At 50.8% G+C, this 279,018-nt stretch overlaps 17 protein-coding genes, 1 long non-coding RNA gene and 4 other non-coding genes across 37 annotated transcripts in view; 9 read left to right on the forward strand and 13 right to left on the reverse strand.

The window, feature by feature from the left end:
* Nucleotides 1-19,698: 19,698 nt before the first annotated feature.
* htr1d (5-hydroxytryptamine (serotonin) receptor 1D, G protein-coupled) lies at nt 19,699-21,057 on the reverse strand. The gene has a single exon (XM_018730866.1). The coding sequence runs from the start codon at nt 21,055-21,057 to the stop codon at nt 19,906-19,908; it is 1,152 nt and encodes a 383-aa protein (XP_018586382.1). The 3' UTR covers nt 19,699-19,905.
* A 66,928-nt stretch (nt 21,058-87,985) lies between these two features.
* On the reverse strand, nt 87,986-93,152 carry LOC108922668 (uncharacterized). Of its 2 annotated transcripts, none has more exons than XR_001965153.2 (3): nt 93,004-93,152; nt 90,340-90,431; nt 87,986-90,217 (listed from the first exon to the last, which is right to left on the reverse strand). It is a non-coding gene; the product is annotated as an uncharacterized LOC108922668 (long non-coding RNA). The 2 variants fall into 2 exon arrangements; XR_001965154.2 differs by having other exon boundaries at nt 87,986-90,044; nt 90,166-90,217; nt 90,340-93,152.
* Nucleotides 93,153-94,897: 1,745 nt separating this feature from the next.
* Nucleotides 94,898-100,501, reverse strand: LOC108922662 (heterogeneous nuclear ribonucleoprotein R). Its single transcript, XM_029258406.1, has 11 exons — nt 100,289-100,501; nt 98,990-99,150; nt 98,585-98,703; nt 98,241-98,348; nt 97,622-97,735; nt 97,204-97,380; nt 96,863-96,998; nt 96,389-96,594; nt 96,049-96,198; nt 95,760-95,881; nt 94,898-95,624 (listed from the first exon to the last, which is right to left on the reverse strand). The coding sequence occupies exons 2-11, from the start codon at nt 99,141-99,143 to the stop codon at nt 95,018-95,020; spliced, it is 1,893 nt and encodes a 630-aa protein (XP_029114239.1). The 5' UTR covers nt 99,144-99,150; nt 100,289-100,501; the 3' UTR covers nt 94,898-95,017.
* Nucleotides 100,502-100,836: 335 nt separating this feature from the next.
* On the reverse strand, nt 100,837-103,998 carry rpl13a (ribosomal protein L13a). Its single transcript, XM_018728746.1, has 7 exons — nt 103,935-103,998; nt 103,147-103,219; nt 102,766-102,831; nt 102,098-102,199; nt 101,643-101,728; nt 101,388-101,447; nt 100,837-101,090 (listed from the first exon to the last, which is right to left on the reverse strand). The coding sequence occupies exons 1-7, from the start codon at nt 103,953-103,955 to the stop codon at nt 100,881-100,883; spliced, it is 618 nt and encodes a 205-aa protein (XP_018584262.1). The 5' UTR covers nt 103,956-103,998; the 3' UTR covers nt 100,837-100,880.
* LOC114912347 (small nucleolar RNA SNORD34) lies at nt 101,525-101,599 on the reverse strand. Its single transcript, XR_003798222.1, has one exon. It is a non-coding gene; the product is annotated as a small nucleolar RNA SNORD34 (small nucleolar RNA).
* Nucleotides 101,938-102,011, reverse strand: LOC114912348 (small nucleolar RNA SNORD50). The gene has a single exon (XR_003798223.1). It is a non-coding gene; the product is annotated as a small nucleolar RNA SNORD50 (small nucleolar RNA).
* On the reverse strand, nt 102,902-102,981 carry LOC114912346 (small nucleolar RNA Z195/SNORD33/SNORD32 family). Its single transcript, XR_003798221.1, has one exon. It is a non-coding gene; the product is annotated as a small nucleolar RNA Z195/SNORD33/SNORD32 family (small nucleolar RNA).
* Nucleotides 103,999-104,123: 125 nt separating the features above from the next.
* Nucleotides 104,124-104,195, forward strand: trnaw-cca (transfer RNA tryptophan (anticodon CCA)). Its single transcript has one exon. It is a non-coding gene; the product is annotated as a tRNA-Trp (tRNA).
* A 1,600-nt stretch (nt 104,196-105,795) lies between these two features.
* On the reverse strand, nt 105,796-107,232 carry atp5if1b (ATP synthase inhibitory factor subunit 1b). Its single transcript, XM_018730762.2, has 3 exons — nt 107,108-107,232; nt 106,263-106,375; nt 105,796-106,053 (listed from the first exon to the last, which is right to left on the reverse strand). The coding sequence occupies exons 1-3, from the start codon at nt 107,177-107,179 to the stop codon at nt 105,912-105,914; spliced, it is 327 nt and encodes a 108-aa protein (XP_018586278.2). The 5' UTR covers nt 107,180-107,232; the 3' UTR covers nt 105,796-105,911.
* Nucleotides 107,233-108,214: 982 nt separating this feature from the next.
* zmpste24 (zinc metallopeptidase, STE24 homolog) lies at nt 108,215-114,456 on the reverse strand. Its single transcript, XM_018758098.2, has 10 exons — nt 114,099-114,456; nt 113,531-113,677; nt 113,175-113,261; nt 112,927-113,043; nt 112,614-112,766; nt 111,896-112,037; nt 111,509-111,702; nt 111,051-111,155; nt 110,803-110,946; nt 108,215-110,141 (listed from the first exon to the last, which is right to left on the reverse strand). The coding sequence occupies exons 1-10, from the start codon at nt 114,219-114,221 to the stop codon at nt 109,917-109,919; spliced, it is 1,437 nt and encodes a 478-aa protein (XP_018613614.1). The 5' UTR covers nt 114,222-114,456; the 3' UTR covers nt 108,215-109,916.
* A 1,223-nt stretch (nt 114,457-115,679) lies between these two features.
* On the forward strand, nt 115,680-117,594 carry dynlt1a (dynein light chain Tctex-type 1a). The gene is made up of 5 exons (XM_018733352.2): nt 115,680-115,816; nt 116,008-116,049; nt 116,214-116,337; nt 116,471-116,548; nt 116,933-117,594. The coding sequence occupies exons 1-5, from the start codon at nt 115,790-115,792 to the stop codon at nt 117,001-117,003; spliced, it is 342 nt and encodes a 113-aa protein (XP_018588868.1). The 5' UTR covers nt 115,680-115,789; the 3' UTR covers nt 117,004-117,594.
* Nucleotides 117,595-117,997: 403 nt separating this feature from the next.
* Nucleotides 117,998-131,953, reverse strand: rlf (RLF zinc finger). 4 transcript variants are annotated; one of them, XM_018733334.2, is made up of 9 exons: nt 130,926-130,940; nt 129,922-130,102; nt 126,621-126,775; nt 126,075-126,156; nt 125,796-125,931; nt 125,349-125,551; nt 124,812-124,948; nt 124,370-124,511; nt 117,998-124,180 (listed from the first exon to the last, which is right to left on the reverse strand). In XM_018733334.2, the coding sequence occupies exons 3-9, from the start codon at nt 126,767-126,769 to the stop codon at nt 119,207-119,209; spliced, it is 5,823 nt and encodes a 1,940-aa protein (XP_018588850.1). In that variant the 5' UTR covers nt 126,770-126,775; nt 129,922-130,102; nt 130,926-130,940; the 3' UTR covers nt 117,998-119,206. The 4 variants fall into 4 exon arrangements, with proteins under 4 accessions (XP_018588850.1, XP_018588843.1, XP_029114150.1 ...); XM_018733327.2 differs by having other exon boundaries at nt 130,686-130,934; XM_029258317.1 differs by lacking the exons at nt 129,922-130,102; nt 130,926-130,940 and adding an exon at nt 131,728-131,953.
* Nucleotides 131,954-132,432: 479 nt separating this feature from the next.
* znf593 (zinc finger protein 593) lies at nt 132,433-134,696 on the forward strand. Its single transcript, XM_018731791.1, has 4 exons — nt 132,433-132,851; nt 133,498-133,706; nt 133,817-133,879; nt 134,045-134,696. Exons 2-4 carry the CDS (start codon nt 133,507-133,509, stop codon nt 134,172-134,174), a joined length of 393 nt encoding a protein of 130 aa, XP_018587307.1. The 5' UTR covers nt 132,433-132,851; nt 133,498-133,506; the 3' UTR covers nt 134,175-134,696.
* A 22-nt stretch (nt 134,697-134,718) lies between these two features.
* Nucleotides 134,719-142,176, forward strand: selenon (selenoprotein N). The gene is made up of 12 exons (XM_029258758.1): nt 134,719-135,647; nt 136,400-136,517; nt 136,591-136,721; nt 137,101-137,313; nt 137,487-137,611; nt 138,005-138,142; nt 138,294-138,375; nt 138,458-138,652; nt 139,344-139,449; nt 139,661-139,773; nt 140,684-140,785; nt 140,942-142,176. The coding sequence occupies exons 1-12, from the start codon at nt 135,480-135,482 to the stop codon at nt 141,110-141,112; spliced, it is 1,662 nt and encodes a 553-aa protein (XP_029114591.1). The 5' UTR covers nt 134,719-135,479; the 3' UTR covers nt 141,113-142,176.
* Nucleotides 142,177-142,242: 66 nt separating this feature from the next.
* On the reverse strand, nt 142,243-153,874 carry LOC108921995 (nuclear receptor coactivator 7). Of its 9 annotated transcripts, none has more exons than XR_003798211.1 (19): nt 153,531-153,874; nt 153,003-153,129; nt 151,969-152,619; nt 151,642-151,841; nt 150,474-150,616; nt 149,857-149,948; nt 148,366-148,473; nt 147,235-147,366; nt 146,811-146,942; nt 146,548-146,732; nt 146,123-146,457; nt 145,609-145,750; nt 145,170-145,326; nt 144,914-145,027; nt 144,425-144,577; nt 144,221-144,316; nt 144,027-144,100; nt 143,161-143,429; nt 142,416-142,840 (listed from the first exon to the last, which is right to left on the reverse strand). XR_003798211.1 is itself a non-coding variant. In XM_029258754.1 (18 exons), the coding sequence occupies exons 4-18, from the start codon at nt 151,698-151,700 to the stop codon at nt 142,705-142,707; spliced, it is 2,058 nt and encodes a 685-aa protein (XP_029114587.1). In that variant the 5' UTR covers nt 151,701-151,841; nt 152,298-152,619; nt 153,003-153,129; nt 153,531-153,874; the 3' UTR covers nt 142,243-142,704. The 9 variants fall into 9 exon arrangements, 6 of the variants coding, with proteins under 6 accessions (XP_029114587.1, XP_029114585.1, XP_029114586.1 ...); XR_003798213.1 differs by having other exon boundaries at nt 143,161-143,440; XR_003798212.1 differs by lacking the exon at nt 142,416-142,840 and adding an exon at nt 142,932-143,068.
* Nucleotides 153,875-154,212: 338 nt separating this feature from the next.
* Nucleotides 154,213-160,928, forward strand: mtfr1l (mitochondrial fission regulator 1-like). Its single transcript, XM_029258759.1, has 8 exons — nt 154,213-154,302; nt 155,189-155,336; nt 155,458-155,562; nt 156,147-156,256; nt 156,347-156,558; nt 156,837-157,206; nt 157,518-157,679; nt 157,794-160,928. Exons 2-7 carry the CDS (start codon nt 155,322-155,324, stop codon nt 157,630-157,632), a joined length of 927 nt encoding a protein of 308 aa, XP_029114592.1. The 5' UTR covers nt 154,213-154,302; nt 155,189-155,321; the 3' UTR covers nt 157,633-157,679; nt 157,794-160,928.
* A 9,250-nt stretch (nt 160,929-170,178) lies between these two features.
* stac (SH3 and cysteine rich domain) lies at nt 170,179-191,218 on the forward strand. Of its 2 annotated transcripts, XM_029258255.1 has the most exons (10): nt 170,179-170,556; nt 175,658-175,931; nt 182,202-182,302; nt 185,248-185,329; nt 185,463-185,578; nt 187,225-187,306; nt 187,892-187,959; nt 188,880-188,931; nt 189,840-190,058; nt 190,339-190,457. In XM_029258255.1, the coding sequence occupies exons 1-9, from the start codon at nt 170,443-170,445 to the stop codon at nt 190,031-190,033; spliced, it is 1,083 nt and encodes a 360-aa protein (XP_029114088.1). In that variant the 5' UTR covers nt 170,179-170,442; the 3' UTR covers nt 190,034-190,058; nt 190,339-190,457. The 2 variants fall into 2 exon arrangements, with proteins under 2 accessions (XP_029114088.1, XP_029114089.1); XM_029258256.1 differs by lacking the exon at nt 189,840-190,058 and having other exon boundaries at nt 190,339-191,218.
* Nucleotides 191,219-201,450: 10,232 nt separating this feature from the next.
* On the forward strand, nt 201,451-203,344 carry gnly (granulysin). Its single transcript, XM_018731322.1, has 5 exons — nt 201,451-201,506; nt 201,715-201,773; nt 202,068-202,193; nt 202,284-202,447; nt 203,040-203,344. Exons 1-5 carry the CDS (start codon nt 201,458-201,460, stop codon nt 203,101-203,103), a joined length of 462 nt encoding a protein of 153 aa, XP_018586838.1. The 5' UTR covers nt 201,451-201,457; the 3' UTR covers nt 203,104-203,344.
* A 12,215-nt stretch (nt 203,345-215,559) lies between these two features.
* tonsl (tonsoku-like, DNA repair protein) lies at nt 215,560-228,471 on the reverse strand. Its single transcript, XM_018730546.2, has 28 exons — nt 228,253-228,471; nt 227,468-227,563; nt 227,169-227,311; nt 226,795-226,978; nt 226,442-226,571; nt 226,151-226,322; nt 225,946-226,060; nt 225,685-225,830; nt 224,961-225,113; nt 224,751-224,876; nt 224,167-224,359; nt 224,016-224,071; nt 223,789-223,878; nt 223,580-223,652; nt 223,292-223,455; nt 223,076-223,199; nt 222,675-222,907; nt 222,100-222,568; nt 221,799-221,959; nt 221,584-221,684; nt 220,725-220,881; nt 220,187-220,265; nt 219,235-219,542; nt 218,311-218,482; nt 217,829-218,004; nt 217,371-217,444; nt 217,108-217,241; nt 215,560-217,000 (listed from the first exon to the last, which is right to left on the reverse strand). Exons 1-28 carry the CDS (start codon nt 228,278-228,280, stop codon nt 216,807-216,809), a joined length of 4,251 nt encoding a protein of 1,416 aa, XP_018586062.1. The 5' UTR covers nt 228,281-228,471; the 3' UTR covers nt 215,560-216,806.
* Nucleotides 228,472-230,952: 2,481 nt separating this feature from the next.
* Nucleotides 230,953-268,255, forward strand: crybg1a (crystallin beta-gamma domain containing 1a). Of its 3 annotated transcripts, XM_029258645.1 has the most exons (22): nt 230,953-231,297; nt 244,151-244,292; nt 248,720-250,032; nt 251,512-255,379; nt 256,515-256,553; nt 256,993-257,111; nt 257,192-257,345; nt 258,028-258,167; nt 258,972-259,098; nt 259,274-259,309; nt 259,853-260,016; nt 260,119-260,245; nt 260,396-260,541; nt 261,963-262,089; nt 262,680-262,709; nt 262,855-262,967; nt 263,488-263,620; nt 264,704-264,843; nt 265,283-265,406; nt 266,279-266,437; nt 266,555-266,717; nt 267,228-267,340. In XM_029258645.1, the coding sequence occupies exons 1-22, from the start codon at nt 230,993-230,995 to the stop codon at nt 267,314-267,316; spliced, it is 7,758 nt and encodes a 2,585-aa protein (XP_029114478.1). In that variant the 5' UTR covers nt 230,953-230,992; the 3' UTR covers nt 267,317-267,340. The 3 variants fall into 3 exon arrangements, with proteins under 3 accessions (XP_029114478.1, XP_018587374.2, XP_029114479.1); XM_018731858.2 differs by lacking the exons at nt 230,953-231,297; nt 244,151-244,292 and adding an exon at nt 246,414-246,470 and having other exon boundaries at nt 267,228-268,255; XM_029258646.1 differs by lacking the exons at nt 230,953-231,297; nt 244,151-244,292 and adding an exon at nt 246,852-247,260 and having other exon boundaries at nt 267,228-268,255.
* On the reverse strand, nt 268,109-276,025 carry rtn4ip1 (reticulon 4 interacting protein 1). Its single transcript, XM_029258647.1, has 10 exons — nt 275,496-276,025; nt 275,180-275,331; nt 274,611-274,679; nt 273,814-273,938; nt 273,320-273,368; nt 272,457-272,593; nt 272,138-272,321; nt 269,372-269,464; nt 268,554-268,701; nt 268,109-268,348 (listed from the first exon to the last, which is right to left on the reverse strand). Exons 1-9 carry the CDS (start codon nt 275,746-275,748, stop codon nt 268,579-268,581), a joined length of 1,185 nt encoding a protein of 394 aa, XP_029114480.1. The 5' UTR covers nt 275,749-276,025; the 3' UTR covers nt 268,109-268,348; nt 268,554-268,578.
* Nucleotides 276,026-276,118: 93 nt separating this feature from the next.
* qrsl1 (glutaminyl-tRNA amidotransferase subunit QRSL1) overlaps nt 276,119-279,018 on the forward strand; it is a 5,213-nt gene continuing 2,313 nt past the window's right edge. Inside the window, 8 exon segments of the mRNA XM_018731868.2 lie at nt 276,119-276,248; nt 276,536-276,553; nt 276,555-276,696; nt 276,787-276,885; nt 277,570-277,666; nt 277,763-277,924; nt 278,492-278,667; nt 278,817-278,929. Coding sequence (XP_018587384.1) covers nt 276,225-276,248; nt 276,536-276,553; nt 276,555-276,696; nt 276,787-276,885; nt 277,570-277,666; nt 277,763-277,924; nt 278,492-278,667; nt 278,817-278,929 — 831 coding nt within the window. The 5' untranslated portion in view covers nt 276,119-276,224.

Raw genomic sequence — 279,018 nt, forward strand, 5'->3', positions numbered from 1 at the left:
AAAGTGATGGGTTTGAGACCCTTCTTGAACGGCGAAAGGGATTCAGCAGCTCTGCGGGACCGAGGGAGTTCATTCCACCACAGTGAAGCTAAAACCAAGAACATGTGCGGTTTCGATGTGGAGCTCTGATCATTTTGCTGTGCTTCTTCATACAAGGATGGTGCTCGCTGTCCACCGTCCCGAATCAGGCGTGACCGTCCAGATGACCTCGCAGGCTTGCAATTTACCGTTCTGCCGATGTCCACGTCCAGACCCACGTGCAGGGACCGACGGAACAAAATCGCAGGTTCGAGCAGCAGAAATTACCTCCTTGGGGTTCAGTTGTTTCCCCGGACGCCTCCCGCAGGGGGTCCACCAGGCGCATCGCACTGGGAGGAGACCCCTGGGTAGATCCAGCACACAATGGAGATATGTCTGGGGAACTCTCTTTTGTGTGTGTGTGTGTGTGTGTGTGTGTGTGGGAGACCTGTTTCTAACGGCCCACAAACCTGCCTTTCTGCAAAGTGCTGCCGCAGTGCTGTCAGTCTTCCCCACCAGTTGGGGAGCTCTAACAACAAGGCAGGACTGCAAGATGGGGAAAGAGAAGGACCGATCACACAGGGTCTTACCTACACACACACAGACAGACTAACTCTTCCACTCATCTGGCTGCAGAAGGTTCTCTTCTGATTGGGGTGGAAGACGGGTGGCGCAGGGGGTGTGTGTGTGTGTGTGTGTGTGTGTGTGTGTGTGTGTGTGTGGGAGAGAGAGAGAGAGAGAAAAAAAAAAAAACACAGAGGGAGTCCAGGAGCCACCGGGCTGAAATAATGAGTTGTGACTCAGCCCGTTGAGGGACTGAAACCAGGTCAGAGATTTACGGTCTACAGACGGTGTGAACGGGACCGCAGTGTGAGCCGAGGCCCTGACACACAGCTCTCTGTTTGCCGCACACACACACACACACACACACTGTTTGTGTGTGTTGGCAAAGGGAACGGCACGGCACTGTTTGTCCAGACGAGCCCCAACCATCACCCACATCTCTGCTGCTGCTGCACCGCGGTACAGAGAGCTCCTCTGCCAGGAAGTGGCACACGGGGGGGGGGTAAAGCCCCCACCCACCCGGCGCTGCCCGGGTACATGCCGCATTCCCAGGGCTCGTTATGGGCGAGGAGAACGTCACAGCGCCCCCCTCTGGCACTGGTGTTTCATCTGTCCACCCCAGTGTGTCCAGTGTCCCAGAGAGAGACGGCAGGAAGTGCTCCGCCTGTCTCTGGAATGTTCCCCCTCCCCCATCCACTGCACGTATCCCATGAGCCTCCTGGTCTCCCGCCAAGGTTGCCTAGTGCTCCACGGCACACACCTGGGCGGCATGCGGGTGTGTCCACGTCGCAGAGCGCCGTCCTGCGTGTCCCGTGGCGACCGGGTGGGGGTTGGGTCTCCGCTCGTTCGGGGCTGGATTGTTTCGGAACAAGAAAAGCGGTTACCTTGCATTTTGTCTCTGCGACCCACGAGTGTGACGGCTGCCTTGAACGGGATCACGCGGAGACCTCCTGCTGCTCAGTGGGATTAGAATCGATAAACAAAATACGCGAGACCCAACAACCCCCTCCGTGCTCTCAGATTGGTGCGGTGGCGCACCGAGCGTCCCTTTAAGTCCCAGTCGTCCTCTGGCTCAGTCAGTTCAACATCTCCCGGTGACACCAGGGCCCCCTGCAAGGCTCCTCGTTCGGACCGCAGAACAGTGTGGGGTCGCGACCCATCTTTACAACAGCAGTTAATGGGAAAATGACTTCACTGGTGAAAATGAACACAGTGGAGTAGAATCATAACCACACAGAGGACAGATCGAGGCCCCGTCTTCATGACACACACTCACACTCGCATGCGCACGCATGCAGCTGGGGGGCCGCGGCAGGCCGGGGGGACGCGCTTCCTGGGCGAGTCGGGTGTGTGTGAGCGCGCTGGTCTTCACCTCGCAGCGCTCAGCTGTCAGGGGTCAGTCCGTCCAGTGTGGTCACGGTCAGGAGAAACCCTGGAGATGGAGCAGGACAGAGGCACGCGCTCCGGGTTCTAGAAGCAAACAGCGACACTCTGGCGCCACCGTGTGGCTGGAAGGAGGAGCTGCAGGACGGGAGTCCCGTGAGGAATTAATACTCTTTATCCCCGTTGAGAGACACAGACAAATATAAAAGCACATTTAACAAAAAAAAAAAAATCCTCAAGTTGATATCCTCTTAAAGAGAATGTGGAGAAGAACAAGTGTGATTCAGGCTGCAGGGACTTCCCTCACTAGAGCTGCTGCCTGTGGATGCAAAGGTCACAGGTTCGAATCCCACCTCCAGATGAGTATCCTTAGGCCTAAATTGCTGCAGTGAAATGACCCGGCTGTGTAAATAACTGCCAGCTGCTTTGGAGAAAAGTGTCATGGAGTAAACAAATGCGAAAAATGTTTTGGTGCTGAACATCTCAGGTTAAAGTGGCAGAAGGAGTGTGTTGCTGTGTCGCCCGGGAGCCGCGGGGTGGCGCTGTTGCCCAGTTTCTGCAAATAATAAAATACTGTAGTGAGGAACATATCAGAGAGCACTAAACATGCTGGTTTGTGTGACAGTTTATAAAACATCACAAATTTCCTCAGCAAGGTCTAAATATGTCCTTCCATGTGATTTTTCCTTGGTGTTTTTTGATACATTTTTTACAAACCTCCGATCTGGTCTGTCCTGCTGTTTACTCTTTCACTGTATTATTTTGTTGAAATTGTTTTTTATTTTTTGTACTTAAGTGGATGTGTTTTCTATTGTTCTTTTATGTTGTTGTCTGAAGAACTCAGGAAATATCATTATAATTTCATTGTTTTGCTCAGAATTACAATGAAAATAAAGTCTTCATTCATTCATTCATTCGGTCTGTATTGTCGGTGCCAGCCGTGGTAAACATTACCATGTTTGGAAAGTTCCGGTGAGATGAGCTCTGTTTAGTGAACTTTGTTTTCAGTTTAATCTCCATTTCGAAATATCATTTAAATAAAAAATGCCGAGATGGATTTGGTAGAACTGCCATAAAATTACATTTTGCATATCAGTACTGTCTCTCTCTCTCTCTCTCTCACACACACACACACACACACACACACAGAGACAGATACTGAACATGTTTTCATTCACCTTGTTTTCAGTTTACGTTCAAGTTTCTCTTACGATTTTTGCCCTGGAAAGACGGGCGACGGTCCCCGCCATGTAACATGATCGTAGGAAGCGACCGCGACTCTACGCTGCATGGAACAAGGGTGCAAACGTTGCGTCATCTTGGGGACTCAGCGCTCGAGGTCTCCACAATTCAGAGTGTGTGCAGCCCCCCCTCCCCGTCCAAATGTGTGTTTATGGTACCGCGATACGGGCCACTTCATTTCCTGTTTCAGTGGCATAGCGAGGCCTGTTGGAAGGAAGGGGGAAGGAAACCGCTCTCTCTCTGTGTGTGTGTGTGTGTGTGTGTGTGTCTCGGGGGAGGCATCCTGCTCTCCATCTCCCGTTCCCTCACCCCAACCCCAACCCCAACCCCCCCTTCCTAAACTGAAACCAAATTTGAAAATCCAAACGAAAAGGACGGCCCTCGCTGGCCATGCCGATCCGATCGCCCGGGACGCTCCCCTCGCCTCACACCCCGTGGCTCGCGGACGGCAGTCGCCAAAAGAACTGTTTATTTCTTTATGTATCCGCCGCGTCGTCTCAGCTCTTCCATTTCGGGAGATTCCACGAGTCCTCAGAGATCATCCCACGTGGTCACCGCCCGCTGCGGCAGCTTTCGGGCCCCGCGGTTGCGCCTGGCAACACGCGCCCTTACCTGGCAACGCACGGACACACCTGAGTCCGAGGGCCGTACCCGGCGACCCGTGACTCTAGCTAAGAAAAGGCGGCTTCGTCCCGCAGCTCCCTGGCCTTGCCGCGTTTTTGTCCTGGGCGCCATCTACGCGATCTGCGCGGTTGTTCATGCAAGCAGTTGTCGTGGCAACGCGCGCGATCGGAGCGAGAACTGCAGCCGCGATGAGCCGATGTCGGTCGAGCCGCAGTTTTGAATGAAGAGGGGCATGCTGGGAGCTCCGGGAGAGAAACCAAGATCCAATTGCCACACGTCGACTCCAACCGATGGAGAGACTGAGCGGAAAATACGAAACTCCTTCGTTCCGTTACGCTGCTTCCTTGCAGATATGAAAAATTCTCAATTAATTCATTTATTTTTCATTGAATTCTCTTCATTGGGGGGTGCGGTGGTGCAGTGGGTTGGACCACAGTTCTGCTCTTCGGTGGGTCTGGGGTTCAAGTCCCGCTTGGGGTGCCTTGCGATGGACTGGCGTCCCGTCCTGGGTGTGTCCCCTCCCCCTCCGGCCTTATGCCCTGTGTTGCCGGGTAGGCTCCGGTTCCCCGTGACCCTGTATGGGACAAGCGGTTCTGAAAATGTGTGTGTGTGTGTGTGAATTCTCTTCAGTTCCAAGCTGTCATTGAGAATCCAGCAGATAGATGGCAGTATAGAGCAGCAAAAAGAACGTCAGCGTCGCGCCGCCTTGATAGTTGATTCAACTCGCCAGCACAGCGTTTACAGCTCATCGTGTCTGAGCCTCTGAGCCGCTGCGGCGTCTTATCAACGCAGACGGGAACGACGGCGCGGAAAGCCGGACGACGATTAATCGTTCCATCGCGCAGCGGAGCCGACGGTCCGCGTGTGCAGGAAATTGCCGCGTCCCGCTGCGCTCGCGGTCGCGCTCACGGCCGCAGATAAATTACGCCGGTGATTCATGGCCCACGTCTCACTTTCGGCATCTTTTAATTTGTTTATTTATCTGGTCGCTCGGCAGACGCCTCTGCCTGAAGTCTGCAGCCTTATCCAGCAATGAGAGCGAAGGATCCGCCGGAGAAGGGAGCTGAGGGGACCACAGGTTCAGTGCTCCAAGTGCTGCGCCCCCTGCTGGCCAGCAGGGCTCACGGTTTGAGCGCTTTACGTCCTTGCTCGCAAGTTGCGGTTGCTGGACATAAACATCTCCCCAGGTGTCACAGCCGCCGAGGTTGGACACTTGAGGGCTACCTGAGCGCGGTGGTGCCGCCCTGGTGCCAAAAGAGCAAGAGAAGTGAATAAGAAAGAGCCCTCAGCAGGTACAGCGGCGCTCCTTTCGCGGTCAAACTGGAAACTGAGGGAATATGGAAAAGCCGCACCATGAAATTACTTATTCCGTGATTTTTGATGGGGATAAATTCCAGGTTGTTCCAGGCCCCTCCCAGATTCACCTTAAATCATGACCATTATGGGGCGGGGGGCGACAGTGTGAAGGTCGAGAAGCTCTTTTCTCCTGTGCCAGGAAATGAAAGGCAGACTAACTGGTGGGAATCACACACACACACACTGAAAAAAATGTGTCCCAAGCAGGGTCACAGCAAACCGGAGCATAAGGCTGGAGGGGGAGGGGACACACCCAGGAGGGGACACCAGTCTGCTGCAAGGCACCCCAAGCAGGACTCGAACCCCAGACCCACCGGAGAGCGGGTCCCAGGCAAACATGCTGCTCCACCGCACCCGTGCGAGGCGAACAGGGAGCTTTCCCGACACACCACAGCAGCAGCAGCTTGCGTCGCCTGTGTGGGCACGAGATCCGCCGCCGCGTCATTGTGGCGCCTCCCCTCCCGACCAATGAAACGCTGCGGACGGCGGCGCCAAGTCCGGTTCTGCCCCTCGGACCCGTGCTCGTCTCCCGCCCCGCCGCACACACTGAGCGCCCTTCGCTCCCCCTTCCCCGTTCCTCCACATACGTTACGTGCACCGTAGTGCCTATCTTGGGGTAGAGGGGATGGTTACAAACGCTCACACGCACCCACCCGCACCACAAACATACAGAAGGCCCACGGCTGCCGCTCTGAGGCTGTTAAAGCAGCCGCTCTGGCAGAATGAATATTAGACAAATATTATGGCTTTAATTACATATGACATAAACGGTTGAGGTACGGGGGGCGGGGGGGCGAGTCTCTCCGCACGGAGGGAGCACATCTCAAACGGATCGGCTTCTGCACCGCGAAAAGCAGCAAGGTGGAGTGTGTCTACAGCTTTGTCCTCCCCAAAGGCATCATGGGATTGCAGTCCCTGGACAGCCACGGTTGTCCTGGTTGACCACGGTTCGCAGATCGGGTCGGTGAGCCTCTCGTCATGTTCTCCATCGCCTCTCTTCCATTCCCGTGTTCTCGCTGTGTTCACTAGGGTTTTGCCCGGGTGCTCTGGTTTCCTCCCACAGTCCAAGGATGTGTTTCAGGTCAAGTAGTGACTCTAAATTGCCTGTAGTAAATTTATGTGTTACACCGGTGTACAGATGTGCGAACGGTTGTCGGGAGTTTAGTGGAGTGTATCTAAGAGGGTGACAGAGTGACCTTGGAGAAAAGTGTCTGACGAATGAATGAATGAATGAATGAATGAATGAATGACAGTACATTGAACTCCTGCAGTACACAGGGCCGACCAGCAGGGAGCATCACCACCACACCACTACACTAGTGCTTCTCCCTGTGGCACCGGCAGTGTGTTCACAGCCCGACGTCGACCACAGACCTGCACAAAGCATCTCAGACTTAGACACACACACACACACACACACACACACACACACACACACACACACACACACACACAGTTCTGTGTCACTAGTGGTATCAAACTGAGAAGATGCACCTTTGTGCAGCCTCAGACTGGAGGTGGTATCAGTGGAGTGAGGAGACGCGAAGGCCGCCCACACTGTGCATCGAGACAGAAGAACAAACACACCTGAACACGTTTCCCATGATCGTGCGATGCTGATGTCCTCTGACAGCATCTATTTCTGAGCCTTGCAAAGAGCAGTAGTTGCCCCCATGGGGCTGGGGGATGCTCCTTGTTACAGCTCACATGGGGGTTGGGGTTCGAGACCTTGGACTTATAGGGTCTGGACTTTCATTTTCACCACAAACGAGGTACTGACACTGAGTCGCGGTGAACGTATTAAACGCTCCTAGTTTTGACCGTCGGAAAAAATAAACGGAATATGAACTCAGTACAAAACGTTGTTATTCGCTTCAAGTTTCATGTTTGAACACTAAATTATTTATCCTGCTTTACCCATTTTGAACCCGGGTCTCCCCAGGCGCAAGGCAGCAGCTCCAAGCAGCAGGCCACCCACAGAGCAAACCTCGGCATCCGCCGCTCCCACTTCTCACACGAAGCCTCCTTTCCACCCCTGCACTGGACGGGGGTGTAATAAACTAATTATTCATTGGAGTTTACATGTCCTGGCTGTGTTTGTGTTGGTTTTGTCTGGGTGCTCTGGTTTCTTCCCACAGTTCAAATGTGTTTCTGGTGGATTGATGTCTCTAAATTGCCCATTGTGTGTGCGTGTGTGTGCATGTGTGTGCGCGCGCGGTGGCGCAGTGGGTTGGACCACACTCCTGCTCTCCGGTGGGTCTGGGGTTCGAGTCCCGCTTGGGGTGCCTTGCGACAGACTGGCGTCCCGTCCTGGGTGTGTCCCCTCCTCCTCTGGCCTTACGCCCTTGTGTTACCGGGTAGGCTCCGTGACCCCGTATGGGACAAGCGGTTCTGAATATGTGTGTGTGTGTGTGTGTATAGATGACTGATGACTATAGGTAGAGTACTGTACAGTATCCATTGCTGTAATTTACCGTGGATGAAAGGCTAAAAACTACACAGTAAGTTGCTTTGGAGGAAAGTGCCTCTGAAATGAATTCGTGTAAAATGTAAATTTAATTATGGATGAATAAAATCATAATTCCGCATGTTTTCACACATTGTGGTATTTTTTTGTAATTTTTTCCTCCCAGGAATTTACCATAATTGTCCCCGCCAACATCACCAAAACTACTGAATCCCCTGTAATGGAGTAAAAATAAGTGCGCTGGTGCCAAGTCACTTGATTTGATTTACGAAAAGTGGGACAGGTAAGTACTCCTCTCAGTGTGACTCAGCTGTGCATAGAGAAAAGCATCTTTACTCTAAGAGAGTAAAATCTTGATCCTCTGGTAAAAAGTTTCTCCTCTAAGAGAGTAAATAATAAAGAGAAAAAAGAAAGGAAAAGTAGTGAAGGCAAAGCGGCGACTGAGATGCTGCTCACGTGTCCCTGACGTCTCCGAGGGACTCGCCGTCCGACCCGGTCACCTTCTGGGACGCCATTCCAGGATTGGATCCCGACCTCTGCTGGAAGCTCTGTTTCGCCTTTAGTACGGCTGAGATTTTACTGACATCCCAGCGACTGGTTCTGACCGTCTCATGGGGTCGCGATTAGGTCTGAGACACAAAACAGACTGACCGTGGCTCTCGCTTACCAGCGAACCCGAGCCAGAAGGGGTCGAGACCCGATGACGCACCGGAAACCCTCCAAGGAGCAGTAATTGCGCGCATGAAAAGGCTTCTTGCCAGAGACAGGACAAAGGGGACTGGGTTGCCCCAAGGGCCCTTGGGTTGGGGGGGCTGCGCCCACTGCTGTTGGAGACGAAAGGTCAAGAGCTCTTGACAAGTGCTCCATTTCGGCAGCCGCCACATCGGGATCGGGACGCATTAAAGGGCGGGCTGACCCCCCCCACCACGTGTCCTCCCTGCACTTGCCTCATCACGGGACAACATGGACATGTAGTTGCGATCGCTTTTGGTCCAGATGACCACGCGCAGTTCCCCGTCTACACGGCCGCATTAGAGTGCGAAGGGAGCGGTTCCGGTTGGTTCACGTTACAGCAGCAAGAGTCCAGTAGAAAATGTGAAAGTCCAGCTGTTTAAATCTGCTCACAGGACCTCATGCATAATGTCCTGATGAGGCAGAAGGTGGGGGGGGTGTGCCGACCGCTGGCGCTCGCGGTCCTGCGCAGTGCGGTCGCTCCTCCGGAGACACTCAGTCTCCCGCTGCAGTTTGTTACGCCACATTTCATTTAGGATGAAGTTCCGCAGACAGTGAACGGCGGCCTTCTCAGTCACACACAGGGGCTTGTCGAACCCCCCCCACATCCTCCCATGAGCCCCCCCCTCGCTCTCCCACTGCGCAGCAGGGCGATCAAACTGTGAAAAGGTGGCTAATTCCGGGGAGGCCGGCTACGGGTGAGAGGGACGCTGATGCAAAAGGCATCTCTTCCGGACAAATAAACACCTGACCTCCCGGTTAAATTGAGCGGAACTCGACCCGCTGACTGGCGGAACGCCGCTCCACCCCCCACCCTGTCCCGACACACATCGGCTGGCGCTCGTCGAGCTCCCATCTCCTCCGGAGACCCTCTCCCTGAGACCACGTGAAGGCGGAGGAAGCTCCGGCGTTGGGCTGCCCATCAACTCGTTCTCGAGACCTTCCGTGGACGGTGCCCCTCCCACTTCTTGAAAATCAGCCAATCAGCCGTCTCCGCGGAGGTCCGAGAGGGTCAGCCCCCGTCTTCCGGGACATAACCGCCTGACGCAGCACTTTGTTAGAGGCCCTCCCCGGAGAGCCGTTGCAGAAGCCGGCAAAGAGAAGGATGCGACGATTTCTCATGTCCTGGAGTGTAATTGGCTCGGTGTGAGCGATTGCGTCTCGCCGCCCCGCCGATAAACGCGATGGGCAAACAGCCCTTTTCCCGCACTCTCTGGAGTATGGAGCGCAGGGCCGACGGCGCCCAGAGCCCTTTCTTTGTCCCAGATGAAACCGCGTCGGCGGTGAAGTGCTCTCTGCTCCTCCGCCTGCGAACCCGGGCACATCTAGGGGTCTCTGGAAGGGTCGCGGGCTGCGGGGGATGGAGGGGGCGGTGGAATACTCATGGCACAATATCGGGCGCAGGGCACGCGGGCGTCCGCGCTTATCACCTCGCTCCGGGCAGGAAATGAATGTCTCACTCTCGCAGGAATGCTGGAAAGAAATAAAAAATCCAATATCCACCGGGAGCGAAGCTCTGCTGCCGCCGAGGACCAGGGGGCCAGGTGTGTGTATGGGGGGGTGCGCTTCAATTTACCATCCACCTTGGGGGTCGCTGTCGTTTCTGCGGTGTAATAAAAATGACAGCTGGCATCCTCGCTCCAAGCGCATAGTGCACGTCATCGGCGCACTCTGGGTGGGACTTTTTTACTGCGTTTTTAACTGGACCCACAATCTCGATGAAGCGGCTGAATGACACAAAGCAATAAGCGAAGCTTATTGCACTACTGTTCGTTGATTAATAAAAAAAGGTTGTTTGTTTTTGCATGTGTGTGTGAGACGTCGACGTCATGCTGAAACTCGGAGAGACGAAACCCAGCCTCTGTCAACCCAGTACATCAACTGATATTTTTCCCCAAAGCGTGCCCGCACCCGCACCCACACACACACACACACACAATGTCTACAACCACGTGTCCCGGGGGGGGGGGGGGGGGGGGGGGGGGGGTTGCGGCGAGCCAGAGCCTAACCTGGCAAAACAGGGCGCAAGGCTGAGGGGGAAGGGGGACACCACGAACGGGACGCCAGTCTGCCGCAAGGCACCCCAAGCAGGGCTCGAACCCCAGACCCACCAGAGAGCGGGTCCCGACCAAACCCGTTGCGCCACCGCACCCCCCTTCGCCAAAACAACTTACCATATTAAGCCACTTATTGCTATTTACCCACTTATACTGTACAATTGTGTAATTTTTACTGGAGCGATGTAGGGTAGGTACCTGGCTCAAGGGTACTACAGCAGCAGGTGAGATTTGAAAGAGCAACCTTTCGATCCAAAGGCAGCGGCTTTAATCACGGCGCTATCACCTGCCATGGAAAAGCCCCCATTTTCCTCGAGTTCCCCTCCAGCGGCGGTCATGCGGCTGGGACGCTTCTGGGGCCCGACTCAGATGACTGTGGCAAGGTCCCGTTGGGTCCATTCGGCTCGGATCGTCTCCATCCACCTCTTTAGCAAGAGCCCGCATGTCGTGAAAGTAAGAACCCGGAGCTCTATCACATGTCGAAATGAAGTGGGTCTGGAACACAGAGCACGGGGCATATGGGCACTGGCAGAACACGAGGGAAGGATGGAGAGAAGGCAGGCGAGGGAGATGGAGCACGAGGAGCGGGATGAACTTCAGCTAGGTCTCAGCTCCACTTGACGTAACCTGTGCGTGAGTGTGTGAGTGTGTGTAGAGCAGCGCATTCCGGTGCGTTGGAGCATGTATACTGTAGTGTGTTGGAGTCTCAGGTCTCACTCCGATCTCCAGACATCCTTCATCATCCCTCAGGCTCTTCTTCACTGTCAGTCGACCGCCTCTCCTGCCACAGAAATGCTCTTCAACCACAGATGACAAGAGGCAGATCGAAGTAAAGGCCCCCGGAGGGCGCTGCAGCGCAGACACTCAAACGGCCTTCTCCCGTTTGCTGTTTGCTGCTTCTGGCTCCATTTATTCTCTCGGTGGTCTCCCTGACACCTTCCTTCAACTGCCGAAGCAGCAGCGGAACGGGCAGCGAATCGGGTGCGAAGCACTCACAGAATACAGAAGAGACAGGTTAATTGCACCCGGCACACACACAGCAGCAGGAAGTGGACTGCAGAGTTTTCACCCCTTCGTGGGGCAAAGCGAGAGCTTGGGAGAGGGGCGAAGAGGGAGCTGGAAACAAGGCAGGGAGGTGGCGAGAAAAAGGAGAGAACCTCTGTTCCAATTCCCATTAGCTGTAGTCTGCAGTGTGTGTGTGTGTGTGTGTGTGTGTGTGTGTGTGTGTGCGTTTGTCCAATTAATGAGTGCTAACTGCATAATTCTTTGCGAGTGCAATGAAACGAATCCCATATGTTGAATGTTCATTAGGTTCCGTAGTTACGCAGTCGCCGGGTACCTGTACGCTAACGTTTCCTCCCGTGCGCCGTCTCGCCGACAAGCTGCTTGTACGCGCAATTAAATCGCCCTCGTTAAGTCTTCCCACTCATCATCCACGTTCGCAGAGGGGACCCGGCGTAGCCGGCAACATCGCGCGATGGCTCAATGGTGGCAGCGTTAGGATACCAGCGAGAGTCCACAGTGGTGCGGCAGAAAAGAAGCGAGGGGTCAGCGGGGGACGCTGTAAGCGCTGAATTCAGACATCCTTCCTATGAAATGAAGCGATTCAGCCCTGCCAGTCGAAGCGATGCACATTTGATACATTTCCACAGACACACAGGGATACATTTCCAGCGGGTCTTGTCGCAAACAGATTAAATTTGTGATGCAGCTATGCAGCCGCTAAGAGAGATGCCCTGATAATCTGCTGTGATGCGATCATACTTATGGCGCACGCTACATGGTTTTACGTCCTCCGCCGAGGAGGATTATTGGCGATTAGGCGATACGTGAGAGCATAAGATCTTTGGCCGTTAGATCGTGTTTAAGTTCCTCTTGATTCGCTCTCGGATTTGTGTTGTGCACGTGTCTCCTGCAGACTTGTGATGCGCCCCATACTTCCGCTCAAGGGATTTTTTTCCTGCCCGTGAGCCAGGCACTCGGGCGATTTCCAGGTAGGATCCGCTGTATCGGCGGAACACCTGTTGGCGCCTTCCATTGACGCCACTCCTGTACCTGGACCATGTTGGTTTGGGGTGTGTATGAGCACGTGCGTTATTTGGAAGGTGCGGCACCTAAGTGGTTCAACCGCAGCTTCCCGCTCCTTCTTTAAAAGCGTCCTCCATTAAACCAAGCAGAAAATTCCCAGAAGCGCCTGTAAATAACACCCCCTCAGATAGGTTAAGTACATAAAACCCGATTGCCTTTGACGGTACAGGTGAGAGGAGAGGGAGGAGGTAGGAAAACAGAGCTGAGAGCTTTTGCTGCTTTAATGACTCATTTGTTCTCGCTCTGCTGGAATCGGAGCAGCCAAAATGTCTTTTTAAGTGTTTTTCGGCAGATTGCGACCCGCTGTGAACCGTGCGGCGGCTGTTGTCCTGCTCTGCTGCTGCCTGAGTTGGTGACTCCGACGTGGAAGATCCTCGCAGGTTGGACGGCTGTCGTTTCGTAGGAGAGACCACGCCGAGTCACAGAAATACGGAACGGACTCCGAATCGCTTGGAAGCATCTCCAAGCCATGCACTTTTGCGGCATTTTGAACTTATGAAGAGATGGCATGTGGCACAGTCCAGAGTGTGTAACAACACCAGCGTCTAGGATAGGGTGGTCCGCTGACAGAAGGAACATAAACACACACACACACACACACACACACACACACACACTTCTTTCCACTGCACACTGGAACAGGAGCGGTAACGAATGCCCAGGGATAACTGAATGGGGGGTTCACTAGTTTGTTCTGCAGCACAGTGTCTTTCAACCTGGACCTACAGGACCAGTGGAATGTGTGAGTCCACCTGGACAACCTGAGCAAAACTAGTGTGCGACAAATTGGTCCTAAAAGTGACGACAAAGCAACCCGCAAGTGTCCGGAATCTCTGGGAACTGGTACATGAGATCTGAGGAGACACGTTGACTCGTTTCCTGACCACACTTGTTACCCAGATGCCTCGTGGGGACAATCCTAGTGAGTGTACTCAAACTTTTCACTGGCGTGGAGTATTTCAGCTCAATAAGGTGGGTGTTTCAGGAATACCAAGAGTCCAGCCTTGAAGTTCTCAAACCCTGCTAGAACAGCACTGCAGTCCTTCACTGCAGTAAATTCCACTTTCTTTACTCTGCACACCTCTGACTCACTACTTTCCCATCATCCCCCGCTGTGGTGACCTGCTCGTCCACCTGTATCTGTTGACTGGACTCATGCGGTGAGTCAGCGGAGAGTTAGATGGGAGGGTTCAGTTGCAAAGGTCCGTGTCGAAGGCGGGAGCAGCTTTCTGTGCACAACTTGTGTTTGGGAGCTGTTTTCTGCCCGTTGGGGTTGCATCAGCTGTCAACTGAGGTGATTTCACACCCTTACTCATATGCAGCTCCTCTGTGCTCCAATGTGTTGCCAGAACTTAACAGTAATTAAACCCTCAAAGTGAGAGGCTCCTCAGCACCTTCTCCTTTCCCGTCTGGAAATTTACCACGGTCTCTGGCTGCAAACTCCCACCACTGCATCACTTGTCCTCCGTACCTGGGGATGTTTGAAGGAAGAGCTTGTTCTCGTTTTCATGACTACTTCTTCTGCTCTCTCTTGGTCTCTCTTGGCCACTCTTTGAATCTCGATGTTTCTCTGCATGTCTCTTCCTCCACGTGGACTTTTGCACTCGTCAAACCAAGTGGCTCTGACTCATCTCCTTGCCTGCCTCCTCGACGATGCTGCGGAGAAGTTCGACTCCCTCACGCACGCCAAAGTGTTGCCTGCGTGCTCGGCTTCATAAAGATGAACGACCCAACAACCGTGAATTCCGAACTACAACTGTCCACCTTCATAACCCTCCAACTCCGACGTCCCTCAGTTTCGCCCTCTGCTCGCCGCCTTAACAGACTTGTAGAGGCCAGACTGTCCGACCTGGACCACAGTTCCTTATGCCGTCATGACCTCTGGGAAACAATACTGCAGGCGACCACAGAAGACGCCACACTAGACAAGCCTCAGCTACATTCCACACACCTGTAGCTCAAACATTCTTTGAAAGAACAATTTTCCACTGAAAGAGTTGTGGAATCTCCTCGGAGGCAACACTCCTTTCCTCGCAATCTTTCTAGTCCCTTGTTCTGTGATGGTTTTTTCTTAGAGTATGACCTCCCGCTCTTTGAATCTCGACCATGGCCTTTTGGATCTGCACCCTTCCCTTTTGGACTAAGAAGCTTTGATGATGACCTGCCTTGCTCCGGACCACGATCTCGGGTCTTTGGATCACGAGTCCGAACTTCGACTCGGTACCTGGAGGTCAACTACCCCCTCAGATCAAGAATTCTGTCTCTCGGACCTTGGTGCCACCCCATCCTCCTGTGCATCATTCCCTGCGCTGGACTCCCGAAACCCCTGTCCTGTGTGTTCCCCTCTCTGTGTTCTCCAGTAGATCTCCGGCTCTGCCTCACCAAACACACTCTGGATTTGCGTCCTGATAGCCAATAACAAGCTCTTAGGGCAGAAGGCCCACAGTGGAGGTCACAAACATTGGCTGGTTCGGCTCAAACGTTGATACTTTCGGTACTAAAAACGTCAAAGAAAGACAAAGAAAGGCAAGACGTACTTGTAAAAAAATACGTGCACATCAACATAGCGATACAGATGAGGGATTATGGCTTTGCTGTCAGTCACCTCATCGCCATATAACTAGTGGAAAAGCCGATTTGAACTTGCAGCTTTGTCAGTCTAATTCTATCCTCAGCTGTAAGAAAGCAGATTGGACAAGCTCCCATTCCTGCGGTACCATTTCAGCCAGCAGAAACCCAGTCAGACACCCATCGTTCGAAATTTGCGTGCGTCGCTTTGCCCCGCCTAATTTGAGATGAGCCACGTTAGCTAATCCAATTTCAGTGTTAATTTTAGGATGCATCCAGAGCCGGTGGAGACGCTCTCTGTACACACGCCTAACAAACAGGAGTCCCGGGGGGCTTGAAAGAGACCCGTTTGGTAGACGAGTGGAGAGAGGCGTCGTCTCCTGGTGTTTGGCCTTCTTGCCCTGTGGTATTAGCATTTTCCGGAGCCTGGGCGCGGCGCTCTCTGAGGACCGCATCAATCTGCGGTGGCAGAGACTTCCTAACGCCGCATGGGTCTCACCGTGCCCCCACCCGATCAATAGAAACACAGTCCTTTATTAAAGACATGATTCAAACAAAGGCAACGGCTGTAGCAGCGGTGCCGGACCACTGGGCCGGGACAACTTCCTTTGGAGAGACGAATCGAGAACCACAGGGTGTGGAGTATCAGATCACGAGAGACAGTCTCTGCGCCTGTGGTCCACCTTTCCACTTATTAATTCCTCTACCCCAGTGATCGCTGTGCCCAGCTGCTGGATTCCCGATAACGGAGGCCTGCAGCTGAAACCCTGCATATGAATACCAATGCAGAAGCCCCTTTAGAAATACAGCGAGAGAGAGAGCAGTAGATGTTCGCTCCCTCCCACACCACTGCCGCCTGAAACCTTTTCCAGAATATTCCGTGCACCAGGTTTCTAGCTCCACAGGCGTGTGGGGGTGGGTGAGGGTCGGCTGGTTCAGGTCACATCAAGGGGATGAAACGTCTGGTCGAAGTCGACCGTACCTGCGTGCTTTATCTTGCTCGAGGGTCCATCGGTATTTCTTTGGTTGCATTTTTGGAATTTGAGCATCGCTTTTTCGACTCGCAGTGAAGATATTACGCCGTGTATTCGGGAATTCTTAAGAAATACTCCAGAAATTGTCTACAACTTTTTAAGTGTCGGTACATACCGGTAGCATTCATTATATGCCATAAAGGTGTTATATTGTCAATTTTTGCTGGATGCAGCTGAAAAACACAGTGTTTTATTTGTGGTCCAAAAAGAATTATTTTCACGGTGGTAAATAATATATAGGACTGCTCGTGTTGCTCTCCTTCTGACTTTGGGGAAGCTTTGGAAGAAGACACCGCAACATAAGAGCAGACAACACTTTCTGGTCTTCCTGCATCCCCGAGGAGGCTGGCTACACTCAAAAGCCTCTTTTTTGTCTTCGCTCGGCTGAAGGACTCATTTCACTTGACAATATGGGCCAGGTGAGGTGAAGGCGCTCCACAGCATCGTGTGAATAATGCAGCGCTCTGCCACAGATCTGAAGCCCACCTCCTCTGTACGAAGAAAACGCCTCCATGTGTCTCCAGGAACACGACCCCAGAAGCGTGTGCTGACTGCGGTCTACATGCATTTACTGCATCTGTGGATTCATGAGAACATCCTGGGTGCTGCAGGTCGGTGTACGTTGAACCCGGCGCTTGGTGGTCAGTCAGAGGTTTTGAACTCAAAACCATCCACTTCAACAGGTTTCAGTGCAACTTTCGCAAGAGAAGCTTGTAACCCAATAATTTTCAATATAAAATGAAAACGACTGAGCATTTTTTCATTTTAACCAAACCTGCATGGTGCAGATTAACGGTGGCTTGGTGGGTCCAGTTGTGTGTTAGTATACCTCCATCTCTGAGACACGTCTGTCGCGTGAAAACCGACGCCTGACCATTCGGAGGAGGCCGGGTGTCCACGCTCGCAGACGGAGGCACGGCTCCTTGCAGGCGATGCGGGTTTGGACCGGAGCTCTGCGTCCATCTGCTGCTTCTCCGTCCGACACTGTCACGCTGTTAATTGCTTTTAAAACGACTATTGATTTCCATCTGTGCGATACCTTGCCTTTTCGCCCTTGCCTGTTATCGTGGGGAAGGAGAAGTGGCAGGATCCATTTCTGTGCAGAAATGAGCAGCGGACAAGCCCACAGCTGTACAGCCACACAGTGGAAAGTCAGGACTGCATCCCCGCCACGCTGCTCACACCTGTGCCCACACGACAAAATGTGCCCAGAAGTCCATTGAGTGAAGATGATGAAGGCGGAGCCATCATAATGACATCACGCTTTAAGTTTGGGTCTGACTCCTCCCACTCCTGTTGAGAAAGTCGAAATTTTGGCCAAGTTGCCCTGCCAGTCGTTCCGCCGCCGTCACCGTTTGTTTAAAAGAGATAATGGTTGGAGTGGTCAGTGGTGTGGTGTGCTGTGGTTGCAGCTGGCAGAATACGCACACGCACACACACGCACACGCACACACGCACACACGCACACACACACACACACACGCACGCACACACGCACACACACACAGAACGGACATGGTTCGTTAGGCAACTGCATTAGACCCGACGACATAACCGGACAGTTTAGTAAACTGCATGACTGCTGGGATGAGATTAAGTTTACCATGATTTCCTCCTACGGGAAACTTACGTAAAATCCCGAATCTGATTCATGCAAATCAAAGCCAAAAAAAATCATCTCAGTGTAACATTCAGATCAGAAAAGAAACGCAAAGGCAACAATATATGGTTGTCATATATGGAGACTGTGTTTCACTTCTTAATGTAACACTTTTATAAATATGTGAGTAAGCTTTAAATTTACTGTATTTTCAGTTCACTTAATATATCTCTATATGATCCCCCAACGTGTGTCGTCTTCCATATGTTTTACATATTGTACTGTTTGCTACATTTGCAGCCTTTCATACAGTCATTGCTGCTGAATGTTAAAAATTCCCTAAGTAAACATCTGAAATTAATTTTAAGAGATACAGCGGTGCCAGAACCTGGCTTAAGGGCCAAGTGACACTGGTCGATGCCACACCGGGGTCACAGCAGGTCGCCACAGAGAGCCTGAACTTCAGGCCACATCAGTGAAGGAGATCTGGTGACAGAGTGAAGGTGACACTTTGCGGTCCCACAATTCCTTCATTCTACTTAACCTCCGTGTTCCTGTCCTGATGCCGCTGCGCGCTTGTTTGTCCTCCTCGGCCGTGCTGGAGGTGTGCGACTGCCGTGTGTCACTCCCAATCTGCTCAAGACCACCGGGAATCGGAGGAATCCCATTACTGTGGGGGAGGGAGGCGCATGCCACCAGGTGTTTGTCTTCTGCTCATTTGGCCCTGACCACTAAACGGAGACAAAGCATTTATCGAACTGTCACACGTGTCACTTAAGAAAATGACCCTGCTGATTGGGAGCGACGTACAGGGCGCCATCGTTCTGCGTTGCTCTCGTTTTAATTGAAAAGCTCCTGCGAATGGCAGGGATTCCCTGTCTGGCTAATTATTGGACCCAAATGAATTTGTTCATTAATCTGGATTCCAGAGGAAGAGCCAGTTCTGCAGCTGGGAAGGACGGCGCCCGTGCGGCGACGGCATCTGTGTGAAGCGCCACTCGGCCGGAAAGCCACTGCACAGCGGAGTAAAGGACCGCGGTGCGTGGTGCCATGGGCCACCTGTTCTGTGGTTCCGCTCGTTTCAGAGCTCCGTGCGTAACACCGCTATGTGGACGGAGCAAACGGGACTCCGTCTCGGTTTCAAAGAACGAGCCACATCCGCTGGCCTCCACGCTGTCTAGGGCCCCCTGGCAAGGACTGCGATGACCACGGTGACTCCATGACCGCTTTCTGCAGCCAGGCAGACAGGACAACATCTAGCCTGGTCATGGTCTCCTTCCGTTGGAGCTGCAGCGCCTCAAGGACCATGAATCACAACATTAGGTACCACAGAACCTAGATTACTGAAAGACCCCCAACTCCCCCCACACACATATGCACACACAAAAGAGAGAAAACAACTGTAAAGACTTAATAATATATTTTTGTATCTTACATTTAACTTATTTGGAGTTCATTTAGTCATTCTGCCACTTTCTTCTGCAGTTCTTTTGTTTTTATTTGAACTTGGACCACGCTGAGACACGGCAGGCTGAGATGAACACGTCCACAGCACGTCTGCGAAACATTTCAGCTGCCCACCCCCCCACAGCCCCATTGAGAGCCACAATGGAAAGAAACGCACAAGAAAATACAGAGGAGTGTGTATTGCACGTGTTCCTCATACAGCACACACACGCGCACACACACGTGCTTGCCCACCTCGTGTTGGATTCCTAGCCTGGTTTCTGCCGAGAGCCGTTGCTGCGCTGCGTCCGGCTGTCTTTCGCGGTTTGACCTCCGCTCCCACTGGTGACACGAAGGACGTCGAGGCTTCAGAACGTAACGGCCAAGTGCTCTGCTGTGCTCAAATGTCCACAAAACAGCAAAACCTCCTTCGCCGAACGGCCGCCCTGCAGGTCTGCAGCACTGGCAGTGGCAGCTGTGGTTCCTATAGCTCTAATTTTAACCATGCATGTGTGTACGTACATCGAATAGGAAGTTATAACACTCATCTGTAAAAGATGGGCAGTGAGGACCCAGTGTACACGGCGTGTGTGCGGATTTGTGTGAAGAACATGTACTAATGCCGCGGTATGGTGTTCCGGGGCTCCGCTGACTGATATTCCAGTTTTCACCCAGAAGACACGAGGCGAGAAGGAAAGCGACCCTCCGAAAGTCAGCGGACAATCCTCAGTAGCATCGCTTGAACTTGATGAGTTTCTGGAAGGCTTGCTTGAATTCGTCGTTGAACACCGTGTAGATCACGGGATTGATGAGGGAGTTGAGGTAGCCCAGCCACGTGAACACGTCGAAGACCACAGGGTTGAGCTTGCAGGCCTGGCAGATGCCCATGATCAGGGTGACCACGAAGAAAGGCAGCCAGCAGACGATGAAGGCGCCCAGGATGATCCCCAGCGTCTTGGTGGCCTTCCTCTCCCGGGCGGCGCAGATGCGCTTCCGCTCCAGCACGCTGTCCGCCAGCTTCACTTTCACATTGTTGGCAAATATAGGAGACCCACCACTGCCTCCACAGCCCCCGCTCCCAGGCTGCAGGTGCGCCCCCTCCTGGTTGGAGGTAGAGTTGATGGAGCTCAGGGACGAGCCCGCCGAGTTCTGGACCAGCTGCGCAGTGGTGAAGCGCTTGCCATGGGATGCGGGCGTTTTGAAGATGCGAGAGCGGGCGGCCACGTAGATGCGGCCGTACAGGATGATCAGCAGCACCGTGGGCACGTAGAAGGCCCCGAAGGTGGAATAGAGCGTGTAGGAGATCTGGTCCGTGTTCACCACGCACTCCTTCAACTCCTCGTGGGCCTTGGCCTGCCGCCAGAACAGCGGGGGCATGGAGATCGAGATGGAGATGACCCAGACTACAGCGATCATGGCCCCAGCGTGCCGCGCCGTCCGTCGCTTGGAGTATTCCAGCGCGTCTGTGATGGCCCAGTAGCGGTCCAGTGCAATCACACACAGGTGGAGGATGGAGGCAGTGCAGAAGGTGATGTCGGAGGACAGCCAGATGTCACACATGATCTGCCCAAAGGACCAGGTCTTGCTGACCGTGTAGACGATGCTGATAGGCATGACCAGGATGGACACCAGAAGGTCTGTTGCTGCCAGCGAGCCGATCAGAAAGTTGGCGGGAGTGTGCAGCTTTCGCGTCAGCAAGATGGTCGTGATCACGAAAGCATTGGACAGCACCGTCGCCAGGGTGACCATGGCCAGGATGGCCGAGACCGAGATCTGCAGTCCAAGCAAGGTAGTCTCATCCCAGGGCGCCAGCACATCACCGGGGCTCTGGGAGGCATTTCCAAAAGACTGTTCTGTCGACTGGTTCTCCCAATCCATCGCCCCGCCCTGCTGTCTTTCGTTTAGGGGTTTAATTCAAGTTTGGCCAAACGCATTTACAGCTGGTGCAAACCAGGTGTCACCGCTCAGAATGTCTTCGTCTTCATGGTGACTGCTATGGTTTCTCCAGATGTTTTTTGGGAAGTCTACCCGCGGTCCAGTTTACTTCGGGGAGACTCTGAGCTGTCATTGTGAGGGAATGTAGAGTTTGCCCCGAGTGGCTTGGAGCTGAGGGGCCACGCTTATGACCTCATCGCTCGGAAGTCATCGTTGTCGTGTCGGGAACTTGCTAATGGGTCGCTCAGGCTTGCAGCCCACAACCGAAATTACGAGCCTCCTTCCTTAAAGCCAATAGCAGAGCTTCAAGCTTCAGGTGGTGTGTCGTTTCACTTCTTGATGGCAACAACACTCGACCCAGTTTTCTCCCACACCAGCTTCGGGCTGTGATCAGGATCAAGGCCAAGCTACTCGGTGTCACGGGTAACAGATGTAAACAACCTCTATATCCGTTACACAAGAGCCGTGTCCCCTGCGCCGATTCCCCCAAGACAGCGAATGTTTGCTATTTGTCTCAAATCAGGTTTTAGTTCTGCTTTACCGATGTAGTGACTGGCGGTAAAGTTAAATCCTTTATCGTTCTGGGGTGCCCCACGGCTCTTGGTGTGTTTGTGTCATTTGTCAAATTTTATCAGCTATCTTCTGATTTGCTGTTGAACACCAAACACGACTGGGTGGGGGGGTGTTCAAGGTCTGCTGTTTGCTGGCAGTCTGGACCTGATCCTCCTTCTGCTTTAGATGTCTGATCTGAAGGTAAGAATGAAACAGACAGACAGTGAAAAATGTTTAGAAAAGATATGACTATTAACTGTAATTCATCCAACTCCTTTTTCCAAGGCGACTTACAGTGTTAGAGGATCAACTTTACAACCCATCCATACAGCAGACCATACTTACTCTATCAACTGAGGGTAAGTTCCTCGATGGACAGCAGGAGTTGGAACTGAAAGAGGGGACTGACAGATTGCATTGCTCCTGCTATCACACACAAACACACACCATGTGTAAACAGCACACACAGACACGGTGGATTCCATACTCATTGATACTCCGAACAAGATAAACACAGCTCTTTATGAAAGTACGCATTTAACAAGCAGCACCACGGACCGTCGAAGATGGACGGAAGACCCTGCACCCCCCACGTTGACAAGTTCAGAACATTTGCAGCAACAGTTTAAATTCTGCACAAGTGTCCTGCAGACTCCTCCTTTCACCCGTTTCTGCAGCGAGGGACTCCAGGGACTGACATCAGTTAACATCTACACCAGGGAAAAGGAATAACACCCCTTCTGAATAATACATATCTTGGTCAACCAAAACTGGCTCGCCGCAGAAAGGCCGGTCCAGTTTCGAGCCGCCGACCTCCTGTCAAACACACATGTTAGTGCCTCCAGCCGCTGTCCACTGCCAAAAAACATGGTATTCTTCAACACTCTGACCGCTTGTTAGGAAGCTCCGATTCTGACCTCTCAATCTCCATGCTCTGGAAGGGATGCTCAGCAGCACCATGGGTATGTAGAAGGCCCCATGGTGGCTCATCTCAGATTCTGACCAAGTGGAAGTGATGGTGTATCAGTGCAACTCATTCATGGACATATGGATATTCATGAAAGCAGAAGAAAGATGACAAACTCAAAAATACCGTCACTCCCCCGGGAACGAGCGGAGCGGCAACACCTGCGGCTAATTGAGAACCCCCAAGATATAAGGAGCTCTGAGTCCACACCACGATGCGAATTCTCGCAAACACCTTCGTGGTTTTGCAGTCTCAGCGTCCTTTCCTTGCTTGTTCCCTTGTTCCTGGTTTTTGACTCTCGCCCGTTCTTCCTGACTACTGACTTCGGATTGCCTGTACTGTGACGTTCGTGCCTTGCAAGACCTTCGCCTGTCCCTGACTTCGTTTGTGTTCCGTCCTACGAACCTCGTTGAAAGATTAAAACCAACCCGCAATTGGGTCCACCACCTATCTGTCTCCAGCCTGCTTGTTCCAAGCATGACATATGAGAGGAGACTTTCAGTTTCTTCCTGTTTGGCACTTGTCCTCAGCCAGTCTGACTGGTTTTGCACTGCCTTGTGTTTTAAAACAACGGAAAAATAATGACAAGTGGCATCCTTGCACACACCACATGTTTGTCTGAAATGCCTCATAAAACAGAGGGTCCACATACAGGTTACATTAAACCCACATTTTTTGACTGATTCCCTTCTCTATCCCACACTTGAAGGTTCTGGAGCATTTAAAGAATTACGATGAGGAAAATTTTGAAAAATCTAAAACGACTCTTTTGAAGAAATGATTTTGGCTTGTTGACTTTGTATTGGACTAACAGTTATTGCTGATGGATGAATGGATGGATGGATGGACGGATAGAATAACAGGTGAATGGGTGTATGGACAGATGGATGGATCAATGGATTGATGGGTGGATTTGGTTTGCTCCTGAACTCTGTAACAGCCGTGTATCACGTTCACGCCCACAACTCAATCGACAGCACCTGACTCCAGTTCAGCACCTGACTAACTGCTCACCCTTTACAAGACCCTCCTCAGCTCTCATACCTTTGCGGAATCTCATCAGAGACAACCGCCCTCCTTTGTGATGTCCAATTCACAAGCAACCATTGTTCTCAGTTCTCGTCCTCCGGTTTTCGTCCTTTCACTTTGTTTCCCGACCACATCCACGGATCTTCGTCCCAACGCTGACCGCCGATCGACCGACTCGCCGCTTCATCTCTTGACCTCGCCCATGGATCCTCGTTCTGACTCCGACCGCCGATGGACCGACCATTCGCCTGTTCCCGACACCAAGAACTTGCCTGATCCCCTGAATACAGACGCACGACTCCGCACTTGGGTCCAGCCGTCCCGGTTCCCTCGGTTCCGCATGACACCGTGAATATATTGCGTTAAATGTAACTGTGTTAGTTGCTCTGGATAAAAAACAAATTAATCACTTTCAGCTGAGTGGAGTGTAAAAAAAAAAAACTCTGCTGCTAGTCTAAACTTCCAGTGGCTCAGCTCCCCATCACACCGTCAATAGAAAATCTCCCGGATCATTTGCACCTTAGCTTCTTGTTAACACGGTGGCGTTCACATGCCGAAGGGTTGTTTCGGGCAACGGGTGGGGCCTGCCGACTACAAACCACTTTCATCACTATCAATTTGCAAGAAGGTCGACTCGCAACGCCCGTTATTTATAGTTCTCTTTCTCATGAAACACACCGCTGGAAGCCATTAAGAGCAAGAGGAAGGAGCAGCAAATTCTGTGGCTAATGCCACACGAGAGAGCAACTGTACAGCTTTAGAAATTCCACTTGTTCCTTTTAAAGCTTCACACACACACACACACACACACACACACACACATTGTCTGAACCACTCGTCCCATACGGGGTCACGAGGAGCCAGAGCCTAACCCGGCAACAAAGGGTGCAAGGCTGGAGGGGGAGGGGACACACCCGGGACGGGACGCCAGTCCATCGCAAGGCACCCCAAGTGGGACTCGAACCCCAGACCCACCGGAGAGCAGGACCTGGTCCAACCCGCTGCGTGGCCACACCCCCCTTCTTTTAAAGCTTTTCCTTGAAAATGAATTACTGCAGGTTCTTCATGAGAGCTTTAAAGATGAGATTGGACGAAAGTGAGAACAGCTGACACCGAAGCACAGATTAGCGTCTGCTGATCCGACTGTTTATTTAGTAACGTTTGAGCCCAGCGGAGCCCAGGATCGCCCTTACATCAGAGGTCCATCAGCATCCCACAGCCGCAGCAGGAATTCGCAGACGGAGGCAAGAAATTCGATCCAACGAGAAAACTCCTGTCTTACTGTTCACCGTTTCTGATCTGCACAACGGTGAGATTAATGGCCGTATGTCCTGCACGTTATGCTCCACATCATACTGCATCTCAATGGGGATCCTGCTGCGGGTGCGATGCGGCCCACGGTGCGCTTCCTCGGCCGTTCATCACGCCTTGCTCAACATGCCACTGCACCTGGGATGAGTGGAGCTGAAGAGCAGGTCTTGGGCGCTGCCGGTTCTCCTTATCCTTCCATTTGTGGGAATGAGACTAAAACTGGAGAGCAAGGCATGGACGTTGGCGGTTGGGGGAGGGAGTCACACAGCACTTTCCTCACTGTGCAGAGAGGTGGAAGACATCTAGAATTGGCCAAACACCATTATTCAATTAGCCGCCTCAGTAGACTAGAACCATTTTGGTCCTTCAAGAGGTAAACGGTTCCAGCCACTGGAGCTGCCACAGGGCTTCCCTAGACATGCAACTTCACGTTCCTGCCAGGTTCAGGAAGGACTCTGATCTGCTGTCTCGTGAAAACACATGAGGTCCCTGGATTCTTCACCCTGGAAGTGTGGTGTAGGCGACGTGCACTGGGCATCCCGCTGCAACGCAGAGGTGCCAGGAGAAAGGCAGATGGCCGTGTGCAGAGTGAAAGACTTGACTGCCAGTTACACTCTCACACACACACACACACACACACACACGCGTTCACCATAAACTCTAACCCTGGCAGGAAATCTGTCAAAGACAAGCAGAACCTCCGTGACCTGAGCCAAGTGAGCTTCCCTCGGAGGAGCTGTGCGGGATCTCTCGCTGTTGTTCAACCTGTCCGATCCACGCCGATTGAACCAAATCCTGCAGGTCCGACAAGGCCGAAGTTCAGCTTGTGTGTTGATTTTTTTGGCTGCAGACATCAACCTCTGGGGACAAACCATCAACCTGAGGGACTGTCAACAGATGCGCTGGGGTTACTGCGGATCACGCCGGCATGTGTACGACCCACAGCGCGCCTGATTCTGGAAGCAGAGCTGTGCCCGTTGAGTGCAGGATTTCGGCAGACATTCAAAAACTCAGAAAGATCTCGACAACGGATCTGCAGTCAATAACTGACATCAGTACGACTGACAACAACTGATGCCCATTTGTGATGTATGAAAGCCCCACCCTGCCCACAGGACCACCTGACCACAACCACTATCCCTAATAGGTGTGGGATGCTGGTCAATGTCTCGTGGAAAGAGAACACTGAGCTCTTATATTCCGCAAGAAAGAGAAGATAAAAAAGGGAAGAAAATTCCCACAGGAGGACACAGTTACTCAGCCGACACTCCACGGCTTAGAAAAAACATTAAGGGACGATTAAGCAAAGACGGTAAAATCCCAGAACCAAAAAAAAGAATGAAAACACTGGTGTTCCTGTGAGTGTGAGCGTGTGAGCGTGTGTGTGTGTCTGTCTGTAAAGATAAGAGCAAGATGACATTTTTCCTCTGATGGCTCGTGTCACATGCCACCGTAACGCCTCGGACACCAACGTCCCTCAGCAGCACCACGGGGACCCCTACCGTGACCATTACTCGCTCTGTCTGTGGCTTCCTGTTGGGAGCGTTCCGTCAGCGTGTTTGGAGGGAACACACACAGGTGGCCTGCTCTCCTCCGGTACGCAGAAGCGTGGGAGGAAAACAGGACACGTGCGTATGGTCCCTCCTGGGCAGCCGAGAACACACAAACACACAGTGTTCTTTACACGAGGGCAATGCTGTACACTGGGTACTTTTACAACATTACTATGGTGCAAAAACTCTACTTTTACAGCAGCTATTACCCTGTTATATAGCTGGGTAGTGTTTTAGCAGGAGAGATTTTAGGCTGAGTACCTTGCTCAAGGGGACTGCAGCAGTCGGTAAGATTCAAACCCGCAACCTTTGGATTGTGAGGGGGCAGAAGTGACCGCTATGCTACCAGCTGCTACCCGAATTCTTTAAATCCTGGCGTGCTCAAAGCCATTTCACTGAGGCTTCTTCAGTGCAAAGGACAACGGCAGGAACTCACATGGTCACGTGGTCACATGACCCAGCTCACAGAGCTCAAGCAGAGCCTGGTGATGCCCTCGGGACTGACATGGGTTTTAAAGATGTCAGTTTTTGCTCTGATTGCACCTCCTTGCAGTACTGCCGAACCATCAGTTCCACCCGACAGAACAGGTGGAGCGGAGCGGAATAGTAAAGGTGCAGGAAGGAAAGGTGGAAAGAGCTCCAGTAGCGACGGAGCATCATGGAGCTCGACGCTAAGATGCTGAGACCCAAATACCCAAAGACTGAGGCCACCTCCACTGTGAAGGCTCTGGACTTTTGGTCCTGTTGGAAAATCCATCCTCCACAAGGTCGACCTGCAGAGCCACCGGAACCCACACGCATGTCGGGGAGCCGGGCTAATTGGTTTTTTGGGAATCGTGGCCGCCCCCTTGTCCACCGGGGGATGAGCGCAGAATGCAAGGCGAGCAAATAACGGAATCGGCGGTGCGAGTCATCGACCAGCCGGCTAAGAGGCTCCAATCAGATGTCGCAGAGCATGGCCGGTGACAAGAGGATTTGGACATTCCAAAGAAATGTGTCTCCATGCATTTGTTATGGAACCGAGTGACATTGTCAAGGTTACAGACACATCTAGAATGTGAAGCAGGAGCAGAGGGAGCAAAGAGGGTTTGGGAATAAATACGCAGGACGGTAAATAAAGGCCGTGACTGAATTCGCCACGTGGTCTTTCTGCAGCCGGGCCCATTATTGACTGAGACGCAGTCATTACAGCCGCATGATGGACACACGCTGCAGAACGGGTGCGGCGACTGAAGCCTTTTCATGCATTTATTCATCTGGCTTTCACTTCAGAGCCAGAGCTACTTCCATCTTTATTTTTCATTTACTTGGCCAAAGCTCTTAGCGCGACACACGTTTTTAGTCACTTGTGGAGCTAGATGTTTCACTGAAGCTATGCGGGTTAAGTAATGGCTCATGGGAACCGATTTTGGATTTTTTTCCCACAATTCCTTGCAGCAACACGTCTGAGGTTCATACTGGCATGCTAATGTATGCCGTGGGCCAGTCATCCTTTCACCACTGTCTCCAGGTCCCCGCCTTTTTCGGGGCTCCTTAATTGGTCTGGGAGCCTAGGCGGTGCCTCGTGCTGGGAAATTAATCCGGCACAGGGGCTCCGTGGAGAGCAGTTGTTGGACCCAGCATCCCTCCCGTCACCTGCTCGGCGAGGTCACCTCATTAGTGAGGTCACCTGGTTCGCAGGGCCATCTGGTCAGCGAGGTCACACCGTCACTCATGGCATGTTTTCAACAGTAACAGTATGAATTAACCGCACCAACCAATGTCCTGCTGCCCAGGTAACGTACAGGCCCAGGTACTGCGAGACTCAGAAGATATCCCTGATGAATTTACCTTGAATATGGAGCGTTCAAAAAAAGGAACTAAGCTCATTGACAGCAATCAAGACCACACTAAGGTTATGCCAACCAAGATACTCATACAATCTGGGATTTCCTGTTTATATCCATCCTTGTCATCATTGCTTTCATTGACCTTTGTGACTGAGCAAGTGCCTGTAAATGTCAACGCAGTTACGTTTCACAAGACGAACGCAACCAACTGGCTTTAGTGGCGGAGTCAGCGGCACACTACAGCAAAAATCGACATATAGAGCCATTTAACTCAACTTCTTCAACTGTTTCCAGAGTCCACCCTTGACAGCCGTTACCCCACAACCCTTGTGGTCAAACCATCGCGTCACCCAGGAACACGACTATCAGGGTGTGTGTCCTGCTCTGGTCCTCGAGCCGATGTGGGCGGGCTGTGCACGTGTCACACGTTTCGTGTGTACAAAGCAGTACCATCCAGCAAAAACACACCTGAAAACACACCTGTGAAACAACGACCTGTTTGACTTGGCTCAAGCCGCGTTGATACGGCTCGCATGGCGGGAATAACAAACACGTCACTTGAAGGCTCCATCAATAGGAGAGCCAAGTTACCCAACGGGCGTGTGTGTGTGTAGAGTGTGTATATCGCACTGCCATCGCAAAACAAAGACCACTGATGTTTTGTCAGCACGTGACTCGTGACTATAAGGAACCAAAAGCCCAACGTGAAAAAGGAAGAGAGGCTTCGAGAAACAATCACATTTGTTAAACTTGCGGAAGGAATAAAGAGGAGGTGCCACTGCGGGGGGCTGAACGGGTGCCTGACAGGGAGGTGTCCGGGTGCCCAGGGGCGGATAGCGGGCAGAGGGACGCTGGTGCTTCTTCTCCTGTCCCCATGGGAAAAGTAGGACAGACCCAGCGTTGCGGGACAGACGGACTGATTCCCTATGGGCTAACATGAGCACCGCTGCTTCTGGGACACATGAGCAAACAGAGACTCAGGAGGGTGGAGGGAGAGAAGGGGAGACACACACTTACAGGCCACACCCACACATACACTTCTTTGTTGAATTATCGTATTCTGTCATTTGGTCATTGCCAACAAATCTACACACAGATCGGCTGCTGGCCATGCTGTGAACTTGGACACCACTATGGTGTCCATGCTGACAGGATTAAAAAGGCTTCTAGAAACGTCCTCCCTCTTCTCCAGCCTGAACAAGCCAGAATGTTCACGTTGTCTCAGCCAAAGCTCTACCCAGTTCATCTACATGAAGTGACATGAGTGACAGTGGGTCACCACTCAGGACAGGAACTGGGCACATGGCTTGGGCTCTTATTTACCTCTCCGTCTGGAAGGTCAGGAGCTCACGCAGCAGCATCACGGCTGGGGCACATGGGGTCAACGCATCCAGAACCCCAAACTGGTCAAAAGCCAAGGGTCGAGGTCAATCACGAAGTGATGATCCAGTCAGGTCAGCCGACCAACTAATCGCGACCACTGATCAACCGGGGTACTTTATAGACACACCGTCTTCCCACTTCACCCTTTTCCACCTTCTCCGTTGACTGACAGCAAAATGCCAAGCTTGGAAATCAACTGATCATGAGACTCAACAACCTGAGGTCCCAACCTTGTTTGTTGTCTCGCCAAAGTGTCTTTAAATCCAGCCCGGGACTGCTTCCACAGAGTGCCACACCCCACAGACTCCCGCAGTGATGGGTCACCGTGGCACATAGAGACTTTATTCCAGTGCAGAGCAGAGAGCTTTCAGCAGCTAATCCACCAAATCATACTGAGTCAAAGCTCGGCTTAATCTGCAATATTATATCAGCAATCAGCAGCGTCAAGTGCACCAAACTGCCGTTCCAGCGCCACCAGTCTGGGCCACGTGCTCATTCTGCGCTCAACGACCTCCGAGGAAAATACAGAAATTGCTGCACGGCACCGCCGATGAGTGTGTTCCAAACGCAGCGATTTAATCGTCCAAGAAAGTCCCTTTCAAACATGAGAGGAAAAGCAAATATGTGAAGAAGAAGGAGTGGGATCGCGCGCCGGCGAAGGTCAACGCCGGAAACGTATTAGTGCTGATTGAAAGAGGACAAAACGGAGAGCATCTGTGACTTTCCGAGGAGGATTTGGGAGATTAAAAGGAGCTCTGTGGGCGCGGGCAACGTGCCCATGGCACCGGAGGGTATAAGGGGTGGGGTGCCACGCTAGACAGGCTGGAGGAGCCCACGCTGGCTACTTCCTCTCCCCACCGGGACCTCGCAAGATGGCACAGGGTCACAGTGAAGGAGGAGCTTTCGGGTACAAGAGCATTTCCACTACCGCATCATGGGATTGCCACGGGCTCCACAGCCTCAGCAGTCGCTTCCGTTTAAGAGAAGGACGTCGGCCAGCTGCTGTGGAGTGGCTGGATTGAGAGAAATATGGGGCAGTATATGGTGTAGGGGTAAGAACTGCCACCTCTGGACTCAGAGGTTGCTGGTTTGAATCCCACCTCCTCTTGTGATAACAGCAATTCTGAACAGAAAATATGAATGGTGTTATGAGCTCGAGTGAGACGCAGTACATGCCTTGACTGCATATGTCCCTGAGATGTCTGCATGTGACCCTGAGGACAGTGCCCACACCCAGAGAAGCCACAGGGGGCCACAGAGGGGCCAAAGACCATGAAAGCTGCAGTAGCACATCTCCCCAGACATGGTGACTTGATGTTCTGCAGCTCTTACTCCTGTGCGCGCGTGTGCGTGTGTTGGGATCCTGGGGGGGTTCACCTGTCAGTAGTACCCTGGCCTCTCTATTGATCACATGGTACCCACAATCCCTTGAGAGAGATGTCCTTCAGAGCTGGGAAGGGCAGTGCTCTACTCCAGGAGGCAGAGACAGTGCCCTCAGTGTCCACTGGAGAGGACAGCGCATGGGCTGTCTGTCCTCATGTTCTGCAGTGCACAGCATCCACATCCTCATGCTGGAGCATTTACATGAAAAGATGGACACAGACTCCCGGAATAAATTTTTCAATCAAAGTTGAGCACTGCCCTGCCCGATGTCCCTTAATGGGGTTTCATCAGCAAATTTCATTGCAGAACCACATATTTCATTTGATGGGATGAAAGGATGATTTCAAATTAGAAACACACACACACACACATTTTCAGAACCACTTGTCCCATACGGGGTCACAGGGAACCAGAGCCTACCCAGTAACACAGGGCGTAAGGCCAGAGGGGGAGGGGACACACCCAGGACAGGACACCAGTCCGTCGCAAGGCACCCCAAGCGGGACTCGAACCCCAGACCCACCACAGAGCAGGACCGTGGTCCAATCCACTGCACCACCGCACCCCCCATTCAAATTAGAAACATTTTAAAAAATATGACCATGAATTTGCATGCATTTAAATATGCTGGTTCTGTGATGAAGCTCATTGGCTGCTGTTAATTCCTCTCCTGTGACGTCACAGGACAATTAGCACGTTTTGAAGACGTTTCCAGGTTGAAAAAGAACCTGCAAGATGTTTGCTGCAAAGGGCGGTTCGTACACCTTCTGTTGATGTGATGTACTCGTTGTGTTCTTCTCTGAGACATCGGCCGCTTCGGAGAAAAGTGTCTGATAAATGAGTAAACGAACATGTAGATGTAAATTTACATGGATCAATTAAAGCATTAATGGCCAAGTACTGTTTGGACACACGGTATTTCACCATGGGGACTAACAAAACCAAAGTGTTTACTGTTAGTTGTCACTTATTTATAGGGCAGTTCAGACTGGGTCCCATGTTGAAGGGCCACAAAACAATGACAATCCTGCTCCTTAATCACTGCGCCCCCTGCTGACCGCAGGATACTGGGATAAGCGAGACCCTTGAGGAGGTGAGACATTAAACCAGGTGCACTAATGACAAGTGTTGTTGGTAAAAACACCCCAGTGTCCCACGCGCGCGCGCGCACGCACACGCACACACACACACACACACACACACACACACACACACACACACACACACGCTAATTCATTGCGTTCCGGTCCGCTGCGCAGCGCTATTCAGTCCCGTTCGTTTTATTCCTTTTTTAAATGACGAGACCTTAATTTTCTTTATGCTTCTCTTTTACTTTAATTAATAATTTCAATAAATACATTAATAATTTCAATAAACAATTGCTGCAAAGGGCAGCAATACTTTTCTATACCGTCGTCTCTCTGTTACTCTTTCCTTGCAGGACTTCATTCCGGTGTCCACAGAGCGTGTCTTACCATGTTTCACTGTCTCTCACTATTTGTTATCCTCCAATTAGCGCTGATCCCGACTCTCAGACCACACACACACACACACACACACACACACACACACACACCCACACACACACGCACACCACTGTCACACCTACGGACTGCGGTGCACTTTGTTTTACTGTCTGTCAAACCACAGGAGGTGACAGAGATCGCAGTGACAGCGGAGCTGAGCTTGGAGCCCCAGCCATCGATACCCGCGTGTGCAGTGCAGCAGGGTCGCCGTGGTCCGGACCCTATCCCAGAGTGCGAGGCACGGTACACGCAGTCCAGGAACCACTTTCAACACTCACCATATTTCAGCTGCTCAGTGTGGACCCTGGTGGAGATACAGGCGCGCGCACACACACACACACACACACACTCACCAAAACTGTGGGCTCTTCTTCTTCTTCTTCGTGCTGCGCTGCTTCGTCCTCTCCGGTCCCACCTGGTTCGGGCGCCGCAGCAGGTGAACCTGTCTGAGTCCAGACTTGTAGAGGAGTCCAGAGAGGCGCGGGTACACTTCGCTAACACACCACTCACTAACACAGATACACACCACTCCCCAGTCAGTGCCTCGAGTCAGGGAGCTGAACAAACACCCAGCTGCTGCAGCTCGTTGAGCTTCTCTCTCCGGCGGCGGGGGGGGGGAGACAGGTGTGGCTGTAGCCTAGCCCTAGGTCCCCTACTAGGTGCTCCCGTAGGTCTCTCCCCCGTAGGTCTCTCCGGCGCTCTTCCGCGGGTTCGAGGCTCTTGCTGTTCTCTCTAAGTTCTCCAGATGTTCCAGCCCAGCGGATCCGCGCGCACACCGCTCTCTGCCTCCCCCCCCTCTCTCTCGCTCTCTCTCTCGCGTGCGTGTGTGTGCGCGCGCGTGTGTGTGTGTGTGTGTGTGTGTCACAGCCCGACCGCGGTGTGCGCGGGGCTCGAGCGGACCTAATAGCCTGGAGGAAAATAGAAAGAGAAAAAAAGAATGAAAAAAGGGACGAGCCCATGTATGTTTGTAAACTAAAAGACCATTATTATTATTTTTATTATTTGCTGATTATATATATGACTGATGGTCACTTTACTGACATGTAAAGGGTTGTTTGATGGCTCAGTTAACAGCCTGTGTCACTCTGTCATTTGTGTCTCTGCATCACCTTTATTATGATCCCTTATGATCCTCATGAAGAGAGCGGGCCGCCCCGTGGTTTCGAGTCCCAGACCCTCAGGGAGTGTCCGCCGGGTACCCTACAGCTGTACGGGTGCGTCACTGGGGGTATCAGCGAACGTGACACTTTAGACAAACACGCCGAGGAATTAATACATTTGCTGAAGCATCTAAGCTTGACGAAATTTCCATACGGAATATTTTATCAGTGTATTTTTCTCCATTTTCAACATCCAGCTCTACTGATACGAAAAGACATGTGAACTGCGTCCAGTATGTGTCGATTCCTTGATAACCGGAGTGACCGGCCGCACAATGAAGAACTGCTCTCGGCCAGCAGCCCTTATACGTTTGGACCTGTATGGTCCACCAGTTGCCAAAGACCAGCTATTCTTAGCTTCCACCTTCTTGTTGCATTATTTAGCAGCTTAGCAGATGCTTTTATGCCTACGATCTTAGCGAGCGCCGCAGATTTACCCATTCGCACCACACCTTTCACAGCTACTCATGCAAATCAAACATTTACATATCTCTAAGTATCTTGCTCGGAGGAAAGACAGCAGGGAGCGTCCGGGCATTCGCACGTTTGCTTTGCTAACATCCGGACGACTCCTGGCCAAGGGTGCTGTGCCATCTCACTGCTGCACTTGGCGGCACGGGACCCACGGTTGGTCCAGTTCGTCTCGGGAGCTCTACAGGGACCTGACTGGCGTCGATATGAACTCAGCTCAGCAGACGGGTTCATGACTTCTGTACATGCAGAAGGACACAGAACAAACTGGCCTTTGAATGAAGTTTATGGAGCTGATGGTGAGAGGTTCCCCAGTGAAATTCATATTAGAGTCGGACAGCGAGCGTCCCGAAGCCCAGGCTTCCCTCGCGGTGACGTCTGGCAAGCACACACGTCCGTTGCTTTCAAGCGGAGATTAAACCAACGTTTGATTCTCCTCCAGCCAGCGTTCCCGGAGGAGAGCTCAACGTGTCGTTTCACAGGTTCTGCGGACTGGAGCAGTTTGGGGGAGCAAAGCATAACCTAGAAGCGAGTTCAGCCTCTGAGCTGGGTGTGGTGAGCAAGTAAAAAGGCTGAAAAAACCGAAGACAGTGATTTTCTTCATCCAAAGGTGACTAAAGCTAAGGAGCAGAAAACACTGTTTGACCTTCTTCTCACAATTACATTTACATTTATTCATTAAGCAGACGCTTTACTCCAAAGCGACATCAACTTCTTCTTAGCAGCTGTACAGCTGGGGGACAATGACTTTTGGGTTGGTCGTCCTTTCACGCGAAGGATGTGGCTCTCAGTTCCTCACAGCTTTCTGAGAACTTCAACATCTGATCGAACCAGAATCTCGTGTGTTCGTTATCAGAAATTCACAGCTTTGGGTGCCCACCAGGTTCCGGGGTTAGGGTTAGGCACCGAACCCACCGCAGAAGGCCGACAGACACGGACCCCTACTGACCATGTGCAGCCATTCGCTTACTGGCAGAATCGAAGGTTGAAAAGATTGGCAGCTCTGTAAAAATGTCAAAAAGAGGCAAACAGTTGGCTGCCGTGATAAGTGAGGATCCTTTTCACCCCTCTTACCGCTTCCTGATGTTGCACCATATCTGACTGAAGCTGATATGGTACAACAGCCTCTTAAAGTCACTTAAATGATAATTAAGGGAGGGAGGATGACATTCTTGCTCAACCTATTTCGGGTGAGGCTTCCATTTCTGTTTTAAATCAACATCACTGGATTGCAAAAGCCGTCACAGTTCTCTTCATCCCCCTCTCTCGCCCCCCAAAAAATGAAGAAGGGTGTGAATTTTACAAGTCACTTCTTGTTTTCTGATTCAGTGGAAAAGCTGAAGGAGATCACACTGAGCTTTGCTTCTCTCCAAAGCAGCTTACAGCGTTGAGATACCTACAGTTACCGACCCGTTTACAGAGCTGTATCATTTTACTGGAGCAATTCAGGGTAAGGAGCTTGCTCAGCAGTAGGTGAGATTCAAACCAGCACCTTTGCATTGGAAGGCAACAGCCCTAATCGGTACACGCTCACCAGCCCAACACGTGTGAACTTGTGCAACGTTTGGTCCTGTTTGTTTGTGTGGTAACACTGAGCTCCCCACAGGTTTCCTAAGACCAGTGCAAGAGAGTGAACATGTTCACTTTGCTCACATATTAAAGTCTGCCCGATGAATGCATCCATACACAAGATCGCAGTGTGCAGTGCCTTGCAAAAGTGTTCACGCCCTTCACCAAATGGACTTGAGGAGAACTTGAGGCATGGGCAGCCACTGCTCAAGGGAGACCTTTGATGAGAAAGAACTTCCTCAAAGCATGTTCAGAGTGTGTCAGAAAGCACGGGGGCTTCAATGCAAGAACCGGTTTAGTGGTCCGATGGGCCAAAGTTAGAGCTTTTGAGCCAGAACTCAACGTGTGTCAGGAATGTGACGATAGGCACCCCGACTACTGCTGAGTTTCAGTAAGTCAGGAGGCTACACAGGTTCTATTTTTCTCTCGTTCAGTGTGTAATTGCTAACATAAAAAGTAAATAAAATTTTCATCTTGGTGTTCTGAAATACAGTATGGTGGAGAACACAGTTTTAATGTCAACGTGTGATTTAGTAAAAGGAGGGAACCGGTTAAGGGTGCGAATACTTTTTCGAACCACTGCGTGTGTTACGTGTGAGAGCACAGCGGAGGTCAAATAAGAGCCTGGTGTGGCTCTGGGAATTCGCTTGATTGACAGATAATTGTGCCATATTTATCTGGAATCATGCTTTTCCTCATTTGCTCTTAATCACATTCCAGCTGCAACCAAGCGACTGCAATATTTGTTAATAAGTCAGTATTACTCGTTAATCCCTCGAACCCCGTGATCTCCGTCGCAGATGACTTGCAGCACGGCGCCTCCGCTCACAGGTGCGGGAGCTTTGCGCGCTTCCTTTAAGGTGCCTCCGCTTCCTGCACAGTAAAGTACGGTCCCTTCGCGCTGTGTGCAGAAGGTGGGGTCCACTTCGCATTGAGATTCTACTCGACCGCGGCGCTCACCGCGCGACACCCTCTAACTCACACTCCCAAGCGCCTCTGTCTGTTTCCTGGCGGCAGGTGTGCAGGGAGCTGTCGGACAGCGAGACGGAGACAGAGGGGAGTTGGCCCCCTTCCCATTTAATCAGGTCCGCCGAGACGGCCCGAGTGCTGCCAAAATAATGTCCGTCAGCCGCTAAGGGAGCAACAGGTGGCCCCATCGTCCCTAAATCAGTGCTGAGAGATCAGTCAGGAGCCTCGATACATCTAACAGTACATGCTTACTAACAGAGCTTCTTAAATACTTTTCATAGCTGACAATTTTACTACTGTCCTCTTAATACGAGGAGGTTCAGTATCCCTCTCAACGGTACAACAGCAGGGACCTTCTGGGCTGGAACTTTGCAATTGTTCTGGAATTTGATAAGCTCCGCTTTGACACCCGCTGCTGCCCAGCGTCGAACCTTCAGCTGCACCCATGCAGTAGAGATTTGGTGTATTTTGTGTCCGAGGGGAAGTGGGATGCTGCCCCCCCTTGTGTGTGGCGAGCCGTGGAAACAGTACCGGGAAGGCGAGAACAACCTGCAGAGTACGCATGCGCTGAGTCTGTGTGGGAGGTTGGAGAACGGAGCAGGCAGGAGTGATTGGGAGATGGAGAGCGAGAGAACGAGGGAGAGAGGGAGATAAGGAGGGAGGGAGAGAGGGAGCGATAGGGATGGGGGAGAGGCACAGCGCGGAGTAAAACAGAGAGTGAGCGAGATAAGAAGCGAGAGCTGTGGAGAGAGATGGATGGGGGGTGGCACAGGGGCATTAAAACGAGATTACACCCCCCCACCCTGCAGTGGAGGTGCTTCGGCGTGATGGGCAGGTGTGGGCGTGGCCACAGGCTTTCGGAGCTGCTCCTTCAGTTCAGCTGTGGGTCTGCAGCACAAGAGACAGACCCCCCGCCAGGCACTGAGCGGTGGGGTCAGGAGCAGAATGACAAGTAGCCCCCCCCCCCCAACCCCCACCCCGTCCTGTGTGACCGCAGCCTCCTGGAGGGAAAAGCACCTGAGCGAACCACAGAGCAACACAATAAAACCTCACCCCTTTCCTCTGAGGATGAGTTCCCACAAAGTCGATACAAACATGTGAGAGAAAAAAAAAAATATATATATATTTATATATTTCCCCTGGGAACCAGAACAATCAGAAGAAACTGCAACATAAAAGGAATTCATAATACGTATTACAGTTTCCACTGGCCTGTAAAACAAATGGACAGTTAAAGTTCCTTCAAAGGGATCATGTCAAGTAAACGAGTGATACTTCTGTATATTGTATTTCATTTTGTTCCAGGCATCATAAGACAATTTTTTAAAATCATTTCTGAGCATCATTTTTCCTACACGGATAAAGAATATTGCATCTCTCTCACTTATAGGAGTTAGAATAAACTGAGGGATTGAAAGCTACCTTTTAGAGGCGAATTTGAAAGAAAATCTAAACGTACTAAACTTTCTGGCCAATTACCCTGGGAGGAGTTAAGAATATTTAAAAAGTCCTGGGTGGGAATTCTGCTGGAGGTTTAAACCATGAGGGGCTGAAGTCCTGCCTGCTAAATTCGACGCACCAGGAGATCTGTTGGACGGACACAACTTCTGTAAAACTGCTCTGCGACTTTTCCAGCATACTGCCATTGGGCGATTAGTGGAAATGCGTAACGGGAAGATGCAGGAGATGCTGTTGTTAGAGCCCGAGTTTCGCTGTCCTCCGACAATGTGACCTTCTCAAGGTCAACCGCTGCCTGAAGGCTCGCTCTGATGTCCTAACAAAGCAGCTTTGCGCTGCAGATCCATTTGTCAGGATGGCCTGAGATGCCAGGAACTGGATCCATTCCCATACTTCATTTGTGAAAACTCTGTAAGTCCCAGAACCCCGGTAAAGTAGAACATTTACATTGCAAGCCTGGGGTCTGCTTGGAGCATTACCTCCTGAGCGCCACAGGCCGACAACCATTGCCAGCTTCAAAGTTGGAGTGTGGCACAAAGGGCAGGTGAAAAGACTTTTACAACTTCCACAGTCCGTACAGGGAAACACATCCCGTGCTGAGAAGATTCGTTCACGGGCATTTAACTGGTTCCAGCGAGGAAGGAAATTGTGAGATTTAAGATTTAGTGTTAAAGCATCATCTCCTCGATATTTCAGTTTCAGATCCAGTTAATCAGGAGATGGTTGGTACCTCCAGCAAAATCTTTTCTTTAGTTCATCATCATCTTCATGGTATGTGGTGCTCCTACTCAGTTGCTTCCGCCATGGTACTTCCTCCACTTTTCATTGCCGATGTCCCCTCCTTGGAGAAATGTTCATGGCCTTCATCATCGTTCTGCAGCTGTGGCCTATGTCCATAATAAATACACCATAGTTAGCGCTCATGGCCACTGGCCTGGCCTTCATCCTACCTACAGTCACTGATCCTGGGTCGCCGGCCTAAAAGCCATGACCTAGAAGGTCAGGAGCCCCTCAGGAGCCCCTTCTAGGTCATGGCTTTTAGGCCAGTCCAAGGTCAGCGACTGTAGGTAGGATGAATCTGAGGTTAGTGGCTATATAGGCAGGAAGGACCAATCCAGCCATGCAGGTTTTCCAGCTGAGTCATGTTCCACTACATAGACTGATCACTCCCCGATTGATCCAGAAGTTCGAGACACACATTCACACGGTCATTCCTGAGAGTGTCTACAGAGGACTACGTCTATGGTGTGGAAGCTGCCCACAGTGTTTCCTTCAGAGAGCTCAGCACTGGGGAGACTTGGGGAGAGGAGGTGTGAGAGAAAGCAGAAGGGAGCAAAGGAGGTGAGCAGCTCTGCTGGGGGGCAGGTGTTCATTTTGCAACCCTGAGCCAGGTTTCTCCTGCAGGATACTGGAAAGGGGCACTACTGGCTCATTGCTCCCTCTCCCCCTCTCCACTGACATGGTGTTGAGGCTATGAAAGGGAAAGATTGCTGTTCATGGGTGTGTTGGGCTGAGATTAGGGAGCTGCTGGAAAAGGCAGGAAAGATGTGGATGGGGTAAGCTGGTGAGCAGCCTCAAGCACTTTCCCGGCATTCGGGCGAGAGACACAATTTGTTGTCTCTGAAGCCAAAAAGTTGTGGATTTTTACTCATAAACCCTAAAAGACTAAACAGAAACCATAGAATGTCAAGCAGGAAGTGCGGTATGGGGTGGAGGGTGTATGAATCCTACAGCAGCTGGAAGTCTGTCAGACACCCATGTTCAGACCAGCTGGAATCTGGCAAGAAAGAGCGATAAGAGACATCTACATTTATGTGCCCATCTGTGCCAGGATTTCATCAAGAGTTAAGGTGGTGGAGCGGGTATAGTCTCCCCTGGAGCACATCATGCAAACATCGGGAGGATTAAGACTGTTCCCACTCACAAGCCCACCTCTTCCCCTCGCTGTTTTGGAAATGCTTTGTGCTGCAGCCATATTTTCGTCTAACGTTTGCCGTTCCGGCTGTCGAATGGCAAAGCATCCAAACGAGGCACCGTGAAAAGGTCTTTTCCTGTCTCCCAAAACTTGCCTCAAGACATTCTATTTCCACTTGGGCCACATTTCACTGGTGTGTGTCCCTGTGTGCGTGAGTGTGTGTGTTCATGGGTGCCATTTGCCTCCATGTCTCAAGACTGGAACGCAAGTGCCATCGAACGGTAAAGGTTCCGTTTCTTCTCGCTGGACCGGCACCATTTCTCACGTACTATTTTTGGTTTGTTTCTGCATCATTACCAACATGTTTCCAAAACCATGTACAACTTAAACACCTTCAAGGCCACCAGCTCCTCTGTTCACACCCCAGGAACCAAAGGGGAACATAAGAATACCGACATTCACAGTGGATAACCAAGTAATGCAAACCCACCTCAATTACCCCGAAATCATTAACAGCACACATGTCAGTAGAACACAGCAGAACGGCTTTTAAACTTTACTAACGCTGCATTAAACCAGAAGGGTTGATGGGAAGACTCCACCCAGCACACTGCTACAAAACAATTCGCCGTAGCTGCTGGCTTAGCATTTCAGCTTTTATGGTCATGAGTGTCTTTCTTATCCATTTTATCCTCAATACTTGGTCACATCAAGGAGAAACTGATGGGCTTCAGACTGAGTTGGTTGCTCCACAAGATATGTGTCTCCTTCCATCATCCAACCCCACCCTTCGACTCTCGCCAGATCTTTCCAGACCATCAGGTCTTTTGATAAGAGGCATGAGAAGAAGAAGAGGAAGAAGAAGAAGAAGAAGAAGAAGAAACCATCTTCCTCACCTGTGTGCAGTGATGGACTCCAACCAAAAAAACAACCTGGCACTGTCCCCCAGCTTGGCTCTTTTGCTGTGCCATCCTCGGGATCGGCCCCTCTTGTGCACTGTCATACCTGTCATCTGTACCAAGGGGTTGCGCTCGTCTCATCCCCAGAACCATTTGTCCGGAGAGGGAAGTGAAATGGGACCCTCGAGATGTGAGAGCGACGTCCTGCGTCTCGCTCCAGATGCGAGGGCTGAGGTGCCACACAGCTGCCGAGGGTTCACGAGGCCCTACTTCAGTGCGCTACGGGAGCACCTGCGGAGGCGGCGCGCTGCATTTGTCTTCTCACAATGCCGGAGAACCGCATGACCCGCTGCACGTGCAGACAATGGAACAAAATTACAAAGCAACGCTGCTCCTACTCCTCCTCAACGAGACCTGCTTCTCCCTCTGAATCCTTCCCACCACTTTCCAAAGTGTACAAAAGGTCTGCTGTGTTTCACGCATGCGAGGTGGGCCAACAGCACCGCCCTCCCTGATCCAAAGTTCCCCGGTGCAGATGTGGTAAACCAGAAATGACAGAATCAAAGGGTGATCTCGCCCCCTCCGCTTCCTCAGAGGGAACTGAACATGAATTAACATTCCCGTGGGTGTGTGGGAGGGGGGCGTTGCTCATTACGGAAGCAGCAGGATGTGAACACCGGTGAGAATCTAATTGCACAGCAGCTGGAGAGGAGGTGTAGGGCAACGTGAGGCACGGCAGACAACCGGGTGACAACAGGTGACGGGAGGACCGGTCCCACCACGATGATCTCGGCAGAGCGTACGGAAAACTCAAGATCAGGCTTCGGCGGGACACACCGTGAACATCCAGAACACCGTCCAGCAGAAGCCCAGCTGGCATCAGAACGTATCGGCCGTGTTCTCCTACCCGCACCGAGGAGCTCCTACGAACATCACAGGTAATCAATCACACGGATCGATGATGTGTCGCTCCATTACTCACTTGAAGCACAACTTATTACGCCCGTATTAAATATAGCTAAGCGAGGCCCCGAGGATGGAAAATCCCAGCAAAAAACATCATCCTTGCTCCCCTTCCTTTACCTGGACAGAGAGATGTTTTCAACCTCAAGTGAGATTTAAGACCTTTTCTCAAATTTCTCCAAGCCCCGCAGAAACAGCCACATTTAAACTCCAAGTTGTCCCACTCTGATCAAAATATGAATTGTCTAAATTGTCTTTGAGGAGCCGTCTCAGACAGAAATGAGTCCGCGGAGAGATCTCCTGACTGCAAGGTGCTGTCAGACAAAACTCATTTGTCTTAAAGAGGTAGAGAAACCTTTCTTCTCTTCTTGCTCTCTTCACTGCTCCTGAGGGGCTTTTAGGAGAAATAACTCTGAGATCAGAGAGTGCACCGTAATGCAAAAATGAGAAGCGCCATTTTTTTCATGAAACTGAAAGAGCACCACAGCGGGTAAGGCATTTGTCCTCTGAAGATGCTTCCACTCTTCCGTTTGGATTATAAATATTACTAAAAATGTGTAAGAAAGAACCGTGATGGACCAGCGTCCCATCTAGGGTGTTCACTGTTTCGTGCCCTATGCTTCCAGGAGAGACGCCGGACCACCAGGACCCCGCCTTGGACGAGCACTTACTGACAATGACTGAGCGAATGACTGAATATGTGTGAAAGAATCCTTAACTGACCCCAGTGTCTCTGTGCATGTTCTCTGAAAGCACTGATCTGAACGTCAATGTGCTCTTAGGTCAGTAGACTGCTCTCCAGGAGGCACCGCGGTCAGCTGTAAACTGGAATACCTGTCGGACCCCCGCTACGCTCCTGGCTAATGTCACTAGATCACACTGTACCTGTGGTCTGGGCTGTAAGGCCATGCGAGTGCCCTGGACTTGAGCGAAATGTGTGTCGCGAAGAGGTCACGGTGCTCGATAGGGGCTCATCTGTCTCATCTGTGCTGAAATCCACCGCAGCCGTGACTCACCGAAATGCCGCAGAGCAGCAAGTGCCATGCGGGCCGTTCCGAAACGTGGCATTCAAGCCACGCGCGTCTCCGTGGACGCACCGAGGGAGAACGAAACGCTGGCAGTGAGGCGGAAGGGGGGTCCTGACCAACAGCGGCGAAATGCGGGTAGATCACCTTGTGACGCACGGCGGATGGAAGCCAAAGAGAAACAACCAGAGAGGAAACGGAATCATCGGAGCTGATTAAAATGCTGGGGTGCAAAATCATATCAACATTCATTAGGGCAAAATTATTAGAGCAATTACCGTTCCCTGGGGAGGGATGCATTGTTAAACTTAGGTCTGTTCAGGAGGGAACCTGTCAGTTCCTTCCTCTCTCACTTGGAGGGTCCTCGTGGGATTGGAGCCGAACTCGGCGATTCCACCGCGGAACATTGCAGAGCGTATCTGGCACAGAGCGACCGGGCGTGAGGGGTGCCGGTGGGGGGCCTTTTGAGCTTTATTACCCCTTCTTCTCACAATAAACCCACGGTGAGTCCGCGAGCCAGGGCTGTGGGGGGTGTGGCTTCGGCGCCTGACTCACACTATCAAAGCTCAGAAAAGGCTCCTTTTTTTACGCTTTAAAGACCGGTGGGTCGGTGGGCTTCGCCTTGGTGCAACTCCAAGTATCTCATGATCACCTCCTCCATCTGAAACGCCGCGGTGATTCGGAGTAGACGCTTCTTGCAGACACAGGAACTCTCCGGGTGGAGGTGGGCTTCTGATCCGGAACTCTTCCAGCCCTCCCCTTCCCACGAAAAGTGAAGGTGCCGGTGTAATTGGGCTCAGGGGCCGAGGCTGCGAGGCAATAGGGGACACGGTGCATTGTCACCTGTCACCAGGCCATTAGACAACCTCTACCATGTGACAGGTTGGCTGAGCAGAGAGCTGAGCGGGGAATAGATTCCCTGCAATGGCAGCCAGGTGAGGCACTGTGGAGGGAGTGTGTGTGTGTGTGTGTGTGTGTGTGTGTGTAAGTGCGCCACAGTGAAGGGCAGGGACTGGTAGCATGTTGTGCATTTGCCTCCTTGACCAACAGGGTGACACTGTGATTTACTGAAGCTGAAAGGAGTGTCAGAGTAGGCCGCCCTCCCCACCCCCCCAGCCCTCTCTCCCAACTCTGTCGCAGGTTCTGCCCACCAGCCATTCATCAATAATACGAATGGGCACCCTGGGATACTTACGCACGACTAGCTTACGACCTTTAATCTCCATCTCTCACACACATAGATCCTTTAATCCATTCTGCTGCTCCACCAAGTGGCTGTTTTAAGGTGTTTCGGAAATCAGCAAAGTGTACCTTTAATTGCTATCGATAGGCGTGAGGCTTCATTACCTTGTTCCACGTGTCTTTGGTCAAATCATCTTACAGATCACCTGAAAGCCAACAATGCAGAGGAGGGGTCCTGGCACCTGGTGCTAACCCAAGACCCCATGCAGAGGACCCCTGTAGCACGGCAATAGAAAATCCCACCCGGTACGTGTCCCTCGGCGGGCAGGATCTGACCCCGAAGGGTTAAAGACCCACACAGGTCAAATAGCTGAAAACTTTGTGGGTTGAAAAACTACATCTCTTTTGGTATCCCGTGTTTAAACATGCTCCCCCACCTTTTCAAGGTCCCATTTTCACGTCCATCCAAGAGGAAGAGGTTACAGCTTCTGGGGAGAATCAAATGAATAAATTTCACCTAGAATTTGCTCGAGCAGGCCTCCAGACACACGGAGACAGGTAGGTGTTAGGAAGGAAAATTTCCATTTGGTTTCCGAGGCTAATCGTAGAGAGGCTATTTAGCAGGAGCAGGTAATAAATATGGATGGACCTCTCATTAGACCGGCGTGGCACTTCTGTGAAAACGTAATTAAGGAAGCCTGAGATGGACACCAGAGGAACGGGTTAATTTCTTCCCAGGGATGGTTTCCATTGCGGGTCAGGACACAACACAAGAACACACGCCTTGCACTTTACGCCCTTACACACAGTAACTTACAGGCATTGACTTCAGTGCATCATTTACATTTAGGTTTTTAAACGGTTCGCAAACGTTCGACGTCTGAACTCAGGGGTCAAGGGTGAAGGTCCGCAGGTGACACCGAAGTTATGGTCCAGCCTCTGCCAGTTCATGGGTAAGGCTACACACACGGCCACAGTGCAGTGCAACAAATACCACAGGTTCATATTATTGTTTATTTATCGGCTGATGCTTTTCTCCAAAGTTATTTACAGTGTTAGGTTTGTACACTGAGCTACTTACACTGGTTCACACATTTATACACCGGAGTAATTTCTAGTGTGTCAGCTCAGGGAAACTACCTTGATCAAAGTGACACCTCTAACCTGCTGCTGATCCCTCACACACACACACACACACACACACACACACACACACACACACACACACACACACACACACATTTTCAGAACCGCTCGTCCCATACGGGGTCACGGGGGAACCGGAGCCTACCCGGCAACACAGGGCGTAAGGCCGGAGGGGGAGGGGACACACCCGGGACGGGATGCCAGTCCATCGCAAGGCACCCCAAGCGGGACTCGAACCCCAGACCCACTGGAGAGCAGGACCTGGTCCAACCCACTGGGCCACCGTGCCCCCTCATAAATATCACATTAACAATAAATGGAAATAATGCAAATGGGGTTTAAATACAACAGCCTGAAATGTTTAACTCTGCTACTAATAACTGTACAAATTCATTGTGAAACTAAGAGTTGAATTAATTTCAATAATTCATCCGGAAGTTAAGGCAGTTTCATAATCATATACAGAAAGCTTATGATTTATTTATATGATTATGGAACTGGTGCTTGATCATATAGTGCATATAATATGCTGAATATTCATACACATTGTACTGTACTCTGTATTCATGCTTGCAGTGAACGGTGATGGACTGAACCCAAAGTCCAGACCTGCATTAGGGAACAAACACGCTGCTCTCTCATTCCTCGCCCCTCTGTCCGCAAGAAAACGACCGACGAAGCAAACGCAAGTCCCCCAGAAGCGGAATCCAGATTAATGCGACGGCTCATGAAGGAGCGAAGGCCGGTGAGAACGGCGCGCGGCACAGAGAGCGGTCCCGAGCAAAAGCCCGCTGACCTCCGATCTCGGGCCGCTAGCCGGGCGAGTCTGCGGCGCTTTTTCTTTCCTTCGTGTTTTTTTATTTACTCGGCAGCCTCGTGAGGTCTTCCCGAAACACGCCTCACCCTTTCCTCACGCTGTAAACCCCTCCAGCTTAGGCTGCGTTCCTGGTGTTCCCGTTTGGACCGGTTTGAATCGCCCGTCCCCACATTTCGTTAGGCGCAATATCAATAGAAGTGTCAAAAGCCGCAGCGTTGCTTCTCGCACCGAATTCAGCGTTCGGGGAGCGCCGAGGGTTCGAGCGCCTTGTCCGCCGCCTCTGCGCCGGGTCTGCGGTCTGACGCCCGTTGCCTCCCCGCCTTGTTCTCCAGTCAATCGGCTTCAGGGCCCCTGAAAGGGAGACTGTGAGATTTTCCGTGTCCCAGGATAGGGGTAAAGGCTCCTTGTCCGAATCTCTCCTTGCTCTTTTCCAAATCGATTGCGCCTCCGGAAAAGCGTGCGTTAACCTGCAGCTAATTTCCAGAGCGGGTACGAGAAGCCGACGCCGACGCCCGGCAAGTAATTTATTCTTGCGCAGGCTCCAAAGACTCTTGGCGAATGCAAACTGGATGAAAATGTACAGGCCAATTAATCTGTGAACCGTCCACCCGAGTGGCCTGCCCCCAGCGCAGAGCCGTGTTGAGTGTGCGCGTGCGTGTGTGTGTGTGTGTGTGTGTGTGTGTGTGTGTGTGTGTGTGTAGAGGCGAGAGCAGTGTAATATGGGAGATTGGCCTGGAATTGAGGAGCTGAGTGAAGGTGAAGCCCATCAGTGACCCTCACTTGCCAGAAACATTAGCGAGATGCTTGTCTGTCATGTACTCCTCTTACCCTTTGGACGTCAGAAGCGAGCCAAGGTGACGAAAGGTCTGCCATCGACACCGCGGGGGCTAATTTAGCTTTCGGTTTGGCCTGACAGGCCAGAGCACTGGTGTGGATGAAGTTCGTTCCAGAGATTCATTTCTTTATTTATTTATGTATATTCACTTATATCTGAATGCGTTAGCAGTTGGGAGCACCACACCGGTCACTACACTGACATCTATTACATCAGAAACCAGGGAAAGTCCTCACTGCTGGCCAGAGGTCATCATCATCATCATCTTCATCACCAGCGTCATCATCAGCTACTACAAGACGACAACAGCTCCTAGGGCAGCTCTCTCACCTTGGACCTTCTCGTGTCGGTGGAACAGAAACAGAAACTGAAACCGTTATCATTCTGCGTCACAGGAGCTGCTGAAGGCAGACGACATGGTCACGGGTGAAAAGAGCCGAATCATCGCCATCATGGCATCTCCTGGCTCATGTCTTGGACCAAAAGGCACAAGCGGTGTGACATTAGCACTCTTCAGTGAGCAGGGCACAAGGGTCAGTCTGGAGTACCTGGTGCACAAGGGCGGAGAAGAGTTTTTAGACATTTTAGTGCCGTGACTGTGAATTTGCACTACATATCAAGTAAAGAAGGGGGTGCGGTGGCGCAGTGGGTTGGACCACTGTCCTGCTTTCCGGTGGGTCTGGGGTTCGAGTCCCGCTTGGGGTGCCTTGCAGCAGACTGGTGTCCCGTCCTGGGTGTGTTCCCTCCCCCTCCGGCCTTACGCCTTGTGTTACCGGGTAGGCTCCGGTTCCCCGTGACCCCGTATGGGACAAGCAGTTCTGAAAATGTGTGTGTGTGTATCAAGCAAAGAAACCAAAGAATAATGACTTGACTTATTATTAAGTACGACAAATAACGCGGCAATATAAGCTCTGCTCTGTCCACCCAGCTGGGGGTGACCCCGCAAGCATGAAACAGTGACACTGGCAGCGACACACATAGGAATCACAGTCACGTTATGTTGGAAATGCTGCTCTCAGCAGTATCATGCATGAAAAAAGTGTTTTGAAAATGTTGGCTATTCAAAGCATGTGTTTGCGATTTGTTAAAACTGCATTTCAGAATATTTTCTGTTTCATCTTCTTGTCTGTCTACTGATCATGTGAAGCTGTCTTGCAAGAGCCTTGTCACTCAGACGTGTAAGAGCTTTGAAAGCGCTGTCAGGGAAATCAGTGCAGTGTCAGAGAAGCAGCGAAACGGAAACGGTAACAGCGATGTACATGTCTGTAGCGCTCTCTTTCTGCAAGGTGCTCATTCGTGTGCTTCACATTTCAAAGGAACGTTGGTCATTTTCAGCTTCACCACGGCTCCAGACCTGCCCTTCACTGCACTGACGAAGAATGGCGAACAACATCCAACATTTCTTTGTGCAGGTTGGTAAAGCGTTGGGACTCTGTCTGTGCTTCATGCAGACAAGACACCTAAATTAAGGCTTTATTATGAATCCAGAAGGGGGTGCAGTGGGTTGGACCGGGTCCTCCTCTCCACTGGGTGTGGGGTTCAAGTCCCACTTGGGGTGCCTTGTGATGGACTGGCGTCCCGTCCTGGGTGTGTCCCCTCCCCCTCCGGCCTTACGCCCTGTGTTGCCGGGTAGGCTCCGGTTCCCCGGGACAAGCAGTTCAGAAACCGTGTGTGTGTGTATGAATCCAGATGGGAGAGTTTTTTTCCACAAAATGCGTTGTTATTATATCATCAGGCAAACATACATTTTACGTATTCACATTTATATTTGTTGATTTGTCAGACGCTTTTCTCAGAAGTGAAGTGCTACTCATAGTAAACAAAGCGCTTTGCACCGACAGAGGGAGAGATAGAGATATAGACGCGATTCAGGAAGTGCAGGCATTTAGTCTGATACCACTGTTTCTGCTAGTAAACATTACATAAAAAACTATCAATAAAACTGATAAGGAGTAACAATTTTAACAGATAATTTAGTGAAAGTTTACGGAGCAGATAGGAGATTAGGAGAGAAGCATTTTTGAAAGAAAGTTTTTTCATCCATCCATCCATCCATCTTCCTCCGCTTATCCGGGGCCGGGTCGCGGGGGCAGCAGTCCGAGCAGAGTCCTCCAGACTTCCCTCTCCCCGCACACCTCCTCCAGTTCCTCTGGGGGAACCCCAAGGCGTTCCCAGGCCAGCCGGGAGACATAGTCTCTCCAACGTGTCCTGGGTCTGCCCCGAGGCCTCCTCCCAGTGGGACAAGCCCGGAACACCTCCCCAGGGAGGCGTCCAGGAGGCATCCGGAACAGATGCCCGAGCCACCTCAACTGGCTCCTCTCGATGCGGAGGAGCAGCGGCTCTACTCCGAGCTCCTCCCGGGTGACTGAGCTCCTCACCCTATCCCTAAGGGTGCGCCCAGCCACTCTGCGGAGGAAACTCATTTCTGCCGCTTGTATCCGCGATCTCATTCTTTCGGTCATGATCCAGAGTTCATGACCATAGGTGAGGGTAGGAACGTAGATCGACCGGTAAATTGAGAGCTTCGCCTTACGACTCAGCTCCCTCTTCACCACAACAGACCGGTACAATGACCGCATTACTGCGGACGCCGCACCGATCCGTCTGTCGACCTGCCGCTCCATTTTTCCCTCACTCGTGAACAAGACCCCGAGATACTTAAACTCCTCCACTTGAGGGAGCAACTCCCCCCTAACCCGGAGGGGGCAATCCACCTTTTTCCGACTGAGAACCATGGCCTCGGATTTGGAGGTGCTGATTCTCATCCCCGCCGCTTCGCACTCGGCTGCAAACCTCCCCAGTGCACGCTGCAAGTCTTGACTTGATGAAGCCAACAGGACCACATCGTCCGCAAAAAGCAGAGACGAGATCTCGCGGCCACCAAAACAGACACCCTCCGTTCCCTGACTGCGCCTAGAAATTCTGTCCATAAAGATAATGAACAGAATCGGTGACAAAGGGCAGCCCTGGCGGAGGCCAACATGCACCGGGAACAGGTCTGACTTACTGCCGGCAATGCGAACCAAGCTCCTACTCCGGTCATACAGGGAACGAACAGCCCGTAGCAACGAGCCCCGAACCCCATAATCCCGAAGTACCCCCCACAGGATGCCACGAGGGACACGGTCGAATGCCTTCTCCAGGTCCACAAAACACATATGGACTGGTTGGGCAAACTCCCACGAACCCTCCAGCACCCTAGTGAGGGTATAGAGCTGGTCCAGTGTTCCACGGCCAGGGCGAAAACCGCATTGCTCCTCCTGAATCCGAGGTTCGACTATCGGTCGGATTCTCCTTTCCAGTACCCCAGCATAGACTTTCCCAGGGAGGCTAAGGAGTGTGATCCCCCTGTAGTTGGAACACAATCTCCGGTCCCCCTTCTTAAAAAGAGGGACCACCACCCCGGTCCGCCAGTCCAGAGGCACCGTTCCCAAACTCCACGCGATGCTGCAGAGGCGTGTCAACCAAGACAGCCCCACAACATCCAGAGACTTGAGAAACTCGGGGCGGATCTCATCCACCCCCGGAGCCTTGCCACCGAGGAGTTTTTTGACTACCTCAGCAACTTCAGCCAGGGTAATGGACGAGTCCCCCTCCGAGTCCCCAGCCTCAGCTTCCTCTACGGAAGGCGTGTCGGAGGGATTGAGGAGATCCTCAAAGTACTCCTTCCACCGCCCGAGAACATCCTCAGCTGAGGTCAGCAGCGCACCACTTCCACTGTAAACAGTGTTCGTGGAACACCGCTTCCCCCCTCTGAGTCGCCGGACGGTTTGCCAGAATCTCTTTGAGGCCGACCGAAAGTCTTCCTCCATGGCCTCACCGAACTCCTCCCAAGCCCGAGTTTTTGCCGCGGCGACTGCCAGAGCCGCGCTCCGTTTGGCCCGTCGGTACCCGTCAGCTGCTTCAGGAGTCCCATGAGCCAGCCAGGCCCGATAGAACTCCTTCTTCAGCTTGACGGCATCCCTTACTTCCGGTGTCCACCACCGTGTTCGGGGATTGCCGCCGCGACAGGCGCCGGAGACCTTATGGCCGCAGCTCCGAACCGCCGCCCCGACAATGGAGGCGCGGAACATAGTCCATTCAGACTCAATGTCCCCCACCTCCCTCGGGACCTGGTTGAAGCTCTGTCGGAGGTGGGAGTTGAAGACCTCTCTGACAGGGGCCTCCGCCAAACGTTCCCAACAGACCCTCACTATGCGTTTGGGCCTGCCAGGTCTGTCCAGCTTTTTCCCCTGCCATCGAATCCAATTCACCACCAGGTGGTGATCAGTTGACAGCTCAGCCCCTCTCTTCACCCGAGTGTCCAAGACATATGGCCGAAGGTCAGAAGAAACGACTACAAAGTCGATCATCGACCTCCGACCTAGGGTGTCCTGGTGCCAAGTGCACTGATGGACACCCTTATGCATGAACATGGTGTTCATTATGGATAAACCGCGACTAGCGCAGAAATCCAATAACAACTCACCGCTCGGGTTCAGATCAGGGAGGCCGTTCCTCCCAATCACGCCCCTCCAGGTATCACTGTCGCTGCCCACGTGGGCGTTAAAGTCCCCCAGTAGAACGACAGAGTCCCCAGTGGGAGCGCTTTCCAGCACGCCCCCCAGGGACTCTAAAAAGGCCGGGTACTCTACACTGCCGCTAGGCGCATAAGCACAAACGACAGTGAGAGACCGTTCCCTGACCCGAAGGCGTAGGGAGACGACCCTCTCATTCACCGGGGTAGACTCCAACACATGGCGGCTGAACTGGGGGGCTATTAATAAGCCCACACCAGCCCGCCGCCTCTCACCTTGGGCAACGCCAGAATAGTGGAGAGTCCACCCCCGATCGAGGAGAGTGGTTCCAGAACCCAAGCTGTGAGTGGAAGTGAGCCCGACTATATCTAGACGGTATCTCTCAACTTCTCGCACCAGCTCAGGCTCCTTCCCCGCCAGTGAGGTGACATTCCAAGTCCCAAAAACCAGAGTTGGCGCCCGAGGTTTGGGTCGGCCGGGCACTCGGCCCCGACCACCGCCCAAATCACAATGCACCGGCCCCTTACGGTTTCTCCGGCAGGTGGTGAGCCCACCGAAGAGCGGCTCCACGTCGTGGCTTCGGGCTGAGCCCGGCCAGGCCCCGTGGGCATAGACCTGGCCACCAGGCGCTCGCATGCGAGCCCCCCCCCCAGGCCTGGCTCCCGGGTGGGGCCCCGGTGACCCCATACCGGGCGGGGTAAACGAAAGCCTTGCTTTTTCCTTCATAAGGGGTTTTTGAACCGCGCTTTGTCTCGTCTGTCATCCAGGACGTGTCTGCCATGGGAGACCCTACCAGGGGCATATAGCCCCAAACAACATAGCTCCTGGACTCATTCAGGCACTCAAACCCCTCCACCACGGTAAGGTGGCGGTTCACGGAGGAGAAGTTTTTTCAGGCTCCTTAAATTTTCTGAGGGATTCAGCAGTTCTGAGTGAGAGAGGGAGCTCATTCCACAACACTGGAGCCAGAAACAAGAACCTCTGGGCTTTTGATTTTGGACCTCTTGTGCGTGGGTCCGCCATGTGACTAGAGGTGTAGAACCATCACTGTCTGGCTGGGGTGGAGCGAGTGATCAGGTCCTACAGGTGTCAGGGAGCCCATCCAGTGATGGTCTTGCAAGCTGTAACCAGAGTCTTACGGCCCATGTGGGCAGCTACAGGAAGAAAATGGAGAGAGACAAGGAGGGCAGATATATGCGCTTTACCAGGTCAAACAAAACTCATGTTGTGGGATTCTGGATCAGCAGGACAGATTTCATGGCAGACGCCAGAAGATCAGATAGGAGGGAGCTGAAGTAGTCTAGGAAGGATACTACCATGGTCTGGACTAGAAGCTGCACAGAGTGTGTTGGGAGGTAATGGCAGATCCTGGAGGTGTTATATAGGATGTATCTGGCCGGGTTATGGCTTTGATGTGTTTGAAGAAGCAAATTACATTTCTGATAAGACATATAGGGAGACATATACCATCTTTACATTTCTGACATCCCCAACATATGTTTACAGACATATTCACACACATTATCTGATTAATCCACCTTGTGGTTGTGTTTGGGTTGTTTCAATCGGTGCTTCTACCCTTCGGTCTCACCTGCCTCTCCTGCGTACACCCACACGCAAACAATTGAAATTTGCACCTGGGACACGTTCCCTGAGGATAGCATCAGGCAAGACAGCTTTTTGTGTATTAAGTAATTTTGCAGGACAAACATTCCCTCTGGGAAAAGTCAAGGGAATCACTTTTTTTACTCTGTGCTCACAAAGTTCTTAATTTCACCTTTAGCGCATTTCAGTTAAAAAAAATCTTTGGCAGAGATTGATCACCTAATGTATATTCAGACTGATAACAGAAAGCCACTAAATCAATAAATATAAATAGAAAATGTGATGTCCACAGGTAATAAGTTAAAGGCTTATCTCAGGCTCTTATATCATGTAATCTTCAGCAAACAGGAATAAGTAAATTGCATAGAATCCATCCACTGCAGTTTAACAGGTGAGTGTAATGAAGTGAGAAATTCTTTTCATGCATTATTTGCTGAGCTTTTCATTCGTCCAAGGTTCATAGTTTTTTGAATTGCCATTTTTTTTATAATTACTGATGTGTAATTACCATTTTGCTGTCTTCTAGGCAAATTCTTACACTGTAAGTTGAGCCGTTAATGTTGGAATTACCATTTTCCCAGCATGTGCAGTGCTTGTGGTGCAACTCATGAGAGCTCCAGAAGATTGAAATTGCACATGTTCATCAGTTACACAGGAAACTTTCAATTTATTAAAAAAAAATGATCGAAAACCTTGATAGGTTGTCTTTTCTGTAATTAAAAATGCAAACTATAGTTGAAATTGGTCCACTAAATTATTAAAATGAGCTTCATCACATTCAAGTGTAGTTTAATATTGCTATTGTACTGAACATGCTGAAGGCTGTTTCATTGGCTATAATTCTTCACTGAGTCCCAGCTGCAAAGTATCATATTTATCTTACGTAACATCAGATCAATACTGGCAGGTGCACGTTTTCAGTAATAACATGCAGACAAGAGATAATATGGAAAGAGATTTCTGCAGGTAAAGATGCAGTTGTGTTGCTCTGAACCATGTCTACATTTGCCTCCTGAATGGTCATTCCCGTCAAGGTGCGCATCCCCCCCCCCCCGTAGCCAGTAGGACACAACTATGACAGTCAGAAAGGGGGGCAAAAGCAACCGTCAAGTACGGGATGTACGTGTTTCACCTGTTCTTGTTGAGGATCCACCTTAAATCCATTCACACTGATGTTTTCCTTGAACTTCTGCTTTCAGTGGCACAACACAGCAGGACTGGTTGAGTGATTCATCTGTTTAAAGTCAACCTTGTTTTCTCCTTCCAGTTTCTAGTCACTCTGCTGCTGCTGCTGCCGTATTCATTGCTGAAAGGTCGGCCAATGGTTACACTTTGCAGCATTTTTCAAATTACGTTCCCCTGCACCTTGAATCACTGTGGTCATCAAGTGTGTGGGGTGTGTGAGTTAAAGGACGTTGTGTGGGAGGTCTGGTTAAAACTCACCTGCCTCTGGGGTTGTTCTACACAAGTACCTGAGCTCCAGGAAACCGAGTGCTGGAGAGCGCGGTACAACGTCTAAACGTCCTCACGGTAACCGACGGCTGTTTGCTCAGTGCCGCTCATCCGGTGTCCAGGACAGTGGTCTCACGCACACGGTGCAGAATCCTGGACTGGACACCAAGTTTCAGGTACGAGATACTCTGTTTACAACTAAGCCAATATGTTAAAGATCAGTTTTTGTCTTCCATCAAGTTGCATTTGCGATAAAGTCTACATCACACACACTCACACACTGAGAAAAGAAGGAGAAAGTGAGCAGTTAAAGACAGCGCCAGGAGTCCATCAGAACATTTTGAGAGGAAGGAGAAGCCCAAGTGGGCGACGACCACAGATACTGTGGTGGTCGGGAGCTCAACTCTTCCTTTAAAGCATGGAAACACTCTACTGCTCACTATGGTCCTCTTGGCCTTGCCTAATTCTGCTTTCTAATGCATCCCAAAGATGATGCTGCGGCACACCGGGTCCAGGGAAATTATTCTTTGCAAACCCCACACTTCCGTCTGTGCTTTGTACCCAATTTCCCTGCAATCAGAGAAGCGTCTTCTGACTTCTTGCAGGAAAGTGCGTATGGAAATACGACCGATAGACTAAAAGTTTTGCGTGCTTGATGTTCGCGACTTTTTTCAGACTTTCCCAGCGAGGTCCTTGCTGAGGGAACACCTGTTAGTTCCCGATAACGGGAACACGTCTGCGTCCCTTCTCCGTCGTTCTTAAGGAGAACTATCTTCTTTCTGATAGCGAAAGACACACGGGCCACTTTGTCAGCCCCCGTTGCCCTTGAATCTTGTATCCATTGTATCGGCGAAAAGCACTTTGCTGTGCTTGGTTCTCCAAATGTCGAGCTGTGACATGTTTGCCCTTTTCTTCAGATTGAATTACAGATGCTCAAACATGACATTTTACTGACTAACGCAGCGCTGGCAGGGCGACTTTCTTCCTGACTGGAGCCAATGCTCCTGTACCGAAGTGCGGATGGGAAGTGCGGCAGCACCGCTCTGCTACTCGCTCGTCTGGTTTGGCGTGACGACTCGGGCGTACGAGATGCATGCAGAAGGACTGCTTTCCGGTGCAGTTATAACGCCTAGATTTAGACATAATCTTTCTGCTTCTAAGGACACAAAGATTTCGCTGAACATTTCCTTTCCAAAGAGTGACCTTTTCTTAATGATTTAAGATGAGCACTTTAACCTGCTTTTTCATTTTCGCCACTCGGTGCGTCAAATACCACACGCTACGGCGACAGAAATGTTGCGCTCCTTCCGGGACGTTTCTATTCCTCGGCTTCGGATCCGACATTAGAAAGGAGGAGCGCGGAGGCAGTACGGCGGAGCCCTTTACCTCGTTTCGACCACGCTGTGGGTGAAATGACCTGATTTTGAAGGACATGAAACGACTCAAGGAGACGCCTTTCCCGCTCGTTCGTGCTGCACTTCCGCAAACCGCTGGGAGTGAAAGAAAGCTGACGGGCAACGATTACCCGTTGGGCAAAATATTTACCGTCATTCACAGCGCGTACAGTAAATGTGCTCTAGAAAGCAGCTGAGGCTGTGTTTGAAAGCCACGGCGAACGCGTGCAGCTGCATGCATAATTTCGAGGGATCCCCTGAGGATCCCGCTGCAGACCCGCGCGATGCTGCACATATTCCCTCAGTCGCCACCGGTTACAGTGTCGTGCTGTAAACTTCTGTAAAGCCAACATTCTGGTTTGTACAGCCTTGGACTCAACATTGAAACACTAATTTAAGGAACATTTAAATTAACCAGTGCAGCACCTTCTATTTATTTCTGCTCTAAACGACTTGTACTTAGCGGCACGTCTACGTTCATCCCGTGATACGTTCATGTCCGCATGTCGGTGTCTCTGTGCCTCACGTACCCTGAAGTACGTTAATGGAAGGAAAGGGACGTTACGTAAAAATATCAAAGTTACTTTGCTTTTAACCATGCAGCAGCAAAGGGCTCCTTGAGCTCGGTGCGACTCGTTCATTGTGACCCGCTCCAGCTGGACCTGAGTAAGTAATTACTTTCACCGGCAGACATCCCATTACTGAACAGATGTTTGTTTTTTAATAAAGCACTCTTAAATGGGACGAAAGGAGGATGGAGAGCTGCTGATGGCAATTATTATTGTAAATGTCAGCAGCCTGCTTGCTTATGAAAGCCGCTCAGAAATGCGAGCTGGACCATGGTTTGAGCGGTAAAAGAAAGAGTTTGAGCAGCTGTACGAAAGCGGCCTAAGAACAGAGTCGAGGTGAATTTTGCCACATGTTCGCTGGATGCAGTTTTCAAAGCAGAGCTACTGGGGAGGAACTTTCGTGGCAGATGCTTTCCTCTTTCAGGCTCTTGTACCACCAGAGAAACGCTGCGGGAGGTTCACCTGAGGTTCTTTTGCCCTCAGATGCCATGAAAAAACCTAGAGTTTGTATTAAGCATTTACCCCCCCAAACAACTTGACTGTGGAAGTGCATCTTATGAGCAGTCGGTGCCTTGGCCCAATTGCGTCAACGTACATCCCTGTGCAATGCGACAGCGGAGTCAGAAGCACTTCCCGCACGTAGAGGAAACCCTAACACATCCAGACATGCTCGTCAGGTGCTTGGGGGGGGAAATAAAACAAAGAGTTTTCCCGTGACAGAGTTTTCATGCTCTAAGGACCAGAAGAGCATCCTGAGGGTTGTTACCCACGGTCGGCCTCAATTGTCTAGCGGAGGTGAGCGAAGAAAAAGTGAGAGCGTGGATGAGCTCTGGGTCAGTGGCATCACAATAAATCCCTCCATTGAGCCGTATGTATTTATCGAATATCTTTCCATATCCTGTCCATCTGCTGAGGTCAGTACCTGCCTGCTAGGACCTGTTTCCAACAGGGAAGTGAGGTTACATCAATGGGACTGGACACAAACTCATTATCCTGAGTCCCTATCTCTTCTGTACTTCTCCCAGGAACTTTTGTGCATTCAGCATGGAGTGGAAGTGCAAATATGTGTGAGGAAAATTTCTTTAAGCTTTCACTTTCATTCATGTTAATGTTTCATTTGTTCCACAGGACTACTATTGTGTACCTTACAGTTCTAGCCATGCTTTTGTAAACATTTAATTATACATGATGCAGCATTAACTGAACTTTAATAACTAATGCATCCTTTTATCATAAGAACTGGGGGACAGCTGGTAGCATAGTGGTTTGAGCTACTGCTTTTGGACCCAAAGGTTGCTGGTTTGAAATCCTCAATCCTCAAGCAAGGTACTCGCTCTAAATTTCCCCAGTAAAAATGACCCAGCTATACAAATGTGTGAATAATTGTAGGTAGATCAAAATTGTGAGTTGCTTTGGAGATAAGCGTTGGCTAAATGTAAATTATAAAACAACAAGTATGTTTTGTCAGTTCTGCAGCTGTGTGGGCTTTACTTTGATTAGCAGACTGAAGAAGACCCTCGTGTGGTTTTATGTGACCATACATGTCTATGCAAGCATTTTTCCTTACCCCACATTTGGCTTCACGCTTTGCTGGCTGAGCTTTGTATTCTACAAATTGGGCGCAAACATTGCTGTATGTGATGACTCATCTGCTCTTCTGTTCAAAGGGAGGCACAGAATCATGCAATGGGCCTATTGGCCATATTTCTAGAGGAGTGCACAGAATCATATGATGGGCCAGCTTGCCTCCTTCCTAAAGGAGTACGCGGAATCATACGGTGGGGCAGCTGGCCTTCTTTCGAGAGGAGTACCCGGAATCATATGGTGGAGCAGCTGGCCTTCTTTCGAGAGGAGTACATGGAATCATATGGTGGAGCAGCTGGCCTTCTTTCGAGAGGAGTACCCAGAATCATATGGTGGGGCAGCTGGCCTTCTTTCGAGAGGAGTACATGGAATCATATGGTGGAGCAGCTGGCCTTCTTTCGAGAGGAGTACGCGGAATCATATGGTGGGGCAGCTGGCCTTCTTTCGAGAGGAGTACATGGAATCATATGGTGGAGCAGCTGGCCTTCTTTCGAGAGGAGTACCCAGAATCATATGGTGGGGCAGCTGGCCTTCTTTCGAGAGGAGTACGCGGAATCATATGGTGGGGCAGCTGGCCTTCTTTCGAGAGGAGTACGCGGAATCATATGGTGGAGCAGCTGGCCTCCTTCCTAGAGCAGTACATGGAATCATATGGTGGGGCAGCTGGCCATCTTTCGAGAGGAGTACGCGGAATCATATGGTGGGGCAGCTTGTCTTGTCTCTGGATGTAAATTCTGTCTTATCTATTACATCAGGCAGTTTAAATGTTTCCCATCACTGGGACCAGAATGGCTGATGAATCACTTTGTATCCCATTCCACCAAAAGCAGGAACTGTGGGAGGAAAAAAAAGTAGCGATGGGAGAACTTTGGTGAGATGATGGCAGGCTGTTGTTCTCCCAGTTACACACACTGGGGCTCAGGAACACAAGCTTCTGCAGCAACAAAATCAGATGCATGAGATTTGCACTTCAGACACATACAGCTGCTAGATGTCATTCGTATGTCACAGTAATCAAAGCTGATCCCCACCGTTCGCAGAGGAAAGAGCAGAAACTAAGACTAATGGCGCTGTAGTGGAACTTATGGTAATATTCTGAATCGAAATGTGAACATCTGCGATTGACGATGAGCCAGTGTCCCCTACCAGGAGCTGCACAATCTGGAGAAAAGTGTTTTCTATTGTCTACAGCCACAGAGAGTAATCTCCATTTAATTTCCTGCTTTCCTTTTTATAAAGTCTTTCTAATTTCCACATTCCATCTGTTCGTTCGTCACCATAGTTTTTTCTCTGAGCGTGTCTCCCTCTGCCTCCCTCTCTATTAACACACACAAACACACACATTTTCAGAACCGCTTGTCCCATACGGGGTCGCGGGGAACCGGAGCCAACCCGGTAACACAGGGTGTAAGGCCGGAGGGGAAGAGGACACACCCAGGACAGGACGCCAGTCTCTCGCAAGGCACCCCAAGCGGGACTTGAACCCCAGACCCACCGGAGAGCAGGACTGTGGTCCAACCCACTGCGCCACCGCACCCCCGCAATGTGGCTCACCCCCCTGACTCATTCCAGGAAGCCATTGATATTTCTCCCCGTGGAGATACGCCCCCTGTTGCTTCCCTCTCCGGCTCTCTCTGTCTCAAGGCCATGAAGTGAATTTATTTTTTATTATTTATTTTTTTATGTATTATTAATACCCATCTGCATACATCCCTGTGCAGCTCTGGGTCTCTGCGCACCAGTGACAGCCGCTCCCCTGAGACCCTGAACATCACTGTTCCGCCACACAGAAGTCCAGTCACTCAGAGCAAACCTGCGTGTGTGTGTGTGCGTTGGGCTGCAGCGAGGGGGCACACAATGTGTGTAAAACAAGCAGAAGATGCTGAGAATTGTTTTGGACACTCAGATGCTGCTCTCCGCCTGAATCCGTGCCACTGGTGTTTACTCAGCCGAGGCGTCGGCCTCCAGGGTCTTGTTCTCAGACACATAACCATCTGTTGGATTAACGAGCCCGCGTCCCGTCGCGTCCCGTCGCGTCCGCATCCTCTCGGCTCATCTGCACAACAAGCGTACGCATTTGTTTCAGTGAAACGCAGCCCAGTTGAGCCCTGTATCGATCTACACGCTTCTCAGAGCCCGTTTTCTACGTGGTGCGACGGCATTGGAAAAATCGCGTGTTCTGGAACATTTCCGCTGGCATGCGGGTGTTTTCGGGCGCCGATGTCCCTGAGGTCACCACCCTTTCTCACTCAGGATCTCAGGCCCTTCTCCGCTCAAACCCGTGATTATTGAAAGCAAAGCACTAATAATAATAATAATGATAATAATAATAATAACAATGATGATGATATGACATGTGGTTGGTGTTTGAATTAACCTAAAGGATTAAGACTGGGGTTACAAAGAAGTCTTGCCCCCCTCTGCTGAGATGAACGACCGCTCTCTTATTGCCAGCTCCCCCCCCCCCTTGCCCAACCCCACCCGCACAATAAAAACGAGTCTCAATCCTGACACCACCCCCCCCCCGCAGGTGACCCCACCAGTTGCCGTCTCCGTGGGAGATGAAACTGAGTTTGAGGGGAAATTAATGTTCCTGCCGACAGAAGCGCGCTGCGAGATGCCATTCGGAGCCAACAGCCCGCAGTAACGTCGACTCTGGCGATCTGACGCACCGGGTGCCCTCGGGTTCGAGCGCTTCCAGCTCCAGAGCGAGACAAGGGAGCGGAGGACCCTGCTGGTCGGCGCACGGGTCCGAGGGGCTCGTTCACTCGGGGACTGACGTCGGAGCGCAGGTCCAGCCACGTGCTGCCCTGGAACTCAAGGGTCCAATAGCAGCTCCAGTTAAGCAGTGAGCACCAGGCATCCCAGCGGTTAGAGCTGCAACCTTCAGGTCTGAACTGATGCAGTAAAAATTACCCTGCTGCACAAATGGTAAGTCACTGTAAGTGGAGTAACATGACAAGTTGCTTTGGAGAAAAGCATTAGATGGATAAAGAAATGTAACCGGTGAATATCCTGCCACCTCACCACGTATGGGATACATCGTTGGATCTTCTAGGAATTATTCTAGAATCATCCATAGCCACACTTGTGACGGTTGCTCCAGCATTCCTCTAAAAAGCTGTACTGTTTTACTATGTTTGTTTGCTGTTGTTTTTGTTTACTATGTTTTACTACGTTTGTACTTTCACAAAGCGATGCTACACTATACTTGTTCTTCTCCATCTGTTGTTCTTCTGTGTGACCTGAGGGTCCGGCTCTCAAACAGACTCCGTGTGCAGAAACGCTTGGCCAATGAAGTGTTATCAGTTCCAGCACAGTATGAAAATACAGGGCACCGAGGGGAAGTGGGAGCTTCCAGAACATTCTGCGGAAAGGCCCAGTTTAATGTCCTCGGTCACTCTGACGTTGGGTTATTCAGGCTCACGAGTCTACAGCACATAGGCAGGCTATTAATATTCACAAAACAAAATGACATACTTTTTTACCGACTTCGTGACATTGGAACAGTTTCTGTCCTAGATAAATGGGGGGGTGGGGGGGTGGTATAGAAATGCACTGCTGCAGTTACCATGTGCAGCTTCCTTCTGGGATTAGTGAAGTTTCTTATTCATTCATTGAATGCACTGCTCTGATGAATGGACACTTTTACGCAGGGCAGCGGGGTTGACCTCTGGTCCCCTCACAGGGTCATGTTTAAGGTTACGGTTTAGGGTTGTGGTTAGGGTTACGGTCAGACAAAAAGACACCGATGCCGAGCCGACACCGAATCCCCCCTCAGCACCAGATCCAGAACCCTGCTGGGCCTTGTTGGCCGTCTGCACTGGAACAAGTTCTCCTTAATGAGATGCTCCTCAGGTGGCAAATGTTTAAAAAGCTCCGCTTGGCTCCCATTAGGCTCCTGGGGCCGCGACCCAGCGACACGCCAGCGGCGTGAAAGAGAGGAAGTGGACGGCTGAAAAGGAACCTCTTTATTTCTCCGCATGAGCAGCTCTTTGTTTCCTTCATTACTGGCCTCTTTGTTTTGTTCACTGCGAGTGTGTGAGTGTGTGTGTGCGCATCTACCTGTGTGATTCATAATCGTTCATCCCGCTCATCTGCTGGCGCACAGGTTCGCAGGGACTGGACACGTCCTTCCAGTCTCCACCCTAGCATCACGTGAGAGAGAGAAAGGTGGGCGGTGCCGCGGTGCCCGTCCTCCAATAGCGCGTCCCTCTCTATCGCCGTCAAGAAAAGTTACTTAACGCAGCGGCGTGGTGCGAATCACAGCTCTGGAGTCACACAAAGGTCTTGTCCGATTGCATCTCCCCAGTTGTCCGCTTCACGCGCTGCCCACCCTGGATACATACAGTGGGACCCGGCGCTATGTCTTCAGCCTGTCCATCTGAACACTGAGCAGCGAGAAATGGTGTGGTGACTCGAATGGACTGGTTCGAGTCCAGGTCTGAAGCCCCCCATCAAGGGTCCTCTCCATCCTTTGTGGTCCATCTCTAAAATGGTCCTTTGCCAGGCGGCACCAGAGGACGGAATTTTTTTGTATGAAAGCTGGACTCTTTTTTTTTTAAGGCGCTGCACTGAGATAAACTGTGTGTGTGTGTGTGTGCGTGTGTGAGAGAGAGAGAGAAACACCAGTGGGGTGCCTCTTTCTCTCTCCACTGTGGCTCGTTATTCTTCCATACAGTGCCGCTCCGTCGCCCCCCTCAGTGCAGTCGACAGTTAGTCATGTGTATCGAAGCCCTGTGCCCCCCCACTCTTTTTAAAAGCCACCCAAGCGCCGCCTGTGTTTGTGTTCAGAGCCCAGGGAATAAAGAGGAGGTCGCTGCCTTCATCCCTGGAACCGCGTGCCCTCATTTGGGGCCGATCCTCATCTTGTATCTTGACAGCCTGCGAAGACACTTTGGACACTCAGGTTTGGAGACCTGGACACTGCGCTCCTCCCAGGACTGCTCCTCTTTACTGGCTTTACTCTTTTTGTCGAGGTTTTCACTGCGATTTTACTCTGTGAACCAGGCGTTGCAGTGGGGTTGATAGCGCAGCCCGTAGCAGGACACCTGGTGGACCCCGTGTCCCCCTCATCCTGCACGTGGCCTGTCAACGCAGGAATGATGCAAAGACAGTAAATCCCGTTTGGCACAGCTGTAGGTGGAAGTACAGTAATTACTGTGCATTCATCATTAATTTGCAAAGTAAACAAGACAATCACCACTTTCCACAAAACAGGTGTGTGTGTGTAAGCAGGGAACTTGGAGGATTTGCATGTATTCTTGCAGCACTGCTTGCTCCCTGTCTCTCTCTCTCTCTCTCTCTCTCACGCACACACACACACACACACACACCTGTCGTCTTTGACAAGGAAGCTCGGAAAAGCAATCGCCAGGTTCATCATTTTCATTTCATGTTTCATTTTCTCGGGACTGCGTTCAGAAACCTTGGGGAATCCTTTGCCCATTAAAGGAGAGCGTACCGCGGTAACTGTTTTACACCGGAGTCCCCAGTCAACATAGACGACACGACTCACAAGAGCAGCCCACCCTCATTAAGGAACCAATTGAACCGGGTCACCTGTGCAGGTGGTGCGGCTGACCGACGAGGCCGGGATATCTGCGCTTCCGGAGGGGCGGCTGACGCAGGGAGCCCAGCGTTCCTCCCGCTCTTTGAGGCCGAAGGTTCGAGTCCGTCGTAGGAGCTCTGCTCACAGAAGGGCTTCTCTGTGAAAGGGAGGCGACGCTGAGCCGCGCTCAGTCCACGTCATTCACACGTCAATTACGGTCACCGTGGCAACATAAGGACACGCCTCCTCCGTGCACTGCGGAGGGCCACCGAGACGAGTCCCCGGTCGCTGTCCGCATGCAGTCGGGCCTAAAATGGGATCGGCGATCTGGGTTCAGGAACGACACACATCTCGGGTTCCCCCAAAGAACGGTTGCATCCAAAGTGACTTATTGGTGTTGTGAACCGGTGGCGGTTCAGCCTAGGGCAGGAGGCGGGGCATCATGGCAAACAGCTCCCGGGGACCTGGCCCTGCCCCGACCGAACGAAGACGGCCGGCTGTCGGCTCTTAAGACCGAATTACATTTACATGTATTCGTTTAACAGACGCTTTTCTCCAAAGCGACGAACATCTCATAGAAAATACAGCGTGTTCATTACAGTAGCAGGAAGAGACACTTGGTTACAGACGTGTGATTCTTAAGTACAGTTAGTTTCTTTCCACCATATGAATCAATTTTCATCGCGAGTAGCTGTATAAAGGTTCATCTGTTGTTCACCAGTTATCATCTCAAAGTTATAGAGCGTGAACATTTACACACACTACATGAACTTAAGAGATCAGCCAGAAGAGGTGAATTGGATAATAAAATATAACTGGAGCAAATGAAACCGAAAACGACACGAAAGACTGCTGCACTAGTGCTGTTTTTCGAATTTTGTGTGTCGCTCACTGATATTGGACCCTAAACCCCACTGACTCCGGAGGACCGGTTCAACACAGGGCGCCGGTTAAGAGCCGTCCCGAAAACCGCTTTCGCACTCGGTTTTGCCGCGATCCAGCAGCGATGCTTCACGTGGGGCAACGGGCTGCTGGAGGAAAGAGACATGTAGTGCAGGAGGAGACGCTGTGTCCCTGCCGTGTGTCCATGAGCTGCGTGCGGGACAGGGACACGGTGGAGTCCATTACCGAGTCCCTGAAGGAGTGATGCTCTCGTCATCCAGGATGCATCGTGTCCTTGCTTCCCACTGCCATGTTCCTCTGAACCTGTGTAGCTTCTGCATCCTCAGCGGGGATTTTGTGCGCATCAGTGCGAGACGTGATGGCTCCTATTGCACATAAATTAATTCTTCATATGGATTCCTTTACATTTATGGCTCCATCATGTGTCCCTGTGCACAGCAGAGCCTTTTAAATTAATAGTCATGACTGGTTTAGGGCGGCACAGCGGCACAGCAGCTGGCAATGGTGCCTCACAGCTCCTGAGCTTCAGGTTCGAATGTGGATTCAAACATGTCTTAGTCTTTGGAGTTTGAACGTTCTCCCCAAGTTTGTGTGAGATTCCTCCAAGTGCTCCGAAGTCCAAAGAACGAGAGAGAGAGAGAGAGATTGCCCTGTGATGGACTGGCATCCCCCTCCAGCATGTGCCCTATCTCACGCCCTGTGTTTCAGGACAGACTCTGGACCATCACACAAATGAATGAACGACTGGTGTGACCAGTGACTCACGCTCACAATATTCCACAAGACTGACGCCGCACAGTATCATTATGGCCAACTTATGTACTCTTCCCAGAGCACCTTCTTTACATTCAGCAGAACAGGAGGGAAGCGGCTTGGCGTGTTGGCGTGGTGTGGGAGCAGGTATTCAGCAGGAGATCCACTGGTGAGACCCGACTGCACAGACAGGGCAATTCTCACTTAGCGGGAGAGTCCCTGGGAGATCTGAGGGAGTCAAAAGGAGGCAACAGGCGCTCGGCCGTTACAGCCAGCTTCTGTGCTCCCCTCCATCCAGGCGGCTGTTACATCAGCCAGCCCAAGTTCTGCATTCCGCAGCCTTCAACAGCCTTCGGATGTCACGGTGCGGCCCCGGTCCCGACTCGGGCCCCGACTCAAGCTAATGAGAGTTTGATCGATGGCGGGAGGAGGCTCCACGGGATCGATGAAGAGCGGACGATTCTCCCAGCGAGCGATTCATAAAGACATTATCAATGGCGACGTGGATAAAAAGCCCATGTGTCGGACTGCTCCGATTCTGTGAAAACGCAAGCTGTGTTGATGGCACGGCAGTGTGAGCGTGTTCATGCCGCCCAGGGCATCCTCATCCTCGGCTAGCCGCGTTACCTGTAATTGGAGCCTGAAGCGTTGGGTCCCCTCCCCTCCTCAGCCATCAACGAGTGCCGACCTGAGCAAATACTCAACGGGACATTCGGACGGGGCGTCATTACCCGGGCGCGCCGTGAAGTTCCTCGATCTGAGCGCACAATCGAGGCGGCGGAAGCCCTGGACAACCTTTGTTTCATCCTGATCTCTGACAATTCGTGAGAAAGTTTCATGAATCTGCGAGGCTGGTGGAAAGTGAAAACTGCACATCCATCCTTTTCACACTTCACACACAATCAAATCCCAACAGCTAGTAGCATTTCTCGACTCTGCTCACTACATCAATTAAGCTCTGTTGGAAAGATTCACGTTGTACTAGAACTTTCCACACAAAGACAGCCAGTAATGATCCAATCTACCCTAATTACGTTCAGTATTATAACAACATTAATTTTCATCCTCTTTCTATTACTCGTAGGCAGTTGGACACCCGGACCAGTTTGAGGTCCTTTCTTTGGCTGTGCAGCACCAGAAGGCTCCTTCCTGCGAATGAAACCTACACGTCGCCTTTGAAAGCCAGCCCATAAAGTCCTGTTAAAGTCAAGTCAGCATGAGATGGTTTGGCATTAACCGCTGACCTAAGACAGAGCCTTTCTGAAGACAGACACCCATACTTTTTTGCATGCGGCACAAAAAGGACGTTTACCTTCACAGCAACGTACGGGCAGGACCAGTACGGAGGTGGCTGGGTCCAAACCGGTTGGTGTCTTGCGTTCGCGACGGAAGAAGACAAACCTTTTTAAGAAGATGAGTCCTGCTTCACGGCGAATGGCAGCTCCTCGTGACGCGCCCAGGAGAACAAATACGACGAGTTCAAAGAGTCTCGGCATGAGCCGTCAGTCCAAGGAGCCAAAGAGGGGCACCGGGATACCCAGTGGGGAGATGTGCCACCACTGGGAGCTCACACCTGCACAAGAGCCAGAGTCCTCAAACACAAGTACGGCTAAGGAGGAGACGCTGAGCGAGAGAAGATGTGTGCGACGTGGTGATTCAAGAGGCCACCAACACTCCAGAAACGTCTGAACAACTTTCCTGTTTCTTCAGCATCTCCACATGGAGGGCATTGCACAGGGGTTCCTGCTCATCTCATCAGATGTTCTACCATATTCTAATGACCTTTCGCCTCTAGCAGATTAACAGCTGACTGTCCTCAGAACGACGTGGGAAATTTGGGTCGCTGCTCTTTCGTTTAAACACAGTCTTCTTTCTAAAGTGAGCTAGAAGGATATCTGGTGAAAGATTGAGTTGAGCCCACAGCCTGTAGCTCCTCCGTGTCCCCGGTAGGCCGACTCCACGCTGCAGGTGCTCCGGCAGCTGCTGAATTAGCCGCGATTTCGGCACTGTCACAGCTGCCCGTCTCTTCCAAAATCCGTCTCGCCGTGGTTACCGAGGCGGCGTCTGGGCTCATGATCTCATTACCGTCTCCAATTTGCCCGTCTCTGACATTTCCCTGCCAGTCGGAGACGGGAAAGAATGCACCCGCCATTGAAGGATTCGCACAGATGCCCTCTTTTATGTCCCTTTTCATCATTATTTCGGCCCTAATGGAGCTCCAGCGGAAAGGAGGAGTAAGGCAGGACATCTTCGCCCCAACATTAGCCTTCAGAGAGACAAAACTGAAGGAGCTCTTTCCACGGGTGGCTAGCCCATAATCTGCAAAGCTGTGGGTCGGGCCTACAGCCTCATACGAACCTGCAAAAATATATGTTTGTGTCACATTGGATTAGGCTCTCCAGCGGAATGGAACCTCTCTTATTCTTTTACGAAAAGCGTGGAGTCAGCTGTGTTCTTGGATGGAAAAGTCAGCCGGAGCTTTTGCAGAGACAGAGTTCCTCCTGAGGTCAAAACTTGGACCCTCATCTTCTCATCTCCCATCTGGCTGCAAGTGCAGAGCCTACAGATGAATATAATAACCACTCACCTATGGGGCCAATACATCTGGAACTTCTCCTTATTTCGGTTCTTTGGATGTTTTATACAACATTTGCACTTTGATCAGTGGGCCACCGGGGTCAATATAGGCCAAGAAAAAGGAGCTTTGTTGGAGACGCGTCTGTTACTCCGCACGGTGATTCTGAGAGCACACGCAGCAGTGTCCTTTGTCCCGCTTCATATTTCCTCAGTCTTAATAAAAGCTGCGGTACACCCCTTTGGAAATGGGCGGGAAAGGAAGGACTGTGGGCGTCTGGATCGTACAGAACAAACCTGGAATTTCAGAAGCCTGTGCAGAACTGTGAAGGATCTGGAACTCATGTCAAGGCAGCAGGGGGTGCAGTCAAAGGACAGGGGCTCAATCGCTGTTCCTGCTGTAGGACCCCTCAGTATGGTGCTTTGTCTGAACGGTTCACCCTGTTGCATAAAAGCGTAAAAAAAGAAGTAGCTAAGCATGCAAACATCCCGTTTTAAGTCAACATGGCAAAAAGTATAAGAAAGTGAGTAAATCACTCATTTCTTGATATATCTTTGAATTCAATTCAATTGATTCTTATAGAGTGATCTTCTCACACAGTGACACATTGTCTATACTGTAAAATCACCTGGCTTTGGATCTGACTTGATGGTATCCTCAGTCCGTCCAAAAATACTTTACATTTGTGAAAATGAAGATGGGCAAAAAAAAGGAGGGAAACTCTTCCAGACGGGACTGCGTTTCATCCGGTCTACTAGAGGCCCACTGTGGAGGTCGGAGTGTCGCCATGTTATACAGAGTCTTTCAAACATCTGCGTCCCTGATCAGGGGTTTTGGTGGATGGGTTGAGCAGTGGTCAGAAGAATGGTCAGAGGAATGGTCAGAACTCGCCAACGTCTGCCAGCACACACGTGCTGGTATCATGTAGCAGCGATCTGAGCCACACTGTGTCTTCGGCATCTGCAGGACCTTGCGGATCGCAGGCAAATTGCATTGTGTGGATTTGTTCGTCTTTCCTGTCGGGAGGCGAACCTTCGGGGAATTAACTTTCGAGATGAGAGACCTCCTGGACTTACAGGCAAAGCAGGAAATGAAATGAGTGCAGGATACCATGAAGGCACAGGAAATACATGTTACTCCTTTTATACTGAATATTAGCAGACAAAAGCTAAAATTTGCAAACGGTAATAGATCTCGGGAGTTGGACCTCAGCTTTTATTTTTTTTTTTTTTAGAAAAATATCACTTTATTGGCGTCAACTCTTTTTTTGTATTCATGAAATTTCTCTGTGAGAGTTCAATTTATGATTCCTTTGCGCCAACAGCCACTGAATATTTCAACGAGATAACGTTGTCCGTAGAGCGGTGACACACAACTTCCGTGCTGTAGGGTTAGGGTTTACGGTACAACGTGGGGAGGCTCTTTAGAAGAAAATGGTAGGATAGAAATACGCAGAGATTCCAGTCGCAATATATTATCAAAAACGGCCGCAGAGGCACAATTTGACAATTCTGAAACACAACGATCAAGACTCGCAGCAACTTCGGAGAACGTGAGGAATGCAGATGAGCGAAACTAGGAAATTGTTTTACTCAACATTTGTTCCAGAATCCGTTGAGCTCGATAAGAGTGCGTTTGCGAACGAGGCCCTTCGATTGCACTCATCCTGCTCACTCTTTCCTGTCGTTCAGCAGCAGCCAATGGGTCAGACGGATAACCGTGGGAACGCTCCTCAAGTGGCGTGCGGTGGGGCTATCCAAGCCCCCCCCCCGTGCCGCCGAGCTGCTCGCGGTTCTTACTCAGCCTGTCCCTCACAGAGGCTGCGGTCGCGGTTCGAGACCCGGCACACATCCCCCCTCCACCGATGAGCACGCAAAGAAATGGAAGAGCGAGACCCTGGACCACAGTTGAGACCTCCCTCGAACCGCAGCCCCTGCGACCAAAAAAGCCCAAAAAGAGCACATTTAATTTCCAAAATGTGCACAATAACAGAACGGTCCTTGATCACCAGTTGGCAGCAAGTGGTGTAGTGGTTGAGACCATCACCTTGCAACTGATGGAGCGATGTTTCAATCCCATGTCTTACTGTGCTACAGTTGCTCTGGGAACTTACTCTGAATGGATACAGTACAAATTACCCTGCTGTATAAATAGATACATTGCTCTCGGTGCTCCAATGGACTGGCCTCCCATCCAGGCTGCACCAAGCGCAGCACCCTGAGTTTCTGGGAGAGGCTCCACACCACCATGACCTTGACTTGGAGAAGCAATGAAGAAAAGTGAGTGAATAAGTGAATAATTATAAGTATCTTAGGGAGCAAACCTGATAGCGTCACTCATCTTGGAGAAAGAAGTCAACTAAATAATAATTAATGATAAATAATGACAGTGATTAACGCAGGACAATCTGCACTGATATACCAGAAAAAGCAAATCCTTCGACTCTTTAATCACATAATCATAAAAGTAAACTTCCTCCTCATTTGCATGATCCATCCATATCCTGCAGGTCTGCGCTGGTGTGCCATTTAACGTAAACTGTAAGCGAGAAGCAACACTTAAAATACACAGAAAATTAAAATGACCTATTCTGTTCTGCTTGGAGGAAGATGCTGCATATCCAAAAAGCTCATAATCCTCCATAAATAAACAGAAACATAAAAACAGAATCTGGGGGGAAAGAAAAAAGCGTTTAGATGACGTGAAACTATGTGGAGTGTTTATAATTACACCTTTTTTTCTCTATAATATTCTATTAGCTCCGCTTCAGGGAGCCCTTCCAGCATCTCCAGATCTGCAGCCACACTTAGGAGACAGTGAGGGCTAATTTAAACAAAGGGAAAATAAAAGAGTGTATATTTCACGTTTCCCAGGATGAGCTGCAAACTGCTAAGACTCTAAATTGGACCCTTGGATACCCGGAGCTCTCCATTCTCTACACAAGAAGAGAATCAGCCGATAAAGGGAACTAAATGAAATTTAGAGACGCTTGTTTGGCGTAAAACCTCTCCGGGAGAGCAACTCCTCAAGAGCAGAAAACGCAGAGTGCTTCAGTAGAGCCAGAGAGGCTGTTGGGCCGTTCAGAGTGACACCGCTCCATTGGGCCCAGTTCAGTAGAACCACGAAGACGTTCGAATCAACCTCTCAGCATCTGCATCGGAGACCAGACTGGCTCACAACGGCCCGTCGACATGTCGTGATCGTCAGGTCACGGCGTAATTTGATCTCATAAAACCTGAACGTCAGTCATGCCAACTTTCTTAAACCATATGAACATGAAAATAGACAACATTTCGGTCCAGGAAGCCACTTCTCGAAAGAAAAGAAACGAACGGATTGAAACGTTTATATCCCGTTTTGGTGATGGAGGCGGCACCGTGTGCCGCCCCACGATTGGCCCAATGGCAGTGCAACTGGCCCTCTGATTGGCCGTGTGAACGGTTCTCCCGCTTCCGACCGGTGACCATCGATAACACTCAAAGTTCTGGATGTGCAGGACACGCTCAACTAACCATCATGAGAACGTGCCGCACTCGTTGGTTTTCTCCACAATCAAACCTGATTTCGCACTTTCAGTCCCTCTCCACCCTTTGGCAAGCAAACTGGACCGATTCGGATTTTGTTCCATTAAGCTTTGACCCCCCGGTCACACTCGGCGAGCCACGGAACGGCCTCCTTGCGCCTTCCTGCAAAGACGGGATTAGGGTTCGCAGCCCATGGGGAGACGCCGTCTCTCTTGTTTTCCCTGAGGTGCCAAGGAGACCTCCGTCCGGAAGTCCTCCGAGCTCTGAAGGACGGGAGGAACTAAGAGCTTTTTCTACGTCCTCTTTCTCACATGTGAAAGGTCGGCAGCGGGTTCCACAGGACGTTTCAGTTTGAGCCAAAGACGTGATGAGCTGCATCCTTCCCCAACGGTTCTCCTAGAACAGAGAGACGTTGAGAACGACAATCGGTTAAAAAGGCGCGTTGGAAGACGAGCGAAGGGAGAGAAAACCTCTGGGGCGCCAAGGACAGGTGAGGGTGCACAGGTGACTTTGTGCAGAGAAGTTTGCTCACAGCATAGGTGAGAAGTTAGTTAACACTACAACAGCTCTGCTTTGAAAATTAGGGGAAAAAAAACCATTATATTTACCCCCCTGTTGATGGATACGATGAGAACAGAAAATCTGTGCGAACTGAAGATGGACTCAAGTGCTGCGTGTGGGTGTGATCGCAGGCGGGTCTGTGCTCAACCTCAGCAGCTCAAATGCTGTTATTTACCGAGTGCCAACACAAACCTGTGGTGCGCGCACACACACGAATACACACACACACACACACACACACACACACACACACACACACACACAGAGACTGCTGTCACATCCTCTCACCAGAGCTGTTGGGCAAAAGTACCTACAGCATGAATTCAGTTCCTTTCTAATCCCTTTCGCTGGGTGAACTTCTGGAATGTTCTGTAGAGAAAAATCAGGCATTTTAGCGGGGCACCGCTGGGAGAACAGGATGACAGGCGAGTCAACGAGAGAGACACAGAGGACGGAGGCTTATCGACCCTGACAGGCCGCGGCGGAGGGAAATTGATCAGCGGCGTTGCGTTCCACGTGCAAGCGCCGCGGCGGACAGCCGAGCGCTATTGGCTCGCGTCTCTCCTAATTCACAATGGACTCAGCATTTTGAACCTTCTCTTCTTTTCTCTCCCCATTATTCCATTCGACCTTTAGAGGCCGTCGCTCTTGGCAGTCGCTGCTGTTCCTGAGCCCCGTCGCCCCTCGGCTCCCGGCGGTCTCATCACTCCGTTAGGAAGCGTTAATGGAGAGGAACGAAGGTCACCCGAGGGGGTCTCCTGGGCATCGGGGCTCAGAACGACATGGCAAAGGCCAAGGGTTTGAGAGTGCTGTCCCAAGATGCTCCATTTGCGTTTGGCTCCATCCCTGGTCCTGGCAAACCAGACCTTCCCAGTGTTTTTTTTTTTTTTTTTTCACCGACTGTCGCCGCTGAACAGCACACACTCCTGCAGAATTTCAATTTCTACCCCTGCATTCGCCATCTTTACGCAGCTTAATGAAGGGGAAGGGTGGACGTGGGAAAAGGTGCGTGCTGGGTTCTTTCACGTGAGCACATGGGCACTAGCTGCGGACAGGGACAACGCAGGAAACATCCGGATTCATTCGGTGAGATCACAGAGAGGGGCGTCGCTTTGGGGCGACCTCGAGAGGTGGGAGGGCGGGGGCAATTAAATAACCAGGGAGGAAATGCTTTGCATCTCAACTACACAGCAGCGCTTCTGTAGACACCCATCGCGGCACAGAGTCCCACAAGCCCTGGCCAAGCTGAGCGCTCGTTAAGCAAAAGCCGAGCGCCGGCGTTGACGGCACAAACCGAAATTCGAGCGTGCGCGCGTCGCTCCGCTCGCGTGAACCGGCAGGCTGAGGATGGACCGCGGGAGAGAGAACGAAGGACACAAAGTTGCTCCAGGTGTTTGAACACCACCTTTGTGTTTAGCAGGAAATTCTACATGTCCAGTAAATACATGTGTAGCAGACGCCTTTACCCACATTGGACAGCAATGTTTTACCGTCATCCATTCCAACATTGACCTTCTCCAAAGGGACTTGCAATTATTTATCCAGTTGAGCAAATTTTTACTGGTGCAATTTAGGGTAAGTACCTTGGCTCCAGGGTTCTACAGTCGGTGCCTTGCACTCAAAAGACCCGGGTTCAAATCCCACCTCCTCCTGTATTACTCTTGATCAAAGTCCTTACTTGGAATTCACGTAGGAAAAATTACCCTCCCCTATGAATGAGTAAATCACTGTAAATAGTTCACAGCTGAAGCTCGTTGGCTCAGTGTTTCTGGTAGGTAAAACCACAGTCCTGGACGTGGAGGCTGGACAGTGGAGTGCGACAGTAAGCCGCCTTTTTGCCGTGACACATCTCTTCTCGAACTTAACGGACGCGGAGTCTTTCTGTGGTCGGAGGACTGTGGTTCGGCTCTCTGCCATCATCGTGCCGCCGACGTCTCCCACATCTCATCATCGACACACAAAACCGAACTGGAGGACGAGGCCCCCATCCCAGCACAAGTGCATACAGTGTTGTTTTGAGCAAAGAAAAGTCAGCGTAAAGACAACAGAACCGGAAGACCGTGTGTGTGACTGATGACAAGCATCTTGCGCAAGGTCTGCAATAACCCGAATCTCCTAATGAGACCTAGGAGAGAAGATCCTGAAGACCTTCGCGCTCTGTGTATAGTATTAAAACCTTTGTTTATGTTTATCAGTCCTTGTGTGCTGAAGGCCAGACGGCCTTCTCCACTTTGTGAGATTAGAGCCCAGAGCGGGTGAATCATTGCTGCCCTTCTGGGAAAATGAGATCCCAGGATTGATGTCTGGTGGCGACACCACAGGCAGCCCGTCGAGTCCAGTCGTCCAGTAAAACGACCCAGCTGTATAGAGGGGTAAATAATTGTAGTTTAACATGGTAAGTCGCTTTGGAGAGAAGCGTCAGCTAAATGAATAAATGTCACTGTGGATGACTGAACCCAGTGCCCTCTCTAAGAACCTGGAGTGATGACTGACACATGAGCACCTGGAGAGGTAGTAGGAGGACTCACCTGCCCTTCACCTTGCCAAACTGCTCCATCTGGAGAGATCTATTTCAAATACCTTCTTGGTGATGCTCTGTCGGCTCTTTCTCACTTCAAGATGAGATTTCGGGGATCGATGAACAAATCGAATCAGCTGCTGTGCTCATCGCAGTTTCCCAACTTACCTCATGACGTGCGAAGCCCTTTCTCCAGTTCAATGTCCACTTCTCACTTGGAGGGTCTGTGAGGACCATCAAGAGGCCTCAGAAGAGAGGGTCAGGCTTTCACAAGAGCCATTAGGGAGCGCGGTAATAATCCTTCCAGGACACTACTGTCTGCACGTGCTTTTCATCTGAGCCGACGTGACGCGAGATATTCCTTCAGACCTGTTTTTTGGCTCCTACACAAAAACCCTTAAGATGTCTCTGCAGAAGGAGAAAACCTATCTCACAATACGACATGAAGAATTCATTTCTTCCCCGTGCCCAAAATCAAAGAGCGTAGAGAGCAGAGCGGGCTGTGGGTCGAGGACCGAGGTGCCGGTGATGCTGCTGTTGCTCTTCTGAGGAGCACCAGTGACACGTCGAGGAATCCGATCCAGGAACGAGACCACAGAACCCAAACGGGCTTCATACACACCGTCCCTGTTGTTAGTGGTCAAAGTCCTAGGGTAGCGTCTATGTGGGCGGCAGACATCTTTGAAATTTCCCCTACTTTACCCTGCTTGAGGGCTTAATATTATTTGGTTTGATCGTGATTCATAAAGTTATTAGCTGAAAGTGTGGCACAGCTCTAATAAGGTTCATCCAAACACATTAGCTTGATCACTTTAGACCGTTAAAAAAAACACGGAAACTGCGTAACAGGTAAAAGATCAGCAGAGATCTTTCTGGAATAGTAATTAAACCGCTGTTAACAATGACACATCGGCCACTTAATCGTTCTTAGCTTTTCAACAATTAACTTAAGGGGTTTATCAAAAAGTGGTTCAATGCTCATTTATTGCGTTCCGCTTGAGGACAACACCAAAACGAATGAGAAATTGGTGTGGCGTGCCTCTATCAATCTCCCCACTCAAACGTCATTTCACAGGATTGAAAACGCAAACAGAGTCCACCTGTGCGTTTTGTGCAGCGACGTTAGTCGATGCACAGCTATGACAGCCAATTAATGAAGGGGACGAAGGGGAAGAAAAGGCGGAACGCACGGACGGGGTCTGCGGGACCGGGGCTGGACACCTCTTCCAAGGTGGTGATAAACGGTGCTGTACGCTTCCGAGGAGTCGCAAGTCACGGACTTTTCGCCCACCTCTGTCGGCGAGCTCCAGGAAACTCTCCCTCGGGGCCTCGCATCATTCACCGAACTTCGATCCCACTGCAGGCGGGGCACAAAATCGTGCGCCTCTGATATTTTAGGGCTGGAACGGATTCATCGCCGGGACGCCGTCCTTCGCGAGAGGACCGCAGGCCACCCCGGGCACTGCTGAGTCTCTCCGTCCAAGCCTACACGCCCAGGGCCTGCTGGGAGCCGTGCTTTCGGATCCGCCGCGGGGGGAAAAGAGAGGTGCATTGTTGCCGCACTCTGCCCACAATCGCCTCGAACGGACCGCGGTCCCTCCTGCCGGCACAGGGCTCGCAATGTGCAGCAGGACGCCGTGCGAGATTGTTGGCCGTTTGTTCTCACGTCTTGGGTCATGCAGCTCCACTGTGCGAGTGCAAATGTCACTGGGCGCGTCAGCCGAGCTCATATCGCCAAAACAAAGGTGTTTGGTTCTGTGTGTGTGTGTGTGTGTGTGTGTATATTGTGTGCTTAGACAACTGGCAGTCCACGGAGGCTTTAGCTAGGAGCTGTTCGTGCGCCAAGTTTGCAGATGTCTATTTGCAAGGACAAGTGAAGCCACAGTTGCCAGATCCACAGCTGTGCAGAGAGAGGCTGTTGCCCAAGAAGTTGCAGTGTGGCAGCAGTATGAGATGGAGAGACCTCCCAGCGACCCGCCACTCGAGTGTCCTGCTGCTGCTCAGACTAGCCTCTCACCTCTCCATGGAGCTCAGTAAACTGGGTTCCTCCGTCCAGTCGCTTTCTTCCAGAGACCCCATCGGGAAAAGGATCTCTTCAAATCAGGCAGGTAGCAGAATACATAAGGACCCGGATTTGGACAGGGGGTCCGAGAGGTCCGGGCTCGGTTTCCGGGGCCCTGCACCACCTATTACATCCATGGGCAAAGTACTTCACATGAACAGCTTGAGTGAAATAAACAGCTGCACAAAGTCTCAGTCGCAGTAGGTCGCTTTGGATGGAAGCACTCAGCGAGCAGCTAAATAAATAATAATCATAACGGAGGAGACGGAAGAGTATCTCGGAGCCCTTCGCAACGGGTGTCACCGGCTCAGCCGACTGACTCATTGATGCCCATCTGCTTTACGGACATCTGTGGCGGTCAATGGCGTTGGCTCGAGGCTGGGAAAGGAGGTGCCCGCCAAGTTTAAGGACCCCGACGGAGCCCCTTGGAGAGAGAAGGCTGCTGCGATGAGCCGGTTCACTGGGACAACCAGCCTTGGTCCATCGCGGGAACTGTGGAACTTGCATCTCATTTCTTTACCCCTCAGTTCTGCAGAGCGCGAAGGCATCTAACAAGAGAAATGGATGTGGGAATTTGCAGAATCGGTTCCCAAGGACAATCCCGCATAGTGCCACAGAGATCCAGGGCACCGGATTTACCCGCCGCTGGCTTTGAAGGTGGTAAGCGCAGTGCCAAGACGCAGTATGTCTGGAAGAGGACTAGACAAAAGCTGCTAATGCACAAGGAGTTATGGCTGGTGGTTTCACCCAAAAGGATCATGGCCATTGCGTCTCTGCCCAAGACGTCCAGCACAGGGACACCGAGTCGTGGAGTCAACGGCACTTCCTGCTGCTGCTGGTTACACTGTGACCAGGTGCAGCATTATACCGTACTGGCAAAGGACTACTGTGGACCAGAAGTTTACAGGTTCAAGTGCCAGATGGGAAACTGCTGAAGCCGAACGGAAATAATTAAGCTTCATCTGCCTGCACTAAGTGTGAGAAACGAAGCAGGATATAAACTTTTGTTTTGCAACTGCAGCACAGTGTGTAGTTTTACCACCTCCATGTGGAACAATACTGTGTAATTTCGAGCTCTGGGAGAAGTCACAGCGAGCGGAACCAGGCGCTGCACCGTCAACTTTGAGCCGGGCCACCGAACCACAGCACCATGTACCGTCGCAGGACTTTGAGACCAAGCCTCGTCAGCATCCTAGAAGTCTCGCACTCACACCAGTACGCACTATTGCACATACTTTTTCACTTACCCTCGTATTTACATTTACAGGAAAGGGATTAACCCACCTGTGGCTGCTTTTTAAAAAAAGGGATCAAAGCTGCGACTTCGGTGTCCCGAATGGCCATCGGCACGTCTCCTCTCAAATGGCCACCTCCTGATGTCAAGGCTAACGATGTTCCCGAAGTGCAGAAAAATGCCGCAGGTCTCCGCTATCCGTTCCGGGAAAAACTCTGAGAGAAAATGCTGGTAGCTTGCGGTTCCCATTGCCTTACAGCTGAGCAAAATGTTATTGATCTGTTTGTTACTTGCTGGCCGCCCAGGGTCTCCTTTCAACAGTGGCACCGAAGGGCCCCGTCATCGAATTCATTTGGAACGCCACGGTTCCAGAGCAGGGACATCCAGTCTGTTACGCTGTTCTCCAGCTTTGTGCAGGTAACTACGTCAGTTTGTAAATGAGAGCAAATAACACATTTGACGAGCGTTTAAGTGCTCAGATGGAACGACCCTTACACGTGCACCAGCCTCCATGAGCAAGACCCAAGCGCTCTTTCGGTGGAGCTTTTTCAATGAGGAGCTCAGTAATTTCCATTCTTCTGCCAAAACGAGTCATGCCACCTGAAGTACCCGGCTCGGTGAATAAATTGAAAGCAAGCAGCGATGCTCACGTCGATCACATCACACCTCCAGAGCTGATGCTCCCAGACACTGCTCTGCTCAACAGGCTAACTGGTGTTTGTTGTGATGCGTGATGCTGATGCAACTGGGCCATTTGCCAGATGAGCTGTATTTACTACCTGGTTTTCTTCGCAGGTGGGAAGAAGCTCCTCAGGTTTCGACCAAGGAGGGTTTTCCATGTTCCCAGTGAGGATAAGGAAGTCATACAACGTAAGGTAAACGATATACCCTCAAACTTTTTCTGGATAACTACATTTCTTACGTTTAATGGCACTACCAGTGAGCATAGAATCATCCATCACAGGGAAATTTTGCGAGGTTTTGTATGTTGGAAGCTGGGAACTACAGTCAACGTTAAAGGTCGGGTGTTTTTCTGGCAGACCACGAACCGTTAAGACTTTGGAAAAGGACCTCCAGGGCTCATCTTCTTTAAGAGCAGGCAGTTCACACTCCATGTTGCTTGTCACTTCGATGATGGTCAATCTCCTTGATGGACACGAGCACTCGATACCCGCTCTCTAGGTGCAGGGACAATGGGATGGCGGCCTGGCCTGACAGTCCCCCACGTAAGAACCATATGATCCTATTCTCTGTCTCCCGCTAACACCTACAGCACAGCATTGATCTCTCCCAAAAAAAGACACTGTATGGGGGAAGAAAGTACTGGTTTCTCACAAGGACACGATGGGGTTCAACTCGCATTACTCTACTGATGTCAAGTACCTTGCAGTGCATTACCTGAAAAAGTTTTAATCGCTATCGTACATCATAGGAAGCGGTAGTCTCCATCTAAATGTGCATTTCGGCAAGGTTCATGGATGACAGGAATTTCAAATTTATTGTAAAGCCATCTTTGGAAAATCCCCCCACCCCCCTTTTTGCTGATTAGACCACAGTCCTGCAGGCAATTTGGTCACCTACGAGTATTAAGTACATTTTAAGGCACAAATGGTAACACATACACTATTACACACATGAGCTATGCCATACATTAACTCTACAACACAAAGTCATAAACAGGGTGAAAACTGCAGTGGGAAAATAGCACGACCCCTCAATAAAGGAGCCACACACACTACTGGTGCCTGCAGGAAGGAGAGGTTTCTGTGGACCCAGGTTTCTCGGTCACATCAGCACCACCTGAGGAACCAGGGTGTGCAGAGCTAAAGGTCGTGGTCAGATGTGCAGTCGCTCTTGTTGCCAACGGGCACCGGCAGATGAGGTAGGGTTATTCTGGATCAATCATTTGCACTTGCCTGCCTGTGAGATGAACAAGTCAGGAGTGATCTTACTACTATACGGGGGCCTGATGGGGGTCTCTTGAAAGCAAAATCGCTGTTCCTGCACCTCCACCTCATCGACCCAAGGCGATCTGATTATTGTTTGCCACACGATGAGATGACTGACAGGACTGGGCTGAGTGACTAGAGCAGTGAGTTTGTTCCTAAACACAAGGAGATGTAGAGTGCAGACTCCTTTTTCCAAATCAACTTACAATGTTGGGTTTTTCCCCCATTACATTCACCACTAAATTACCTGTACTGATTTATCCCTTTATACTGCTGGGTAATTTTTACTGTATTCATTTAGGATAAGTGCCTTGATCAAGAGTACTACTGCAGGAGGTGGGATTCAAAAGCAGACATCTGAACCCAGGACTTTTACATTGCAAGGCAATTGGCCTTGCTGCTGGAGGACCTGCCACCCCTTCTTTGTCTCCCATCCAACTGGAGAGCATCAAAGTGAAGCCTTCTGCTAACTTGGTTGGGAGGGAAAATCGATGAGACAAGATAATATCAAGTATGGACTGGCAGACATACACAGATTACACTTTCTGCACGTTTTGCCCCCAAGTGAGACGGTTGAGGTTTAACACATCCACCAGCTGCTTCCTCTACAGAAGTTAAATCTTCAGTATTTCAAGCTCACAACAGATGCTTGAGATAATGTTTCCAGCCCCTTTCTCTACTTCACGCTATGGCAGCCACGTGTGGGCTGAAGAGGAACGTCGCTCTTCCAAAATGACGTTTGCGGCCTCACTGCTTCCGACAGCCCAACACGGCCCCGTCAGGTCCAGTCAAGGAACCAGGGCAAAGACTGACGTGACACAGCGAAACCTCTCGGAGAGGAGCCAACGCCAGAGAACGGAGAACGAAGGGGTGGCAGGAGAGGTGGAACGTGGGACCCGGCGCTGCCGACTGACGCACGACACCTGCCCACTTCGATTACACTCAGCATGCTAGCATCACGGAAAGAAAATTTGGCAGCACACATTAGTATCTGAGCAGCATGACTGTACTTGATGAGAGAACAAGGGGCCATTTTTCACGACATTTCCTTGGATCACAGAAACAAAGAATAAAATGTGACAAAGAAGAATGTCATACCATTTATCTTCTGCAAGATTGCAATCTTAAAACAAAGAGACAAGGAGCTTTCGGAAAGGACTGACAACACAGCGGCGGATCGCAGTGGTCTTCTTTAGGGAGCACTGGAGTGAGTGAGAAAAGCGGAGTGAAACGCCATCCCCACCCACCAGGGCACCACAGTAAAACACTTCTGTGGGTGTCAGGTGCTGCAACACTTGCAGTTTCTGTTCATACCATTCGGTCTCTTGTTGGCACCATGTCAGCCACCCCCTCAAACATCCACGGCCCCTTCCCCCGCCCCCTCGGCTGCACAATAACCTCAGAAGATGGAGCGATCCTACATTAGCGGCAGCTCCAACAGCCCCTGGGCACACGCACCTCAGACGCATCTGTGAAACAAACACAATGATTGTAGCCTCTTGACGAGGAGACAAAGAAAGAACTTTGTTTTTCAGGTGGCAACCATCGTGCAAGGCAGATAAAGGTGTTCCGCTGGACTCCATCTAATGGCAATGTTTTCACAGATGTGCACACAAGGAAAGCTGGCAATGCTGCGATGGCACTGGGAGGAGAGACTTCACAGCCTGGCACAGCGGGTCCAGTCGCCACGATACGATAATCACACATAATGACACTTGTACTTAGCAACTTCCCCAGAGTAGGGAGAGGAGAGAGGAGACTGGGCTCACTTACCAAGTGGACAGAGGGCCAGTAAATGTCCAGAGAATACAGCACAAAACATGCCAAAGGAACAGATCTCTCTTCTTACTCGGGTTAGTTCAGTTCACAGGGCACAGGGCCTTGGACGACTTCTTGCCCGTGTCTTCAACAAACAAAGCACCTCGGGGTTTTCACCGAAACCACCCGTTTCCAGCGTCCATCTCACCGACTGTCACCGGGAAAGATGAGCTCCTCCTGTTCTCATTTAGCGCAGGCATAAACACATCAACAACATCACAGGAGGTACTAACTGGCACGTTGCTCAGCTCATTTTACAGGAAAGATAGAGACGTCTGGAACGAGGACAGTGTTCCTCCCCCCCGATGGGTTGGGCCACGTGCCTGGTAAATACGCGGCAATTCGCAGAGACACAGCGAGACGAAGCCAAAGACCTTATCGAGGCGCATCTCCCGCTTTCGGCTGCTCGTCTCTCCCCGCGCCCTCCTTACGCCGCCAGCCTCTGGATCCAGGCTCTTCAGGCACAGGTTTAATTAAAATGTACTGCGCTCTTTGAGGAAACGCGCTGACAAAAACCGAGACAATATTGTCCGTGAGGGTGTTGTGCACAAACGGGGGTGAGGAAGACTTCTCGAGCATTTGGTATCGCAGGAAAGCATAAGAAACATGTCACTTTGTCTGTTCTCCTGCCCCTGCGTTGGGAGACTTATCGCATAGGTGGACGTTGTTTTGTAACTTGGCAACAAAATTGTAAGCCTGGCATCAGCAGGCTTTTCCGTGACATTTCAGGGAGAGTCCATTTGCGGGGCCAGACGAGGACGGGCTGCGAGAGGCTCATTGCGGTGCTCTTCGCCGGTCTTCCCTGATAGCAGGAGTCAAAAGGCAGCCTTGTCCAAGTGGAGCTTCACTCAGCCAAGCCACCCATTCCCTCTCCGGACGTCCGCATCAGGAACGAGTAGCTGCCCCTCAGTATCCCTCTGCTGAGCCCTTGCAGTACACCTTCAAAATGGGTATTCAAACGAACCTCGAGCAAACACAAGAAACAGGTGTTGGTTGACTGCACTTCTTTCACTCCGGCTGAACTTAGAATTCAAACACTGCACCGCTGAGGCCATTTGAAGACAGCGCCATCAGCCGAGACTTCATTAGACCACATTATTGCTAGTGAACGACCACCAACAGCAGTTTAGAAGTACAACTTTGTGTCCATTAGGTAAAAACATTTATCTGCTCAAATCCCTTAAGTTGTCAGGAGGAACCTCTCAAATGTTTCACACTGTAAATAAATATTCTTAACTTGACAGCGTTATTATAAAAAAGTTGGACATTAGATTTCAAGTTAAGCCTTGTGCGTTAGGATGCTCTTGTGCCAAATGTACATCTTCTGTAAACACTGCATGAACTCTTGTTTACTTCACTCACTCCTCAAGGACACAAGATATTTAATTGCTCTGCACATTCCCATCTCGCAGCAGAAATTCCCATCAACTTCTACCAGGAAGACTTTGGGTTGAAGTCAGCTCTGATTGGCTCCTGTGACATTAAAACAAGTCACCACTGCTCCCACCAAATGAGGCCTAACAATGCATCCATGTCATGGCGTGGCCCTCAGGTGTGTGTCAACAGGTAGAGGAGAGCGATGGGGTGGTTTTGAGCCTCAACAGTTCTCTCACAAAGCTCTGAGAGATGCTTAAAGAGAAGCAAAACTGGAGGGAGTGCAAAACCTGAAAGGAGTCTGCAGTGAGCTGCACGGCACCGACTCGCACCGTGACGGACTAAATACCCTGGGTTATTTCCTTTCAGTGAATTTCCCTTTCTTTTCTGCTGTATCTCAAAGGATAAAAAGGCAGCGTGTGAATTTCATTACATGCACTGCTAACACAAACAAACAGACCAGTTGTAGATACAGCTTTAGCCTTTTATTTATTTAACTCAATGAAAATTTAAAAACACAGGGGGAAAAAAAGAAAAGTACTTTACAATTTGCGTGAGTGATGGTGGTATCAGATTTTCTTCAGAATAAACTTGCCCCTGAACCAAATTCACAGTCAAAATACATTTTCAAAATCCAAAAAATAAACACCATTTAAGACAGAGATGAAACACTTTCTGAAATAACCGAGTGCTTTCAGTATCTGTACCAAAACATTTACCTCCTACAAGTGTGATAAAACTGATTACTGAAGTAGAGCAGGCTCAGCCAATCAGAGGCCACAGTCTCACCTCTCAGCCAATCACAGGTCACTCACTGTTAGATCATGAACTGGAAAGAGCGGATGAACACACACAGTTAAACTAGACAAGAACTGACTGGGTCCTGAGTGCAGAGGTCATGGGTCTTCCAAGATTCCGCTGGCTGCCACTCTTCAGGCAGACCGTCCAAGCGCTACTCCAGTTCTTTCACTCCCTAAAACTCCTCCAGCAGGGAAACAAGTAAAATACATAGAGTCCTCGTGCCATCAAATCAATATTCTCCCTGGCTGCAATATTGCATTGATCTCATAATATCATGAGAAGGTCTTTACTCATGGGCAACACGGTGGCACAGCGAGTAGTGCTGGTATCCCACAGCGCCTGGGTGGTGCGAGAAAACATGGGTTCGATCCCTGCTCAGTCTGTGTGGAGCCTGCACGTTCTCCCCGCGTCTGCATGGGTTTCTTCCAAAGACATGCTGTTCAGGTTCATCCATAGTGTGCGAGTGACACAGAAAGAGTGTGTTCCACTGATGTACGGATGAGTGACTCATTGTAAGTAGTGTATGTAGCAGTGTAAGTCACTGCGGTGAATAATGTGTGTGGGCTAGTAACACTACATAATATGCATTGTAAGTCGCTTTGGAGAAAAGCATCTGCTAAGTGAATAAATGTAATGTAGACATGCCACAAAGACCAAGGTCATCTGATGCGAGAGGAGGAGGTTGCTCCAGCATGCCCTGAGCACTCCTTCAAACATGTAAAACAAACACAAATCCTGAGATGCCACAAGTGAAGTTCAAGTGCAGCTCAGGAAACATGCTTCCTTGTGTCCCACTAGAGCTCCTGCACAAGTCAGGTTCAGCAGTCCAAGGAAAGTCATGGATGTCATGAACTTCATCAAACATCAGGATTTCACCCTCATATAAACTATCATTGCTGGTCTCTCAAAGGCATCCCATGGTGTGAACTTTCCTTAATCGTGTCAAACATTAAGGAAAGAGCACCCAACGGGGTCTGATGAAAGTGTAAAGGTGATACGCTGTGAATCCTTAATAGAGGCCCAAGGACATGGATTTAGGGTGGTGTTTCACAGAGCAGATGACGCTGCCACATTCTTCCTACATCAAACAGATAAATCCTCCACAGATCCAATCCGTCAACGAGCCGAAACATCAGACCCAAACACTGATGGGACACAGCATGTGGCGGGCCTTTCCTCGACAGGAGCAATACTAGGAACAGCCTGGCATTTCTCTCTCTTTGCTGGTACAATAAAAACACACGCTGGGCCTTGGGGGCCACGGAAATGTGTGGCTGTCGCAACGTTTCTTGTCAAGCACAGCACAGGAGGGATCAGGAGACAGGACATGGCACAGCAGATGTGGATAAAGAGACAAAGGGGAAAGGTGGGCTCATTATTGCCTAACTCCCAAGAGGAAATTATAGTGTAGGTGGGTAACCACGGAAGTGAACGATGCTCCGCCAAACCCGCTGACATGTCAGTCAAGTCTGAGCCAATTAAGCCATCATGTGTTCAGCTACGCAAGTGTGCACCACTCCCTTTCACCTTGAGAAATTTGGGACAAAGTTAGAAGAACAAGCCTGGTACTATACCCCAGGTTCTCTACAGTAGGCCTGCTGAAGACTCGTTTCGCAGCTGCACAGCACCACGTGGAGAAAGTGCAACAGGCGTGTGCAAAAACTACATGCCAGCCGCGAGAATAATCACACTAAAGGCCAGAAGCAGCAACACAGCACTGGAATGCGGTCGTGCCGTTTGCAAGCGTGCCGCAGCGTTTCAGGTAATGTAAGAGACTGCAGCTCCACGCTCTCTGTACTGGGAACAGGCTCCAGGCAGCCCCCCCCTACTGGCTGGGATGCGACACTGCAGCCATCGTTCCCAGTACAGGAGCAACTGCTGCATGTGCCAATACCCAGCAAGCAGCCCCAGTTAATATGTGTGAAATTACTCTGCTTCTTCCACTCTGATTAAGAGCCAGCTTCCCCAGCCCTGTTTAACACGGCTCCTCTCCATCCCACAGCGGAAGACGCTTCACTGACATGCGTGTGCCTCGCCTCGTGCCCGTCTGTTAGGTGTCCTCATTGCCGCTGCGCCGAGTGTTTTCCGCCTGCCTGTGATCCCCGTTTGCACACCCTTCCCAAGGGACCGCATAAGCAAATAATGAAAATCTTTTTGAAAAGCCTGGAACTGAAGGGCTTGTGAAAAGAAGTTTTGCCACGAGTCACGGTGAGGAGCGAATTACAACGAGGCATTTAATGACACTCCGCGTGTGTTTGGAGGAACTTTTGAGCGAACACACTCTGAATGCGCCGAGGGGACAGGGACCGGGCGGATGCAGAACCGGGGGGAGGTCCAGGAAGCATGTGAGAAGAGAGCACAGCGCACTCTACGGGTGGAAACTAAGAGCTACAAACATCACCCCAGCTCCACATACACACATTGACACACGCAGACGTCTTTGAGCGACAGCAGAAGGAAGCTCCATCTGCGAAGGAATGATGAAAGGCAGGAGAACAAAAGCTGGAGAGGAATGGGTACGAGTGAGGCAAGCGAGGCCCGTATCCAGGAAACGAGAGAGAGCAGAGATGAGAAGGAGGGAGAGAGGCGAGAGGAATGTATTATTCCACTGAGCCACCGGGGCACAGTGGGGTTGAGAACAAAGGAGAAGCACAGATGCAATAAAGACAGCGCAAGACCAACCAAAACTGAAGGCTGTCAGCACTGCTGTGTCAAGAGAACGTTACATTTCTTTGCATTCCTAAAATCTGATTTAATCCCCCTTGATCCCTGATGAGCTTCCTGTTTTTGTTGTTGCGTTAAGTGCATACAAAAGACCTCTGACCTTTAGGGATCTTCTGCAGAGATTACCCACATCTCCAAGGGAGCTGCACGTTGAGTCAAGGCAGGTGGGATCAGGGTTCTGCTGTAGGCCCACACTGCACATGGGTCAACGGGAGAAATGTGGAAAATCACTCATGGGCAGTAGTGCAAAGCATGATGGGAAGGCAGGACTTAGACCTTTTGGACAAGCTGTGATAAGGGCATTAAAAAATAAAACATTACCTTTGACTAGAGATACGTTCTTTCTTTCTTTTTGGCTTGTTTAATCGGCCGAGTGGAAAAGTTCTCTCTTGAAAAGGTACTGAAAAAAGAAAAGCACTGAACTCACGAGTCTGGTCTTTGGAAACACCGAAGCTCAGTTCAGGATTACACCCAAATTTTATAAATGCAAATTAAAACCCACTAGTAAACATTTTGGAAAAGCAGGCAATCGATATCAGGCAACGTCAGAGCTGCCGGTTCACATCTTACTCATGAATACATGCCACACGGAGTTCTCCAGAGGATTATGTTGCTTTTATATTGACATTTCCTAACATGTGAAAACAGCTAATACTCGGCACACTTTTATTTCAAATGGGCCTCTTGTACGCTGTAAGGCCACGTGGTCCGAGCTGGACCGGGCTCACCACTGCCCCTTAGGGGTCAAATGATGGACAAGGTGTGAAACGGCAGCAGGACTCAAACTCCTCAAGTGGGATCGGTGGCCCCAGGGGCCCCTGCCTGTCAAGGGAGTGCCTGAAAGAGCAGGGGCACCAGATTCCAGCTCATTTACCCGTGAAAAAAATGCGTCATCCTTCAGCGAACCTGCCTCTTTGAGTTCCTATCATACCTGGCGAGGGACAGCGAGCCGAGAGCTGGGACGACCCGAGACCGAGGACACCAGGACAGCTTTCGTTGGGAATTTCTAGGGAGCCTTTCGCACACAATACACACAAAAGGAACCTGCAAAATCCACTCTCCCTGCACTCAAAGTAATTGAGACTTCTGATGAATATGAAAATCGCACACGCGCCACCTCCCGGGCCACAGTACGAGGACGCAGTACGCAGGATGCCCGGGCCCCTCGACTCCACTGCTTTAGTTGCGTGAGGAGTGAGAGTGCCGTGCATTCAGAAACGGCCTTTAGGCTCTCCTAGCTCACAGCTCCGAAACCAGAACACAAGGTACCCCTGGGGCAGCACAGACCACCCAGCTACTTCGGAAGAATGAGGAACCGTCCCATTTCGGCTCACTGCACCTTAGATGACTGACCACCAGAGGGGACGATAAGATGCTGAGAAGTTATGAGAGTACAACACAACTGCTTTTCACTTTAGATTTTTACATTTAATTTCAGTGCTACATGGACAATGGCCGACAGTTGGGTTCGAGGAGGAGCAGGAAAAAACACAAGAGGAAGGTGCCGGTCAAGCGCTGTATTACACTGCCCCCTAGTGCTCAAAAGAAGCACATGAATAACGGGGCAAATTTCTGGGATATGTACCACGGTAAAAATGTTGGGAAATTCGTTCCCGAAATCCCTCAGCAGGAAATAGTTTCTTACTGGAGGCTGCACTGCGGCGCTGTAAACATGATCACCAACTGACCACGATCCAACACAAAGTTTGGGATGTTACATGTTTTTATTGTTTGTTGAGGTACATACAGGGTTTTTCCCCCCAAAAAACAGACACTGAATTGAAAAGTACAACACAAAACAGCCTGTGGGATAAATCAACATGTGAGCCCTAAAGTGAGCAGGAAAAGCACTGCGCATGTGAATCACCTTCTTTCAGAGTGAAAGTCTGAAAGCTGGAGCATGACAACGGCTGTGGAAAACCGGCCCACAGAAGAATGCACTTTTATTGTCCGCTTTATGTCTGCCGAGTAGAGCACACTTTTTTTTTTTTTTTTTTTTAATACAATTGCACTGCTGGCTGTTGTTTCATAAGGCAATACATCTTAAGTACCACCTTGAGGGTAGAATGGCAGGCCTGGCCTGCAATGTAACTGGAACCCTTACCGCATTATTCTGTGCTGCTCCAAACAGGAGGGAGCTGAAAGACTGAAAGACACTCGCTCTCCAAGGCAGGATGGGTAACCTGGGCACCACTCCAACTGCTGCGATACATCAATCCAGTATACTTCTCAAGACCAAATTATGTAACGGAGGCCACACACCCCACCCCATGAAGATGTTCAATCCGTCCCAGGAGAAAAGTGCTGTAGCTGGAGTCCCCGGCCTGTGGGATTAATCTGTCCTGGTAGAACAGAGGACGTTTCTGTAATCAGGCTACAGACAAGAGCAGCAACAAGGGAAAACACTGTTTTGCTGGCAACTAATTAAATCAGACCAAATAATAAAGAACATACCTTACACAAACTGGGAGAACTATCCCCTGACATCAACTGAGATAAATCTCTAGAGCCGGCCACAATCGGATGGAGCCATTTCAAAGAATGTGCCCTCAGCTGAACTGACCTACATTCCCATGTTCAATTCATCATATTTTAATTATACATTTGTCTTAAACAAAAACCAAAGAAACTGTAATCAGAATAACTTCCAAGGCACAAGTAATTAAAAAAGTCCTGCATAGAAGCCTCAATGACGTGACCTTGAGGGGTGGGGACCGGTTCGACTTAATGGGCTTCCAGTCCATTTAATACGGTGGGTAATTTTTTTTTCTTTTTTTTGCGAGAGCAAACAAGCAGACTACTTGTGTGGGACTGAAATGACAGTGCCCTCCAGAAAAGAGTTAGTAGAGTAACAAACAGGACTATGTTCCGCAAACCCCGCTGAAGAAAACACGACTCGAGTGTCCAACGTAACAGAGACCATGCAGGGCAGCACTAACCATGAAGCTAGAGGGCTCCATCTAACCAGCTCCTCATACAGCTGTACACCAGCATAAACGGTAAAACTGTACTCGATAAAACTTCCAGTAGGACGGGCACCTGCTTTGAAACCGATGCCACTTCCTGCGAGGCAGCGCCCCATCAACAGGCTGCGCAAGGAACACCCTCCGTAATCCCACTAACAAAGTGCAGCTGAGGCTCTCCCTGTGAATAGACACAGGGGGCGCTGCACTGCTAAGCCTCAACATGAATGGGAGACATCTCTAAGCTCAGGAAAAAACGTTTTCTTGGTCCCGCAGCAGTTTGGTTCTACCTCTTTCTGTCCTTCTCTCTCGACGAGATGCCTGGTGAGCGCCGCTGTTTTCCTCTTCGCCTTTTGGCAGCTTTTCGTGAACGAGCGCCGATTAAAGAGACCAAGCATGACGAACGCAGTCACAGCACGGGCCTGTTGGCAGGAGGGAGCCAAAGTGGGGCCATTTCACACATAACAGGGTCCAAGGAAGCCAACAGAGCACTTACACTGCAGGGTAGAGCGCACTCCAGTTCCAGCCAATATCCCTGACTTGAGGTGCAGATCCAACTAACAGAGATCGAATTTCATTAACTACTTTTTTCTTTTTTTGCATTGGCATGTTTGTCACAACAGCCTGATGCTATTTACAGGAAGTTCTCTCCTCTAGAAATTCCCTACTTCCACGCACCTGAAACGTATTCGCACTCCTACACAAGCGCATCTCTGGATTTTGTATGACCCTGAAAGTAAAAATGGTTCAGCTGAGACGGGTTGCACAAAATACCTGGATTGGGGAGAAAAATAAAATGAAACAGAATGACAGTTTTTTTTTGGTTTTTTTGAGGGGGGGGGGTGTCCTTACCCAGAAGTCCTGTGAATCCGCTCGTCCGAAGCCCCACCTAGCAAGTCCACATGGTGACAAGGCTGGGTCGGGGCCTCTGCACGCGCTCTTTCCTGATAGATAAGTCAGGTGACAAAAGCAAGGGATTAAAATACAAAAATGTCAATACTTACATCCTTCTTGGAGGTCATCTGAAATTATTCAGATTCTTTTTTCCTGTTTCTCCTGAATGATTTGGAAAAGCCGTTTTGGATCCCAAACGTGACAAGAAGCTGGCTCCACTTAGCCTGCGACGGCTCAGCTTTCAAATGTTTACGCAGGAAATGTTCAAAAATGGATAACTTGACAATGGATTGCTTTTGGATTCCAGTTGAATATCAATTTATTGTCGGTGTCAAGAAATAAAGCTGAGGGGCTGTGACAGGAAAGATTTAAACTGCCACATTACAGTCTACGTTTGTGTCCGAGGAATTCAGAAACTGTTCTGTACAATCTGTTTTTGCCATTATATTAACAATTATTGACCTGCAGTCTGTCAAGTTTGCAGCCCCAAATATGACATTTAGTGAAATTCTTCAGGATCCTCCATTAAAGTTTCAAGGGGAGATCAGGTCAGAGCTCACTACAATATCAGTGCTTTTTTTGGCCTTTGCTCGTTTGTAGCGATCAGAAGAGCAATATTAGAGATACGCAGATATTGCATCACACATTCATATCACATTCCACGTGAAACTACTGAACTGAGCAAACTTCATCATTGAGGTAAATTCACACAATTTCAGCAACAAAGCAAGCCAAACATAGGTTACGGTACACGTGTAAAAGGAAGCAGCCCTGGAACTTCGCAGATGTACCTAAAACACTGGCTGAAAGAAAACCAAACATGACAAAGAGGGTTAGGGCTCAACATAAAGAAGTTTCAACTGTTCCAGGGTCAGTGGAAAGGACACACAAACATGCCAAGAGCCAGCTTGGGTCTCCATGGGTAAAACCACATGGTGCCCAGCAAAAGGGCCCAAAGAGCAATATGTATTTGTAGGTTCTATGTTTCCACTTTGATCCTGCAAAAAGAGCTTCCCCATGTAACTGGTGGAGGTTTGGAAGAGTGTGTAAGGAGCATCTCTTTTACGTTGTAATTGATATAACTGAGATTAATACCATTGAAGAAACCAAATTAAGTCAAGGCAATGTGATGCAAACATACTTACCCCTACATAAATTACAACATTAAACCTTAAACTTGATGTGAATATGTGGGCAGTGGCTTTCAGATTCCAGGCTAAAACACTGGGAATGAGGTCCACGTGTTTCTTAGCGAAGTGTCATAGAACATCAGTTCTACAAAATCCGGTGTGTTTTTCTCTCCGAGGTGCGAGCGATCTGACAACTTCAAACACAAACATGTTATGAGCGTCATTATTCCGTTAGCTTTAAGAGGCAGAGACAAACACAGCTACACCTGTCTCAAAGCTGAGCCAAAGGATACGGTAGAAACGTGGTTTTTCCTTTGAAGGGAGAACTTGCAGACGACGAGTGCACTTCCCTCCATGAATCTACCCTGACACACACTAATCTGGGAAAACAATCTTCCTCACACACCTCCCTGTCAAAGACATTTCAGCAAGTATTTATCTACAAAGGCAAGCTGGAGACACAAAAGGTCTCCAAGTGGATCTAATGGACTCACAGAAGGCTTAATGAGCTGTGGCAGATTTGTTGAGCTTTAAAGTGTTCATTTAATGCTGTAAAGTACTGTAATCCAGGTCCAAACAGAGTTCAGTCTTCTTAAAGCGGAAGTTTAAAACAAGCTAAACTTAAAGAACACGCAACCAGTTAGGATACTAGAGAATCTCAAATTAACTGGGAAGGGGGGGAATCTGTGCAGTAGCACATCCACCCTCTAGCGGACACTAATATGGCTGCAACTGGACATTGGACCATATTCAGAGTCCAGCTCTACACGACTGTGGGACACGTACAATTTTTCTCCTCAAATGGACAAAATGCTCAACAGAAAGAGAAGCCAGATTTCATTCAATTATGCAAACGGCTAGTCCAACTTTGCACTCAGTTGGATGTAAAATCCTGGACACACACCAGGCCTAAAAGGACCAGTTGGGAGAGCTACCCGTTTGCATACATTACCCACCTACTTTCTCGAGAACGGAGGAGACCATGTGAAGAAAAGCCCTGCCACCCGCCCAAGTCACAGCCTCGCAGCCCTACACGTTCCTGAGAGGCATCATGTTTTGTCTCCTCTTTAACGTCAGCGTGTTACTTGGTTCTGTGGTGTAAACAACACTGGTTTCAGAACGTCGGGGCTGAAGCCCTCGTCTGAACTGGTCTCCATGTTTTGTTCAGTAAACACACTTTGGCTTGGCAGTAATTCTTGTGGGGAAAACTGAGATTCATCTCAGGTAAGGAGCAGAGGACCGAAAAGCTCCTCCCCACAACCTGACCCAACCGAAGACGGGTCTCACTGCAGCCGATTAGACCCTCCGGACAGGAAGGCACCCAACGGGCCGACCAGCCCCATGACAAGCGAGACGTTGTCAGGCGTATACGCATCTAGTCCAATCGCTACTTGGTTTTACTGAGCAAAACATGATGCAGGGGCACGCTGGGCCCCCAGCCCGTGAGGAGAAGAGAACACCAGGTAGAGGCGAAGAGGTAAACCAAGCTCACCCTTTGGGAAGAACACAGCAGAGATAGATGTGTTCCTCACTCACGCAATCGCAGCCGCTCTCGCGTCTTCACCTGGGTGATTCGGAATAAAAGGAGAAACTTAAACAAAAACAAAATAAAACCAAAAAGCGTTATACTTATAAAAAGAAAATGGGGGAAAATGAAAAAAGGAAAAAGAATGAACTCTATATTTTGTTTGCAAGGGGAGGTGGGCTATTAGAGATTTCTGAGCGTGGTATTTTGAGACAGTGCTACTATAAATGGGGGGGGGGGAGCAGCACGGAAACTGCCCTAAGAAGTTTAACCCTTTGGTTGCCAGTAGAGGACAAGCAGGCAATAAAATGTTTTTCTGACTCATGGAGGGATGATCGAAAGGAAAGCAGAGAGGCACAAATGGAGCGCTCGGTTTCGGGGAGCGGCGGAGCCACACACTGCATCAGAACTGACACAGTGCAATATCTCATGCTGGGGCCTGGAGAGCGAGACCTGCTCCACATGTTTCATTTAATACTGAAGGCTTTACTGGGTCTCTCTTTGGGACAAACTGGTTTTAGATGAAATGGCATTCGGTCCTTTTCGAGGGGAAGATTTCAATCCAGGCATCAGTTTGCTGTTTTCATACATGCATGATCCATGAGAAAGACAGCTGTAAATAGAGTGTTTGAAAGGTAGAACTGCTTCAAAATAAAAAAAAAAATAAATAAATAAAAATTCCTGCTGTTTACATATCTTTCAATCTTTTGTGTAGGACTATCTAGAAGCCCACATAACAATAGACAGCTGACAGCTGTATTAAGCAACGCTGGAAAGCAAAGGGTTAAAATCCTTTCCTTTGGTTTCAAACGGTTGTGTACATTTGGGCACAATGCATCGTCCTATGCAGTGGCAGAGCACACATATCACATACTGGTTTTGCCATGTTACTGTTTGTGTGGGGTGTCTTTTTTTGGTAAAATTCACAAGTTGATCAAAAAGTGATCTGCCATGAAATACTGTTGTTTCTTTGTCCAAAAGCACAATCATATCTTTTTTGTTTTGTTCTGAAACTTTCAGTTTTGAACCAGCAGGATCACTCACGTTATGTAAGCTTTCCATGTCGAGACGGGTCAAAATTGACGGGATCAAATAGGCCATGACACAACTGAATTTGAAATAGCTGGTAATTGAATGATGTATGGTTGAGTTTTATTGAATGTAACAAGAACAAGTTATAAATACAAACACATCAAAAAACAAACTGCCTCGGCTATTAAGGTTCAGCCAAACCAAATTCTAAAGGGCAAATTTGAGAGAGAGAAAAAATACTTTGTTGTAATAACAGTTTTGAAAAAACACAATTAACCTACTTCTACAAATGCTAAACATACACTTTAACGTTACTTTCCCAATACATGTAAAATGGAAATTCTTCCTCTCTCCCCTGTGGATAACCATCGTCGCAGAACAAATTAAAATGAAGTTTTGGCTTAAAGCCTTTATATACAAGCAAATTCCTGTGCCGATCTTTGAAAAAATCTGAAAGGGGAAAAGTCCGAGGGTTGTGGGGTCGGGTAGGTGGGTGAAGGGGGCTCTTTGCTTCCTGTAGACTACTCATGATTTTAACGTCTTCCAAAACTTTCAAATATGAGCATCCACCTTTAAAATGTTGTTAAATGTAGGCATTTAAAAAATACAAACCAACAAAATAAGAAATCAAATTTAAGGAATAAAAGCGTTTTCAAGTGTTTAAAGCCAGAAATGTCCCAAATAACCACAAGGAAAGCAAAAAGAATTAGGAAAAATTCAGAAAGGCTGTGTATTTACACTCATCTTCGTCCCAATACATATTGTATTTGAAGCCAATCAATACATGGATGATGTTAAGCCAATTTTTGCCGTGTTTACTTTGTTTTACTGTTTGTGCATGAAGGGTACAAAGCCAATCAGACGTGGTGTTGCCAATCTCCTCGTTTCTTTTAGGTTTGTTTTTTTTTTTTTTTTAAACATTTACATTTCCCAGTACCCTTACGTCTCTCTACTTCCACTGTTGACCATAAGAATCCTGATAAAACTCCTGGTTGTCATTACTGTAACCATAGTTACCGGAATAGTCGGTCCCCTGCTGCAGGGGCTGCTGGGCGATGGGCTGGGACCCCCAGTTCTGCTGGTTGTTGGTCTGCCGTCGCTTGGAGTCTGGCTGGTTGTAGCCGTCGGCCTTCCTCTTCCCGCCCACGTTGCCCCCGCGGTTGCCCCTGGCCCCCCGGGCACCGCGCCCACGCTGCTGCTGAGATGGACCGCCCCGGCCCCCTCGGCTGCCCCTCGGCACACCCATGGGCGCCCCCCTCTGGGCGTAGCCTCCTCTGCCTCTGGGAGGTGGAGCTCCTCTGCCCCTGGGAGGGGGTGGGGCCCCCCTGCTGCCACGGCTGCCTCTTCCTCTCACTGCATAGCCGTCGTCGTAGCCGTAGTACGGATCTTCGTAGCCGCCCCTGTAGTCGTGGTAGTCGTAGCCGTAGTAATCGTCGTAGTACTCCTCATACCCATAGTAGTCTGGGGGGTATGCGTAGCCGCCCCTGCCTCCCCGCCCCCTTCCTCGCACGGGCGGTGGCATCCGTGGAGGTGGGTAGTAGTAATAGTCGTCATACCTGCAGAGCAGGTAAAAACAGAAACAGATGAAGAAGTTACACCTCACAGTCCAACACACAAGCCTGCACAAACACTTGTATATGAGCAGTGTATCCATCGCATCTGCCTCCAGGCCTGTCCCGTGGCGGACTTACCCAGTGTTCCTGGTGGTCTGCCTCTGCGCCTGGCGCTCTTTCCTCTTTTTGTCTGGAGGCTTTGCCAGAACAATTTCAATTTCCTCTCCTTCCAGCTCCTTACCGTTCATCTCTTGCATGGCCTAATGGGTGCAAGAAACAGGATCGATTCACGACTCGGTTGAGTGACCAAAAGATGGGGAATGCCTCTGTGCCACTAGCTTCTATAACAGTAGTCATCCCTAATGGATGCTCACGCGCCATACACATTCCTGTGGCGCATTGCCAGAAGTCCCAAACAGTTCCTCACCTTGACAGCAGCATCACGGTCCTCAAAATGGACAAAGGCATAGTCCTTCAGCTTCTTTACCCGTTCCAGCTTCCCAAATTGGGAGAAGGTCTTCTCCAGAAGCTCCTCTGTGACAGATGTGGCCAGGTTCCTCACAAACAACACTTTCACCTGGTTAAAATGACAAGTTAAACCACTAGTTCAGCCACATCACACTTTCCACAATTCCAGAACCATTCATCTGACAATATCTCTAGTAATATCACAAGCAGCATTTTTTTGATGCTGCTTTATGATCTGCATGTACTCATGACATACATGACACAAAACCAAAACTGCTAATTTAAATTCAGCAAGCTACCTTGGCCATGACCTCTGGGTCAGGTTCCTCGACTGGGTCAGCCCACTCCACAGTGACAGGGTTACCCCAGACCTTGACCTTGCCACTCATGAGACGGCGACGCGCCTGAGCAGCCGATTTGTGGTCCTCGTATTCCAGGAAACAAAAGCCACGGTTCTTCTTCTTGTCATCTGGCTGGTGGTAGAGGATCACCTCCACAAGGCCCTCTGGATGAGGAAGGGAAACATCTGGTGTCATTCACTTCACTCAACAGACTCACAGTGTTCACACACAGAGAAAAAACAGCTCTGAGGTGTATGATGGGATGGATTACACTGTTATTGTGCCTCTAATCTACGAAAGTAACGTAATTATATTAATGAAATGCCCAGGTTGTAAACGTTAAGCTACTGAGTGAAAAGCACCTGCTAAGTGACCAAACATTAACAACTTCAGCATGAATTTAACGGTGCGGGGGCTTCATCTTCCTCTAACCTGTTACTTTGCTGAAATCTTCCAGGATACTTTCTCTGGTCTTGTTCTTTGGGATTGACCCAACAAACAGCCGGTTGTTTGCAACAGAGATGCACACTCCCAGGTATTTGCCTGACCGGATTTCGTAATTGTCACACTAAAAACAGGAAGATTCAAGGGACACAAAAAAAAAAAAAAAAAAAAAAATATCACTTTCCCAAAGTCAGGCTTGGATACCAAACATCAAGCTATAAATTATCAACTGAAAATGACCTCTACCATTCCCACTAATCTATAACCTTTACCAAGATTAAGTACCCTTGTGGCCTGCCCCCCCCAAAATTTAAAACAGGAATGCTTACAAGCTTAACCGCCTCCTGTGCAGCTTCTTTGTTGCAGAAGGTGATGAAGGCATACCCACGGTTCTGGCCTGACAGCGGGTCCATCATCAGGCGCAGGTCCCAGATTGGGCCTGCCTTCTCAAACAGGGGTACCAACTCATCCTCATACAAGTCCCGGGGAATCTTTCCCACAAACACCTGGGTCAGAGAAGACATGATATGTCACAAACCAGGATCTCAGAGGACGATGGATAGCTCTATAGCATTAATATTTAAACACTTATTCCTTCATATTTGTCAATATTTTTAATTTGGAAAGGATATGTAGATTATTCCACAACCATGGTAAGCTGTATAAAATGGGAATGAACACAGACCTACACATCTGAAAAACATGTGACATTTCCAGCAAGGGAACACAGGGTGAGGGGGTCCTTGCCTCTGTTCCGACTCCTGGCTGAGACCCCGAATACACTTCTGCGGGAGGGGGTCCCCCATACTTCCTCTGTCCTGTGGTGACATCCAAAGTATACCCTGTCCTCTCCAGGAGGGCCTGACGGACACCAAAGCCGACAAACACCGCACCAGTGTTACAGGTTTCCCCATCACCGCCTAATATTGAAACGGGGTCTACACACATCAACATAATGCTCATTTACAAGTGTTTGTGCAGTCGTTTTATTCTGCAGAGTGGCAACTGTGTGAGACCATGTAAATGATTCCTATAAATGCCCACAATGCATTGTGCAAACGTAGATTCCTTCTCAAAAATAACAGGTAATACCACAGAATTAAAATGAAAAGCATTCATCTCTTTAAACCTTTCTCTCCTGACAAATGTCTAGGGCACTTTGTACCAGTTAAAAGAATGTTGACTCATTATTTTAATGCACACTAATGACTGTCATCATCTGCACTTAATGCAGTGAACTCGGACAATCTGACACATATGCAGTCCTGTGCAAATAAAGCACAAAATGAACAAATAAATAAGGGTGCAGCACAAGGGTAGAAAAAGCAGGCTGGGTGAAATTAAATATTGCATGCAGAGGTCTCACCTTAATCTTGGACTCATCTGGCCCCTTTGTGGATTCCTGCACTTTGCTGCCTTGCTTCTCCCTCTGTCTGTAAGTCTTCATGACCCCACACAGAAAGGCGCTTTTGTTCTGTGGGAAAAGGTCATGTCCTGAATTAACAGGAAAATTTCCCTCCATCTGTGACTGAAATGCATTCGCATTTTCAAAAAAAGAAAGAAAAAAAAAATACCCAGAACAGGCATCACTTTGTGAGAGACTACAGAACTGGGAAACAGGAACCGGAGCAGGAGGGATTAAAATCACTCTTGGACAAGGTCTGGATGGTTGTGTCTGAACTCTGGGGAAAAAATGTCCAACTTCCCCACCTGCACATGGGACAGGTCGCTCTCCTTGAACTGCTGCAGGACAGAGAGTGCCCCTTCTTCGTTGAACTCCCTCAAGGCATCGATGGCCCTCTCATCCAGGTCAGCGTAAGCCACCAGCCCTGCGGCGTGACACAGAAGAGGAGTCTATGAGAAGAGCAGCCACCTGACACGGAGCCAAGCCGCATTTCTGCCTAGCAGTCCCGCCGAGCCCCACGCGCGCTCGGCTATCCATCTGTTGCTATGTACACGCTGTTGCCAAGGCTTCTCCACGTGTGCTGCCACCACAGTGCTCCACTATGAGCCACCGCACTACAAACACGTGCTGACAGCAATCGCCTCCAACAACTCGATACGTAGCCATTTGCAGGAAAGCTTTCCACGGACCACCAAGGCGCTCCTCCTCACCGGTCTGGAAGATGTTGTCCAAGCTCTCCGCAACTTTCTGCGGCAGTCCGGCATCGATGAGCGTCTGGTAGTTCTCCGTGTGCGTGACAGTGATGTCCATGGGTTCCTCGTCTTCCTTCACCGGAGCCGAGTTGCCATTCACCTCTGCCGCCATTGTCCCGCTGCATCGGATTGCAGGTCGACACAACAGAGGGACAGAACAGAGAGGGAAATCAACCACTAAAGTGAGTCAATACTGCAAACGTTCAACTCGAACATTAGCAAAGGCATAAGGTGCTCAGATCCTCAGTGTACTTTTGTAGCCCGTTTCCTGACAGAGACACACACGCACATAGGTGAGAACTCCGCTGACCCTGAGGGAAACTGCAAGAGGCCTCGGAACCTCGTGTAAAACACAGTGGTGACAAGGACGGTAGAATCACACAGGAATAATAATGACATTTAGACAAGAGTGTAAGGATAAATAAACAAAGGAAGACAAAGGAAGGGGATGGCAGAGTTAGTTAGGCATGTTAACACACAAATCACAAGCACACACACCGCGAACCGCTGCACGATTATGTTGTTGGTGAGGACTTTTACCACCTGAGCTCGGGTACCAGGGGTAAAGTACAGTGAAGGCTGCTGGACTGGTCCTCACCGATCAGCAGAGTCTGAGGCAAACACTGACATGCCAGAACCGAGTTAAAGCCCACACCGCAGCTGAGCTGTGCGAACACACACTGGACAGTAAACACTGCCTGGTGTTCCAGTCACAACGTGTGACGAGCACGCCGGTAAACACGACACTGCTGGAGACCGCAACCGCTGCCCAAAATCCCCTTAATCCCGGGCCGACCCGCTCCGGGCCCACGACGAGCCGAGCGGCAGACAAAGGGGCTGCTGGAGGACGGGTGGCGGTGGAGAAGAAGCCTTCAGAAGGAGGAGGCGGCGGCGGCGGGGCGCCATGCTCGGGTCTCGGGCGGCCTGAGGCGACGCGTACAAAAGCCGTTCCGCCCCCTCCAGCAGCAGGCCTCGGACCGCGGTTCACGCCCTCCCCGCGGAGCTAAGCTAGCAGCACGGCTAAGGGCGCGCACCGCGGCTAGGCTAACAGAGAAGCTAACTGAGCGGCCCTCTATCTAACGCCTCCCGGCGGGTTCACGGCGGTTTGCGCGCGGAGGGCCGCACGCGCTTGTCTGAGATACGCGGCCTGACGAGAGGAAGCGGCCGCCGCCGGTGGCGAGTCAGAGCAGCCCGGAGCCCGGCGGAGAAAACAACGGACAGCCGCCGGCCGGCTGGCCGACACTCACCGCTCCTTACCTCGGAATACCGGTCCCCGCAGCCTGCCGCACTGCACGGTTCACAACGGGGCGCACAAGAGGCAATCCAACGCGAACGGCGCGGGGCCTTTTGACGCTATTGATCTGGACGTGCCCGCGAGACGGCTCTCGAGACGGCTACGGCTGTCGTGCACGGCGCTTCCCTCGCGGTCAACCCGACCCTGTGCAGCACGGGCGCGCGCACGCAACTCCACCACGGGGTCTCCTACAGTGCGCTCCAAGGTCGTGGCGTAAGAAAATTAAGAGCCAATCAGGGAGAAGGCCGCAGTGACGGACACTATGTTTGCACCAATGGAGATGTGGAAGGCGGTTAACAGGAGGAATTCTTTGTAATCTGTGGCCATTGTTGGATTCACAGGGCGCCGCTGTAATTGTCACAACACTGCTGTTGAATCATGAGGTCGCCAATGCATGTACTTTCAATATGTTCTGCTTGCACTTTTGACACTTTGCAGATAGACATGAGTAGTTTTGCACTGATATTGGTAGGACTACACAACACATGCAAAAAGGACAAAGCAGCTGCAGTTGAATTTCTATAAACATTTATTTTATGAGAAGTCAAAGCCATTTTATACAAGGACACCATATTGTTTCAGAATGTCGGTGTATTTGGCAATTTTGCTCTCCACGTTCTTTTCTGCCAACTTCTTCAGCTTCAGTTCAGTCTTCTTTTTCTTGTAGAAGAGCTTGGATTTTGCCTTTCTTTTCTCCTCCAGGGTGTTTGTGATGGCCTGGTACTTCCAGCCAACCTCATGAGCAAGGCGGCCAAGCAGAGCAAACTAAAAAGAAGTAGGCGTATGGGGATCAAAATTCAACACCTGCCTTGAAGGTAAATTTCAAAATTCTCTGGATTGTTTTGAACTGGTGTAAACAAGGTCAGAGTAGCATTATAGTTTCCTCAGTTGCTAACTGGTCATTTTGTGCAAGGAGTAAACATCACCAAGTGTTCCAGTACAATACTGAAAGTTAACCTGACAGACCCTGGAGACTACTAAAAAATGCCAGTTTAAAGAATCTCAGCCTGGGTTCCAATGCTAGCAGGGTGATCAAGCACAACACTTGTTTCCAATGCCTACCTTGCGTGTTGGCTTCAGGCGAACAATCTTCAAGGCAGCAGGAACCACCATGCGCTTTCTCTGCAAAACACAATGAACAAGTAAGCCATGACCAGTCCAAAAAAAAAAAAAACCCAATGTGCTTCCAGTAAAGACTAGCATGACTCAGATGATTATATATTCTCACACTGACCATTCAAACAATGTAGGTACAAGAAAGCATCACTGTCAGCAAGTCAAACAAAGCTTCCTGTATTTACTGCTGCTTGGACTCACCTTGTCATATGGAGGGGGGATCCCATCAAACACCTTCAGCCTCTCCAGGGCAGCCTGTCCCCTCTTGGTTTTGTGAGGAAGCATACCTGCCAGCCCGGGGGGGGGAATTGAGACACTGCCACGTAATACTATACAATGGAATAAGGTCTTGCATAGTATATTTGTAAACGGAGTCTAACTGACTGACACTATTATACATGTGTATTATTTTACATTACTTACTACAAGTTAGCTGCATTTAGGTGCACCACCTATCCAAGTTGCTGAGACTCAAGACACACTGGCAACCCATCCGAACTCAGCAGTCAGATCCATAATTTTATCTCATCAGAACACTGTCAGGTTCGGGATAAGTAGTCATCATCGTTCAAGAGGGGCCAGCGTGCCATAACATTAAATGAAACCATAATCAGTTTCTGCTATCCATAAACTTATGATGCTTTGCTGCTGCTCACCTCTCACAGTCCTCCAGAAGATCCTGCTGGGAGCTCTGAAGTGGAATGGACCACGGGATGGGTTGGTGTTCATCCTCTTGCGCAGGAATGCCAGGTACTTCACTGTTATAAAAGCACAATGTCAAAGGTACTGTTACAAAAAACAGCTACAAGCATTTGCTGCTAGAAGCTCCATGCATTCTTTCCATGAAGCTTTTTTAATATTAACAGGCTAGCAGACACACAAGGCATACACTACAAACAGGCACCTACAGCTATATGTTATGATGTAAAGGTTAAGCAGGGCTGCCCAAAAAAGAGACCAGATGATATGGAATTCAAATATGAACTTTCTCCCAAAAATAGGTTTAGACACTTGAGCAATTACATGCAGATGGAGCTTCTTGTGTGAAGCAGAGCATTTATGTAAACATTTGTTCATGGAGTTTTTTCCCTCGGAGATGTACACCACTTCAGAGAAAACCATCTGCCAGATTTATAAGTGTAAATGTAGCTGAAGATGTTCTCCAAAACAACATACTGCAAACTACTTGGTTATTTACTCTTTTATACAGATGTAAGTACCTTGACTAGGATACATTTACTTGCCAGATACCTAGGATCAATTTCAACATTGAAACTCCAGAACACAGGAGAGACTAGAACAATTTTTAAAAAGTTTAACTTACATTTATTGCGGTAGAAGTTCCCAGAGATGTTAATTCCTTCGCATCGCACAACCACCACTTTGTGGCCTGAACACACAAGAGTTACATGTTAAGATACACCCATGTGATGCGCGCACACACACACGTCCTGCGTATGGCTGTCTCAGATGGTAGTGCATGTGAAGTTTTCTCATGGCAGTGAAACTCAAACTATGTAGGTTCAGCATCATCGACAGGCCAGTAACAGTTTAGTTTTACTGTATTTACCCTTTCAATGGCTACACCCTAGGCTAATGTTGCAACTAGGCCACAGACCCCCAGGCGCATCCAGCTCATGAGCAGAGTAACACCACACTCTGCCCTCATCATCATGCGTGTGTGAAAAGAGGAGGAGATTCTTACCAAGCAGGATCTGCTTTGCCACGATGGCAGCCAGGCGACCCAGGAGATGACCTCTGCCATCAAGCAGCAGAACCTGGGGGTGGAGAGAGGTGTCGTTATTTGTCCGCAGACTCTGCCGTGTGGTCCAGACCCCCGCGCGTCCCCGAGCCGCGCTGCGCGCTCACGGTACTGCACGTGCGTTTCACTCGTGCGGGTGGTGAGCTGTGTGGTTCGTCACGTCATGGACATCATGCATCCACTCCAGCACGGAGCGAGAGCTCGGGTTCAAGCCCACTACGCCTCGACCCCCTTCGGAATGATGAGGAATTCTCACTAACCAAGTTCGCACGCCTACTTCTCAGGAAAGAGACATAAACAGCATGCAGGAACTCAAACGATGTCAGCACGAGCTGAAGCGATGAGACGTAGTTAATGCGGCCTAGCAGCTACGAAAAACTTCGTCCCGCACTACATAACCAATTCAGGCGTTACGTGAGTCCAAGAGCGAGAAAATTATATCGCGAAATCTTAGACTTAATGCCCGATTTCCAGAGACCGCGCGGGGCTGATCTGAGCTCAGCTGTAGGGCCCGCCTCGCGCCGCACACCAGCGCGTGCCAGCTCCTCGCGACGAACGTCATGATGTGTCAACTCAGCGTGTCAAAAATCCAGTAATACAACTACCCAAATGCACTAATCTGCTACACACTACAACAAGTAATGTATACAATTGTAATCGTGTCCTCAGGTCAACATTAGACTTAATTTCGGTTAAGGTTTTAATCGGTTTTCCGTGGCGCCTCAACACACCTTATTGAACCGGTCCGCCATGATGTGGAAAAAGAAAGAAGGACGGGGCTGCCAGGCGTACAAATCAGGGGCATGGGCGGAGCTACGGCGAACGGATTACGTCAGCTGACGTAAATGACGCCGAACGCTGCGTCTTCCGTTAGTCATTTTCTGTCCTTAAATGAACACGGAAATGTTGGTTGGTAGAAAGACCTCGTGGCGCAACGGTAGCGCGTCTGACTCCAGATCAGAAGGCTGCGTGTTCAAATCACGTCGGGGTCACATTTTTTTTCTTCATGTTTCTTTCCTTTGAATACAGATATGTGTATTATGCCGGACAAATTGTCACAGAAACAGCCTGTCCTCCTGTTACGATCTGTCGATCAAACTGGACAACTCACTCATTTTCCTACCTCCTCGGCTAAGAGTCTGGGAGTTACGATTGACTGAAGTCTATCTTTCTCTCAGCACATTGAAGCCACAACCTGGACCTGCTGATACATCCTGCACAATATTCACAGGATCCGTCCCTACCTGACAATTGACTCTGCCCAACTACTTGTCCAGGCCATGGTGACATCCCGTCTAGACACTGCAACTGTCTGTGTGGCCTTCCTGCTACTGCCATCAAACCTCTACAGCTGATACAGAAGACCGCTGCTGCACGAGTTGTTTGACTTGCGGAAGTGTTCCCATCTATCTCCTCGTTTCTACTCGTTTCTCTGCACTAGCTTCCTATAGCTCCCAGATCACATTCAAGACCCTGGTTATTGTCTACAAATACATCACTAGAACTGATCCTAGGTGTCTACAGGACTTGATCAACCAGTACACCCCAGCCAGACCCCTTCGCTCGTCTACTTCTGCTCGCTTGGTGATCTTGCGCATGAAAGGTCCAAAAGCACGGAGGTTCTCGGTTCTGGCTCCGTTGTGGTGGAACGACCTCCCCCTCTCACTCAGAACTGCTGAAACTCTGTTTACATTCAAGAATGATCTGAAAACTCACCTTTTCCAGACCCATTTTGCCAAAGATCTCTCCAGCTCATGTAAGGTGTAAATGTTCATGCGCAGTAACTTCATGATCATCCCCAGATGAGCCTTTACTCAGCTATTCCTGTATTGAATGTAAATGTTTGTGTACCTTATAAAAAAAAAAAAAAAAAAAAAAATTGTAGGAAGATGAGGATTAGTCTATCCTGAGTTTTGCACACCTACTCAGGTGATGAACATCGGTGCATCAAGTAGAAAGAAAAACTAGGTTTACTTAATTATCACATCTGCTACTGTCTCTTTCTCCTAATGTAATGCACAAATTGTATTTTCGCTGAAACGTACATCACTTTGGAGGAAAGTATCCGATAAATGAGTAAATGTAAAATCTGTAATTCAGTGTTTAATACTGATTGTCCTCCAGTTTATTGCGAACGTTGAGTGTTTGTCGTGGTGTTACTGTACCGATCAGCACCTACAAATCCCCAGTGAGCCATAAACACTGTGAAAGTGAATTGAACGAAGGCGACTCCACACTCCTCGTCTGTTTACTGCCAAAACAGAGGCGAGATTCACTCCGGAGAAGTTTTTGAAACCATGCAGGTTGAGGAAATGGAGTTAAAGGTTACTGGAAAGACACTCATAATAGGTCAGTGGAACTAACCCTCGTGCACAGCCCATCTGTGAGTGTGTTTGTGTGGGCTTATATAAGCACACGTAACGGAACATCCTGTCTGTGCCGAAATGTAAAATTCTGAAATCCACAAACTCCTGTGGAAACTGACACATGCGATGATTTCCTCAACTCAAGTGGAACATTGACAACTTCCTAAAAGATCCACTTGTCCCCACCTCAGAATATTTACTGCATTGAAGTGACACAGGACACTTATTTGAACACGCAGCTACTTTTACTGAACATGACTATACAGTTAAGAGTACAGGTGGACGTTACAGACAAGGGGGGGGTGGCACAAAGGTCTCAAAGCTCCGCCGCAGACCGACAGGTTAATCGTCATGCTTCAGCTTCCTGATCTTGCCCTCATGCCGTTCGATCTCGCGCTGCAGCCGCTCAATCTCCTTCTTGTGGTGCTCGATCTCCTCTTGGTGGTGCTTCCTGAGAGCCGCCAGCTGCTCCTGCTCCTTACGCCTGCAGCAGGAGGGTCGCGGGTGAGCCGCGGCTTTCCCGCCATCAGGACTACTCTCCTTCTCCGAGCTTACCAAGTAACGAGAACGTACAAACAAGCTGCCCGAGGCCATCGACCGAGCGTCCACCACGTGTTCCGATTCCCGATTCCCAGCATCCAGCTGGACCTTCCGGCCTTGCGGACAAATGTCGAGTCCCTGGGAGCCACTTACCTGAAGTAGAGTTCCTCCTCGCTCGCCTGCTTCTTCCCAAAGGCTCCTCCTGCCTCCCTGATGGAGCCTCCGCCACCGCCGCCCTTCCCTGCGCCTTTCCCAATCTCACCCAGCTCAACACACACACACACACACACACACACACAGTTAGCTCAGAAGTTTGTCTCTACTCGTGGAAATTGTTGATGCGTAACAAGCCTGTTTCCAAGGTTTTACTTCCTGCTGCCAGTTTTAAGCCCGTTTTGACAGAGGGATTTACTGTACCATTTCACACAGGAGTAAACACACAGTATTAAACACAGTGAGTGAGTATTGGCTGCCCGCTGCGCTGTTCCAGCACATTCCTGCACAAGTGAGGAGCGTCATGTGACATCAGAGCAGCACAGGCTTCGAGGACGGACACACGGACACACACACACACACACACACACCGGTGGCAGTGACAGTGATGAGACCCCCCCCAGTGCTCACTAGTAGGAGGGGCAGGGGGGGACATTGTTGGAGCACAATCACAAAGAGCTGAACCAGAAATCATCATGTGCGTGAAAGAGACTTAGAGAGTCAGAGCAGGAGTCTCACACTCACACACACAGCGAGACACAGCAGTTGTCTTCTCGGTCCGAAGTGAGTCGAACCGCCAATTCGACATTGAAACGGAGCCGTTAGGGCGTGTGAGAGACGCCCGTCCGTCGTGTGTGTGAATTCGGAGAAAACACCAACTAGTCACACAGTGTTACCTAACCAGGTACCTCACTCACTGACCTGAGGTCAGAGCAGAAACAAAACAGCCTTTGTTTCTGTGTGTGTGTGTGTGTGTGTGTGTTAGCGGGAGAGGAGGGTGTTACCTGGTCGGAGGACATGATCCTGACGGGCGCCGAGACGAGGCTCCTCCAGGGGGAGCGCAGCAGACGAGCCATGGGGCGTGTTTCTCCTCCCGTCAGAGCGCTCCACTGCGCGTGTCCCTCCGCGAGACGCCCGCCCTTCCAGACCGTGACGTACTGCACGAGCGATCTGCGGAGCGCAAGTCACTAACACCGCGGTCCCAGAAAACGGCCGCAGTGGGACACTGGTGTTAGTAAAGCGGATAAGACGATATACTTTAATGTCTGAATTACTTACAGTGTACTACCTTATATTCTTCGTCAGAGAGGAAATAATAGACAACCTCGTAGTTTAGAAAACCCTGGGCAATTGTTCAGTTGTCCCTCTTCCATGGCCCGTATCGGTTCCTGATTGGCTGCCCGTCTGATTAGCGTTTTTTGATTGGATAATTGATTAGGTGCACGTACTCGTTGACTTAGCGCGTTGTATACAGTAGTAAGAGGCACGACCGGAAGTGCCGTTTCATCAATATAGCTACAGTAGAGTACGGTGCAGTAGGGTACAGTACTAGTGTCGCAAACCAGTGTGCTGTTTGCCTTCTTCGATGGCTACAATGTTACAGTATTATTTAATCAGTTGAACTTTCTTGTTAACTTGATTCCATATACATAAATGCAAATTCTTCCATAAGAAATGTGATTTTATATCCCTCTAATGAAATCAAAGAGAACTTTACCATTATTCTACTCCACTAATGAAAAGCAGTTAAAATTATGACACTCCAAATCATTCAGTCACACAGTTCATCTAGATTGTAACCTCAGTTTGTTTTCTCTGCGCTCTTAGTTAATAGGACTTTCATACTGATCTCTATTTTTTGTCATTTATACTCTAACTATTGCTTTGTGTTGTTTAGAAAAAACATTTGCAGACATTTCTGCGCCTTTTATACTCTTCATTTTTGACAGTATCCACTTGCCAACGACACTTAGACACCTTTCCTTCTGTGCCATGTCCAGAATGACACTTATATAGATGTTTGTTTTTAGTGTGTGCAGAATTACAGTAAAAAGCACAGAAACAGTACAATAAATGACAACCTCAACATGCTCTTTAATGAATTCATTAAAACCCTTTCATAACTTGAGACAAATTCCACAGGACTTCCACAGTATTCAGTTCTTGTGTTACTCATTCCCACATTTAAGAATCACACATCTGCATCTAAGTATCTTTCTGCTAAAGTAATGAACACGTCGTATTTTCTATGAGATGTTCGTCGCTGTGGAGAAAAGTGTCTGACAAACAAATGCATGTAAACGTAATAAAAAATTAATTTAGACATGTGGGAGTTGCAGAAATTGAATTTAAGATTTGAATAATGAAAATAAAGGCAAAGTGAATTATAAAACTTGAGCCTGAAACTATTGTGCCCAAGACTGAAGATAACTTGCACAAAAACTCCGGAACGGTGCTACTTACATACACACTTAAATCTCTTGACAAATACGCACAGGGGACCCAGACAGCAAGGCTATAGTGAGCATTTTATTATTTTTTGTGTTGCAAGGAAAGTACATCATTTCAAACTATTCACTTGAAAGTATGCGGTGCACAAGGATGCCTCGCACCGACAGCACGTGCCCGCAGGTCCCCGCCGGTCCCACCCGTGCAGACCAACTGGATCCCCACCCCCATTCCCACCCCGCACACGTAGGCACTGAAACTCAAAAGAAACCAAACTGTTCATCGTGGAACATTATATTTTAAGCGCTGCTCAACATTTTCCAATTAGTTTTTAAATGCCAAATTAAATATTTACACTTCATGGCAAGATCCCCCCATCCAGAAAAATAGATAAAACTTGGGTAATTACAAGCTACTGAAAGGACATTTTCAGTCACGCAGTTCTCATAAGGCCCATCTCAGCTATGGTCAGGAGATTCCCACATCCAGATGCATTGAGCCATAACAGGCACAGCCAAATTTCAGTAAATATAAAAATAAAAATTAAAAAAAAAAAAAAAAACCCCACAAAGCAATACTTCTAGCTGATTTCAAGAAGCCGTTTAAAAGGAGCAACATAAATCAATGATTTCTCCATCCTCACCTTTCCATACAGTGATTATTAGACAGCTTGAGCGTAAGACAGCTGAGGAGTCAGTGTGACACTCAGTTGGTGCATCTTCAGCAGCATCTTCCCACCTGATAGCTTTCCTACAGACAGTATTTCTGTTGAGCTCCCACCTCCTGGACATGCCACTGAGCCAAAAGGCCGAGGAGCCACATGGGGGAGGGGGGCTTTCCGTCCCCTTCCGAAAACGCACCCGGTCACATAAGAGTGCTGCGACAGAGCGACATTTCCTAAGCAAAACATCCGAATGTTTGCCAACTTTGAGGGGACGCGGGATTTAAAAATAATAAAAGTAATAATAAAACTTTGAATAAAAACCAAATCAAATGTAACCATGTGGTGTCCCACGGTACAATGCAGACATAACAAACATTTCATACTCACACCATCAGGATGACATCTTAAATCCAGCTCCCCTCGGCTAAAACACTGCTTTTCCCTCAAGCGTTTGGGGAGTTTGTCGCTTCTATATTCTATCGTTTCAAGTTTCAATTTTATTGTTTCAACAACCAAAAAAGCAGGCAGGAAAGACAATGGAATGAAGAAAATGAGGTGAAGGGATGAAGAAAAAAAAAAAAAAAAAGAAAGGGGGGGGTGGGGGTGGGCAAGCCCTACATCTCAGAGGGCCTTGTGAAGGAAAGGAGGGGTGACCCCCTGCGGGACGATGGAAATGGGGGTGTGCCCCTCCTCTGGGACCATCAATCCTGCTTGGGCCCCCCCAGGGCCCTCAGGCGCTCCAGCAGCGGAGGGTGGGAGTAGTGCCACATGGAGAAGAGCCAGTCAGCAACAGGGAAGCCCAGGTTGTCCTTATTCAGCTTGATGAGGGCAGAGTAGAGCTCGGAGGCGCGACCCATGGCTCGCGCAAATGCGTCCGCCTGGAACTCGAACCTGCGGCTCAGCACCGTCAGACAGAAGGAAAGCAGCTGTGGGGGGGTGAAGCAGAGAAATGATCGTGACCCATGTTCCCTTTAAGCTGTGCACTTCTGCACATAAAGCGTCCATTTTCCAGATGTCAAACTGTATGAAAGGGACTGTAAGTCTCCAGTGGGACACCGGCACTCTACTGTCACTGCAGTCTTGCAGTGATCATGTGGCACAGTCAATAGGTTGTAAGACTGCCCTCCGTGTGGCATTGGCACACGTGGCACATCAGCGCCACACTGTGGCCAGTCTTAGAACTTACCAACTACACAACAGGGTAGAACACAGGGACAGTCAAACACAGCAGCTCAACCTGACACATAAGAACAAGGAGTGCAGGTATACGGACAAAAACAATAATAAAATCAACATTTACGATTCACAATTAGACAAGAAGTAGATTAAAACAGTGAAAAAAAAACTATACTGTAAAAATTCCTAACTTATTCACCACTGTGGTGCAGAAAACAGCTAAATATCTTGCACCAAAATAGTTTATTTGCCTCTTAGAAATTGCAGGGAATATTGGCTGTGAACATTTCATGTAGCTAAGTAACAGTGAGGGGAGGAACCTGGTGGGCATCTGTGCATAATTCACAGCCAGTAATGTGAGACACTTCCCTGAACAACAACAACAACAACAACAACAACAACAACGCTTACCTCATTGTAGGGAGAAAAGATGAACTGGAAGATGATCATCAGGCCAATGAGGGTGGGCTGACTCTCGTAGAAACCGAAAGCCATGAAGAGCTCCTTCCGCCCGATGAGCACAGCGAAGAGGAAGAAGCACAGGAAGGAGTTCATCTACACCAGAGATGGGGGGGATGACAGATGAGTCCGTTAACATTCTGAACATTCACCTGAAGAACAAGATTATTTGCTCAACTTTAGTGTGCCCGCGCACGCACCTGTCCTATGACAATGTTCTTGACGGTGTGGCCCAGTTTCCAGTGTCCCAGCTCATGTCCCAGAACTGCCAAAACCTCCGGGTTGTTGCAGCCTTGCTTCTTAACCTGGATGGGTGACAGAAAGGACGAGGTTAGAGAGCAGAGTTCAACAGTCAGCAGTACCACGACCAAGGGGCAGTCAAGCCACCGGGGGGCGTAGTGGGTGAAGCTGTTGCCTTGTAAACAATCGACTCAAGTTTGTATCCCACCTCCTGCTGTAGTACCTTTGATCAAGGCCATGAATGGGTAAATCAACATAAGTAGTGTACAGTACAAATATAAAACTAAACATTGTTTCAAACAAATAAATAACATTTCTTCGTGTTTGTGCACTGACACCAGAATCAGGCTTTCCAGTGACCCCTCTTCAAAAGCAGTACGTCTGTGTGCACCGTGTGCCCGCGCCCGCGCCCCAGGACCTTGGTCTTGGGCTTCATCTCGCTCTCGCTCTCAGCAGTGGCAGCGGCGCCATTGTCCTCGCCACGTTCGGCCTCGCTCTCGCCGCTCCGGTTCAAAGGGGAGTAGTCCTCCAGCAGGGTGTCGAACAGCACAATGCGCTTGTTCTTGAAGAATCCATAGAAGTAGGCGTTGCTGTGCGACGAGCGCTTGGACCCTGGACCCCATGCCGATCAGGTTGGAACAAAAAAAAAAAAAAAAAAAGCACATTCACCGTGTTATAGGGAAGCTCGTTGTCACCCCGCCCCAGTCATCACAAAGAAACTCTGTGCACCTGGGACGCCCACGAGAGCTGTTTTGGACAAGCACAGGGGTTTACTCTACTGAAGGAAGGAGAAACGTGTTCGCACCTTCCACCACATACACCTTGGTGAGCGGGAAGCTGATGGACTGGGCCATCCTCTCGATCTCCGTCTTGAGCTCGCCCTCGGGCAGTGGCGTGAACTTGTCGAAGAGCGGTGCGATGTAATCGGCGTAGATGGTGACCAGCACCTGCCCGGCATATACAAACAAGGTGGCATCAAGGTGGGTGACCCTTCGCACCGGGCCATCACACATTCTAATCCCTGCCTTGCAGGAGGGGACACAGGGAGGTCAGGACTCAGACAAGAGGGCACAAAAATCAGCTTTTGCGTTTGCACTGGTACCACAGCATTTACTCTACCTTCATCGGTTTACTCGAGCGTCTACAATTTATGACCAGTCTCCCTGCTCTTGCTACCGAGACGCTGGGTGTATGTTGGGCTAAGGTAAGGAATGGGGTTAGGAGTTAGGGGTCAGTGCCAGGGGTTCGGGTCTCAAGGAGGTCCTGCCCTGTCAAATTCCTTGGAGGTGCAAATGCACTTGGACCCGTCCTCGACACAAGGCAACTTTGATGCCCAATCCCCACGACAGTGTGTTGTCCAGGCGCACGGCCCCCCAGAGACACTCTGTTCCAGCTCAGCCCCACAGAGGTCGAAATGGGCGGTGAAGAAGAGCGAACCGTGAAGGAGTCACAATGCAGAGCAGGCCAGGCCAAAGGGACAGAGATGGAGCAAAGCCTGAGCTTCCTATCCAAGGGTGACTCACGAGGGAGACGACAAGGGTGAAGAGCCAGGCGTAGATGAAGAAGTAGTCGCCACCGATCTTGATGATGTAGAGGAGCAGCGCAGTGACGGGGAGCAGGATGCACTGAGTGACAACAAACTTCTTCACCGCGTCCTTCAGAAAGAAGCCCAGCGTCTGGCAGGAAGAAAGAGAAAAGCATCAGGAAAAAACGGGGAAGGAGTGCACTCGTCCCCCGACAACCCACCCACACCGCGGTTATTTACACCACCGATCACGATTCACGGTTTCACATGACAGTCCTCCCGATGCTCGCTGGGCAGGAGGGGGGACTCACCTGCTGGTTGAACCCGTGCTTCTCCTCAATGACAAAAGTGTTGTAGATGCTCCAGGGAAGGCCGGTGAGGGCACTGAACAGCGTGGCCAACATGAGGAAGACCAGCGACTGGGAGATCTGCGAGGGTCCGGCCACACACACCGTTACAGACCACGCACATACACACGCACACTGTTAGAGACCACAAGCGCGGCGTTACTGAACCCGACTCCCAGGAAGGCCGAGTTTGTCACCCTGAGGACACTCACCTCGTACTCTGACCCCAGGCCAACTTTGGCGGTGATGGCCCCCGAGACGCGCCACAGGAACGGGATCCCGCCCAGGAGCAGGATGAGCTGAGGAGAGAGAGAGCAGAGCCGGGAGGAGTGTGAGCAGGAGCAGGACCACGTCCACGTCAGCGCCGAGCGTTTGTGTGCGCGCGCTATACTGTCCACTCCTGTGGACCACAATGCAACGAGGTCATACCATGGTGCTGCTATGGATCACACCACAGCGATAAGGTTATACTACGCCGTTGCTACGGCTCGCACTGGACCGATGCCGTTACACCATGGTGTTCCACTATGGTGTTCCAACTTTCCGACCCCTCCGACTCCCCGCTCACCGTCCCCTCGGTCTCAGAGTAGAGGCCCGACCAGAAGCTGAAGTTGCTCTTGTCCAGCTGGTAGAGGCGGGACTTCTCCAAGGTCTCCGTGTCCATGATGGCGCCCAGCTCGGCCGGGACGTGCCTGGTCCGCTTGTACACCATGCGCTGCGTCCACAGCAGGTACACACACACACACATTGCACGCGCACACACACACACACATTGCACACACAGGTCACACCGGTGGAAGAGGCTTCTAGGTAGAGAATCCACAATCCACCTGATCTCCACTGACACACCAACCACATGATGGATACCATGTGCTCTGTAGAGGTGTGTGTGTGTGTGTGTGTGTGGGCAACAGGTTTCCAATGGCAACAGATACACTAACTTTCACACATCACACATGTGTATGCTGTATATCAATGTTTCCAAAGCTTACACTGTTTACAGTGTTTCCAAAGTGTACAATAGTGTAAACACACTGCTAGTACTAGAGAATGCGGGCACCGTGTGCAGCACAGCAGAGTACAACAGGGTACAGCAGACTGCAGTGTTTAGCCGGTAGTGCAGAGCACGTGCCCACCTGTCTGTGCGCGAGGTAGGCCTCCCACAGGTACACGGTCCACGAGAAGAGCAGCACTGCGTAGAAGATCTGACTCTCCACGGGGATGGACTCGGTCACGGTGGACAGCAGCAGCAGCACCATGTTGTCTCCCCCCCTCGCGCTCAGTCAGTCAGTCAGTCAGTCAGTCAGACTCAGTCAGTCTCAGTTCTTCCTTCCTTCCTGTCCCTCAGTCAGTCAGTCCGTCCGTCCGTCGCTCTCCGTCCTCCTCGGCGGCGTCACACTGTCAAATGTCGGCTGAAAACGGTCCCACTCTGACCCACGGGCCGGGATGACTGCACTTCAGCGACGAGCGGACCGGCCCACAGTCATCCTCCTCAGCCGCTCCTCAGCCGCGCCTCTTCCGGTCCGTATTCACGTTACACTACCGGTGTCACACTAATCTCCGCCGCCACCTCCGCCTGCCCCACAAGCGAGGTTCCGCTATAAATGGTTTCTACCTGACTTTTATTATTATCGATAATTACCTTTTTAATGCCAAAAGATTTCTTTAATTTTTCCTCTTGGGACAACGTAAACCATCAATCTAAAATATATTTCTATTTACAATAATAATAATAAAACTACATACTGATTAGATAACTCGGGGACCTGACTGGGACACTCACACCTCGGCTCGGATGTCCCGAACTAACTAAGTCAGTCAGTGTGTATGTGTTATTTGTAACAGTATTTGTATCAGTAATGTCCATCGTCCTTCTTCAGCGCGAGACCAAAGTGCTCCGAAGACCAGAACTGAAGGGCACCGCCGTGTCCACGCGCTTTACACGGGTCCGATCGGATCGATCGCAACAACTGGACTTTCAGCGCTTCGCTCGCGCTCCCGCACACCAACTTTCACCTGGTTTTACCCGAGCCGAACTCCTGTTAAACGGCCAAAAGTCGCACAGAAGAAACGTTGCCGCCAGTTGAAAAATGTAGGCGCTCGTGACGTGGGAAAACACGACGCAGTGTCTGAGTGTGAGTGTATGAGAGAGAGAGAGAGAGAGAGAAGACACTTCGTGCGCGGCTTTTGCCCCGAACTTGGACGTTCCTGCAAATTGTGTAGATCCGCACTTTACTAATTACTCCGTTTTGGGTCGTTTGTTCCCTTCCACTCCACAAACTAGTACTTCATTTCAAACGGGATCATTTATATTTCCTCTCGACGAGTGTTTAATTTCCCTGTTTTCTGGCTATTTACTATATATACTAATACTATATATATATATATATATATATGTATATATTTACTATAGTAACTGCCCCGCAGGGCGTAAATCACAACACGTCACGTGCGCTCTGTCTTCCCAACACCTGTGTGTGTGTGTGTGTGGGTGTTTGGCCGAGGAAACCAGAGCAACTGAGTGGTCCTCCCTCGGCGGCCTCTTCAGTTTGCGGCAGCGCACGTGCGTCCCACTGCGCAGGTAAACGCTACAACTTTGAACGCGTCTCGCAGGTGAAGAATCACCCAAGGGAACGTGTACGCGTGTGTAAGGGACGGGTGGTAAAGTGCGTGGCATTCCGGTGTTTTTTGTGCTTCGGCTCTGAAATGATCTGATCTCGCACTCAATGAATGTTGACGCGCAGGGAAGCAGCGCGGTCGCCGAGCGCAGGCGTTCAGTGCGGGTGTGTTTACGGCGTTGCTAGGCAACGCACCATCAGACGCTGGGATGGACGAGTTTCAGGCTGCAGAAGAGGTACTCCGTCCGATTTCTTAGTCGATTTCGCCGTCTCCACTGAGCTATTGTCCGGTGCCACCAAAGTCCACTTCAATTTGACCCGTTTTGACCCGGGAAAGAGCGCAGCGCTAAGCCGCTGCTCCTTTTCCATCAGTAACTGACAGACTTCACTCTTCCTCAGTTCAGTTCTTTTCTTCTTCTTTTGCCAGACTGCATTCGTTGTGGAGGACATTTCCAACATCATCAAAGAGGTGAGTGCGTTACCATGGAAACGGTCTGTTAACGAACCCTTGGTATTCCAGCTTATCAGGTTGTAGAGACTCGCCGTAAAGGCCGCGCGCGTGGATAGGGTGTGCAGAGGGTGTGTGTGTGAACGGTACGTAACAACCGTCCGTGCCACGTGGCCCGCGGGCAGGCGGTGGACACCACGATCGGCAGCAGCCCCTTCCAGACGGCGCGCGTGAACGCGTGGACCTCCGCCGTGGTGGAGACGTGTCTCAGCCAGCTGGCCAAACTGGGGAAGCCCTTCAAGTACATAGGTGAGCAAAGCAGACGACCGGGCGAGTGCCCCCCCCCCATCAACAGCAGGCAGTGCACTGTCAGCGTTCCCTTTTGAAACATTGAAAGTGAACAGCACTGTGCCCCCCACCCCCCCTTCCCCACCTATCACAGTCACGTGCATCGTGATGCAGAAGAACGGCGCGGGTTTGCACGCGGCCAGCTCCTGTTTCTGGGACAATACGACGGATGGTGAGAGGGGCGGGGGAGTTGTCTACAGCTTTAACGCAATGGAAGCCACTGTAATACAACACAGTAACATGTAATCTTACACTGTGCTCTGGTGTTCTTCTCTTGCCACTGTTACCGCTTTGAGCAGCCAATTCTGCAGGTTCCTCAAGTGGCCACCAGCGAGCAGTAGACAAAGAAAATTCAATTACATGACAGGAAAAATCTTGTGTATCAAAAAAATCATTCCCCCATAAATGATTTTCAATGTCCAACATACAATTTGGACCCAGTAACTATAATGTTTCAAAGGACTAAATATGCCAGGATCGCGTAGCAGCCGGAGCGAAGTGCCGAGTGGCGCTCGTGGTGCTAACGGTATTAACGATGTGTCCTGTGGCTCTTCAGGAAGCTGCACACTGAGATGGGAGAACAAGACTACATACTGCATCGTCAGTGTCTTTGGTCTGGGCCTCTGAGCGGCAGCACAAAGGGCTTCGCCTGACCACCCGCACGCCTTTCAAAGCGCGCGCACACACACTCGCTTCCGAAGCACAGCCTTGCTTTTACATGTCTTTGGTCCACTGCTTGTCCTCCGTTTCCGTCGCCGGGCCAGGAGTGCATTGGCACATCTGCACACACTTCATTCCCTTAGAATCACACCAGGGCCCAGACCTCCGCTGAACAAAGCCGACTGCTCCATCACGGATGCCGTTTTTAAAGATGAGCGATCATGCAGCTTCATGTCCGATACCTTCCTGTAGTTACTGAACAGCCCTATTTAGTCAGAGACTGATAAAGAATAATTACATAGAAATTAAATGATCACAGGAAAATTCAAACCTGTCACAAGAGCCTTTCCTTGTGCAGGGCCAGGCAGCAGCTGTGTGCCGACCAGCTCAAAGTGAGCTAAATATACACCCAGAAAATTCAAAACATATCGAAACAGATGTTTGATCCTCTTTTGTACATCATCCGTGTTCTGTAAATGACTGTCACATTTGCATGTGTGAGCTGCACTATTTCAATAAATCAGTATCTGTCTCTGTTGTCCTACTTTCTCTGCTCCAGGGAAGCTACAATGTGCTTTACTGGCAAGACTGCAATTCTCAGGTTCATTGTGTCTTAAATGAGTCACCGGTCAGTCACACGCGTGCCACAACCACTCTAATGATTGCAGGATGGTCTCCCTGGAGCGAATTCATTGTGGGCACTAATGAGAAGACGACAACCAAGACATCGGTGCAACGAAACCACATCTGGCCCAGGAGACGCATCACGACGGGACCCGCTGGCAGTCACCTGCCTTCGGAGACACGCAGTGGGTGGAAACCAGAGCTAAAGATTTATTCACTAGCAAATTAAATTGCACACAGAAGACTGGCTTTCTCCAAGGTGCACAGAGTAGCAGGGAATCCAGAAAACACAAAATATTCTTCGGATGTCATGACACCACTTTAACTTGTCATGGTATCTAGGCAAATATAAAAGTGAACTTTAATGCAAGCTGATAGGGAGGAGAGGCAAAACAAAACCGTACATTTACTAACACTGCCAAAATGTACTGGACAGCAACAGTAGTCAAGTTTCTAAAAGAATTTCGAGCTTACTGTCTAAAACATGATCCAGTATTATCATAATTGGGTTATGACAGCAAACAGTAGAATTTCATCTGTGATGAGCAAAGTACTCCACACAAATCCACGTGGAACTAAACACTCCAACACCCCCATTAAAAAGCCCCACTTATTTAGAAAATGTGTAACCATGCAAAATAGCATAAGTTTAGCACCATATCACTCACTTGTTTATTGGAATCAACTGTGAAAAGAAAGGAAAACAGGACAGAACCACGTGGTCCCCCCACATTCTTTCGAACAAATCATCAGGTCCACTAACAGCTGTTTCCCGAAGGCCGTGAAGCACCACTGTAGCAGGAGCAGCTCGTCCATCGCTGACTGACAATCCGGCGCCTCGTATCCATGCGTTTCGGGTCCCGGCGGAAGACCTTGACTGGCATTGAGATGCAGGAATGCAAAATACTCGTGAAAAATCAAACGCTATACCGTAAACGGCGGAAGACACAATGCTTCCAAAAAAAAAAAAAAAAAAAAAAAAAAAAAAAAAAAAAGGTAAACGGGGGACATCCGACTAGTGACGAATCCACATTAACCGTTTAATGTGGATCTTTTGGGCAGAAACCCCAAAACGAGCACTCGGCAAAAGTACAAAGTCATGTTGGTTTAACTAAAGGCCACTAGCTTTTCATGACGCTGAAGGTGCTCTTCCCTACCTATCTGTACAGCACAATGCGATTCGGCGACTGGCACGATACATAATGGAGGAGGTGTGCAGCTGTAATACAAGCTCAGATTGTGGGAAAAGATGACAGGATAACATAAATGTCCGTTTAATACCAATGAAATGTATTGGATAGCACTGGTCTTTAGGTTTCCAAAAAAACTGTTAGTAGATCTTTTCTTATTAATACGCATACAAACGTATACCTGTCATAATTCGGTTAAGGTACTTGAGCAACTTGTTTGGCAACTTATAAAACTTAAGAGCAATAATAGTAACCGTAGTAGTGATAAGAGGACATGATATTAATAGAAAAGAACTGAGTCTCATTCTGACAGGGAGGACTTTGTCCGTAGGCTGTATCTCAGAGCGTCTCTCAATCTAGGAGCTTCCCAGGAGGAGCTTTTCAGCCTTTTTTGTAGGAAAGAGATCAAGCAAGGAGGTGGAGAACTTGGACCTCTCAAGCACCACCACTGGCCTGAGGTACTGCAGCTGCTTAATGGCCAGGTCTCCGCAGCCCGTGAGGGCCCGGTCCAGAATGGAGCGCAGGTTCTTCACGGAGGCCGACTCCCCCGGCGAGAGCAGGGGCTTCAGCGGCAGGGATCGCACCCTACGGCCACGCGTGATGCCGAGTCCCCGCTGGCTGTTCTCCTTGACAGAGTTCCGGCGGTGAGAGTCCCTGCGGCGCAGTGTCATCACGGCCGGTTCGAGGCGATGGGGGGACCCCCAGGGGGTGCCCTCTTCAAATTCTTCCTCCTTGTCCTTGCTCTCCTGGATGAACTTGAGGAAGGACGACTCAAAGCCCATTGGCTTATAGGCTGCCAGATCAAAAGTGCGTGGGGAGGAGCTTAGCGGCTGAACATCCAGGGGAGCCGATGTGGGTGAAGTGAGCGGGTCCGAGAGCTCGTTCTTGCGCTTGAGCGGCTGGCGTGTCAGTGTGGCCACGAATGGGGAGGGGTTTGCTAGAGATGCGGGGACGTACGCCGCTTTGACTGCTGCCTCCCGCACGGAGCAGTCCATAAAGCCCTCATCAACGGTGAAGCGAAGAGAAGATGGTGGAGAGAGGTCCAAAGGAGGAGGAGGCACTAAAGGGGGTGTGGGGGACAGCTGCCCAGACTTGTCCCTAGCGTGGCCGCTCTGGGCCGGGAGCTCTTTTGTGTGCCCGCTGGGCTCTCCATAGAGCAAGTCGTCTGCACCCACCAGAACGTTACTCTCTGGCGGCACCTCTTCGCTAAAACCCAGAGGATCCTGCCCATCCAGGGGATTTGTTTTAATAGAGTGCAGGCTCATAGGTATCGATGGGCCGCCAGGCTTCTCAGGCTCCGCTTGGTATTCCACTTTGAGCACGCCATTCGCGGCCCGATCCACGTCAGCTCTGGCGGACACGGCTGACTTCTTCTGGATCAGCTCCTCGAGCTGCTCAGCGTTGTTGACCAGCTTTCGCAGGTTTGCCGCAAACGTGCCTGGGCTCATCTTGTGGCATGTCAGGTAGTGACGTCGCATGCTCCTCTCCACCGTGAGCACAGAGTCGCAGTCCTGCACCATGCAGGGGTAGGCCACGGGCAGGCAGCGGTCTTGGCACATCTGCAAGGCCTCTTCATGCGTGCGGAAGACCAGCTCCAGAGCGGCTTTCTTGCTCCGGCAGGATTCTTTAGCAAGCTCCGACTCATCTTCGCCATTCTCAGCTCCCTCCTCGTTCTTCAAGGCCCCTTGAGACTTGGGACAGTGTCTCAGAGAATGCCGGAGAGGTAGCTTGGGTGTGGCGCTGACTATCAGTTTCTTCTGACACCCACTCCCAGGCTTGTCCTTTTTGTGGGCGTTCTGCAGGTGGAGCACCAGCGTGTCGTAGTAGTCGCAGTGTCGATAGAACACGTGCTTTTTGTAGCTAGAGTTCTGCGAAAACACACGCGTGCAGCCCTCGAACTTGCAGTGCACTTGCTGCGAAAGGACCTTCTGGGGGCTCTGATTACGATGAGTGTAATTCATGTGGCGAAGCAAGCTGCTGTATAGGTGGTACTTGGCATTGCATCCAGAATACGAGCACCTGAACTGTGGTATGGGCTCCTCGGAGAGCGGGGTCGATTCCGGGACGCTGGGGGCGCCAGCAGGTTTGGACTCCTTTGCGGGAGCCAGGGCTCTCCTGTCCGGAGTGTGCTGCTGCCGGTGGTGGCGCAGCAGGGCTGAAGAGCTGTGGAACGTCTTCGCACACCCCTTGTGCTTACAGGTGAGCCGGGGAGGTCTCACCCCATCCTTCTTGACCCCGTTGCTCTGACGTAAATCCATGTCCTCTTCCAGGCACAGCTGAGAGCGGTTATAGCGGTGCACAGACTGCAGGTGGCGCACCAGTCCACTCGGATTGGTGAAGGCGGAGTTGCAGTCCTTGTGGACGCAGTGGAAGGGTTTGTGATAGTTGGTTAAAATGTAGCAGAGGTTGCCCTTTGCCATGAGGCGTCGACTGCCTCTTCCTTCGCGAGAGGCTTCCTCCTCTTCCTCTTCAGCATCTTGCAAATTTGGAAGGGACTCCGTTTTTCCACTGGCTGTCTTGTTCTTATCAAACTTCACCACTCCATTTTCACGATCGGGGCTACACTGCCAAGCATCCTCTTGCTTCAGGTATTTTTGCTGCCAGGCCGGTGAATCCTTCGACCACACTTTCAGCAATGGCTTTTTTTGGGGTTGAACGTTCTGCTTAAGGCTGGTCTTGGGTCCGAGGAGTTCCAGAGCTTTGCTCTCCTCCCTCCTCCTGACAGAGCAGCTCATCTGCTCCACCACAGCTTCGCTAATGTTGTGCATCTGAATGAAGTGGACCCTTAGCTCCGACTTCTGTCTGTAACCCTTGGGACATAAGTGGCACTTAAAGGGTTTGAACTTGCTTGTTCTGAAGACCTCCATCCCTTTCACTCTCTCCTTAGAGAAGCTGTGCTTCCTCAAATAGTGACCCATAAGAGCATGGCTGGTCACACTCTTGAAGGTGCAGCCTTTGACCTCACAGGTGTAAGGCTTAGTGGAAGGCTGGACAAGGAAGTTGCTGATCTGGATGTCTTCCTCCTGAAGCGGCAACTCCACGGGCTCAGGGGGTGTTTGTGGAGGTTTGGACTTCGCTGAGGGTGTGCCTAGTTCGGCTGAGCTGAGTCTGGACTTTGACAATGCCTTCTTCCGCGTTGTTCTGGGCACAGAGCTGGGACTCAAGCTCAAGGAGCAAGACACCTGTGAAATGGAAGACCCTGAGACAGGATGGCAGGAATCAGATAATGACGATCTACGGCTGGAAGGCTTCAGGCTCAGTTGACTGAATCCTAGCAGAATGTCCCTAATGGGATCATCATCTGTAAGGCTTGGCTGAGGTTGTACATCAGCATGAACAGGGTCTACTGCCGGAGAAAGGAACTCCTGCTTTGACACCTGAGAAGGTACACAGCTGGACAGGCCATCTGTGGTCTTCTCACAACCAGTTTGTTCTGCTTTAACAGGTTTCATCTTTGCACTTTTCTCCCTGTTAAGCTTGTTCTGCACTTTCCCCTCTGCTTTCAGCTGTGCTGGATGGACCGTCTTCAGGTGCCTTTGGACCTCTCGTGCCTGGGTGAAACTTTTGCCGCAGTTCTCAAAGCCACAAGTGAATTTCTTACCATCAAAACACACAGCAACACAAATAAATGTGCCCTTGGTCTCCGTGCTGCTCAAGTGCTGGGAGGAGGAAGTGGTCCCGGCTGGGAACTCTGCGACGTCCTTTCTGACGCCACTCACTGGCTCTTCCAACCGGAAGACACCAGGCTTCTTGGTACCACCGATGTCCTCCGAGAAGGGGTCCAGCGGCTTTTCTTTCTTTTTCCTCTGCTCTATGAAGTCTTCCTCCGAGAACGTCAGGCCATGAGAAGCCAAGTGCTTCTGGAAGTCCTTTTTAGAGTAATAGAATTTCTTGCACCCCGGGCTGGTGCAAGTGTACGCAGCGTCTCTGAAATGTTGCGCCTCGTGGTGGTAGAGCTGCCCCAGGTCACAGAAAGAGAGGCTGCAGCCCTTGAGCTCACAGCAGTAGTTCAGGCGGAAGCCGTGGCTCTGCTTGTGGGCTATGAGCTCATTGGTGGTGTCGAAGCGAGCGCCGCAGCCACTGACCACGCACATGTATGGGTGTTCGCCATAGTGCACCCGACGGTGTTTCCGATGGTGGAAGGCGGTCACAAAGTGGCGCCGGCAGAACGTGCACTTCTCCCGTCGGTCCTTCATCTCCAGGTAGTGCTTCACGTTATCGTCCCCGCTGTCATGTTCCGCCTTCATGTGCACACTCAGGTACTTGAACTGCTTGAAATTCTTGTTGCAGTTAGTGGCTGGGCATGGGTACACCTCCCGATCCTGCAGCTGGAAATGGGTGCTGATGTAGTCGAAAGTGATGTAATCGTCATCGGCTGGCTTCCGGGGCTTGGTGGCAGCCTGATCCATCAGGTGCTCGAGCACATCGGGGTCATGGGTGGACTGGTAGTACATGAGCAGCGATGGATCCAGAGTGATCTCGCCTGGCTCCAAGTCGTCCATCTCGTCCTCATCCATCTCTTCCCACGCGTCTGCCTTCTTCTTTACCTTTTTCTTCTTCTGTGGGAGAGAGCGTCGTGCAGGCATCTGGGTGTGCAGACTCGTGTGTGGAACAAACTCCTGTCTGCTGTGAAACTTCTGCAGACAAACAGGGCATGTGAAGACACCATCCTTCACATGCTTCCTCGAATGATGGAGGAACCGGGCCTCGATCACCTCCCTCTGGCATATCTGGCAAAAAAACTTGTACTTCTTCCATCTTTGATACCTCTCTGAAGTACCAACCACCTTCTTTTTGGGGGCAACTTTATGTGTGTCAGAGGCCTTATCATCATCATCATCATCATCATCATCGTTGTCCTCGCTGTCCCGTGACTCGCAAGGCTGCACTGTTTCCACCACCGCATCCTTCTGTTCCAGCTCATGAGAAACCTCTTCCTCGGTACCCTCGTCCTCTTCAGGTTCCATCCCCAGCAGCCGGATGCAGTGGCGCTTTAATGTTTTCCAGTCCCAGAACTCAGGGTCAAAAGGCCAGTGGGCCTTGAGGGCAAGGAGGAGTTCGCAGCGCAGTGAGTTTGGGATGATGCCATTCTCCTCATCGTACTTCTGATCAGGCCGGAGGTAGAGTTCCTCCAAGGCGTCATAGGCCGCCTGTACAAGGCCCAGAAGGAACTCTGTCAGCTGGCAGGCCCGACGCACCTCCAGGTCATCTGGGAGCAAGCAGGCCACCGTTTTACAGACCGAGGTCTTGGTTTCAGCATCTTCCTGCCTGGGAAGCTGCAGTGCCCGGACACACAGCTCCACCGAGGCCACCAGGCCAAACTGCTGTGCCTGTACAGTGAGACATGCAACAGGGTTCGTAAGAATAATTGCAAAGAGGCCACAGCAAAATCAGCTCTTGATTAATTCATGCAAAATTCATAAACACACTGTGGCATTAGGCTTAAATAAAGAGTGATCGTGACAAGGTAGCTAAAGCAGTGGTCTGAAAGTTGGACAAAACAGAGCATTCTTGCTCACCTCTGCTTGGATGACTCGAACCAGGAGGAGCAGATGGCAGACTGTTTTGGCAATGGCTCCCAGCTGTAGGCAACGTTCCAAGAAGGACTCCACAGAGGGGTCGATCCGCCTCTGCAGCTTACTCCAAAGCAGCGTGAGCTCCCTGGGAGGGGCAGCAGCACCAAGAGACACAGACATTTGGATGGATTAGAGCCAACAAGCGCCAGCTACAAAAGGCATTTCTTCACGCTTACAGCTATATGGTACGTGGGAAATTACTAAGACATTAAATACCTTGACTGTAGAACTAGCTCAGCAGTGACTCCCACTTTTAAGTATCATAAGTGTGGTCCTGACTGTTTCTATAGCCCTGAGGTATCAGGAGGCAACACTTCAAAAAAACTGAAGTTTTCCCTGTACCAATTCAAGATGTCAATATCAGGACACAGAAAACAGACCTTACCAGGAACAGTGCAAGCTCTCCTGCTGAAGGTGCTGGGTCAGGTACGTGGTGCACAGAATGAAAGCCAATTGTTCCTGGCCTTCCGTCTCCAGGTTACAGATGATGTCCAGCACCTCCTTTCCATCCACTCTGGAGATCTGAAAAACGGAGAAGACAGAACCATAGACTCAGTACGTGTTCCACAGGAGCATGTCACATATAGGCAGCTGTTAGCAGAATGGAAGGAAAGACAAAACAACAGAAAACTATTCTAACAATGCAAATTTCCACAAACTGCAGTTTTTCAGAAAGGGTAAGTCTTTGCATTTGTAACTGACCAAAGGTCCTTCCAATAAGATCTGCCATGTCAAACAGTTAGCAAGTAATGCACGCCCATTTCCTTCAATCACTTTTCTCTGGAGGCAGATGGCCAGTCAGCCGAGGCTGCTGAGATAAGCAGAGTGAAGCCGCAGGCCCACTGCACACCTGGCAGAGCTCCAGGGCTGGCCCAAGCAGCACACACACACACACAAAAGAAATCAATGTGCAGCAACGTACCTCCCTGATGGCCTCCTCACTGGGCACCATGGCACAGAGGTGCGAGAGGTATGTCTGCCGGAAGGCGGTACGGTTGGAGATGTGGCTGCAGTCGGCACACGACTTGGCCAGGACTAAGGCCTTGGCAACCTCGCCCACTTTTACCAGGTGCTTGACACGCATCTCCATGAAGCCATCGCCCTCTAGGGCAAGATACCTGTCAACTGTGGAAGACCAGACAGCAGCGTAGCAGTCAGCGCACATGTCCACTGAGGATCAACATCAATCAAGTTAACGGGTTTTTCAGTAAACAAAGAACTTTTTTCCAAGTACAATATCCTGTAGGACACAGAGCTCATACAAACACTGTGCACTAAATATGTTGTGCATTTTTCTGGAAGAAATTAAAGTCACCATTACTAAAACCGTCGTGTTTTAGGAGACTTTCATCAGTGCAGCAACACATACCTTCTTCTTGATCAGTCTGCTGGCCAGTGAGAAGCGTCACCAGGACAGGGTGGCTCCATGCACCCCCCTCCCCCATAGCTTGGAGCAGGGCTTGCAGGTCAGTACTCCCGTACTCCAGGAGGGCACTGTGAGCTGCCTGCAGCACAAAAACACTGTAAAGGGGTGTCGGAAGGGCTTGCTGCAACCTAGTTTCGGGCTGCATTAAAGGTTTGAAGATAGATATGCTTTTTCATCAACATCATCTCCATCCTTCCAACCCATCCCTTTCCCCAACCTCACCTGAACAGAGCAACGAAACTGCTCCCAGGTGCCATAAGGGATTTCATTCTCAGGCACTGAGAGCAGCAGTTCAAAACAACTCCTGAGAGACACACACACACAGACAAAGAAAAAGAAAAATAAATAGAGAGCAATACGAGATGGATGACTGCAATACAGGAACTACTTGAAAACTACTTTTATCAGGTGCAAACACGGCACTTCAGGGGATTCAGACAGTAGGCAATCAGAGGCACACCTTCAGCTGGTTATGTGAATGGACAGGAAGTGATGGTCTTAACATGTGGCTTCCGAGAATGATGCCATTACAAAATGACAGAAGATGCTGTTCCATCCTGGGTTAACTCTTGAAGTCAATAGAAACAGAACGATTGCCAGACACCTGTAACTACTGCCATAAACAACATTAAACAGCTGATAAGGACTGCGGAGCCCAATAAGACTCAGTGGAACCACTGACAGAATTTAATCTGTGCTTTTCTGACTGCCTTCAACACCCTGGAGCACCAGAGCTTACACACTGGCGTAAAGAGACGGTCCACTCACAGCGCCAGTCTCTTCAGAACCAGAGCCACCTTGTCTGAGTTGGTGGTCAGATGCGGTCGGGCAGCCGCAAAGCAGGTGATGGACAGACAGTAGACCTCTAGCAGAGGCAGCCTGTGTTCCACAGAGTTCCTGCTGCCTGCGAAGTGCATCAGGGCCTGCGGTGGGGGCAAAAAAGAAAACTGAGCAAGACTCATCACCATAGTAACGGCATGCAACCCACATCATCTACACGCCAAGAACTGTTCCACTTGGTACGGTACTTTTTTGCAGGCCCGGCCCAAACAGACATCCTGATACTAATACCTGGTAAACTGACCCAGCCTGTGTGAACACTCCTCACGCCAGAGACGGACTCTGGCCGCATTTTATTCTAGTTCAGTTAAAAGACAAATGAAGAATAAACAAAGCGCACGTTGTATCTTAGGGAGTGGGACTGCGGAGGATTTGGCGGACAGGCTGGCATGATGCCCACGCAGGTGACCCGCTGTCTCCGTTTAGTGCTTTCAGTACCTGGAGGGACCGTCTGGGCTATTAGCGGCACTTGTGTCAGACGTGCACTTGGGGACATGTACAGCCCCCCAGGCCCTCCTGCTCCACAATCACCTAGACCTCAGAGATTCGGCTCGCCAATGAAGCGATGGCTAAATTTAAACTCTCCATCTAAATTTGAGAGCACATCGCCCTGGGGCCCAGCGCAGCCCTGGAAACCAGCCTTGGGTATTTTTAAGGTGGAAATTGGTTCCTATTAATGCTTCAAGCCCCCTTCTCACAATGGGTCATGTTTGTACAATGCAGCTGGCTTAGAGCTGTGAATTTATCTTCTAGACACATTTGCACAGCGAGTTCTGTGTCCCTCGCAAGTTGGTGTAAGGCAAACTGCATAAACTGCTGGCGAGAAAGCTCAGTGTTCAGAACTAAACGGTGTTAAATTGCTCAACATGGGCAAGCTGCAGAAGACCTGCATTTCATGTTCAGTCTCTCCCACAAGAAGAAAGCCTTTATCGATTAGCAAGGCAGCATGTAAAGCGCACCAGACCGGAGGGTTTTGATGGCTCGAGGGAACGTCCAGCTGTGCCTGCAAACAGTCCAGTGCTGAGGGCTGTCACATTCTGCAAGCAATAAGATGAATGATCTACTGGACCACCTTTTTATCTTCCACAAAATTGGAATGCCATCCGATATCCGGTTTCACATCACACACTCTCTAATCCACTTTATTCATTTACTTTTATTTGTAACTCAACCACAGTGGAGAGGGGAAAAAAATGCAAGCATTCCGCTTTGGTCGCATCCCAGTAGAAAACACAGATTCTACAGGGGCATGTCGCCTTCTGCCCTTGCCAGAAAAGCAAAGACTCCTGGGCCATGTCTTGGGCGTGGTGGCTTGGCATATCGAAGCCCAGTCTGGAGTCGCTGACGTCGAGGCGAGCAGGGCAGCACCAGTAAGGACCAACCCAGCTACACTGGACTGCTGCCAGGGAGGTTGCCTTGGCAACATGTTGTTTAAATGGAAGCTGAGGTCCTTGGAAGTGTGGGCTCCAGCGGGAAACCAGAAGTGAGGCAAAGCTGAGGTGGACATGGACAACTGGAGAGGAGACCTTGATCTCTCCCAAGCAAAGCAGAGGACGATCATGGCACCAACGCAAATGTGTGTTGCTCACACTCACAGGACACAACAAAAAGACCGCACACTCTACTACAACAAATGGTACCCCACACATACACACAGAGCAGGAGTGCAAAAATCACACTGAAACCTTCAATGTGCATCAGAACACTTTCTTACAGAGGGACAAGTTGTGAGGTTTGATGCTCAAGACCCGAAATGCAGCAGTGAATGACATCATCATCTTGGTACCCTAGTGCCACTCTCCACTACATGGGTCACTTCAGGTCAAGCTTAGTTGCTAATTTGTCCGTTATTGAACTTATCACCGAAAAATCTACTAAAAAAGCACTCAGTGGGGTTTTGGGGGTGTTACAGAATACTGTTGTACTGAATTCTTATCCCCCCATTGCAATACTACACAAACACCTTGGTACTCACATCCACTTCAGCTATATCTGTCCTGCACGATGACAGGGGTCACCTTACACTAAAATACCCTACCGTGCCCTGCACACCCTGGAACAGTCTTGAGAGAAATCTCTTCATTCTGCCACACACTAACACATCTTCATCTTTCTGTGCCTCAAAACACACACACACACACAAACAAACAGGGAGTCCTCCCAGGCCCTGGAGAAAGCACACTCCCTGATGTAGTCAGGTCACAGTTTTCTGCGGTCCCAGAGAGAGATGAAAGCCTGTTAGCATGCACGCATGCATGCGCGCGTGTACACACACACACACACACACACACAGACCGTTTCCTGCTCTTACTCCACAACTCTTCACATTTCAGACGTGCTTCCGTTCAATCTCACACACATTTTAATTGTCTGTTTTCGTTTCCTCTCACATTTTAAAAATAAAAGAAAATTGAGCATTAGAAGCTGCTTCTTTCAGTCATAGGTTTGAATAGCACCTCCAGCTATAGTACCCTTAAACCAGTTACTTAACCTAAACTGATCCAGTAAAAAATGACCCAGCTCTAAAAATGGGTAAATAAGTAGCTTAACATTGTAAGTCACTTTGGAGAAAAGAAGCTAAATGAATAAATGTCAGTGTAAGACACAAATTAAGGGTAAAAATGGGAGTTGCAGATAAAAGATCTTTAAGTTTGAGTAGAGCAAAACATTTAAGATAAGACAACTCACTGCTACCATATGACAACTTAGAACAGGCTGGTTCAGACTGAGGACGATGGGGGCACCTCTAACGTAATGATGCCCGTTTCCTTCACATCACACAAATCCATACGCAAAATTATCCGTGTGGTGTGCATTAGAAAAATACTACCTGCTAGAGTTGGTCTGACATCAAAGACAAAAAGACACCCAAGTCAGCAGCTCCAATTACTTGGCAAACCTCTCCTGTTCATACTCTCAGCTTTACTACAGTAAAAGCTGCCAACTACCCCTTTCCATCATAATGTTTATATTTATTCATTTAGCAGACGCTTTTCTCCAAAGTGACGTACATCTCATAGAAAATACAATTTGTGCATTACCTTAGGAGAAAGAGAGAGACAGTTGCAAAGTTTGTTTTGATTCTCGTGAACAACTGACAAAAACCTATTTCCTGGGTGTCTGATGTACTCCTTGAGCTGCTCAAGATCTTTCTGTCACAGAGTAAATGAATTTTTTTTTTTATGTAACTTGCAATTATTGAGGTGACACCTTTGTCCGGGGAGCTTACAGTATGAGGTTGGACCTGACGGGATTCAAATCCAGGCCTTTGGACTGCATGGCAGCCCAATTTAGCACTATACCACCCGCCGAAAACCCCAGGAACCCTCACTGGTTACATATTGAGTGACTTTCTTCAGAGTCTATTCCAGATGTAGCCACAACTTTACGTAGTAAGCAAGCGGTAAGATCTGAAAGAGAGACACAAACTAAATGTAAGATGTCATGTGTGCAACAAAGACATCCTTCAGCATTCTCTACAGGGTTGTCTGCATTTATTTGAAGGATACTTACACCAATTTACCCATTTAAACAGAGAAGTACTCTATTGATACAGATTAAGCACAGTGACTGAGTAAAAAGCAAGATTATGGATTCTAATCCAAGTACTTTCAGATCATGGGAGCAGCTCTAACCACTACACCACCTGCTGGCCGTGTCTACAAACCATCACCAAAGGCAACCAACCTGGCAGCTTAAGCAGCACAGAATGTAGAGTACATCAGTGTAACATTAGCAACATCGTAACATCACTACCACTATCTTCCAGTAAGAATTCATTTCTACACAATCTCGTTCATAACATTTAAGAAAACCAACCAGCTGGTATGAAGTGTATGTATGAAGTGGGCAGCTGATAGTGCAGTGGTTAGAGCTGCTGCCCTTGGACCCAGAGACCACAGGTTCAAATCCCACCTCCGGCTTGAGTAAGGTACCCTAAATTGCTCCAGTAAATGGGTAAATATTGCATATAGTAACAATAAAGCATCTTACCTAATAGGTGCTTTGGGAGGCGTGTCAGGTAAACTAATGTAATGTAATACCCACGGAAGGAAATCACACTAACTATATGGAAATTCTCTCACTCTCTGTCATACACAAACCGGTGTTTACAATCTGTCCCGCGTGTACAGGGGGCCTGTTCAAGGGAAAAAGCACGTGCCAACAGCAGGAGCGCCAAAGAGACCGAAGGAGCCACATCAGAGCCGCCACCCTCCACACACACACACTCACTCAGATGCGTCCGCGTCTCAAAGCAGCGTCGCTCGTGGCCCTTGCAAACGTGCAGGGAAACACGCAGCGTCTTCCGCAAGGCCACGCGCCTGCGCAACTGTGGCCGCCGCGTGCCAGCAGCACCCCCCGCCCCCCAAACGGCGACACAGAGAGACCGTTACCGATGAACAGAAAGTCACGTGGGGGCGTTAGGCGGCATAGTGGGTCTTGGAGATTTTTTTTTTTTTTTTAAACGGGACGGTACCAGAAACCCCCCCGCTAGTTAGACCGAACACACGCGCGCGCACGCAGCGGCGTACACAATAATACTGTAATAGAGTGTACGCAACTAATAAAACATGCACAAGTTCGGTAGTGGCATCGGGCTACAGAAAGAGCGACACACACAGTATTAGTACAGTAAAGTACACTGTGTGTATGGTATGTGTGTCAAGTAAGTTGTAGCGACAAGGCAGAGTACAGTAACTTACTAACAGTAAAGTACAGTCACACTGAGTGTACAGTAGAGTAACGGGGGTATAACGGTTCGTTCCTAACCGACGTCTCCTGAGGAAAACAAAACCGCGGCCTTCGGAACCCGAAGCGCCCCTTCTCCTCCTCCTCCTCCTCCTCTTCCTCTCCCTCCGGGCCTCCCTACCCTCCCCCGGTCCGTCCAGCCCGGACCCCCAGCGGCAGCGGTGCAGGCGAGCCCAGCCCGTCCAGACTAGAGCCTCCCGCCCACGGAGCCCTGACACTGTGCTGCTCTCCCAGCCAGCCGAGCTCCCCGCTCGCCTCGTCAGTCCGTCACTCAGTCAGGCGCTACCTGGCAGAAGCTGCCGCAGTACTGTCCGGACGAGGTCTCCGAGATCTCCCGCTGTCGCAGCTCGGCCTCCAGCCTCCGCAGCGCGTCCCGCAGCCCCTCCACGGTGTCCGAGCCGCCCTCGGCGGCGTCCTGCGGCGGCCGGTCCCTCCGGCCGAGGCGAGTCTCTCCCTGCCCGTCCGCCATGTTCGCTCGCGGCCGCCGCGCGTACGCACTGGCGACGTCACGCGACGACTTGGTGGGCTTACGGGGTAGGGATGGAGGGGAGGGGAGGGGGGGGGGGGTGCTCGTGCGGACAGCCCTAGGAGCGCTAGGCGCGAGGGCCACGCAGGTGTCCGCTAAAGGCACGGCGCGGTCGCGCGCCCATCCGCCCCCTGTGCTTCGGCCGCGCGCTCCCAGGAAGCCGCCTGTCTTCCAGCGAGAACCAGCGCGAGAACAAAGGGCTGCAGCTAACGGAACGGGGCTGCAGAAGCGCGTGCACAAACTAAGTGCACGCAAAGTTCGCACCGGGCAGCGCGTGGCAACTCACGCGAGTTTCAGTCACGACGGCGGCGGGAGTAGCAGCGGTGCGCACCCTTGCTTGGTGTAACAGAAACGCGCGAGAGCAGGTAGTGATCACACCGAGGGGGTGGGGCACCACGAAGCACCAACGCCCACCTGAGCCCACCGCCACAAAAACACGGGGAATTCCTCCTCCCGCGCGCTGCAAAACAACGGCGCGCGCGGGCAAGAAAATAAGATGGAATCGAGGGACTCGTTAACGTGCAGATGCTGTGCGCCAGCTGACATTTCCAGGAACGCAAACATCGCGGCCCTTCTCTGCACGCGCACCCGAGCGTCTCATTGCACGAGCCCACCTCCTCACGTGGTGCTCGAGCGCTAGCATGAGATGCCGTGGCGCGCCTCAAGTTTTCCTCGAGCCAGCGGTGCAGCGCCGCGCGCCCCCTCTCGGCGTTCTTCCGCACGGCATGTCGACCTGGAACAAATCGCTGGTGTGTCCCCCCCATGCACCCATTTCCGGTGTGCGTCCGTACAGCACGTCGACCCGGAAGAGATTCACACGTCTGTCGGAAAACGTGAGCGACTAGTGAGGGTCTGAAGTGGAGAGAACTCGACGGGATCGAGAGGTATGTTTCTTCCGCCTGTTCGCATGTGAGCTCCTGAGGTTTTTAGTAAACGTCAAGTAAGGAAAAGTGTCAGTAGGATGTTTCGCATCGACCGAGCTAATCGTGGTCTTTGTATGACGCTTAGAGAGCAGCAGAGCCGACAGTTTTCTGCGGAACTAGCAGTCCGGGGTGGCGGGGGCTGTTCCCCTTCCCGCTTCCGGACCGAGCTATCCCCTGAGCTATCCCCTGAGCTATCCCCTGAGCTGTCCCCTGAGCTGTCCCCTGAGCTGTCCCCTGAGTGTCCTCCTTCCCAGACCGAGCTGTCCCCTGAGCTGTCCCCTTCCTGGACCAAGCTGTCCCCCTTCCGGACCGAGCTGTCCCCCTTCCGGACCGAGCTGTCCCTGTGACTGCATTGATGACACCTGAACCCCTTTGCCAGACATTTCTTTCTCAAGAACGTGATGAGCTGTTGGTTTCTTTCATGAAAGAGCCCACACCATCTTACATAGGTGTATAGAACAGCTTACGCCGCCAGCGCTGCACGCTGTTAAAATGTGTAGTGATGCTTGCGTGGAGATGTTTGCTCTGTGCACTATTTGATAGCGCTCTGGAAAGTAAAGACCCGCAGCCTCGACTTGGAATCACCTGCTCCTTGATGGCTCTGCAGGCTCTGACCATGGGAAAGTCCAAGCAGGTTGGCAACCACAAGAGCGACAAGAAGAAGAACATCGCCAAGACGTGGAAGACGAAACGGCGCGCGAAAGACCTGGACCAGATCCACGATGACATTAGGCCCGAAAACGCGGCCAAGCTGCTTAAGCAGGAGCTCGACTATGACGTCACGGGCAACGCGCAGCACTACTGCCTGCACTGCGCGTGAGTGCGTCCGCCTGGGGGGTCCCTGCAGCCCCGCTCACGCTTCGGGGATGACGCTGGCTGCGCGCAACTGCGTTTCGTGAATTGTGTCGTTCGTTTCCCACCCGCAGGCGATATTTTGTTGATCTGAAAACCATGAAGGAGCACTTCAGGACCAAACTGCACAAGAAACGGTACGACTCGCTATTTTGTATTTCTAGGAACGCGACCAAAGAATGCAGCACTGCGCAGCATGGTAGGGTGTAATGTGTAGTTGTGTGAGCACGCTGTGGTTTGCTGGAGTCGGCGTGTGTGAGAGTGGAATCCACGACGCCGATGTTCTCTCGTCCGCCCTCCAGGCTGAAGCAGCTGCGTGAGGAGCCCTACACCCAAGCGGAGGCGGACAGGGCTGCAGGAATGGGCTCCTACATCCCCCCCAAAGCCGTGGAGGTGCGCACACAGCCCGTGGAGGATGAGATGACCACCTGAAGAAGACAGACCGAGCATGAATTCAGTGGCCGTGTGCCCCCCCTCGCTGTGGACATCCCCTCCCCCCATGTGCAGGCCCACCTGTTCTGTCCCCTAGACACGACAGACTCGCTGTCCGTACGGTCTTGGGTACACGCACGTAAATGTGTAAATACGAAAAGGGTGTGTGTGTGTGAGAGCAGTTATGTAAAATGGCTTTACATAAAAGCAGCGATTTTACTCTAATCTTTTTGATTTGTGGTCATGTTGGGGGAGCAGATGGGATCGGCCCTGTCCAAGAGGTTGGGACGTCAGAGGAATACCCAGTTCTCAGAGTGGAGGACTAGAATATGTCAGCGGGACACATGTCTCTATTGGTACTGCAGTGAGACAGAGGGTACTTAATGCCTCTGAAACTCAGCCAGAATGTTCAAAAGGTTTTATTTGGACACAACAGAAGTCGTCGTTCATCCAGTGTCAATAACTGCTTGTCCAGCACATGTAGAGCTGCAGGAAAGGACATTAGTTGATCAGTTACAGTCTTCGTTATTGTCGCCACGTTTGAGCATCTTTTCCGGATCTTTCCTTGCAGCCCTGTCAAGTGCTCCTCTCCGGTGTTTCTCTTCACTGTCGGATCCCATGTTGATCGTTATTCATCCAAAGAGACAACAGATGACAACAGCTTCTGTCTTCACCCTCAGAACTCAAGTCTGCTGCTCTTCCAGTTCATATGACTTTAGTGTCTTCGGATTTGATCGTAGCCCCATTTTTCCACTCTGCTCTGACATTTTCTTCATCCCCCGCTGTTACTCTGGTATCACTAGCACAGCAACACTGAATCCACTTCTCTTGTTCTTGTCCTGCTCTTCCCAGAATGCATTCAGTGTATGAGTGAGGAGAAAGTGTGCCTTGTGTTACTGGCCATCTGGAAACTATTGTGCGTGTGTGTGTGTCCATGCTCCCGTCTCTCTGGGCGCTCCTGTTAGGGAGAGCATTCTATGATGAAACGGTAAAAAATACCCCCTGTTTAAAGTGTGAACCCATAATGAGCCCCTGGGGGGATGGTGGTGATGATAATGACGACTATGAGGAGGAGGAGGCGGAACAGATGTAAATGGGGCGCTGGCCCTTTAAGAAACTCCCCCCACCCCCATATTTGTGGGACCCTGGTTCGGGAGGGGAAGCGGGAAGGCGGGTCCGGCGCAGACCGGGAGGACATCACTCCTGGACGGCCGAGCTTCGGGAAGCGCGTTCCCGATCCCTCCGTGGAGCGTGCCCGTGTCGTGTGTGTGGACGCGCACGGGGACCCGGGAGAGGAAGAGGAGGATGGCGATGGCGGCGGCGAGGAGCTCCGCGGTGGAGAACGGGGCTCCCCGGGGGTCCATCCGACGGCCGCTCCTCCGTTCACTCATCCGCTTCCTGCTGCTGGCGGCCGCGCCGCTCGTGGCCGTGGGCTTCGCGTGGTACCGGAGCGCGCGCCTGGAGGAGCGGCGGGTACGTGCGCTGCTGGATGGTGGGGTTGTGGGGTTGTACAGTAATCTGCACGCTTTTCATTATTTTGCGCTTGTGATTAATTTAAAGATATTTTGTAAATATTTAGTATGAGAATAAAACAAGATCCGGCGCCACGTAACAACTTTTCTCCCGGATTTGTGAACCAACCATCTCGCCCCCCCCCGACATTACGGGTGTTCGGTCGGGTGGGGAACAGGCCCCTCCCCCAACCGGGAAGCCCCGCCCATCTGCCATTAGAACAATGCTCCCAAGCACGCGCACACGCGGGTCGCGCACCGATGCGAAACACGGAGATTGTCGCGCGCCTCGGGGGGTTTCCTCGCAATAGGTCGCGCAGCTGGTCGGGTGGTGGTTGTTGGGTTGTGTCCCACCCCTTCCACAGACAGTTAACAGAACACACTGGTACAGAAGTCCAGTCTCACATGTACACAAGTGCTGGGTATATAAGAGTAAAGACATACATTTAAAAAGAAATAAAAGTAGTTCACACTGCTCAGAACTTACCCTGGTACTTTACCCTGAATTGGCACAGCGAAAACAACCTAGTGGTATAAATGGGAAAATGACCGTAAAGTCGGTTTTCATGGTAACATTTGTAGACAACAGTGTAAATAAATGTTGTCCATAATAAAGGTTAAAGGAGGAAAATGAGCAGCGGCGAATGAGCCGGTTTCCTGTTTGTCGAACCCCTGTTGTTCGTATCGTTTGCGCTCCGCCACCCCTCCGGACAGGAAGCCGGTCTGCGGGCCCTGGGTGCCGAGGGCCTGTTCCTCTTCTCCTCCCTGGACACGGACCGCGACCTGTACCTCAGCCCGGAGGAGTTCAAACCCATCGCCGAGAAGCTCGCAGGTGTGTACCGAGCGACCGTACCGGTGACTCCCTTAGCCCTGTTGAGCAGCGTCTGAACCCCCCCCGTCCGCAGGGCTGTCTCCACCGGCCGAGTTCGAAGAAGAGGAGGATCGAGACCCCAACGGCGAGACCCTGACGGTGGAGGCGAGAATGCAGCCCCTCAGGATGGACACCATGACCAAGAGCAAGGACGGCTTCCTCGGGGTACGGTCGACATGACCTGGCTGGGTTTTGGCAAGACGTCCTTCGAACCGAGGCCGTGACGCTCTGTCCGGCCGGAACGCGTCCGTGGGCGTGGGGGGGATACACCGTTCTTACCGTGCGCAACCACTGCTGGTGCGGAATGAGTGGGAGGACTGGGTCGAAACTGGACCACGCAAACGCCTCTGTAGACTCCGGACAGTCTGTTAACTCGCAGCCTGGGGGTCGAAACAAAAAACCCACAGGGTCTGTGAATGTGGCGTTGCCTAGCAACCGACCAAGGGCGTCGTTCGTGCTGAAGCCAGCAAAAACGTGGCATTGTATTGCCCGCCGCAGATGTGCTCCCCGTGACCCGACCTCACGGGTGGGCTCGTCCCTCCAGGTTACCCACAGTTCCCTGAGTGGGCTGCGTTCCTGGAAGAGTCCGGCTGTGCCGTCCACGGTCATCTCCGCCCGCCAGTTCAGGGCCTTCCTGCCGCCCAAGGACAAGCTGGACGTCGGGGACGCTTGGTGGATTGTCCCCAGTGAGCTCAACATCTTCACCGGGTACCTGCCCAACAACCGGTACCAGCCACCCCCACCGCGGGGGAAAGAGGTACCGTACCACGAAACGCCTTTGCCAACATTAGTCTGTGTGTCATCGTGCGTGAGATTAATTACCATAATTGGAATGAGTAATGCAGACAGTGTTTCCTGCTCTCCTTAAACCGCTGCTCATCCTTCCTCCTCATTGCTTTTGCCAACGGTGTTGTCTCTGCTCATCTCCAGGTGATCATCCACTCCCTGCTCAGCATGTTTCACCCGCGGCCTTTCATCAAAACTCGTTTCGCCCCCCAGGGGGCTGTGGGGTGCATCCGCGCCGCCAGCGAGTATTACTTCGACATCGCCTTCAGGTGAGCCTGCGACCAGGTAAGAGGGTGACAGTAAAGTCCACTTGGTTCGTAGTGGTTAGAGCCGCTGCCTTGCGCTCAAAGGACCCGGGTTCAAATCCTACCTTCTGCCGTAGTGCCGTTGACTCAGGTACTTAGCCAGAACCAATGCAGTAAAAGGAAAAGCAGCAGATGAACAAACAAATAATATTAGGAAGAAAGCTTGAAAAACAAGTGTTTTTTCTTTTTTTAAATTGATGCAGATTAAACTGATACTTGTGACGCTCGATGAGTCCAGTTTGGGATCATTAAGGAGTCGGACATTATTAGACGAGCCCAGACTACTGTCCCCTGGAGCTCTTCAAGGTGAGACGTCTCTCGGTGGTTTATAAACACACGCCCCGCTGTCCCCCACAGGATCCACGCGGAGTTTCAGCTCAACGACGTTCCCGATTTCCCCTTCTGGTTCACTCCGGGGCAGTTTACGGGCCACGTTCTCCTGTCTCGGGACGCCTCGCACGTCCGCGAGTTCCACCTTTACGTGCCGAATGACAGGTACTGTGGTTCCGAGACTAAATGCGGACAATCAACACACCCGTAAGAAGCGGTCGCGTGACTCCTGGGCTGCGGGATCATGGGAAACGGTCCCCGGGGGTCTCGCAGCCCGGTCAGCGTCCAGCGGTCTTCCCCTCTGTCCACTGCTAAGGTCACTCAACGTGGACATGGAGTGGCTGTACGGGGCCAGCGAGAGCAGCAACATGGAGGTGGACATCGGCTACCTTCCGCAGGTACCGTGCTCCGTGTTCTCGCTGGGGTGCGAGGCTGCGGGGGTCACGGGTCTGAGGGTGTGCGTTCACCTGTCCTCCTCAGATGGAACTGCAGGCTACTGGACCATCGGTTCCCACCTTCATTCATGACGAGGAGGGCAATGTGATTGATAGCCGGGTGGGCGGAGCCGGTGGGGACCCCGTCCAGTTTGTGTTTGAGGAGATACACTGGAAGTCGGAGATCAGTCGCGAGGAGGCTGCTCGGCGCATGGAGGTCACGTTCTACCCCTTCAAGAAGGTCGGTGTCATCGAGCTGATCGGATCAGCCTTGTAGTTCCCTGCTGAAAAGTGTCAGATCAATAAGAGCAACTGGGACAAGTAATCCGTTCATAATTCATTCTGTTAGTAACAAAAGTGACTGGAGTTACAAAGTCCCGGTTATTAGAAGGTTAGTAATACACACCCATTCATCAGTTTTACAGATGAGATTCCATAAAAATGTTGGTTATAGCCATAATAAATAAAAACACTGACTTCTTACTTGAATTTTTCTAAACTACATTAAAATTCTTTGTCTCCATTAAGTCCCGTTGAAAGCCAATTGGTGACTGTTTCATCCCATAAACATGTGCAACATTCCTCATCTTGTTATTGATCACCAGCACTCAGGAATTCCAGACAGGAGCTTTACAGGTGGGTTGAAGTGGTTCCGCATAAGGGCGCTCTTTACTGCCATCTACAGGCTGGGCAAGTAAACACAAGTCACATTTGCTCCATAACAAATAATTTTACAAAAATTATCTTTAAAAATCCCTAAGTTGACCATTCATAACATGAGGAGCCAATACGGTCTTCAGATAGAAGGGGAAGTCAGAGAAAGCAGAATGAGGGCAACTCCGTGACCAGCCACCGGATCACTTTATTGATGTGGCCATAGGGTTCCCTGGAGAACCTTGGGTGCAAGTTCACCGTTCTTCTCTGTCCTTTAGGTGGAATACCTGCCTTTCTCGGAGGCCTTTGACCGCGCCCAGGCAGAGAAGAAGCTGGTGCACTCCATCTTACTGTGGGGTGCACTGGACGACCAGTCCTGCTGAGGTGAGACGAACCGTTGTGTGACTGCATGACCGCATTTCCAGCCCAGAATGGCAGCGGTCATTGGAGTATTTCCAGTCCAGAACCTTCTTGAAGGACCCTTCACAAGTCCAGTTACACACGAAGTACAGGGATTACGTGGCGATGTGTATATGCGATATAATTAATATATGTGGTATTCCCTCTGGAAACTTCCCTCTGCCTCGATCCACAGGTTCGGGGCGAACTCTCCGGGAGACAGTCCTGGAAAGTTCGCCCGTCCTCGCTCTGCTCAACCAGAGCTTCATCAGCAGCTGGTCCCTGGTGAAGGAGCTAGAGGACCTTCAGGTGAGGTGGCACGTGGTGGTGCACAAAGTTATCGATACATGCGGTATTTACACCTGGAAAAACATGGTACACTTGTCACCTGTTATTTGATTCTAAAACTTTTGCAAGAAGTGACAGGATATTGAAACACCAGATAATGAAATTAATGAAATAATGAAATTCCAAGCCCATCTCATGTTCACTGTAAGTGATGCCTAATATCATATGGAGAAATGAGTGCAACACATTAACGTAGTTTTGCCTTTTTTGCTGTTCGGTCCTGGAAAATAACTAAAATTCCACCAACACCACATTTTTTGAAGTTGGCAGTTTAGTAACAAACCTTCTTCATCACTCCAAGTTTTTATTTATTTAAATCTACATTTGGAATAAGGGCATTTTTTAAAAAGAAATCTTTATGCTTATCTTTTTTTGTTCTATTCTGAATTATAAATAAATTCATAAATAAAAGGTGCAATTTTTATACTTGTTTTTTTAAGGTTTATTGGGTCTGAAAGATAATAGTGAGCTACTCATCGTAACTTTAACGTGTGAGAGGACTGTTTTAAGTGAGGTGAAGGCTGAGAGCGTGGGTACACAGTTCCCACAATGCAGTGCGTCTCAGTCGCTCTCGCACAGCTCTTTGGCGCACTTTTCAAAGGCCGCCTCAGCTGGACGGAGCTTCGTGGCCCAGACCGCATGCGCCCCACCGAACGAATGGCCATCCGGCCCGATTAATGATAAACGGTATTAATAAGCTGACTGGACACATGAAAAAACAGGTATCAGGCTAACAGGGTGAGGGTATCTGACTCATTACCATTTTACATCAGAAGGTAGAAGGAGCAAAGCAGCAGTGCAAACTTGGAATGGACAAAGATCTTAATTTCTATGTGTTGATACTGATTGATGTGGGGGTTCTACCCACCAGGCTGACCCCCAAAATCCCACCCTAAGCCACTTGGCTGCACTGCACCTCGAGAAATACAACTTCCCCGTGGAGATGATGTTGGCTCTTCCCAACGGCACCGTGGTAAGCGGCTGGACGCGGGGCACCATCTTAAGGGCTCGGCCCATGTCGTACTGCACCGTATCTCAATTTTGCATCGCAGTGACAGGCGCCTCCCTCCTCCTCGAAAGCTATGCATAACGGTGCAGCACTCTGATGTAGTTCTGACCTCCTTTCCAGGTTCACCACATCAACGCAAACTACTTCCTGGACCAGACGGCCATGAAGCCCGAGGAGGATGACGGTACAATGTTCAGTTTCTCAGGGGGCTTTGAGGACCCCTCCACATCCACCTACATCCGCTTCCTGCAGGAAGGGCTGGAGAAAGCCAAAGAATACCTGGAGCAGTAGAGAGCGTGCGCATGTGTGAGAAAGAGAGAACATTCAGGTGAAATCCTCTCTCTCCAAAAGCCCAGATGACCGTCCACCTTTGACCTGCCGTGCTTTCGCTGTAAACTCCGAAGTGTCTCCGGGGAAGTTTAATTCTGAATATGGCAGCTCACACCAGCAGGGGGCGACACTCACACCAGCAACTGGTGCCTGAGGATCTTTCCGTTGACGTTTTCTGTAGCGCGAGATCTCTACCCATCATCACCAATCGTCCGTAACGAACAACACGAACAGTCACATCTGGAACAGTGTTTTCTGCACAGCTGGGTTTTCCATGGAAGGTCCTGGGCGATCACTGCTGCCTCCATGCTAATGAAGTGACTTTTATTACCAAAATATAGAAGAAAGCTAAGACTGCACTACATACTGTTACTACTCATTATTGTACTCATGTTTTGTATTACTGTTAGTACCGTGCAATAGGTAAAGGAGCTGCGTTTCACTGCGTTTCGTTTCTCACCGCTCTTCTCTATGAAAGTCAGCCGCTTCTCTTGGGAGGGCGAGAAGGTTCGAGAACCAGCGGACTTTGGCGCTTTGTGAAGGCCTGTTCCGAAAGCCCCCCCACGGGTGGGGGCAGGCCCGATGTCACTGCCGAGGACCACGGAAGCCGTCTGACTCGCCAGCGGTGGAGGGAGCGGTGGCTGAGAGTGTCGAAAGTGTAAAATGTGGTGGAACCGGAACAGTCCAGAGTGGGGACCATCTAGTGAATGGGCGGACCGTGCCATCACTGATCATCGCCCCAGTTATTTCACCCTGGGGCCCAACGGCCTCTTGCGACAGCCTCCCCTGCCTTCGTTTACTCCGTTTAGTGTAAATGTAGAAAAGTACTTATTTTTATTTTAAACCAGGGAAAGGTTGGTAATGGGTTCCGGTGCGTAAATAGCTCATCTTGTGCTGAATGTTGTCAAGAGGGGAAGCCCCGAAATGCACCTTGTCACACACACCACTGAGCTCCAGTGCCCTTCGTTGTGCCAAAAATAAAATGTCTTTTTCCAAACTGCTGCTTCTGTCCCTTGTTCTCGTGTCTCTGCTAGCGGACGTCAGTGCGGACGGCCTGGGGGCAGTGAAATGCTCACTGTACCTGCTCCTGGTAGTTCACACCTTTATTCATACTATACAGGCTGAACAGTGTAAACTGTCATGTACACATGTAGGAGTTACAGTACGCAGCAAGGGTGCAGGAACAGGTTAGTTATTCTAGAAATAAAGCATTTCCTAACTGATGTGTCATGTTTAAACCAACCCAGGAGTCGCTCATCATCACCCCCACCCTCACCGTCCCCTTTGAACAAAGGGCTGAAGTGTGTTTACACACAGTCTTCCCAGTCAAACCTTTCACAGACGGACCAGCTGACATGTAAACGGTGGCAATGTCACACTGAGGGCTCGACGCGGTGCTGGGACGCAGCCCAACGGCCTCCAGGAAGGGGGATGGCGGAAGCAGAGGCTGCGGGTGGCTGTGTCCAGTAGGAGGCGCTACCCTCCCTCCTTCCTCTTTCTCAGCAAGGAGTCTGCTGGTGAAGTCGTCCTCCGGTCTCCAGGGGGCGACGGTCTCAGCAGAAAGTCCACACCTCCAGCTCCACGACGCGGAAGTCGTCCGCCCCGGCAAGGCAGCGGTTGTCAAAGGTGCAGCAGGGGCTACTGCGGCCGAGGTAGAGCATCTCGTCCAGCCACAGGCCGAAGTGACCGCTGGGGAGGGGGACAGAGTGGCGAAAAATGTGATTTGGAGAGCTGGCAGTGCACAGATGACACACACACACACACACACACACACACACACACACACACACCACTGTTTTCATCACTTGCGTTAGATACTTGTCTACGAGGTTCAAAGCAAAGATCCCTTCCTGAAGCTCCTCTACTTCTGTCCAAGGTACGAGGTGAACTGAGGGCGTTTCCTCAAGGCCTTCGCACCTGCAGTCGCTCGCTAGTCAGCGATTCTCCCATCTGGTTTATTTGGCAAAACAAGAAACTATACTTTCCAGCTCAACATCTTTTCTCCTCACCCGATTTCTGCACATGAGGTCGACACACGCTACTCCTACGCGGCGATGCCTCTCTTGCCCACTGCTCTGTGAAGACGAAGAAGCGGGATGGTACCAGCAGAAACGAGGCACTGGAACTCTCAAAAATGCAACTCGTGGTGACAAAACTCATCTTGAAGGAAGCCACGGCCGCTCATCTCTCCGAGTGTCACGCGCCGAATCTCGCTCGCGATTTTCCCACTCGTTGCTCTCCTTAGCGCGGTTCACGGGCGACCGCTAGGGGGCGGAACCTGTGCAGATGCTTTTCTCCAGAGATGGGAAACGCATTTTTGTTTTCTCTGAGTTGTACAACAGACTGCTGTGATGAGACTGTCGGCACGCAGTTAACTCTGCCTGAAATCACCGTTTTTGACGGCACGTTACACGAGTCGCTGCGTATAGAACTGATATGCAGGAAATACAGAGGTGACCGTGACACACGTCATCAGCAGACGAAGTGGCTCTGAAAGTGATGGGTCTGAGACCCTTCCAGAATGCTGTGAGGGATTCAGCAGCTCTGAGGGACACAGGGAGCTCATTCTTCCACATGGGGGCCAAAAGTAATGTACAGACTGCGTTTTGGATTTCCCCTCATTGAGAAAATGAACACATACCCGAAGGAGGTGATGCTTCCCATTCGGGTACGAGGCCATACATGGAAACAGTGGCTTCAGTATTGCAACTAACTAGGGGTTGCAGTTTAACTTTGGTAGATCCCTTGTACAAGTTCACATCCTACTGGAGATGGAGCTCAGCGCCCGACTGCTCCCGTGTGAGCCAGTTTTGAGGCAGGAGCAGTTTTGTGAGCAGAAAAAACACAGGCGGAGTTGAAGCAGCAGCATTCCTACCTTCCTCCCCCGATGGCGAAGGAGTCCAGGTCGCCCTTTATGAAGAAGGAGTTCTCACCCGTCCAGTGGAAACACTGATAAGAAGGAAGAGGAAGGAACGTGACCTCACTGCTCCTCACACCTTCAGCTGGAGGGCGTGTTGAAGTGCGCACGCAGGACCCTCTGCCCCGAGGTTTCGTCACGCACGGCCTCACCTCAAAGCGCGGTTCCACGGTGAAGAGGAACGTCTCCCCGGTGCCATAGAAGCTCTCGCTGGGCCTCAGCGGGTGAGAGAGAAATGCCCCAAACACCTGTAATACAGCCGAGGGAGAGACCATGAGCCACCCAGTGCAGGGGGGGGGGGGGGGGGGGGGCCTCAGGTAACACCTGGACATCAAGCCCCAGAGGTCGGAGGTCACCTGGCCTCGAGAGTCCTTGATGACGATCAGCGAGGGCGAGTCGCTGCCGGACAGCTTCCTGTAGAGAGAGCGGAGGCTGGAGCCGTGTCGGGACGTGCTGTAGGCCAGGCGCCACGTGTGGCCCACGGTTCGAGGGGGAAGCTCGCTGGAGAGCTGGGGGTAGCAGGGAAGACGTCAGGAGTGTTTTGGTGTTTACAGAAGAGCTTCTGTTAGACTGAAAGCACAGACTGACCAAACCAGAGCTCCTCCAGGATGCAAAGTATGTGAGAGAGCGAGGAAAAAAAAAAAAAGAAAAAGAGCGAGAGAGAGCATGTGGGGGGGGGGGGCATGAATGGGAAACACATTCAAGTTCCAGCACAGATGCTCTGCATGGTCTCATATTGAGGTTTGCTTCTATACCATTTTATGTGTGCATGCATTCTTTTCTCTGCGTTTATATATATGCGCACGTGTGTGTGCTCATGCTCCTGGATTCGTGCGGTCGCTCACCCGTCTGACGTGATCAGCCTCAAGGATGTTGCTCTGCTCCAGGATGTCACCCAGTCCCTCCGGCTCTCTGTCCAGAACCAGGCTCTTCCCCCCACCCTCCTCCACAGACACCATCTACCAAAAGACGACGTCCTCAGCTTCTGCAGGCCACGCCTCCTCCGGTCCCTCCGAGAGACCGCACCCGAATTCTGACCCCGCCGGTCGCGGGCCTCCGAGACACCGCCGGTGCCTTTCGATGGTGCGTCGTCTCGCTCACCTCCCACTCGTCTCCAGCCTGACCGTCCACCTGGGACACCTCGTCCTGCCCATCATCAACCAGCACAAACTCCTCGTTCTCGCCGTCCTCCTCGCTGCCTTCCAGAATGCACAGGTCAGGCCTCCAGTGGCTCAGGTACGCATAGAGCTCATCCGAACTGCAGAGGGAGCGTACAGAGGCACCACTGCACATCAGACCGGACACATCCTGTTACTTTTACCGCTTCATTACCCAGAATACACCTCACGGTGCGATGAGGGGAGGGGTCTGCTACCGTACTGTGCAGCATATCACCGGGAGGTCAAACCCACAGCAGCTGGATCACAGGGCTAGAGGTGTGTGTGTGAACGCAGGGCATGTGTGAACAAAGAAGTGCGTGGGAACCCAGCAGATGCCGAGATAGCATCAGGCACACCCAACACCCCCCCGAGACACTTACCTCTCCTGGGAGAGGGCGAACCAGGCGTCTTTCACCTGGGGGGACTTTACCGAGCCGACCTTCTTCTTCCTGTGGGGCGGGTGGAAGCGCAGCCTCAAGAACATCAGGGCTCCATGGCTACCGGGGGTCTGGGGGGAAAGCGCTTTGCAGCGGAACAGAGAGGGGTGGGGGGACAGGGGAGGGGGGCCTTATTTCCGCTGTATCTGCCACGAGGGCATGTAGCACTAAGTCCCTTTTACTAAGTGTCACATTCGTTTCTTTCGTGGCAGCAGGTGGCGCAGCAGTTAGAGCTACTGCACAGTAATCAAAGGATGAAGGTTCGAATCCCATCCCCTGCTGTAGTGCCCTTGATTGAGGTACTTACCCTGAATTGACAGTAAAAAATTACCGCGCTGTATAAATGGATAAAAACTATAAATCACTTTGGAGAAAAGCGTCAGATCGATCAATCAACACGTCAGTACAAGGACTGAGCTCCTCTGTCCAGCAGGGAGGGGTTCGAGAGGCCTCCTACCTGGCAGCCCCTTCCGTGGCGCCTGCGGTCCTTCGGCTCCCTCCGCGCTCCGTTTGTCGCCCGCATCAAGTCCACCGCAGCAGAAGGTGGCAGCACTGCCCAGCACACCGGCCCCCAGCACCCCTGCGGACTGGGCGGCCAACTCGTCGATGGCGCTCTCCGCTCGCTCCGCCCCCACCGCATCCCGGCTCTCCGCGCCCCCCTCGCCAGGGCTCGGACCCGGAGCCGCCGATGACACCAAGGCGAGGACGGTCTCCCCTTTCCGGATCCCCTGCGACTTCCTTGCTAGGTTCTTTGCCTTCTTAAGGCGTGTCTCCTTCCTCCGCCCTTTGACCCTGCATGGTAAAGTCCAGGATTCCGGCGGTCAGAGTCGTGCAGACCCGGGTGTGGGGGGGGTGGTGGTTCTTGCCTGACCGGATACTGACCGCTGTGCGGCACCGCTGAAGTGCACGTGGGAGATGTCGGGGCAGAAGGACACAGACCGCAGGCCGTCGACGGAGCAGGAGAGTAGGTACTCCTCACAGCCATGCTCCACCACCAGCGGGTGGGACTTGTACGGGTCAAAGAAGATCTTGTTTGGCGTCACCAGCAGGACCCCCGACACCACGCCCTGGGGGGGGGGGGGATTGCTGAAACACTGGGAGGCCGCAGTAGCCGTGCTGCTGCCCGTCACCGTTGCTCCACTCACCTTGCGGTCAGTGATGTAGCGGCAGTAGAGTTTGAGGTACGGCATGGCGATGGGCCCCTCCCCCTCAGAGCACTCGGGGGGCAAAGCCAGCAGACAGAGCTGTCCGTCAGGCATTGGCACCGCTTCCACATCCTGCGGGAGGCAAACAGCTCACACTCGGTAAAAACCAGGCACTGATCGCACGCACACACACACACACACACACACACACACACACACACACACCGATCACACCCAACACACTTTTGTTCCTTTGCTCCTCGTTGCGTTTGGCAAAAGGAGGAGCTCTGGTCGGTTTCAGACAGTCCCTCCTGCCGCGCTGCAGTGGTCCGATCGCTGTGAGAGAGAGCGCCCCCTTCGTGCCAAAAAGAGAAGGGCAGTCGAGAAAGCGAGGCCAAGTGACCTTGTCGGTCGGTCTTCTCACCAGCAGTTTGTCGTACTCGGCGTCTGGCGAGGGGGACGCGAGGCTGCCGGGGGGAACCGGCTCAGGGGTCGGGTCCAAACTTGGCGATGATGCCGAAGAGGGCGCTTCCTCGGCATCCGGGACACGCAGATGCTGCGCAGAAGAACTCCGGTGAAACATCGCAGTGCCCAACGCTGTTTCGAAACCCGTTAACTAGAGCCCAGAACAACAATAAAGAGCTCGTCCCGCACAGCAGCACCAGGGCCGCCCTCCTACTTCCTCTTTTCCCTGCTGCAGCCCCCCCCCCCCACCACCAAACATCTGTCACCGGGTGTCTATATTTACACCGATGATCACTATGGGTGCACACGATTGAGTGTGTGTGAGAGAGAGCGAGAGAGAGAGAGAGAGAGATGGGGGAGCGAGGTAGAGAGTGAGCCCTTTTGATGAGTCAAACTGCACAGAGAAGCTGGGCTTCTCCACAGGATGGTGACCATGAGCTGACTGCAGTGTGGCATCATGGGATTGCTGCTTCCAGACACTCACTGTGCACTTATTCTAAAATTAAAATATTAGCAACAATAATAAAGATAATAATGTGAAAACGCAAGCAGAACGGTGTAAAGACGACACTCCAAACACGATCATCCCATGCACTCGTGTGAAGGTTTTGGGAAACGTAACGAGGAGGACCGTGGATCACGGTCCCGGCTGGGAAGAGAATCACCGGATGAATAACGGAACAGACGTGCGGACCACCTGGGGGGGGTCGAGCTTTACCGCAGTTATTTCTGAAAGTGTGCTCCATTTAAAAAGAGCTTATGTAACACGCATGTGGAAAACCTGCCAAAACCCAGCATAAGGGGCGAGTCGTTGCCTTTGCGGTTCGGTGGCAGGTCGCCCGTCGGTGCCCAGGCCCCGCTGTTGCCCGGCAACCTGCCTTTGGACTTAAAAAACAGAGACTTAAAGAGTTTCAGTGCTGGAATACGATGCGAGTCATATCGATATGAGTCCCCTTTAAACCGTAGCGTACTGCAGGAACGTCGACGGCCACCAGGGGCGCTGTGGTTCGGGAATCTCCCTAAAGGAGGCTTTCGCAGGAAGTAGCAGCCTGAACCTCCAACATCACACCACCGCAAGTGTCGGTCTCACCCGCTCCGGGACAAGGCTGTGTGGAGACGGGTCGCTCGCACGTGGCAGGTGGATGGGGGCGGGGCTCAACCGTGACACGACGCTGAAGACGGTGTCTTGGGGCCGAACCTGTAGGGGGCGTAGTAAAGCCATCAGCCGCCCATTGTAACGATTTTATCTTGAACTCCCACCCCCACACACACATGCACGCACGCACACACAGTGCCATCTATATGTCGATCGCTTTGTCGATCTCTCCATCGCCCCTCCAATCGACTTGCCCCAGCCTGACTGCCCTTGAGCAAGAAGCCCACGGATCACGGAAACGCAATGTCCAACAACTCGTTGTCATGGTAACCCCCCCCAGTGCCCCTTAGCCTATCTCACTTTGAATGCGATAATGTGATTCGTCTGTCCAGGAACTTACCGTACCGTACCAAACCATACTAGACCCCACCACGCCCTACTAAACCCTACCAAATCCCACTAGACCTAATCACGCCAAACTCCTCAACCCGTCGCTCCTATAGCTGTTTCCAGCGGTGCGCACTGCATAAACCAACATCATTTCTTACACGGGTGGAACTCAGAATCATCAATCGACAGACAAATGCGATGTATCCAGCACCCCTTCAGACAACCACTGGAGATCTGGGTTCGGAGCAATAGGAGGTCGTACCGGTGGTCCAGTGGGCGACGGGTCCAGAGAAGATCCCCAGGTGCCTCTTAGCATCTCTCCAAATTAGAAGAGCATCGAAAAGGACGACATTTGCACACGGAGAATCGAATGCACTCCTTGCACCTGTAAGTTTAGCTCTACTCTAGCGACACACGTGAAGAACCCCTGGAGAGAAGAGCGCCCTCCTGACACGGCCTGCGGCGGCAAAACGGAACCGAAACTCTATAATGTGCGGTTAAAAAAGGCAGCATGAAAAACGCGTGAAAAAAAGAGAAACGGTCCAGACTGAGTGGCGTGTACGACACCACGGCACGTATGGAACACGACCGACACTAATTATTCTGTTCCTAATTGTTAATTACCAGCAATTATTATTACTATTTATTCAGCACGACAATTGTACTGTATCCATTCAGGGTGAGTAACTTGCTCACTCTGCAGGAGGTCCATTTGAACCCGTGTCCTTAAAGAAAGGCAGTTGGCTCTAAACGCTGAGCCACCGGGTTTCCCTCTCGGCACTTTAGCAGCACACTGCCGTCTGCTGGGGAGCAGAACAGAAACTCAGTAATAATAACAGAAATACATATGGTATATAAACCATACCGCGGTACCTTCCGTGGGTCTTTGTTTTTCGTCCGATAGCCATCAAAGAAATTCCGGGTTTGACAGCGAAGCTCCATCGGGAGGTTCTGTAACTCCCCCTCCCCCGACAGACGGGTCTCTCGGAACACGCCACAGCTGACCTTTGCACGCAGTTATCGGGAGCGTCTTACCTGGTGTGACACACGGTTGCGTGCGTGCGTGCGTGCATCAAGCGCGGGAATCCCACTCACCGTGTCTCCATCATTAGAGCCATCCTTCCCGTTGGAAGACTTGTCCAAGGCTGTAGGCTTCACGCCGGCTTCCTCGAGCCCCCATGTCGACTCTGAGCGTGGAAGGTGCACAAAGAGGACCGGGATGGACCGCGGCCAGAACGAGGCGCGGGGACAAGTCCAAAGACAGACAAGGAGGTAAAAGGACGTAAACGCAGAGGGAGCCATGGCAACCAGACGGCATTCGAACTGAGATGCCGAGAGACGAAGCGCTAGGGCTCGGAGGACGCGGTACCCAATACGCCCCACAGAGTGGATCGCGGCTCGGCCCCGCAAGCGGAGCACCCCACCTACACCTTCGTGCCACTGGCACCGCCAAGCCTCTGACACCGTGGACACCGAGCGGGGCAGGTGCAGCTACAGGTGCTGCATGATCACGCCACACCTTAGTGATCCAGACTCGGTGCAGCAGCCGTATTTATGCGGCAGCTGAGCAAAGGCAAGGTGAACAAACTAAGAGACAACACGGCGAAAGGTCCAGATTCGTTACCGCAGCTTGATACAAGGTGAGGAAAGGTGACAAAATGCAGACCTAACAAGCAGCAGCAATCCGAGTGACGGGGGCAGAGAAAGCTCACCTTTCAGGTAGTACTGGCGCAGCCGTGGGTTTCGGATGTGCGGGACATGGGGGCGGGCAGGGGGGTGAGGCGAGGGGTCGCCGCCAGGGCCACAGACTCGGGGTGGAGGCCGGGGGTTCGCCTGCACTCCGGGAGCCTGGGGGCTGGGAGGAGAACGAGAGAACACCCGTTGTCATGGAAACGCGCAGCTTCTGGATGACACACAGACACCTGGGATTATTGGAGCGAATCCCTCAACCACAGAGGGGTAAAACTGAGTTTCGAGTACTTGGGGGGGGGGTTAGATTTTGGCAAACGCAGGGGGTGGGTGGTGTGACCCCCAGTCCTAGAGCTGAGAAGGGGCTTTAGGGTTGTGGGGCTCTTACTTAGTCCATACATTGTTTTACCTTATGTGGTGTAGCTTTACAGCAGTAAACCACAGTTCAGTCTCAGTGGGAAAAATATGCAAAAAAAAAAAAAGCAGTTCTCTGACCTCTTGTCTTCTCTTAATGAGCTTCGTGAAGAGCTCAGGGTTTCAGCACCCACACAGGTAGAGAGAACAAGATACCTCACCCGTTACACTACTGTTTTCTGTGCTGTATTTTATTACCATATCCCATACAGTTTATATGGAAAATTATACAGTCAGTTGGCTGGTGGGGGTCCTGTTTCCTCACAGCACGTTCATGTCACCCCACCTTTTGTATTCACTAAAGTCACTCACACTCACACACACACACACACACCGCCCATGTTACCCACAGGATACCTGAGTAATTCACTCCAATGCCTGGAGCCACTTGTTTCTCCATTCGCTGTAAATTCACCATGAACACAGTGCTAGAAACTTCCACGGAGCGCAGGGAGAATGACGTGTCGTGTGCATTCAGGACCCCCCCTCACGCTTAGGACCACCACACAGCGCCACACTGAAACTGCGCATGTGGTACCGATACCGGTAGTGCTCATCACCCCATTTGACCCCCTCCCCCGCGAGGCCGTTATTTGTAGACTTATTTATTTGCGAGCAGAGAGCACTGGTGGAGACGGACGGAGCGCAAACCCAGCGGCGTTTCTGCACTGGACACTGTGGTCACACACTGAAAAGAGGCCTGTTCTGCACCCTGGAGCCTGGGGGGGGCAACAGTGGTGGTATGGGGGGCAGGGGCAGATTCCAGCAGATCTCCACCTTGTCTTGACATTGCTGAAGAAGCTGGTCCTGCTCTTCTCCCGGGGTTCGTGCTCCATGTTTCTCTGGGGAGGGGAGGGGCTCTCAGGCTGTGCTCCGCCTCTCGGCCGCTCCTCAATGACGATGATGCTGCTGACGAGCGGAGGTCATCGTCGCGGACCTCTCCTCCGCCCGATTCCCACGACGCATTTCTTAAACACCTGCAATTAACACAAAAACTACATCATTGCGACACCCCGGGATAACAGAGCCCCCCCGGCTGCAGACGCCGCCATTATTACCATGATGCCCCTGTCCGGCCTAAGTGCTCGAGCGCGCTTTGCTTACGGTGCGGAAGCTGCCAGAACCGCCGCTGCGCTGAGCACTCGGCAGTTGGATGGGCTCCAGAGAGAGGTGGGGCCTCGCGTCAGCGAATCGGGGGGGCCCAGGGGGACGTCACCAACACACCTTTGAACCCAGGACGCCCCGCATTACAGTGACTCGGTGAGGACGAAAACACACACAGCTGCCGTCCGTCTCCTCGCGGTCCCGCACTGAGACCACGTTCGCTACGGTCATCTCCCGTCAGGAGAGGGGGGTGAAGGGGTTCGAGAGGAGTCCTGCACAACTCCGAACGAAGGTCGCGTTCAAGACACACCACTGACAGTCGCGCTTACCGAACATCACCACAGCTGGAGATCAGTGTGGCCCCCCATCCCCGGGTCCCAAACCCCACCCCGGGACAAGCTGACGCACGGCCGAGGCCGCGACTCCCCGGCCCAGGTCCGGGGTCCCCCGGGTCTTCCGCTTGGTCACGCGAGTTCAACAGAGACAGGACCGCGGTCTGGGTGGTCATGGTGATGATGATGATGATGATCTCGGAGGTGGTCGAGTTTACACAGGTGTACACAGCCAGGTGTGCAGCGCAGGTCACTGAGCTCCAGGGCGCCCTCTCCAGGTGCTCTGTGTGTTCAGCGGCGTTTTTTAGCGTTTTCAAATCTGTGGTTCAGAGAGACGAACCCAAAACGAACGCGGTTGAGAAGCTCAAAATGGTGGAGCACGAACACGACGGACACACACGGGACAGGTCTGCGTCCTCGCTGCTATTTTTTTCTATTTTTATTGTATTCCATACGCGGGACTCTTCTTCCTTATTAACCCGGTGATGCCCCCCCAGCACTCGACTCCGTTTACAGTGTATTAATTGGTACTAATTATTCATTGTGTTCACATCCCCGACTGCACGCAACCCGCCCGACACACCGCAACATTGTTACACTATTGGCGCGAGCTGCGCGCTAAGCTGTGGAGCGGCACGCGACTGCGTCGCGCCGGGTGGCGGCGGCGCACTCACTGGCGCACTCACTCACTCACTCACTCACCTGGCGCGCGGGAGCAACGCGTCCGCTGCGGGTCTCCGCTACTCGCCAACTGCGCCGCCGCGTACTCGGCTTCCGAGCGCGAGGACAGAGCGCAGCTGCGCGGGGGGTCCGCCCACAGGGATCCGCGCTTAAAGGGACAAGCCAAGGCGCGCGCGCGCACACACACTCTCTGCATTACATAGTCATAGATTAGATAGATACACGTGATGATTTGTGTTTATATACATATACAGACGCCCCACAGCGAAGTCTATTAAGTTTCAAGTGCGTTTCGTAACCTACACACGTGCACTGTGCTCAAACAATCCCGAACCTGGCCAAGTCAAGTGCGTGCGTGTGTGGGGAAGCTGCAACCGATCCCACCTGCGTGCCTTTCTCAGCAAAGACGGAACGGAAGTGCTCTGCTGGCCTATTGCCTTTTCCTGTGTGTCTTAGGGGTGCGAACGGGGGAAACATCACGGTCTACAAGCGGGACTCGAACACATGCCCACACAGAACATCTGAAAACTTAGAAGGGAGCGTCTTTACCTGCTCTCCTACCACGTCCCAACAAACAACGCCATATCATATGTGACAAATATGCATCAGGACAGAGTTCTGCTCTTGGAACAGGCGACGTTCATATGAAATCAAATGAAATAAAAACACGCGCGTTATGACGCTGTGCTGCCTCGCGCCGACAGGGGGCAGCAGACCACGGAATCGTCTCTCTTTCGGAGCCCTTGAGCTCAACTTCTGGGGCATTTCATGCGGGCTTCACCTCTGCTTTAATTGTACTGGCTGTTTCATGCGCCAGTCGTATAACTGTCCAAACAGAGTACGAAGTCTGAGTCCATGACCTTCCGATCCACTTTTACATTCCATACCGTTGCTCGCCTCCTATTGGCTTCTCTGACACGTCACTCGTTTCCCCCCTCCCCCAAATCAAATGATGCGGTCTGATCCCATTCTACTTCCTTTTTAATTGTTAAGCCCTCGGTGTCTGTTGAAGTCTTATTGGCTCTCTCGACGCGTCTGTCACAAAGCTGTCCAATCGAATTACAACATTACACTCCTCATTTTCTTGCCGTTTCACTTTACGCACTTCGTTGTTGACAGAAGGTTATTGGCTGTTCGCACATGCCTCGCGGAGAGGCGACCAATCAGGCTGCGCGATGTACGGCGTCGGCTTCTCCCGTGCGCGGCCTAAAGGAGCGGTGGAGGGTAGTATGAAGCTGTGCTGATTTAGGCCTGAAATTAGTCCCTTCTGACCTCTTTCTCCTTTTGTAAGCTTCGAGCGGTCTAGAGGCTGAGAGCAGCTGTAAGTACTGTGTTTGCGAACTAACTGTATATCTTATTGCGCTGCGCTCGGTCAGTGTCAGTACGACTCGAGGTTCGCCTCAGTCGGATGTCCGGATTTTAGTGATTTAAATTATCTTTCATCGTTGTGCTCTCCTACCGACGGTTACATGATGAACTTTCGTAGTGTCTCGGGCAGTTTGGTATTTGACCTGTTTTTGCAGTTAGCTCGGTTTTCGTGTCAAGTCTCTGATCCGAACTGCCGCACACACAGGATGATCAATCATGTCAACATGTAAAAACATCATCTTGTTCAAACGGCGCCTCCTCGAGCTGTGCGTTCTGTGCAGCAGATTACTGTCAATAAAAACCTTGGCTTTTAATTTGCGTGACTGCAGCAGCGGCCACTTTTCTTCTGATTCGCAAACAAGTTAGCGTGCGGAATCGGTGCAGATTTAAAGAACATGATGTGGCGGTAGAGTGACCCTGGCCTGAAGTGGCCGAAATGCTCAGCCGCCCACGGCGGTGAGTGGCCACGAGACGGCTGAGGCGCGCGCCGTGACACGCGACTTGCGTTTACCTTATATTTAGCTGACGCTTTTCTCAAAGGAGGTGAGACTGGAACCTGCGACTTCTGGTCTGAAGCGAAGGCAGTAGGGCTCTAACTGCGCTTCCAGGAAAAATCTGTACTGCTGGCTGATGCTAAGCAGTGTCTGCCTGGAGGGTTAAGGCTTTAACGTCAAGAGTTTCAGTTTGTGACGTGTCATTAAAGTGTAATTAGCATGTTGTTGAAATACCACCTTGGAATGATATAATTAACATGTGAACTGAAACCACCAGGCCACAGGTTTGGTGTTGTTGCCTTTCTGTGACCTGTGACCCCTCTATTCTCCCCCCTCCCCATGTAGATGCTGTAAATTCCTCCACCTGTGAGCCAACACGTGTGCTGAAGACATGATCTGCGCCTGAACACACGTAGGTGCGACACGGAGCAGGAGAAGTGCGGGTCCGGAGTGCTGCGGCTGAACGTTGACCACCCACATGGAGACTGACACGGTAAGGAACCCTGGCACTTAGTGGGCTTTCTTATTAATCACAATAACTTAAAAAATCTGAATATATGATCTCACAGCGCAGTGCTGCTTCTGTAAACTGTTTGTGCTTGTTTGCCCGGCAGATAATACCAATCTGGCAGAATAAGCCGCACGGCTCGACCCGCAGTGTGGTTCGCAGGATCGGCTCCACGCTACCCCTTAAGCCTTGTCCCCGCGCTTGTTTCCAGGTGATTTAATTTTACTGTGGTGTGATAGGAGCCTCCTATGGCTTTGCTCTAGTAGTGCACAACAGAGCTACTGTACCTTGGTCTGGAAGCTATCACGATTGGAGATCTGCTTTGTAAGTGACTTGAACCTGCCCAGGGATGTGTGGGTGATGCCCAATGAGCCTTACTGTCCAAAAATCTGGGGTATTTTTTTTTGTTTGTTTCTGACACTGTTTTACTATTATTATTATCATTATTATTATATGTGTTAAGCAGGTGACATGGTGGTGCAGTGAGTAGTGTTGCTACCTCACAGTACTTGGGTGGTGTGAGAGAACTTGGGTTCAACTCCCATTCAGTGTGTGGAGTTTGCATGTTCTCCTTATGCCTGTGTGGGTTTCCTCCCAAATAACCTGTGTTGTGTGAATGGGTTTATTGCTACCCTGCTCTGAACTGGCAACCCATCCAGGGTGTATCCCTGCTCAGGACAAGCAGTTACTAAAATTTCATTTTTTAAAGCGAATACATTTTTGTTGTATGTTTTACAACTTTTTATAAAATGTATTCAGTTATTTGTTATTTAAAATTTTCCTACTTTGGTCAAGGTTCTCCCTGGACTCCCCCCACTGCGGCCCACGGATGGACCCCTTGTGCCCACTCTGGCTGACATTGCTTGGATCGCCTCCGATGAGGAGGAGACGTATGCCAGAGTGAGGTGAGACCTGACACACACGCGCACACACACAGCGCTGGGTTGGCATTGTGCATTTGGACTTGAACTGGTGTTAATGTGTCTGTCCCTCAGGAGTGACACGCGCCCCTTGCGACATGAGTGGCGCCCCACGCCCCTGCTGGTCCTCCACAGGAATTCCTCTGTGCCCAACTTCCGTCGCGAAGGCAAGAAGATGGAGGGTCTGAAGAAGCCGGGCGTGACGGCGCTGAATCGGACCACAGCGCTGCAGGAGGAGCTGAGCCGGCTGCGGGCGCAGATTGCCAAAATCGTGGCCTCTGACTCTGGTAAGTATCTGAGCCACAGGAGGGTGCTACAGGGACCTGCTGGAGACTCTGGATGTTGATACATCTCTTCAAGCCCTTCTCAAGAGCACTGGGTTCTAGAACTCCCAAGACGTGCTGTTCTTTGAGTGTAGTGGTCTTAAATGACCCCCTTCAGAGCCCATCAGCAGATATCGGACAGCTGTCGTCCTGGTGTTCTGTGTGATTTCCCCCAGAGTGAAAGTGCTTAAACCAGAGTCCAGGTCTCTGACACAAACGACTCCATTCTTTTCGGCTGCCAGGCTCCACCCCGCTGACCCCTGATCTCCTGTCCCCGGACGATACCAGCATGAGCTTCTCCATGACCCCATTTGAGGCTGTACCTTACCAGCCCACTGCAGCCTCCTTCGTCATCAGCGACGTCACTGAGGAGGAGGAGGAGGAGGAGGAGGAAGATGACGAGGATGACGTGGTGGCTGAAGTGTCTGAGCTGGTGCCTGATCCCGTCCCACCCGTCTCCATGACAGCTTCAGCAACCTTTGACCTGGAACGCCCTGCAATTGACTTCAGGGAAGTAGAGGAGGACACAGTGTCCCTGTCCAAGTCCACAAGCTTCGCTGACGTTACGGACATCCTCAGGGACATGAACCGTATGAAGATGAGCAAAGACAGGTGAGAGCTGTGAGAAACTCGAGAAGCAGAGTCTACGATGTCACGTTGTTTCATGTGATCTTAATAAAGTCCGTGCAGAACTGCCAGAAAAACAAAGAGCCGTAGAGCTGAGGGACCTGGCCTCACTGAGGAGTCAAAGTGTAAAGGTTGGGATTATGGCTTTTACTCATGTCTGGAGTGTGTTTCTCATTTCCCAGGTCTTCTGTTCCCGTATGACGAAGGTGTGTGGCCCAGAGTGTTTTCCAGTGGCTTGTTTGTGTGCGACAAGCTGTTAATGGTCTGTGTCTCATGCAGAGTTTCTGCTCCCAAAGGTACAACCGCGGCTGCACCTCCCTGAGGGACGAGGACTCTGCCTCCCTTATCTCTGAGGCTCTGAGGAAGAAGTTTGCCTTGAGGGAAGAAGACCTCAGTGCGAAAGAGAAGTAGCGCCCTGCTCTATCCGCTGCGCCTGCCACCCGCTCCCCTCCCGCTCCGTAAGTCCCCCAGGTTCTACCCTGGACCCCATGAGAGAGCCTAGCCTTGGCTTTGTCTTCATTCTTGGTGCTCTCATTGCTCTTTCTCTTATCCTCTTACTCCTGTGTTGCCAGGCTTGTTCCCCTGGACCCTGTTTCCATGGATACCCCACCAGGTTGTGACATGACCATTCCTCCTCACTGCGCTATCCTCAACTCCGTGGGATAGACAACACTCCTGTCCTGCTGTAGGATGCTCAGGCTGCAGTTACCTTTCAGCTTCAGGGCTGACCCTCGCTGCAGTTCCATCCTCGTCTACTGCGATGCTGTCCCCTACAGGCTGGGACTAAATGACAGAGTTGTCGAACTCCTGCCCACATCCCTCACGCCCCCGATCCTGGACTCCTGCTCCATGTGGTCCAAACACTTCACAGCGGTTGGTGACAGTGACAGGCACTGAAATGAGACCAGAGGGCTTGGTTGACAGATGAACTGTTGTGCATGTTTTTCCTGGAAAATGTAAAAATCTCCCCCCCTTGTTAAGCCAGAGCTTGTTTTGTCCCACATTACCTCTAAAATATGAAAAGACCAGACTAAACAAATTTCCCTCAGCGGGGAGTGTGTAACAGTGGATGGGCTGTTTGCTCGTCAGTTCTTTAAGTTCCTTTGTCCTTTAGTTAATGACTTAGCATTTGACGTGCTGAGCTGCACACGGTGGCATTGCACACAGATGGTTCCTCATTAACCCTCCCCCTGTGTGTGTGTGTGTGTGTGTGTGTGTGTGTGTGTGTGTCTGTACCGTGTTCTACCAGGGTAGATGAGCTCCGGAACCAACAACCAGCAGCATGTTGGTTCCTCTAGTTAACATTCTGTAAGATAGCGGGCAGATGATCTCCATATGAGCGGTCTGCACTGTTGGTGTATTATGTGTACCTCCTGAAATATGTAAATTGTGTTGACAGGAGAATAATAATGTTGCTGAGGGAAAAGGGGGTGTCAGATGAGAGCTGGCTGATTTGCACATGTACTGTACAATGTGAATTGTCACTTAAGGAGTGCTGTTACTTTGCTCAAGCTTGCCTTCACTGAGGGGGGAGCCGCAGGTGTGGCTGCAGTCTTGTGAAAAGCGCCCCCTATTGGTGTGTGGTGCTAAGGAAAATGCAGAGCCGATCCCTTCCCCTTAACGCCTTATTGTGGTCTTTATGGCATGTTGAAACATTGCCTTTCTGCCTTCTTCCTTACCAAGTATACAGTTAACAAGCATTTTTTCTGGCCTGCCTTTAAACCAGTTAAACCAGTACCTGCTTGCCTTTAAACTAGTACCCATCTTTAAGCCAGTCCACACTTTGGAGAGCTGCCCATACAGACAGACAGCCAGCCAGATGGCTCAGTGTCATGGATGTTGAGCTTCTTTCAGTCCACTGCTCACTGGCCACCTTCTCGCTTCAAAAGAGCTGCTCCCTTCTGGGGCCAAAAGCATCTTGAGTTTATGTCACGATCCGATGTTTGAGTAGCACTAGAACATTATTATTATTATTATTATTATTGCTGAGTTGCATTGCTAGCTTTGTGGGATAGAGGTGGGGAGATGTCCTGAGGTGGACATGTTTTGTTCTGTTGCTGCCAGGGTTTCCAGTGACGCCCCTCTCATGCCTTTTTTTTTTTTTTCTTTTTTTTTTCTTTTTTTTGTGTGTGTGTTCTTGTCTTGTCCTCCTCAGATGTTTTGTGTCCTTGGCGGTTCACACTTCAGGACCCCTCATCTTGTCTGAGTTCAGTAGAGGGGCGGACACAGTAAGAGTGTTGACAGACTGGAGTTCAGCGGGGGCTTTGCTGAGCTCATCCTCCCCATAGTATGTAATCCTAGAGTCCGTGATGTTGAGCGGCTTGCGTCTTTTCATCATTCCAAAGCAAGCGTGCTCGCCTGGCATGCATAGCTCTTTTTTCCCCTGTTACAGGTGCATAGCACCTCCTGTAGGGCATCGCCTGTTACTCTGCTCTTAGGGGCTCTGAGAGTGAAGTCAGTGGTTTGTACACGCTGCACTTGCAGGAATGGAGAATTATGTCTTTTTAGGTCTTGCATTTAAATAATAAAAGTGGTCTCATTATTTAAACTTCCTCTGCTTACTTCCCCCCCTTTCTTGACAGAACAGTGACTTCGTGTTTCCATCAAGTGTCTTAATTGTGTGCTGGCAACTCTGTTCATATGTTAACACTCAGTGATGCTGAAATATTTTAAGTTAATATGCAGTATGTTTTATTACAATGGCACAGTTTAAGCTACAATATTAGTTATCAAGTCACTAGTTTATTTTACAAGATCCCAAATGCTGTTTGGGGAGTGAGTAGAAATGCCTCGATCTGCCACAAGGGGGCAGGATATTTAATATAGTGTGAAACTTAAGTAAATAAGTAAATTTCTCAGTCAGTGCAAGGGTTTTCCTATTGGCTTCTTGATGGTGCAGAAACTAATTTTTTTTTCAAAATTTTATAATTTTTGGGGTTTTGCAGAGTGAGCAGTGCTGGATCGATACCTGATGGAGTGAGACTCAGATCATCTGTCTACACCTCTGTCTCTCTCATGCTTGTGTCTTGGTGACCTAGACTGACAGTAGAAACTGTTACCTGTGTGTCCAGGACTGCACCTGCTGCACACATGTTGTTCTCCGGTGATGCGTCACTGTGCAGCTACTTAACCTCATTCCTCGCTCAGGCCGAGCCGCTCCAGGCCACCTCCAGCTCGGGAAACTGTTTAACGCACACGGACGCGCGCACACGCGCCCACGTTCGTACAAGTCCTTGGCCTACTTCAGCGCTCCTCACCTCCGCGGAAAAGCCAATCTTCCTATTTTAGACGCAGGAAGCTCTCTGTAGGGCTCATCCCATAGCGCTCCGTGTCACAATGTCGCCTTGTTAAAACTATAAATAAAGTACGCCAAGGTGACAGGGAGGCGCTGCCACCATAATCGAAAACACGTTTTGGTATCTTGGGGCTGATGCTGGTGAGCGGTTCCTGTCGCTTGGGTGGGTGGAGGTACTGAAACGGCACTGGACCCGATGGAGCTGCAGTGGGGTGTCAAAGGAAAGGAGTTGATTTCTGAGGAGAATAAATTGCAGCCCCAGAACATGAGCGCTGGGGTCACTGTACAGTAACTAATATGACACTACAGTAGAGGTGCTTTCAGGTGTGTGTGACCATATGTGAGATTGGCTTTTTTGGGACTGAGCTCGTAAGTTGTTTGTTGATCGCATGAAGTAGCCTGTCCATCTGACACCCCCTAAAATAAATTAATAGAATCATTCCTAAAACTGAGTGAGAGGATTAATATAAAACCGTGTTTCCATTAATCATTGCTGCAGTTGATTTTTGAAACCCCTGGACTGACAAAGTATTCAACAGGTTTAAACTGAGTAACAACCATGCTGTCATTCATTTAAGGGAGGGAATAAAAAGCGTGAATTTGCACCTCAACAATACAGCAGGTAGAGAGCAGCTCAGCGGCAGTCAGGGGTCCAACAGCTTGTCATGTGTTGGTGGAGCCCAAAAATACGTATAACCAACGGTACTGAATAGAGGAATACATGTATATTGGAGGGCTGGGGTGGAGGGCCGTGCACCCCCCCCCATGGCCACCATCCCTTTTGTTGTCTATTAAAATGTCATTGTGGGGCCACTCGCTAGTAGCTGTGTGCACAGTCCACATGTGCTGGACAGGAGGAGACGGAGGACAGCTGGTACTGCAGGACAAGCACTACCCCGGAGACCCACCCCAACTTTGCTGGTCCACCTGAGTATCTCCGGCCTGGTGGCTGTAGATCACCCCGCTCCGAGATCCTGTGCTGCTGAGAGTGTCATGAAGGCTGGTCTCGGACCAGGACTCGTCCAAAGCCTGTTGGGACCCAACATCTCGCTGCTTTGTGGAGTTCATATCCTCATAGGCTGAATGGGGAGAGTGTTTGTTTCTCCTTCTGGAATTTTCCAAGGAGAGATGATACCTCTCAGTCTTCTGCCATCATCCAGAGTGGCCTGTATCTTGGCAACAGCCAATGGGAGACCATGGAACAAAAGGCTCCTTTTAAGTGGAGGATGAGGGGCCAAGGTAAGCGGGGCCTGCGGTCCAGCAGCTCACTGACGTTGAAGAGCGACGACTAAATGGCGAAAAAGACAGTGTCGCTCATCTATTTATAGTCCACAATGGTTTGTGTTGTGGATGTCCTTGTTTTTTCTCACCTACCCAAGCATGCTTTATGATGCAGAATAAAGTGTGGAAATTATTCATACCGGAATGGCGATGGCACTTGAGGAGTGTAAGGACTAGTCGTCATGCTGTATTAAATTATTGTGTGTGACGGGCGCCGTTTGCCCCCTCTTACCAAATAAGGCCTCGATTAGATTTTGGCCCCAAACTCAAGTAACGCATGGAATGGCTGGACAAGGGAGATCCAGTTTTGCCGCATTACTTGCAAAATTTACATCGTTCGGCAAAACCTTCTTTTATTCTTCCAATTAAGTATTGAACTTGAGAAAGCCTCCCATTCCATCTAGCATGTACCCTCATGCCCTGTGTTTCTCACGATAGGCTCTGGACCACCGCGACCCTGCATTAGGTAAGGTGGTCGTCGATGACGGATGAACGTTGCTGAAGCGATTCAGTTTGGGAGCTGAGGAGCACACAGTGCTGGGAAGGTATGAATCCTAAGGGAAACGCTCCGAGTCTGCAGTGTCGTCCACCAATTAGGAAAGAAGGGGGAAAAAAGGTGGGCGGAGCATTTACAGCTCTACGAGGCAACTGTTCTAGGTGGGATGGGAGCACATGGCTTGAAGAACCCTGCTGTTCCTCGGTCACTATCATAGTCCGGGTTCGAGGAGGTTCCCAGTGCACGCGCGCACACACATTTTCAGAACCACTTGACCCATACAGGGTTGCGGGGAACTGGAGCCAACCTGGTAACACAGGGCATAAGGCCAGAGGGGGGAGGGGACACACCCGGGACCAGATGCCAGTCCATCGCAAAGTACCCCAAGCGGGACTCGACCCCCAGACCCACCAGAGAGCAGGACTGGGGTCCAACCCACTGCGCCACCCCATCCCCGGACGTTCCCACTGCACATTTCGCCAATGGCTCTGGTTCGAATGCGCGATGCAAAGACTTTGTCAAATTTAGGGTTAAATACGGACAGGCAGAGCAGCGCAAAGCACATCTCTCGCAAGGCCGCTACCGTGCGAAGTGCTGTCAGCTGACAATAACTTCAGTGTGGGAGCACTTTGGAGGAGAGAAGAGTAATTTCATGTTAATTTATGAATTGTGAAGCTCTGCAAGAACAAGTGAGTGACACAGAACCCAAAGATGACAAACTATGACAGTTACGGACGCTGGATTTATGTCTTCTGTAGTGAATTATGCCACGTTGACGCAAGTGTAACGTTCTTTTCCATTGCTTCGGACATCCACCTACCTGCATCCTTCTTCGCGGACGGAGCAGCCAGAGGAAATGTACACAAATGTGGGGAGAACATTCAAATTCGCCACAATCAGAGGTGGCTTCAAACCCAAGTCGGAACCTGCAGCTCAGGGGCCGTGAGGAAGCAGCGCCACCGTGTCAGGATAGAAGAGAAATGTAATGAACCACCGTGGATCACAGTCGGATCACTTTGGAAGGGAAGCGTCACAACAAACTTGTCCTGGTCTGTAGCGGAAGTCCCATCTTGGGTTGGCCCAAGAGCCAGCCTGGAAGGATCCAGAAGGAAGTTTTAAAATCTCTGGGTGGAACAGTTACCAGGTTATGTCCCCGGGGTTCCCCACGCACCTTGGGGGAGTGGAGGCCTGTTTGCCGGGAGCCGAGGTCATCTTCGTCACCAGGTTTCCCCCAACTGGACCGAATCGTTACGGAGACTCCTTAGTGCTTCCCTGCCCTTTCTGTGTTTGAGAACCTCTCATCTTCTGCCTTCTCAGCTGTCATGTTTCTAACCTCGATGAGCCTTTGGTGCTCTTACTTTTTTAGAGAACTTCCTGATTCGGATGGATGGATGGAGGTATACAAACCTGCCCGTCCGTTAGTTTCGCCGGCAGAACGCATTGGAGCCGCTAGACGGCGGACAACGCAACATGGGCCCTTCCCTCCGACTTGCTGGTATCGCATTGCCCCCCGACAAGGCGCCCTTTTAAGATGAAAGCAGAAATGTGCAGCTTTGAGCGGCTCGATTAACGCAACGCACAGCAACTGCAGTTAAAAGGTTAAATTTGCATATTGCGCTGCACCGGCGGGTGTCGAGTTTCGGGCTGCCGGCCTCGTTCGGCGCTACCTAAAGTGTGCCTCGACGAAACGTTGCCCAGCAGGGCTGACCTCCTGCCCCACGTGAGGCGCAAACGTTGCCGTTTGGCTCCGTGTGTCGGCTCATTGAAGAAAGACGGAGAGGCATTTAAAAGGTGCTGCAGCAGCGGAACCGGGACCCAGCTGTCTGTTCAGAGTCTTACTTTCATGCTATGTCTGCTCATTCTTTTCCAGCACCACAGCACATCCTGGGGGCCCTAAAGCCAAAGTTTAGACTAACTTTCCACAGTTCTGCTGGGATCCATTTGGGTTCTGTCTAGGACCTGCCTGGGATCCATCTTGGATCTACGTGGGGTCAGTAGGGGACTTGTCTCGGATACATGGGGATCCATCTCAAATCATCTCGGACTCATCTGGATCCACGTTATATCTGTTGGGGGTCTCTCTACGAGCCAACTTGGACCGCTCTTCTTGGATCCATCTGGAATCTGTTTTGGATTCTTTTGGTTCTATTGCAGAACTGTGTGAGTTCCATCGGGGATATGACTCGACTAGTCTTCTGGGATCTACCTTGGATCAGCGTAGGACTGTGTGGGATCTGTGAGGGTTCCATGTTGGACCTGTTCGGGGTCTCTCTGGGATGCAACAAGCTTTGTTCTGGGATCCATCTGGAATCTTCTGTGCCAGCGGAGCAGGGGATGTTGCAGCTTTACCTTTCCAGGAGGACAGCACCGCAACTCCCGCATCCACCGGGTGCAGAGCCCATCCCTGTTTCACTTTTCTTCAGTCGGTGGTGCTCAGAAAAGACCTGCGAGGGGTTGTGTTCCACATAAATAAACATGTCTAAAAGAGCTGGGTGCTAAGACCTGTTTGAACCCTTCAACTGCCTCGTTTCCTGGCAACATCAGTATTTTAAAATGAAATTATGGAGGGGAAAAAAACTGGCGCATAGATTTCTGGGTCATGTGTAGACACACACAAGCATGTGAGACTGTGTATGTCACTCTTACTCATCTCACATCCCTCCGTCGATGTGTCCGGGGGAACGCAGTCTCACTGACACCTGGACCAAAACAACAGCACAGGCCATGGATACTGTGTTACGTTGAAGAAAGTGATAAATCACAATATTAAAGCACTGAAAGAAAACAGCTGTGGGAACTTTTCTTACGAATCACTGTGGGCTGATCAGAAAAGGAACCGCACCCATAACTGGCCCGCATGGTCGGTGGGGCTGACAAAGTGCTGAGGAACTTGCGTGAGGGAAAGACGCTGTCCTGACAGGCGGGGGGGGCCGGACAGAAATATCACCGATTAATCCGCCCATTTATCGGCTCGGCCCTGAGGCCCCGAGTTGGCCGAGCGATCGGCCGCTGCAGGATAAATCCACCCGCAGAAGCGCGCCGCTCCTTCCAGGTGCCTGATCGCGTTGGGGTCTCGCACGGAAACGACAGCGAGCGCCACGTGCTCCTGTACAAAACACCCCTTTGCGATAGAGTTACACCCGTGCACAGTTACCGCGGTGAAAGCACTGGGCATTGTTGGTCACGCTGCACCCCCCCGCCCCGGCACAATCTTGGAACACAATTCCTCGAGGAGGCATCTCGCAGAGCGTAGACCACAGTTGACCACAGCTATCCGCAGCTGACATATGTCGAGGCCTCGTATTGTTCGCTCCCGAGACAAAGGGCAACCGCAGCCACTTTTGTACGTCCAGCAGCACGACACTGCTCTCACCAAAGGTGACGCTTCTCTATGCCACTCCACTCCACTCCACTCCAACTAGATGGCACTGTCTGGGGGGTGTGGGACGAGCCTGAAGTAACCCGAGCCGCTGCGGGCGGTACGCTCCATTTCCTCGCCTCTCGCACCCCTCGGCGACGCCGTCTGCTGCGAAACGCTCCGCTTTGTCTTCCCATCTATGATGTCCTGGCCTTTTCAGAGCCTCCCCACCCCCCACGCCCACGAGCGGCTGCCTCCGGCCTTCCTCCAGCAGGCTATGGAAAAATCATGCTCAGATGGACAGCGGACCCTTACCAGTGATGTGCTTTGTTATGTGTGAGCTGGGTCTGGAGACTTCCTACTGGGCATCCCAAACTGCCCCCGACCTCACCACTGACGAACGGCATGGTCTTCATCTCACGCGATCAGTGAGGGACCGCAAAGTGGGGGCAAGACTCAACTCTGGGGGGGTGTGGTTCTTAACTGAAGGATTGACCATGTGGCTCCTACGGACGGTACGGAGGAGACCGTGTGACACCGCATAACGTCACTCGGATCCTTTAAGGACGACGCCCCCCCACCCCAAAAAAACGCAGATTTTAAACTTGGACCCCTCTCGTGTGTTTCTTCTGCGGACCGCCATGACGGACAGATGACTAAGCGAACGCGTTCCTTGCGATTTGTCACGCTGTGGTCATGGGTGCCATCTGTCCTGGGTATTGTGCTGGCTGAGGGCAGCAGGAACGTCAGGCGCGCGCACACATGCAGCATCTCTGTATCGGTGCTGCTCCTTCCAGGCAAACGCTCGGAAGACCGGCTCTGCCCGGAGCCGACCCCGACCGACAGGGTCTCTGCTGGCGGCGTCCTCCGGGTGCTGTCCTATAAGGCGCTCCAGCGTTCGACCTCCTCAGCAACCTGGAACTCATCCCGCACGCTTTTTCGACGACGTTCCTCGTCCGCGTGACCTCGTCCCGCACGGACCAATCGTAGCAGAGGAACCGCAAGGTGGAAGCAGGTTTCGTGCGAGGACGGGCCGAGGTCAGGCTCCCGCTCCGGAGCCGCTCTCCCCGCCGCATACGGCTTTCGCCAAATCCTGTCACGTTGGGTCTCGGCTTCCTGCGTCGCGCTGACGTTCATCTGTCACCGGAGCAGCGGCATCGCGGCGCATATGTAACGGCAGCGCCGGGCCAAGCGCTCCGGCTGCAGATGGCCGGCGTGTTCTGCAATCCCGAGTGTGACATCACACGTAATGGGCTGATGGCGGCGAGTCAGACGGGCCTTGGACGCTTCTTTCCGCTGCCTTCCCAGCTCCGATCTCAGAGCACGGCAACGTACAGCGATTCACGTACCCTGTCACTTTGTGGATTTTATTACTTCTTAACGTGGCGACACGTCAACGTTACAAAAGCATGTAGATGGAACCCCTCCAGCGGGATGCCCTTTGACTCAGACGGGGTGGAACCATTGCCTGCTGTCAACGTATTAATGTCTTTATATTTTATATAAAACGATCCAACGGTAGAGTCCCGTCCCGCTATCAAAAATTGGTCCAGGAAAGACGATGTGCTTCGATGACACCGAATGTGTCCATTTGACCCACATGAGCAAAACACTGTGCGCTGGTAGCGCAGTGCTTAGAACTGCTGATTTTGGACCCAGAAGTCACAGGTTCGAATCCTCCCTCTAGCTATAGCACCCTTGAACAAGGTACTTACACTAAATTGCTCCAGTAAAATTACCCAGTTGTACAAATGAATAAATAACTGTAGGTAGATTAATGTTTTAAGTTGCTTTGGAAGAAAGTGCCAGATAAACGGAAAAAAAATGTAACCAAAAAGCACCAGCAATTCTGACACAGAGAGGAAGTTTCCAGAATATTCATAAGGTTGTGATCTTTCCAGGGATATGGCAGTTTTAGTGTGACAGGAAGACTGAGAAGATGTTTGCGCCCAGAGGTGGTGTCCAGCGCACCTGTGGATGGACCCAGGTCTCCTGCGGCTGGACCCAGGTCTCCTGCAGGAGACGCAAGAGGGACAAACCCAATGCCTTAACTACCGTACATCCTCGCATGTCGTCGGCCCGAGACGCCTTGGCAACCGTGTGCGCGGATTTCATCGCAGCTCCTCTACCGAGCCCGAATGACAAACGCTAATCTGTCATCTACCGCGTCGGCCCCCAATAGGCCCATCAATCAAACAATCGATACATACGTGGGCCTTAGAGTTCCTTAAACGCGAGCTCCTCGGCCACTGCGCTGTCTCCATGCTCCTTTTGGGAGAAAAAGTAGCGGAAAGTAGTTTCTTCATTGTTCGTAGACGTACGTGAGGAATTGGAAGTGGGAGAAAGTGAACGAGGAACTGACCCTCGAAAGGATGAAATGCTCCCGAGTCACCGACGCCAAAGCTGGAATGAAGGCCGTTTGCTCACAGCTCTTTGTTTGGAGTAAGAAGAGCAGCCCGGGTGCGAGGAAGCGCTCTTCCGTTATCGCACCACTGCCGTCAAACATTCATCCCACCGCACCTCTGCCAGCCGGCGTCTTGTGTGCTCCTCCAGTCGCCGGGCCACTGCTCCGCTCCTCACCTGCTTGTCATCGCTGTCGCCCAGATCCTTCCGGAAGGTGGGCGCTGCCGGGGAGGCCGCCGGACACTCCGAAGGTACGCTTGGTTGTTACGTAGGTAGTAGAACTTGTGTGATGAATCCTTCCTGTGTTGGGAGGAGCCCAAGTCCCTCTGTTGATGCTCAAAGTGCAAAGGATGAGCAGCTCACTCACACACACACACAGGGAACATTCTGCAGAGCTGGCAGAGTGGCCCCAAGCCATCATGGAAGCATCACCAGGCTCCCGCAGTGTTCATTCTCCCCAATTTGCTCACAGTGGGCTTGTCACAGCCCCCCCCCCAGCGGAACCCTGAAACCCAGAGCAGATTGAGCGCCCCGGGGCGGGCAGGCGGGCGGCGCAGCGAGCCCTAGCCGTGAAACTCGGGCTGTCAGGCGCGAAGCGGAGAGCGAGCCAGAGCCGGCGGCTGCCGGCGGACGTGGCGCGTGTGGGCAAACGGCGCCATTCGCAGCCAGATCCGTCAGGCCTGAGTCAGAGCTCCTTGGCCAAGGTACCCCTGCTTATGCAACGGACCCCCGTCTCGGGCGCAAAGGGTCGCGTCCCACATGCCACCGCTGGAAGCAACAGGTTTCCTGAACACACGCGCGAGAGCGGCACTGCCGCCTCATCGTCGGACACGTGTGTTTGCAAACACGCGGCGTCGCTCCCGCGATCTTGTTAGCGACACGCGAGAAGACCGCGACAGGGAGGCCTCGGCCGACCTCCCCGACGCCTCCTGCGGTGCGTTAGGAGGGAGGGAGCAGAGCCTGGCATGGTGCCCATTAATGTTAATGTCAGTATTTCTAACGGCAAAACGAACCTCTCTAGGCAGGGGGACGAGCCGTGGCCCCGACAGCGATTGTCAAGGTCCCCACGTGTCCCTTTGTATATGGGGGGGGGGCAGCTGGACGTCACCTTGTCCACTGCTCCAATCTATATGGGGTCACCTGGAGTCAACGTCCTGCTTTCTTCTGTTAACTGTCCCTGACGGTTAATGAAGTGTTTGACCGTGGTGGGCCGGGGACCATCCAACACAAGGTCTTTGTGCCAATGACAGTGGAAGAGCTCCAGGGCATTCCTGGAACACACACACTGTCACAGAAACCTTTGCAGGACACAGGACACGTCTCAGTCCAGCTAAGCACGCCCTTTACCGTGCTCATGCATCCAACGGTTGGGTGCGGAAGAAGCACAGGAGACCCTGTCCACGGGACCGCACTCCCCGCAACGTCACACACTTAACACCGTGTGTTGGACTCGAAAGCCAGAGTTCAGACGTGTTGGAGTTTCCTCCTGGCAGGACAGCAGAACGAGGAGCCACACAGTCGGGGGTCTGACATGACAGAACACACACCTGGAGCCTTGACCCTCCCCTGGACATTAGCAAGGGCAGCAAAAGAGTGGACAGCGAGGACCTCGCGGGGAAGTCCAGTCATGGGTTAAAAATCCATGAGTGATAATGTAATAACCTGTTAATGAGCAATTCGCAACCCAGGTGGGTCAGCAGTCAGACGGTGAACGGGTATTAATAAGATGTTGATAATTTAATGACCAGTCAATCACTGTTAACTCATTAATAACCGACCTGCTAAGGATCAGCCAGTAATCAGTTAGTGATCAGATAAGTGATATGGGTTAAGGATCAGGTATTGATCGGCTTGTGATCAGTTGCTCATCAATTAGTGATCTTGATAGTGGTCGCCTGGTGATCAGGTAATTATCGGTTATAAACCAGTTATCAATTAACAGTCAGTTGGTGGTAAGTTATGTAAACACTTCTTGCGACATTGACAACTGTACCACGAGGCGGCCGGAGGCGTGGTCGTCACGTGGGCGTTGCAGCCGTCAGTCTCGGCGAGACTCCACCCCCCTCCGCACGCCGCCACCAGGCACGCGCGCACCCACGCGCCCGCACACAAAGTGACCGCGGCTTCCAGCTGACTGGCCAAACGGCTTCGGCTGCGCTCGCGCTCGCGCTCGGGCTTCCGGCGTTGGTCTGTCGGGCGCGAGGGACGAGAGGAGAGGAGAGGAGAGGAGAGGAGGGTCGAGTCACAGCGATGAGCGCGACTCCCACGGAGTCTCCGTGTCCGTGAACAAGTTGTTCGTTTCCGCTGGATTGATTTCCGCGTCGGACCCGGAGCCTCACGCCCTGTCCGCGAGCCGGACCCATTCGGGCGGCGGGTCCGAGGAGCAGGATGATCCCCCCGGGCAGCGTGATCCAGGACCCTGAGCGCGCGGGCAAGGAGAACGAGGCAGAGCAGCGGGGGACCCCCCAGTCCCCGGGCAGCGGCGGGCAGCACGAGTCCAAGGTAGCGCGACCGAAGCGCGATCGGCCGCGTCGCTGACCGCCGTGACCGTGATCGTGGGCTCAGTCTGCCTGAGTGTCGGAACTCAGCGCGCGGCGGAACGCGGCTCGTCTGCGCGCTGGAGACTGTTCTTGTTCTGTACCCTGTTTTACCCCCGCGTGACCGACTGTGTCCCGCATGATCGAAACAATGTTGTCACTCCGTGTCACTCCGTCACTGTGACTGTGTCGCCCGTGTTGCGCTGCGCTGCGCTGCTCTCCTCTCGCCTGTCACTCACTGTGCACGTGGTTCCATAACAACAGTCGTGCCTTAACCACCACTCACTCTTACTGGTCGGAGCCGAGCTCGTGTGTGTGTGTGTGTGTGTGTGTGTGTGTGTGCGCGCGCGCGCGCACTTTGGGCTAGCTGTGTACCTTGTTTTGTCTCCTGTTACGCCGCGTTCCACTCTTGCCTTGTGTCCCTAGTGTGTCCCCTCTGTGTCCTCTCTGTCCCACCGAGTTCCACCACTGCTCTCGTTTTCACACATTCCTTTCCACGAATGGAACAGGTGTGTGTGTGTGTGTGTGTGTGTGTGTGTGTGTGTGTGTGTGCGCGCGCGCGCCCGAAGCCGCTGCAGTGGACCTCGTGGTTCTAGTCCGGTTTGGGACGCTGTCTCCTCCCCCCCCCCCTGTGAACAACGCGCAGTGATTAATTTCGTCACAGCTGTGTCAGTGTGTGTCATCGATCGAGCCCAAAACAGTTATTGATCAGGGTCCCAGCCGCGAGGCGCTCGTTCGGACCGACTTTACACTGAATAATTATTTACACGGAACATGTTGCTGCTGCTGCTGCTGCTGCTGCTCGTGGCTCCACAATATCTCACAGATGAGTTGTGTGCTCGAGCTGCGGTGGCGCCTGTGCGACAGTTTCACACCTTACCTCCTCTTCCTACAGCGCGACATTTGGGAGGAAACAGAAGGACCCTCCCACCGGGTTGGACCCTGCAACCTTCTGGTGGTGCCTTATGCTACGGCAGGGCTTCGCCGTGGAATAATGAATAGTCATATTTACGCCTCTCCTCTTGGGATATATACAGCGTATCGTGTGGCGAAGGAGAAAAGGACGCTCCTGCGAGCTGGGGGGGAGGGGGGACACGTCTGCTGTCGGCGGTGGCAGCGGTGGTGGCAGCGGTACGAGGGACGATCGACTATCGACAGCTTGTCTTCCTTTCTAGTTCACAGCCCATTTTCTGGGTCATTCGTACCCCGAGTCCCGCAGTTCGCCGCGGCAACGATTGGCGCCGTCGAGCACGTCACGCGTGAGCCTGCGCGGCGCCGCTTGGTCCCTCGGACCCTCGGCCCCTCCGTCGGCAGCACGGATTCCTCCTGACGGGAAGCCTTGCCCTCCGTGGTCAGTCAGAAGCCGCTGGCCTCGGGTTTGACCTCATTATTACCCGTTTCTGGAAAGTAACGCAGTGCCTCTCCAGGGTACACGAGCAGCGCCTCCCTGGTAACTTTCATCTGTACCAAGGTAGATGGTGCCCTCGCTCCCGGTTTTGGTCACGTCACATCTGGAATGTTCCTGAGGGAGCTGGGAGTTCATTGTCAGTCCTGCGGGGCCCTTAGCCGTGCTGCGAACAGCCGAGACGCTCGGGCACCAATAAGCCAAATAGTTTCCACTCCCACCCCACAGGAAGTTGAAAGAGAAACAGAAATAGCAAGAGCTCCTTGAAAAAGCTGCATCCTGGTCTCCACTGGACACTCGCCGTGTCCTTGTCCCCCATACGGAACATGGTAATTTGGGTGTAGTAGAGCTTTTCAGGTCACTGTAGTGCCACATTATTTCATTGGCTGCTTCGCAATGTTCTGGAGTTCGGCTGCAATATCTGCAATATCCAGACGCTGAGTTCGGCAATACGTGCGGACATATGGACATGTCCGCTGCACTGGACATCTTTGAGTGCTTGCTACAATGCTGAGTCCTGAAGGGCTTTACAGTGGACATTGTGTGACATGTTGCTGCTGGACAGCTTCCTAAAAACCTTAAGTTGGGTGGCACGGTGGCACAGCGAGTAGCGCTGCTGTGTCTCAGCGTCTGGGTGGTGTGCGAGGATGTGGGTTCGATCCCCGCTCAGTGTGTGTGTGTGTGTGTGTGTGTGTGTGTGTGTGTGTGTGTGTGTGTGTGTGTGTGTGTGTGTGTGGAGTTTGTGTGTTCTTTGTGTGGGTTTTGGGTGCTCTGGTTTCCTCCCACAGTCCAAAGACATGCTGTTCAGGTTAACCCATAGTGCGTGATTGACAGAGAGTGTGTGTGTGTTCCACTGATGTATGGACGAGTGACCCAGTGTAACTAGTGTATCTAGCAGTGTAAATCACTGCGGTGAATAAGGAGCGTGGGCTGGTAACAGTAAATAGCGTTGTTTGGAAGTCACTTTGGAGAAAGTGTCTGATAAATAAATGTAAGTTAGGAAAACATTATTTTTTTAAACTGAGTCTTGGGAGGATATGGAGTGTAGTAGGGCCTCACTCGATTACCCTCCACGTTTTCGTTCAGAATGTCAGGTCTGTCCGGAGAGAAATTATTTTATAGTTCTTGTGGCTCCAGTAGAGGGTCACTTACTGGCCATAAAAGTGCAACCCAGACACCTGGTTTTTTGAATTCATATTTAAAGCTTATCTAAATAGCATCATCTCACTTTGATCCTCCCAGCTTGGTGCTCCATTAAATGTGAAAGCTCACACCCTGCTGCTACATGCCTTGGGCTCTGGGCAGATCTCAGGGTTCGCAGACCGTCCAAGTTGATGGCAGCCGTGCCTCTTGTTCCCGATTCCTAATGTGGAGCATCGCTGCTCTCAGGACTGGCTGTGGGACGGGACTCCGTGTGTCACCTGCACTGTAAATATCAACGCTGTTCTCCTTGAGTACATCCCAGTGCAGACCTTTCGCTGAAGCTTCTCGTGTTGGACGCCCGGCTTTGGAAGGGCACCGCCGCGCTGCCGCTGAACTCGCCGCGTTGCTGGTTCAGCTTTCCGAAACGTGGCCTTGGGGGGATGTTGGGAAAAGGTGCCGTGCGCCAGGAGTCTGAGGTTGGACAGACCTCCACGTGCAAACATGGCTGCTGGGCTGAAAGCGGCAGCGTGGACTGGGTAGCTCATCGATTGCCTGTTTCCCAGTTGGCACAAGGGATCGATAGCGCACACTGCCTACGGACCCGCGCGCAGCCGTTTGTGTGCGCGTGTGACCTGCCCCCATCGCTGCGTGGTGCTCATCTTTGGCTCCTGGTGCAGAGGAGCGGCTGCGATGTGGCCACCCAGGGTCGTCGATGGAAACCGATGTTCAACGGCAGGTTCAAAATGTGAGCTCTGGGGAAAACGAGAGCTGGCGGCTGTCAGGCGAAACCACTGGAGGGCGTCGCTCTGGGGCTCATTGTAGGAACATCTGCTCTTTCTAACCCTCACCCTTACCCCAGCCTTTACCCCTTCTGTACTGATGCCCTCTGGATGACCCCTGTTGTCAGGTGTTTCCTTGGCTCCGGTTGCCATGGTACCGCAGCCTCCCACCTGTACCATCCAGCCTCACTGTCTGCTCCAATTAGTCTTCATCCAACTCAGACTCTCGGCTCCGCTGTCAGTGTCCTCGCAAATCTGGATGCAATTCTTAAATCCTGTGTTGAAGAACAATTGGAGACCCCTCGGGGAGCCAGAGCAGACTCTTCACCCCCCCCACCCAACTCCCCACAGGTTTCTACTGGACTCATTTGTGTGGTCCGGCATCGCCGCTCCTGTCTCAGACCCATCGCACGTCAGAGCTGTGATTCCCTCTGCTTAACTGCTGCACCTCTTTTACTGAGTAAACATTTGTGCATGAAGTGCGTGAGCCAGCATGCGCCTGGGCAGATTGTCCACTCCAAAGCCTGCTCATTTGCATATTCTGGTCACTTGCACTTTGCGTCCTGTTGGTTCTTTTCGAGTCTCTACACTTTATTCTTTCATGTCGCTTTCAATGTAAGTGATGGACAGTAGCTCTGCTGGGGTCAAAGGAATCGGCTCAACCGCTCCTTGCTGCGCTGCCCTTCTCTGGATGGACGGAGCTTTACAGTGGTAGTCAGTACAAATCCTGCTACTGTCCCTACTGGGTGGGCAGGCAGTGCCTCTTCTGCTCGCTGCCTCCTGGGCTCTGCTAGTGGGCTCAGGTGGACCAACCAGCAAGGAGCTTTGCGAGGTGTGTGTGCGCGCGTGTGTGCGTGCACGCGCACGAGGGAGAGATCCTGACTGTGCTCACACTGGTGCTCACACTGATGACCACTGCTGGCACGCGAAGAGACACGAGTTTAGTTCCAGGACTGCCTGCAGCTTTCATTGCAATTTAAAGCCCTCGTCCTGCATTAAAAGGACCTATTTTTAGAAATGGCTTTTCCGGCCATCGCTCAACTGGTAAAATTTCATGGAGAATAACGGACTTCAGGTTAGCACCACATGGTAAGAAACAAAGCACGCAGCCAAAAGGGACCGTTGGAAGCGTCGTTACAAGTGATGGGCACAATGAAGTGGACGCAGTAGCTGTTGGGACGCTGGGCTTTAGGAGGGTAGGTGGAAACATATACATTTAGGTTGCAAACGTTTCATCACCAGTCGAGGTGACATCATCCAACCTAAATGCCGAACTCGGTGAACAACCAGTCACCTCAACCATCAACCCGAGCTACGAAGACCACCAATATTCTCTGTGATCTTCAACACACACACATACACACAGACATATTTACACACTATGGGCAATTCAGCATCGCCAGTTCACCGGAATGGTATTTCTTTGGACTGTGGGGGGGAAAAAACCAGAGCATTGAGAGAAAATCCACAGAAACATGTGGAGGACATGCAAACTCCACACAGACTGAGTTGGATTTGAAGCTGCACCCAAACAGCCCACCAACAGGTTTTTCATATATGGGATACACAAACGTTGCACGGGGGGAACAACCCAAGAACGGAACAGCAGAAGGACATGGGTAAAAACTCCACTGATGAGAGAATAAGTCAAATTAATGCATTTTGATGAAACGAGGGGGAAGGGGACAGTCTCTTGTCTCTCGAGTCTCTGTCTCACTGTCCCTCTCTCCGTCCCTCAGCTCCAGAGGCTGAAACGCTCGCTGTCTTTCAAGGCCAAGAGTCTCCGCAGCAAGAGTGCTGACAACTTCTTCCAGCGTGCTAGCGGCGACGTGCGGCTGCAGGTGGACCTGCTGCCTGAGGTGAGCCCCGGGGGGTTAGGCCCTGCCCCGCTGCCTGTCCCGGGGTGCTCGCCTGGGAGGTTACCCCGCCCACCCGAAGGTGCTGCTCACAGCTTCCTGGAGCACATCTTCAAGAAGCCCACCTTCTGCGACATCTGCAATCACATGATTGTAGGTAAGTCTTCGCCGCACCTGTGACTCCACACTCCCACCCCAGCTGGTGTCCACAGTGCAGGCGGGTGCAGGAGACCACCTGCCCCTTTCATCGCCAGCTCCCTTCTGGAGCTATTCCACTGTGAGGCTTGTGTGGAGGTCAGCAGGTCATAGCTGCTCTTGTTGTCGCCTTCACCGCAGTGAGGGCTGCAACCAGACATCCCATAGCAGATGCTCTGCTTTCACATGCCCTCTTTAGCGGGTTCCTGTCCCGGGGCAAACATATGGGCGACTCCATAAATTGGTTCTACTCTGATATTAGCCATGGTCTTCCGGACCATCTGCCATTTGAGTGTTTTTGTTACTGTTTAACTGTTCTTTCCTCTTACGGCTCGAAATAGACTGGAGGGAAAATCTCTACTGCTGGCTGATTTTTCCAGCAAAATCTGAAGCCAATGAATCAGCAGCTATTGCCGGTGAGCTCTGTACCAGTTATGAAATGACCTGGTCAAAGTTCTGCCTTGAATCCAAATGATGCTGTGGAAAGACCTGCAAAGAGCGATTTGTGCTTGAAAATCTGTAAATGTTGCTGAGCTCAAGTGAAGGGGACCCAAGTCCTTCCATAGGCTTTCTTGCTCAACATCTACAGTATGAGTTTAGTTGCGGTCATTCCAGCTAAAGGTGATGAAACCAGTTACTGTTACCGCTAGTTATCGACAAATACTATTTCACACCTATTGTTGCGCACTTCATCATCTACCACACCAAGTAAATGACATAAAAGCAGCACTGGTGTCACTTTCCCCTATTAGACTCCATTCATACACTCCTACATCTAGATTGTTTAAAAAAAAAAAATTCAACACATCGCAACTCGCATAAAGGGGGCTTTAGGCACGGCCTCTTCCTGTCCAGCAGCCCCAGACCTCGTTCTCTCCTGGGCCTCATGACTCCATGTCTATGGAGACTCGACATCACAGCCCTTCTGGTTAATTCTGTGGGAGGAATGGCAGAGCCCAGCACCAGATGTCCAACGGAGTGGGAAGTATGCCAGATCCTGGAAGCCGGCTGCCCGTGGGCCTTGGGCACCGCGTTGCCGGGATTCAGCATTGGCGTCCGAATGCTTCGGCATGTGGCGTCGTCGTATAAACGAGAACGGGAAAATGCAGCGTGCTGCAAGACCGCTGCGCTTCGGACTCCAGTTCCCAGAAACATTTGCGATTTTGCTTGGTTTTTGACTGGCAGCATGTAGACCGCCGGACGGTCCGGTGAAGGTGCCTACGACAAATAAAACCCAGATCCAGATGATGGCATGGGACACTCCCGTTTGCGCACCGTCTTTAAGATGGCCTCTTCAGCCCCTCTAATGAGCGCGGGCTGTCTGAGCGAAGGAGACGAGGTTCGGATGCACCACCGCCAATTAATTCTTCTAGTGCGGTCGGGCCGAAGCTCCACTTTGGCGGCTGCAAGGCTCTCGGGGGGCTGGAGGGTCTGAGCTGTCGCATATTTGCTTTAGCACACTTGGGAAAACATGCCGCCAACATGCGCCGTTAGCCTGCAGCTAATTCCATTAGCATCCTGTCGCGCAGCCCCGCCATGATAATTAGCTCGCTCCAGAGAGGGACAGTTGGCGAGGCCAGTCTGCTCGAAACCGGCACGTTGCTTACAGCAGAGAACATGCGTTCGTGCTTCCTAATCACTCGTTACGAGTCATTATTGAGTTTGCTGCTGGAGGCCTGAAGATCTCACACAGACAAATGTTAGCATGTTGTACCGCTTCTCCTTCTGTGCTCTTTCCCTCAATGGCAATAAGTGTCCTCGCACTGTGGCGCCAGTCATTGGCTAATTTCAACCGTAACCGCCTTTTTTGGACCCTTGCGCAGGGCCGCGTCCGGAGCCGAGCGCCACGGGGCAGGACTGCGGGACGCTTCGGCTCGGTTCGGTCCTCGGCGGAGATGACGAAGCAAGACGCGCGGAGTGCTTTCCTGCGGGGCGTTTGATTTGTGCAAACGGGGGACGGGAATCTTTCGCGTCTTCGGCATGTCGGATATTTTTTGGCGTCTCGTTTCGGGGCTTCGTATGAGTAGCGATCGAATGAAATGATTTGTGGGGGGGGAGCGTGTCCTGTCAGGGGACAGGCGATTAGATGGCATCTGGAACAAGGATAGGGAAGCATCTAGTTACCAGAGACACGACGACACTCATTAGCAGATGATACCAGAGGCCAAAACGCGACAGAATGCAGATAAAGGACTTTGGAGACTTGCAGAATGATGAGTGCGGAGCTGTTTACTAGACGGCGCTCAGATATGCGGTGTGTGCTCTGTTAGGACTGAGGACGAACTCGGGAATCGGAGACAGTGTGAATCCGTAACCGTTAACATTGTTTAGGTGGATGAGAACGTCACTGGTAGGTACAACAGCAGAGCCTCATTGGTTGCACCTCTGAGTTGTTACCCCATTGTATGATTTACACCCCGAACACATTGTACACCCCCCCCCCGAGGCAGTAGAACAGGATGTCCTTATCCATCTCCATTCTCCTAAGATCTTTACTCTGAATGCTCTCAAGACCACCTGAGTGGTGGGAGCTGTTGTCCACACTGTAATGGAGCCCCATGTAAGCTTTATTGGGGTAATATGACCCCACCCCCCAACCCTTTTGCGTTCTTCTCACTTAGTCGTCTGTGTGAAGCCCAGAGTTGTCCTGCCGTCTCAAGGTGAGACTACAGTCAGCTGTCCCTGCTGCCCCCCAATCCCCTCCTTTACACAGTGAACCGAAGGACACGTCCCAGGTGACCGCCCCCAAGTGCAATTCTGACAGCCTCAAATAGACCCTTCTGAAGCATCTTCGCCACCGGCATGTCCCAAATGGATGGGGAACCTTGGCCGTGATGCTAGAGGCTCTCGATGACAGCAAATGGGTGGAAATAACCGATTGCAGCCCTTTCTTGCCTTTCACCTGGAGACGAATAGGCGAGGCGGCAGTGGGCAGCCGTGGGCAAGGAACCGTTAAAATCTGCGCATGGGGTTATAGATCCTTGTCTGCCGTGACACGCTGTCTTCTGCACCCTAAGTAAAGTGTTAGCGTGTATGGTGCCAGCAAGCAAGCCTCTGGAATGTGAAATTAATCCGCTGTTGATACCATGCTGCTGTTGTCGTCTTTTTTTTTTTTTTTTTTTTTTTTTTTTGTCCTATTTCACAAGGTCAGTATTATAAGAAACATAACCTATAAAATGGTCCAGGTATGGTAAAGGTATGAAATATGGTCCCTGTCATCTTTGTGTCACAATCACTCCTCTCACACGTTGTCGTGCTGTGTGTTAAACGCGTTGAGTCATTGTCTTGTGGTGGTGTTTTCTCAGGTTACGCTGATGCTCCCTTGGGTACGAAACCGTCTCCGACTCTGGAGCGTAATGCGGTGGGGGGGGGGGGGGGGGGTGCAGCCAGAAAAGGGAGGGAGAAAGAGATTAATTTGTTTCCTGTCTGGAGCTGTGCCAGGCTATCGCTGCGGTTATGAATGAAAAATGGAAAGGTGAGGTGCTGAAGCTATGTGAACTAATGGCTGTGGGTGGAGCTAACAGCTGTGGGAGGGGCTAAATGCTGTGTGCTGAGGAGGGACTTGTCTGGATTGCAGTTTCCTCTGTTTACACTATAGAACCAGAACAGGACAGATTCCCACACAGCTGCTGTTCTCACTACAGTGGTTATCTTTCGTTGTCCGTCTTTGTGTTCTTGACCTGCCCCCAACATGTACACCCAAGGGTAGAGGTTTCCGGTTGAGTACAAGGTTCCCAGCTGCCCTTCGCACCCCGTGAGCCTCAGGGATGACTGCTAATCGCTGGTTCAGCTGCGCATCTTTCAGGCCAACAGGTCATGAGCCCACGTTTGATGCCGCCACTAGGGTTGAGCCTTCACCAGAATGAGATGCTTTAGCCGTCCTGACAAAGCGGGACGGTGTGGCTCAACGTGACGTCTGACAAAGGCAAAGTGCCCATGTGCCGGTGCAAATGATCAATTAAGTGCATGTCGCTAGCCGTTACTCACCAGACAGGAGCGGGACAATTCGGGGACATGCCGACATGTCACTGGGGAGAGAAGCGTGTGCTTTCCCGCTTGCCCGGGGCATGTCCAGGTGTCTGGAGAGGACCTGAACGGCTGCTGTAATGAGGTCCAGCTCATTGATCATCTGACCAGGAAAGCAATTGGCAGTGCCAAGTAGATGCTGGTAGATGTTTTACTCATCTAGGTGCTGTGCAGCTGGATACTTCTGGGTACTGCTTTCTGGTCAGGTGTCTCGTTCAGCTCTGGAGCATCAAGACCCAGAAGACTCTTAACTCTCCTCTCCCCAGTTTGGCTTTAGTGGCCCCGGTTATAGCGCCACCTGCTGTGCTGTACAGAGTTTGCAAAGAAACTTAGTCCTCTTCCTGTAGTCAGGTGGCTGCTGTGCAATGTAGCTCTGCGACGCATTGAATTCCTGCTCATTTAATACACTTTTACTCCGTAGGGGGGTTCGTCACAGCGTGGGGGCGCACGGCAGAGACACCTTGCTGGAAGGACGATGGGGATTAACGAGGCTGCCGTTCCCGACACTTGGATTTGGCAGCATTACCCCTCAATACGGCACTCGTTCACATGGCTTTTCGAGCGGGAAGTCGGGAGAGAGACGCTCTTCGTGAGACGACTCGAATCCCACAACGATACCACCTCATGATAGCGACTCCGCGTCCCAGCGGCACCCGTCCTCACTTCCCCAGCAAGCGTGTTCCAGCTTTCTGCCTTCCCTCTGCATTAGATAACTTCCGAAAAACAATTACGCCTAATTAACTGTGTTTTACGAGAATGTCTGACTCACGCAGCATTGGGCAAGAATGGGGGGGGGGATGCTGGCGTAACCCAGGACGCATTTCTTGCCTCGTTCTTGTTGCTTCTCGGTTTTTCCCATCAACTTGTGAACCCGCAGAGCGACTTACAATGAGGAGATGGGACACAGGAGAGCTCTGAATAGGAGTGACTGCAGGGGGCTTTTAAAATTGAATTGTGCAGGAAGTGGCACTTTGGGGGGGGGGGGGTGCTATCTGGATGGCGTTTATTTTTTTGTGTGTCTGATGTAACTACTGGGGGGTGGGGGGAATGAGTCCTCACTGGGTGAAGGGGACGGTGCTGTACCTGGCTGCTGCAAAGAGTTGGTATGCAGGAGGATGTCACAGTGCGGAACTGGAGGGAACACTGACGCAGGGGCTGCGTGTGTGTGTGTACACACTATATTTACTGTAATCTTTAGATATCATTCATTGTAAGGGCTGTAAGACATACCCTAGACTTAAATGTGGATCTTCATAGAAAAAAGTAAAATCAGAGGAAGTAGAAGAAGCAAATCATGAAAGTTAAATCATTAATTATCTTAAACTTTGTATCAGATTTAAATAATTGCACAGATTTTTTTTTTTTTTTTTTTTTTTGGTCAGTTTCCTTTCCACTGTCAGCCTGTGGACCTTCTTAACAAAATCAAACTCTTTATCATCACTGTTGGGTTCAAAGCCACTAATACGGTCCAATATACCTCCTTTAGGGTAAATGCAACGTGTTGTATTGACTGGTCATAACGGGAGCAATAAACATTTATTCATTCAGCTGATGTAAATTTTCAAAAGCAACTTACAATTGTCTGCTTTTTACTGGAGCAATTCAGGGTGAGTACCACAGCTGGAGGTGGCATTTGAACCTGTTACCTTTGGCTCTAAAGGCAGCAGCTCTAACCACTGCACTACCAGGTAGCTGGTAATTCTAAGATACCATTGATTACAAGTGAAATCCTGATTCTCGTGTCATTCAGATTTTGAGAAAGTGTGTGTCTAAGAGTCTAGGAAATGCTGAGAAAAGCTGGTAGAGCTGCTGATGCGCAGTGAGTGAGGATTATTCGTCTTTACCCTAAAGTTACTCTATTGACGCTCATTGCTGGAGCGTCTTCCATCAGCCCAGAGGCCACGTTGGCCTGATATGACCCTCACCTGACGTTTAATCGAGTCCTCACTGTTTGTGCAACGGGTCTCCTTATGGAGCTCGTTGCATTGAAGCTCACACACGTAGAGAGCTGGACCTCTACCGGGGCAGGTCGGGGGCGTGTGTGATGCCGAAGGGTAGGACAACCGTGACGCGCGCGAGATCTTAACTTGGGTACATAGTTACACCTGTTATTGTTACCTGCTGAGCTTCTGCCACATGTGAACCCGCAGATGTGTTGGTCTGATGTGGAGAATCCAACATGGTCACTCCACCCTCTCCTTTACAGGCACCACCGCCAAGCATGGCCTGAGGTGCAAAGCCTGCAAGATGAGCATCCATCATAAGTGCATGGACGGTGTGGGCCAGCAGCGCTGCATGGGCAAACTGGTAAGCATGTCCTTCGTCATCATCATTATGCTCATCACCATATTCATGGTCCTCCTCAGAGCTGGTGTACTGCAGCGGAGGTGCGGTGTGAGGAGCTCTGCTCGATGCCTTTCACAGATGGTTCCAGCACACCAGACTCGCATCTCGGCAGCTTCTGCCTCTTCCTTGTTGAAGCTGCAGCTCGTGTCGCCTTTCCTCACCTTGGGGGGGGGTCTGTGCTCAGTGAAGTCTGGATGGTCCTCGTGCTGTAAGGTGCTTGCTGCTGCAGTCTGCTCTCCACTTTCCTCTCGAAGGGAATGTTAGACCAGGGTGTCATATGCAATATGATTCCCAACACCAGAAGGGCAGCTGCTGTATCCCACACAGCCTGGATGGTACCGTAACATCAGTGTGTACCATGGTATAGTCTGTTCTAGTGGCGGAGCCGTTCGAAGACGTCCTACGTGCGTCCTACTCTCCTGAAAGGAAGCTGTAACCGCAAGCTGGAGCCCCTGGCAAAGAGCTGCTTTAATTCAGCGTCCCTTAACTTCTTTGCCATTTTCTCCCCTCCCCCCCGATGTAGGCCATTAAGTGCAGATTACAGCTCCTGCGACGCGATCCATCACTCTCGTTCTAGCTCCATCTGTGAGCAGCAGTGTGACTGCAGTGAGGGTGAGGTGGGGGGATGGACCTGCCTGTTGGACTGTCAGCCCTCTCCTTCCTTCGCTGTGCCGAGATCGGACGCTGCGATGGACTCAAGTGGGATCTGACCGGCTAACGCTCCGTCCTCCTGTGCGTGGAAGGTCGAGACTCCCCGGTAGGGGCTGATGTTGGCTTGAGCGATGGGCGGTATCACGTTTGGAGCGTCGTAACAACGAGCCCGAGAGCGAAGCGGGAGATTGCGCGTGGACTCGACGCCAGAGGTCTGATTCCCGGCGTGGAAGGACCACAGTTTCGTCGCCGCTTGGATCTCCACCGGCTTTGTCTCAAAGGAGAATCAAGTCGAACGGAAACGTCGACTCCTCCTTGTCGCCGATCTTCGGACTGCTGACGCTCCCACTGCTGGGGGATGTCATGGAAGGGAAAACGTGTGACTAGTGTGCAACGCCTCCGCGATGAACCCAGAGTCTTTCGGGGATGGAAAATAAGGGTCCTGGGTCATGGTTCCCACTGGGACGCACATCTAACTTTAGTCCTCTGTCAAGTTGGAGGGAATGAAAGCCCACATGCAGCTCTATTTATTTCTCTTGGCAGCTTCTACGGGGCCATTTGTAGCCGGGATAAAGTCCTCGTCTCATATTGTACACACAAAGCGTATCGTTTCGGTGGACGTTGCCAAAAGCTTCAGGTGCTCTAAAGTGCGGAATCCCAACGTTCGAGCAGCTCTGAGATTGATTGCTAACATTTCGTTTTGTATTTTTACCCCCGACTGTGGCATAAGGTAGAGCTTTACAGTCTTTTTCTGACTGTTACTGAAGTCTCTGGTGGAATTATGGGAAAAAAACCAAAGACTTTATGAAAGCGTGTGACACAGGGAATATTAATGTGCTCCATTTCCGGCCAGGGGTTAGTAATGGAGCCGAAAATGAGCGCGAGGCTGAAATGGATCGATCTCACGTCCCCCCGAGTGGAAGTCGATACGTTTCGCTAAGAACCCACCTGACAGTAAACGGTTCTCCTTCTGCGTCGGTCCTCCTTCCGCAGTTTCACTGGTGGTTTGAACGCAGTTGTGTATCGGGTACCCCCCACCCCCCCAATTAAACGTGGAATTCATCAGAACTAATTATAGACGAAGGCCCCACAGTCCCACCACTAATCAAAGAACATCAAACGGGCAACAAACAGCTTCTGCGGGGTGCGTGTGTGTGCGTGTGTGAGCGCGCGCTCGAGGCCCTCTACAAGTTGGGCTGTCACCTTGCCCTCAAAGGACCTGGCTTCGAATGGCGCCTCCTGCTGCAGTACCCTCGATCAAGGTACTTACCCTGTAGCGATGCAGTAAAAATGACCCTGCTGTGAAAGTGGGTAAATCAGTGTGAGTAGCCAAGTGTACAACCCTCACACTGTAAGTCACCTTGGAGGAAAGTCAGTGGGATAAACGGCAGTTGGAATAATGACACCCACAGCTCTTGCTGACTCTATGGCGCCATACCCCCCCACCCCACAGTGGAAAGAGAAAATCGAGTTTGAGAGAAAGTGCAGGAAGTCAGGTGTGTATTTTAATTTATTTATTTGATTTTCTCCCGTCAATGAGAGAGGTTTCTGCTGGGAGATGGGAAATATCGATCGGGTCCAGGAGGGAAGGTAAAGGGAGAAATGTCACGGCGAAATGGATGATAAACATCAGAGGAAGGCTTCCCTCGTTTGAACTCCGCGGGGTCCGTCCGCCAGGCCGAGTCTCCTGCGCCAGCGAGCGTTCGTTACCGCCCCGTGGCGCGGCGCCCTGCGGCGCGAGGGCCTCCAACCGGCCCGCCGCCGTTCCCCTGGGACACGTGAGCGTCGCTCGTCCGCGCAGCCCGGCTCGGCGCGAGTGCCGGACGTGTGAGCCGCGCTCCTGGAGGGCGGCGGAGGGCGGCGAAGCCCGTGGCCCTTCCTCTCGCCCTGCGCTCCTCCAGAGCCGTGGGTCTCGTTAAAGAGCCTCTTAATTACGCACCTCGCCACTTAGTCGTATTTCCATCCGTCAGACAAGCGCGACACCTAAATCCCCTCCGGCGCTGCTGCCGGGACCCATTTTTACCGCAGCGGTTTCGGGAGCTGCTCAGGTATAAATAGCGCAGGTAATTAAAGGCCAATTAGGCTGGAGGAGCCGGGGGAACGTGCCGGAATGACGGGAACACGCAGGGATCCCCAGGAACCAGAGTACACGTATAGCGGGAGGGAGGGGGGGGGCAGCGTTCGCGGTTGTGTGGCTGGACAGTCCTGCGGGCTCCATCTGTCCACTGACACGTGTCTCTGTCCCCCCCCTGCAGCCCAAAGGGTTTCGCCGCTACTACAGCTCCCCGCTGCTGATCCAGGAGCAGTTTGGATGCATCAAAGAGGTGATGCCCATCGGTGGGTCTCGGTGCTGCCCTTTGTCTGCTGTAGTGCGTGAGGTACGAGGTGCGACCTGCGCACACCGACGCTGCAGCTCACGCCCCTTCCTTCCTTCCTTCCTTCCTTCCTTTCTTCCGTGCTCCTTCGCCAGCGTGCGGCAGCAAGGTGGACCCCGTGTACGAGGCGCTGCGCTTCGGAACCTCCTTGGCCCAGAAGACCAAGAGGACGAGCGTGGGCAGCGGCTCCGAATCGCCGCATCGCAGCTCGGTACGGGGGCTTTCGTTTTTAAATGAAGAAAATCTGTGTGCGTGCGTGCGTGCGTGCTTGCTAGGTAATGTGTAAAAGAGGAAAACTGTTTCATCGTAGTGGACACACACACACACACACACACACACACACACACACACACACACGCAAATGCCCAACCTGTAACACACGTTCACTAAGAGAGCTGAAACCCCCTTGTGTAACAGTGAAGAAGATATGTAGTACAGTGAACACTGTATACCATGGTAAAAGAGCGATGATGAAGCGGTGTTCCTCTCCAGAGAGTTGAGCGCAAGCACACCTCTCCCGCCGTTCACCTGCTTCTCGCACGACTGGCCGGAGCTGTTCCGGTCCAGGTGTTCGGTCCTCATCTTGGGATTCGAACCTTTCGGTCAAGGATGCTCTCGACTCGTCTCCTCGTGTCCCGGAGCCCCGCCCACCGTGGCCCTCGGCCAGAAGCGACGGGCGGCATCCTGGCACCAGAATGTGGCACTTCATCACTGTGTGGGGAAGAGCAGGTGGGCAGGTTGCGCCCGTGTCCCTCCATCAATGGGGTGCCCGGCTTCCTGTCGAAGGTGATCTGCGCCCAATAACCCCCCGCGCGTCGACCCTCGCACCCGCAACAGCGCCCCCTCGCGAGAAGCTGTTTTCGGCTGTTTACCACATAATGGTGAAAAGGCACACGACTGAAGTGAGGGATGAGCTTGACAGCAGGAACTCAAGCGAATGCTGCGGTAATAAAAGGAGTAAATGTACCATAATCGCGCTGTTCCCGAGGGGGGGTCAGGTACTTAAATCAGGAGAAAACGGAGGACCTCCAGAAAATGGGTGAAAGCGCTGTGTCCAGGCAGTGGGGATTGTGATGGATGTTGGCACAATAGCTCCCTGTGACCCCCCCAACCCCCCAGCATCTCAAGGAGCGCAAATGTTTTTTTTTTTTTTTTTTGTTAAAAAGACACTGGCTAGTGATCGTATCTGCCTCTGGCCCCAGATCAGGTTGAGATGGAGATGGTCGGTGTTATCACCCTTCTCCAAAGCAAATGGGTGTTGCCTACTTGTACTAATTTATGTATTTATACAGCAGGGTAATTTTACTGCATGAGCTCAGGGTCGGTACTTTGCTCCGGGCTGCTGCGGAGGAGAGGAGGTGGGATTGGAACCTGGGACACCCGAGTCCGGAGGCCACTACCTCACGTGTCCTTTGCTGACCGCGGTCCGTGGTTATGACCGTGTTCGAGAACGAGCACCGAAGAGCGCGTGGTTTTCGGAGGACGCCGCAGACACGGGTTTGAGTTCGTGTGCAGCAGTTCAAAGGTCAGAGGTCAGAGCGCAGGATGCGTGACCTGAAGGAGCTCCTACGTGCCTCTATACCAGCCGTCTTGCCAGACATGCTGTAGTCTGTGCGAACGGCAGGGCATTATGGGTAATCGGTATTGGAGGACGGGGGATCAGACCGACGCGCTCGTCGTTTATGGGGTCCGGGCGCCGGCTTCTCCGAGGACCGTTAGAGATGAACTCTGAAATATTCACACACCTGATAGATTACAGGGCCGTGGCTCAGAGTGTGTGTGTGCGTGTGTGTGCTCGTGTGTGTGCGCGCCCATGCTCACTCGCACGCACTGATGGGTCTGCTCCTTTCTCAACAGACCAATGACCTGGCGGAAGTCCCTGAGGAAGGCGGCTCCCACAGCAGCCGAGCAGAGCTGAGCAGGAAGCACAGTGACAATGGTGAGGGGCGTCGTGTGTGTGTGTGTGTGTGTGTGTGTGTGTGTGTTTGCGGGCATTCGTTCCTACAGTGTCACCTTCAGCTCTTCAGTCCTATTAGCAAAACACCAGTTTGTCAGTACAAGTCCCTCCTGCCTGTGAAATTGTTTTGAAGCTGAAAGGTCACGCTGTGTTTTACCGTAGTATAAATTGTGTCAAGTGACGTTGACGTGTTCAAAAAGAAACCATTCAGAACGGCGGCCGCCTCCTGGTGACACATTCCTGTCATTGTGCGGCACCCGAGAGGGAGTTGTACAAATGCAGAAAATGGAGTGAACGGGGTAAACGCGGTAAATGGAGTGTAGGGAGAGCCTGACCCCCCCCCCCCCCCCCCCCGATCAAGTACGCAGCCGCATCTACTGTGTGTGTTTTTGTTCACCGGCAGAGGAGTCTCTGTGAGATTCTGTCACGCGATGTTTTTATAAGAGCTGAAGTGTGTGTTCTCAGGCCCCCCAGGGGTGGGTGGGGGTGGGGGTGGGGGTGGGGGGGGGGGCTCCTGTTTCTCCACGACCTTCTGCTCACTCACCTGTTGGCTTCCCCCCCACCCAGTGTTTGTGGCTCTGGAGAACGGAACCGAACACTTGCACGTGGGAGAAGGGTCCCGGGACGAGTCGCCGGTAAGCCCCCACCCACCCCCCCACCGGCCACACGGAGGCGGCTGAGCGCTCGATGGTTGCTAACGGTTACGGAGGTGTGTGCGAGAGACCGGGGGGGAATCCCAGCCGCCGCAGTTCCCCCGCAGGTGTGCTCAGCCCGCAGGTGAAGCGCTGCTGCGACGCGGTGAATCTCCGCACCAGGAGCAGGTCGTCCCACGCCGGACGCAGGACTCGGGGCCAGGAGGTGGCGCAGCGCTTAGAGTTGCTGTCGCCTTGGGCCGATAACATGGGTTCGAATCCCTCCTCCTGCTGTCATACCCTTCATGAGGGTACTTACCCTGAAGTGATGCAGTAAAAGTTACCCAGCTGAAAAATTCTTCAAAAATTACTCACTCACACACACTAACACCAGCTCTCAGTAGCTCCGTGGCACTATCTGAGGAACCGAATGGGTTCGCATCCCTGGTAATTAATGTGTGTGGTAGCGGGACCGTAGGTGGCCCGGCGCTGCTGAGCACACGCAGAGGGCGCCCCCTGCAGGTGGGCTCGCTTCCCATCGAACCCGGACTCTGTCGGCCCTCGGCGCCGCTCGTTTCCCCCTTGAGAACAGAACAGCTGCTCGCAGCCCCCGAGGAGGCGGGGTCATCAGTGACGCGGTGCCCGTGGGGGGGCGGAGGGGCAGCTGGAGCTCCCGCAGGGATTTAATGACAACAGGTGGCATTTATTATGGACCCTCAAGCGTGACGGGGTTTTTCTTATATTTATCGGCGATTTTGTGTAACATCAACGGTCAAAATTAGAGGTCAACGACAGATGATGTACAGCGAGAGGCTGGGGTGGTCCATGGTATCGGTGCTACCGAGGTTTTACTGCGGTAAGGAAGCTAACGATGAGGCCATTTATACGTGTAAATAATTCCCAGTGTTCCTCCTTTGCTGCAGACCTGGGCTCAAGACCGCACGGGCAGGACGCTCCAGCGAGGACTGGTGGACGGTAAGACGGACGAGCCGAACGAAGGACCGAGTCCTCGCGCTCTTCGCAGGACGTCACGCGGCTTAACGTGAAAACTCTAGTTTCTTAGGTCGAGCGTAGAGGCATGTTTCTCAGCCCCAGATCATCACCGCCGTGGTCATCGTACCTGCACGGGCCTCGGGGGACTCGTACAGATCTTCTCGGCTCATCCGCGTTCCTTCGATACGAACGGCTAAACGTGACGAGCGCTCCCGTCGCACGGCCCGAAAATGGGCGCCGCTCGCGATCGCCTGCTAACAGCAGCGCTGCTCGGAGCCTCCGCTGCGCTTAGCGTTGGGTGACGTCTGCCGTCTCCCGTGTCCTGTCCGGTTGGCGCCTCTCGATGTCGTCGGGCCTCGCCTTCCCTCTTCTCTTGACGAAGCGAAGGCCGTCGCTGTCCCACGGCGGTGTCCGCCGGGAGCACGTCCCCCGACGCCGGGTGTCGCGTTAACCGTCTTTCACCTGTGACGCCGTCCCCGAATCGATACGTCGCTCCCAGGAGACGGGCCGAGACGAGCTCGCTGCGCACGTTCACCCTGTGTTTACCGTAGAGGGACCAAACCCCGGTCTGGCGCAGAACCTGCGCGGTGAAGTAGCCCTCAGCTGATGAAGCGCGGCTGGACACTACGTTAGGTGGACGCAACCGCAGCAACGCACACGTTAGTTGGATGCGAGTTGCTCTGTCGGCAGGAAACTACATCACCTGGACGCCGCGTGGGCTGGAGACGACCGTGGGGGACATGGCAACTGCTGGACTCTAGATGGACTCCTCTGGGCCGGGCGCTATATAAGCCGGACGCGACACGACGCGACCTTAGTGGGACACTAGAGTAGATTGCATGAGGTGCACGACCCGCTGAGCGTTCGTTTGTCCGCCTGCTTGTTTGCAGGCTGTGACCGGGGACAGGACCGAGCATGTCCCCGTCTCCTGTGGCCGCTGGGCGCACGCCGGCGTGACACCGTCCCTCTGCTGCCGGACCTTCCCCCGGTGCAAGTGCCAGGGGCGGCCCTCGGTGACGGAGGGGCAGGCAGAGGACCCGCGTGGCGCTGCCGCCTGCCCCGGCGAGGACAGGAGCCCCTGTAGCTGCAGGCTTTCCTCCAGCCCCGAGGTCAGCGGTGCCCTTGACCCTCCCCCGCACGCACACCAGGCAGGCGCCCACATTCCCAGAAGCCTCCCCGGCGCACGTGCTCCCTAACGCTGGCGCTGGCGCTGATTTCAGCCTTGGTGCCACGGTTCCTCCCGCGGTGGGACGAGCGGAGCTCTCGTCTCCCCGCAACGGCGCGTAGCATCTTTAAAGGCCCCACGCTCCGAAGTGGTTCCGGCTGGTCCCCCGAGGGCGCGTCCTGTCCGAGCCCGCTAACGTGGTGTCGCCCTGTGTGTCCCGCCAGAGCTCCGTGGGAGGAGAGGACAGCCGCGGCGGTCACGTGCGGGGGGCCGGCGGACAGAGGAGGGGCTCCGCGCTCTGTGACGTCCTGGAGAAAACGCGAACGTGGGAGAGCGGCACCGGCGCACGTCCGTCACGCAACGCGCCATCCCGCACGGCTCCCGCTCCCTCCGGGCCACGTGACCCAGGCACGAGGCGAGGGCGGGACCGGACCGGGACGAGCCTGCGCCGCGTCTCCGCGGGGACGCGACCCGCCCGTTCCTTACCGCTCGCCACGGGAGACGAGGACGTTCTCCGCACCTTCCCGCGGAGGCTGCGAGGAACATCTAGGAAACCGTCCAGATCTCTGCCGACCGCGGTCCGGCTGACCGGAGCGTCCGGAGTGGCGGGTGCCCGCCTGCCGTGGCAACAGACCAACAAACGGTACATTTGTTTACAGAGTTTTTCAACAAGTTTTTAAATTTCTACGTTACGTCACGTTTTACCTTCGCCTATGATCACCTGAGTTATTCTTCTCAAAAGTGCAGATAGAATGGAATCGCAGAGGAGCGCGCGGGTAAGGAGCGTGTGCTTCGTTTCCCTGCTCCGTGTGCAACAGGCGGACGAGAAAATTCACTTTTTTTCTTTAACTTTAATAATTGACAGTACACCGACGGAAGCTCTTCAAGAGACCGGGTGAAGTAATGCAATATATACTACATAGTATATACAGCACAGCATATAAATAATATTTACCGTCCGCATCAGTCCTGGCAGCGACAGAAGTGGGGACGTTCGGTGTGTTTCACGATCTTTCGCAGAATAACAGAATGTAAGATATATGATGGACATCTTCAGAGCAAATGTTTTGCTTTCTCTTTTAGATTAAATGCATGTTTTCTTTAACGTCCATGTTGGTTGATTTCTTTGTTTTCTGGTCACTACGTTCACTTTGGTATGTACACCATTTTTGTGTATTAAAAAGTTCTCCAGAAGAAGCTCCAGAGTTTCCTCTGTTGCCCTTTCTGCACTTCCGCCCCCTTCTTGGACGTTAAGTCGGTCCGTGTTGGTCCACGTGCTTCCGTCTGCAGCGTCGTCTGCGGGCGAACGGCGTGAAACCGGCTCTCGGCTTTGAAACGCTTCAAACCGCGTCGCACCCAGTTCACCGGTAACTTCCGTTTCCACGCGCCGTCCCAGTCCCACTGCCTGTTGTAGCCAAGTCTACCTCTACTCTACGAGCTCCTCTCCTGCCCCACCAACTCTGCCCTGCTGAACTGCTTCTTAAGTCTACCTGTATGTGAGAGAGCGCACGCGCGCACACACACACACACACACACACACACACACACACACACACACACACACACACACACACACACACACACACACTGTCTGAACCGCTTGTCCCGTACGGGGTCGCGGGGAACCTGGCAACACAGGGCGTAAGGCCGGAGGGGGAGAGGATACACCCAGGACGGGACGCCGGTCCGTTGCAAGGCACCCCAAGCGGCACTCGAACCCCAGACCCACCGGAGAGCAGGAGCCGGTCCAACCCATTACACCACCGCACCCCCCCTATACGTGAGAGCGCATTCAGCCCAAATCCCACCTGACTCCACCCACAATCCTCTGCCCAACTGCGATACTCCACCCACAGCCCGTCCAATGGCAGCATTGACTCCACCCACATTCCATCCAACTGCAGCATTGACTCCGCCCACATTCCATCCAACTGCAGCATTGACTCCGCCCACATTCCACCCAACTGCGGCACTGACTCCGCCCACAGCCCGCCCGACTGCGGAACTGACTCCACCCCTACATCCTTCAGGCTTCCTCTTCCTAAAGCAGTTTTTCTTGAACCAACAGTATGTGATGGTGTCTCATCCCAGATGAAACCTCAGAGTGTCACTAAATTCCTTGACTACCTCCGTACGTGGGAGGAAGCCTTTAAGGACATTATTGACTTCTCTTGGCAAGCAAGCGGACTCCTCTCCCAGCTGTACTTCACAAAGTCTACAAGAGCAGCGCCTCTGCGAAGTGCTTCCATCGGCAACCGGACACAAACCTGGGCTCTAATCGCCTCCTTAATTGTGTCCTTGTTAATGGGCTCATTAGCAGCTCAGCCGAACCTTCTCGGTGGAATCCTCCAGCAGCGTCGCCGAGCCACCGGCATCGGGGACGGGAACGCGCCGTCCGCTACTGATGTCGCGGCCCTCTGCGGAGAAGGCTCATCGGAACGAGGTCGCTAATGCGTGGGGAGAGCAGTCGGTGCGAGGGCGGTGGTCGCGCCAGCTGGACACTTTCCCCGGGGGCCACGGAGCAGAGTCGTCCAGCCCGTTCCACCCCAGGCCGCCGCTAATCGCTAAGGCTAGCCCCACTCATGTGCATTTATACTCCACAAACACGATGGCACTATGGAGGCACTGTGCGCGGTGTCAGCGTGTGTGTGTGTGTGTGCGTGTGCGTGTGTGCGTGCGTGCGTGTGCGTGTGCGCGTGGGCATGGGCCTTTGAACGCTACACAAAACCAGCTCTCTCATTTTGTCAGCTTGGACCAGCTGGAAGGGACGGATAAAAGAGAAAAAACGATGCCACTGACACTGAGGGAGGGGCGAGGAAAGAACAGATTGAAGGTGAACAGCGGACGGTTATACGACAGGCCCACGTGGCCCTTCGGTCGCTTTCCTAACAGCCCCAGTGTGTCCGGTGGAGACATCCGGTGACAAACGCCGTCCTTCGGAGTCGCCGACTAGCGTTCGCCTACTGTATTCGTGCTGCACCGGCTGCCCTCGGACCCCGGGGGGCAACGTCCGCGGGGGGTGGTGGACGCATCTGTCGGAGGAACGGGGTTCGGATACCACGACGTCGGCGGACGTGAAGCCGCACCGAAAAGACGCGGCCCTTCTGTTGCACGGAAGCGCCAAACTGCTCTTGTGGCGTAGTAAAACACGTATGGCTGGGTAAATGAGGGTAAAACTGTTACCCACGATCCAACCGCATAATACTAGTAATAAATTCACCAAAGCCCGGTTGCGGAAGGCAAGGAGGTTCCGCACAAAAGACGTAGGACCCAGCAGGTGGGCGGGGCCTCCCCCTGGGCTCATATTCAGCGTCGCGCCTCTGCAATTACCAGGAAAGGTCACCTCATTAACATGGTAACGAGCAGAGGGAGCGAGCAGAGCACAGGGAGGGTCCAAAGATCCCAGAATGGCAGAAGTTAATAGACGGATCAGCAAGGACGAACGGTCCCGCGTTTCTCGACGCGACGCGGAGCCCTCGGCGTGCGGGTCCTCGGGGTCACGTTCGCGGCAGGAATTTTATTCTTTCAGCTTAATAGCGAAACGGTGGCCTGTTAAAAACCCGCACGGAAGGAGGAGGAGTCGAACTGCGTGCGAGACGCCCGGTGACCCCAGCCTGGCGACGCCACGGAGAAGGTGTGACGTTCTTGCACTTGGATGAGTCGGGTGAGCAGCGGACGAACCCCTGCGGTCCGAGAGCCGCCGACTTCAGCTCAGCTGTCCGGAAAGCAGCATTTTGCAACGTGGCCATTAACGCGCGCATTTCCTCTCCGGGTGGCCGTGGGTTCCATTCCCGAGCTTCTGCGGTCGCATCTTAGACGATCGGTTGCAGAGACTCTTTCCGAAATTCGTAAAGGAAAAGAACTCGGATGCAGCCGGAAGGTTTCGTTATTGAATATTATATAACACCTAATAGAGGCTGAACAGAGGGACGTGAATCTCACAACGGGCCGGGCGCTGATGTTAATGAATCACACTTTCAGCAGCCGTGGAATCCAGACCTGGGACGGTCTCCATGGAGACGGGCAACGCGGCTTCCTTCCGGAAGGCAGCTGCAGCTCCACATTTCAGATTCAGCACCACGTTTCCTGTCTGAAAATTAATGTTAATTCAGGAGATGCAGGAGGGAACCACAGCTCTGAGGAGGAGCGGGTAGCTCCATTTCCCACAAGGCTCTGGGGCGTCACCTTCTCCCACAAGGCGCTGGACATGCTTGTGTGCATTCCGCGGTAATGTATTTTTCCTATTTCACCACGGTCACGCCAAGCTCTTCATGGTCTCGGGTTCTGCTGAAAGATGCTGCGGTGAGTAAAAATAAGAGCCGGCGAAGCACGGATCTCTACCTTCCAAGGTGTTCGTGGGAAATCCTGCGCCCTTGACCTCATCCGCCCTGTCTGTCCACTCCTCGTTATTCCACGTGGACAGGAGGCCTGATCATTCCCGGAGTTGCCAGAAAAATCCTGTTCGGTGTGATTATGGCGCCCTCTGCTGGCAGTAATGACGTCATCAGCGAGTGGCTCAACGTCAGCGGCAAAACGAGCCAAGAGAATGAAGGTTGTGCTCAGGACTGAGACTGGAAATCTCCGCTATCTGAATATTCTTGGAGCAGTGGTTACTTTATTCCCTCCTGAATAAACGGGTTTCTCAAGCGTAAAACAGCTGGGCCCCTCCTGACCGTTGCCCCCGATCACATGCGACCCATCATGTAACTCGACCGTGTTTTTACATGGGAGCCGATCAGAAAGGCAAGGGAAGGTAGCATTTATACTAATAATAGAGGTAATAAAAATAATTCATGCATCCGCCTTTCGTCCGAGGAAGGTAAAGGAGCACGGTAAGTGTCTTCATCAGCTGCCGTTAGAGCAGGAGGGGGGATTCGAACCCGAGTGCAAAGCAACCCTTCCAACGGCTGCGCTGTACTTTCGTTGCGATCACTCGTGATGTGAGCGAGTGCTGGGTGCGGACCGTGGCGACAAAGTCCGGTGTGGAAAAAGTGCAACAAAACTCTTGTGCAGAGAAAATATGAAGAACAAATGAATGGCGTCGATGTTATCGTTGAAAAGCAGTGCGATGACTAATGCCGAGTTACAAAAAAAACCCCAAAAGCGATAGGACAGCAAGCGAAAACAGCCGCTTATTTATCTTACCCTCGTGTGCTCGGCCGAGCCCGAGTTCCCGGTGAGTAACGCAGCCACAGGAAATCTTTGTCACGCCACAGCTCGTCTAGCATCGCAACCACTCGCCGAGCCCGCCAGCGCCGAGTCAATAAAATTTTGTGCGTTCAGAGGTTGCCATGGCAACGGGGCTCTAGGCCCTCGTCTCTGAGGCAACTTCGTGACCTTCGCGGCCTGAGAAGAAACATTGCTGGGGTGTAAAAACACGAGGGGTTTGAGTGTCGACTCAGCTTGACACATATTTTCAGTGTCCTTTAAAGGCCACCGGTGGCACAGGTAGGTGGCTCACCTGGGCAAACGCTGCCACTCCCAAGCCGTCTCGATCAGGTACGCTTTTGCGGTCTCAGACTGACCTGGAAGAGACAGGAGAACATGCTGAGCAGAGCGGAGCTGCTGAGGGCTCCTACCGCAACGTGAGAGAAGAGGGAGCAGGTCTTACCTGTCCAGGTGAACCGCACCTGGCGTACACCAGGAACAAGGCGCTCGCGGTGAAACACGGTGAAATCTGCCGAGCTCCGGTGAACAGGGGCCGGAAAGCAGGACGGTAGAGGGAGCAGAGCGACAAGAAGCAGGAGGCTCACGGTGCGCACGTGCGCGTAGGAGGAGGTGCGTGTCTGCGGCCGCCAGTCCTGGGGACAGATTTGAAAAGGGAATAATAATTTTCACGAGTAAATTGAGAGGAAGCGGTGAAAACACAGAAGGGAAGTAAAAACTGCGATGCTGTCAAAACAGTGCGACTAAGGCGATGGTAGCGATGGTGGTGATGGTGGGATGATGATGCCCCGTCGGTTACTGTGGGTTAACGCGGGTCAGCATGTTTGTGAAAGGTTTGCCCCGCAGGTCTCCGTTCGGTCATCGCTTTACGTGCAAAGTAAATTCTCAGCTCCCTGTATCGTTTAACTCATTCGCAGCTCACGCACCCGCCGTCACTGACGCTTGTCCGAGTCAGGGTCGCCGTGGGCCGGAGCCTGTCCCCGAAGCGTAGGCCACAAGTTCGTAAGGTCCCACCCTGGACCGGGCACCCGTCCCTCACGGGGCAGTCTCACACACGCCCCGGTAAATTCTAAATTCTTCAGCAGGAAGACGTGTCGGTGCCGGACCGTCCTTCCAGCTTCGATGCCGAAACCGAAGCTACTCTGAGGCCGAGAGCGACGGTCCACGTGGAAGAGTCTCAAAGTAGCTTCGGCTTCGGCATCATCACTCGGCGCAACGCGCGCGAACAGCTCGACGCGACGTCTTCCGATCCACTCCGAGCGCTTCCTATCCGTGCGCTGCCTGTCCCCTAGATGACTTAAGATACACTTTTCGAGCACAAACGCACACGCAGAGCGAGTTTCGGTCTTGTTTGCCGAGGATTCGGCTCTTTGTCAAACTTCCTTAGCGTGAACAATGACGCCAAACGGCTGTCGTTCCCTTTCTTCCGTTGTCTTTGAGAGCTACGGATGTGGTGCCCGCGCGGGCGGGACAGAGGTGCGCGGCCGCCGATGCTTTTCATTTCATAGAAGCCGAGCCAAATAAACCGGGGCTGAGGCCGAACCAGAGGAGAACCGGAGCACGACCGATGCGTCCGCAAGCAAGGCGCCACCCATCAGCTCCATCTCTGCAGACCGGCTGCCTGACATGCTGATGCTGGACTGTCCTTTCAGCCTTGAGCAGCTGGTCCTCGCTGACCTGCACTGGCGATGGGGCAGAAACTGTCCATCAAGATCATCTCTACCCCACTTCCCCGTGGCACAGCTGCAGCGCCTGCCAGCTCGCACATCCCTCAGTCTGTTATCCAGTTGTATGTGTGTTCTGCATGGACGCAATTTGCTCGTTTCATTCAAATTCATTTGCTTCCACGTTTTCCACACATCCGAGGCTCCTCGGAATGACAACGTGGGCCTCGGTAGACGTAAGATTCACATCTAATTTCTAATCATCTTTCATCAATATGCGTTGCCATCTGGAATCATCTCCATCGTGTAAGAGCCCGAGAATAAAATGCTGTTAGAGGTGAAGTTGTGGAGCCGAGCAGAAACAGCGAAGTTGAGCGCGCGTGAAAGCCGGCAGGGGATGGAGATCATCGGCGCGGTGACCCGAGCGCAAACGCGTTCATTTCGGCAACTTTCGCGCAGCAAGAGCGTGCGATGCGAACAGGGGCGTAGCCAGAACTTCTTTTCAGGGGTGGCCAAGTAAGACGCAGTGATTTCATTGGGGTGCCCAAAAAAAACAAAATCACAACTGACTGTGACACGCTGCACCAAAAGCAAATTGTATAAATTCCGCAGAATTTATTTATTGCAAATGTATACAAGAAATTACAGTGACACTATTTAGAAATGTCATTTAATACGATCCTTATTCTACATTATTTGTATATGTAGATGCTAATGATGCAAAGTGGGTATTGGAGATTATTTTTTATGTTTGCACATACAACGTACGTAACCTACATAGCTGGTGGGCAACGACTGACTGACTGCATGAGTGTATCTGCTCATCTCTGATTCTGGTCTGATGGCTGTAGAGCTTCTCCACAAGCTCCCTCTCCGACTGTATCTCTGCTTCCACCTTGTCTCTCTTAGCAGCATTCATTTCCCTGCTTCTTTGTCTTCTTCAGTTTTACTGCTACTAGTCCTCAGTTTGTTAAAAATTGAAAAAAAGGAAAGCATCTTCATCTTCCTGATCTTCCGCTTCCCCTGCTTTCCTTTTGCACTACAGTTTAGACAAACACACCTATCAAGAAACACTTTTACTATAATTAAATTGAAGAGCTACTTAGAAAAAACAGCGACAGACTCAATGTAAGCGTATGATGTGGTAACGTTCATGTGGTAAGATTATTTTTAAAAATTAGCTAACCTTAAGCTAACATTTGTTTGTCACGATGAAACACCGCAGTAGCTCAACTTTAACGAACTTTCACAAAATGGTCGTGAAATGTAGGTAAATAACACCGATTTTACTCTCCTGATCACCGTATCCTTGCGTTGCTCACTTGCGCTGGCCTTGGCTGCAGTAACGCTTCCGGAATTAAATTTCCCGCTCTATTCCTCTCTCCTACACGCAGGTTTGGGCCGTGCGGCGGTTCGCAGCGCTCCAGCCTAATAGTGCCGCACACAAGCGCATCGTATAAGTTCGAGCGGCGAAGAAAGTCACCTGTCAGCGTGGTCGGAGTGCTTTGCACAACAGGGGTGGCCGGAGGGGTGGCCGAGCTTTGGTCGGGGATGGCGCCGGCCACCCGCGGTCACCGCGTGGCTACGCCCCCGGATGCCGACCTGCCGCGATGGACGAGACGTAGCAGCCGCTGGCCCCTGGACCCCAGAGGTTCTTTCCTCCCTTGAGTCTCAGTTGGCAGTTTTTCGTTCCTTTCCTCCGTGTCCAGTAGACACACCTACAGCTTTAAAAACTGCATGGATAATGTAGTCATTTCGTATACGGTCAACAGTCTTATTCGTTTCTTTGTCTTACACCTTTGTTCAGCGCTCTGTGTCAGAGTGTGAGAAGAGCTCCATAGAAATACACACACACACACACACACACACACACACACACACACACACACACAGTTTCTGAACCGCTTGTCCCATACAGGGTCGCGGGGAACCAGAGCCTAACCCAGCAACACAGGGCGTAAGGCCGGAGGGGGAGGGGACACACCCAGGACGGGACGCCAGTCCGTCGCAAGGCACCCCAAACGGGATTCGAACCCCAGACCAACCGGAGAGCAGGACCCGGTCCAACCCACTGCGCCACCGTGCCCCCCGCTCCATAGAAATACGTTGGATTGAATTGAACTGAATTGAATTGAACCATCACACACCTTGGGGTTGGAGCGATACAAGATGAGCAGAGAGACTTTGATGAAGGAAAAGGAAGCGCAGTGTGACAGAACACGCCGCGGGGGGGTAGAGCGGCCGTGCGGTCTCATCGGAAATATCTGCAGCCACAGCGACAAGTCCTTTATGAGAAAAAATATCTAACCATCAGTGGGTGGAGCAGCGGTCAGAGCAGATGCCTTGCAGTCGCAGCGTCCATCCGTCCAGTTCGAACTCCTGCTGTACAGCCCTTGATCAAGGCAGTGATGCCAAACCGGGGGCAGCTGGTAGAGCAGGAGCTAGATCTGCTGCCTTTAGACCCAGAGGTTGCAGGTTTAAATCCCACCTCCAGCTGCAGGACTCTTGAATGAGGTTGTTTTCGTAATCCTGCTCCAGTAAAAATCACCCAGCTGCATAAATGATTGACTCACTTTAGGAAACTCAGAATGCAAACATAACATCATCTGCTGCTTTCAAAGCTGCCTTGGAGAAAGCCGTCAGACAAATGAACAAATACAAGATTAACAGTCAGAGTGTCAAGCTCAGGTTCTCCCCCCAAAGGGGGTGATGCCTCCTTTCCAGTCCCACAGTAATGGGACCTCACACATTTCCTGTCATTTCTCACATGGTCTGCATCTTGACTCTCACACATTCTTCGCATTTATACACACCCACACTTTCTAAAACCGCTTGTCCCGAGCAGGGTCGCAGCGAACCAGAGCTGAACCCGGCAACACAGGGCGTAGGACTGAGGGGAGGGGACACACCCAGGACAGGACGCCAGTCCATTGCAAGGCACCCCAAGCGGGACTCGAACCCCAAGACCCACCAGAGAGCAGGACACGGCCAAACCTTCTGCACCACCACACCCTTCCATTTTTGTACATTTCATGATAAAATGTGGTGAAGGTTGTGCCTCGCATGAGAAGAAAATCTAACTGAAAGAGAAAAATGAAATTGAATCTAATGAGGTTCATCATATAAAACGTACACTTTGCAAATAACTGAAAAAGTGTTTTTAATATGTTGAGATACAGTGATGATACTATGATACAATTGATAGTATTAGAAAGATACAATAATGGTACAATAAGATAGAATAATAATACAACGTTACAATTCTGAAAGTGTCTATTGACCCCCAGTGCAAGAGAACATGGCTTTGATCTCTTTAAAGTGAGAAGATAATTGTGACTCAAAAAAATAGAGAAATTCTGCAGTACCCTGCTAATGAAATACACACACAGAGTCCGAAGCCACTTGTGCCAAGCAGGGGGGGGTCACAGCAAGCCAGAGCCTAACCTGGCAACACAGGGCACAAGGCCAGAGGGGGAGGAGACACACCCAGGATGCCAGTCTGATACAAAGCAACCCAAGCGGGACTCGAACCCCAGACCCCGCGGAAAGCAGGAGCCGGTCAAACCTGCTGCACCACCACACCTCCGACACTAATGAAATGTTCTAGATTTTAAAAGACCTGTATTACCTTTCCCATCGATCCATCCAGCATCACTAAGTGCTTGTCCTGAACAGGGTCATGGTGAAGAGGAGCCTATCCTGAAAGCGCTGAGCCCGAGGCTGAGGGTGGTACACCCTGCATGGGATAGCAGTTCGTTGCAGGGTAGCCACACACACAAGGGGTAATTTAGAGTCAACCTACATCAACTGTGGGAAGAAACGAACGAGCGCACAAGGAGAACGTGCAAACTCCACACGGACGGAGTAGAGATGGAACCCACGTTCTGTTGCACCACCCAGGCACCACGAGGCAGCAGCCCTATTCTCTGTGGCACCGTGCTATCCCTTCCCTTCCCTTCCCTTCCCTTCCCTTCCCTTGCCTTGCCTTTCAACAGAAACACTGCTGTGTGGAAAAAAAACCGAAACTGGTGGCATGTGATGTGTGTATAAAGGCCAGTGACGCATGAAGACTGGGCTGGTGGGTGAAACAGCAGCGCATACAGCAGCACTCAGCCTGTCTTGACTCTTCTTGTGTGTCAACTTTCACAGCGATGTCAGGAAAGTGAGCCGGGACAGGAGTTTCTCTCACCGCTTCGCAGTTTCCATATTCATACATTTTCCGCTGCTGCTTTTTTTCCCGAATCGAGGCAACTCCTGCCGAACAGACGCACACGTGCTCCTCGAACCCGCAACCCGCCGGTTCGGTCGCACGAAGCGTTAGACTCGGCCGTGTATTACTTTACTTTTTGCAACATTCTGAGCGGCGTGGTTGCGCTCGCAGGCAGTGTTCGCTGCAGCACGGTGGTGCGGTCTGAAACGCTACCGCACAGAAAAGCCACAGGGTCCTCAGACCCCTATAAAAGAGCTGCTTTGGAAGCAGAAGCACTTTGCTTGGTTTGAGAGAGACGTGACGATGACCTCCGTTCGCATCTGCATCCTCCTTGGTTTTCTGGCCACATCAGGTAAACATGTCTGTGGTTATTATAGATATTGGAGCGAACAGTAGAGTTTGCTGAGCTGCACTTAACATTTCCGTAAATCCGGTGATGTCTGAAACCTTTCGTAACTTAGACTTGCCGTGTAATTTCACGTCGCTCGCATTAGACAAAAATGCCTTTCACGTGTTCTCCGTAAGAGGTTTCACACACGCGACTCGCGCTGTGTCCGCAGCCATGGCGTTTCACCTCGAGTTCCGTGAGCTGGACCTCCAGGAGTCCGGCGGCAATGAGGTGAGGCTCCCGCACGCCGCATCGTGATGCTCCGTTCGGACTCGGAAAAGACACGAAGTGCCGGTGATCCTGTTTGCATAAACTGTCACTGCGACCTGATGAAGTTCGACATTGCGAAACCGGGATTGTGTTGTGTCGGTCATCACCGACTCATCGGAGACACGGACAGTTTTTCCACAGATGAACTGAGAAGCAACATTTGAGGGAGCTGAACTAGGGCGTTAACTAGTTGGGGAAGTGATACGAATGCAAACCCCACCGAGTGACAGGTGTGTCCATCCTTCCTCCACGCAGACGGGTAAAGATCTGTGGCGCTTTGAAGAAAAAGTTGACGGACAACTTCCCGGCGTCTGCTGGGCCTGCAAGTGGATCGTGAACAAGGTGAAGAAATCTCTCCCCAGGGACAACTCAGAGAAACAGGTACACGACCTCCTTTTTACACCGTGTTTTAAGCATATGGATGCATTATGGATATTTGCCTGGAGCCTGATGTTTTATTTTTCCCACCAGAATGAAGTCAGAGACAAACTCCACAGGGTGTGCGACAAAATCGGATTTCTGAAGTCCTTGTGTAAGAAATTTGTGACAAAGACCATTGACATTCTGGTGGAAGAGCTGTCCACCACCGACGACGCAAAGACCATCTGCGTCAAAGTCCGAGCCTGCAGCAGCAAGTAAGAGCCTTTTCTTCACAATGAGACACACCACACAAGTATGGTGATGGTGATGATGATGATGATGATGATGATGATGATGATTATAGCTTAAAAATCATTGCTCAGCTCACACTTGCCAAAAACAGCACATTGTGTTTGACATTTTTGTACGGGGCCAGTACATATTTTAGTGGAGTAATTCAGGGCAACTACCTTATTCAAAAAGGTATTAGAGCAGTAAAGGGCGATAAAAACAATAACCAAGTGGTGATGAAATATGATACGTAATGTACACAAGTCCGGGAGAAACCTGCGAATTAGGATACAAATGAGGGAATTTTCGCTGAAATATCATACCTTGATAGTTACGAAAACCACATGGTCAATAACTTTGAATATGATTATGTTCCTGTTTGGCACTCGGTACCAATAAGACACTCTTCTTGCCAAAAAACACTGTAGACTATTTAACAGCGAAAAAAATGTGACTGTCATTAATTAATTAACGAGTAACTAATTAATAATTTAACTTTATCATCATAAAAAGCAGAGTGAAAGAAACAGAAAACTGAAGGTATTAACCAGCATCCCGCTTTGTTCTGTTTAAAAGGCCCACTGTGGAGGACATTGCGCTTGATGCTATGGTGTCCATGTGGCTCAAGAAGATTTTGTAGAGCACAGTCCCTTGCTCTTCAACAGCACCAGCCCGTGTGTTTCACAAAAGCATTTCAATTCCCGCTCGATTTTCACGTAAAATACCAGATGAAAGCGATAATAGTTGAACAAATACTTGATAACGTCATTTTTGAGTCAGACGGCACTGGTATGGCTGAGGAGTCGTGGCAGGGCTGCTCGCGTATTAAAGATGCTCTATTGAAAATGTAGTTCAAAGAAAAGACCAACAATAAAACTACTTTTGCAGACAACTCTGAATCTCTTTCTTTTTTTTAAACTACTACAACTTCTTTCTTTACGTCATTGTTAATCTCTGTATTATTAAATCATTGTTAATCCTTTGTTTTGACACACCGCACTAACACAGCACATTGAAAGATGTCATTGTTTTTACCATTTTACCATCATTGTTTAAGGGTTTCATTTAATATTCAACATTCCGGGATGGTCTTGGATCCCTGCACCTCCTAACAAACACGGTGTTCAAAAGGTCAGGATCAGCACATGACTCAAGTTTTTACACAGCAGCATTCATGTGATGTAATTAATTATTATATTTAATCTCTTCATCACTTCCGATAATGAAAGAGTCAAATACTGTTAGATGACAGTTACTCGGATGAAAACCCACTGCCGATGGCCCGGTGTAGAGCAACAAGCTGATGTAACTACTAGCGAAGGTCGGCACCCTCTGGCCTAAGTGGAAACACGAGAAAGGCACCGGGACGCGATCCACAACAGGGAATCCAAGAATTACAGTGGCGAAATGAATAAATATAAATGTCATGTAACTCTATGAGTCATGAATCCAATCCAAAAGTTGTGAGTCCAAAGATGACAGGACACAACCATTTTTCTGGGCTTGACCACTTGGTCCTGGCTCTGCTGTCTGCCAGGTTTTGATGTCATCCAGTGTTGCCTATCGGAAAAGGGCTACAAAACAAATGGGAGGTAAGACAATGAATAATCTCGGGGTGCCTCTTGTAGCCCAGAGAGACCATCTGGTTTTCCTTTTTTTTAACCAGGGTGGTACATTATCAAAAGTAACCTTATAAAAAATGGACTATTGTGCCTGTTGAGGATTAAGGCATTGGGCCTTCTGGAAATATTCCAGGTTCCTATGGACAGTTAAAAAACAAAAGGGCAAATGGCTCCCTCAAATGAGTGTCTCAGTTCCTTCAAAGCCATATTTTGTTACCTACATCATAATCACATTCAGTAAGGGATTGGTGGTAAGCACATGGAAACTACTGGGGGAGGGCAGGGTACTATGTGTCTGAGAAAATATTCAGAATCAGAATCAGAACGAGCTTTATTGCCAAGTATGTTCACACATGCAAGGAATTTGTCTTGGTGACAGAAACTTCCACAGCACAGACAGAATGACAGTGACAAGACGCAGATGAGAAGATTGAATATGTGAATAAAGGATAAAAAATATATAAAAAATATAAAGTACACAATATACAAAAATAGTCACTAGATACAAATGCAAGGGAATGTGAGTAAGACATATGATGTGATAAATAGATATAATTATAAATATAAATAGCGTTGTGTATTGCACTGGTTTACTCTCTAGGGGGGATTTAGCTGTTCATGAGGTAGATGGCCTGAGGAAAGAAACTTTTCTTGTGCCTGCCTCTCCTGGTGCTCGGTGCTCTGTAGCGCCGGCCAGATGGCAAAGGTTCGAAGAGGAAGTGGCCTGGATGCGAGGGGTCTACAATGATTTTGCTAGCCCTTTTACTGACTCTGGACGAGTACAGCTTTTGGAGAGCTGGGGGGGATGTGCCGATGATTCTTCCAGCAGTCCGAACTATCCGCTGCAGTCTTCTGATGTCTGACTTCGTAGCTGAGCCGAACCAGACAGTTATAGAGGTGCAGAGGACGGACTCGATGACTGCGGAGTAGAATTGCATCAGTACCTCCTGTGGCAGGTTGAACTTCCTCAACTGACGAAGGAAGTACAACCTCTGCTGGGCCTTCTTCACAATGGAGTCTATGTGGGGCTCCCACTTCAGGTCCTGTGAGATGGTGGTGCCCAGGAACCTGAATGACTCCACTGTTGCCACAGTGCTGTTCATGATGGTGAGTGGGGATAATGCTGAGGTGTTTCTCCTGAAGTCTACGATCATCTCCACTGTTTTGAGCGTGTTCAGTTCCAGGTTGTTATGACTGTACCAGGCAGCCAGCTCTTGGACCTCCTGTCTGTAAGCAGACTCGTCACCATCCCGGATGAGGCCGACGAGTGTGGTGTCGTCTGCAAACTTCAGGAGTTTGACAGAGGGGTCTTTCGCGGTGCAGTCGTTGGTGTACAGGGAGAAGAGCAGTGGGGAGAGCACACATCCCTGGGGGGCGCCAGTACTGGTTGTGCGAGTATTGGATGAGAATCTTCCCAGCCTCACTATCTGCTGCCTGTCTGTCAGAAAGTTGGTGATCCACCGACAGATGGAGGTGGGCACAGAGAGTTGGGTTAATTTGGACAGGAGGAGGTGCGGGATGATGGTGTTGAAGGCTGAGCTGAAGTCCACGAACAGGATTCTCGCATAAGTCCCTGGTTTGTCCAGATGTTGCAGGATGTAGTGCAGTCCCATGTTGACTGCATCATCCACAGACCTGTTTGCTCGGTAAGCAAACTGCAGGGGGTCCAGCAAGGGTCCAGTGATGTCCTTCAGGTAGTCCAACACCAGTCTTTCATGTGACTTCATGACCACAGACGTTAAGGCGACAGGTCTGTAGTCATTAAGTCCTGTGATTTTGGGTTTCTTCGGAATGGGGATGATGGTGGAGCGTTTGAAGCAGGAAGGAACTTCGCACATCTCCAGTGATCTGTTGAAGATCTTTGTGAAGATAGGGGCCAACTGGTCAGCACAGGTTTTTAGGCAGGCCGATGAGACACCGTCTGGGCCTGGTGCTTTCCTTGTCTTCTGCTTGACGAAGACCCGATGCACCTCCTCTTCACAGATCAAAGGTGCAGGAGGGGGGGGGAGGTGGGGGTTACTGGAGGTGTTAATTGATGCGTGGGGAGGGGGTCAGAATGGGTGTGGGGTGTGAGACAGGGTTTTTCAAACCTGCAATAAAACTCATTCAAATCGTCGGCCAGCTGTTGAGTTGACACGGTGCTGGGGGATGGTGTCTTGTAATTTGTGATGTCTTTCAGGCCTTTCTACACTGATGCAGGATCGTTGGCTGAAAACTGTTTATTCAGCTTTTCAGAGTAGTTTCTCTTAGCCACTCTGATCTCCTTTGCCAGTATGTTTTTGGCCTGTTTATACAAGACTCCGTCCCCGTTCTTGTAGGCGTCTTCTTTGGCCTGACGAAGCTGTCTGAGTTTTGCAGTGAACCACAGTTTGTCATTGTTGTATGTTAAACGAGTCCTGGTAGGGGTGCACATATCCTCACAGAAACTGATATATGATGTTACAGAGTCTGTGAGCTCATCTAGATCGCTAGCAGCAGCCTCAAAAACACTCCAATCGGTGCACTCGAAGCAGGCTTGTAAGTCCTGCTCTGCTTCCTCAGTCCATCTTTTAACAGGCCTTATTACAGGTTTAGCTGATTTCAGTTTCTGCCTGTAGGTCGGTATAAGATGAACCAGACAGTGATCAGAGAGCCCCAAAGCTGCCCGTGGAACAGAGTGATATGCATCCTTTACTGTGGTGTAGCAGTGGTCCAAAATATTACTGTCTCTGGTGGGACATGTAATATGCTGTCTGTATTTTGGCAGTTCACGGGAGAGATTTGCTTTATTAAAGTCCCCGAGAATGATTATAACAGAGTCCGGGTGTTGTTGCTCTGTGTCAGTGATCTGGTCGCCCAGCTGTTGCAGCGCTGCGTTCACGCACGCTTGCGGTGGAATGTAAACGCTTACGAGGATGAACGAGGAAAACTCCCGCGGCGAGTAGAAAGGCTTCCAGTTGATGAAGAGCGCTTCTAGGTCGGGACAGCACATCTTCTTCAACGCTGTCACATCTGTACACCACCTTTCGTTGATGTAGAAGCATGTCCCACCGCCACGTGATTTCCCCGCTGATTCCGCGTCGCGATCCGCTCTGAACAGCTGGAAGCCCGGCAGATGTAGCGCGCTGTCCGGGATGGCTTCATTCAGCCAGGTTTCCGTGAAACACAGAGCAGCAGAGTTTAAAAAGTCCTTGTTTCTTTGGGACAGGAGGAAAAGTTCGTCCATTTTGTTGGGTAAGGAGCGGAGGTTCGCCAGATGGATACTAGGCAGCGCTGTTCTAAAGCCGCGCTTTCGGAGCTTGACAAGCACGCCGGCTCGCTTTCCGCGCTTGCGCGTCTTGGAGCGCTTGAGCAGCGCCGCTGCACCTCCGACTACAATGTCCAGCAAAACGTCAGAATAATCGAAAACCGGTAAAATATTGGGTGGTGTGTACTGCCGAATGTTCAGCAGTTCTTCCCTGGTAAAACTGATTGTAGGAGTATAACTAAAGACAGGGCAAACTAACAAAAACAGTAAAACAACTGTGGAGCTCCACACTGAGGCGGCCATTCGCGGCGCCATCGTAGCCAGGCAGTTTGTGCTGCTGTCTTTGCTTTTGAAGCATCCACGTCCACTATAAATGTTGTTGGTGGATCAAGATGTTTGAAATCTGGAGTCACAGTGAGATTTCTTTTAACTCCTCAAGTGTAAAAGTGATTCTGGAATCCAGTTAAGTCTCCTTGGTCCTCTCCTTGGATGAGAGACGGTGCATTTACCAATCCAAACGGCATTACAAGATATTCATAGTGGCCAAGGGATACTAAATGCTATTTGCTGTGTGACTGACTTTAGACAAGGCAAAACATCTGTTATATTTTGATCCCTATAGTCAATGCAACATCAGAGGCAAGTACTTGATTTATTGATATGAAGCCAGCGTGCTGAGAGGCAGTCACACAACACTGGATGTGGGACTCTGATGTTGCCGCTAAGCACACCTCCTAGGTTTTGTAACAAACATAAGATCTGTGCTACTGATTTTTTATTCCGAAACACAAATACAACAGGGAATACAGTTACACACGTGATAAATTTAAATAACGTTAGAAAATCAGTTACTATGATTTATGCTTAATCTATTGAATTCACAGCATGTGTTCACCTGTTTTCTATTTTTGCCTCTATATCAGTGGTTAGCTGAGCACCTGTGAGTTATACAGAAAACACCAGGAGTTCTGATGATGTGACCGAAAAGGTCGACAGACAAATGAGTCTTATTGGTGTATATGTGTGTTTCATGGAACATGTGAATGGAGTGGAAAGGTACTTCCACTTACATTTACATTTATTCATTTAGCAGACGTTTTTGTCCAAAGCGACGTACATCTCAGCAAAAGTACAATTTATAGATTACATAAAGAGAAGGAGATGTCATAGCTGTAGACATGAAAGTCAAGCAAACCTAGTTTGTTCCCTACCACTTGCTGCACCGAGGTTCATCGTTCAAGTAGGTGCATAAGACACAGGATAGACAAATCCCGATACCCACACCAATTTTTTTTTTAATTTTTAAAAAAAATTTTTTAAATTAAATATTATAAGATACACAAATGAACAGTACAATACCAGAGTAATGGCTGAATAAATGTTGTATCTGGGGATGTTTCTGGAGTTACAGTGTGTGAACAGTTACACCATAGATGAGCTGGAGAGATCTTGGGCAAAGTGGATCTGAATAAAGTGGGTTTTCAGACCATTCTTGAAAACAGACAGAGTTTCCACAGTTCTGAGTGACAGGGGAAGGTCATTCCACCATAACGGACCCAGAACCGAGAACCTCCGAGCTTTGCCTTTCGTGCGCGGGACCATCAAGCGAGCAGAAGTAGATGAGCGAAGGGGCCTGGCTGGGGTGTACCAGTTGATCAAGTCCCGCAAATAGCCGGGGGCAGTTCCATTGATGCATTTGTACACAGTAACCAGGGTTTTGAATTTGATTCGGGCAGCTATAGGAAGCCAGTGCAGAGAGATGAGTAGAGGAGATACATGGGAGCGCTTTGGCAAATCAAACACAACTCATGCAGCAGCATTCTGTAAAAGCTGCAGAGGTTTGATGGCATTAGCACGAAGGCCACACAGAAGAGAGTTGCGGTGGTCCAGACGGGAAGTCACCATGGTCTGGACAAGTAGTTGGGCGAAGTCAGTAGTGAGATAGGGACGGATCCTACGAATATTATACAGGATGTATCTGCAGGACCAGGTTGTGGCTTCAATATGTTGAGAGAATGACAAACTCGCATCAATCGTTACTCCCAGACTCTTAGCAAAGGAGCTAGACGAAATGAGTGAGTTGTCCAGTTTGATCGAGAGGTCGTGACAGGAGGACAGGCCAGCTGGGAGGTAAAGAATCTCTGTTTTGGAGAGGTTGAGTTGGAGGTGGTGATCATACATCCATGAAGAGATGTCTGACAGGCAGGTAGCAATGTGTGCGGAGATCTCTGATGCACCAGGTGGAAAGGAGAGAAAGAGTTGGGTATCATCAGTATAGCAGTGGTATTTGAATCCATGGGAGGCTATGACTGGACCGAGGGAGGAGGTGTAGATGGAGAAAAGAAGAGGACCCAATACCGAGCCCTGCGGAACACCGGTTGAGAGAGGTAGAGGAGAGGGAGGCAGTTCTAGCAGCTTGGAGAGCATCAGATACTGCCGGAAGGGTGGTCTCAGTGGAGTGACCAACTTTGAAACCAGACTGATAACCATCAAAGAGATGGTTCCGGGCGAGAAAATCAGACAGTTGATCACAGGCTGCCCGCTCAAGGGTTTTGGACAGGAAGGAGAGGAGAGAGACGGGTCTGTAATTTTCAACCAGATTGGGGTCCAGGGAGGATTTTCTTAACAGAGGTGAAATTAGAGCAGTTTTGAAGGCAGCTGGGAAACAGCCAGAGGAGGGTGAGGAGTTGATGATAGAAGAGATGAAGGAGAAGAGTTGCGGGGAAATGTTCTGAAGGAGTGATGATGGGATCAGATCGAGCGAGCAGGTGGTGGCTCTGTGCAAATTCTACTATGTGGTGCAGATAGCAGATTAATAAAAGTTCTTCAGAGAATTAACACCTCTGCTGTTTTTTGTCATTGACTCTCCTGTGGTTAACACACACAAACACACACATGCATCTATAAGGTCTGCAGAATCCCAGAACGATGGTGTCTTTGTGCAAGAGTTGTCTCACCCCGGTCAAAGCAATGACCAACTGCTGTTATAAAGTGTATTAATGAAAAGAAATGAGGTCTGAGGACAATTCCTTCAGCTACCCGAGACAAGCGTGTGGTGAGGTGTTCGATGCTCAGGAGGTCACCAGACGCGATGCACAGCAGACAGTAAGTATTTGACGCAGTGCAGCAGAAAGCTCTTCAGCTCCAGCTCCAGGCAGACAGACCTCAGGTACCCTGTGATCTGGCACAAAGACAGACAAAATGAGGAGGATGTTCCATGAAGGAGCTGTAGACAAGTATTGTAGGAACGCACTGAGGTTAGACAGGTGTGTTTTCTGTGGTGTCACGGCTGGAAAACATGCAAGCTGTCATACGATATTGAAGTTCTACTTCTGCTCCTCCCTTTTTCTCTCTATGTTTCCATTCTATTTTCACATCTCTTCACATGCAGAACACAAACAAATGTGATGCTGAAAAAACATGAAGGATTTTTGGTTGGGGTGTTTCTACGGGGGCAGCTGCATGCAGCTCATGTCAACGGCACACAGGAAAGGGGCTGCAACATCACATCTCCTAGAGGGGCGACTCTCAAGTCTAGCTTCTCCAGACACTACGTGAAAAGGAAGAAAGGCACACACACACACACACACACACACACACACACACACACACACACACACACACACCTCCTTTCTTCAGACATAACTGTTTTCATCACCATCCACATGCAACATGCGGTTGATCTGTATTTGTACCACATGACAGCAGCGTATTATCAGTCATCTAAGGCACTTCACAGTCAACCAACTCACCATCTCATCATCCTCCTCCCTAAAGGGCTTCTCAGTGTTGAAGAACATCTGAGAACTTTTGGTTTCAGAAAACAGTACAGAAAAACTGAGGGAAGTTTCACAGACTGAAAAAAGTACTGTGGCGCGCAGCACCGTGAGTTTGGATGGGGCGAAGAAGGACGCGGAGGCAGCGTTCATCTCAAACGTTTTATTTAAACACCGGCTCGCAGAGAAATAACGCTCTCGGTCCGAGGACCCCGTTTCCTCCAGGACCTGTGGATGTGGGGAGTAATAGAGGCGGCAGCTGGCTTTTGTGGTCACTTTTCTCCGGTTGGGCAGGGAGGGTGTGATGGAGGCCACAGCTCTGGGAAAGAAGCTGTTCCTCAGCTTGTTGGTGCAGGATTTTACTGTCCTGAACCGTTTTCCAGATGGGAGCGGTTCAACCAGGGAGTGACCGGGGTGTGTGGTGTCCCTCATGATACTGCCAGCCTTCTTCGCCACGCTGTGCAGATCAGTTTTGCTACATGCGACCAAAGTCTCTGTTACCGTGCAATTAGAACGGAGATGTACAAGATCTACATATTACATATATGCATTTAGCAGATGCTTTTCTCCAAAGCAACGTACATCTCATAGAAAATATAACGTGTGCATTACCTTGGGAGACATAGCTGCAGATGTGTGGCTCACTTACAGTTAGTTTCCTTCACCATATGTGTAGACGTTCATCACGCAAGTAACTGCATAAAACTTTACCAGAATATCATCAATTCCTAATCACCTTCTTAATTTTTTTTTGAGACGAATATAAACATTTATGTTACATTGAACGAGAGGTTCTGTGAAGGACTGATCTGAGCATGATCATGAACATTTACACCTTACACGAGCTTAAGAGATCTTGGGCGAAGTGAATCCGGAAGAGGTGAGTTTTAAGACACTTTTTAAACGTGGACAAAGTTTCAGCAGTTCTGAGTGAAAGGGGGACATCGTTCCACCACAACGGAGCCAGAACCGAGAACCTCCGTGCTTTACCTTTTGTGCGTCGGACCACCAAGCGGGCAGATGTGGAAGATGTGTAGCAGTCTGGCTGGTGTGTAGCAAATGATCAAGTCCTGTAGATATCTGGGAGCAGTTCTATTGATGCATTTGTAGGCAATAACCAGGGTCTTGAATTTGATCCGGGCAGCTATAGGAAGCCAGTGCAGAGAAACGAGTAGAGGAGATACACGTGAATCCAAAATGAGTGAGTTGTCTAGGTTGATTGAAAGATCATGACAGGAGGGCAGGCCAGCTGGGAGGTGAAGAATCTCTGTTTTGGAGAGGTCCACTTGGAGGTGGTGATGAGACATCCGTGCAGAGATGTTGACAGGCAGGCGGCGATGCGTGCGGAAATGTCTCATGCTCCAGGTGGAAAGGAGAGGAAGAGCTGGGTATCATTAGCGATTATCATCACATCTATCATTTACTACACTCCTCCACTCCTTACAGAGCAACTGGTAGCATAGTGGTTAGCGCTGCAGCTTTTGGACCCAAAGCTTGCAGGTTTGAGTTTTACCTTCAGCTGCACTACCCTTGAGCAACGTACTTACCCTAAATTACTCCAGTGAATAACCCAGCTGTATAAATGGGCAAATAGCTGTAAGTACTTTAAGGCTGTAAGTTACTTTGGAGAAAAGCGTCAGATAAATGAGTAAATGTAACAATTCAAAATAAACACCTTGACCAAATATCCCCTGAAGAGACACTTCAAAAATTCAAATGAGTTGTGCTACTTTTTCCATAATTAAAAAAAAAAAAAAAAAAAAAATTCCACACTTCCACAAATCTTTAAATGTCTGTCAAAATGGTTTAAAATGTATGAACTTCTATCGTTTCCCCAGAACATTTGGGTAGAAATACTAATATTTATAAAACTGTAGCATGTGAAAGAGTACAGGGTTCAGACATGTGAAGTGTGAATAAAAAAAACGGTTCATGGGTGGAGTATCGGCGCACACAGCAGGAACCCACTCTGTCAAGTGCGTAAACTTTTATAGACGTGTTAGAAAAGTCGGAAGTCAGGCTGTTATTCGCCGGTTTACAGTTCCCATATTTGCACATTTTTCTGCTGCTTGACTATTTTCAATTTTTTTTTTTTTTTTTTAACCCAAACTGAGACACCTACTGCCAAGAAAGTTCACATGCATATGCTTTGAACCAGCAACCCACTGGTCCAGTGGCATTAACGATCACACTGGCCAGATGCACATTCGATTATGGCCATGTATTAATGAATTAATGCAATTAATGTTCATATCTGTGCAGCACGGTCCTGCTTGCAGGCTGCACACACAGCAGCACGGTGATGTATGATGTGGTCTGATACTTGAAGAGTGTGTTCTTAACCACATAGGGGAACTGCAGGGGCTCCTAGGTCCTTTAAAAGAGGTCTCTCGGGAGCAGAACTCCATCACTTGGCTTTCAAGAGACCCAACGATGACCCTCGTCCGCATCTTCGTCTTCTTCCTTGGTTCCCTGGCCATGTCAGGTAAACATCTCCGCGGCTACAAACAAACCATGGTAACACACTACATGGTAGTAAACTTGTCATTTCCAGGAGGTGGTGTTATGGTTAGACCCAACATGTTGAACGTCAAGGACCCAGGTTTGAATCCTGCTTCTGCTCTAGCGCTCTTAAGAAATGCATTTACCCTGAATTGCTCCAGTAAAAATGTACCCAGCTGCTTGAACGGGTAAATCACTGTAAATAAATCCATGTAGAAACCTCACATGGTGAGTTGCTGTTGATTGCTCATGCGACGTGTGGCTCCTGCTGTGTCCACAGCCGTGGCGTATCGCTTGGAGCACCACCAGGTGGACATCCTGGAGTTCAGCGGGAACGAGGTGAGTGTCCTGAAAACGAGAAACGATACAGGTAGATGCAGAACGATAAGCTGCAGAGGCTGTGATGAACTGGTACTTTATGAAGCTCAACATCAGACAAATCAGTAAAATGTGTATTTGCTCATCATTAACTTATGAGGGGAGTAGACCGTAGACCGGGGGGTACGGTGGTGCAGCGGGTTTGCCTGGGTCCTGCTCTCTGGTGGGTGTGGGGTTTGAGTCCCGCTCGGGGTGCCGTGCGAGGGACTGGTGTCCCGGGTGCGTCCCCTCCCTCCCTGTGTTGCCGGGTAAGGCTCTGGTTCGCCGCAACCCCACCGGGGACAAGCAGTTTCAGTCAATGTGTGTGTGGAAGTGGACTGACGATTCACTCATCCATTTATAAAAGAGATTTCATTTATAAGCATACTTACCCTGAACTGAGACAGTAAAACTTACCCTGCCATATAAATGGGTAAGTCGAAATTGGCTTGGTGTACAAACCTCCCACCGTAAATCACTTTGGAGAAATAACTGGACAATAAATTAATAGTCGTGTCCCCTGGGGAAGTGATACGGGTGCAAACCCCACCGAGTGACAGATGTGTCCATCCTTCCTCCACGCAGACAGGTAAAGATCTGTGGCGCTTTGAAGAAAAAGTTGACGGACAACTTCCCGGCATCTGCTGGGCCTGCAAGTGGATCGTGAACAAGGTGAAGGAATCTCTCCCCAGGGACAACTCAGAGACGCAGGTACTCGACCTTCTTTTTACACTGTTTTTAATGCCTCGTGTAAGGTGTCGTTTGTACGAGAAACTCCACATGGTGTCCATTTTCTCCTGGGACTTGATCACAATAACCGACCAACAGAAAGCTCACATGCCAGATCAAATCCACATTTCTGCTGCATTTTTGTTTGGTGCCTGATGTTGTATTTTCACTACACCCCAGAATGAAATCAAAAACAAACTCCTGCTTGTGTGTGACAACATTGGATTTCTGAGGTTCTTGTGCAAGGCGTTTTTGAGCAAATCTCTTGATGTTCTGGTGGAAGAGCTGTCCACCACCGACAGCGCAAACACCATCTGCATCAACGTCCAAGCCTGCAGCAAGTAAGAGCCTTTTCTTCACAATGAAACACACCACACAACCATGACGGCCGATTATTATTCACGATTATAAATCATTGCTCAGCTCACACTATACTGAGATTCAAAATTATACTGGGTATATTTTCACTACACTTAAATCAAATGCAAGTACCTTGTTCAAGGGTTCTACAGAAGTTGGTGGTAGTGGGACTCAAACCAACAACCGAACAGCGATGAAATCTGATGCCATAATGTACACAAGCCCTGGAGAAAACTGTTAAATGTAGAAATTAGGGAAAAGAAGAAAAAGTGATTGCCATTAACTATTGACCTTTGTTGTCATAAAGAGCAGAGCGAGAGGAACAGGAAACCGGAGGTTTTAACCAACATCCCGCTTTCTTCTGGTTAAAGGTCCACTGTGGAGGACATTGCGGAGCCCGTGTGGCGCAACAAGATTCAGTAGAGCAGAGTCTCCTGCCCCTTAACAGCACCAACCTGTGTCTCACCAAGAACATTTAAATTTTCCACCTGATTTTCACATTGAATACCCGGTGAAAGTGAAAATAGTCCAAAAAAACACTTTAATACATCATTTTAGACCTGAGCAAGATAAGAGACTGGGCTGGAGGAGTAATTTCAGGGCTTCACCTACTGACGATGCTTAACTGCAAAGTATAATTCAAAAAGCAGACTAACAATAAGCTGCTTTTGCCGTCAACTCATTGTGTTGCTTGTTAATAATCTATTACTGCTAACAACCTATTAGTCTATTGGTAATGCCTTGTTTTCATGCTGCAATAAAAAAGTGCATTAAAAATGTAAACATTTTGATATTTCTGTGTGTCACTGTGAAAAGGTTTAACGTACAATATTCTCCAAGAGACGTTAGTGAGTTTACAAATAGTTCGGAAACAAACAGAAGCAAAAAGGTCAGGATGAGCACACAACTCTTGAGTTTTTCCACAGCAGCACCATTGAGGTGGTATATAGTTATTTATTATTAATGACCAGACAGAAAGTGCAGATGCCAGATCAAATCCACATTTCTGCTGCACTTTTGTTTGGTGTATTTTTTACTACACCTCAGATTTCTTCTACATGAATAAAACAGCATAAAATGAGCGTTGTTGAAAACAGGTTCTCACTGGCACTCAACTGCAGGACAAAATGACAAAGGATCTCACAATGTGTACATCCCTCTCTCACACACATTTCCTTGTGTTTGTCTCACACACATTAACAAAATTGACTTTACAACTGTGCTGGGCTGCATGTAAAGCCCACCTGCTTCACAAATGTATTCCGCAACTTTATTCAGGCAAATGCTAAATTTGAAATATAAATCAGCCTTTTTTTTGAGCATTTATAAAAATAAAGCAGCAAATGAAGGTTAAAAAACTGGGGTTTAGTAAATAAATTGGATGTGACTTCAGCCAACAGCCAATGACCTCACTGAGGACAGAGGTTGGGGGTCATGTTTAAACACTGATTTTCTCAGCCTTGTTGATTGAGTGAAAAACAACAGCACCGGTCAGCACTCCAGCTGACACAGATAAAGTGAACACTTAGGAAGTGGTGTGATACAGTGTGTGGTCACAGTAACTGGGCTGAGAACCTGCTGCCGATGCCCTGCCTAGGAGTCGGAAAGAAAGGGACCAGGACAGGAGATCGGTTGTGTGGACTTTACAGACCAGTACAGAGGTGTGTGCATGCACGCACACTGTGGATAATGATTTCCAGAAGTATGGCATTCATGCATTCCTTCCTCCTTCAAAGAAGAGGTCCGGTGCAGTGGGGGATGGGATCGAACCTCACGGCAGTGAGGAGACCCTGACGAAGCACTTGGCGCTGCGGCTGAGAACGGTCGCCTCTCTGCCCCGCCAGCTCTGCAGTACTGTCCGCTGGTCCAGCTTGTTGAGACGCTGGGAACAGAGGCGAAGGTCTCGCACAGAGCAGGACAGGCTGTCCATGTCCACGCCGTCCCAGGGCCCGCCCACCGCACACCCTGAGAGAAAGCGAGCGAGCGAGAGACACAGCGGGAGATAAGACGCACTGTGCACCGAGAAGGAGGTTGGTGTGTCTGTGCCAAGAAAGCTGGGGAAAAGGACTCACCCTGCAGGTTGAGGAGGGTCAGAGGTCGCCGTGTCTCCTGCAAGGCTGCCACAAGGGATCCCAGTCCAGCCGTCGTCACACCAGGGTTCCCTGACAAGTCCAGGGAGGTCAGAGAACGGCTGAGGACCAGGCACCTGGTCACATAGAAATGGGGGAGCATGGGGTCAAAACCCAGGAAGGTGTGCACACACACGAATGCATGCAAACACACATGCACGCACACATCTGAAAACACAGAGTGCAACCGAGGACCAGAGACACACCTGGACAAGCAGGAGATGTCACTGTCTGTCAGTCCATTGGCAGCAAAGCTGAGGTGTGTCACGGAGCAGTCCTCCTGCAAGAGAATGAGATGCTGCAGCCCAGACCTGTTCGCCCCAAACTGGGGGGAGAAGAGCTTTACTTTGTCTACTTAGCCCTTATTTCCACAGAGGGCTGTGTGTCAGTGAGTTCAGTCCAGGGGTCAGAGGTCATGTGTCTTTCCATATGACTCACATATAACAAAAGAAGTTTACATGTCACACATTTAGTACATCATCTGTCACTGACTCCCATGCGGTCGCCACACACACACACACACACACACACACACACACACACACACACACACAGCCCCGCCCCCAGGGCTGCACCCCACTCCAGTCAAAGCAACACTTACCTGCAGCTATAAAGTGTATTAATAAAAAGGTTAAAGACTCGGGGGAGTCATTCCATCGGCTACCTGAGACAGGTGCATACTGAGGTGGTCCACGCCCAGGGGGTCACCCGGCCTGCTCAACACGGCAGACAGGTAGAGGTGAGTGAGGCACTGCAGCGGGAGGCTCTTCAGCACCAGCTCCAGGCCTGTGGAGCCCAGTGGATTGTGGGACAGGCAGACAGACCTCAGGTGCCCTGTGGCTGGACAGAGAGGGACAAAAGGAGGACGTCGAGTCAAAAGGCTGCAGACGAGCATCATGTAAAAGGACGGTGTGCCGAGCACAGACAGGAACCTGGGGGGCGGTGGTGTCACAGCTGGTCGACATGTGAAGAGTTGTGGTGGAAAAGAAGTTCCACCTCTGCTCCTCTCCTCACACCCTTGTTATTCTATTTGCACAGTGACACACATGCAGAGGACTAAATGGGTTGGTGGTCAGAGAAAATGTTCCATAAGTTGGCCTGGGGGGTAAGGGGGGTGTACACCCACACAGCATGCTGGGCCCTCACCTGAGAGGGCGCTGGCCAGCAGGAGTCGGTGCTGCTGCAGGAAGCGGCCGGAGAGACCACACGCCTGCAGGGACAGTGAGCTCAGCAGGGGGCAGCAGGACAGCAGGGAGGACAGGGGCTGCGACAGCGAGTCGCCCAGGGGGTTCGCACTCAGGTCCAGCTCCTCCAGACACTGCGAGAAACAGGGCAGATGTGGGACACAGGGACACAGCGACACACACACACACACACACACACACACACACACACACACACACACACACACACAACCCTGTCTCTGACACACTCAGACATGGGCCAGCAGGTGGCGCAGCAGTTAGTGCTGCCATTTTTGGACTTTTGGACACAGGTTCAAACCCTAACCCTAAGTGAAGATACTTACCCTGAACTGATACACCAACTGATACCCTGCTATATAAATAGGTAAACCGGTGTATGAAGCTGAACTATGACAATTTGGAGAAAAGTATCAGATCAATCAATGTAAACATGAACATTATAACAAATGTAAATATGCACATGTGCTCTTTGGAATGCAGCACAAGAATCGCAAACCTCACTGTACAAAAGGACACTGGCTGCTGGAAAAAGTGGAACAAACACCCTCGACACACACAAACGAAGTCCTGACCGCTGCGAATTGCAGTAAACGCACGCACACACACACACACACGCACACACACACACACACACTTTTGTTTACTGTCAGCCCAACACATCGTGGGCCTGTTAATTCATAAACGGTGCCTTGTGAAGTAAGTGCTGCAACTGACATTCCAGAGCAGAATTCACCCAGTAACAAATATCGAGAGGGTATGCTGAACGACAGATCATGGTTTCATGGGTCTGTAAAAATGACTGACACCCCTAAACACCAGAGTCGTGGCATGAAATTAAAGCAAGTGGTGCGAATCACACACTTACTGGAAATGCTGACTGACCCAGATCCTCCAGTTTTGCGGCAGCCTTCTTAAGCCCCTCCCCTGTGATGCAATTGGCTGACACATCTAGAAGGCGGAGCCTAGGCATGGTGCTCACTGCAGAGATGAGCTCAGGCATGAGGTCATCACGGAGGCGGTTTCCAGAGAGGCGGAGCTCCGTCAGCCCTGGCTGCAGCTTGAGGGCGCGCAGCAGTGAGCGGAGGCCAGCGGGGGGCAGGCTGAGCCCACACACCGACACCGAGGGGCTGCCGTCCTGGGCCTCACACAGCCTGGACACCAGCCTGTTCTCAGCTGGACATCACGTGGAAGGAGCGGAGACAGAGGATTCAAGTTAACGGTGTGGACAGCTAGACAGATGGACAGAAGGATGCAACGAAACCTGCTGTCCACTTGTGCAACAGCTCCTTGGGTTCCAAACGATGGATTACGATTTTTCAGCGATACTCACATTTGCGAACTAATTTTTACTCGAGTTCACCCCTTTCTATACATTTACTGAAATGTGTGTAGCGGTGTGAGCGTGACCCATGTTTACCCTCCAAGACAAGATGGCAATAAAGGGCACCCAAACAGGAACGTGAGAGCACGAATTCAACTCACTTCCACAGTGTTTACAGCTCTTCCTGACGGTCGGCGACTAATGGCGTGGTGATGAACACTGGACACGTTCATCGAACAAAAAGTGGCACCAAACAGTTGTTTGTGGAAGCTACGTGTTATTTTCAGGCAATTTAAATTTGTTTTCATCTTATGTAGTCCAAACTTAATTGTTCAGAGTAAGTTAACAGGTTATTTATTTATTAGAGCTCCATCCAAGACATTTACAGACCTTTACCTATAAACAGAAGGTATAACTTTTGGACAATTGACTTTGCAAACAGAAATTAACGGCCCTCCAGTTCGTAAGCTGACAAGTCAGCGTTGATGCCACTCACCCACAGAGAGACTCTGACAGGCTTTCCTGTAGCGTTCAGGCAGTGGAGGGAGGTCCCAGGAGGTCACCTCAGCCAGGACCTGAGGGCACAGAATACTCCAGAATGACCCCGAAATCATCGCTACCCCGTTAAGAGTTACCCCCATCAACGTTACCGTGTCCGATCGGTACCACCGTTAGTTACCCTTGTCTATTAATCACCCCCATTGGAGTTACTCCCATATTATCTGTACCCTGTTAGTTACCCTCAAACACTGTCACCCAGTTAGAGAGACTCAATAATTGTTACCCCATTATCGGTAGGCACTGTTTAAAGGAGCCCGTTACAGTTGATCCCAGTCATCATCACACGCTATTGGGATTACCCCCATCATTAATTCCCCCTGTTAGTTAGCCCTCTCAGAGTTACTCAGAGTTGCTCTCAAAACCCACTAAACAATTATTTGGAGAAACATTTCCATAGCAAGTGCTTCTAGAGCAACTGTAATACTTCACTGTTTTTCCACATGATCTGCATCACTCATTATGCAATCGCTAACCTCCTCATTGGTCTGCAGGACAGCCAGCAGCAGGTCATGGGGGGAGAGCAGAGCGCCCTCCTTCTGCAGGGAGAGGCGAGGCAGGAGGCCACAGGCCTGGTAGTAGCGCTGGGCAGCCTGCTCACAGAGCCAGGAGACGGTGCAGGAGTCGGCTTCACTGGATCGGGCACAGAGCGAGCGTCATTCTAGCAACATTTGACCGATTCACACACAAACCAACTGACCACAGAGTGAGCATGACACTGTGTGTGTGTGTATTTTATTTATTTATTTATTTATTTATATATATATATATATATATATATATATATATATATATATATATATATATATATATATATATATATATATATATATATATATAGACACACACTCAAACGATTCACATTTCATTTTCAGTCATTACTTCACAACCAAATTCACAGCTTATCAAGACCTCAGAAGAGGAACAAACAGTGAGCACACACACGCACACACACTCTCACCAGGACCAAAAGGGTGTAAACCAGATTTTGCAGAGAAGTCAAGAGCAGGAACGCCACACAGCTGAATATTCATAACATTAAAAAACTACACAGATGGCCAAGACCATCCATTTCTGAGGAAAGTGAAACACCACACTGTACCACACTTTGAGATGTGGTGGTGCCTAGCAACGGTTGCTGTGTCAAACCTAAGTCCTGCTAGAAAATTCTGCTTAGCGGGATGTTAACATAAACACTACGGCCTGGACACACAGAAAACTTACAACTCCAAGCAGATGCCGCCACTTTAATGGAGAAACCGGAGCGACAATACTGCCCCCTGATGGCTGGAAGTGAAACTGCACAAGGCACTTGGCACCAGCACACGGACTGACCTGTGCGGAACAGGAATTAGGAAGACGTTGTCTTGAACTCGGACCCTCATCCTGATTGGAGCCGGTATGGCGGTGGATGCGCTCGCCGTTGGACCCTGAGGCTATGAAAGATGATAAAGTACAAAAGTTTACTTCCTTTAAACAGCTGTTCCCCATGGCCTTCTGCCGACTTCGTACCACGTGAAAGGAGCGGGAACATGTCGGCGACAGCCTGCCTGGACTGCGCTCGATGGGGGCTCCTCCTCCGCAGGGCTCTGCGAGCAGCCCACCTCCCTCCTGCCCAGCAGTACCATCCCAGACAGCTGGGTCATCTTCACCTGCCGGGACTTTTGGCTGCCCTTTTCGAGAGAGCGCCCCCCAGTGGGCACGGAGGAGCCTACAGAAGGTAGGAGGAGGAAGACTAAAAATTAAACTGGTGTTGATAACAGAAATTCCAACTGTGGCCACAGTTCCTAGCAGGTGAAGAAGGTGTACAGCCAGCATGTAACCAAACATAGAACCTGCGCCATCACCCACCTCTGGCAGAGGAGTGCGAGGAAGCCGCGCGGTGACCCTCACTTCTCACCGATGACGCTGAACTCTTCTCCCGTCTCCTGTCATGTTCCACACTTACCCTCCGCCTCTTTTTGGGCTGCACTTCACCCAGGTCGTCCTCCAGCCAGTCGTCTTCCAGATACTCATCCTCCGGCACCAGGGCCGACCTGCTATTGGCTGACACTGCCGGTGTGCTAGTAAACTCTGGCTCTGATAGGTCCTGAGTGAGGAGGCGGGACTTAGCGCTGCCCAAGCTGCGAATTGTCCTCTGGTAGTCCTCAGACCCACACACAGGAGGCGGAGCAGCCTGATGGAAGGCTGTAGCACAGGGATCCTGGGTCGGAACAGGGGCCGGGGGAGAGGGGGGTTGTGGGAATCGAAGGCGGGGCCGGACGGGGCGTAAAGGGCTGATGGGGTCATCGGAGTCGCTCTGGTCTGAGGAACTGCTGTCCTGATGGGGTGAGGCATTGAGGAAAGATGGTAGAGACGTGTCAAATGTCCCCACTTAACAGTGTTGTTTTTAAAAGAGTCCAAGAGTGAGAGAACAAGAGAGTTACCCCAAAGAGAACTGCCTCCTCGGTCCCTCGCTGCCGATGACCCCTGCCAACGGGGCGCCTCTGTGAGGGACTCGACAATACGCTCTTCATCATCGTGCTCTTGTTCTGCTGTAGGCCTCGATCCAAGGAGCAGCGCTCCCCAGTGGAGACCAGTGGCTCTGAATTCTCTGCATCGAAAAGTTGGCTGTCCTGCAGCGAGTCAAAGGGCTTCGTAGCCGGCAGAGCAGCAAAGCCTGGGGGCAGGAAAGAGACTGAGACCCCCCCCCAGAGGCACAGAACCCCCCCCAAGAGGAATAACACAGTCTTTGATAACAATGCTCTTTGAGTTCCACGGCAGAATGCACGTCGGTAACACTCTTCTGTGTTCCGAGAGAGAGCGCAGTCATGACTCCACCCCTTACCAGTGCAGGAAGCGGCCTTCTTCAACAGTCTCTCAGTCTGAGCGCTCTCCTGCTGCGTCTCCTGGTCCAGCTCCCGGTTGTACATCCTGAGCCAGGAGCGCAGGCAGTCGAGGGGCATCTCTCCCTGCAGGGACAGTGGACAGCGACACGTGTGCGGTGAGTGACCATGAGCGCCGACGGTCAGCAAACACAGTCGTCGCAGTTCGAACGACTGACCTTAGAATTCCTGAGCGTGACAGAAGCGCCCCTCTCCACCAGGAGCCGCGCCACCTGGAAGTGCCCGCAGCTGAGGGCATCATGCAGGGGGGTGACGCCCTCACACAGGGGACCCCCTGGGTCGTTGATGTTCGCCCCGCGGTCCAGCAGCAGGGCTACAATTTCTAAATGGGGGAGGACATTTCAGTTATCCTCAGGTTAGAGATCAGATGCAATGCTTGGCCTCAACCCCCTGAGAGGAGCCTGAGCGGCGACACAACCTGCTGTGGTCACTCATGCCACACTCACCGTGGTGTCCGTGGTTACAGGCCTCATGGAGTGGAGTCCAGCCACAGTAATCCCTGGGGTTCAACGGGTGACCCTGCAGCGCAATTACAACAGGAGGTTATCGGTGTTACTGCTTGTACCTTGTGTGCATGCGATACGTTGCCATGGCTACTGCTCTAAGTGGCTAGGTTCTGACGGACACGCTTCACGAGACTCCGCCCGAGCCTCACCTGCTCCAACAGGTACTGGACCTGTTTCACGTTGCCCTCAATGCAGGCCCGATGTAGGCACGTCTCGCCCTTCTCATTCCTCTTGTTCCACTGCACAGAGAGGGAGAGAGAGGAGCGTCATTATCGTACATCGGTGTGGACGAGCTCCGGTGGTGATGAGCGCTGAGGCTAAAGAGCTCCAATACTGTCGATCACTGCGCCGTTGCTCTTCCTCCCAAACCACTGACCCGAGCAGTCTTCCTCCGGCCCGGAACCAGCTTTTCGTACTCCTCCAGGTCTTCATCTGGGGAGGGATCGTTAGGTCAGTTTACGGTTGCGTTGCCATGGGTAACCGGTACACCCCCACACAGGTAACCCCTCCTCTCGATCATCACACACCCGAGTCGGAAAGCGGGATGTCGCTGTCCTCCAGCGGCTCGCTGTTCTCTTCCTGGTTCTCCTCCTCTACATCACTCTCGCCACCGTCGCCCCCCTGCACGGCTCCAAGTTCCTGGAGACGGGCCTCCGTAACGTCACACTGGGTGGAGCCCAACCGCCTCTGGGCCGAGAGCCACGCCTTCAGAACCCGTCGCTGGTGGACCAAGCAGCAGGGAGCAGGATGTTTAACAGGCCGGATTTGTGTTTTAAAAACAGGGTTATTAGCCCAAGGTGCATGGAACAGGCAGGAGGTCTGCGAAGCACAGCCTTGCTGTGAAAATAAGACTAGTGAAAAAAATAAAAATCAAATAAAAACACTACTAATCTCTAAATTGAGAGTAATATTTTCTCTGAATTTATCTGCAGATGTTTTTCTATGAGGGAGTCCTAGTTGATGCCACATTCCTACAGAACTCAGCAGCCCAGAAATGGTCAAGAACCTCTGCTCAGGGACATCAGCAGGGACAACAAAGACCCATGAGTTCCAGTTCAACGTATGTGTGGACATGCAGAGATGCACTGTCGGAAACCAGAGTCTCGCGTACCTGCAGAGCGAGGAGTCCAGCTGTCTCGGCACAGCGCAGAGCCGACGTGTAGCAGCCGTCCACCTCTTCTGCGGACTTCCCACCGTCTTCCATACAGGCAGCGACATTGAGCCAGGACTCGCACTCCTGTGACACAAATACACATGCAGCCGTTCAATCAAATCTCTCTCACTCACTCACACATACCCGGAACCCCCGGAGACTCCATACCTCCTTGGAGTTGCCCTCCCGCAGTGCCAGCTCCTCCCGGTAGTGCTCTACAGCTTTGTGGTACAGGCGTAGGTCGGTGTAGGTGGCAGCCAGGGACACATGGATCACAGCGAGCTCCCGGGCTGGCTTCCCCAGGGTCACCGCACTTGACAGCTGCGCGTACACACACACACACACACACACACACACACACCAAAAATAACTAAATACCAACAGAAAAGTCACATTTCTAAAACACCCAGAAATGTAACACTTGTATTGTAGACTGTTCCGGTTTCACACCCACTACCCTTAAAATATCCACTAAATAAAATTGGAAAAGAGCACTGAAATGTCCACAGGTCCCTAATTTGGCCCAACTGTGGTGAAATGGGCTCCCTCTGTCCCTCAGAGCTGCTGAATCCCCCCCAGGATTCACAGACGGTCTCAAACCAGTCACTTTTGGAACCACTTCTCTCCAGATCTCCCAACATCAACATGAATTCACACCACCCGACCCATCGTGCTCACTTGTCAGTTCTACCATGTTACTGCTGTGACTTGCACTGTTTCAGTAGTCGCATGTCTGTTTTTAAAGCTCTTTGTTGTTCATGGCCTCCTCTTTACTCCGAGTTGTACGTCACTTTGGAGATAGGCATGCGATCAGTGAACAAATTCAACTGGTTTCCTACTGAGTCGACAAGAGTAGCGGATAGCAGAGCACTCAATGAGCTCATCTACATACCTGGGAGTTGTAGGCCTCCAGCGCCTTGCTGTAGCAGCCCACCTTACAGTACAGGTCTCCCAGCTGCTCAGCCAGTCCCACCGCCTCCTGAAGGTGGCCCTCACCAAGCTCCGCCACCGCCTGCTCCAGCTGGCAGCCCCGGATCGCTGCGGACCAGATCCAGAACCAATGAGACATCACCAGCATTCAGCGCAGCGGAGCAGTATTCAGAGGGAGGAGCGAGTGTGCGTTTGTGTGTGCTCGCATGCAGGCTGCTCCCACCATGTTTCAGCGCCCTCTTCACGACCTCGCGGTCGGCCGCCTGCTGCGAACCCAGTATGAAGGCCTTCTTCAGGGAGCGCCGGGCAGCAACAAAGTCCCCCAAGGAGAGCAGCACCTGCGGGGAGACGAGCTCATGTCCTCCTAGGAGCGAGTGTGTGCGTGTGCAAGAGAGAGAAGAAACCAGGGGTCAGAGTGGTTTCCCCACCTGGCCGATGCTGCTATAGCACTCGCTCTCAGCAAACTTGTCCTTCATCTTGCGTGCACACTCCTTGGCCTGTTCGAGACAGCGCACCGCCCGCGAGTGCTGCCCGTTGCGGAAGTGGATGCTGCCCAGGTTGAAGTTGGCGCGATACAGGTCCTCCACCAGGTGGTTCCTCCTGCAGGCCAGGGGGGAGATGGAGAGAGGAGTAGGAAGCGATCAGGCTGGTTGTGGAAGAGAAACGAGGAAGCAGGAGGAAAAGACAAAGGAGAGGCGGGACACGCAAGGGACACACACTCTGCGATGAAGATGCTTCTCCGGATGAAGTCGCTGCAGCGCTGTGGCTCTTTCAAGCCGTCGCACACAAAGCCCAAGTTGAGGAAGAGGCGCGCCCGCATTTCGCTGAGCTCCCGGGCCGGCACCGCACCTGGGGGCGGGGGAGTCGAGAGAAGCACATTGAGATGGAACCCAGACACAGTCCTTCTGCACAGCCAGAACCCACAGCGAGCGTTATGTAGCTGTGACCTCCCACCCCCCCCAAAGTGCTGCCAGTCACACAGCTTTCGTAGCTGGAATCAGCCAACACGTGGGCAACACAACCGCACAGCAGCATAGTTCCACCACCCAGGGCTCCTTCACCCCGAACACACCTTCCAGACGTTCGTCCACGATGGCCAGGCTCTTCTTGAAGGCGTTCTCCGCCTGCCGCAGGCTCTCCTGCGATTGGTCCGACTCGTAGCGGAAGAGGAAGGTGCGGCCAATGGTGGCCAGGGCCCTCTGCTCTTCGGCGGCGTCTCCGACCGAGCGGGCCAGGTCCAGGTGGCGCTGCTGGTACTGGAGGGCGGAGAAAAACCGGTTCGGCTCTGGATGTGGCACATCGTCCACCTACCGAGGTGGTCGCTGCGATTTGGGGGTCTGGGTTTAACCGACTCGTTAATAACGTTCACCGGCTGAAGGTCCACCTGAAGCGATGAGCCTCTCAGCTGCAAGTCACTTTGGGGTCCCCAGGGGGCGCCCCACTCACCTTGAGAGCCGCCTCGATGTTGCCGAGCTCCGCGTAGCATTCCCCGATCTTCCGATTGGCCACGGCGCTGCCGATCACATCGCGTAGCACCTCTGACAGGGCCAGCTCTTGCCGATGCTCCTCAATGGCAGCCTCATAATCACCTGGAAAGGGGAAACCAATCCATCAGGGAACGACCTGAAGATGTGAAAATGTGTAAAAACAAAAAAGCGAGAACTGAAATGGACGGTGCAAGGATGCGGTGAACGGTGGAAGCGCCCCCCCCCCCGCAGCACACGGTCCCCGGGCTGAGCGCTCACCGCTGCGGGCCAGAACCTCTCCCAGCTGGTTGCACAGACTTGCTTCTTCCTTCAGGTTGCTGCTGCTCTGCGCCTTCAACTTGGCTTTCTGCAGCTCTGCAGGGAGCAACACAGTGAAACATGAGTGATATATCGGTGAAGGAGCGGAAGACGAGGCAGCGAAACTGCGGCAGCCACATAACGAGGGAAGGGCGGCCCAGCAAACAGCGCTGCTGTCTCACAGCGTCTGAGAGGATGTGGGTTCGATCCCCACTCAGTTTGTGTGGAGTTTGCATGTTCTCCCCGTGTCTGCATGGGTTTCCTCCCACAGTCCAAAGACATGCTGTTCATGTTCCCCCATAGCATGTGTGAGTGACAGAGAGTGAGTGTGTTCCACTGATGTATGGATGAGTGATCCAATGTAAGTGGTGCATCTAGCAGTGTAAGTCTTTGAGTGCTCTGGTTTCCTCCCACACTCCAAAGACATGCTGTTCAGGTTCACCCACCATAGACTATGTGTGAGTGACTGAGAAAGTGTGTGTGTCTAGCAGTGTAAGTCACTGTGGTGAATGAGGTGTGTGGGTTGATAACTACATAGAGTTTGTTGGAAATCGCTTAGTTTGGAGAAAGTGTCTGATAAATAAATGGAAATCATGTAAGGAGACGAGCAACAGCACCAAGTGACTCTGTCTCCTTTCCATCTCGCTCTCACACTAAGCGAAATGTACAAAAACAATATCGAGTAACGATAAAGCCGTTCTGCTGAGGCCCAGTTCGAGTTCCCGGTTCCAAGAACTTCCACTCACGCTTCATCTCCCTCCAGCACGGGTTCATTGTGAATGATCCGATCGGCGTCCAAAACCGCGCGAACTCGACTCTTTCGCTGCAGTCGATGGGAAATCCGCAGCCTCCGCTGAAGCCCCGATGTTTTCACTCGTCCGGACCGCAGTTCTCCGTCATCGCGACTCGAACCGGAGACCCTGAAAAGCGCTCCTTCCAAACCGCGGTTCCTCCATCTTCCTTACAATAATACCGCGCAAAATCGTCAGCAACGCAACTCCACCAATGGCCTAAGGGAGGCGGCTTTCAAAGCTTTTCATTGGATGCTGTCAACGCTTGCGGTTTTTCATTGGCTACTGTTATCACGTGCCCTTAAGGAAGTATAATTGACAATACCGCGCCAGAATGTCCCCTTGCCGTTCCACCAATGCGCGGTTGCAGCGATTTGAGGATTGTTTTCATTGGCTGTCGTGATTATGACGTAGTAGAAAGTTTACTTTGCGACAATGTGGCACCGAATGTAGAAGTAATAGTGTCATATAATTAACATTATATTATTAGCTAAATATTACACAAATAAGTGTAAATTTCTTAGTTCAAAGCCTTTCTTTCCCCTGTTCATAAAAGAATCGAACCATTTAAATCACAAGCTGCAAGAGCTGTGCTTCTGTTGACATCTTACCCTATTTATGATGTTTTTATTTTTCTTTATTTTCTGTATAAATATTTCTTTATTAATTTACGTGCTCACTTACTTACTTACTTATTTATATATTAACTTTCATTTTGTTATATTCCCTCTGGCATTTTTTGTTCTAATATCTGGATCTGGTTCCTTGTCCTGTTCAGGATCCTAACTTTTATAATGGCTGTTTTTTTGTAAATAAAGTTTTAAAAAGTCCCACGGAACTGAACAATAACAAATGCCTGCGATGTGTTGACTTCTCTCCTGCTGAGCACTCTTGTTTGTCAAATGTGCCAATTTTGTGCAATCCCTTCCTGCGCAGCACTTAGAGACAGGACATGAATTACTTTGCGATTTGTTTTTCAAATACAATTCCCAATCATGCAGCTTTTGTCGTACTGTACAAATAATAAAGTCGCATATACCTCTATATCTCTACATCATTTTATCCAGGAGGGAAAAAGTAATTTGGGAACCAGTTGTGTTGTGTAGTTAACTAAAATACACTATACCCATACAGAAAATTTAATAATTATTGTAATTGTTAACAGGGGGTGCGGTAGCCCAGTGGGTTGGACCATGGTCCTGCTCTCCAGTGGGTCTGGGGTTCGAGTCCCGCTTGGGGTGCCTGGCGACGGACTGGCGTCCCGTCCTGGGTGTGTCCCCTCCCCCTCCGGCCTTACGCCCTGTGTTACCGGGTTGGCTCCGGTTCCCCGTGACCCCGTATGGGACAAGCGGTTCCGAAAATGTGCGTGTGTGTGTAATTGTTAACATGTCAAAAAGCAGAACTTCACAGGACCCTGGGAGCTGCGTTTTTATTTGCCGTGCCACCGGACACACACTGGGCCAAATCAGGTTCTGCAGGTGCGTGTCAGCCTGAGCATCCAGCCCGACGCAATAGATTAACATGTAAATCCCCGATGCCTCTTGCTCACCCTGCGTCGCGTTGTGAACAAGTTCTGAAGAATCCATCGGTGGAACTGGTTCCATTTATTCTTGAGTTTCCAGTCTGACAAACAGACTCCTTGAGGCTTGAAAGCTCCCTGACTCAGACAATGCTAAAGAAAGGGCTTGTCACTGTCTGCTGTATATTTTTAGTTCACAACAACAGCAGGGTTCCATGAATGAAAGGGTGACACCATCTATGATGTCCTCAAAAACTGACATATGAAACACTGTATAGTTTAGAGTTGCGCCTCGGGTCGGTGGTGCAACAGGAGCTTGAGGTCCATCGGTTCTGGTAAAATTCTCCAAAGACTTTCAAGGTTTTGAATGATCAATTACTCAGCAAAAATAATTTATTAATAACAAACGGTTATCTTTTAGCTCACGTGCTCTGAAAAGCCAACATACGGCCCAGGTCTGGATTATTGTTTAGTTTACTGTATAGTTTTTAGGGGATGTATAATTTTACTCTTGGACACTCAGCTGCTTACAGTTGCTTGTACACCAATTTACTGATTTATAGCACCGGGTGTTTTTTACTGGATCGGTTTAGGGTAAGCCAGTTGATGGAGCGCATTAGAGCAGGAAGTGGGATTCGAGCCTGTGACCATCCGAGCACATGGCAACGGCTCAAGGCGCTGCAGTTGTTGCTGGTCCTTCATCCATCCTTGCCGAGTGTAAATGAGAGGGAACTTCAGTGTGGTCCAGCAGCGGTGCAATGAAAACTCTTAATACTATGGTAATAAATACATTTATTGATCACTTGATGACTGCGAAGCACAAGGTCACAACCCCATGTCCACATGTCCCAGGGTGCGGGAATAGAAACGCAGCAGAACAGAACCTTGGAGCTGCTCTTTTCACTGTGCCGTTTTCCCCGCTCCGCTGCAGTCAATCCGGTACGAGCTGAGCTCGGAACCCCCGCCCCCCCTCCGCCCCCCCTCCATGCTCCGCCTCGCCGCTCCCGTCGTCCCGGTCGGCGGCTCGTGCAGCGGCTCCAGCAGCAGAGGCGCGGGACGCGGCGCGCGCGGTTGGCGAAGCCCGTCTCACCTGCGGAAGGTGCGCACACCTGAGGGCGCGCGCGGCGCGCACCGATCACACGCGCCGGGTTCGACACGCGGGGCTCGCTCGGCACCATGATGAGCGGATCGGGCTCCGGCTTCAAGATCAAGAAGCTGTTCATCAAAACCAAGTCCCTGGAGAGGGGAAGGAAGGGCGAGGAGGGGAGCGAGGGCGTCCCCGAGACTCAGAGCCCCGGGAGAGGGGGTGGAGACCCCCCGGACCCCGCCGTGGGACCCCCGGGCGAGGAACCCCTGAGTCCCCTGGAGAAGAAGAAGAGAAAGTTCAAGAAGTGGGTGAGCAGGAGACGCTCCAAGAAGGAGAAGCTCTACAGCGAACCCCTGTCCCTCAGCGACAGCGACGAGCTGGACAGCAACCAAATGTAACTATAATCATCATCATCATCATTATTATTATTATTATTATGCTGCTTTAGATTAACCACCTACGGATTGCGAGGGGTTACATTTACATTGTATTTATTTTCTCCAAAGCGACTTCCAATGAACTCTGTGTAGTGTTATCAGCCCACACACGTTATTCACCGCGGTGACTTACACTGCTAGATACACTACTTACACTGGGTCAATCATCCATACATCAGTGGAACAAACACACACACACACTCTGTCACTCACACACTATGGGGGAACCTGAACAGTGTGTCTTTGGACTGCTGGACTGCTTTGGACAGCATGGTAATTATTTTATACACCGGTTACATGCGAGGGCCACACTCTGGTTATACAGCATAATGCTGAAGCTGCCACACGAGTTTTTCAGTTGTCCAACTCTGCTTGGTGGTCAGTAAAAACTGTGTCACAAAGCCTTGGTCAACCTTACTCAGCGACCCCCGCGCCGTCCAGGGTCATCAGTGCGATCGACCTGTTTTGGCGCACAGAGCAGGTGTGTGAGCACCTTCCGGAGAGCAGAGGTGTTTTCAAGTGCTTCCGCACCAGAGCTTCTGGGACAGCGTGCGGTGGGGTGTCCCGGGTGCCCCGGGTGTCCCAGGTGTCTCGGGTCTCCCAGGTGTGCCAAGTGTGCCAAGTCATCCTTGAGCTGTTAGCAAGGCAGCTTTGCACACCAAACTGCCGCTTTTGAACCTGCAGCCAACGCCAAACACTTGTAGTGTCCAAACACACCATCTCAACAGGGATGCTGCAGTCTCTGTCCTGTCCCTACGTCTGATGATACCGGAGTAGCATACCTACGGTGCAAGGTCCTAGAGCGTCCTGCGATCCCCTCGGCGCCGGGGACTCATGGATCCTCTCACTTACGTTCTGCAGTTTCTACGTTGTGCAGGTTCTCAGGGCCAATTCCAGCCTCCCGAATTGCAAACAAATCCTCTGTGAAGAGGCTCTTCGGTGACTGATAACTGAGTGCCAGCGCTCAGGGGGGTGGGAGACTGAAATTCCAGAAGACGGGCAGGATTGTGCGCAGAACGCTTTCGGCTGCTGCGGCATTAGCGCGCTTCCTTTGTTGAGTCGCCGCTCGCTGTCGTCGCGGGCTGAACAACTGGCTCCGGGTTCGACTGCGGGCCGCCGCGGGCCTACGTGCCGACTCGTCCCCTGGCTTTAACGCGGGGCCGAGAGGTTCGCTCCGAGTCCTCGTCACTGCCTGTATAGCTGCGCTTCACGCGGCAGGAGGTGCGGAACTGCGAACACCAACAGTGTGGTAAATAACAGTGTTATTAGCGAGAGCAGCCGTCCAATCATCATAATGCCTTGTTTACAGAGGCCTTCCTTCTAATTCACTAATTGTCACTTTTCCTCTGGAGACCTGAGCCTAATTAGAGATTTCTTCACTTGCGGTCGAAAAAGTGAATCGGCCCGGCGCGGCTTCTCGGAGACGGTCGGCCGTTTTCCCGCCTGCGGGCCAATCGGACGGAGAAGCAAACCTGTCGGGCGTCGTGCTTCTTCCGAGCTAGTTCAAACTCGCACTTTTATTCTCTCGGCCTCGACGGGGAACACAGTATGGCTCAGGAGTGAGAATTTATGGCAGGCCCATTTCCCTCACATGCAGTATGGCAGAAGCACCACTCTGTACAGGGTAAATATCATCATTTTACACCCTTCTCACATAACCAGTGGCCGTACGTGTCGCTCCGCCGGAACTCCTCTTTGCATCGTAAACCTCGCCTGGCGAAAGGCTCTAACACGCCGTGAATTTCCGCAGCCCTGTCAATGAATCAAGTGAAACAGGTTCGTTTCTGAACCACGTGTCCTTAAGTATTAAATCATTTCCTGCGCTCATCAGTACAATAGTAATTAATTAGTGTTACTAAGTATAACCTTACTTTACTGTCTCGTTCGCTCTTCGTACTACCTGGCCTTGCAGGTTGAGCCTCCTCGTTTACTTGGCAAACATTTTAATTATCAGTGTATTAATAGGTCACACTTTTGTCCACTTACCCTGTTGGACCTTCACCAAAGAAAGGCGGCGTCTCTCAGAAGTCAAGGGTACAATAGCAGGTGATCGTCCCGCGGCATGAAATCCGGCTGTGAACTGCCAGCTCACCTGTTGTCCCACCACATACAGCATTGATCCCGGAGCCACCGGAGCTTGTAGCGAAACGAGGACGAGATCGAGGCCGTAGCCACAACACGAGGCTCCTATTTCAGCTGAGAACGTCGATCACTTGCTGCTCGTTTACCCCCATTTACCTGCGCATCACCCCTCAGGTAGGTGTCTTCGTTGGCCCCCAGTGACGCGCACGCAGAACACATGGCGTGTGTAGAAAGCACCGCGTAACATTGAGTGTCCTTCTGAAGGTGTCGTCCAGCCTGAAGCCCGAACCTTCACAACCCTTTGTCAACTGGCCTTTTGCGGGATACTTTAAATTTAATAGTTTTCTAATCGCATCATAATTCCCCTCGAATTTGTCTGGCGAGAGAATGCAGTTGGGGGGGGGGGGGGGCAGTGATTGAAGACTCACAACAGAGTGCCTTGTTCTCCTCGTCCGTAAAATCTGGAATCGGGACACGGGCTGCGCTTGGACCGTCTTCCGTCCTGAAGGTGTGTTGGTCCTCCTGTGAACAGAGCTGCGCAACGTTTGCAGAAAGCCCAGCTGAATCCTGGAGTGCCGCTTGGGGTGAATTACCATCACAGGTGTAAATAAAGGAATGACACTGAGGTCGGGTGGAAACCAGCTCACCCTGCAGACCTTGATGACTGCAGCTGGCCCAGGCACGTAGTAAAGTATTTTTTTGCACAATAAATTAGAGTGTGGATGTAAACCACAGGTGGGACATGAAACAAATGGACTGTACGTGGACAGGGTGCTGAATTCATATTTACTGTAGTTTTATTCATTATGACAGTGGAATCCTTTATTATGGCAAAAGCACTCCTAATGCACTCATTATTATGACAGGGATTCGATTACAGCGGTAATACTCCGTTACTGCAGTTGTACTTTTTTGTTAAGAGAGGTATTCTATTACAGTAGTGATACTCTATTATAGTAGCATGCTTTAATACTGTAACTATACTCTTCATTGTGGCAGGGGTTACTTTACTACTATAGATTTACTCTTTATTGTGACAGCAGTACTTTACTACTGTAACTGTACTCTTTATTGTGAGTGGTACTTTACTACTGTAACTGTACTCTGTGACAGCATTACTTTACTACTGTAGATTTACCCTTTATTGTGACAGCGTTACTTTACTACTATAGATTTACTCTTTATTGTGACAGTGGTACTTTACTACTGTAACTGCACTCTTTATTGTGACAGTAGTACTTTACTACTGTAACTGCACTCTTTATTGTGACAGCGTTACTTTACTACTATAGATTTACCCTTTATTGTGACAGTGGTACTTTACTACTGTAACTGTACTCTTTATTGTGACAGTAGTACTTTACTACTGTAACTGCACTCTTTATTGTGACAGCGTTACTTTACTGCTATAGATTTACCCTTTATTGTGACAGTGGTACTTTACTACTGTAACTGTACTCTTTATTGTGACAGCGTTACTTTACTACTATAGATTTACTCTTTATTGTGACAGTGGTACTTTACTACTGTAACTGTACTCTTTATTGTGACAGCGTTACTTTACTACTATAGATTTACTCTTTATTGTGACAGCGTTACTTTACTACTATAGATTTACCCTTTATTGTGACAGTGGTACTTTACTACTGTAACTATACTCTTCATTGTGGCAGGGGTTACTTTACTACTATAGATTTACTCTTTATTGTGACAGCAGTACTTTACTACTGTAACTGTACTCTTTATTGTGAGTGGTACTTTACTACTGTAACTGTACTCTGTGACAGCGTTACTTTACTACTATAGATTTACCCTTTATTGTGACAGTGGTACTTTACTACTGTAACTGTACTCTTTATTGTGACAGTAGTACTTTACTACTGTAACTGCACTCTTTATTGTGACAGCGTTACTTTACTACTATAGATTTACTCTTTATTGTGACAGTGGTACTTTACTACTGTAACTGTACTCTTTATTGTGACAGCGTTACTTTACTACTATAGATTTACCCTTTATTGTGACAGTGGTACTTTACTACTGTAACTGTACCCTTTATTGTGACAGCGTTACTTTACTACTATAGATTTACTCTTTATTGTGACAGTGGTACTTTACTAGTATGGGGGGCGTGGGGGCGCAGTGGATTGGGCCGGGTCCTGCTCTCCAGTGGGTCTGGGGTTCGAGTCCCGCTTGGGGTGCCTTGCGACGGACTGGTGTCCTGTCCTGGGTGTGTCCCCTCCCCCTCTGGCCTTACGCCCTGTGTTGCCGGGTAGGCTCCGGTTCCCCGCGACCCCCTATGGGACAAGCGGTTCAGAAAATGTGCGTGTGTGTGTGTGTGTGGTACTTTACTACTGCAGTTGTACTCTTTATTGTGACAGCATTACTTTACTACTATAGATTTACCCTTTATTGTGACAGTGGTACTTTACTACTGTAACTGTACTCTTTATTGTGACAGCGTTACTTTACTACTATAGATTTACTCTTTATTGTGACAGTGGTACTTTACTACTGTAACTGTACTCTATTGTGACAGTGGGACTTTACTACTGTAACTGTACTCTTTATTGTGACAGTGGTACTTTACTACTGTAACTGTACTCTATTGTGACAGTGGGACTTTACTACTGTAACTGTACTCTTTATTGTGACAGCGTTACTTTACTACTATAGATTTACTCTTTATTGTGACAGTGGTACTTTACTACTGTAACTGTACCCTTTATTGTGATGTTACTTTACTACTATAGATTTACTCTTTATTGTGACAGCGTTACTTTACTACTATAGATTTACCCTTTATTGTGACAGTGGTACTTTACTACTGTAACTGTACTCTTTATTGTGACAGCGTTACTTTACTACTATAGATTTACTCTTTATTGTGACAGTGGTACTTTACTACTGTAACTGTACTCTATTGTGACAGTGGGACTTTACTACTGTAACTGTACTCTTTATTGTGACAGCGTTACTTTACTACTATAGATTTACTCTTTATTGTGACAGTGGTACTTTACTACTGTAACTGTACTCTTTATTGTGACAGCGTTACTTTACTACTATAGATTTACCCTTTATTGTGACAGTGGTACTTTACTACTGTAACTGTACCCTTTATTGTGACAGCGTTACTTTACTACTATAGATTTACTCTTTATTGTGACAGTGGTACTTTACTAGTATGGGGGGCGTGGGGGCGCAGTGGATTGGGCCGGGTCCTGCTCTCCAGTGGGTCTGGGGTTCGAGTCCCGCTTGGGGTGCCTTGCGACGGACTGGTGTCCTGTCCTGGGTGTGTCCCCTCCCCCTCTGGCCTTACGCCCTGTGTTGCCGGGTAGGCTCCGGTTCCCCGCGACCCCCTATGGGACAAGCGGTTCAGAAAATGTGCGTGTGTGGTACTTTACTACTGCAGTTGTACTCTTTATTGTGACAGCATTACTTTACTACTATAGATTTACCCTTTATTGTGACAGCATTACTTTACTACTATAGATTTACTCTTTATTGTGACAGTGGTACTTTACTACTGTAACTGTACTATTTATTGTGACAGTGGTACTTTACTACTGTAACTGTACCCTTTATTGTGACAGCGTTACTTTACTACTATAGGTTTACTCTTTATTGTGACAGTGGTACTTTACTACTGTAACTGTACTCTTTATTGTGACAGCGTTACTTTACTACTATAGATTTACCCTTTATTGTGACAGTGGTACTTTACTACTGTAACTGTACTCTATTGTGACAGCGTTACTTTACTACTATAGATTTACTCTTTATTGTGACAGTGGTACTTTACTACTGTAACTGTACTCTTTATTGTGACAGTGGTACTTTACTACTGTAACTGTACTCTATTGTGATAGCATTACTTTACTACTATAGATTTACCCTTTATTGTGACAGTGGTACTTTACTACTGTAGTTGTACTCTATTGTGACAGTGGTACTTTACTACTGTAGTAGTACTCTTTATTATGACATTGGTAGCCTTCAAGCCACCAGCAAAAGACTTCAGGAAAACATTTCTCAGTCAAGACTGGGGAAGTCCAGTCCCTGAGGGATACTGGTTTTCATTCCGCCTCAGTTGTCACTTGTACAACTGAAGTTGTATTTTTGCATATCAAAGTGATCTCACCTGGAGCTTTAGGTATAAATCAGCAGTTAACTGGTAAGGTAACTGACAGACTGCAGGCAGCGTTGCCCCGGAGGACTGCCGCCACCGCCCTGGCCGTGGGACAAATGAGAACGTGTGCAAACCAACTTCACATAACCATATCTTCCACATACTAGAAGTAATGGGTGCTTGTATTGGGGGGAGCATAGACCTCCATAAAGTCCCTGCTCTGTGTTTTCAACAAATCCAGCTTTTTATCAGCTGCTCTCATGATCACTGTTGAGTCTGTAGTCCATGGTCTCTTTGCGGTTCCTGAGATCTGCTGCCACTGTACAGTCTGCACTTTACAGCGACATGAATAGTGAAGCACGAGTCCTTTCCGAAGACCACGCCACATATTCCCCAGCTTGTCATTCCAAGAGGAGCTCAAATGTTTACCTCTTGACTACTTGGTTACAGATTATTCTAGAATGATGACTTTCTGCGACTGAGAAGTGACAGCTGTGTTTGCTGTTGTCTCAAACAAATAGTCTCACCTTGCAGATATCCAGAGGGGAAAACCGAAGGACCTGCTCTTAAGAAGTGCTCCTAGCAGTATTCATATCAATACTGAGCACCTCTTTCAAATGTCCCAGTAGCACTATGATTGGTTTCTGCACTAAAAGTGCACCTGGAAGGGTACAGGAATTTCTTAGTCAAATCTATTCATCCTGTGCTCAAATTTTTTATTGCAGTGCACAGTGCTCCAGTAAACATGTTTTCGCTTGTCATACAAAGTCAATACTGTAAGTCAGCTGTGCTTTGAGAGCCCTTATTTAACTGCCCCAAATTAAATCCATTATTCACGCCAAATTTTTGTCTCAACAGAAGGAAAAATATTTTCAGCAAACTGTACAAGCACTAGAGCGGACAAGTTTTAATTGGCTGGGTAACAACTCAGTTTTTTAAAAAATATTGTCTGAAGCAGGGTTCTTAATCCACAATATAAATTCAATCACTAATTACAACATAGCTATATGACTGTAATGAACTCTCAGTGCAATAAATTGAGTTCAGCATTTTCTCTGAACTTTTTTATGGACATTTTTCTGATAAAGGGGATTCATAGTTTTTATCAGCGTTTTAAAGGGGTCCATGGCCTGAAGAAGGGTAAGGAGCTCTGCTCTAGAAGGTCCAGTGTGTGTGTTTGTGAGTTTGGTCAACTCTCCTGTCGGGAAACACTTTGTATCAGCTACAGGGACCCGGGTCACGGCCCCAAAGGGAAAGCCTGGCTGCCATACAACCTGCATCCTGTGTACTTTCTAGGAGTGTCTATCGAATGCCTCTCTTTTGTGGCATAAAGGAAGGATCTGTGCCAGATGGGACTCGTTGTATCTGCTCAGCGTTCAGGGCAGAGGGGTCACATGACCAGAGAGGCGTGCCCATGACTGGTCCAGCCACCCGCCTAACTGGCAACTTTTTCTGCTGCTCATTTGTTGCAAAACAGCGTTGGCTTTCAGTTACTAAACGGGAGTTCTTCGTGTGGGGTTCTGCAGAAAGGAACAAATACCGGGTCTGTTTGGGGGCAATATTTCCATTGCCTCATCTAACATGAAGCGAGAGAGCTTTCCAGACCGGAGGGGAGAGACGTACACAGCACACACACAGACACTCAACATCTGCAGCTCAAGCATGATGCAGCAAAAACTCTACAAACTTTCCGTACATCACCTCTTCCAAACCATTGTAAAATATATTCTTGTTAGTTTTAGTTCTATACAAATCAAACCTTTCTCAAGCAGGCAGTACAGCGGTTAATGGCATGTACTTCTAACCCGATGGTTCTTGGATCAAGGAATTACGCCCCCTGAGCCAGTAAAGACACCAAACTCTGTAAATCAGTCAAATACTCTAATTTGCTTGGAGTAAATGTGAGCTGAGCAACATATTAATAAAGGTGTGTCACTGTGGTCAGTGGGGGACTTGTGCTACTGCTTGCATATTAAGTTCATTAGCAGAAGCTTCGAACAAGTTTTTAGAGCAGAACCAAACAGAAGTGTTTAGGATGTGAACCTTTCAGCAACTTAACTTACTAACAGTAATTTTTTTCCCCACATATCTTCCCTCATCTTGTCTTCATAGGAGTCTTGATGTGTTTTATAGGAGCATCTCCTCGGTTCAGCCCCGGCACCACTGTTGTGAGGTAGTCAGGTCCTTCAATAGTCAACGAGCTGGAGAAAGCAGCAGCATCTCCTCCCTAGGTCTGTTTGCACTCCCTGTCCTCTTTTCCCCTTTATGTTTGTCATGTTATTAGTCCCTGATGAAGGATCTCTCAGTTCCTGCTTATCAGTTGACATCCCCCATCACCAACATGTCGCTGTCCTCAGCCACACACCAGGCCCTGTGAAATGCAGAGCCCAACCTTCTTGTCTGCTTTGGGAGTAAAGAGGAGAGTGTGGGCTTTGTGGGCTGATGAAAGGACTAGGAGTGAGGCACTTGAACTGTCACCGTCTAACCTGTTCATATCTATAGTTATTTACTTAGCTGGTAATCTTATCCAAAAGCCAATCACACAGCTCACTTATGTCGCCCATTTATACAGCTGGATGTTTACTGAAGCAGTTCAGGCAAGGAGTCCTGCTCAAAGGTACAACTTCAGCTCTCTTACATTTGCTTTCAGTGTGAGGAGTCAGCTACTGGCTGTGTCACACAGGAGTACAACCATAAGATCAGAAATGACCCATTCTAAAGGATCCTTTCTAAACTGGGAAGGTGGGGGAACTGGCTGCTGGTTGTCACAATCAGAGCAAAGCGTGTGCAATCCCACAACCACCAGTGTGGTTCCTCCAGAGAACATGATTCCTGCTTGTAACAGCACGCTACTACTTGGCCAACCTTCTCACTGTCTTTTTCAAATCGCACGTTTACGGTCTTGCTAAACTGCTCCCCTTTTCAGACTGAAGCAAAGCTTTGCTGGCAAACATGCTATCGAAGTTGACTGTTTACTACCACCTGTTTTGCAGGTACCGCCACACCCATTTTTGTGGTTGTGTGTGTGTGTGTGTGTGTGTGTGTGTGTGTGTGTGTGTGTGTAACACAGATGGTGCAGTCTCTCTCGAAGAGATGTGTGACAGACCCCTCCGTCCTGAAAGTTAAACGCTCCCACACATTCAGTCCCATGTGATGTTGCCTTAGCGACAGGTTGCAAACATGAAATTGCGCTGATGTTGGAACGATAGCAGAATGGTAGCAGGCAAATACAGACCTGCAGAAACGAGAGCACGCTACCCCCAGCTCCTCTCCGCCGCAGGGCCGATCATCTGCTTCTTCTCAGGGGACAATGCTTCATTGTTTAGGAGGATCCAGGGCAATAGGGTGTACAGATGGCAGCTGCTGGTGCTCAGGAAGTACACTGACTGGGGTTGGGGGGCAAAGCAGTCTGCCTTAGAGCTCATAGTGTCCGATGGGTCTTATGACCTTTGACATTTCCTTCCTCATTCAGGGCTCCAGCCACGTCAACCAACGATGACACACATTACTCCTAGCAGACTATTAGATGGCCTCAACATGGGGTGGTCTAGAGAACATCTCTTCTTCACAGAATGTCAGGAACTGTCATTCCAGCCTCTTGCAAAGTCAAATGTCTCCAAGACATAGATTCATGTTGTCTCCATCCTGCAGGCCAGGATTGCATTCCTCTTGTGTCACACAGTAGCTGCAAATTTGCTCCTTCACACTGCAAATAATTCCTGAGAGAAGTTTCAGTGTCAGGATGATAGGATAGTGAAAGGACACCTCCACACACATCCATACAGGTGAGTGTGTCCAAAGCTGCCACCTCTGCGTGAAAACGAGAGCCTGTCTGTTGGCAGAGAACTAGCGCTCTTTCAGCGGGTTGATTGTTTTTTGTCAGAGGTGAGTCACATCGGGCTGAATTGCTCCCAGCTTTGGTGGAAAGAGGATCTGTTTCAGCGCTGTTTGTTCTCAGTATTTTGGACGTTTACGTGATTTACGGGTGATGGACATGTTCCTCTAAGTCCCAGAGCTGCCGTTCTGTCTGCAGCACCTCAGCCAATAATTCCTGTGTGTGCTTGTTGCACCAGCCAGCAGACAGCGTGAAGACACAATATAACAGCACTCAGTTTGTTGAAATAAATGAGGGTGTATGGATAATGGCAGCTTTTATGTTGAGATGATCCATCGGGTCATACCGCCGCTCCATTGAGAGGATCTCGCACCAACAAGGTAAATAAGTAGAGCAAAGCGAAGAGTTTACAGCTGCCTGACACCTGAATGTGAGATGGTCATGTCCCAGAAAGAGCATGCGATATGACCTCGGCTTTTACCCTATGAGCTTCAGATTAGGTTCAAGTGTCTCCAAAGAAGCAGCTGAGGACAGGGCGGCGATCGTGGTGGAGGTCTGTATGACAGGTCTCTACTGAGTTTCAGTTCAGCAGTGTCCATTGGTTTGCTCACAGCTCAAGCATATGTGGTTCCTAAAAACAGAGTGGTTTTCTGTTCCCTATCTACGAAGGCATATTTTAAGAGTGACTCTGTAAAGCAGAAGATTAGCTCCTTTTATTGAACGGCTCACATTATTAATCAGCTCGTATTATTAAATATATGTCACGGCACTGTACACACATCTGCTGCTACTTGAAAGGCTGGCACCCCAAACCACAAGGAACAAAGAACAATAGATGTTTGTTCTTGAGTGCTTTCTGAAGAATTATTAACCCCATTGCTTGAAAAAGGAACAAGCCCACGTCCCCCACCTTATGGTCGTACAGAGAATTGCTTGGCAACGAGTCCTGAAGTTGAGCAACAGTAGTACTGCGCTGTGTAGTCTTAACATATGTGCATTTATGGTTTCACAACCATCTGTAAGCACCGTTGACTCCTGTCCTGACTGCTTTGATCGAGAACACAGTACACGAACCACAAATGAAGAAATCATGTGTCAGCACTAGTAGTTCTCTGCACTTTGGTGTTCAGCAGAAGCCCTGAAGTACTAGATCGGGACAGTGTATGTGTATAAATACAAGCGGACTACAAATCAGGATAAACTGGGTATGACTAACTGTGAGAATGAGCTTTTCCCCAGAATCTACATATTCCTCAGGCAGGACTTCTGCTGAGCCCCAGGGTCCAGTAGGGCTGCTCGAGACAAGTACTTACCTTACACTCCAACCGCACCCTTCGGACACCCATCACACGCCTCTCACACACTCCTGTCCTCTGAATCTCCACTCAGTCTCCTCTTTCCTCCTGACACACTGTGCATGATACACAACTGGAGTTCAGCTTGGCAGAAGAGGGTAGGTGTCAATTTTTACCATAGTTTTCATTGTGTGTGATAAAGATGGCCACAAGGGGGCAGGATTTTCTAACTAAAATTTGGATCTGAGGCACCCATGGGAAAAATGCCCAAGACGGTTGTCATCATGCCTTCCTGTTCCAAATGCTCTTCGGGGCTTTTTTTCTCTCCAAGTGCTTCGGGGAGCGCAGCTTGGGCATTGTTTTGGCCGGAAGGGAGTGGAGCAGAGGGTGTCGACTTGGCTCCCCGCGCTTTACTTCTACACTCTCTGCCATAGGACAGAAAAGGCAGTCATGCTCTGTTGAAGAAGCTGTGTCCACTGAGCTCCGGGGAATGTCTCCCAGCAAGCTCTGTGGGCAGCAGGAAATGCACTTCCTGTCTCATCATCTTTCTTAACCCCCCACTGAATACGTACACTGATACTTGTGCCACTTTAGTAGTGAGTGCTGCTGGCAAACATTCAAAGGGAAAACGCCTGCTATAGATGGTATAACTTCAGTACCCTTGCGTACCCTTTGGAGCAGTTGTATAGAACACCAGACCTTGGCGGATAAAGTCGTGCAGGTTTCACAAAACTGGCTGACATCTGATTTAGCTGTTGAACACGAGACTTTACAGTTAACTACTTAGTAGCAGCCAGACTGTCCATGAGCCTTAAAGGGCAGCACCCACGCCACGGAGATGAGTATATCTGCTTTAGTTTTTAAGTTTGTCCTTTTTTACTCTGCCATCCTAACATCTTCCATCTGTTGATCAGCACACTGGCTGCTTTAGCATACGGACCAGTACTTGTACACACAAAAGGTCATTTTAGTAGACTCACTGTTTGGGGAGCATGTAATGCATTGGACTGACTCATTGTGGTTTGACTCATTCATGAAGAGGGACTCGCTGCAGCAGACTCAGCGAGGCAGACTTTGGAGATGCCTCACCTCCAATTCTCCGACCTCAGGATATTTCACGGTCACGCTGAGCCACTGTACATAAATAAATAAGGCGTTAGACTGTACATGATTTCATGTTTCACAGCTCAATGTTCAATTTAAGGGCCTTACTGGGTAAACAAGTCAAATCACAGGTGAGAATCATTCTCAGGATGGGAGTGGTGAAGGAGTCGGAGGAGGCACTGTGTCAGGCACCCTTTCCTCCCCCATAGTGTTATTCCTGAAAGGCCAGCGTTGGGGGCAGGGCACAGACAGATCCTCACTCCAAGGGCAGTGTGTGTGTGTGATTCTTCACGTGTTCAGGTAAGCGAAGGTGGAGCCTGGTTCCACCAGTGTGCACACTGACCGTTTCTGCCCTTTCTCAGGTGCTTCGACCAGATGAGCGTGCAGACAGAGTACACCGTGAGGACTGAAGTCACACTGCCGTATGACTCAGAGGCCGGATCAATGTACAGCTTTGACATCTCCGAGTGGAATCCCACCTCGCCCAACAGCAGGTCTAGAAAGGTGAGGCAAAATGCTGTAATTCTCGTGCTTCTTCTCCAGATCAGTCAAGCACTATTAACTAGGACTTATCGATTCTGCTGGGTGCCTTCGGTTTACTGTAGTCCATTTACTGTACAACTCCGCCAGCATAACAGTCCCTAGTAAACACACACTCTTACACTCTTGGATCGTTGGCAGTAGAAGCAAGCGCATACAGAACAAATCAACTGGTGGAAATATGTTGTTATGACACTTGCCTACCAGGCTGTATTTGGGCTGAGAACCCGAAGCTGACGCACCAACCTTTCGGTCCCATGTTGCCCGGGAGATGGCAGAATGATAACAATGGCTGCAGGCAGAGCAGGAAGTGGTCATGGCCGAGCGCGTCTGTCTCCAGGCAGCAAGAAGCCTAACACGATGAAGTACCAGAAGGTTCAGCTGAAGCACATTTATAATGAGTTGGTCTCCCTCCCCAGGGTCACGTTACAGAGGGCAGATTGCCACTGCTCATCCACAAAGTACAGAGCAGGCAAAACTTGTGTTCAGATTATTAGCAGGCTTGGACTAAAAAATACTGATGTTACGCACAAACACGGTGATTCTGGGTTAAACCAAGGAAGCGTACAGCCCTCGTGTACATTGTATCAGCGCTCCCTTTAGGGAGCCGCTGTAAAAATGTGGCCAGAAGGGGGCACTATCCTTACACTTTTACTCAAGCTACAGCGAGCACAAGTTCAATGGCAGCTGCTAAAATATTTATTTGGGTGAGCTGCTTTAGAAAAGAACAAGCGTCAGGAGCACTTCTGTGAAAGCAGGTGACAGGTCGGACATAATTACCAACGCATGTGCTCATGATGAATCATGTTGCGTGTCACAGCTTTTGTTTCAAGGCGGAATGTTACTACAATGCAAAGCATCTTGGGTATTTGAAGGAGGACCAAACACCCAAGTCCTAGAGAAAGTGACAAACAGTAAAGGCTTACCTTCTAAGGGACCAGTTTGCTGCTTTTCTGCTCTGGATTTCAGAACCGCAGCTTCACTGGAAGACGAAGTAGGAAAAAGCCTCAGGCTGGGCGCCGCTCTTTGTTCTTCCGCATTTCATGGCTATTTTGCAATCAAATATGCAAAAGCCCTGTGAGCGGTTGGTTTCTGATCTGCCCTCGTACGAGCCTGGCACCCTGGAGGTGGGCAGGATGGGGTTTGGGTCCACTGTCACCTGCAGCAGGTCTGTCTTTATCACAAAGAATATGTCAGACCTGCCCGTCCATCCTGGTGGGGTTTCTGTGCCGGGGGCAGTTTTACAAAAGAAGTGGAGAGGCCACTGACCCCTCCCAAATTGTTCATCTTACGTGATCCCTGCACGAACACGCGTGTACGGTACTACAGGATGGTCAGCTCTGAGGACTGCACTCAGGGACCCATCTGCAGCTGTATTTTTACTGGAGCGGTTCAGCCAGGGTAACCCGATTAAGGCAGCAAACGAAAGGTCCCATACGGGAAAACGAATGAGACAAAACACTGCGATGGAAGTTAATTGAATCCTATTTTTAATACACTGCCGTGTCGCGTAAAGCTGAAATGATTCGTGCTACTTTGACGAGGAGACGAACCTGCCGCGGAGGTAGAGTTCCCTGCCGCGTTTTTGCAAATTAAAGAATGAATTTCCGCATAAGGGGTTGCCTTTCACGGGCACCGCCGGAACTCGCCGAAGCATGCGGCGCATACATTCTTCAGTGGGGCACGAAGGCCGACAAGATATTCGGCCGCTGCCTTCGCTGCCTTCTCTGCACCTCACACCATAGCCCGTAATCGGCCTGCAAAGCAAAAGTGGAGCGTGAGCAAGCTGACATCTTTTCCACCCAAACAGAGTACAGCTCTGAGACTCGTAGGCCACTTCACTCAGAAAGGGTTTTGAAGAAGTTTGTTCTCCGCAGGACCCACTCAGAGCTCGCTATAACACTAACCCTTACTTGAAGGGCGGAACGTATATCACGAGAAAGGCCTGTTTTCATAAAAGGGAATCACTTGTATCACAGCGTTTAAATAAATGAGGTTGCAAAACCACAGTCAAAGGTCCTAAATGTGTTTTGCAACTTGCTATAAAAATATTTGCCCAATAAAAAGTGTTTCACAAAGCCGTCCTTCGCGCGACACACAATGTCTCCTTTCAGCCGCCGTTTCCGCAGGGAGAAAGGCCAGGTAGGTCCTCGGCGACATCCTGTTGGGCGCCGTCCGGTTCTGCCCAACGTGCCGCAGGCGGGAAACACCAGGCGGCGGTAGGCCGAACGCCTTCTTGACGGGACAGGTACTAGGTAGCACCTGCAGCCCAACGCTGCACCGCTTTGTGCACAGCGAGTTCTTGCACATTTTGGGAGTGGGGCAGCAGCTGCGGCAGTGCTGGTCAGCCACGCAAATGAAGAGCGCAACTCGAATCCCAACCGTGCGCTCTTCGCCGGAGGGAGGCGCACACAGGAAGCGGGGCCTCAGGTGGCTGCGGGCGAAGGCGCTTCTTCAAGGGAGAATGTTCCCGGTGAATGATTCAGGCGCATGTGGAGGACACCACACACTATTGCACAACGCACACGCACACAGACGCACACATCCTGCACGATCCTGCCTCGGCGGCGCCACGTGCCCCCGGGCTCTGGCTGCTGCAGCACCTGGGCTGAGCCGACACCCGAGCCGGGAATCCAGCACCTTCCCGGCGCGAGTTCCTCCAGTGTGGATCGTTAACCCACGCGAGGGAGAGCTTCTCCCCCAGGAGCTTCCTCTGTTTACTGTGACTCCCACTAACTTAGACTAACGTGGTGCTGCTGCTGGTGTCGCGCGGCAGAGCAGAGGGAGGAGCTCCAGACTCCAGGTGTAGGTACAGCTACAGGTACAGGTACGGGTACGGGAGACTGGCACGTGCGTCTGCAGTGAGGACCCCACCCCGCTTCACCGCCTTCCTGGACCCTTCCGAAGGCTGAGGACCCCCCGCGTGGACATGGTACGGTGGTCCCGGTCCGGTCACTGGTTGCTTCGCGCGCTGCCCCGGGGGCCGGGTGCGATCCTCACCTGGTCAGCGGACGTGCGCGCTGCGCTCCTCGCGCTCAGTTTACATTTATATTTACAGTATTTATTTATAAACCGATTTACTCCTCACGTAGTCGTTTAAAATTTGACCCGAACGAAGAAAGGTGCTCCTTCGAAGCTTAAAACTCACGACTTGGGCCACATGCCTGTTTTACCTGCGAATCGGCGACCGATTTATCGACGGATTCTTTGAGTTTCTTTCTCTCCGGTTTATTGCGTCGAAAGTGATCATACAGTTTATGTGCAAACAGCTTTGAGGAGAATTGAACTGCTGCTGTGTGGGAGTCGCGTGACCCCTGGTCGTTTCCTTTCATTTTGTTACCAACGGAATATTGTTTAAATTCGGGGCTTTTTTTTCTTTTTTTTCTGGCGGTTTCATCGTTTTGTCGGTGTTCAGTACTTCAGACTGTCGCGCAGCGTCAGCGTACGACGAAGTACCGCTGAAGTTCGCCTGTTTTGCGCGCTTCTTCTGTAGTTTCAGCGAGCGCGCGAAAGGGTTAACACGACGGCGGCCAGCTCGTGTCCCGCGCTCGCGCCCTCGCGCGCTCACCCGCCGCTCCGCTGGCACTCCCGCGTGCTCCTCGCGCCCCCTGCGCTCGAACGTGGCAGCAACGCGGGAACGCGCGCGCCGTCAGCAGCAGCAGGAGGAGGAGTGGAGGAGGAGCGCGCGGGAGGAGCACAGTCCACCTCAGTTGTGCGCGCAGCATCCCGCGCGACCCCCTCGGCCACGAGCCGCTCCTTCAGTGAGTATAACGAGGCTTTTCGGGGCTTTTTACCGTTTCTTTTCTGTTGTCTAGTCAACTTTTTCTTGCAGTTGTGTTTGCAGACGCGAGTTCGCGGTGCTGTGACCGTAACTAAGCGCTGGCTGTGACGAGAGACTGTTTTTTTCACGAAACGAATGTGACCGTTCGTTTGGGGAAAAAAAGAGGAAAAAAAAAGAAACATTCTGGCGGCGCTCGGAAGCACGGAGCCGGTGAATTCCAGCCACAGTCGAGTCGTAGTTCCTGCATTTCTTTTCACTCATAATAATCGTAATTCAAACCCTGTGTGTAAACTGTACATCATGGGTTCTGACCATAGGTGGAAGGGAGGGTAGTGGGACATACCCCCCATTTGGCATTGTTGCGTGTAACTGAGTGCTGTGCAGTAGATGATGCGAGGCGAGTTCGTTCCTGGAAACCTAACCGGTTGTTGTGCTCGTAATTCTGACCCTCAGACTGACTCTCATTTGATAAACAAACACCGTTGCCGAGTGAGGAAAGGACCCACGATGGCGAACGGCAGCTCCTGGACCCTCCCCCCCACACACCCACCCTGCCGCCGTGGCTCCGCGGGGCTGTCGGTGGAACTCATCCCCTTCCCGTCTCTTCCAGGCGCACAGCGCAGAGGACAAGGGCGGAGTGCTCAACCGCATCGGCAGCTTCTTCAGCTCCCGGCGTCGCAAAGGCAGCAGAACCTTCTCGGATGCGTCCGACGATGGCGCCGCCAAGTCTCCGGAGCAGGAAGGCCTGAGGACCCCCCCGGGGAAACCTGGGTACGAGGCAAACGCCCCCCAAGTGTCCGTTTCTGAGGAGCGCTTAGAAGGGGCCGAGCTGGGGGGCGAGGCGTCTACGCCGGAGGAGGGCGACCTCCCCTTCGCCGACAGCGACAGCAGCGGCCGCGGCAGCGTGCGCGAAGTAGTGCAGCGCAAGGAGGGTGGTGAAGCGACAACCCGTCGTCGCCTCCCGCAGGGAGGGGAGCGGAAACGGGCCAAGGGCTCTCCGCCAGACCCGCGCAAACTGGTGGGTGGTGTGAATAAGAAGTTGCAGGTGTACCTGGACGAAACGAGCATAAGCAGGGGGGCGGAGCCTGGCGATAGCCAGGAAGTAGTCCAGACCATCAGGGCTGTTACTTTCATACCTAAGGCCGGCCAAAAGGGCACGGGATCGCCCCCTGTTGTTGATGAGGAGGCTGTGAATAAAAAGACATCGATTAAACCTGCTGCCGGTGGCGGAGAAAAGTACACAGCAGTCGCTGAGGTGTCGCTGAGCTCGACGGTTAGAACGCTGTCAACCTCTGACACAATTCCAGGGCAGGCAGAGAGCGACGACATGGGCAAGAAAAACTCAGGGAGGAGGAGGTCTCGTAAATCCCAGGAAAGCAGTGCTCCTGATGATGCTGACCTTGTTTCCATAAAGTCCCCACAGTCCCGGGGAGGTGAGCAGGAGCAGCCACGAAACAAACAGGTGAACCCCAGCCTCGTGTGGATGGAGACGCACCTGGGGGCAGTGGCGGTTGAGGGCACACCCTCACCTGTCCCCTTCGCTAGAGAGGAGCCTTCAGGGGTCCCAGATGAGTCAGCAAACTCCCAGTCCACCCCGGCACCTGCTGGCGGGACACCAGGTATGCCCGCGTCCATGGCCCTGCCCTCCCAGGAGGAACAGGTAAACACGGCCACGGAGCTGGAAGTGGAGAGTGTGGGATCGACGGGCGTCACGCAGAGTTCCACGGAAGGAGCCTCCGAGAGCGCCGAGGCAAAGCGCCGAAGCATCAAACTCTCCCAGAGTCAGAAGTTCTTTGCGAAGGAGGTGTATGTGAGCTCCGAACTTGATCTGGAGAGGACCAAGTCCATCGAGGAGGGAGTTAAAACAGGAGAGGACCGGGCAGAAGCTGCAAGTGAGCCCTCCCAGAAGTCCGACGTTGTGCTGTAAGTATGACGGCCGAGTTCTCACGTCCACAGGGCACTAACACGCCCTTTGGTCTCGACAAAGAGAGTGTGTTTTAGAACCTGAGCTCCCAGGTTTTTGTGTCTGCGGATACAAGAGAAAACAAAAGGTGGTGAAATCTATACCTGCGTGTATTTGCAGAACAAAACGTTAGAAAAGCTTCAGTTCCTTGGAACTGTACGATGAGCACGCACCTAAAAATCAAATGCCCTGCTTGCCATTCTCATCTTTCAGAATATTTAAAGCAAAGAGTCAGCATGCAGCGTCGGTACAGGTAATACTCACGAATTTCATTTTGTTCGAAGTTTTGTACTTTATTATCTGCGTCGTGAAAACAGAAGAAAGTTAACAAAAATTCAAGGTGCTGTACAGGGAACGTGTGAATGTTTAATGATTAAATGAATCAAACATAAATGGAAGTGGAAAACACGAATGTGTACCTTTGAGGTTATTATTTATCAGGGTGTTTCTCATTATACTGCATGATTTTTGATTGATTAATTTGATAGTGTGCTAATGACTCATTCAGTACTGAGTCTGAGCCCATGTTGGTGGCTGCTAAGGTTATTTAAAATCATTTAGGTACAAGTAAGGAGCACAGACAAATTTACTATGCAGATACAGTTTGGTCTATTTTATAGCAGAACACTGAATGCAACGTGGGGAAAAACCAATATGCTGTTTATATTTGTGATTAATGTTTAAGGGGCAGGGGTGTTATCTCAGAAATGGTTTAGCATAAGTGGTTGCTTCTTGTTTCAGTGTAAAATAGGTGAGAAACAAGGTGTGTCTCTGACTTTAAAGTTGCTTCGGAATTTTACCATGCAAAAAATGTACTCGTTGGTTCTCCAAGAAACTTTTTCCTGGTCTTGTTTCCCAGTCAGAAGTGGCAAATTGAGGTCATTCTGAAATTAATTTCTTCTACATGTTGATAAGTACATGTTGTGCAGTTAATGTTTCACCCAGAGCTGACTCTTTGTGTGCCACACATACTGTTCAGGTTCACAGCTTAGTGTTACTTTTGCAACTAGCTGTCAGGGAGCTTGATGACCGCTTCATGTATAGCACAGCCTGTAGAAAACAGCCTTGTAGCAGTCTCTTAATCAAGTCCTGTGGAGCACTGCTTACTCGCGTCTTAAGGCCCCTAATACTAAGAATCAACAGGGTTGCATGAAGTAGTTTTCTATTTTCAGGAAGTGAAGTTGTTTATGAAAACCTGAGCTCATACCTGGTTGATGCTTTTTTGTTTAGTGAATGAAGGGGTTTTCATTTTCATGTTCCAGGTTGTTGGATTTCTCTTTTGCTTGTGTTACTGAGATACGCGTCTGATACGTGCCACTACACATATATTTTCTTTGTATGCATTGAATGCTGTTATTGTCTGGCTCTGTCTTTGCTTTATGGCCTCCATCTGCTCTATTCAAGACTAGGAGCCACTTTTCTTTTTTGCCCTTCTGCAGGCCTCTGAAACCCAAAAAAGTGAATTTAGAGCTCAAGCAGGACACCCACCGGACACCCACTAGCATTGCTGGAAAGACTGGGCAGTTGGAGAGACAGCTAACCACACAGAGCCAGAATGCCCTGAAAGCCACAGACAGCCCAGGAGAAACAGCAGGGCAATCAACAGTGGCGAAGGTGCTGGACAAGAGCTCCCAGAGCACCACAATGACAGGAAAGAAGACTCAATTGGTTGAAAGAAAAAGTTCAGGAGTTGACAATCAAGCATCACCAGTGATGATAACAGTTCAAGTGGATAAAATGAGAGATGGGTCAAAAATGAATGAGTCAAGGGCCTCTCCCTCAGAATCAAAGAATAAGACTGTCTCCACAAAGTCAAAGGATGTGCCAGACCCTCACTTGGTGGAGGAAGAGCACAATAAAACAGATAGCTCTTCTTCTGTGGCCAACAGCGAAAAAAATAAGATGGTCACAGTGAACCAACAGGTACTTGAAGTAAAAGCAGACAGTAGTAAACCTGATAATCAGAAGTCAAAAATCCCCAAAAAGGTACCAGCGGAGACAGTGTTGAAACCTTTGGTGGTGTCGGAAGCTGTTTCTACTGCTGATGAGGTTTTGCCTTTGAAATCTAAGGCTCAGGAAGAGATCACAGAGAAAGTCACTGTAGTGAATGTGATGGTGAAAGAGGGAAATGCAGTGCCTACAGCAAAACAGCGACCAACAGGGATGGAGGAGGTGAAGATGGAAGAGAAGATGACCCTAGGAGCTTCTCTGTCTGGGGAGGGCTCACCCACAGAAGTACCATCTAAAGTGCGACCCAAAACTAAAAGACAAAAATCTAAGGAGCCTGTTGATCCCATGAGCCCGGTTACTGGGAATATCCCAGAGAGAAGCTTTGAGGCGCGGAAGAATTCATCAGACCAGGTGCCAAAGAGTCCCACTAAAACACTGGTCACACTCAAATCGTCCCACTCTGTGGACAGCAGTGATGTTAAGAGGAGACCACAGGCACGTGGTGAAAACAACCAGGCTCCAAAAAGCAAGCTCCCCAAAGCCACAGGCACAGAACCTGCAGCTCTTGGCAAGAACGCAGCTGACCAGATTGTCAGGAAAACAAAGACCAGCAGCAAAGCTCCAGAAAGCATTGACGATCAGAGCCCAGTGAGGGACTTGCTAACAGAGGCACAGTCAGGAAGTAAACTACCACGGCCAACACACGTTTCAAGACAGCTGTCAAATGAGGAAGTGGTCAGCACAGAGCGTGATTCATCAACACCAGCTTCGTCGCTGGACAACAGGCTGAATGCAGTCGAAAACAAAGACTCTGCAAAGACAAGTGAAGATCAAATTGAGAGCAGAGGAACCAAAGAGGAAAAACAAGGTGCAGATGCTATAAAGGCAGATTGTGGATTGAAAAGTTCTCAAGGAGATGCGGGTAATGTGCCATCAACTGGGAGCAAGTTACCAACGCCCCACCAGAAAAGTCCCTCAAAACAGAAATCTGCCCAGAGTTCTGAGAGACCTGAAGTTGCAGCTGAATCTACAGACTCAGGTACACTACCTGCAGTGGAGCAGGACAGTGATAAACATGCAGAAAAAGGCCAAAATGGAGTTGAGGGTAAGGTTTCCCCCAGATCGTCCAACAGCACTGGTGAAGAAGCCGCTGAGCAAAGTGATTCCGGAATAAGCAGCATCTGTATTAAAACTAAGGAAACGATGGCTAAGGAGGAAACAACTGCATCTCCACACCAAGTTAAGATATCAGGAAATCAAGGTTCCCATGTTAAAGGGCAAAGGATACAGGATGAGCAGCAGATCTCAAACGAGCACCACACTGACAATGAACCTGTGAACACCATGGCAGGTGAACCAAGTTTGACTGAGCAGGAAGCTAATGTTGGTACAAATACCGTGTGTGTCCTTTTTGAAGAGTTTTCGCCAAACCAGGACCACAGTGTGTCTGAATCAAACTTACCCGCACTCATAAAACCTGTCTCACCTGGGCCTCCTGAGACCAGAGATCCTAATCAGAAGAAAAATAAGAAGCAGGAGGAATCTGTTCCTCAAATATCGGATAATGTGTTTTCAGACATGCAGGAGAGTAAACAATTTGCCAATGAAAGACAACAAGAAGCGATAGAAAATGGCCGTGGTGAATGGACTGAAAGTGTAACTCAAACTGCCGTGGCTGTGGTCCAGGATGCTGTGAGACCAAAAGTCTTTCAGACAGAGGAGGTGCTCCCTGTACCTGTTAATGGATCGCAAGATAGAGGCAAGACTAATGTGCTGGAGCCATCAAGTGAAAGTGCCATCAAACCGGTGCACAGTAAAGACAGGATTTCTGAACTAGCCAAGTCCACAAATGCTGTTGCGGCACAGGATGGCAAGGTCAATAAAGAAATGGCAGCGAAGTCATGCACTGGAACTGCAGAGGAGTCTGATAAAAATGGTGAGGTCCTCCCACAAGTAGAGCTCTCCTCTCTTACTGCGAAGGGCATGGTCAGCAAGACAAAGGGTAATGTGCCCACAAAGGAGTCTGATGTTAGCAAAGATCAAAAAATTACACCTGCGCATGATGCTGAGAAGCAGGGTTTGCGAGCTGCACATGCAAAGTCTTCAGAAGGAAATTTGAAGGAGATACAGAGGGAAGAGAAGACCAGCTCAGGTGCCTCCTTAAAGGTGAAGGAGCACCGACAGCAACCAGATTTAAGGTTACAAGGAGCCAAGCAGGATGGACATGTTGCCTCTCTTCCAACTAAAGGGTCAAAGGTGTCCTCCTTGCCACAGGTTTCCAAACAGAGCTCATCCTCTCCTCAGTTGGGCCTGAAGAACAAGCACCCTTTGCCATCTCGTAGCCTCTCAGTGAAACGAGACACTCCCTCCAGCTGGTTAGATGTGGACCAGAGCTCTGCAAGGAAGCAGAGGAAGGCAGAGAGGAAGCTGGACTCCTCTGCCAGTGAGGATGACACTTTGGACACATCCGGTGAGTTTGAGGAGTTCATCCAAAACATCAAGAAACATGGAGCAGCCTTCTCCCTGCCTTTGAAAAAACATGGTCACGTCAAGTCCACCTCGCCCCCTTTTGCCATGCCAGCCATCAAGGAAGACCGTTTCGAGAAAGCACTTGACCCAGACGAATTCCAGTTTGGTCTGAGGAAGAACAAGGCTTTGAAGGAACCATCACCAGCAATGATGGTGAAGCTGCAGAGCACCGAAGTTAGGAGCAAGCTGCAGCCCAAGCGAACTGGCACTGAGGACAGTCTACTCTTCAAAGCTCTCCAGTCTCCATCCAGTGTCCGTCGATGGAAAAAGACCCCTGAAAGCAAGGAAGTTGAGGAAGGGGGCGAGAGCAAAGAGAAGCCTGGAGACACAGGCTCACGTTTAGGTAGGAGCTCCATCCTCTCGAGCCTCATAAATTCCTCCAAAGCTTCCCCGAAGTCTGCTGGTGAGCTTGAGTCCTTTGTGAGCAAGGAGTCCTCACCCAGTGCCACCTCCTTTCCTTCTGTACCTGCACCAACGCAGTCGGAGGCAGGAAGCAGTTTGACGGATCTGCACATGCCCCCAGGCACAGTCAGCAGCTCTGTGTCGAACCCCTCCTCGCCTCCTCCACCTCCTTCCTTTGCTGATGTGAAGCTGCCCGATTTCTTGGAGAAGTACCTTCATCAGGACAAAGCGGAGCCAGGAAGCTCTGAAGCTGGTCTTCAGAGCACGGAAACCAACCCTGTCATACACACAGTAGATGTGGGTCATGCCAATGGGCTTGCCAATCTGGATCCTTGCCCACCACTCACCCTGGGACCGCTGTCCCCCTCAAACCTTACCCACGCCCAGCAGGCTCCATGGCCTGTTCATCCAGCAGGATGTGCCGAGGTGAGTGAGTCATCAAAACGTCCCCTTAAGTTCAGTTGTTTTGCAGTGGGATCTGACTGAGCTCAGCTGACATTGTACGAGCCATGTTTGTGTACATGTGTTTACTTTGCTGGTGACTCACCCATCTCGTTTTTTAAGGTAATTATAAGGAGACATCAGTACGCAGCACACACTTTTTTTTTTTTTTTTCAAGCATTTTTAGATGTTTAACCCAGCAGCAAATTTGCAGTTTCCAAGAAGCAAAAATTCTTGGAAGAAAAAGAAAAATCAGAACAGGGCGAGCGCCTCGCGGTGATTCAAGGAGGGCTGCTTGGCGTAGTGTGCCTGTTAGAACAGACCGCCGTTTCTGCCGTCCTCTCATTACCGTGTCAGACTTTTACTGCTGGAAACACTGATTCATCTGACCGGCACAGAAATTTGGCCCCACTGGGTGTTCCACGTTGGGTTGGGCCTCACTTTACACTAATCATTTTACTAAAGAAGACATAATTTGCTCTGTGTTTGCTTTCTGTCACTTTCTGAAATAGCCCGTTGAAGGTGTTACACAGCTTTAAGATGTCTAACATGATTTCAACTGAGGAACTGCAATGATTTTCCAAGACAGACCGCTATTCAAAAAGTGTTTTTCTGTCTCTGATTATGCTAATCAGGATCAAATTAAATTACAGCAGAGACATTTAGTTCCCAAATATGGTTCCACTGAAAGTGCACTTGCTGGTACCTTTTTTTTTTCCACAACACATTTAGTTAAGTTTCTACAGGTGTGGGTTGCTTTGCTTTCACTGGTCGGTTTGTCCCATATAAAGTAGCAGGTGGAGCAGTGGTTTGAGCTGCTGCCTTGTACTCAAAGGACTTTGGTATGAATTTTACCACCTGCTGTACTATCTTGTAGTTACCCTAAATTGCTCCAATAACAAAATACCAAGCTATGCAAGTATTGCTCAGGTGTAGTCACAGTATTCACTGGTACTATATATTCTCCATGGGAGCAGTGATGTGATTTAAAATATGGTTGTTACCAAGTACTCAAGTTCATTCAATACAATTCTCAGAGATGTGAGTGTTAGCTGGAAGTTCTATGAGTCCACTGTGATGCAAAACACTCACATGTCGTTTATTTTTATTTTCAATGCAGATTCCAGTTGTGAAGGGATTTCACAAACGTCCAGGAAAGGTAATATGCACCCGGAGCAGTTTGGTGTCCAATTGTGTTTGTGACCTCAGATCTTCCCTCTGCGATAGACCCCTGTGTGTGTACACTTTTTCACATCTGCAGTGACCACTTATAATTGCTTGTTGTAATATAACTGGGTCCTTGCTAGTGGTTCCCAGGGTGTGTGAATACATTAATTAGAAAGAAGAAATCAAAAGAAGAAATAACATTAGGGCCCTTTGGCAGGTCTTACTGATTCACTGGTTGGCCCGCTTTCTAGTCGGCATTTGATTTTTGCCTACAAAAGCCATGTGATTTTTCTGTCTGAAGGCTGACTTCAATTAAATCGTTTCAGATTTTCAATAAAATGAAAAGCCCAGTGTCCATCGCTGTCTTGGTTTTTAGTGATGATCATGTGACAGGTTTATGCCTCACAGACCTCTCTGCATGTCCTATCTAGATTGTTCTGTACGAGTGCGCCCCCTTTGACGGCAAGGCCTATGAGATCTACAGAGATATGGAAGATGCCACCGCACTGAAGTTCTCTCATGTGATTTCAGTCCGTGTGGTGAGAGGATGGTAAGGACAGCAGATGGACCTGATTTTTTTTGTCTGAGAAAGGAGCACCAGGTGGCATTTCATTTCTGTTTCTCTTTCAGTTGGCTCCTGTATGAGAAGCCATGTTTTCAGGGTCGGTCCATTGCTCTGGAGGAAGGGCAAATGGAGCTTGTGAACGTCTGGGCAGAAGTGGAGCCTGGGCAGACTGTACCTTCTATTCCCATGGTCATCGGGTCCATCCGGCTGGTTATCCAGGTGAGAAACTCCACAGACTGTCCCCATTTCTGCCTCTGAGTCATTCATTGAAAAACACGAATGAAACTGTAAACCAGGCTCAGTCACTGCTTGTAGTCAAGTGACATTTCTTGTGATTTCATTCTTTTTTTCTGGAAATAAGTTAATAAACAGTCCAATTTGGTTAAAATAATGGTTTATGTGTGGAGATTGCAAAATGGTAATAAAGCAGCAGTTGTTCCAGTAACCACAATGTAACTCCCAGATAATGTGAAAAAAGTTCTTTACATGCTATCAATAATTGCACAGTATGAGCAGATTAGACTACTGGGTTGTTCTTATATATTTGTTGTACAACTGTGATTTATGGACCTTCACTGTAAATGAGAACTTCTTCAATTTACATTCACACACTTTTCTTCAAAGTGACATACAGCAAGAGTGAACAAGTGGATGAAGAGCTTTAGACAGACACAGGATTGTCTTTTTTCTGAATAGTTACTTTGTCTGGTTGATGACTTATGACTTAACTAATGATGTTAAATACATCACTGTACTTAAGAGTCACACATCTGCAGCTATGTCTCTTTCTCTTAAGGTAATTGAATTGTATTTTCTATGGGATGAACGTCGCTTTGGAGAAAAGCGTCTGCTAAATGAATAAATGTAAATAGCTTACACTTTCTTTCTCTTTTGGCTGCAGGACTACAGCCTTTCTCAGATAGACCTCTTCACAGAGCCAGACGGTCTTGGGAGGCTGACATCGTACTGTGATGACATTGTCGACATGGGTGCCTTCGGCATCCCACAGAGCACTGGGTCCATCAAGGTCCACTCGGGGGTGTAAGTTCTGACTGCAACCTCTTTTACTGTAGGACAAAAGGTTTGATCTGTTTTAGGCTTCAGTGGCTTAACTAAGTTCAGCAATGCTGGCAGTGGACATCCTATAGGAAGCTTACAAACTCTTCTGGATCTCTGTCAAGAAAGTTGTATTTCGGTGAATTAGCTTCAAAGGTTGGCGTACATTTAATGCCTTGTGAAAATATGTGCCGTGGTAAGAGTTTGCAACAGGACAGGTCAGAGGTGTTGGAGTCTGGCATAATCTAGCGTGCAAGACAGACACACTGAACAGGTTTTGATTTGTGCAGATGCACACATGAGCCTTCGCTGTCAGCATTTTTTTTTTTTTTTCCCTTTCCTGTTGGAATGTAGGTCTGCATGCTTGTACACGTCAGGAGTTTGAAACCCGCCTTAAAAAATGCTGCTAGGCGGTTGTGTGCAGCTTTTTCACAAGTGTGGTTAAAAATGAATTTTCTAGACTCCTCCTCTATCGGTTTGGAAGATGGAAAATATTCCTTTGGAAGCAGAGCCTCAACTGTATTCTTGTGACAGTATAGCAGAATTCTTGCTGATTATTTACCTTGGCCGGAGAACAAGGACTTGCATTGCGGGAATAACAAACTGAAAGTGGAGCTGCCTGCTGCTGTCACAATGCATTTCTTGGAAATTAATATTCAAAAACAATGGAGTTACATGTGGTGTTTACATATGTTCAGATGTAGATATGTGGGTTTTGGTTTCTGAGGACTTGGAAGATTTTAGTTCACATTTCAGCCTTCATCTGTGTCTGTCTGGTTTGTTTTTCAGCTGGATGGTGTACAGCGAACCTGGGTTCCAGGGGATCCTTGCAGTTCTGGAGGAGGGAGAGTACCCCTGCCCTGAGTCCTGGGGGTTCCCTGAACCATTCGTTGGGTCCCTGCGGCCCCTTAGAATGGTGACTGCGTCTCTGATGATCCAAAGCACATTAGATAGTTCAAATATACTTTTGTTGTAACAAAGTTTATTATAACAACAGCAAGGATGGCTGATGTCGGTGTAACAGCTAAGTAAGCACTGAATCATTTCCATTTCTCTGCCCACGTGTAAAATTGAAATACTTTCTTTTTCAGGGTGGCATAAAGGTGGAGAACATTACTGATCAGAAGGTAAGCCCCCAAAGACTGATTTTCTTCCTCCACCTCACAGTGGTAGCCTTGCCTTAATAATTGTGTGCATATGACCTCAACTTCCCTTGTCAGTGTCCCTATTTTTTCTTAAATGTTTCACACAGAAGTGTGTCTTTTCAGCTAATGTTTCTCAAATAGTGGGAAGCACGCTGGCTTTTTGTGTCCGTCTTTTCCCTTACTCCTCCATTAGAGAGAAGAGCCGAGATCCACAGTTGTCGCTGCCCAGCAGTGTGCATTTAGGGTCTCCTGAGATTAATTCAGCCATTGGCCTGTTTTCATAGTTTATTCAAATATGATGATTCATTGTTTTGGAAATGATTGACTGTTTCCACTCGCTTTCCTCCTGCTGACATGAGTTTGGGGAAGTGTGCGAGTCGCTCAGGGGCATGTGGAGGGAGATAGGCAAAATGAGGCTTTTAGAAGAAGAATGCTGGGAATTTGGAACATCCTTGGGATTGGCACAGGCAAAGAGCAAAGCTGTGTTCTTTAGGTTCATCTTTCATGGAGTAATCTGTGCTGTAGGTGCTGGTGTATGAGAAGCCGTTGTTTGAGGGCGAGTGCATGGAGGTTGATGGTGATATCTTCAGCTTTGCTGACGGGGAACATGATGAGGAGGGACCAGAGAAATCGTCCACGGGGAGAAAGAAGCTCACATCTGTGGGCTCCATCAAAGTCCTTGGCGGCCTGTAAGTACCATCATTAGGACCTCAGCATTATGGAAGTTGGTACCTTTCAGTTGACAGAATGTCTCCACATTCACTCTTATCCTGTCTGTCTCCACAACACAGATGGGTGGGATACGGCGAACCTGGGTTTGAGGGCCCTCAGTACATCATGGAGGAGGGGGAGTATGTGGACTGGAGGGACTGGGGAGGATATAGTGACCGCCTGATGTCTCTTAGACCTGTGTTGGGCGTAAGTGTGGTGAACAGTGCCAAATGGAATCAGACAGATATGTCCCTTCTTTTTGACTCTGGAAGTTGAATTTTATACTGGGTTATGATTTCTTTCAGACAGGTGACGACAAATATCCTTCTGACTTGTTTTACTTCATTGTCCCTTTAGGACTTCCAGTCCCCCCACCTGAAGATGTTCAGTGAGAGGGATTTTGGGGAGATCGGGGTGAACGTTGACCTGCTGGGACCAGTGACCAACATGGAGGACACGGGCTACGGCATGAAGACACAGTCTGCAGAAGTGTCCGCAGGCGTGTGAGTCCCCACCCACTAGTTTGTATGATGCCGGTCAGTGTCCTTCACCCAACAAGCTAGCAGATAAATGCAAAGTCATGTATGGTGCCTTACCTGCCTGTCCAGGAGTCTCATTAAACTAGAGCTGCAGGAGCTTGTCTAAATATAGCCATGAGTCCAAAAGTTTTAATGGGTTTAGTTTATAGTTAGAACCACCAGCCTAATTGTGTCTTCAGGCTTTGTGGGATATCACGTCTGTATGATCCCACAGCTGGTTGTCAGGAAAGCTGAGGGTTTAAAATGAATCCAAACGGAGACCACAGAAGAGCAGAGCTCGTGGGCTGGCTGCCCAGAGGGGCGTGATCCTCTGCACTGTAACCTGCACAGGTGTAGCACAAGGAGAGTTTCTGGTCAGGAGAATGTGGGTTGCGAGGGGTGGGGGCTGGGCATGAGAAACCTCAAGACGTGTATTTGTTTCTCATTAGTGCTTGCTTGTTGATTGAGGTGACCTCATGGTTTTCTTGAGCCTTGGCTCTGCAGATGGTTTAATTTCAAACAGGCCTGGAAGAGTAGAAGTGTCTCCAGCTTCAAAGCTGCTTGTCCTGTTAAAGGGCCACGAGTTTCCTGCTCCTATTAGTTTGAATACTATCATTTCAGCAGCTGGCCTACAGTCTTCTCAGAGGGGTGTTAGTGGCGACACAGCTGTACCAACACCAGGGTGTACCTGTGCTTCTCAATGGATGTGCCATTAGCAAAACGCCCATCTTCTTGTTTAAGAGCCATTTGTTTTATGCACCCCCCACTTTGGACTCCAGAGTTTCCGAGCCTCTAGTTTCAGAGTTCCTCATGTGCACGGTCACAGAGCATCAGAGAACAGCTCGGCACAAAGCGCTCTTTCATTCCCACTCATACTTTCCAAGGCGGGAGCATAAGTGGGCCAGGAACATTGTGCCACACACCACAAACATGTGGCCAGCTTGAGGAAACCATAGAGCTGCCACCCCCACCTCGTGCAATCTCCGTCGCTGTCCTGTGTCTCCCTCGCCAAAGGCTGGCCTCCATGGAGGAGAACCGTGCCCCGCAGGTGTGCGTGTGTGTGTTTGTTGACCGTTTAGCGCTGGGAGCCTCCTGGCAGTCTTTGAAACGAGAATGGCGTCTGTCAGACAAATAGGCGACGTGAGACAGCGAACGACACAATAAGCCACTCCCTCTGCTGCACAGACTCTAAACTACCACTAATCCGTGGCAGATGTGTTTTCCATGGAGCGCTCAGTTTCCTAATGTTGTCAGGCTGAATTTTTCCATACAAACGACTCCTTGTAGCTCTTAGTGCTTTTATATGCTTGCAGACTCCCCACCAGCACACGTGAGCTTCGCCTCCATGTCTTCCTGTACATCACCTCAAACCCAGTTTGACGTGTGTTCGATGCTTTCTTTGACAGGTGGGTGGCATTTGAGAATCCGGGCTTCTCCGGTAACCTGTATGTCCTGGAGAAAGGTCTCTACAGCAGCCCAGAGGACTGGGGAGCAGATCACTGCAACATCTCCTCCATCCAGCCTGTGCTTGTGGTACAGCTCATGGTTTTTGCCTTTTTTTTTTCTTTTCTTTCTTTCTTTCTGCTGGGAAAAAATTAGCTTTTGAATGAGTCTTCCCACTTCCTGTTGTTTGTAGCCACAACGGAAAGTGACACATTTTTGCAGTGGCTTCAAGGTGAAATTGGAAATAGCAATAGTTGTCCAAGTGTCCAGCGAATGTGCATCCTGATATCGGCTAGAGTAGCACGTGGACTGAACAACACGGTGCTTTCTGATGGCATCGCCAGCCCTGTATCAAAGGTTGGGTGTCACCTGAAGAGTCAGTGACGGTGTGCCGAGGCAGCTCGTGTTGTATTGCCATGTTTTTTGATGTACATTCATGAGCCCCTGAAGAAAAACAATTTAAACAAAACTTTAAGCTGACATTTTTTTTGCAAATTGGGTTCCTCCTAGTTTTCGCTGTACACTTTGATCAGGTTGGAGTTTAAAGGGTATTTATATCTGGAGCAGGTCATTCTTCTAGGAACAGCCCCATGGAGAGTTAATTTTTTGTTCTTATAATGGTGGAAAAAAAATGTTTTGTGGAGAAATGTTAATTTTTTTTTTTTTTTTGTTTCTTACAGGATCATTTTGGTGGATCAGCAAAATATAAGGTAAGAGAAGCATTTCTCTTTTTTTAGTTACATCATTGCCAACATTTTGTTCTGAATGAAATGTTGTCAAGGTGATTTCTTTACTTTCTCTACAAAGGCTGCATCTTAATGCCATGACAGACAGACTTTGCTCATGTTCTCTCAGGTGCAGCTCTTCTCTGAGCCTGGCTTTCAGGGAAGGGTCCACCTTGTGGAGGGCAACGAGGCAGTCCTCCCCGATGGCTTCACACCGCACTCCTGTAGAGTACTGGCAGGCAGGTGAGCGCATTGGCAACATACTTCTCACTTGCCAAGATTGGTCCAGCTTCAGGATGGTCACTAGTGGGAGTGACAGTTTGGCAGGTGATGGTATTTGTGTAAACTTTTCTGATAGGACTTTAGGGCGAGTAGCCGATGCTCTACATAGGAGCTTGGAGCAGGTCCTAGGCCTTGGGACAGTGGAAGATCTTTGTGGATCAAAGGCCGAGAACATGAAAAGGATCTCATTTTTAATTTCAGCCTACAGTTGTTGAAACTGCATGTCCCGAAGTTTCCGAAGCCTTGGGCTTTTTCTGCACTATGAGCCCAATCCATGCTGCTAACAGATGGTGCCTTGTGCATCAAATGGACTCAGTTTATGGTCATCAACAGCAGATTGTCCCCCAGTCGCCCAGGCAGTCCAGATCGGTGCAATCCCAGATTAGTGTTCATGCATCAGTGACCCTGGAGTCCTCATTGGCCCAGGATTCAAGTGACAGGCAGCTCATGAATGATGATGCTGACTTCTGCTGTGTTGCAGCTGGGTGGCGTTTGAGGGACAGCAGTTCACAGGCCACTTGTATGTCCTGGAGGAGGGCGACTATTCCGACCCCGAGGCCATGGGGTTCCTGCACCACGACTCCACCATCCGCTCCCTGCAGACAATTGCCTTTGTGAGTAATTTTAGACCACGATTGCACCATGGGGGTGTACATCATGGACTGCCTATCAGTGTATTCCAGATGCAGCTTCTTTGGCTTCACAATAGTGACGGGGATGAGGATGAACATGTGATGGAATCTCTTGCTGAGAGCTCACACGTCTTCTCCCCGTGTCCATTTCTGCCCCTTTCTTGCTATTTCTGTCTCTGCCCTGCTCCTCTCCTTCCCGTTAAGTTGGACTCGATTGGTATCAGTGTAGGAGATTCTCCATCTCTCTCACACACACGTTGTCTGAAGCCACTTGTCCCAAGTGGGGTTGCAGCGAACCGGAGCCTAACCTAGAAACACAGGGCACAAGGCTGGAGGGGGAGGGGACACACCCAGGATCGGGCGCCAGTCCATCGCAAGGCACCCCAAGAGAGCAGGACCCAGTCAAACCCGCTGTGCCACCGCGCCCCCGCCATCTCTTAGACATTGTGGTCAGATACTCTGGCGTGTTCTGTTCCCTTCTTTGGGCTACACAGCCATCCCCATTGTGCTTTGAGTTGTTTGTTTTCCCAGTTGCTGATGCAGTTTGTTAGTGTGTTACTGCAGTCTGTTACTTTTAACTCCATTTACACTGATGTCCTCAGCTGTGAGCTCTTAGTTTGTGGTAGTGGAATGAGTGTCAGAATCAGCTCTCTGAGGGCAGTGTGTCTCTTTTGCTCTGTTCTCAGCAGTGATAGAAGTGTGTCCCAGCTCTTCAGGTTTTCATGTTTTTGAAGTGTAGTTGAGATGTTGTCTTGCTTGCTGTTTCCAGACAGGTGCTGGGTCTTGTGCATCTAAGAGGTGACATCTATCGTAGGATTTTGGAGGCGGGGTTTTCCAGTTTTATAGGGAAAGGGGCAGAGTTCTTGAGGCATATGTAGAAATGGGGCTTTCCAATTTCAGGGACAAAAACAGCTTTCCTCCCTAGCGCTGCTGTTCCAGCTCTGTTCCTCTGCCCGTGTTTCAAATGTCTCTTGTATCCATTTCATTTGACTGTAGGAAACTTGAAAAAATGTTTAGATCGTAAGAAAAAGCAGGTCAAATTTCTCTGTCCTCCTCTGTCTCCAGGAGTTTTCGCTGCCCTCCATCATGCTGTTCACCAAGTCTGGCTTCAGGGGGAGAAAGATAGTTCTGAAGGATGGGTCTGTGAGCCTGCGGCTGGCTGGGTTTAACGGTCGAGTCCAGTCACTGCTCGTGGATGGGGGCATGTGAGTTAAGGCTCCGCCTTAAACCTGTGAGGGGCGTGGGCACTTTCTTCATTTTTCAGTGACATGTTCATACAGTATATGGCAACTTGGAGGGAAAGTGTACTCCACACTGCTTCACATTCTGCCTTCCTTCATTGCTGTTCAGTTCACACCAACGCAACAGCCATGTAGAAGATTCCCAGCAGAGGTGCTCATCTGCCTCTGGGGGCCTGGGTTGGGGGGCTGCTATTCTAGGTTTATTCTCAAACAGCTGGCAGATTCTCGTGTCCAGGAGGGGGTGGGCAATGTGAGCGCTGAAGTTTATAGCACACGGAAAGCCTTCTTAGGCACTTGATGAACGTGCAGTAAAAAGAAAGATGGCAGCTCTTCTTGTCTTTGCCCTTCATGTCGCTAGCTGGTGGTTCAACACAGCTCACTCTCAGCCCCTTTTCTCTGTCAGATGGGTTCTCTTCGAGGGGAGTAACTTCCGCGGTCGCCAGATGCTGCTGCTGCCAGGTGAGGTGGCGGACTGGCACATGGTGGTGAGCTGGCAGCAGATCGGCTCCCTGCGCCCGCTCTTTCAGGTAGGAGGCCACACCCTTCCTCTGCAGCAGCTGGCCGCTGTGCCTGATGGGGTTTACTGTAAGGACGGGTCCACTGCGGAGTCCTGGAAAAAGTGTCTGGCATATTTGGGTGTGGTCCTTATGTTATGTTCACATGGCAACCGGACTGCGGGGAAAAAAACAGATCCAGTCCCTTTTTTTTTTTCTTTCTCATTGAGCTCCTTCCTCTGAAGCTCATTTTTGTGCTTTTTCCTTGTTTGGTTTGGAGAGGTTTTTTTTTTTTTTTTCTTTCCCCCACACTGCTGTCTCACGGTCCCTGCCTTTTCTCCCCCCTTTAGGGACTCTGTTGGTCATGATTTGGTCAAGCTGCCTCTCTCGGTGTTTCTGAAGCTCTCCGATACTCTGTGTTGTGCTCTTTTCAGACTCTGTTACAGTAATTTTATTCAATGTAACCTTTAAATATGTGCAAAAATGCAGCTTGTGGGAGGCGCTTTGTCAGTTACACAACCCTCTGCACGGAGAACAGGACAGAGAGTGTGGTTTGGAGGGGGAGGGTGGGGAGCACATGAGTCTGTCCTGCAGAAACCACAAGGCTCCGCCCAGCCTTGTGATTGACACCAGACTCCTTAATGTCTCATCGTCTCTCCCTTGGTGTCTCTCTTCATTAAAAGAAACAATGTGAAATAATTACTGTAGTAGTGTTTAAGGTGGCCCTCAATTACCATGGGCCGGGCTCACCCACCCCACCCCACCCTTACACCTCACCACAGACCACAGTGTGTGTGTGTGTGTTTGTGTCTGAGAGAGATTATGGTATGTACAGAACAAGGTGGGGTTTACCTGTGTGTTTCCCCCCCCCCCCCCCCCCCTCCTTCTGGTGTCTCGCCCTGCAGAAGCAGGTGTACTTCCGCCTACGGAACAAGGAAACAGAGACCACGATGTCACTCAGCGGGACTCTGGATGACATCAAGCTGATGCGGATCCAGGCCCTGGAGGAGACTGGAGGAATCGAGCAGATCTGGATGTATCAGGATGGGCTGCTGCGATGCAAGGTTTCAGAACTGATCTGACGCTGTTCTCCTGTTCGGTCAACATACCTCGGTCACAGACCAACCCCCCGACCCCCACCCCGGACAAGTCAGTAACAGGCCAACTACCTCTTGTTGCAGCTGCTGGAGGACTGTTGCCTGGAGACTACAGGAAGCATCATCCTTGCTGGCAGCCGCCTCAACATCACTCCAGAGATTGGGAAGGAGAACCAGTTGTGGACCATCACTCAGGATGGGCTGATCCGCTGCAATTTGAGGCCAGAGCTGGTGCTAGAGGTCAAAGGTCAGTTTGTGGAGAACACAGAATTGCAGTCTTCAGAATTACTGACACTATGTTGCCACAGGTACACCTTGAAGCAAAGTTAGGTCATGAAACAAAATGACACAATGCTTCCGCATCCCTACAGCAAACCTCTGCTCTTTTCAACACACTGATTTGTGTTGGGAAAATGTGTGACCGTAAGGCTGTGCTCTTTGTCTTTACAAACTTCAAGCATCTCTTCCTTTTTCATGGTCAATGTTTCCTTTTGGTGAAATCTTATACAACTGGTGTGAAAATAAAACTTAGATAGTTTGAGACCTCAGTAAGTCTTCTTATGACATCTTCTTAATAGATTTTTATATTCTATATGAGGTATGCTAATGGTCCTACTGAATGTTTCACTTGATCATTTTTGTTTGGTTGTTAGCGCCATCAAGCGGTTACTGTAAGAAGTGCACCGTGTACTTTAACTCCTGCCCTCTCGTTTAGGTTTCATGTGGATGTTGAAATCAATTTTTGTTTATTTTACAGGTGGCCAGCAGTACGACAAAAATCAAGTAATTCTTAATGAATTTGATGAAAGAAAACTGAACCAAAGATGGCACTTGGAGATTGTTTGATGTGGTGACATGACTTCAGCAGGTCTCAGGGCCCTGTGGTGCAGCTGCACGATAGGCCTCAGGTCTCCACAGATGTGTTCGTCCAACAGCCTCACTGAGCTCTGATACTCGTTCTGTAAGATCCCCACTAGCAGGTCCCTGTGTTTGCTGTATAAGCTGTCAGATCAGGTGTCAAATCATCATGCAAAAGTGACACAGGCTTATTCATACCATCTATCAATGACTTACCTTAGGTTCTCAAAACTAAAATCTCGGGACAATGTAATTTTTAAGTAACGCACAAGTAGTATGAGACCACTGAAGACCATGTCACATTTTACAAGGTGTTTACGCTTAATGTTCAAGTGCGAAAACGGTATCTGCTCATTGAGGTGTGGAACTCGTTGGAAAGACAGTATTCAGTACTTCCTCTGCTTTAGTTTACTGAGTTCACTGGCAGTTGTTCATGGTAACAGCTGGTTCTTTGTAAATGCTGCCTTACTGATCCCCCCCCCCCCCCCCCCCATTTGTTTTTCTTCCCCATGAAGCCCCTATGATCCTAGCCAGGTCACAGTTCATGTTTTAGGGTCATGGACAGCTGGGTAAAGGGCTGTTTGTTTTCTAGAATTCACACACTTTTATACAGTTACGTTAATTATTAATGCTGCTTTAAATTCTGTTGCGTTTATATAAAGTGAAACATAACCCCATACCCCCCCGAAACGCGTACCGATTCAAAAACCACAATTCCTATCTTTTAAAAAATAAATCAATGTGTTTAATTTTGGAAAAAGCCATTTCACATTTTAATTCCATTTTCACTCCATGAAGCTATCTGCTATATAAAGACATGTTTTGTATGCTGTAAGAATTAGACAAACTGAAAACCATTTACTGTCCCACAGCCATTACTGTATTTTTAATGTAAATTCTAAACCACAATAAATGCTGTTACATTTTGAATGACTGTTTTGTCCACTTCCTTGTGCCAGTTCTGTGATGCAAATCACCGTCGTCTCCTCACCGCTGAACCCTCAACTTCTTCCTCTGTTGCTGCAGGCAGTGGTGTTGAAAAAAAGATGATACACACACTGCAGGCGAACAAATGTTTTTACCTCCACACACACTCCCACCCCAGCGCTGCAGTCAACTCTGTGTTTTGGCACAAACGTGTGTGTTACAGATCTCACCAACAGCATCACATGGCTGCTGCTCTGAGGAGTCAAAGGTCACCTCTGGTCAGCGTCCCCCCCCTCACCTTCATGGCATCCCTTCTTCACTGCTCACTGAATGCCATCCCCATCGACGCTGACCACGACCTTCCCGCGGGCATGGCCCTTCTCCAGCTTCAGGAAGGCCTGGGGCACCTGGGAGAAGGAGAACTGCTGCTCCACAACGGGGCGGATCTGTGGGACAGGAAGAGAAAGTGAGGCATACTGGGAAGAGCGGAGCGGACAGGAACCCCTCCCTGCTGATGAGGCCCCAGCAGGCTGTTCTTTTCCAAGCCTGAGAACCTCACTGGACTCAAACCAGCAGGAGCCCCAAGCTCCTCTACCACAGGGAGATGTTGGACAGCGCTATCGTGGGGGCCGTTCTCCTCGTTCTCCTTCCCTTATTTGTACTTCCTGTGACACCTCCCCCTGCCATTGATGAGGGCTGCGAGGCAACGTCCAGCAAGAGAGCCGGGGTTCCCCCATGCGTCGGGTCTCAACCCCACCCTCAGGCCCCACATTCCACACCCTACTTTGTCTGAAATAAATGCAGGGCCATCAGAAAAAGGACAATAAAGGCAGCGGACAATTCCCAACGACTCCCCCATCTGCTGCGTGACCCGGTCGGGGACGCTCCGTCCGATTAGCGCTGACTGGCGCGGTGAGGTCATCGCCGATCTGCTTCCATTGAGCGCGCTCCACAAAGCCCTGGCGTGGACAGAAACGCGCCCCGCCGCGGGCCGCCGGACACCACGGAACTAACACAAAGGGCGGGATTTAGGGACGAGCACTGGGGGGTGCGGTCCATGACAGCACCATCGCTACGCACTGTCGGGGTCCATTCATCACACACACGCACGCATACCTGGCCAGCGTCCACCATCTCTCTGACCTCATCGAGCGCCGGTCCACTTGGAGCGAAGAACCCCCAGCGGTAGTGGACCCCTTTGGAGAAGTGCTGTCAGGGAGACACAGAGCGAGTGAGGTTGCGCTCTGCTACATGCTACGCAAGCAACAACATGCCGACACCCGGCTGTATCAGTTTAGCAACCGTAAGGTTGATGGTTCGAATCCCCGAAAAGAACTACACCTACACCTCATGAATTAAAACGCACACCTGATACGCACGTAAACCGCAGACTGCACAGTTAACAAGACGATGAGAAGCAGTAAGAGGCAGTAAGCAGCAGGGGGTGTAACGGTTAGTGTTGGAGATGAAAGTCTCAGGTCAAATCCCTCCTCTTGCTGTAGAAGCCTTGATCAAGTTAGTGACCCAGAACTGATACAATAAAAATTATCAAATAATAATAATTATAATAATGGGCCCAGAACTGAGAACATTTAGCCATTATGTTGAACAATTATTTGTTCATAATGACCCCCCACAATGGGAGTTTTCACCACAGTAATGTAGATGGGACCGTCCTGGGAACTGCAGGTTGGCACCAGTAGGGATTGGGTTCCAGGCCTCGTTGAGATCACCCAGCTTTGTGGGTCGAGTTACCCTCTAGCGCTGGGGTGAAGTTACATAGCGGCTGCCACGGCCCGTGTTTTTCCACAACGGGGGGGTGCGGTTTGGTCGGGGCCCACGATGGGTGTCGCTTCCTGGGAACCTTCAAAAAGCTGCACAAAACATCCGTCACCTGCTCCCCTCAGACCTTCTTCACCCCCTCCTATACAGCGTGTCAAGAACCACAGTTTCGAGACCCAAAACTGAGCGACATGGAGACAAAACACACATGCAGCTGCCGTGCCTTTTACCCTTTAAACGTGGTAAATGGCCGTTTCTCCGTGAATTTTAATGAGTGCAAACGAAGTTCAACGATCCCTCGATCTGGGGGTCCGACCCCCCGTCCAGCTGAGCGGGACAGGGTTTAGTCCCCGGGAGCCGAGGGGGGTCAACAGCTGGGATGGGAGGGGCCGTTTTGCACCCGGGACAAGGGCCCCCATATCACTCGGGGCAGCGGGACCTCGATCCACCGAGGGCAGGTGTGTGTCGTCGCCGTGTCGGCCCCCACGTGCGAACCTTGGGCCGAGCAGGGGTTCGCAGGCGGGGGAGGGGTTCGGCGCTGTGACGGATTCGCGTGGAGAACAACGACAAGAAAAGGGAGGTGGGAGAGGAAAACACGGTGGCGCAGCGGTGGGCCACCAGGGGGCGCTGTGGGTGAAGGCGGCGCTGTGGGTCTGACGGGTGACTCATGCTGCAGACACGCCGCGTGGACAAAGGGATCGGCTGCCGGTGCGAGGGAGCGTGAGCTCAGAGGAATCCTGAACTCGGCCTTCCGTCAGCCCGAATCCTGCTGCCTCAGCGATCCTGTGGCAGACGGCGCGGGTGACCCCCACACACACACACACACACACACACACACACACACACACACACACCCTGCCAATAAACAGACAGTTACTATATCTGACACTACAAATCTGACAATATGACACTTATGGAACTTAACTGTCAGCAAAAAAAACCTGCCAGGTTAATATATCTAATATAATAATAATAATAATAATAATAATACGCAATGTTATATGGAGGGCTGGTAGATTTCGTGCTGACCAGCCAAATCTGACTCAGGACAACCATGGTAAAGAAGTGCTTAACCATCACTTTCTTACACACGTCTTGGACTGTGAACATGCTGAAGGTGTGTAAACTGCACACATGCTGAGCAGGATTCAAACCCACACCCAAGCAATAGAGGCCCTGCAAGCATCCAGCACTACCTGCTGCACCACTGTACCCCCTATTGTAACATATACTGATGATTACTGGCCTGACTCCTTTGTCCAAAGTAAGGGTTACACACTGAGCTACTTACACTGATTTAACCATTTACACAGCAGGGTAATATTTACTGGATCTGTTCAAGCTAAACACCTTGATCAAGGGTACTGCAGCAGAAGTGGGGATTTGAACCCAGGATTTTTGAGAGCAACCAGCAGCTCTAACCACTACATCACCTGCTGCCCCAAAATATGTTCTTTCTCCAATCCAGCAAACAACCACTAGTGAGTGTGGCAGAATGAGTTCCCAGCATCCCTCAGAGCTGCTGAATCCCCTTGACTATCCAATCTCTTTGAGAGCCACTGCTCTCCTGATATCTGACAGCTCCATAAATGAGTCCAAACCCCACCTGCTATGATCATCTTTGTATTTGCTATTTGAATATTTCTTCAGCATGCAGCTACTGGAAAACTAGCGCCATGACAACGGCTGTAAACAAGCTGTGCTTCAGTAATCGTGTTTGTACCTGTACCTCTCTTGTCGATGTGCTTTTGTTCGCACTTTGGACAAAATTGGCTGATAAATGAATAACTATAAGCACACGGTTTTTGCATCATGCACACTCTATGGACACGGGTTCCACACATACAGGAAGAGAGAGAGCGCTGCAGCTGGAGAACACACAAGTGGGCGGGGTCACAGAACACATGCGGTACAGCTCCGTGTGGTCTGGGGCTTTTGTGGAGAGAGGGTGTGAGATGGAGGTGGGGCCTTTCCAGAGGAAGTCTCCAAAACTGGGTCAGTGGCAAAGTGAAGTGGGAGCTCTTCACCAACATCCGTGCATATCACCTGCATGCACACGCACGCAGGTTCAGTGGTTGATGTGAAGTGCCACGATGTTACCTTCAGTGCCTTGGTGGCGATGGTGAGCGCCGACTGCATCATCCCGTCGGCGACGCCGAGTGCGTCTGTGTTCCTCAAGAAGGGCGTTACCAGGGTAATGTACCTCGCCCCCGCCCACGGCTTCAGGAGGCCCGGAGCCCATCTCTCCGTGTCCCCGCCCACACTGTCCAAGATCAGGTCGAACCTGGAGCCAGGAGAGAGACAAGGCCTTGTGCAGCACATCACATACGTGGAAGAGGAGCTCCAACGGCGGAGCCCAGTTACACCGGAGAGTGAACCCGTCAGCAGCCTGACGTCTCGCGCCCACCGACCGACTCACTTGTCGAGGGTCTTCAGCTTGATGTCGACAGCGCCGGTTGCGTAATCGACCACGTGGTCGGCGCCCAATCCTCTCACGAGCCCCTCGGCATTCTGGGAGCACACTGCAGTCACATGCCCGCCCCAGGCTTTCACCATCTGCAGGGAAGCAAATGTTCAAGACCTTTAACGGAGGTGGATCCGACACGTGCGGAGGGAATTGAGACAATTTCACCACCGCTGTGGTACTGGAAACCAAACGAGTGTCGCAGTCAGAGGTCACACGGTACCGTACGGCTAAACCTCAAGTTACCAAACGGGAACATTTTCCATAAATCTGCCGTAAATGTCTGCTTATAGCCCCCCCTTTCAGTTTGGAGATTCTGGATGTCGTCTACAAAACGGTTAAGGGATCTGCTCCCAGTACCTACAGGATCTGATCACTCCCTACTCCCACACCTCTGGTGGTCCCACTCACAAGGGTCCAAAACCGAAAGTCAGTAGGTTCTTAGTTTTGACCCCAATGTAGTGAAATGAGCTCCCCGTGTTCCTCGGAGCTGCCGAATCCTTCCCCCCACACTGAGGAAGGGTCTCGAACCCATCTCTTTGAGAGCCACTTGTCTCCTAATCTCCTGACAGCTCCGTCAATGAGTCCAACACCATCTGCTATGATTATCTATGCATTTGCTATTTGAATGTCACTTCTAAAGGAGCTACTGGAGGAATGTGAACCAGTAACATGGTGGTGTCACACACACAAGCCGTGTGTCCATAGCTCTTTGTCTGCTCTCAATGCACTTTGTTTACCTTCAGTTGTATGTCACTTTAGGGGAAAAGAGTCTTTTAAATTCAACAATTTATTTTTTCCCTTCCTGTTATTATTACCTGGATGGCGAAGGTTCCAACTCCTCCTGATGCCCCGATGATCAAAACCCTGTTGGAGAGAAAGACGGATCTCGGAACCGATATTCATTTCGGCAACAAGGGACTACAGGACGAATTTAAGAACGCTCTGCAAACAAGTAACAGTGAGACTTGATTAGCCGTAAGTGTAGCGGTTCTGAAGCTGATCACCGAGAACCTAAATGGACCATCAAGTGTGATGGACGAACGGACGGACGGATCAGTCTTTCAACAAAGTGTTCCATAAAGCAGCTTTCCAGCTATTCATAAAATGTGCCGAGAAACGAGATGCACCGTTCAGCTAATGGGTCTCCGCTGCCGGGCCAAGAGGAAGGATCGCGCACGAGGACAATGGGTCCCCCTTCCACAGGAAAATTACGTACAGGCTGTTACCGAGGGTCCCCTGAGGACACTCGGGTCGACACGTGCAACGGGGTGGTCCTCCAGCAAAGGAGGAGGAGCTTGGGGCAGCTCACCGTTTCTTGGAGCAGTTGTCCTTGTTGAGCCCAGCGCTGTTGACGAGGGTGGACCAGGCCGTTGACGCCACGTAGGGGACCGCTGCAGCCTCGGGGTGGCTCAGCGACCCAGGCTTCAGCGACACCTGGACAGAGCGACCACCCCCCCGCCATGAGAGAAGAATGGAACAGGGCACCCTCCCCCGCCGGCCCCCGAGACCAGCCTGGTGACAAACACATCATCTCGGCAAAGCTTGGGGACGCACCAAACGCACGGGCGGACACCGCGAGCTCATAGCGGTCGAGACACAAAGCAGGAGCGGTCAAGCAGAGCGCACACAGGGGAGCCTGTCTGCAACCCTAATTGCTCCTTGTTCGGCTCTTGGTCACAAAAACGCCCTTAATGAGACATTAATTAGCGACGCACGCTTCACTAAGCCTTCACATGGCGCCAAAGGCGTTTTCCCAAAGCTTGGGCGGCCCTGGAGCTTTCAGGAGGACCGCTCCCAGGGAGGACACGGTCGCGCTTACTCAGGGCCCTGCGGTCACCTCCAGTCGTCAACAGCGGACTGTGAACAATGGCTCCGTCTGGGACGGGACCGGTGAGAACCGGACCGCCCGGGCGAAGCCCTTCTGCTGTAAGGCTTTGTCATTGTCATGACATTGACCGTGTTTTTACAACAGAACTGTTTCAACCGCAGTGTCGACACGGAACATAAACTGGCATCCCTTGAATCGGGGAAAAAAACTTCATCATCATCATCATCATCATCATCATCCTCCGCGAAGCCAGCGAAGGTCGGTTCCTGCGGTCGCACCTCGTTCCCGCTGAGGACCACAAATTCGGCCAGGCTGCCCTGTTTCCACGGAGGGACGGCCGCCCACACCTGTGCACAGAAACAGCAGCCGCCGGGTTAGCGCCGACAGAGAGCTATTAACCAGGAGAGACGGCGAGCAGGACGTCGGCATTCCTCACACCACACTGAGCAGACACTGACCACACAACGACCAGACACTGAACAAGGTGACCACTTCTGCTCGATTCTTCTAGAAGCTTTTAACACCACAAAAGGGCTGTTCCAAAACAACCCCCTAAAGCAGACAGGGCTACAGCGAAGGCACGGCACCCCCAAGAGGTCTACCTCTAAATGAATAAAGGTACATATACACCGTGTGTATGGTAAAAACATTTTTCGTTTCGATACAGATACAGCGCCTTGCAAAAGTATTCAGACCCTTGACGGCTGTCAGCAATTCCTGGATTACGGACGACTCATAAATATTCACGTGTGGGGACTGAATACTTACGCAAGGAGAATATTTCCGTTTTTCATCCTCTTTAAAATATGTGCACAAATACAGTACCGTCGCTCTCAAATTCCGGTACCTTGTCTCCCGGCCGGAAGCAGGTCACGCTGAGGCCGCACTCCATGACGACGCCGGACACGTCGCGGCCCAGGATCAGCGGGAACTCGCCGCCGCTCCGGTTGACGTTGAGGGGGTCGCGCCTCATCCTGAGGGTCGCGGCTCCATACCCACCTGAGCGACGGAAGGCGGAGGCCTGTTGACGCGTGCCGAACCCGAACCCGTGGCGGGAGCCTCGGGACGACCGCAGCCTCGCGGACAAGCGCGGGCGAAGCGCCGGTTTCCGGGCCAAGGAGCCGGAGAAGGCCCTTCGGCAGAGGCGCGACCCTCACACTCACCTCTCATGCTCAGGTCTATGGGGTTGAGGCCCGCGGAGAGCACCTTCACGATGACCTCGTTGGGGTAACGGATCGCGGGGAAAGGGGCGTTTTCGGTGAACCTCAGCACCTCGTTGGGGCCGTAGCTGTCGATGACCCAGGCGGCCATGACGGTCGCCCGGGGGGCGGAGGCGCTCAGCCCTCGGACCCCCCGACCCCCCCCGGGGGCGGCCAGCAGCCGAGCCCACGCCGCCCCGCGGGACAGACGCGCCATCGTGTCCGCGGACTGCTAGCTAGTGCTTCGCCTTCTCGGTCTGACCTCTGACCTCTGACCTCAGGGCAGGAAACTTCTCACTGCTCCACAACAACAGCCAGCCCAACCAACGCGGCTCTACTTGCGCGCATGCGCGGCCAAGAAGAAGCTCGGTGCTGTGCAACTATCACGCAAACGTCGAATTCCTCTCAGTGACGCCCGTTTCCCGCTTTGAGCCACTAAAGCCATTGAAGCCCACCGTGAGAGAAGCGCGCAGGTGGCGACGAGCAGCCCGCCGGTGACGCGCCGCGCCCCCGACCGTCTCCACCAATGGGATCGCGCGGTTTCCTTGCACGAGCCAATCGGGTGGCGCGACGTTGCGAGGTCGAAACGAAACCAAGATGGCCGCCTCCTGGTTCCCCACGATCTGAAGGTTGTTCGAGCAGGACCGAAGCTGCTTTTCATTAAAAAAAAAAAGAAGCAAAGAGATCTGAGACATGCTGGGTTTGACAATAAGAGAAGTGAGTCTCCTCCACGCTGTGCCCCCGGAATTAATACGCGTTCTGTTTTGCTAATTAGTGCAGCACCATTCTTTGTTTGTGTTTTGCAGTGAGGAGGCGCGCCGTTACTGAAACTAAATTGTGTCCCTTTTTATATGTGAAGGCAGCGCCGCCATCCTCTGTCTGTCCAGGGATTATAAATATATGGTGTCCCCTGGACAGCGTCAGCGACACCTCGATTTAGGCACTGGGGGGGGGAGGGGCTGTGAGGGCGCGAGCTCAGGTGCTGTCTGTCTGTGTCTCTGCAGGTGTCCCAGGCCCTGCGGGGGGGGCCGCGTGTCCCCCACCGAGCTCTGCACCAGGTGCCTGGAGCAGGTGAAGAGGACCGGCTTCCTCAACGCCTTCGTCACCGTGACCGAGGAGCAGGCGCTGCGGCAGGCGAGCGAGGCCGAGAGGCGCTTCCTCGAAGGTGCGTGTGCGTGCGTGCGCGTGCGCGAGAGACCAGGGCGGTCGCTGACAGCCTCTCCATTGACTCATCGGGATCGTTCTCCTCCTCCAGGGAAACCCAGGGGCCCTCTGGACGGAATCCCCTTCTCCGTGAAGGACAACTTCTGCACGGAGAACATAGAGACCACGTGCGCCTCTCACATGCTGAAAGGTGACGGCGGGGTCATCCGGGGTCACGGCCGCGTCGGGTCAGCTTCCTTTCCCTCGGCCGCGGGTCCCGCGCTCGCGGCACAAACGATGCCGATCCTCCGAACTCCCCGCGCCACCCGAGCCTCGCCGCTTTTTTCGGCTGCCGTGTCACCGTTTTCCAGTGACCTACGGCAGGCGTTCGATTTAGAAACGTTAGCGCATGTTTCCTGTTTTCTTGTCATCATCTCAGTTTCCTGGGAGGTCTTTTGAACGCGGAATTCATGACCGCGGTCATTTTTGTCATCTTATATGGTCTGTAGTTAATCATCAATGGAGCCATAGTCACGAGTCGCTGCAGTTCGGCTCCTTATATGGAAGAGTGAAGTTGGACGCGTTGTTCTGATGGAGAATCGTAGCTGTACTAACCTAAACCTAAACCTAACCCTAACCCTCCGGGACAAGTCAGCTGTAACTTCTGCGCTTTGTTTTTCCGAGTTCTCATTCCCGCAGCTCATTTTCAGACTTTGTTTCCTGAACACCTGGGATTCTGTTTGTAACTTCAGAAGCATCATTAGTGCAGAATCCCATCATTATTAGTTTGGCCTTGTTTAACGGGTAGGTCCCCCAGTGCAGGCGCTCGCTGGGATCTTGTGCATTTCCTTTCAATGCTTTTATTCCACGACGCTCTCCTGTGCTGTGATTTCAGGCTATTTCCCTCCCTACACGGCAACGGTGGTTCAGAAGCTCTTGGACCAGGGTGCTGTTCTCATCGGCAAGACCAATTTAGATGAATTTGCGATGGGGTACAGTCCTCTCTTCTGAATAACTTTCCAGATGTTTTCTTTCCAGTATTGCTTGTTGCCACACGTGTTGAGTGTGTTTGCATGTGTGATACGAAGGGCGGGCAGCACCGACGGCGTGTTCGGCCCGGTCCGGAACCCCTGGAGCTACTCGGCTCAGTACCGCGAGCGACCCGGCGTGGACCCGCGCTCGGACTGGGTGATCACTGGCGGGAGCTCGGGAGGAAGTGCGGCGGCTGTGGCCTCCCTCGGCAGCTTCCTGTCAGTGTTTTTTCACAACTCCTCTAAGTGTCACCACTTCCTTCCAGCAGTTGGTTTGTGCAACATGGGAACTGTTGGTTTAGTCCACCTCCTCCTGATCAGACGCAAGTCAGTGGTACGATTTCATGCAGCAGGGGGTGCGGAGATGAGGACTGTCACCTTGAGCTCAAAGGACTCAGGTTCATGTCCCATACCCTGCTGCTGCGGTGCCCTTGATCAAGGTACTAACCCCTAATCGATACAGTAAAAATTACCATGCCGTATAAACGGGTAAGGCGGCATAAGTAGATTGGGGTACAAACCTCGTAACGTGAGTCACCTCGGAGAGAAGGGTCCACTAAAAGAAAAGCATAAATAGATTAATGAAATATGTGTCACCTTGCTCATACGGGTGAGGACTTATGGTTAGGGTGTAGTAAAGTGTGGTTAAATGTCCTTTGATGAGGTGGAGAGGAGAGATGGGGGGGGACGTGTGCAACAGCACTGAGTTACGGCCATCTTTACTGCTGCCATGGTCCTCTGTTTGAACCTGGGGTCACGCCGTCCTTTAAATTCCCTCCCCCGCAGCGCCCTGGGATCGGACAGCGGAGGCTCCACGCGGAACCCGGGGGCCCTTTGCGGGTTGGTGGCCCTCAAACCCACCTATGGCCTTCTGTCCCGCCATGGCCTCATCCCTCTGGTGAACTCGATGGACGTGCCAGGGATCCTGGTCCGAAGTGCTGATGACGCCGCCACCGCCTTGGGTACGAGCGCCCGCGGGGAGCGCCGCGTCGAGCCACGCCTCCTGCTTCCCAGCCGGAAGCTCAAATCATCAGAGTGTTTCGTGAACCGAAAGCGAGGAGCCATCCTCGCCGTGTCCGTCCGACCGTGACGGGACCGTGTGGTATTGCAGGGGTCCTCCGGGGTCTCGACGTCAGGGACTCCACGACGATCCCCCCTCCCGCCGCACCCCCGCACTTGCCCGATGACATCGATATCGCAAGAATCCGCGTGGGCATCCCGAAGGTACGGCTCGGGCTGAACGGGATGCCGCTAACGAACCGCACCGGGACCCTGATCGCTCCCTTTGTTCACGTTTTGGAAAGAAACTTTCA

Source organism: Scleropages formosus, chromosome 15, assembly GCF_900964775.1.
Source record: "Scleropages formosus chromosome 15, fSclFor1.1, whole genome shotgun sequence".
Lineage (NCBI taxonomy): Eukaryota > Metazoa > Chordata > Actinopteri > Osteoglossiformes > Osteoglossidae > Scleropages > Scleropages formosus.

Excerpts from the sequence above, each read along its gene's own strand:
- htr1d (XM_018730866.1), bottom strand. The coding sequence starts at position 21,057 with ATGGATTGGGAGAACCAGTCGACAGAACAGTCTTTTGGAAATGCCTCC.
- LOC108922662 (XM_029258406.1), bottom strand. The coding sequence starts at position 99,143 with ATGGCGGCAGAGGTGAATGGCAACTCGGCTCCGGTGAAGGAAGACGAG. Across the intron at positions 97,736-98,240 it reads CAGATGAGTCCAAGATTAAG|GCCCTCCTGGAGAGGACAGG; the intron begins GTGAGACCTCTG and ends GGTGTCCGTCAG. Across the intron at positions 96,199-96,388 it reads ACCCAGAGGTCATGGCCAAG|GTGAAAGTGTTGTTTGTGAG; the intron begins GTAGCTTGCTGA and ends CATTTTAACCAG.
- rpl13a (XM_018728746.1), bottom strand. The coding sequence starts at position 103,955 with ATGGCGGACCGGTTCAATAAG. Across the intron at positions 102,832-103,146 it reads GGCAAAGCAGATCCTGCTTG|GCCACAAAGTGGTGGTTGTG; the intron begins GTAAGAATCTCC and ends TTGTGTGTTCAG. Across the intron at positions 102,200-102,765 it reads GAACTTCTACCGCAATAAAT|TGAAGTACCTGGCATTCCTG; the intron begins GTAAGTTAAACT and ends CTTTTATAACAG.
- atp5if1b (XM_018730762.2), bottom strand. The coding sequence starts at position 107,179 with ATGGCTCGTCTGCTGCGCTCCCCCTGGAGGAGCCTCGTCTCGGCGCCC. Across the intron at positions 106,376-107,107 it reads GGATCATGTCCTCCGACCAG|CTGGGTGAGATTGGGAAAGG; the intron begins GTAACACCCTCC and ends GTGTGTGTTGAG. Across the intron at positions 106,054-106,262 it reads GAGGAGGAACTCTACTTCAG|GCGTAAGGAGCAGGAGCAGC; the intron begins GTAAGTGGCTCC and ends CTCCTGCTGCAG.
- zmpste24 (XM_018758098.2), bottom strand. The coding sequence starts at position 114,221 with ATGGTGCTGCTGCTGCTGTCCACCGTGACCGAGTCCATCCCCGTGGAG. Across the intron at positions 113,044-113,174 it reads GCCTGGGGTCAGAGTACGAG|ATCTCCCAGTCGCTGGTCTT; the intron begins GTGAGTGTCCTC and ends GGACCCTCGCAG. Across the intron at positions 111,156-111,508 it reads AGATGAAGCCCAAGACCAAG|GTTAAGAAGCAAGGCTGCAA; the intron begins GTCCTGGGGCGC and ends TCACCCATCCAG.
- dynlt1a (XM_018733352.2), top strand. The coding sequence starts at position 115,790 with ATGGACGAGTTTCAGGCTGCAGAAGAG. Across the intron at positions 116,050-116,213 it reads TTTCCAACATCATCAAAGAG|GCGGTGGACACCACGATCGG; the intron begins GTGAGTGCGTTA and ends GCCCGCGGGCAG. Across the intron at positions 116,549-116,932 it reads CTGGGACAATACGACGGATG|GAAGCTGCACACTGAGATGG; the intron begins GTGAGAGGGGCG and ends GTGGCTCTTCAG.
- rlf (XM_029258317.1), bottom strand. The coding sequence starts at position 131,910 with ATGGCGGACGGGCAGGGAGAGACTCGCCTCGGCCGGAGGGACCGGCCG. Across the intron at positions 126,157-126,620 it reads GTTCTGAAGAGACTGGCGCT|GAGTTGTTTTGAACTGCTGC; the intron begins GTGAGTGGACCG and ends TGTGTCTCTCAG. Across the intron at positions 124,949-125,348 it reads GTGAGGAGGCCATCAGGGAG|ATCTCCAGAGTGGATGGAAA; the intron begins GTACGTTGCTGC and ends TCCGTTTTTCAG.
- znf593 (XM_018731791.1), top strand. The coding sequence starts at position 133,507 with ATGGGAAAGTCCAAGCAGGTTGGCAACCACAAGAGCGACAAGAAGAAG. Across the intron at positions 133,707-133,816 it reads CACTACTGCCTGCACTGCGC|GCGATATTTTGTTGATCTGA; the intron begins GTGAGTGCGTCC and ends TCCCACCCGCAG. Across the intron at positions 133,880-134,044 it reads ACCAAACTGCACAAGAAACG|GCTGAAGCAGCTGCGTGAGG; the intron begins GTACGACTCGCT and ends TCCGCCCTCCAG.
- LOC108921995 (XM_029258755.1), bottom strand. The coding sequence starts at position 151,700 with ATGGAGCACGAACCCCGGGAGAAGAGCAGGACCAGCTTCTTCAGCAAT. Across the intron at positions 146,943-147,234 it reads CCGAGTACGACAAACTGCTG|GATGTGGAAGCGGTGCCAAT; the intron begins GTGAGAAGACCG and ends TGCCTCCCGCAG. Across the intron at positions 145,028-145,169 it reads AGGCTGGAGACGAGTGGGAG|ATGGTGTCTGTGGAGGAGGG; the intron begins GTGAGCGAGACG and ends GTCTTTTGGTAG.
- mtfr1l (XM_029258759.1), top strand. Across the intron at positions 156,257-156,346 it reads GAGACGTATGCCAGAGTGAG|GAGTGACACGCGCCCCTTGC; the intron begins GTGAGACCTGAC and ends TCTGTCCCTCAG. Across the intron at positions 157,207-157,517 it reads ATGAAGATGAGCAAAGACAG|GTACAACCGCGGCTGCACCT; the intron begins GTGAGAGCTGTG and ends CTGCTCCCAAAG.
- stac (XM_029258255.1), top strand. The coding sequence starts at position 170,443 with ATGATCCCCCCGGGCAGCGTGATCCAGGACCCTGAGCGCGCGGGCAAG. Across the intron at positions 182,303-185,247 it reads AGCGCTGCATGGGCAAACTG|CCCAAAGGGTTTCGCCGCTA; the intron begins GTAAGCATGTCC and ends CCCCCCCTGCAG. Across the intron at positions 187,307-187,891 it reads CAGGAAGCACAGTGACAATG|TGTTTGTGGCTCTGGAGAAC; the intron begins GTGAGGGGCGTC and ends CCCCCCACCCAG.
- gnly (XM_018731322.1), top strand. The coding sequence starts at position 201,458 with ATGACCTCCGTTCGCATCTGCATCCTCCTTGGTTTTCTGGCCACATCA. Across the intron at positions 202,194-202,283 it reads GGGACAACTCAGAGAAACAG|AATGAAGTCAGAGACAAACT; the intron begins GTACACGACCTC and ends TTTTCCCACCAG. Across the intron at positions 202,448-203,039 it reads GTCCGAGCCTGCAGCAGCAA|GCCCACTGTGGAGGACATTG; the intron begins GTAAGAGCCTTT and ends TCTGTTTAAAAG.
- tonsl (XM_018730546.2), bottom strand. The coding sequence starts at position 228,280 with ATGAACCCGTGCTGGAGGGAGATGAAGC. Across the intron at positions 224,072-224,166 it reads CATCCCGCTTTCCGACTCGG|ATGAAGACCTGGAGGAGTAC; the intron begins GTGTGTGATGAT and ends ATCCCTCCCCAG. Across the intron at positions 221,685-221,798 it reads CCCCATCGAGCGCAGTCCAG|CCTCAGGGTCCAACGGCGAG; the intron begins GCAGGCTGTCGC and ends CATCTTTCATAG.
- crybg1a (XM_029258645.1), top strand. The coding sequence starts at position 230,993 with ATGATGAGCGGATCGGGCTCCGGCTTCAAGATCAAGAAGCTGTTCATC. Across the intron at positions 258,168-258,971 it reads ATCAAGGTCCACTCGGGGGT|CTGGATGGTGTACAGCGAAC; the intron begins GTAAGTTCTGAC and ends TTTGTTTTTCAG. Across the intron at positions 259,099-259,273 it reads CCCTGCGGCCCCTTAGAATG|GGTGGCATAAAGGTGGAGAA; the intron begins GTGACTGCGTCT and ends TTTCTTTTTCAG.
- rtn4ip1 (XM_029258647.1), bottom strand. The coding sequence starts at position 275,748 with ATGGCGCGTCTGTCCCGCGGGGCGGCGTGGGCTCGGCTGCTGGCCGCC. Across the intron at positions 273,939-274,610 it reads TGGTCCTCAGCGGGAACGAG|GTGTCGCTGAAGCCTGGGTC; the intron begins GTGCGACCGCAG and ends CGCTCTGTCCAG. Across the intron at positions 273,369-273,813 it reads GACAACTGCTCCAAGAAACG|GGTTTTGATCATCGGGGCAT; the intron begins GTGAGCTGCCCC and ends TCTCTCCAACAG.